The sequence below is a fragment of the Bombina bombina genome, chromosome 3 (genome assembly GCF_027579735.1).
Source record: "Bombina bombina isolate aBomBom1 chromosome 3, aBomBom1.pri, whole genome shotgun sequence".
Classification (NCBI taxonomy): Eukaryota; Metazoa; Chordata; class Amphibia; order Anura; family Bombinatoridae; genus Bombina; species Bombina bombina.
In genome coordinates this window covers 189400179-189688536 of record NC_069501.1, presented here as the reverse complement: position 1 = coordinate 189688536, position 288358 = coordinate 189400179, and positions in this window count along the sequence as shown.

The following is a 288358-nucleotide window of genomic DNA, read 5'->3' as shown; positions in this document are numbered from 1 at the left end:
GTGCTGCACACCATTGAGGAACCTGAGACTTGCGGAGCAGCTAAGAGAAGCTGGCGGCCATCTTGGCGGCCAGATGACAACAGCTTCGATTCCTTCGTCACGGTGGGGAGTTAAAAATTTAGCCTAAACGTCTCAAAATGGGTCAGTGCATGTCCCAATAGCGACCCATTTTACCTTGCTAGCTGCATCAAGTTACAGATATACCCAAGATAGGGAGATACCATTTATTCCCTTTTTTTTTTTTACTCTGCGCAATTGCCTAATGGTAGGTCACCCATTTGAGGTGCACACCCCGCACAGGACCCTCACTCACTTGAAAGCTCCTACAGCAACTAGTGCAATTATGAAGGGGACAATAGATTTCCTTACTAAACTATGAAGTCTACTTCAAGACCACCATAGCGCTCTTGAGGACAAGCTGCACGCAGTGTTCCACTACAATGATACGCAACCTGCTCCTCAGCTAAAATTCCCCACTGTTACTCTTGCAGAATGTGTTGGTGAGCACTGAGCACACTTGGGGGACCCAGCGCTCTCCATCTACCCCTTTTAGCTTGGCACTTGATCCTATATTGTGTGGGGTACCAGAGGGCTCAGCTACAAATGAAAGTTTGAGGAGCATTCTAGAGAACAGTGTGACCTCAATGTGGAAGAGCACACGTACTTATGTGGAGTATTGGCCAGACATCGCAACGAATCAGGAGAAATGCATAGGGAACTTGGCTCAAATCTTGGGTGACAGACGGCCACAAATTTCTTGCTCTTTCCCTATCTTTAAGCCTCCTGAGTCTTGTCTGACCGCACAGTTAGTGCTGCTAACTCATAAAACATGTTCAGCCTTGCGATACTACAGCCGCATGAGCCCTCAGAGACTTGCTTTTATCATGCCTAGAATTGGAGTTGGCTAAGGTTTTGTTGAGTTGCAGGGACTGTTGAACTGGAGCTGGTCTGGTAATGTGAAACTCTTTTAAGACACTATCGATATAGCCCTGATGGTTATATTTGTTTTGAGCTTTAAGGCTAATGGTTCATGATTGTTTGTAAATGCTTAGCACGCTTAATTTATTAATGACAGCCCAAGTTCAGTACTACTTGAAATCCTCCCTGCCTGTTTAAAATATAGCTCTTCCATGTCTCTTATCTTAGAGGCCAAGTTTACTGTGTCATCTTGTATATGGTCAAGGGAACTTCCCACTGCACTAATTTACTGGGAGTCTAATTAACTGCTTTATTAACATATATAGATGTGTCTTATTAGGCACTCCATGTACAATGTTTTTACTCCTACAGCACAATTTTACACTTTTATGAGAGTGGGTGTAGACTAATATACAAACTGTGTCCCTTATCATTATCTACTCTAGACTGGTTGTTAGAATAGTTTACAAGCTGAGAGACACTAACAAGTTATATAATATGTTTGTTGTGCACATGTTTTGATGTATGTTTTTTGCACAGACTGATGGTATGTCTTCCTATTGTAGGATTTAAGTACTATGTGATGATTGTAGAGTTGGACACGTCAGAGAAGTTTCACAGTGTGGATGGAAACAATGGCCTGTTGACTAGTCTAGTTCTTATTTACTAACAATTTCTTGTCAGGGGAAATTAGTGAATCTTTTAGCTTCAAAATTTTAAGTTTAGATCACCTTTTAGCTTACATCCTTTGGTTTAGGGCACCTTTCTAGCAGGATAGGCATTAAAAACGTTATCCAGGTAGTTTGGGTGTGGAAAAATCATACTCTATACTCCCACTATAATGCCCAATCAATAGTTATGCTCTATATTTTGGTGATATTTCTATTTCTCTCTGTCTATGGAGGTACTTATACCTGACAGTAAAATATTTAATTGATGAAGTCAGTACAGCGGGATATGATGACCACTACTGTATGGGAACATATAGTTTCCTCTATCTACTACTGATGCGGGCTGGCCCTGCTCGACTACTATTACCTATTGTCTTGCTGTGCACTACTTTTTGATTGTACTATACAAGCTATGCTAGATATGTGGATACAGACCTAGACTATTTTATTTCAGATATACCATTAGCTTACTATATAACTAGTTCACTTTTTGTTTCCCATGGTTAGCTAATATGTTCATATGACTGTATATATGATTATATTGCCCTGTGACACTAAAACCTCTCTACTTAGTATTTGCTGCTTATTACATTAATTTAATTATCCCCTCCACAACCTACAAAGAGCCTGCCAGTCCCTAGGCTACATACTCTTCGTTTAACAATTAAACTTATCACCTCCCCCCCTCCTCCTCCTAATTTTGGAGGATTAAATGCGCGGCTTATCTCTTCTATGCCGCATCCTAAATCCTGTGCACCTACACTTACAACAACCCCTGCCCCTACAACGTTTCTACACACCAGACCCGAGAGGGTCTTTCCATGTTTTATCTGGGGTAGAACACTTTAGTCTACTATATAATAGTTTCATTAAATATATTGTTAACTATAGTTCTAAACAGGAAAAAAGAGGTTCTTCATTTGGGGCCCATGATTGGCCCTGTCAATCCATTATTTACCTGCCTTACCTTACGTCTATAGCATCTTTGTCGTCCAAGAGTGGCCGCATAAATCTTATGGCAGGTGCAATGTTTGAACAACGTTTAATGCTTGTATTTAATGTGTGATTTACCATTTAATTGTATTGTGTACTTGGGCGATTTCTTTTGGTAACCTACACTGTAACAATCTATTTTCCTTTATAATATGTTTTGACAATTCCTAACTGTTTGTTTGAAAAAGAACCTCAATAAAAATATTAAAAAAAAAAAAAAAAATCTTAGTTGTGTCTTGTGTAAGGAAGTGTCTAATTTAAGAGATGATTTTAAGGTGGAAGCGGCAGGCTTTAGTCAATAACTGAATGTGAGGAGTGAAAGAAAGATCTGAGTCAAATGTGACCCCGAGACATCGGGCATGCGGGGTAGGGGTAATTATGGAGTTGTCGACAGTTATAGAGAGATTGGGGGTGGAGAGTTTTGAAGAAGGGGGGAAAATAAGGAGCTCAGTTTTGGAGAGATTTAGCTTGAGGTAGTGAGAGGACATCCAGTTAGAGATGTGAGAAAGACAGTTAGTGACACGGGTTAGCAAGGAAGGAGAAAGGTCTGGTGCAGAGAAGTAGAAATACATACAAATGATATTTTAAACCATGGGACTTTATTAGGAAACCTACTGATGACGTGTAGATTGAGAGGAGAAGTGGACCGAGGACAGAGCCTTGCGGTACTCCGACAGAAATTGGTGACGGGGCAGAGGAGGCCCCAGAGAAGAGTACACTAAAGATACGGTTTAACAGGTAGGAAGAGAGCCACGAGAGGGCTGTGTCACAGATGCCGAAGGTTTGGAGGGTTTGGAGCAAAAGAGGGTGGCCAACAGTGTCAAAGGCTGCGGACAGATCAAGGAGGATAAGCAGAGAGAAGTGGCCTTTTGATTTTGCTGTAAGTAGGTCGTTGGTAACAAATGAGCTCCTTTGTTTGTAGTGAAATGTACAGGGGGTCTGACCATTTATGCGTATAACTTCCCCTGTCTAATCCAGAGCATTACTAAATAATTGATATGATGGCTAGCAAGTGAGGCATGAAATCCCAAACAGGCTTGTCCAATCCAAAGTTAACATAGCATAGGAAGGTGTTAGTCTACAGAAAATCAATCATCTTCTAATAATTTATAGTACAGCTTCTGAGCAGTGCAGTAGTGTGTGCCTGTGTCAGCTTGCTCTGTTTTTATTTTTGCTGTAAAATTGTGCAGAATCATCTAATCATCTAATTGTGCAGAATCATCTAATTGCAGTGGGGGGATCCACCAAACAAAATCCTTATATAACTATATTATTCTGTCATCAAATTGTTAGTTGATAGAGTGTACCATGCTTCTGCCTGCTGCCACCACCACCAGTATCACCACCACCAGTAGTACCAGCACGGAGTCCTTGTCCACTTTTACTTGTGTAAGTGGGACAAGCACTGTTGGCTATGTTTCACAGATTCCAATATCATTTCCAAAGGCATTGTCTTTTCCTCTGGTTCAATCATCTAGAGCAGGGGGTCTCAATCTCAACTCACCTTGGGGTCACTGGTCACGTTTTCTTCTCCAATGGGAGCCGTTTCCAAATTTCAAACAAAATTGAACTATATACATATATGTAATCATTACACACACACCCAGACCCCCCCCCCACACACACACCACAAAACCCACACCCCCAGACCCCACCCACACACATACACACCCCAGACCCCTGCACAGACCCCCATACACACACACAGACCCACCCACACACCCCAAAGACCCATCCCCCCACAGACCCAGACCCACACACACAAAGACCCACACACACAAACAGACCCACACACACACAGACCCCCCAACACACACAGACAAACAAGGCACACAGACCCCCACCAACACAGAACCCCCCCCCCCACACACACACACAGACCAGAGATTCCACCACAGAGTGGCAGCAGCACATCTTCCTCCCCACTTTTAGGCCAGCAGTCTCCATCTGTATTCTCTCCCTCTCCATCGCCACCATCATCCCCTGTTGTGGAGTAGCAAGTTCCTACAACAGCCTCACTCACTACCCATGTTATCAGTTCAACTAGTAGTGCACTTTTTTTCAGTAGTATAGTTACTGGCAGTTCCGCCACCACCACCATCACTACTTGGAGAGAAAATTAGCATTGCCACATCTCAAAGTTCCGGCAAGGAGACCTCAACAGTGGTAAAAGGGCAGGCAGAGGCAACAACTTATTCACGTTGCTCAAAGGTGTGGAAACACTTTGTTAGCATTAATGTGCGGCAAAGAGGTTAGCCATGGGAAGAAGTGGGGTCATCTTATCAGCTCCGGGATGAACCAGCACAACAAGGATGTGTTATTGAGAGAAAAAGGCAGCGAAAGCAGCAGCAAGAGCGCAACAGTCTCACAGCCGGAAACACCACCTTCTAGGAGCAGCACTTCCAGCAGTAGTCAAAGACACATGCTTTTTCATTAGATTTTTACAACAAGAGACTGCTAGTTCATGTGGGTCATATAGAAAACATTGTGCTCTCTCCCGTGGAGTTGTGCATGACACTGCACTAATTGGCTAAAATACAAGTCAATATATAATAAATAAATAGCCATGTGATCAGGGGGCTGTCACAAGACGCTTAAATACAAGGTAATCAGTCACAGAGGTAAAAAGTAGATTAATATAACAGTGTTGGTTATGCAAAACTGGTAAATAGGAAATAAAGAGATTATCAAACTTTTTAAACAATAACAATTTTGGAGTAGGATGTCCCTTTAAATGAAAAGAAATGTTCCTTTTTTAGTGGGCTTATCTTTTATTAGAGTAAATCTGTTTGTTTTCCACACTATCCCAATATCATATTCTTCTAAGAAATGGGGGTAGATTTATTAAATGTTGGACGGATATGATCCGCTGTAGCGGATCATGTCCGCCCGACTTCGCTGAATGTCGGCATTTAACATTGCACAAGCAATTCTGGTGAAATTCTTTTGCAATGCCGCCACCTGCACATTCGCTGCTAGCAGGGGGTGTCAATCATCCCAAACATATCGGATCGGGATGATTGCTGTCCGCCACCTCAGAGGTGTTGGATGAGTTAAAGAGCAGCTGCTTCGTAACTTTTTTTTTTTTCGGCGAGCCTGAAGGCTTGCGTGGAAATTGCTGAATTTGCAGCTTAGTAAATCTACCTCTTGGTCTTTACTCCATCCTGCCCTGATTACACACCTCTACCTTTCTTAATTCACCATGTTGCAGCTTTTGAATATGGGAGAAGTGTATGTGATTTCTTATAGTGCTGGGGGTGTATTTTGCATATTCCAACTAGGGCAATAGGATTTACAAGGGCAGGAAATTTTGAGTAGTTCTATGTCATTATGCCTTCCCCCTGAATTCCAAATGTTTTATTTATTACATCCCTGGCTGTCTAGGTGTGTACAAGAAGGTTGGATGACCCCTTGGTAGGTCCCTGGCCTCCGTTGTGATACTGTTTAATCTACTAACTTTATTTTGAGTAAATAGTGTTTTTTTTTGTTTTTGTTTTTAAAAACGGTGTGTCCCTTTTTGACTCTATCAATATACTGTATGTGAGGTGGGAAATCTAGTTCTGTTTTTCTCTTGCAAGGTAAAAATGATACTTATGACGTCAGAAAAAAGCATTACTTTATATTCTCAAATACTAATTTTGTGGCTGCTTGAAAGTAGGTAGACAGAACTGTGCATTTTATATATATATATATATATATATATACTGTATATAATTAAATTAAATTCATACACATAAATGCATGTCATGAAACTGTCCGTCTCTTAAAAACAGACATAATCAAAACAGCAAAAGAGCCCAAAAAGTAAGCAAAGGAAACTAAAAATGAATGAGTGTGGAACATTTCTTTCTGCCACATGCAGTAAATAAATTCTGTTATGCTTGTATTAGGTCTCTTAGAAAGTGTTGGTGGTCTGAACCTCTCAAACATAGCACAGTGTGTAAATGCTAAAGAGGGTTGTTAAAAATAAGTTTACAAGTCAGCGCAAAACAAATACACATGTGGCAGATGGTCTGCACATTTTATTTATTCTGCAGAGGGTACATGACTTACTGTATATCACTAGAAAGCTTGTTAGGAATCTTTTATATTCATATTTTATGGCAAATTATATTTATTTTTATTAAAGTTAAAGCCATCAGTTTAATGAGGAATTGCATTCATGTGTTTGAAGTGTCACTGCCATGTGTCCTCTGTTTTATAAACATAATTAAACATTGTCTATACAATGTGCTAGAAATGTGATTGCAAAACTAGATAACTTTAAGATTTATTAGTTGTCCTGAGTTATGTCTATGTCACATTTGTATTGAAGCTTATAGCGCTGTCGCAGGGGCGAGCAATCTTCCTGTTATCTGCTATATCGCTGGCACTGCACACTCTGGATGAGCGGTGCATGTACAACCTTGTTGGTTTTATATACTGTAGTTTCCACAAAGTACTGTTTTGTGAATCCCAGCATTCCTTGAGGATGCTGCTCATTAATTATATATGGTTACACTAGTGCCTGTATCAGGCCTCTGATCTAACTTGCTTATGTCCAACTGGCCATATATCCATCTGTACCATTATAGGTCCAGCCTTATGTTTATAGTCATTGTCTCACTAAACATGCCTATTGATGCTGTGACCTGTTGCTGGCCACTTCTTGCTTGACTAAGCAACATAGGCCTAGTTTTCATTGAGGTGGTAAAGTTTGGAAATTGGTGGTAAAATATTAAATCTCCATAGACTTTAATGGAGATAAATATTTTAATTACACAATACTGAATGTGCAAGTAGGTGGCCCCTTATTGACTTTTTGGGGGCCAATTTATGCTCATGAAAGATCACCACAATAAGATTTGGATTTGCACAGATCTTAGTGTGGTGATCTTTCACAAGTGTAAATCCAGCCTTGTAAAGAGCTGAAGTCAACAAGGGGCTACCTACTTGCGCATTCGGCAGCTAACAAAGTCCATGTCTAGTTTTTGTCACCAGTTTCCACACTTTACCACATTAATGGAAACTAGGCCTTATACGTGTATATCACTGTAATTAATCTCTTAAAGATATATCTGACTTTCTGCTCATTCCTGGCTATCTGTAACCATCTGCCCTTAGTTAAAGGCACAGTTTAGCCTTACATATTCTCCCCTTTAAAATGTTCTGAATTATCCATTTTACCTGGTAGAGTGTATTAAGTTGTTTACAAGTAGCTCCTTTACTCCTATTTCAGCATTTGAAATAGCTGCTTTAGCCTGTGGTATCCCCACCTCTATACAAAGAGTCTAGGCTAGCCAGCAGAAGAAATTACGCTCCCAGGTTGGTGCAGCATAGCTATGTAATATTTCATTGTTCTCACTAAGTATTTTCTCGCAAATATAATATAAGGAAGCAAGTCTGTGTACATAAAAGTGATAAAATAATGAGATCTGATTTTACCTGCAAGCTCAACCCATTGTAATAGGTTGAGGTTTAAAAGTACAAAACCAGCTACTTCATATACACAAATAAACCTGAAAATGCAATTTCTCCTACATTTTATACTCTGCAGCTGGTATAGCAAGTCATTGAAAATACATTAATATAAAAACAATTTTACAGTCTTCTGTCCCTTTAAGCCCATTTATGACAATCCAGAGCTTAAATTCTCTTGGATTTCTGTGTAATATCAGACAACACATGACTCTATAGAGCATTTTATTATTACACTACTGTTTGCATATAAAGACAGCTCTGCTGGGAGCTAGCTGAGCACATCGGATGAGACAATGACAAGAGGCATATTTGTGTAGCTACCAATCACCAGCTAGATTTCCAAACTTAACCAATATTCAAAATTTGCATATTGTTTCCCTTTAATTTAAAGTATTTTGAAATCCAACTTTAAACATTCAAATTTGTATGATTCACAATGCTGCTGATTACTAAAATTAAAAATATGCCACCTACTGTCATCAGCAAGTCATCAGCACCAGTTGAGATGCCTTTAAGTAAACAGTGTGGGTGTGGCTTAGAATTGGCATCTCAACTGTTTTACAAGATCTAGTGAGTCTATGTCACTGGTTTTCAAACCTCCCTAACAGGACAGATTTTCAGGATATATACTGAGCACAGGTGATATAATCATCTGATTAATAAACATGGTTATTTTTCCAGCTCTTACCCAAGATAATCCTGAAAATCTGTGGACAGGTTTGAAAACCAGTGGTCTATGCCAATGATACAAGTATAAAATGAAACGAGTTGTAATGAGACAAAGAGGGAAAGCATTTGTAGATGAAGAAAAAGAAACTGAAGAGAAAAAGAAATGGGTGTCAAGCAAGGAAGACAGGAGGAGTGTGGTGTATTGAAAGAGACAGTAAGCCCAGATTTGTTGTTGATTGATGGGCATCTGTAAAATATGTTCATGTTTCTTTTTACTCATGTTGTATGGGATATATGTAACTAAGCTATGCTACATGGAGCAGGAATGTAGCATAAAGAGACAGATTTAAACGCTAGGTTTCATTCAGCTAGATTACGAGTTTTGCGTTATGAGTGAAAAAGCATCGTTATGCTTCATAATGCTGCTTTTTCCCTAACATTGGTATTACAAGTCTTGTAGGTATAGGTGTACCGCACACCTTTTTGGCCATCACGCAATGTCAGTACCGCACTTTTAAAAAAGTCCTTTATCAATGGGACTTCCATAGCGCCGGTATTACGAGTTTGCCTGGGAGGCCAAAAAGTGAGCGGTACACCCTATAACAACAAGATCCGTACCGCCATCTAAAGTGAGTAGTTATGAGTTTTACGTTACAAAGCTGCACCATAAAACTCATAACTAATGTGTTAAAAAGTACACTAAACATCCATAAACTACCTATTAACTAAACCAAAGCCCTCCCGCATCGCATACACTAAAATAAAATTATTAACCCCTAATCTGCCACTCTGGACATCGCCGCCACTAAAAAAATTATGAACCCCTATTCCGCCACTCCCCGACATCGTTGCCACTATAATAAACCTATTAACTCCTAAACCGCCGCCCTCCCGCATTGCAAACACTATTTAAAGATTATTAACCCCATATCTGCCGTCCACCCACACCACCGCTATAATAAAATTATTAGCCACTAAACCGCAAGACCCCCACAACGAAAAATACTAAAATAAATTATTAACCCCTAAACCTCTGACCGCCCACATCACTAACTCTACACAAATATATTAACCCCTAATCCTAACCCTAACGTAACCCTAACCCTAACACCCCCTAATTTAAATATAATTAAAATAAATCTAAAAAACCTTACAATTATTACCTAAATAATTCCTATTTAAAACTAAATACATACTTACCAGTAAAATAAAACCTAAGCTAGCTACAATATAACTAACTAACTGTATGTAGGTGGCGGCGATGTCGGGGGCAGCAGATTAGGGGTGTTTAGACGTGGTTTTAATGTTAGGTTTAAACATAACTTTTTCTTTCCCCATAGACATCAATGGGGCTGCGTTACGGAGCTTTTGTTTCCACAATTTCAGGTGTTAGGCTTCTTTTTTGCCGGCTCTCCCCATTGATGTCTATGGGGAAATCGTGCACAAGCACGTCAAAGCAGAGCTTGTATTTGGGTGCGGTATGGAGCTCAACGCAACCATATCGCACAAGCCTGCGTTTTGTAAACCTGTAATAGCAGCGCTATAGGGAGGTGAATTTCCCTATATCGCTGAAAACTCGTAATCTAGCTGATAGTGAATTTTTATTTCATTAACAAGAATTAAACTATTTTACATTGTAGATTCCATAAAGGGACTGTGAGACAAAACAAACTTTCATTCTGATTCAGACAGAACATGCAATTTTTTGAGCAACTTTCCAATTGACTTATGTTATCAAATTTGCTCCACTCTTGTTATCCTTTCTTGATGTGTAAACCTAGGTTTGTTCATAGGAGCTCAGGAGTGTGCACGTGTCTATAGCAGCAGTGTTTGCAATGGTGTATACAATTACTGCTGCCATAGAGTGCTAAAGACACATGCACACTCCTGAGCTCCTATGAACAAACCTAGGTGTAATCTTCAACAAAGTATACCAAGAGAACAAAGAACTTTTGATAAATGTAAACTGGAAAGTGGTTTAAAATCACATGCTCTGTCTATGTGAATCCTGAAAGTTGAATTTTGATTGCAATGTCCCTTTAAAGTCTTATGTTAGGTGTTATAGTAAAAATAAAAACCAATAGCTATCATACACGCAGTATACTTTGCCCAATGTCAGCCTTTCATTAGCTTTCTGTCTCCAGTGTGGTGTTTGGCATTAGCTGATGTTCTGCTTTGTATTTAGCTTGTCAAGCACTGCCCTGTTCATTCACTAAATAAATTAGAGCATTGTATGGAAGTAATCTAGATACATATATCTGGGGTTGTGTATATACATACTTAGTATTCACTATATAGTAGAGTCATTTAAAGAAAACAAATAACAATATGTGGCTTACTGTTGCAGCCTTATGACATGACTCTTTTGCTCACATCCTCTCTGCAGGCATCAAGCAATAATAATTGAGCATTCAGGTGAACATGATTTTATTACAAGACCAGAGACTCATATTTTGCATTCTCTCTCTTTACTACTTAAATGCAGTTTTTCAAAGTATACATAAAAATACAATAAACTGTCAAAATTTTGAAAATGAGACAGTAAAACAAATAACATATCAGTGACCAATGAAATTAGAGAACTGATTAGACTAAAACCACATAGCCAATCAGGTTACTAATGAATCCTATAAACTGTCCAATATACAGTAAGACATCCTCTTTCTTTTACTGCTGCAGTAAAGATAAGTATTGTTTTGTCAAGTGTTAATAAAAAATAACTTTTATACATTATAATATTCTTGTTATGTTAGTTAACCTTTTATTAAATTTATTTGTAGTCCGTTTTAGCTTTAGGACTTTTTCGTTGGTTTAACAAAAATTTTTTTCCCAAATTGTTTTTATTTTTTCTTACTTCGTTTTAATTTGTGCCCCTTGCTTAGTTCGCTTGTGTTTTATTTTTATATTACCTCCGGTTCGTTTGTACTCCGGTTCCGTTGCGCTATACCGCACTGTCCCGACCTCCATCTTGTGACTGTCGGTCTCAGTGCGCATGCGCCGGTCTCCTTCCCTTCATTGCGCAGTATACTTTCACTTTCCCGCCCTCAAAACTGCCGTCTTCATTTGCAATTTTGTTGCATCCTTCATACATTACGTGTCAGCAGCTTTAATTCCTCATTTTAGTTGCTGGCACTTTGTCTCCATCTTTTGGCCATTTCTATTATTGGAAAAAGTTTTTATTATATAAATTAGTCACCTTTTATCTCACTTTCTTGGGGTCAATTTTGTTATATAATACTTTAGATAATCCATTAGATAATACATTACTAAGTTGTTTATTGTAAAATTATTATTTAGATTTATTCTATAGTTATAATATTATATTATATACAATAATTGTATTATATTTTATGGTATTATATATTTATTATCACTATGTCTCAATCATCTGATTTGAATCCCTCACTGAATGCTGAGGGCGTTCAAAAGATGATTGACAATTCAATGAATTCAATGTTAGAAAAAATAACCATTTTAATTGATAAATCCTCAAAAAAGGATTTAAAAAGAAAAAGAATTATATCCAGTGGTATAAAAACCAGTAAGAAGTTAATTAAAAAATCACGCCAACTTGTTGCTGATTCTGCCGTTCCTCGCAGGAAAGGAAGAAAAACACCTGCTATTTCCTCTACTCCCAAGAGGTCACTAATGGGAGAGGCTTTGGCCAATGATGATAATTGTGAAATTTGTTCAGATACAGAAATTAATTCAGATTCATCTCTGAATTCAATTCAATCTGAGGATGATTTATCTCATTCCTCATCTGAAAATTCTTTGGCCTCTCCAAAGATTAAAAAATTCAAAAAATCACTTAAAAAATCTAAACATTTGGAGTCTAAAAAAGTGGAATTTTTTGATTGCCTAGGTAATCCTAGGTTTAATGCGGATGATTTACATCACCCTAGATCTGCAGAATGGTGCCCCTCATCTGATATTGCAGAATTTATCGATTACCAACTTCGCCAACCTTTAAAAAGAGATTCTAGAAATAAAATGAGGGCTGAATGTCCTAGACCAATTCTTCCCAATAATACAAACATTACCCCTGAAGTAGATCCAAAGATTTTAAAATTTATAGGGTCCCCTGGTTTCAAATTAAAGAAAGGTATGGACAGGGCCTGGAAAATTTGTCAAGATAAAATGCTTGACACAATTGGTCCTTTAGCAAAACTTTTTGATTTATCGGAACAAGCTGTTTACGACAATACTCTTTTAGACCCAGTCATCGTTAGAGAATGGCTTCAGAGAATGCTCTCATTTTTAGGGAATGCCAATTCTGCGATATACACTGAACGCAGACGTAATATCCTTAGAAGAATTGACCCCAAGGTTTGCGATTTTGCAATTAACGAAATTCATTCTGATACAAATGGCCTTTTGTTTGGAGACACTTTTATAAAAGAGTTAAATAGTTACGTAAATACGTTCTCCAATCTTAATAAAGTGAGAACATCAATGAAAAAGATCTTTCACCAGGATCGTTTTTCTGAGCAGGCTGGGAAAGGTAGAGGCCACTTTCCCGGCCGTGCTTCATTCCCAAACAGGTCTCAATTTGCCTTTCAACAATTTCACAATCAGAGACAATTTCAGAATCCAATCTCCTCAGGCTTCTTTCCATCTAGAGGAAGATTCTGGAACCCAAGAATTCAACGTTCGAGACAAAGATCCCGCACACCTCAAGGTAAATCTTCTTTTTCTTCCTCCTCAGGTTTCTTCCCAAAACATAATAGGAGGCAGACTATCTCTTTTCACACACAATTGGAACATGATAACTTCAGATCAATGGGTTCTTCAAACTGTTTCAGGTCTTTTTATAGATTTTATTTCTCCTCCATTTCAAAATTCTATTCCCCTTCCAATAAAGTTTTCTGTTTCAGACAGAAATTTGGTTCAAAACGAAATTTCAAACCTTTTATTAAAACAAGCAATAGAACAAGTTTTAAATCCTCAAAATTGCTTTCTCAGCAATCTTTTTCTCGTAAAAAAGAAAAATGGCCTTTTTCGTCCAGTTATAAATCTAAGATCTCTAAACGCCTTCGTTGTTTATCAACATTTCAAAATGGAAGGTATTCATCTTCTCAGAGATTGCCTTCTAGACAACGATTTTCTAGTCAGATTAGATCTGACAGATGCTTATCTGACAGTCCCTGTAGCTCAAGAACACAGGAAATTTCTAACTTTTGTTTGGGAAGAAAAGTATTGGAGTTTCACTTGCATGCCTTTCGGTCTATCTACAGCCCCTTGGATTTTTACCAAAATAATGAAACCTATAATTACTTGGCTTCGTCTTCGAGGGGTTCGACTCATCATCTATTTAGACGATATCTTGATTATGAATCAGAACTCTGTCACGTTAAAGTCTCAACTCCAACTTACTACTTTCATTTTAGAAAATTTAGGTTTCCTGATCAACAAAGAGAAATCTGTTCTTCTTCCAACCAAATCTTTAACCTTTTTAGGTTTCAAAATAGACACTTCGAAAGCTACTTTAAGTCTTCCCAGAGAAAAAATTGTGAATATAAAGAAAGAGATTTCAAGAACTCTTTCTTTACCATTGGTTCCCATCAGGACTATAGCCAGAATAGTTGGGTTACTTTCATCCTCTATTCAGGATATTTTCCCTGCTCCTCTTCATTACAGGGAACTTCAACGTTTAAAAATTTTTCACCTCCAAAAAGGTCTTTCATATTCCCATCAAATCCCTCTTTCTTCAGAAGCCAAAGAGGAACTTTCATGGTGGCTATCCCATATAGAAGCTTGGAACGGGAGAGCCATTTTCGGAAAATCTCCAGATCTTATCATAGAATCCGATGCCAGTCGCTCGGGTTGGGGCGCTCGTTGTGGTCCCTCAATCACAGGAGGAAAATGGTCTTCAGAAGAAAAGCGTTTTCACATCAATTGCTTAGAACTTTTGGCAGGCTCTTTTGCAGTAAAGAGTTTTGTCAAAAGTTCTTCTCCTGTGTCCATTTTACTCAGAATGGACAATATTTCTGCAGTTCGCTATTTGAATCGCCTCGGTGGTACAAAATCGAGGGATTTATCAACTATTACGAAAGAATTCATTCACCTTTGCTTGGACAGAAATATTTCTGTAAAAGCGGAATACATTCCAGGTTTATCCAATGTAGCGGCGGATTGGGGATCTCGATACCTGACAGATTCCAGCGATTGGAAACTTCACCATCAAGTTTTTCATTCGCTTCAATCTCTCAGAGGTCCCTTTTTGATGGATCTCTTCGCTTCGAGACTGAATCATCAGATTTGCCCTTATTTCAGTTGGCGCCCAGATCCGGAAGCTTTGGCAATCGATGCATTTCTCCATCCCTGGCCTCTCCAGACAGCTTATGCTTTTCCCCCATTCTCCATGATTCAGAGAACCATATCAGTAGTCCGTCGGGATCTTCTCTCAATTCTCCTAATCACTCCCCTTTGGCCATCTCAACCCTGGTACCCATCTCTTCTAGAATTATCTGTCAACCATCCTGTTCTTCTTCCGGTCTTTCCGCTTCTCTTGTCAGATCCAGAAGGTCATCCTCACGAACTTATTCTTCAAGGATCTCTTCGTCTCATAGCATGGTCAATTTCGGGCAATCTTCATTTCCCCAAGGTTTATCACAACAAGCTCAGGAACTCCTCGCAGACTCATTGGCCCCCGGGACCAAAAAATGCTATTTTTCCGCATGGACCAGATGGTCTGGCTGGTGCATGGAAAGAAGTTTGGATCCCCTTTCAGCGGATATAATCTACATCATTAATTTCCTTACATCACTTTTTGATTCAGGTTTAGCTTACAGAACCATCAACGTTTCTAGATCTGCTATTTCGGCTAAACATTCTTTTATAAATAATTTTCCTATAGGACAACATCCTTTAATTTGTAAATTAATGAAAGCAATCAAACTCAAAAGACCTCCGACTCCTAAATATTCTTCTTTTTGGGATGTTGATCTTATTTTTTCTCTTTTTAAATCTTGGCCTTCTAATGAATTTTTATCATTGAAACAACTTACCACTAAATTGGCTACCCTTTTATGTTTAATTTCTTTTCGTAGAGTTTCTGATGTTAGAGCTTTAGATTTTAATTCTAAACGTTTTACCCCTGAAGGTGTTACTTTCTTCATATCTAAAAGAACTAAATCTTTTTCAACCTCAATATTCTATCCTTACTTACCTTCTGAACCTCTTCTCTGTGTGGTTGTATGTCTCAAAGAGTATGAACGCAGAACTTCTTCTTTTCGTATTTCTACTTCCAATCAACTTTTGTTATCTTTTATTCCTCCTCATTATCCCGTATCCTCTACTTCTATAGCCAGGTGGGTTAAATGGGTTATGAGTGAAGCAGGTATTGATGTTTCTTTTTCTGCTCACTCTGTTAGAGGATCAGCCGCTTCTAAAGCATTTTTGAAAGCTGCCACCCTTCAACAAATCTTGGATGCAGCTGACTGGTCTTCTGATTCTATTTTTAAACAATTTTACTTTAAACCCATTGAACACGCCTCGCTTAATTTATTTTGTTAGTTGCTTTAAACTAGCAAAATATGAGTCTCTGGTCTTGTAATAAAATTCGGATTATCCTAAGTTATGAAGGTATAATCTAGATTTTATTAAAGACACAGAGACGAGTATTTTCCCTCCTCTGATTATATTATTATATGGTTTTTGTTCCCATCCTTATTTGTTTTATCATATTACTAACATATCTTGTATATTTATTTCAGTTACCAATCAACTATAAAGATATTATCCTAAGTGGTTTTGTTCCATCTCATCTCTGTGAAGAGACGAAACTTCAAGAAAGTTTTCCTCAGCCTATACAGTCTTCAAGAGGATTTTCATTCTTTCCTGATAAGATGGAATTTTCTTCACGAATGATTCTTCAATTCAAAGTTCTTCTCTTCATGGTTGTCTGCTGTCTTCTCGTCTGGAACTACTTCCTCATTATGGACTTTTTGTTTCCTTCTACAGTTACAAAGAAAGAGGATGTCTTACTGTATATTGGACAGTTTATAGGATTCATTAGTAACCTGATTGGCTATGTGGTTTTAGTCTAATCAATTCTCTAATTTCATTGGTCACTGATATGTTATTTGTTTTACTGTCTCATTTTCAAAATTTTGACAGTTTATTGTATTTTTATGTATACTTTGAAAAACTGCATTTAAGTAGTAAAGAGAGAGAATGCAAAATACTCGTCTCTGTGTCTTTAATAAAATCTAGATTATACCTTCATAACTTAGGATAATCCGAATTTTGTGCATCAGAATCTTGTAAAGGATTCAGGATGAGATCATTTCCATCAGGTGCTTAAATGCCTTATGGCATTTAGTCACCAAAGATTAGCTGAGTGAAAAGCAACAAGATTAATGCCAAAGTTACTTCTATCAAAAACCATTAAAGAGCAATAAAGAATAACCCCCTACATAACAAACCAGTTATTCTCAATACTACATATTATTTTTAAAATATTTCTAAAATACATTAACCCTTTTCACTACTGTTCCATTTCCACTACTGACATTCTTTGCTTTTGAATTTCATCTTTAGTGTTTTTCAGCTTTGTTACCCACACAAATACAAAAAATGCTTATGAGTGTGCTAGATTACATTTTACAACCCAGCACAATCTAAAAGTTACATAGTAGAATAAATATCATACTAACCATCTGTGCCTATTTTCCTAGAACAGCCCTCCTTTTTGATCTACTGTCCCTTTAAATAATTGGTAGCGAAAGAGGACCCCTAGTGACCTCTGGGGAAGGGGGGATAGAGTTAACCAAGCCTTAACCTCCAAAAGCAATCCTAAGTGCATAGAGGAGGTAGTGCCTAATGCCTTTTAGAGTAGTTACAAAAAAATAGCAAACAAGAACAGAAGCATTATTTGGCACACTTTAAAGGGTGGTTATTAGAGCAATCAGAAGAGAGAGAGAGGGCGCCTCATAGTGTAAGCTATTCTTGAAAGATGCCGTTGTAGTACATAAATGAAAAGGCTTACCAGATGGTGTTGCACCGTACTCTGACCGGTGCCAACAGGCGGACTAACACTTAACAGTGGTTAGCACACTGATCCGACTCATTCGTCAGCTGCGCCCTGGATTTCTCTGTATCGATATCAGCCGCAATCCAATATCAGCCGCTTCATGGATGTAAGCTTGGTGCTGCGGTGTACCTTGATTAGCACCCAATAGGAGATAGAACCATACGACAACTTCCCATAAGGTTATGGTTAAAGACTGCTTTATTCTTGTCACTGCAATGCATTTCTCGAACGTATAAACTGGTCGTTTCCTCAGGCAATACAAATTAAAGCAATGTGTGTGGAGTATAGTATTATGACATTAAATTAAAACATAGAATTTAATTGTGTTGTTTAAAATAGAGTTGTGGACCATGCCACGAATAAAATTGCAATAATAACAAACATTTAAATCAAGAAAAATTGGGCATTGCTACCTCTCCAAGGTAAATCAGGATAAACCCTTCACCAACCTGCACAACGGAGCGCTACAAAGTAAATCATCCAATGTCTCATAGGTTCTCAGGACGGCACTATTGGAGCGTGGGTGGGGACTAATCTCCCCTGGTAGATCCCGGACTGCGGCAGCTTGATCCTGTGTGTCTGTTCCACACACCAATCAATCCACAGAACAAAAATAGGAAAAGAAGCGCTCAAAGTCCATAGATAAAAAGTAGAAAAATAGTTTATTGGGACAAAAGTTAAAAACAAACGATATGTCCTAGATAGAACATCTTAAAAAATCCAAGTTGTGATGCAGGTGCACAGAGCAGACATGTTTCGTGCTGCAAACAGCACTTGTTCACTGCAAGCAAGTGATGTTTGCAGCACGAAACATGTCTGCTCTGTGCACCTGCATCACACCTTGGATTTTTTAAGATGTTCTATCTAGGACAATAAACTATTTTTCTACTGTTTATCTATGGACTTTGAGCGCTTCTTTTCCTATTTTTGTTCTGTAAATCAGGATAACCCTGATAGGATTACTATTAAAGTGGATACATGTATGGTCTGTAAAACACTAGTCTGAGTATCCAAGTTAATTTCACCTTGCGCAATACACCATTTGAGTTCCTGCTATATCATCTATCTTTCAATCATATGTATGAATTGCACTACACATATTTATCGGTAAAACGTTGATTTTGCACATAATACATATAACAGCAAGTATGCAGTGAACGCCATTAATGTTTTTATAATCTGAACATTTATGGGAATCATAACTTGCGTGAAATATACACATCTTTTACGAATATAGCTATGCCCTTAAGGTTTCGGGTGTTATGAAATCCCAGAATTTAACATAATTTATGATATTAGCATTACACACCCTATCTGTACATTGGAACATGTTATGTAAATAAAGGAGCAGCTATAATCTAAGGTTCGGTCTTGATTAAGCAGTCTTTCACATGATGGCATCTAATCCCTTATACAGTGTTACTCTGTTTACAAATAAAGGCCTGACAGGTGGGTGTATCACATTGACGAAACTGTGATCGCCAAACCGGATTGGCTACTAGAACACACACCCTCTAATACAAACCAATCGTGGCATATATGCCACGATTGGTAGATCAACAAATGACGTTACAGTTACGGTACGGCCGGATTGGTCAACGGCCCTTTATAAGGAAGTCACTTTGGAGACGCGCGCGCCTTTGACAGAGCAGATGCGAAATGCGTGTCAGGCGTTCGCACTGCTTCTCTCCTTTAAAAATAATTTTGTTGGCCTTAATTGCCAATTGTTGTAGGATCTTTAGACACTGGTCTATATAGTTTGATGGGTAATCACTGGGGAAACTCTAATAAATATTGATATGTATCGTTTTATGGGGATCGTTTACCCTGTACCTCACATAGCTACCTAGACTATTTGATTAACGACCAGTTTTTTACAGACCATACATTTATCCACTTTAATAGTAATCCTATCAGGATTATCCTGATTTACCTTGGAGAGGTAGCAATGCCCAATTTTTCTTGCTTTTAATTTTTGTTATTAATTCAATTTTATTTGTGGCATGGTCCAAAACTCTATTTTAAACAACACAATTAAATGTTATGTTTTAATTTCATAATACCGTACTCCACACACATTGCTCTAATAACCACCCTTTAAAGTGTGCCAAATAATGCTTCTGTTCTTGTTTGCTATTTTTTTTAACTCCTTTAAATAATTGCCCCATTTAAAAAAAAAAAAAATCTCCACTAGAACGAAGGAAGAGACAAAAATGCTATATAATATATGAAATAAATAACTTTAGTAGCAAAGGCATATTTATTTATTTAGTATTTTTGTATTTGATGGTGTGTTTTTGCTCTTGCATGTGTGTAAATATATTAAAGTCCAAATTAAACTTTCCTGATTCAGATAGGGCATGTCATTTTAAACAACTTTCCAATTTTACTTTTATCATCAAATTTGCTTTGTTCTATTGGTATTCTTACTTGAGAGCTAAACCTAGGTAGGCTCATATGCTAATTTCTAAGCCCCTGAAGGCCACCTCTTATCTGAATGCCTTTGACAGTTGTTCACAGCTAGAGGGTGTTAGTTCATGTGTGCTATATAGATAACAATGTGCTCATGCCCGTAAAGTTATTTAAGAATCAGCACTGATTGCCTGAATTGTAAGCCTGTCAAAAGAACTAAAAAAATGATGCAGTCTACCATCAAACAACCAGTAGAAAGCCAAACCAATACTGAAACATATCCGCAGAGGTTATGGAATAAGAGTATATTGTAGATCCATAGAGGGAGGCAAAAGACAAGTCCCTGCAACTCATTATGTAGGATCTATGACAGATTTCTCATGAGGCGGAAAAAAGAGCCACAAACTATACCCCATATACACTGTACGACGGTGGGAAACCGGGCCTCAATATAGACTGAGAACCCCTCTCATTCTTCAACCACCTCCAGCATATTTTGGATTTGGTAATCTTTGCCTCCTCCTAGTGGTAAGGAAGAGTAACTCCCAGAATTAATGGATGGTGGAATCTCACCACCTGTATGAAAGAAAGTGTATTCTGTATCTTGGAAAAAAATTAGGGCTACATGTCCATTTAAACATAGACGTGCTTAATCAATTGGTTTGCTGTAAAGTGTGCCTGGATTTTTTTTTCAAGTGTTTGGCAATAGTACACAGTGATGGTATAAGCTGTTTTTAGGATACAGAGACTCCTTTTTAGAAATTATCTTCCACACTGTAAATGGGTGATTATGTACTAATTTCAGCTTATACTACATGTGGAGCACAAAAATATCACTATTGTACGTTACCACTTGAGTGCAATTGATAGTTATATTTTTGCGCTCATATTACATATCTAAAGTTATTATTTATTTCTTTGCTCAAGTGATAGTCTAGGGTGTGCTAACATTTATAGTGTGAGCATTCTAAATCCCCCACATAATATAATTCTATAGGGGCATGTAGTAGAATTCATGTTGGATTTAACTTGAGCGCAAAGGCTTAACTAGAAACCACAGGGCCCAGGTGCAAGAATCTAAGAAGGTCCCCTCCTACCCCCAGCCCCCCCCCCCCCCAAAAAAAGGTGAATTTAATACATATCTTTTTTTTTTTTTTTTTTTTTTTTTTTACATTTAACACAGGAAAAAAAGTGAATCAGATTACATGTCTGCAAAAGGAGGTACCCTGTGCCCACAATCTGTGAGATGGACTGACCCCCTATTACTGTATATAGTGACACCGTTTAACCCACCAGTACTGTGTATAGTGAGTTAGTGACACAGTCTGTAATCTGCCGGTGAGATGGCTGGCCTGACCCTACCCCCCCCAGTACTTTATAAAGTGACCACAGTAGTCAGTGACATGGTCCAGCCCCCCGTACTGTATATAGTGGTACTGTATAGTGACACTGTTTACCTCCCGCCCCCCCATGCTGTAGTAGCAAGGTCTGTAATTTGCTGGTTCTAAAAACATACACACACACACACACACACACATACATGCATAAATACACACACAGTCACATACATACACACACACATAAACACCAGTGGGTAAAACAGAAACACTAACCCCTGTAGTCAGAGACACCAGTAAGCATCATGTTACACTCACATGATATCAGTGCAGGCAACATTTTTTATTGACCTCTGCACCCCCTATAGTTCCACCCGTGCTTGAGTGCCAAGCTGAAGATGCGCTAAGCTGTGGGTGTGCTATCCCAATGGTGTTTTCTTAATGGAATTCACTGCTATACAATTAGGTTTACTTAAAAAGCTCTATTAAAGCAGTACCTTGGATTTAAAAAAAATATATCATTCCTTTATTCCCCAGTTTTGCATAAGCAGCACTGTTATATTAATTTATTTTTTAGTTATAGGATTACCTGTATCTAAGCCCCTGAAAACTGCCTCTTATCTCTGTGCTTTTTTTTTTAGCTTTTCACAATCTTGCATTTTAGCCAATTAGTGCTGGTTAATAACAAATAAAACAAAAGTAGACTGTACCTTTAAGTCACTACTTATATGAATGCTGTCAGTGTGCTAAAAGCAATCCCTGTGCTATCCGTTAAAAGTATTGGATGATCTAAAAAGGTTTCGGCCACATTAGAAATGTTATATGGTACAACACTTTCCTTAACAGCTAAAACCATAGCTAGAGAAATACTCTCCTTGACACTAGTAGAGGAGAAAAGGAATAAAAGAATAAATACACTATTCAGTGATGAGGCAAAGTTACAATAAGTGTTTATCTAGATACACAGAACTAAATACCATACACAATTTGTACACATTGCCAGAAATTTATAACATCATATTCCGAGTTCACCCCATATGGTAACCTGGTTCTCAATCTGTGTATCCAGAACACCTCTATTTTTTACCTAGTAGAGATTCCCGATCCCCACCTCTGCTCTTAGTGAGAACTATTTCAACAATTGGCCGTCTCAGAGACTGTCTGCTAGATTACGAGTTGTGCGTTAGGTTAAAAAAGCAGCGTTAAGAGGTCCTAACGCTGCTTTTTAACGCCCGCTGGTATTACGAGTCTTGCAGGTACAGGTGTACCGCTCACTTTTTTGGCCAGATTTGGAAATACCGCAAATCCATTTACGTAAATTGTGTATCCTCTTTTTTCAATGGGACTTGCATAGCGCCGGCATCACGAGATTGCCAAAAAGTCAGCGGTAGACCCTCTACTGTCAAGACTGGTACCGCATTTTAAAGTCAGTAGTTAAGAGTTTTACACTACAACGCCGTAGTATAAAACTCTTAACTAAAGTGCTAAAAAGTACACTAACCTAATCTGCCGAACCGGACATCGCCGCCACTATTATAAACATATTAACCACTAAACCGCCACACTCCCGCCTCGCAAACATTAGTTAAATATTATTAATCCCTAATCTGCCGTCCCTAACATCGCCACCACCTACCTACATTTATTAACCCCTAATCTGCCGCCCCCAACGTCGCCGCAACTATACTAAAGTTATTAACCCCTAAATCTAAGTCTAACCCTAACCCCCCCTAACTTAAATATAATTAAAAGAAATCTAAATAAAAATTACTATCATTAACTAAATAATTCCTATTTAAAACGAAATACTTACCTATAAAACAAACCCTAAACTAGCTACAATATAACTAATAGTTACATTGTATCTATCTTAGGTTTTATTTTAATTTTACAGGCAAGTTTGTATTTATTTTAACTAGGTAGAATAGTTACTAAATAGTTATTAACTATTTACTAACTACCTAGCTAAAATAAATACAAAGTTACCTGTAAAATAAAACCTAACCTAAGTTACAATTACACCTAACACTACACTATAATTACATTACGCCTAGATTTAGAGTTTGGCGTTACCCGTCAAAAGCAGCGTTAAGGGGTCCTAACGCTGCTTTTTACCGCCCGCTGGTATTTAGAGTCAGGCAGGAAAGGGTCTACCGCTCACTTTCTTTCCGCGACTCCAGGCTACCGCAGATCCCCTTACGTCAATTGCGTATCCTATCTTTTCAATGGGATTTGCCTAACGCTGGTATTTGGAGTCTTGGAAGAAGTGAGTGGTAGAGCCTCTACAAACAAGACTCTTACCGTCAAACAAAAGTCAGTAGTTAAGAGCTTTATGGGCTAACATGGGAACATAAAGCTCTTAACTACTGTGCTCTAAAATACACTAACACCCATAAACTACCTATGAACCCCTAAACCGAGGCCCCCCCACATCGCCAACCCTATAATAATTTTTTTTAACCATTAATCTTCCGACCGGACATCGCCACCACCTACATTATAGCTATGAACCCCTAATCTGCTGCCCCTAACATCGCCGCCACCTACCTACACTTATTAACCCCTAATCTGCCGACCGGACATCGCCGCCACTATAATAAATGTATTAACCCCTAAACCGCTGCACTCCCGCCTCGCAAACACTATAATAAATTGTATTAACGCCTAATCTGCCCTCCCTAACATCACCGCCAATACCTACAAATATTAACCCCTAATCTCCCACCCGCAACGTCGCCGCTACTATAATAAATTTATTAACCCCTAAACCTAAGTCTAACCCTAACACCCCCTAACTTAAATATCATTTAAATTAATCTAAATACATTTACTATCATTAAATACATTTTTCCTATTTAAAACTAAATACTTACCTATAAAATAAACCCTAATATAGCTACAATATAACTATTAGTTACATTGTAGCTATTTTAGGATTTATATTTATTTTACAGGCAACTTTGTATTTATTTTAACTAGGTACAATAGCTATTAAATAGTTATTAACTATTTAATAGCTACCTAGTAAAAATAATTACAAAATTACCTGTAAAATAAATCCTAACCTAAGTTACAAATACACCTAACACTACACTATCAATAAATTAATTAAATAAATTAACTACAATTAGCTAAACTAAAATACAATTAAATAAACTAATCTATAATACAAAAAAACAAACACTAAATTACAGAAAATAATTTTTTTTTACAAGAAGTTTAAACTAATTACACCTAATCTAAGCACCCTAATAAAATAAAAAAGCCCCCCAAAATAATAAAATGCCCTACCATATTCTAAATTAAAAAGTAATCAGCTCTTTTACCAGCCCTTAAAAGGGCCTTTTGCGGGGCATTGCCCAAAAGTAATCAGCTCTTCGGGATATTGAGGACCCCGATACGGATACACCTGTATCCAGACATTTCAAATCAATACATGCAGGGGATGCCTCATTACTGTCTATCCAGGCTATTGATCATGTCCCTCCACATAAAAGAGGAGGTGACAGAATTTACAAACTTGACTACAAGGAGGCACAATGGATCTTCTTGTTGAATACCAGATCACCTCTGGGTATTAACAAGGAGAGTGATGTGAATCTGTTTATTTAAAATTAACAATAAACATATGTATACACAAAAAATGTCCTCCTGAGAGGTATCTAGAAACATTGTAAATTTAATAAGTATACAGTGCCAGCAAACAAACTACACATGCACATGACATAGAAATACACATAATAAGCTTGTTATATTGAATATATGTAACAAGGCTTATCAATACATCAGCTCTGCATTTGAGGATAATTAAAAAGTATAGTAAGGTTAGTCTGTCACCAATAAATATTTACTGTATGCCCTTATATAAACTTAGCAACAAGTTCAGTATAGGTGTATATACAAGCCTGTCAAAGTGTTTAAATATACATAATAATACCAGGGCAAGAAGGGGTTAACTTCATTGTTTTTAACTTTTCTACTAATTATTTAATTGGCAAATGTCTTGTGCTTTAAAGGCAGGTCACAGAACTAGCAGAAATCAGCAGTGATCAAGTGTGGAGGAACCACACAAGACATGTCTGCTATTGCTGTTCTGTGACCCCGGATTGCGATTATGAGCTAAGGCTCGATTTGTTTTTATCCTTTTGTCACCAATAAAGCTTGTTTTTACCTTTTGGATCTTTGGAGTTTTTGCCTGCTGATTCATCCTCTTCCTGTATGTGAGTGACCCCCGGAAGTACATGGTTATTGGATTCTGAGTTTGCGCCTGGGACGTAGGCGCACTTGCTGGGCTCCTGACGGTGAAGAGACAATATGGAGAAACTGAGCTAACGCTGAAGACACGCTGCTTGAATACACGGTGAAGAGTCCCCAGATCGGTAAGCGCCACTTTTTCTGCATTTAATCAGCTCTTTTACCTGTAAATAAAAATACAAAACCCCCCAACATTAAAACCCATTAAAACCCAATCAGATTGAAGTTCAATCCGATTGGCTGATCCAATCAGCCAATCGGATTGACCTTGCATTCTATTGGCTGTTCTGATCAGCCAATAGAATGCGAGGTCAATCTGATTGGCTGATTGGATCAGCCAATCGGATTGAACTTCAATCTGATTGGCTGATTGAATCAGCCAATCAGATTTTTCTTACCTTAATTCCGATTGGCTGATAGAATCCTATCAGCCAATCGGAATTCGAGGGACGCCATCTTGGATGACATCCCTTAAAGGAACCATCATTCGTCATTAGTCCGTCGGTTGAAGGGGATGGCTTTGCGTCGGCTGGCTGGAAGATGGCTCCGCTCCGGAGGGATGATGATAGAAGACACTGCTTGGATGAAGACTTCTACCGGATGGAGGACCTCTTCTTGCCCCGCTTGGATGAAGACTTCTACCGGATGGAGGACATCTTCTTGCTCCGCTTGGATGAAGAATTCATCTCGGCTGAGTGAAGACGACTCAAGGTAGGGAGATCTTCAGGGGGTTAGTGTTAGGTTTATTTAAGGGGGGTTTGGGTGGGTTAGAGTAGGGGTATGTGGGTGGTGGGTTTTAATGTTGGGGGGTATTGTATTTTTATTTACAGGTAAAACAGCTGATTACTTTGGGGCAACGCCCCGCAAAAGGCCCTTTAAAGGGCTGGTAAAAGAGCTGATTACTTTTTAATTTAGAATAGGGTAGGACATTTTATTATTTTGGGGGGCTTTTTTATTTTGTTAGGGGGCTTAGATTAGGTGTAATTAGTTTAAACTTCTTGTAAAAAAAAATATTTTCTGTAATTTAGTGTTTTTTTTGTATTATAGATTAGTTTATTTAATTGTATTTTAGTTTAGCTAATTGTAGTTAATTTATTTAATTAATTTATTGATAGTGTAGTGTTAGGTGTATTTGTAGCTTAGGTTAGGATTTATTTTACAGGTAATTTTGTAATTATTTTAACTAGTTAGCTATTAAATAGTTAATAACTATTTAATAGCTATTGTACCTAGTTAAAATAAATACAAAGTTGCCTGTAAAATAAATATAAATCCTAAAATAGCTACAATGTAACTAATAGTTATATTGTAGCTATATTAGGGTTTATTTTATAGGTAAGTATTTAGTTTTAAATAGGAAAAATTTATTTAATGATAGTAAATTTATTTAGATTAATTTAAATGATATTTAAGTTAGGGGATTGTTAGGGTTAGGGTTAGACTTAGGTTTAGGGGTTAATACATTTATTATAGTGGCGGCGATGTCCGGTAAGCAGATTTGGGGTTAATAAGTGTAGGTAGGTGGCGGCGAGGTTGGGGGGGCCGATTAGGGGTTAATAAATATAATGTAGGTGTTGGCGATGTTAGGGGCAGTAGATTAGGGGTTCATAGGTATAATGTAGGTTGCGGCGGGGGCTGGAGCGGCAGATTAGGGGTTAATAATATAATGTAGGTGTCAGCGATAGTGAAGGGAAGCATATTAGGGGTTAATAAGTGTAAGATTAGGGGTGTTTAGACTCGGGGTTCATGTTAGGGTGTTAGGTGTAGACTTAGAGAGTGTTTCCCCATAGGAAACAATGGGGCTGCGTTAGGAGCTGAACGCTGCTTTTTTGCAGGTGTTAGTTTTTTTTCCAGCCAGTTCAGCCCCATTGTTTCCTATGGGGATATCGTGCACGAGCACGTTTTTCCAGCTTACCGCTACCATAGGCAACGCTGGTATTGAGGGTTGAAGTGGAGCTAAATTATGCTCAACACTCCCTTTTCTGAGGCTAACGCAGCCATTCAGACAACTCTAAATACCAGCGTTGTCTTAAGAGTGCGCTGGGAAAAAAAACAGCGTTAGTTTCCTAAATTAAATACAATTAAATAAAATTATCTAAAGTACAAACCCCCCCCCCACTAAATTACAGAAAATAATAAACAAATTACAAGATTTTTAAACTAATTACACCTAATCTAATCCCCCTAACAAAATAAAAAGCCCCCCAAAATAAAAAAAGCCCTACCCTACACTAAATTACAAATAGCCCTTAAAAGGGCCTTTTGCAGGGCATTGCCCCAAAGTAATCAGCTCTTTTACCTGTAAAAAAAATTACAAATCCCCCCCAACATTAAAACCCACCACCCACACAACCAACTCTACTCTAAAAGCCACCCAATACCCCCTTAAAAAAAACTAACACTAACCCCTTGAAGATCACCTTACCGGGAGAAGTCTTCATCCAACCGGGCCGAAGTCCTCAACAAAGCCGGGAGAAGTCTTCATCCAAGCCGGGCGAAGTGGTCCTCCAGACAGGCAGAAGTCTTCATCCAGACGGCATCTTCTATGTTCATCCATCCGGTGCGGAGCGGGTCTATCTTCAAGACATCCAACGCGGAGCATCCTCTTCATCCGACAGCTAAAATTGAATGAAGGTTACTTTAAATGACATCATCCAAGATGGCGTCCCTTCAATTCTGATTGGCTGATAGAATTCTAACAGCCAATTGGAATTAAGGTAGAAAAAATCCTATAGGCTGATGCAATCATCCAATAGGATTGAGCTTGCATTCTATTGGCTGATTGGAACAGCCAATAGAATGCTAGCTCAATCCTATTGGCTGATTGCATCAGCCAATAGGATTGAACTTCAATCCTATTGGCTGATCGCATTAGCCAATAGGATTTTTTCTACCTTAATTCCGATTGGCTGATAGAATTCTATCAGCCAATCGGAATTGAAGGGACGCCATCTCTGATGACATCATTTAAAAGAACCTTCATTCAGTCTTAGCCGTCGGATGAAAAAGGATGCTCCGCTTCGGATGTCTTGAAGATGGACCCGCTCCGCGCAGGATGGATGAAGATAAATGCCGTCTGGATAAAGACTTCTGCCCGTCTGGAGAACCACTTCACCCGGCTTGGATGAAGACTTTTCCTGGCTTCGTTGAGGACTTCGGCCCGGTTGGTTGAAGACTTCTTCCGGTAAGGTGATCTTCAAGGGGTTAGTGTTAGGTTTTTTTAAGGGGGTATTGGGTGGGTTTTAGAGTAGGGTTGGTTGTGTGGGTTGTGGGTTTTAATGTTGGGGGGGATTTGTAATTTTTTTACAGGTAAAAGAGCTGATTACTTGGGGCAATATCCCGCAAAAGGCCCTTTTAAGGGCTATTTGTAATTTAGTGTAGGGTAGGGCTTTTTTATTTTGGGGGGGTTATTTTGTTAGGGGGATTAGATTAGGTGTAATTAGTTTAAAAATCTTGTAATTTGTTTATTATTTTCTGTAATTTAGTGTTTTGTTTTTTTGCACTTTAGATAATTTTATTTAATTGTATTTAATTGTATTTAATTTAGGGAAATAATTTAATTATAGTGTAGTGTTAGGTGTAATTGTAATTTAGGTTAGGTTTTATTTTACAGGTAACTTTGTATTTATTTTAGCTAGGTAGTTATTAAATAGTTAATAACTATTTAATAACTATTCTACCTAGTCAAAATAAATACAAACTTGCCTGTAAAATAAAAATAAATCCTAAACTAGCTACAATGTAACTATTAGTTATATTGTAGCTATTTTAGGGTTTATTTTATAGGTAAGTATTTAGTTTTAAATAGGAATTATTTAGTTAATGATAGGAATTTTTATTTAGATTTCTTTTAATTATATTTAAGTTAGGGGTGTTAGGGTTAGGGTTAGACTTAGGTTTAGGGGTTAATAAATTTAGTATAGTGGCGGCGACGTTGGGGGCGGCAGATTAGGGGTTAATAAATGTAGGTAGGTGGCGGCGATGTTAGGGCCGGCAGATTAGGGGCTAATAATATTTAAATAATGTTTGCAAGGCGGGAGTGCGGCGGTTTAGGGGTTAATATGTTTATTATAGTGGAGGCGACGTTGGGGGTGGCAGATTAGGGGTTAATAAGTGTAGGTAGGTGGCAGCGACATTGGGGGGTTAATAAATATAATGTAGGGTTCGGCGATGTTGGGGGCAGCAGATTAGGGGTTCATAAGTATAATGTAGGTGGCGGCGGTGTCCGGAGCGGCAGATTAGGGGTTAATAATTATAATGTAGGTGTCGGCGATGTCGGGGGCGGCAGATTGGGGGTTAATAAGTGTAAGATTAGGCGTGTTTAGACTCTGGGTTCGTGTTAGGTGGAGACATAAAATGTGTTTCCCCTTAGGAATCAATGGGGCTGCGTTAAGGAGCTTTACGCTGCTTTTTTGCAGGTGTAAGACTTTTTTTCAGCCGGCTCTCCCCGTTGATTCCTATGGGGAAATCATGCACGAGAATGTTACACCAGCTCACCGCTAACGTAAGCAGCGCTGGTATTGGAGTGCGGTAATGAGCAAAATTTTGCTCAATGCTCACTTCTTGTCTGGTTTGTAAAAACCCGTAATACCAGCGCTGTCTGTACGTAAGTGGTGAGCATAAACTGCTCGTTAGCACCGCACAGCCTCTAACGCAAAACTCGTAATCTAGGTGTGTGTTTCTTTATTATGTTTAATTTTAAAGTGTTGTATTAGGGGAGTTGTTAATTTCCCTAGTTTAATACTGGACAAGTTTTCCAGGATCCTATACTGGACCTCCATAGTGGTAAGGCCCACATACTGTATCTCAAAATCCATATAAGATAGTAGATAAACTGCATATGTGGACCTACAGTTAGAACAAGTTTGATGCTGAAATTGCTTTACCGTTGAGGAGGTCTTAAAGCCTACCTTCCTATCCAAAAACTGTGTAGGTTGCGATCAGGTTGCCAATTGACATCCCTTTTCTAAATGCATTTCTGCATCCTTTTGGAATGACATCCGCTAACCCATCATCCACTTTCAAAATTGAAAAATGTTTCCCGAATGATGTTGCATATCTGATGATATTGATTGCTATATTGAGTCACAAATGATACACCATCAAAGTTTTCTGCTTATTTAGCTTTCTTGGTTTTAACCGTCAAAAAACCAATCTATCCTTATCGTCTATCCCTGACCTTGTTCTTTTTATATCCTTCTGACTGTAACCTCTTTTCAGTAGTCTATCAGACAATTCCCCTCCATATCTCTCATAGCTGTCCCTCTTGGTACAATTTATTTTTAATATTATAAATTGACCTCTCAGGACTGAGACAATAAACTCGTTTGGGATGGCCGCTACTGGCATGCAGAAGGGTATTGTCAGATATAGGTTTTCTATAAACCTCTAAGTCTACCCTTCTCTTCATATTCCCTTTTAAAGTCACATCCAGGTAATTCACACTCTCTGATCCTGTCAAGGTTTTTCCCTGTTGTGTTTGCCATGTGTTGCTGGCAGCCATTTTACTCACCTCTCTTCCTGACTTGCTGCATTGTGGGGGATGCTGCTCACTTCCTGTACTTCCTTTTATGGCCAGACTGTTGTGCATCATCCATGTGAGACAGGATGCAGTCTCAGAATTGTGGTGTCATCATTTATTATTTAAAGGGCCTCTGTCCAGTATGCTTTGCCTTTGCGTTGTCTGAGACTTGTTTGTGAGAGTTCCTGTGTATTACCTGGCTGCCTGACGTCCTTCCTGGTTCCTGATCCCTGGCTTGTTCCTGACTCTGCTGTTCTCCTTGTTCCTGATTCCGGCTCATCTGACTATTCGCTTTGGCTCCTGACTCGGCTCGTCTGACTACCAGCTCTGGTTTTGACTCCTGGCTTGTTATTTGACTTGTGGACATTTTATAATTTTTTCCTATTAATAAAGATGTGATTATTTTTGCACTTCTCGTCTCCTGGCACCCTGACAGATCCAAACTCATAAGTGAACTGGATCCCAACTTCATTCCTATTTCAGTCCATCCACAAACTTCTTTGCTTCCGTTTGACCTCCATCCCAAATAAATATTAAATCATCAATATATCTACTATAGTATACTATACAATTTCTGTGAAGATCAACACCTCCAAAGATGTGGGACAGCTCCCACCAGAGCATAAACAGGTTTGCATAGGAGGGGGTAAATGTTTCCCCTATTGCTGTCCCACACCTCTGAAGGTAATACTCTCTTTCAAAAACAAAGAAGTTGTGGGTCAATAGCAATTCAGTTACTCAAATGACATAACTGCAACATTTCTCATCATAGTACCGACTCCTCCATAGGAAGAAATTCAATGTCTCTAGGCTCTTACTATGTGATATGGAAGAATACAAAGCTGTTATGTCTACAGTTAACCAGTTATAATTGTTAGCCCAAATTATAGACTCCATTTCCAACAACAATTGTTTGCTATCTCTCAAGTAACTGGGTAGTTCCCTTACTAATGGCTGGAGTATCTCATCCAGCCACTGTGAGAGATGTTTGAACATCAAGCCTATACCACTGATGATAGGTCTACCAATCACATTGGGCATAGATTTATGGTCCTTCAGCAGAAAATTGAAAATGGGAACTACTATCTAGCTAGGTCTAGATTGGAATTGAGACCAAATGGATGTAGAGTTTTCAATTTATGAATCCAAAAAGTTTCTCGGATCCTTAACTGTATAACTCTATTGTAGTCTGTAGAGGGCGGAATGTAGTCAATAGGGTAAAATTTAAAAATATCAGAATTCCCCTTATGTTTGTTTAGACAATTCCCGAACATTGTCTAAACAAACATAAGGGAAATTCTGATATTTTTAAATCTAGACTTAGCGGCATTTAATTAAACATCCATATCACTAGGATCATTCTCCCATTCCCAATTTTTGCTGGTTTTATATGTTTTGATCCTTCTACATGTTCTTTATCTATTAAGACAAAGAATATATTAACATCTCCATGTTTTTTTTATTTTTACACACACATAAGCACATTGTTTCAGAGACCATTTTCCTAAAATCTATACTAGTAAATCCTTCAACTATAGAAGTCTCATCTGTAATGTTACAATTATACAATAATACCCCCAGTCGTCAAGTCTTATGTTGCATCTGCTTGTAGTGTCATCAAGGCACAACACCATGCAGTAGTATATACAAACGACTTCCCTATATTACTACTAACACTTTTTCACCAATTACAAATATAATGTGATAAGGCATACCTCTCTCTTTTCTCTATTGCCCTATATGGGCTCTAGTTACTACATTTATATATATATAATAAGGTATGATAGTGACATCATTTTGGAACCTATTCCTCTTTTTTGAGGTCTGTCTGTCATACATTATCTTTTTAGACGACTTTGTGGCATAGACCACACTAAATTTCATTTCTGGGATCTTGTAATTAATATTAAAGATTTTGGTTCATGTATATATTTTTTACATGTTCACACATATACTTATATACACCTTCTCTAATAAATCTTTATACTAGAATAGTATATGCTGTTTTCACGCCCCCTGATGCATTTTCCATCTTCCGGTTCTTTTCATTTAATACATGACACCCGTACAATATGTTGTAAAAAATCTTGACACACCTAGGAGTTCTCTCCAAATAGCGTCTCTAAGATTTTTAGCATCTATCCTATGCACTTACCACGCCACTAAAGATCATGAATATGGCCTTTAGACGAGCGTAGTGTTCTATAATATACAAAGTAAGGAGGGAAGATATGTAATGATATGATATATATTTATTGTCCATTAGACAGCTTCCATTCCCTCCGGGATTTAAATGAGAGAACCACAAATCATAAGGATTTTAAAACATATATATATTTTTTCCTCTTTTTAGGATTTTTAACGTTAATGTTCTGCTTCAATATTAATATTTTATGACATTTTCCACTTCATCATATCACCATTTTTATTTTATTTTTATTTTTTAACATTTATCATTTTATCAATACATTTTTTCGGGTCACCTTTAGTAACATAAATTGGTAATTTTACATACTGTTACCAGTTTATGTCTATTTTTATTTAGCATTCAACACACACTCAGAAAAATCCTACTTTATAATAGTGGATTTATTGTTAGATCTTAAACTCATTTTACATTATTTCCTTTGAAATTAATTATTCATACAGGCGATGTTCTAACATATTTCACAGATCAAACGCACTTTAGGTCTGGTTTAAATGTAAACTGTTGCATTTAGAAATATCCATCAGTCAGTATAGTTTATCATTGCGTTACTTGTATCTCTAATTTTATACAATCTGTTTTGACACTGCTACATTATGGATGTGTTTACAATGTATCATAGCTTATGATTGGTCTGACACTGACCAATGAAACATCTTGGCACGCTTTTTAAATGTATCTTGCAACCGTATGTGTAATACATTTTACTTGATGAAACGGCCAGGAGCTTGTGGCCGAGAAACGCGTCTAAAGCTCATGTAATAAAATTGTTTTAATCCTTTTATATCCCAGCCTGACTTTTTCCAGCTTTTTATTTCTTTGCCAAGCCATTTTGTCACTGTTAAGACAGTGTTAACTTCCTCTATCTCACCGAGGACTGTCTATTTTAAACACTAGCTCCAAGTGTTTGTTGCACGCAGGGAAAAGCTGCCTGTTTTCCACACAGCACGGCTCTAGACGATCCAGTCTCAATTTGTGGAGGAGAGCCCACAGCTGCATCCTTGGAAGTTCGGATACCACCTGTCTACAGCGTACTGACTGCTGAAAAAACGTCAGCCTGCTCATTCGCACTTCTTTATATAAGAGTGCCAATGCTCTTGTGAGTATATCTACATTTGTTGTCTTCTATTGTGACTCCATCTTTCCGGAACCTACTTGCACTATGAGGCGCTGTCTTTCTTTGTTCAAAATAACAATAGAAATATAAATTAATTTTACAATGTTTTGATATGGTTGTTCTGTTATTTTCTGTTGCTGCTGCAATCCCTCTCCTTAAACACAAGACAACACATAATGGTGCCATGATTGTTTTTGCCCTGTTGGGGCATGGAAGCACAAAGGAACCGTGAAATAGTGCAGGGGTTCAGGCTTTCAATACTGATGCTGTTTGAACATATAAAGGAGTATTTGGAGTCAGTAACTTTTAGAACACAAGATATCCCAGGCATGTTGAAATTATTGACTGTTCTGCACGGATTGTTTCAATCTGTTTCCAGTGTTGTGGTCGGTATAAGTCAACCAATATTCTCAAGAAATTTAGATACTGTATTAAACGCAATGTACACAATATTTATGCATCATGTTTGCCTCCCTCAGATACCAGCTGAATGGCAATTAGTGAAACTGAATTTATGTGTATTACTGGTATTCTCAATGTATTAGGTCCACTCCAAAAGATAGCAGCATCACCAGTAGTCAAGTCACAAAATCTCTATTGAGCCAGACTTAAAAATTAATTTTAAAGTCTGGCTCAATAAAGATTTTGTTACTCGACTACTGGTGGATGCTGCTATCTTTTGGAGTGGATATATCTTGGGAAAGTGGTGCTCTACTCCATTGACTTGCACACCTTTGTAGACTATTTACCTAGGTGCCGGAATTTGGCTTTCCTCCCAATGTATTAGGTACTATAGATTGTACGCACATTTCTTTGAGATCCCCAAAAGAAAGAGAAGAAATTTACTGTAACAGAAATAATTTTCCCTCTCTGATATGTACAGATGGTATGTGATGCTCAACTGCATATTATAAGTGTTAATGCTGGCTTTCCTGGTTCATGTCTTGATGCCTATATTCTGCGTCAATTTGGGATTTATGATTGTTTTAAAAGGATGAGATGCCAGAAGGATGGCTATTTGGTAAGCATAACATTTCAATAAAAATGTGTTTAATGTGTGTGATCTAGTTACAGTAAGTTACTGTGCACCTGTGCATGCACAGCCAATAGCTTATATCTATTATATAAATCTTAGATCTGGATTTGGCATAATTGGTTCTGTCTCTTGTGCACAGGGCCTGGGTGTGATGTGGATGTAGCTTAGCAGTCCCTGTTTTAACTTCTAAGAGAATGCACCAAAGTGGCTCTTTTTGCTTTTTATGTCATTTTTTATAAGCAACGTTGGTATCACCATTTATACTAAAGGCCTGATGATCAAAAACTTACCAAAATAGAAAAAAATCACACTAAAGGGCCAATTTATGAAAGTGCGAGCGGACATGATACGATGTAGTGTATCATGTCCGCCGCACATCGATAAATGTAGACAGCAGACGCTGTCGGCATTTATCATTGCACAAGCAGTTCTTGTGAACTGCTTGTGCAGTGTTGCCCCCTGCAGATTTGCGGCCGCTATCAGGGGGTGTCAATCAGCCCGATCGTATAGGATCGGGCGGATTAATGTCCGCAGTCTCAGAGTAGGCGGACAAGTTATGAAGCAGTGGTCTTTAGACCGCTGCTTCATAACTTCAGTTTCCGGTGAACCTGAAGGCTTGTGCAGAAACAGGGGCATCAAGCTCCATTCGGAGCTTGATAATTCTGCCCCAAGATCTTTTTTTAAATGAGAATTATAGTGCAATGTTGTTGTCTCATCCAAGAACCTCTATACAGGAGCATAACTATCATTGGTACAGCAGGCACAGTGGCACTAGAGCCCAAGTGTTGGGGGGGCATAGCAAACAATCTATACAGAGGAATGTGCAGAATGTGTACAGTACTAATGATGAGGAGCCTTTAATAGGGAAGCTTGCTGATCCATTCTATCTATCTATCTATCATCTATCTATCTATCTATCTATCTATCTATCTGTCTGTCTGTCTGTCTGTCTGTGTGTTAAAATAATTATACAGAGCACCATGTATATTATTTATATTGCTTACTACTGAGTTACATTTGGGGGCCCAAAAATGTTTGCACCAGGGTGCTTTGTTAAATAGGTCCGCTACTGCCTCTATAGCAAGATAAACAGCTCTCAATATCAAATTTAAAGGACTTCTCAGTACTGATGAGATTCCTTAGATAATCTTTCCTGAGCAGAGAGCTTTAGATCATCTTGCCTATGATTAGTAGAACTTGCCTTTAGCATTATTTTATACAGTTTAGTACTGATTTGCCTTTAGCATTATTTTATACAGTTTAGTACTGATTTGCCTTTAGCATTATTTTATACAGTTTAATACTCATTTGCCTTTAGCATTATTTTATACACTTTAGTACTGACTTGCCTTTAACATTATTTTATACATTTTAGTACTGACTTGCCTTTAGCATTATTTTATACAGTTTAGTACTGACCTGCCTTTAGCATTATTTTATACAGTTTAGTACTGACCTGCCTTTAGCATTATTTTATACACTTTAGTACTGACTTGCCTTTAGCATTATTTTATACACTTTAGTACTGACTTGCCTTTAACATTATTTTATACATTTTAGTACTGACTTGCCTTTAGCATTATTTTATACAGTTTAGTACTGACCTGCCTTTAGCATTATTTTATACACTTTAGTACTGACCTGCCTTTAGCATTATTTTATACATTTTAGTATTGACTTGCCTTTAGCATTATTTTATACACTTTAGTACTGACCTGCCTTTAACATTATTTTATACAGTTTAGTACTGACTTGCCTTTAGCATTATTTTATACACTTTAGTACTGACCTGCCTTTAACATTATTTTATACACTTTAGTACTAACTTGCCTTTAACATTATTTTATACATTTTAGTACTGACTTGCCTTTAACATTATTTTATACATTTTAGTACTAACTTGCCTTTAACATTATTTTATACATTTTAGTACTAACTTGCCTTTAACATTATTTTATACATTTTAGTACTGACCTGCCTTTAGTATTATTTTATACACTTTAGTACTGACCTGCCTTTAGCATTATTTTATACACTTTAGTACTGACCTGCCTTTAGCATTATTTTACACAGTTTAGTACTGACTTGCCTTTAGCATTATTTTATACACTTTAGTACTAGTGATGTCGCAAACTTAAAAATTTTGGTTTGCGAACGGCGGACTCGAACGTCCGCTACTGTTCGCGAACCGGCAAACCGCGCGAACCGCCATTGACTTCAATAGGCAGGCGAACTTTAAAACCCACAAGGACTCTTTCTGGCCACAATAGTGATGGAAAAGTTGTTTCAAGGGTACTAACACCTGGACTGTGGCATGCTGGAGCGGGATCCATGGCAAAACTCCCATGGAAAATGATTTAAAGGGTTTTTTTTTTAATTTATAATAATGTTAAGCAGATATGAGTGGTGGCTGCTGGCACAGCAATCAAACAATGTTGTATGCTGTGTAAGCCTGACACACAGGCCTGATAGAAAATAAAATTAGATTACACTAGCAAAATGATCTAAAAGTTTTGTTTTTTAAATTTAAAATAATGTTAAGCAGATATGAGTGGTGGCTGCTGGCACAGCAATTAACCACAGTATGCTGTGTAAGCCTGACACACAGGCCTGATAGAAAATGAAATTAGATTACACTAGCAAAATGATTTAAAAGTTTTTTTTTAATTTTAAAATAATGTTAAGCCGATATGAGTGGTGGCTGCTGGCACAGCAATTAACCACAGTATGCTGTGTAAGCCTGACAGAAAATGAAATTAGATTACACTAGCAAAATTATTTAAAAGTTTTGTTTTTTAAATGTAAAATAATGTTAAGCAGATATGAAGGGTGGCTGCTGGCACAGCAATTAAACAACGTTGTATGCTGTGTAAGCCTGACACACAGGCCTGATAGAAAATGAAATTAGATTACACTAGCAAAATGATTTAAAAGTTTTGTTTTTAAATTTAAAATAATGTTAAGCAGATATGAGTGGTGGCTGCTGGCACAGCAATTAAACAACGTTGTATGCTGTGTAAGCCTGACACACAGGCCTGATAGAAAATGAAATTAGATTACACTAGCAAAATTATTTAAAAGTTTTGTTTTTAAATTTAAAATAATGTTAAGCAGATATGAGTGGTGGCTGCTGGCACAGCAATTAAACAACGTTGTATGCTGTGTAAGCCTGACACACAGGCCTGATAGAAAATGAAATTAGATTACACTAGCAAAATGATTTAAAAGTTTGGTTGTTTAAATTTACACTAATGTTAAGCAGATATCAGTGGTGGCACTAATCACAGTATATGCTGTGAGCCTCACACACAGGCTGAAAGCCAGGCAAATGCAAATAAAATTACAAAACAAAACAAACAAAACGACTGAAGTTATAGCACTAAAAATGGCTTTTGGGGTGCTGTCCTTACAGCAGAGATTAGATGAGTCCTTCAGGACTGTAGTGGACACTAAATACACTAGCCTAGCTATCTATTTCCCTATAATGTCAGCAGCAGCAACACTAAAGCTCCTCTCACTAAGAAAGCAAAATCGTAATGAATCTAAAATGGCTGCTGCCAAGGAGCTGGGAGGGTCTGTGAGGGAGTGTCTGCTGCTGATTGGCTCAAATGTGTCAGAAGGCTGTGAGATACAGGGTCAAAGTTTCCTCAATGATGACACATAGGGGGCGGATCGAACATTGCATATGTTCGCCCGCAGCGGCGAACGCGAACAAGCTATGTTCGCCGGGAACTGTTCTCCGGCGAACAGTTCGCGACATCACTATTTAGTACTGACTTGCCTTTAGCATTATTTTATACACTTTAGTACTGACTTGCCTTTAGCATTATTTTATACACTTTAGTACTGACTTGCCTTTAGCATTATTTTATACACTTTAGTACTGACTTACCTTTAGCATTATTTTATACAGTTTAGTACTGACTTGCCTTTAGCATTATTTTGTACACTTTAGTACTGATTTGCCTTTAGCATTATTTTATACAATTTAGTACCGACTTGCCTTTAGCATTATTTTTTATACTTTAGTACTGACTTGCCTTTGGCATTATTTTATACAGTTTAGTACTGACTTGCCTTTAGCATTATTTTATACAGTTTAGTACTGATTTACCTTTAGCATTATTTTATACAGTTTAGTACTGATTTGCCTTTAGCATTATTTTTTACACTTTAGTACTGACTTGCCTTTAACATTATTTTATACACTTTAGTACTGACTTGCATTTAGCATTATTTTATACAGTTTAGTACTGACCTGCCTTTTGCTTTATTTTATACAGTTTAGTACTGACTTGCCTTTAGCATTATTTTATACACTTTAGTACTGACTTGCCTTTAGCATTATTTTATACAGTTTAGTACTGACTTGCCTTTAGCATTATTTTATACAGTTGAGTACTGACTTGCCTTTAGCATTATTTTATACAGTTTAGTACTGACTTGCCTTTAGCATTATTTTATACAGTTTAGTACTGACCTGCCTTTTGCTTTATTTTATACACTTTAGTACTGACCTGAGTTTAGCATTATTTTATACAGTTTAGTACTGACCTGCCTTTTGCTTTATTTTATACACTTTAGTACTGACCTGAGTTTAGCATTATTTTACACAGTTTAGTACTGACCTGCCTTTAGCATTATTTTATATACTTTAGTACTGACTTGACTTTAGCATTATTTTATACACTTTAGTACTGACTTGCCTTTAGCATTATTTTATACAGTTTAGATTACAGCTGAACATGATAATTATTACATATTTCTAAATAAATGTTACATGAAAGAATAAAAGAGGTTCATTGGCCCCATGAATATATAATATACATATTTCACCACAGCAAATCTTTCAGTTTAGAAAATTGTGCAGTAAAATATATCAAATGTAAACGTTTTATTTTAAAGCGTTTCAAATCATATTAGCAAACACGCTTCTAAACTAACAACATTTCGTGTCAATTTTATACCTGATTTCTGGTCACATTGTAAAAGTAGGTGATAATCATTTTTTTTAGCACAAAGGAAAAGAAAAATCTTTAGAATTTTAGAGAAACTGATGTTAAACAGATGGCTTCAATGTACACGGTAGATTAAGCTGGCTAGTCAAAAATAAATATTAAAGTTTCCTGAAGAGGCTTCAAGGACAGAGGTGCCCTGAAGGTATTTGGTCATGTAAAAAACATTTCCATAAAAAGAGTATGCCAGTAAATTAAAGGTACCCTGGATGTTTATATTAATCTGAGTTTATGAATAAATGTGGTAAAAATAAATAATAAACATCAGTAATAAAATAAGAATTCATTTCTATGAGCACTAAAGTGTTTATATATTTTAAAGTGACATAAAAGTACAAAAGGAAAATGCTGTAATGTTATTGAGCATTTTCTTATCACCCTATTGACTGAATATAGACTGATCAGCCACAACATTAAAACCACGGAATGTCTTGTGCAGTGGTTAGCACCTACTAAAAGTGGTGCAAGGAAGGACAACCAGTGAACCGGTGTCAGGGTCATGGGCGCTCAAGGATCATGGGCACCCAAGGCGCATTAATCACACAGAAGAGCTACTGTAGTTAAAATTGCTGAAAAAAATAATGCTGGCCATGATAGAAAGGTCAGAACACACAGTGCATCACTGTTTGCTGCCTATGGGTCTGCGTAGCCACAGACTGGTAAGAGTGCCCATTATGACCCCTGTCCACCACTGAAAGTGCCTTCAATAGGGACATGAGCGTCAGAACTGTACCATGGAAAAAGGTTGCGTGGTCTGATGAATCAGATTTTCTTTTAGATCAGGTAGATGGTTATGTGCATGGATATTGTTTACCTGGGGAGGAGATGGCAACAGGATGCACTATGGGAAGAAGGCATGCAGGCTGAGGCAGGATTATGCCCTGGGCAATGTTCTTCTAGGAAACCTTGGGTCTTGGCATTCTTGTGGATGTTACTTTGACATGTACCACTGACCTAGAGATTGTTGCAGACCACGCATACCCCTTCATGGCAATGATGTTTCCTGATGAAGTGGTCTCTTTCAGTAGGATAATACACCCCACCACACTACAAACATTGTTCCGGAATGGTTTGAGCAACATGATAAAGAGTTCAAGGTTTTGGTTTGGTTGAGGATCTGTGGGATGTGCTAGAACAACAAATCCGATCCATGGAGGCCCCATCCCACAAAAACTGTTAAAATGCATTGAGCTAAGAGGGGGCCTTTAAGGGTTTAGAAATTAGCATATCAACCTAGCTAGGTTTAGCTTTCAACAAAGTATACCAACAGAACAAAGCAAATTTGATGATAAAACTAAGCTATAAAGTTGTTTAAAATTGCATGCCCTATCTGAATCATGAAAGTTTAATTTTGACTTGACTGCTCCTTTAATGTAAGGAAACATGATAGAATCAGAACGTTGTGAGAGGCTAAAAAAGGAGGAAAAAGTAGAAGTTTTATGTTGCTGAGGACGTGGCACTATCAGTTATTGAGTATCAGATACTGATTAATGAAGTATTAAGAACAATATAGAAATATTATACAAAAAGCAAAATCATGAAGAAACCAATGAACTGTGACACAGCTAAACCATAGAATATTGCCATAGATCATACTTTAACCCCTTCAGCGCCAAGTCATTTCACACCACTATGCTAGAGCTGTTTCTAGCTGTTTGGGCCTCAGTGCATTTACAAATAAATGTCAACTTTTTAAAAAAAAATTCCTTTGAGGTTCCCACAAAAATATAACTCACTTTTTATTAGCAGACCTATCAACTACATGGTAAATGCCACCATTGGAAATGCCAAAGATTTTTTTTTACATTTTTGTATAATTTTCTATGGTGTACACATTTATTGCCCCATATTTAACATCAGTTCACCTTACCAAAATACCAGTTAGGATTTTACACCTATAATTTTCAATAAAATATATTCATTAAAAATAAGATGATAAAATAAATTAGTGCAATTTAAAATGAATAAGTATAAAATATCTTACAATACAAATTTTGACAAAAATTTTTATGCTTACTCCTACCCCTGTCCAAACGAAATCATCATATGACGAAAACAAAACAACAACAACAAAATAACAATAATAACTAAAATTATCCTATATAGAATTTCACAAAATATCATCTTTTTTTACACTAACACAGTTCTCCCATTTATTTTGATTTCTGTATTTAGTTTTTTGTTCAGAAAAACATGGATCTATGAGCCCTAATAACAGATTGAGGCTAGTGGTTGCCAGGGGATAATTATTACTATGACCATCACTAGATAGCTACAGTATAAGGAAATAAAAAATAAATAAATTATTTAAATGGTTAGGAGTTTAATGATATATTTCTATAGCGAGGGGGTGATAAAAGCTATTATAAAATTGCCAAAACCGACAAAATAAAATTCTATGGTTATTATGATAGTCACCTGGCAGCTGGAGGGACATAGGACCATTCATTTGAAAGATGAGGACTGCTGCTTTCAAATGAGGAGTTCCAAGGTTGTCTATATATTGTGGGTGTATCACAGGTGATAACCCACCCCCATGATATTGTTTATTATGCCTATGCTTCGCCTTGGTGATTAGTGGGTAGGGTAGCCACATGGCCTGGGTATGTGACCCTTCCTGCTCTTTCAAAAAAGACTTGGCTTGTTATAGTGCTTTTTTGGGGTGATTTTTAAAGCCCACAGCACAATAAAATATATCTAATAGATAGGTGATTGCAACTTCCAGCAGCAAACATGTATTTAAGGAGACGCGAGGCAATACACTATAGAAGATCCTGTATGCAAGTGTGTCTGTGCTTGCATGATAACTTATAGATATACAGTACTCCACCACATTAAAAACAGCTATTGGAACCTGATTTTCCCAAAGCAATATAAGAAGACCCCCCTAAATAATTGCTAATCATATTAAATATTATGTTTAGCATATGCATGGGCATCTACAGAAAGTTTTTGAGGGCAAGTGAGTAAAAATATGAAAAAACTATCACCTCTGTAATTCTGGACAAGTATCTGCCTAACTTTACTAAGAGCTGGCAGCTTTAATGTATGGGTTTCAACTTTTGAAAAATGGGCCAAGTTCCAGGGGGAGGAAACATTTGCCCTCTCTTGCCCCCACCCCGTACACCCAAAAATATGTGGTGGAGTATAAATACTGTTTATACAGTCCTAGCTTTGTTGAAATATAATATTCTACATATTATACTAGGCGATAAGTCTGCCCAGAGGGCAGTCTATTTTTAAAATACTAATTTTACAAAAAATAAAAATGTAAAATTACAGAAACAAATAACCAAAGTTATCCAAAATAAAAAAAAATAAACCTAAACTAATACCCCTTTAAAAATAAAAAAATCCACCCCCAAATGAAAACACCACCTAATCTAATACTAAACTACGAATAGCCCTTAAAAGGGCCTTTTGTAGGGCATTGCCCTAAGTTAAACAGCTCTTTTACTTAAACAAAATACCTATTACTTCCAACAGTAACCCCCCCAACTAACCCCCCCAAAATAAAAATGAAAAAGTCTAAAAAACCTAAGCTACCTAAGCTACCCATTGCCCCTAACAGGGCTATTGTATCGGCATTTGCCTTAAAAGGGCATTCCGCCGCTGAGGACTGCCGCTGAGGATCCGTGCATCGAGGAAGCCAGCTCCACACCTCTGCTCAGCGCCGCCTTTGCTCCTGATGAAGATAGAAGATGATGGAGTCATCTAGAAGAAAGCCTTCTCCACCTGGCTTCAGGAATGGCGAGTACCTATTTGGGGACAGACTTAGGCTTTTTTTTATTTTTTGGGGGTCTTTTATTTTTAAGATTAGGGATTTAATAGGCTTGTAAAACAGCTGAATGCCCTTTTAAGGGCAATGCCCATACAAATGCCCCTTTAGGGGCAATGGGTAGTTTAATTTTTTTAGTTTTTGTTTAGTGTTAGTTTTTTATTTTGTGGGTTTTGGTGGGTGTTTTTTTTTTACTGTTATGGTGGGCATAGTATTTTTTTAAATGTAAAAGAGCTGTTTAACTTAGGGCCTACAAAAGGCCCTTTTAAGATATTGGTAGTTTAGTTAAGATTAAGGGTGTTTTTATTTTGGGGGGCTTTTTTTATTTTCAAAGGGATTAGGTTTAATTTTAAATTTTTGATAATTTTGTTTATTTTTTCTGTACTTTTAGAGTTTTTTAATTTTTGTCATTTTAGATTATTTTTTTGTGTTTTCAATTTCAATTGTAACTTAGTATTGGGGTTAATTTAGGAGGTGTTAGGTTAGGGACTTAGTAATTAAATTTGTTATTTGCATTGTGGGGGGTTGGTGGTTTAGGAGTTAATAGGTTAATTAGGTTTATTGCGATGTGGGGGTTTGGCGGTTTAGGGGTTAAATAGGTTAATTAGGTTTATTGCAATATGGGGGTTGGTGGTTTAGAGGATAATATTTTAATTATGTCATTTGCGTTGTTTAATTTGCAGATTAGGGGTTAATTACTTTATTATTATTCTGATATGTGGGGGTTGGCAGTTTAGGTGTTTGTTAATACTTTGTGTGGGAGGTTAGAGTTTTGACCCCCTAATTAGGTATTACATTCCCTATTAAATAATACACACGTCTCTGGGGTATAAAAGGCTGCAGCTTATTTATTAACAACTTTTTAACACAACGAATAAATACCAAACATTATAAATAACACTGTAGAATAACTACCCACGGGGCTTGCCCAGCTGTCCAATGTCTCCACCTTATTCACCTCTCCACAATTCACCCTCTCCTGACACCGCAGGAGGTACCAAGCCCCAATTTACCACTCAAACCAGGTAAGCCCCCAGGAACCAGCTGCGACAACAGTCAACATAAAGGGAGGGAGCTTCTTCCCACCGTCAGGTCCGGATGCGAAGAGGAGGGTAATCTTCAATACCCGCCAAGATAACGGCTCTCCTAGCTCCACGCCCAACCACTACATCCGGGTCATTCCCTGATATGGGGTCAAAAGCCCCTCCCCCTAAACAGTCCCGGGGCTCCCTTTTTTGTTATACTTCGTGCAGTCGGTTAATTTTTTTTATTATTTCGGGCAGGCGGTTATTTGTTTTTTTATTTCTTGCGGGCGGTTACGTGTTTTTTTGTTATTTTTTGTGGGCAGTTGCGCATTTTTATTTTAAGACTTTGTTTGCCTTCGCATCATCCAGGTGGATTCCGAAAATCCTGTGGTGGATTCTTTCACCACCCTGCCATTTTCAGAATCCACCTGGATGCAGCTTCGCACAGCCAACATTTCTTTGAGGATGCGTACACAACTAGCGACACTGACGGACGTGCTACAAACGCGATTATAGTATATATACTGTATAAATATATATATATATATATATATATATATATATATATAGTATATGTAAAAATAAGAGTATTTGTCCATATAAACTAGTTTGTGATTTCTTTTCTCTTAAAGTTTCTGGATTGATAATTTGGCTTTGACATTTTCATGGTATTTTCTCCTTAATGTAACATTTCCTATTAAATAAACATTCTATAAGCTGCAAGAAACTCTCATAATTAAAATAAGCACAAACAAGAGATCAATCGTTCTTTTATAGAGACGTGCTGCTTTTATACTCAGTTTATACAACTTAACCACATGAGCCTCTAGAAATTATTATTTCATTTTACTGTATAACATTATAATGACGCTCACGTACAGTAATCATGTTAAATCTGCTTCATTGTTTTGACATTTTTGTCAAAATTTTACTCAATTCGTCAGGGTATTTAAATAAAAAACAATTATAATTTTTGCCAGAGAATACTAAACAGTAATGTTGTAATTAGAATTCTCATAGTAAATGACGCATTTAACACACACAGCTCAATATTTGCTTACTAATTACAGATTGCCTTTATTGCTATTCCATACTGTAAAAATGTATATATATATATATATATATATATATATATATATATATATATATATATATATATATATATATATATATAAAATTGTCTGACATTTTATTTCAAAGTTTTATGTTGTTACCTCATATTCAGTATATGAAGAATGTGTACAAATGCTTTTAAGAACACATTGTTCTTTTGCAACTTGGAAGGTAATCTGCCTTGAATGAATTTTAAATATATCTTTGTTTTGGGGATAGAAACTTTTGGACTGAAAAGGAAAAGATTTCCTATATTTCTGCTTTTGAATAAAAATGAATGCCATTATAAAAAATATTGGCTAGATCACGAGTCTGGCGTTAGCCTTAAAAAGCAGCGTTGAGAGGTTTTCTTCTGCGACTCGAGGCTACCGCAAATCCCCTTACGTCAATTGCGTATTCTATCTTTTTAATGGGATTTGCCTAACGCTGGTATTACGAGTCTTGGAAGAAGTGAGCAGTAGACCCTCTCCTGTCAAGACTCCTAACGCATTTAAAAGTCAGTAGTTAAGAGTTTTATGGGCTAACGCCGGAACATAAACATCTTAACTAAAGTGCTAAAAAGTACACTTACACCCATAAACTACCTATTAACCCCTAAACCGAGGCACCCCCCCACATCGCAAACACTAAAATAAAAAATTTTAACCCCTAATCTGCAGACCGGACATCGCCGCCACCTTCATTATACCTATGAACCCCTAATCTGCTGCCCCTAACATCGCCGACACCTATATTTATTAACCCTTAGTCTGCCGCCCCCAATATCGCCGCCACCTACCTACAATTATTAGCCCCTAATCTGCCGACTGGACATCGCCGCCACTTTAATAAATGTATTAACCCCTAAACCGCCGCACTCCCGCCTCGCAAACACTAGTTTAATTTTATTAACCCCTAATCTGCCGTCCCTAATATCGCCGACACCTACCTACATTTATTAACCCCTAATCTGACGACCCCAACATCGCCGCTACTATATTAAATTTATTAACCCCTAAACCTAAGTCTAACCCTAAGTCTAACCCCCCTAACTTAAATATAATTTAAATATAAATAAAATTACTATCATTAACTACATTATTCCTGTTTAAAACTAAATACTTACCTATAAAATAAACCATAAGATAGCTACAATATAACTAATAGTTACATTATAGCTATTTTAGGATTTATTTACAGGCAACTTTTTATTTATTTTAACTAGGTACAATAGTTATTAAATAGTTATTAACTATTTAATAACTACATAGCTAAAATAAATACAAATTGACCTGTAAAATAAACCCAAACCTATGTTACAATTACACTTAACACTACTCTATAAATAAATTAATTACCTAAACTACCTACAATTATTTAAATTAAATAAATTACGAAAAAAGCAAACACTAAATTACGGAAAATAAAAAAAGAATTTCAAGAATTTTAAACTAATTACACCTAATCTAATCCCCCTAATAAAATAAAAAAGCCCCCCCAAAATAATAAAATTCCCTACCCTATACTAAATTACCAATAGCCCTTAAAAGGGCCTTTTGCGGGGCATTGCCCAAAAGTAATCAGCTCTTTTACCTGTAAAAAAAAAATTCAATACCCCCCCAACATTACAACCCACCATCCACACACCCCTACTCTAAAACCCACCCAATCCCCCCTTAAAAAAAAAAACCTAACACTAACCCCCTGAAGATCACCCTACCTTGAGCCGTCTTCACCCAGCCGGGCACAAGTGGTCCTCCATACGGCAGAAGTCTTCATCCGATCGGGGCAGAAGAGGTCCTCCAGATGGCAGAAGTGTTCATTCAGGCGGCATCTTCTATCTTCATCCTTCCGGAGCGGGGCAGGTCCATCTTCAATCCAGCCGATGCGGAGCATCCTCTTCAAACGAAGTCCTAACAAAGAATGAAGGTTCCTTTAAAAGACGTCATCCAAGATGGCATACCTAGAATTCTGATTGGCTGATAGAATCCTATCAGCCAATCGGAATTAAGGTAGGAAAAATCCTATTGGCTGATGCTATCAGCCAATCAGATTGAAGTTGAATCCGATTGGTTAATCCAATCAGCCAATAGGATTGACCTCGCATTCTATTGGCTGATTGGAACAGCGTTGTCTTAATAAACGGTAAGAAAAAAAGGCTAGTTAGCACCGCACAGCCTTACCGACAAAACTTGTGATCTAGCCGTATGTATTTAGGTGAGATATGGTAACAAAGGCCCAGATTACAAGTTTTGCGTTAGAGGCTATGCGGTGCTAACGAGCAGTTTTCACTCACCGCTCACTTACCTACAGCGCTGGTATTACGAGTTTTCAGAAACCCGTTGTTAAAAGACAAGAAGTAAGCGTTGAGCAAAATTTTGCTACTTACCGCACTCCAATACCAGCGCTGCTTAAGTCAGCGGTGAGCTGGTCGGACGTGCTTGTGCACGATTTTCCCATAGGAATCAACAGGGAGAGCTGGCTGAGAAAAAGTCTAACACCTGCAAAAAAGCAGCATAAAACTCCTTAACGCAGCCCCATTGATTCTTATGGGGAAATAAAAGTTATGTCTACACCTAACACCCTAACATGTACCCCGAGTCTAAACACCCCTAAGCTTACACTTATTAACCCTAATCTGCCACCCCCGACATCGCTGACACCTACATTATAATTATTAACCCCTAATCTGCAGCTCCGGACATAGCCAACACCTACATTATACTTATTAACCCCTAATCTGCTGCCCCCAACATCGCCGATACCTAATACAACCCAACTAATAGTTACATTGTAGCTATCTTAGGGTTTATTTTACAGGTAAGTATTTAGTTTTAAATAGGAATAATTTAGTTAATGATAGGAATATTTATTTAGATTTATTGTAATTATATTTAAATTAGGGGGTGTTAGGTTTAGACTTTAGGGGTTAGGTTTAGGGGTTAATAACTTTAATATAGTGGCGGCGACGTTGGGGGCGGCAGATTAGGGGTTAATAAATAGTATGTAGATGTCGGCGATATTGGGGCAGCAGATTAGGGGTTAATACATATAATGTAGGTGGCGGCGGTGTCCGGAGTGGCAGATTAGGGGTTAATACATATAATGTAGGTGGCGGCGGTGTCTGGAGCGGCAGATTAGGGGTTAATAAGTGTAAGGTTAGGGGTGTTTAGACTCGGGGTTCATGTTAGGGTGTTAGGTGCAGACGTAAATTTTATTTCCCCATAGGAAACAATGGGGCTGCGTTAGGAGCTGAACGCTGCTTTTTTGCAGGTGTTAGGTTTTTTTTCAGCCCGCTCAGCCCCATTGTTTCTTATGGGGAAACCGTGCACGAGAACGTTTTGCCAGCTTACCGCTGATTTAAGAAGCGCTGGTATTGAGGTGAGATGTGGAGCAGCAGATTAGGGGTTCATAAATATAATGTAGGTGGCGGCGGTGTCTGGAGCTGCAGATTAGGGGTTAAAATTTTTATTATAGTGTTTGCGATGCGGGAGGGCCTCGGTTTAGGGGTTAATAGGTAGTTTATGGGTGTTAGTGTACCTTTTAGCACTTTAGTTATGAGTTTTATGTTACGGCGTTGTACCATAAAACTCATAACTACTGACTTTTAAATGCGTTAGGACTTTTGACAGGGTAGGGTGTACCGCTCACTTTTTGACCTCCCAGGACAGACTCGTAATATCAGCGCTATGGAAGTCCCATAGAAAAAAGACTTTACGAAGTTTATGTAAGTTGTTTAGTAGTAAGGCCAAAGAAGTTTGCGGTACACATAAACCTTCAAGACTCGTAATACCAGCAGGCGTAAAAAAGCAGCGTTAGGACCTCTTAACGCTGCTTTTTTACCCTAACACACAACGCGTAATCTAGCCGAATATTTGTAATGAAAGTTAATAGGTAGGTCTTTAGAAGATGCACTTTGGTCTAAAGGGACAGTCTCCATTTTATTTATTGTTTAAAAAGATAGATAATCCCTTTATTACCCATTCCCCAGTTTTGCACAACAAACACTGCTATTTTAATATACTTTTTAGCTCTGTGATTACCTTGTATCTAAGCCTCTGTAGACTGCCCCCTTATCTCTGTACTATTTGCAGACTTGCATTTTAGCTAATTAGTGCTGCCTCATGAATAACTACATGGGAGTGAGCACAATCTATATGGTACACATGAACTAGCAGCGCCTTGCTGTGAAAATCTATAAAAATAGATAAAAGTGACCTGTAGGGGCTTAGAAACAGGCAGACATTTAGAGGTTTAAAGGTTATAAAGTATATTAATATAACAATGTTGGTTGAACAGCCAGTGAATGACTCTAGTGTCATCTCATTTAAATATTTTGGCCTGTGGGCATACTTCAGAATGGCTTTTGATGACTAGTCTGGAGTAATCAATTACTTCAGAATGACTCCAGGAATATCATCCTTTTTGACTAGGGTTTCCAAGCTGTTCTTCCAGTTCTATTGCTAAGCCTTTTTTTTGGAACAGACATGGCATACAGCTAATCGGATGCCAGATCACTCAGCAGTGAGTGTGTACTCTTTTTAGTCTATGCCTAGGGTTATTTGGCATCTGATTGGCTGTACTGCCTGATTGTTCATATGTACTTATATAAACATTTATATATGCATGTGCGCATGCGCGAAATGCGTTAGGTGTCCATTTGCATACTCACCTGCACTTTGGAAACTCTGCTGAATAAATTCTACCTTTGATCAAGTTTTTTGTCTAGATACATATTTAGACATGTGTATGTATTTATCTCTATGTTAAAGCCCTTTGCTTGGCTTTTTTTTTCTAACACCTGAGACTTCATATCTTTGAGCCCTTATAACTTTTTTGTGCAATATTTTTTATAAAATAATTTTTATTAGATAGCGTTATTATGGGTGTAACAGTACTTTGTAAGGTATTGTTGACACTTTTTTGTTTCACGAAACAGTTAACCAGAGCTCTGAGGACGCAGTAATCATTCTAGCATAAATCATGATTGCATTCACTTGTTTGCATTTACTTTCAACTTATAATACGAGCTTTTAATTCAATGCAAACAGCCATGATAAACCTGATATCGCTTGCTCATAACTGTTAGCACTCCACTCGTAATCTAGCCTTGTATGCACACAGTAGAAATCATAATAAAACTACATTGCACATGCAAAAAACGTGAAATTTCTACTTAAAATTCAAAATTCAATCAGTATTTTTTTATTGTAAAGTAAGTTTCCCCATTGCTGCTGGTGGATTGAACAGTGGTGTTCCATAGGCAAAGCTGAAAGTTCTCCTCTAGGTTTACCATATTCTTTAAAAATTCCCCCTTGCAGTTCTTGCTGCTTTATCTCACAAACTGAAAGGTGATGAGATTGTGTCAAAATATGAAAAAACAAAAATCACATTACCTCTTTTACAGAGATAACTCTACTTTGAGGAGATCAGAGATTGCTTTCCTTCTGTGAATCCAGATTCCCAATACTTTATGATTTTAGTTAAAATGTTTTCCTCTAAGTGACAATTCTTATATTAGCATGCCACCTGTCCTTGATTGGTCCATTACTTTGATTGTTATCCAAAACAGCCAATAAGCAGTCGGATTTTATGTAGTAGCAATTTTTTTTTACTGTATTTGCTGTTGTATGTTTTTTATCATGCGCTTTACTAGTAGTTTACCAAACCCCAGCAGTGTGCAGCATTTCTTGTTATTCCCTTTACATATCATGACGTTTATAGTGGTTTCTTTCATTGCAGTTTTGTCACACTGGACATCAGCAAAAGAATGAGACAATTGGCATCACAGCTCCTACAGGTTTCATGCCCACCCTGCTTCAAGACATTTAAAGGACCAGTAAATACAGTACATTTGCATAATCAACAAATGCATGATAAAAAGACAATGCAATAGCACTTAGGGCTCCATTTATGAAGCTCGCCTGAAACGGAAGTTAAGAATCAGTGGTTATAAGATGGCTGCACCTTTTAGGTGGCAGATTTAAATCATCCCAATACGATATGATCGGGATGATTGACAGCCCCTGCTAGCCACCAATCAGCAAGCACTACCCAGGTGCTGAACCTAAAATGGGCTAAGCTTTCATTCTTGCTATTCAAATAAAGATACCAAGAGAATGAAGAAAAATTGATAATAGAAGTAAATTAGAAAGTTGCTTAAAATGGCATGTTCTATCTGAATCATGAAAGAAAAAAAAATGTGGGTTTAGTATCACTTTAATTACAAAGCTTTAAGTCTAAAGATTCTGATTATTTTTACCTGCTAATTGCTTTAGTTTTAAATATATGTATTAAGATAAGCTTCAAAGAGTACTTTTTGAATATTGGCTTGTGCACAAACTAAAAATAACTGGCAGCTGTGTTTGCAATAAAATATAACATTGTTACATTCACTGTTGCCATATAGTGTTCCAAATATGCACACTCCTCCACCTATTTCAATGAAGGATACCAAGAAAGAGAAAAGTACAGTGATTTTGTTTTAATACACAATTGCACAGTATCTAAATCATCATATCATGCTATAAATTTACTTCTATGTCTCTTTAGCATATTGGTATTTTGTCTCTAGCAAATGTGGTATTGAAAGTCAGTCAGTTTTCAGGATAAAATATTTTCTTATGATTCTTCATATGTATATGAAAAATAAGTATTTGTCACATAAAAGTTAGCCAAGCCCTTTCCAGTAAGTACTACATCATGCAATGGATACATGCTACACATCATTGAATAACACTTTAATAACTATTTTACTGCCAGGATTCCAAATGCAGAATTCAACAAATCCTATTTAATTTTTTTACAGGGAAGCGCACACATAACTAAATGCAATGCCAGAGTTATGTTTGCAATACTTTCCTGCAACATTTGATGATATATGTACCTTACCAATGTATAAATGCCACTCGAAAAATGAAGCTATGTTTTGCATCTGTAAATTGGTTTAAAATGAAGCTTGACTACTGAGGCTTAAATGCTGCGATGCTAAGTAAAATTAACCACTAGTTAAATATCAAGCATCAGTAGAATTTTTTTTCGAGTGGCTCAATATCAGTAACAGAAATATATTCCGACCCCTCTTTTTTAGTGACAACTTACTATACGTGTGTCATAAAATAACATTGGCTGCTCACTGTGACCTCAGCCATAAGCAATGACTCCTATATTACATAGGTTCCCTTCTCTACTACTGCAATTAATGTGCTCCCCTGACCCAACCTTCCACCCTCCCCCTGGCCTAGATTTAGAGTTGGGCGGTAGCCGTCAAAACCAGCGTTAGAGGCTCCTAACGCTGGTTTTTACCGCCCGCTGGTATTTGGAGTCAGTCAGGAAAGCGTCTAACGCTCACTTTGCAGCCGCGACTTTTCCATACCGCAGATCCCCCTACGCCATTTGCGTATCCTATCTTTTCAATGGGATCTTTCTAACGCCGGTATTTAGAGTCGTGGCTGAAGTGAGCGTTAGAAATCTAACGACAAAACTCAAGCCGCATCAAAAAGTCAGTAGTTAAGAGCTTTCTGGGCTAACGCCGGTTTATAAAGCTCTTAACTACTGTGCTCTAAAGTACACTAACACCCATAAACTACCTATACACCCCTAAACCGAGGTCCCCCCACATCGCTGCCACTCTGTTAAAATTTTTTAACCCCTAATCTGCCGCTCCGTACACCGCCGCCAGCTACGTTATCCCTATGTACCCCTAATCTGCTGCCCCTAACATCGCCGACCCCTATATTATATTTATTAACCCCTAATCTGCCGCCCCCGCTATCGCTGACACCTGCATATTATTATTAACCCCTAATCTGCCGCTCCGTACACCGCCGCCAGCTACGTTATCCCTATGTACCCCTAATCTGCTGCCCCTAACACCGCCGACTCCTATATTATATTTATTAACCCCTAATCTGCCGCCCCCAACGTCGCCTCCACCTACCTACAATTATTAACCCCTAATCTGCCGACCGTATCTCACCGCTACTATAATAAATGTATTAACCCCTAAAGCTAAGTCTAACCCTAACCCTAACACCCCCCTAAGTTAAATATAATTTAAATCTAACAAAATAAATTAACTATTATTAAATAACTTATTCCTATTTAAAGCTAAATACTTACCTGTAAAATAAACCCTAATATAGCTACAATATAAATTATAATTATATTGTAGCTATTTTAGGATTAATATTTATTTTACAGGCAACTTTGTAATTATATTAACCAGGTACAATAGCTATTAAATAGTTAATAACTATTTAATAGTTACCTAGTTAAAATAATTACAAAATTACCTGTAAAATAAATCCTAACCTAAGTTACAATTAAACCTAACACTACACTATCAATAAATTAATTAAATACAATACCTACAATTATCTACAATTAAACCTAACACTACACTATCAATAAATTAATTAAATACAATATCTACAAATAACTACAATGAAATAAACTTGCTAAAGTACAAAAAATAAAAAAGAACTAAGTTACAAAAAATAAAAAAATATCTACAAACATAAGAAAAATATTACAACAATTTTAAACTAATTACACCTACTCTAAGCCCCCTAATAAAATAACAAAGACCCCCAAAATAAAAAAATGCCCTACCCAATTCTAAATTAAAAAAGTTCAAAGCTCTTTTACCTTACCAGCCCTGAAAAGGGCCCTTTGCGGGGCATGCCCCAAAGAATTCAGCTCTTTTGCCTGTAAGAAAAACACATACAATACCCCCCACCCCCAACATTACAACCCACCACCCAAATACCCCTAATCTAACCCAAACCCCCCTTAAATAAACCTAACGCTAAGCCCTGAAGATCTTCCTACCTTATCTTCACCTCGCCGGGTATCACACTGATCCGTCCTGGCTCCGATGTCTTGATCCAAGCCCAAGCGGGGGGCTGAAGATGTCCATGATCCGGCTGAAGTCTTCATCCAAGCGGGAGCTGAAGAGGTCCATGATCCGACTGAAGTCTTCTATCAACGGCATCTTCATCTTCTTTCTTCCGGATCCATGTTCATCCCGCCGACGCGGAACATCCATCTTCACCGACGACTTCCCGACGAATGACGGTTCCTTTAAGGGACGTCATCCAAGATGGTGTCCCTCGAATTCCGATTGGCTGATAGGATTCTATCAGCCAATCGGAATTAAGGTAGGAAAATTCTGATTGGCTGATGGAATCAGCCAATCAGAATCAAGTTCAATCCGATTGGCTGAACCGATCAGCCAATCAGATTGAGCTCGCATTCTATTGGCTGTTCCGATCAGCCAATAGAATGCGAGCTCAATCTGATTACGTTTTTGAAGCTGGTATTTAGAGTTGCAGTGGCGGTAAATATGCTCTACGCTCCCTTTTTGGAGCCTAATGCAGCCCTTCTGTGAACTCTAAATACCAGCGGTATTTAAAAGGTGCGGGAGAAAAAAAGCACGCGTAGCTAACGCACCCCTTTGGCCGCAGAACTCTAAATCTAGCCGCCTGTATTTAAACTATAACAGGATGGCCATTTATTCAAGATCATGCTCATTGGATATTAGGTTGCTTAAAGGGACATAAAACTTACTTTTTTAATTGATAATTCAGATAGATAATGCCGTTTTAGGCAACTTTTCACTTAACTCCTATTATCAAAATTATCTTTATTCTATTGACTTTGTTGAAGAAGCAGGAATGTATAGATGAACACATCAGGTGAGCCAATCACAAGAGGAAAATAAGTGCAGCCACCAATCAGCAGCTATTTCCCAGTAGTGCATTTCTGTTCTGAGCATACCTATAAATGCTTTTCAGCAAAGGATACCAAGAGAACAAAGCAAATTAGATAATAGAAGTAAATTTGACAGTTTTTTCTAATTGCTCGCCCCAACCTGAATCATGAAATAACAATTTTGGGATTTTATATTGCTTTAAAAACTAGTTAACACAGTTTACAAGAACTTTAATGAAGGGCTATGACAAAGTAGTCTGTGGTAGCATTGCACCTGCTAAACATAACAACAATCTAAGGCCACAGTCACTATTTGATTGTAGCAGCTCCCATAGAAAGTAAGAGCTATTGTAATAACTGGAGCTGCCATATTGTTTATTTGCTGTTGGGCAGCTCAAGTTTGGTCAATTGCAAACTGTTACTGAGATCTTTATAGGTTTATTTTTAAGATCTTTACATAAATACATTTGTTATCTTGCAAATTATACAGCCATTAAAGAGTCATATTTTATGTCTCTGTACATGAATATATTTTAAAGGGCTAGTCTACCAACATGGATATATTAATATACTTTTTACCTCTGTGATTACCTTGTATCTAAGCCTCTGCAGACTGCACCTTTATTTCAGTTCTTTTTACAGACTTTCATTTTAGCTAATCAGTGCTGACTCCTATGCAACTCCATGGGTGTGAGCACAATGTTATCTACATGGCACGTGTGAACTAACTCCCTCTAGCTGTGAAAAACTGTCAAAATGCATTCAGATAAGAGGCGGCCTTCAAAGGCTTAGAAATTAGCATATGAGCATACCTAGGTTTAGCTTTGAACTAAGAATACCAAGAGAACAAAGCACATTTGATGATAAAAGTAAATTGGAAGGATGTTTAAAATTGCATGCCCTATCTGAATCATGGAAGATTAATTTTGACTAGACTGTCCCTTTAAAGTTTTTCTTATTAATTATGTAACATATAGACAACTTGTGTGTATTCCTTTTTCTGTTATGTGAAATATGTTGTTTAAGTCTTAGTGGTAAGAATTGTTTTAAATATAAATACATATATAAAAATGAATGTATATAAAAATCTAAAATATGTGGCAGTTCCAAAGTCTAGCTACTGCGGCCTACACAAAAAAACGCAAAAAAAGGAAATGGGAACTAAATTAGCCACTTTCTCTTGGTCTCTGGATAAATCTCTGCTAGTGACGCAGTGCAAAAGTAGTATTTCACATTCCAATGTTCTTCACATACAGGAATATGCTATTTTTATTGTAAATATATATATTACAATACATATTTGTCTATACCTATACTTATTTATCTATTACTATAGATATATAGGTATAGACATCTATTTTACATATTTATATATAAAGAGAGAGAGAAATATATACTTAATAATACAAATTATATTTCTTTCATGTAATTGGCAAGAGTCCATGAGCTAGTGACATATGGGATATACAATCCTACCAGGAGGGGCAAAGTTTCCCAAACCTCAAAATGCCTATAAATACACCCCTCACCACACCCACAATTCAGTTTTACAAACTTTGCCTCCTATGGAGGTGGTGAAGTAAGTTTGTGCTAAGATTTCTACGTTGATATGCGCTTCTCAGCATTGTTGAAGCCCAATTCCTCTCAGAGTACAGTGAATGTCAGAGGGACGTGAAGGGAGTATCACTTATTTGAATACGATGATTTCCCTAACGGGGGTCTATTTAATAGGTTCTCTATTATCGGTCGTAGAAATTCATCTCCTACCTCCCTTTTCAGATTGACGATATACTCTCAATTTACCATTACCTCTACTAATAACTGTTTTATTACTGGTTTGGCTATCTGCTATATGTGGATGGGTGTCTTTGGGTAAGTATGTTTTTTATTACTTAAGACACCTCAGCTATGGTTTGGCACTTTATGCATTTATATAAAGTTCTAAATATATGTATTGTACTTATATTTGCCATGAGTCAGGTTCATGTATTTCCTTCAGCAGACTGTCAGTTTCATATTTGGGGAATTTAATTTTTTTTTTTTAATTTAATTTATTTCTTACCTGGGGTTTAGTCTTTTTTTCAATTGACTACTTCTTGCTATTGCGGGTATTAGGCCCCCGGGGGCGTCAAATGCTAAACTTTATTGCGTCATTCTTGGCGCAAAATTTTTTTGGCACGAAAAAGACGTTTATGACGCAACTTCGTCATTTCCGGCATCATACGTGACGCCGAGACCTTTCACACGGCGGCGTCATTAGTGATGGGAGTGTTTCATTTCCGGTTATTTTTGGCGCCAAAAAAGTTTACGTTACGTTGTGCGTCATACTTGGCGCCAAATTTTTTTCATTATTTCTATACCCCTTGTATGTTTGCCTTTTGCTTTTTGCTATCAGAGGCCTATGCTATTGCTTTTTTCCCATTCCTGAAACTGTCATATAAGGAAATAGATAATTTTGCTTTATATGTTGTTTTTTTCTCTTACATTGTGCAAGATGTCCCAATCTGATCCTGCCTCAGAAGTTTCTGCTGGAACATTGCTGCCTGACATCGGTTCTACCAAAGCTAAGTGCATTTGTTGTAAAATTGTAGAAATTATTCCACCGAATGTCATTTGTAATAGTTGTCATGATAAACTTTTACATGCAGATAGTGTTTCCATCAGTAATAGTACATTGCCAGTTGCAGTTCCTTCAACTTCTAATGTGTATGATATACCTGTAAATTTTAAAGAATTTGTTTCTGATTCTATTATGAAGGCTTTGTCTGCATTTCCACCTTCTAATAAACGTAAAAGGTCTTTTAAAACTTCTCATTTAGCTGATGAAATTTCAAATGACCAATAACATAATAATTTATACTCTTCTGATGAGGATCTATCTTATTCAGAAGATCCTTCCTCAGACATTGACACTGACAAATCTACTTATTTATTTAAAATAGAGTATATGCGTTCTTTATTAAAAGAAGTTAATTACTTTGGATATTGAGGTAACCAGTCCTCTTGATACGTCTAATAAACGTTTAAATGCTGTTTTTAAACCTCCTGTGGTTTCTCCAGGGGTTTTTCCCATTCCTGAGGCTACTTCTGATATGATTTCTAGGGAATGGAATAAGCCAGGTACTTCTTTTATTCCTTCTTCAAGGTTTAAAAAATTGTATCCTTTACCAGCCAAATCTATAGAGTTTTGGGAAAAAATCCCCAAAGTTGATGGGGCTATTTCTACTCTTGCTAAACGTACCACTATTCCAATGGAAGATAGTACTTCCTTTAAGGATCCTTTAGATAGGAAGCTTGAATCTTATCTAAGGAAGGCCTATTTATATTCAGGTCATCTTCTCAGACCTGCTATTTCTTTGGCTGATGTTGCGGCTGCATCAACTTTCTGGTTGGAAAATCTAGCGCAACATGAATTGGATTCTGACATATCTAGCGTTATTCACTTACTGCAACATGCTAATCATTTTATTTGTGATGCCATTTTTGATATTATCAAAATTGATGTTAGATCCATGTCTTTAGCTGTATTAGCTAGAAGAGCTTTGTGGCTTAAGTCTTGGAATTCTGATATGACATCTAAATCTAGATTACTATCTCTTTCTTTCCAAGGTAATAATTTATTTGGTTCTCAGTTGGATTCTATTATTTCAACTATCACTGGGGGAAAAGGAGTTTTTTTGCCTCAGGATAAAAAACCTAAGGGTAAATCTAAGGCTTCTAACCGTTTTCGTTCCTTTCGTCAGAATAAGGAACAAAAACTCAATCCTCCCCCCAAGGAATCTGCTTCCAATTGGAAGCCTTCCTCAAATTTGAATAAATCCAAGCCATTTAGGAAACCAAAGTCAGCCCCTAAGTCTGCATGAAGGTGCGGCCCTCATTCCAGCTCAGCTGGTAGGGGGCAGATTAAGGTTTTTCAAGGATTTTTGGATAAAATCTGTCCAAAATCATTGGATTCAGAGCATTGTCTCTCAGGGGTATCGAATAGGATTCAAATTAAGACCTTCTGTGAGAAGATTTTTTCTCTCACGCATCCCTGTAAATCCAGTAAAAGCTCAGGCTTTTCTGAAGTGTGTTTCAGACCTGGAGTCTTTAGGGGTAATCATGCCAGTTCCTCCTCAGGAACAAGGTTTGGGGTTTTATTCAAACCTATTCATTGTACCAAAGAAAGAAAATTTATTCAGACCAGTTCTGGATCTGAAAATTTTGAATCGTTATGTAAGAGTACCAACTTTCAAGATGGTGACTATAAGGACTATTCTGCCTTTTGTTCAGCAAGGACATTATATGTCCACAATAGACTTGCAGGATGCATACCTTCATATTCAGATTCATCCAGAACACTATCAGTTTCTGAGATTCTCTTTTCTAGACAAGCATTACCAATTTGTTGCTCTTCCATTTGGCCTAACAACAGCTCCAAGAATTTTTTCAAAGGTTCTGGGTGCCCTACTATCTGTAATCAGAGAACAGGGTATTGCAGTGTTTCCTTATTTGGACGATATCTTGGTACTAGCTCAGTCTTTACATACTGCAGAATCTCACACGAATCAACTAGTGTTGTTTCTTCGGAAAGATGGTTGGAGGATCAATTTACCAAAAAGTTTCTTGATTCCTCAGACAAGGCTCACCTTTTTAGGCTTCCAGATAGATTCAGTGTCCATGACTCTGTCTCTAACAGACAAGAGATGTTTAAAATTGGTCGCAGCATGCCGGCACCTTCAGTCTCAGTCATTCCCTTCAGTGGCTATGTGCATGGAAGTTTTAGGTCTCATGACTGCAGCATCGGACATGATCCCCTTTGCTTGTTTTCACATGAGACCTCTACAGCTTTGCATGCTGAATCAATGGTGCAGGGATTATACAAAGATATCACAATTAATATCCTTGAATCCCATTGTACGACACTCTCTGACATGGTGGATAGATCACCATTGATTGGTTCAAGGGGCTTCTTTTGTTTGGCCAACCTGGACTGTGATCTCAACAGATGTGAGTCTTTCAGGTTAGGGAGCTGTTTGGGGATCTCTGACAGCACAAGGGGTTTGGAAATCTCAAGAGGCGAGATTACCAATAAATATTTTAGAACTCCGTGCAATTCTCAGGGTTCTTCAGTTTTGGCCTCTGCTAAAGAGAGAACCATTCATTTGTTTTCAGACAGACAATATCACAATTGTGGCTTATGTCAATCATCAGGGTGGGACTCACAGTCCCCAAGCTATGAAAGAAGTATCTCGGATATTTGCTTGGGCGGAATCCAGCTCCTGTCTAATCTCTGTAGTTATTATCCCAGGTGTAGACAATTGGGAGGCGTATTATCTCAGCCGCCAGACTTTACATCCAGGGGAGTGGTCTCTCCATCCAGATGTGTTTTCTCAGATTGTTCGAATGTGGGGTCTTCCAGAGATAGATCTCATGGCCTCTCATCTAAACAAGAAACTTCCCAGATACCTGTCCAGGTCCAGGGATGTTCATGCGGAAGCAGTGGATGCACTGACACTTCCTTGGTGTTATCATCCTGCTTACATCTTCCCGCCTCTAGTTCTACTTACAAGAGTGATCTCCAAAATCATGATGGAACAGTCATTTGTGTTGCTGGTGGCTCCAGCATGGCCACACAGGTATTGGTATGCGGATCTGATTCGGATGTCCAGTTGCCCGCCTTGGCCACTTCCGTTACGGCCGGACCTACTATCTCAAGGTCCGTTTTTCCATCAGGATCTCAAATCATTAAATTTGAAGGTATGGAAATTGAACTCTTAGCTCTAAGTCATAGAGGTTTCTCTGACTCAGTGATTAATACAATGTTACAAGCTCGTAAGTCTATAGAAAGATTTATTATAGAGTTTGGAAGACTTACATTTCATGGTGTTCTCATAAATTCTCCTGGCATTCTTTTAGAATTCCTTGAATTTCACAGAAAGATTGCTATACTTCCTGATATTCACTGTTTTCTACAGGTTTTAGTTCGTATTAAGCCTGTCATTAAATCAATTTCTCCTCCTTGGAGTCTTAATTTGGTTCTGAAGGCTTTACAGGCTCCTCCATTTGAGCCTATGCATTCTTTGGACATTAAACTACTTTCTTGGAAAGTGTTCCTTTTGGCTATCTCTTCTGCTAGAAGAGTTTCTGAGCTATCTGCTCTTTCTTGTGAGTCTCCTTTTCTGATTTTCCATCAGGATAAGGCAGTTTTGCGGACTTCTTTTCAATTTTTACCTAAGGTTGTGAATTCTAACAACAATAATAGAGAAATTGTTGTCCCTTCCTTGTGTCCTAATCCTAAGAATTATTTGGAAAGATCCTTACATTCTTTGGATGTGGTAAGAGCTTTGAAATATTATGTGAAAGCTACTAAAGATTTCAGGAAGACTTCCAGTCTATTTGTTTTATTTTCTGGTCCTAGGAAAGGTCAGAAGGCTTCTGCTATTTCCTTGGCTTCTTGGTTGAAACTTTTGATTCATCAAGCTTATTTGGAGTCGGGTCAGGCCCTGCCTCAGAGAATTACAGCTCATTCTACTAGATCAGTCTCCCTTTCGTGGGCTTTTAAGAATGAAGCTTCAGTTGATCAGATTTGCAAAGCGGCGACTTGGTCCTCTTTACATACATTTACTAAATTCTACCGTTTTGATGTATTTGCTTCTTCGGAAGCAGTTTTTGGTAGAAAAGTTCTTCAGGCAGCTGTTTCAGTTTGATTCTTCTGCTTTTGTTTTAAGTTTTCTTCTTTCAAAAATTAAATAAACTTATTTTTTTGGGTTGTGGATTAATTTTTTCAGCGGAATATAGCTGTTTTTATTTTTATTCCCTCCCTCTCTAGTAACTCTTGAGTGGAAGACTCCACATCTTGGGTATTGATATCCCATATGTCACTAGCTCATGGACTCTTGCCAATTACATGAAAGAAAACATAATTTATGTAAGAACTTAGCTGATAAATTAATTTTTTTCATATTGGCAAGAGTTCATGAGGCCCACCCCTTTTTATGGTGGTTATGATTTTTTTGTATAAAGCACAATTATTTCCAAATTTCCTTTGTTGATGCTTTCTACTCCTTTCTTTATCACCCCAGTGCTTGGCTATTCATTAAACTAAATGGTGGGTGTGGTGAGTAGTGATGTCGCGAATAGTTAGCTGGCGAATAGTTCCCGGCGAACATAGCTTGTTCGTGTTCGCCGCGGCGGGCAAACATATGCGATGTTCGATCCGCCCCCTATTCGTCATCATTGAGTAAACTTTGACCCTGTATCTCACAGTCTGCAGACACATTTCAGCCAGACCCTCCCAGCTCCTGGACAGCAGCCATTTTAGATTCATTCTGATCCTGCATTCTTAGTTAGAGGAGGGATAGTCTAGCTGCTGCTGATTTTATAGGGAAATTGATAGCTACGTTGTAACAGTAGTGTAATTTTTAAAAAAAAAATCTTTTTTGACTGTGAAACATCAGTCTGCTAGTGTAATCTAATTGCAGTTGCCTGCCTGCCAGCGTGTGTGCCAGGCCCACTTGCCAACTAGTACTGCCACCACTCATATCTGTTGTAACAGTAGTGTAAATTTAAAAAATAAAAACTTTTTTGACTGCGAAACATCAGTCTGCTAGTGTAATCTAATTGCAGTTGCCTGCCTGCCAGCGTGTGTACCAGGCCCACTTGCCAACTAGTGCCACCACTCATATCTGTTGTAACAGAAGTGTAAATTTAAAAAAAAAAAAACTTTTTTGACTGTGAAACATAAGTCTGCTAGTGTAATCTAATAGCAGTTGCCTGCCTGCCAGCGTGTGTGCCAGGCCCACTTGCTAACTAGTGCCACCACTCATATTTGTTGTAACAGTAGTGTAAATAAAAAAAAAAAGGTTTTGACTGTGAAACATCAGTCTGCTAGTGTAATCTAATAGCAGTTGCCTGCCTGCCAGCGTGTGTGCCAGGCCCATTTGCTAAGTGCCACCACTCATATCTGTTGTAGCAGTAGTGTAAATTAAAAAAAAAAAAAACTTTTTTGACTGTGAAACATCAGTCTGCTAGTGTAATATAATTGCAGTTGCCTGCCTGACAGCGTGTGTGCCAGGCCCACTTGCCAACTAGTGCCACCACTCATATATGTTGTAACAGTAGTGTAAATTTTGTGAAAAAAAACTTTTTTGACTGTGAAACATCAGTCTGCTAGTGCAATCTAATAGCAGTTGCCTGCCTGCCAGTGTGTGTGCCAGGCCCACTTACCAACTAGTGCCACCACACATATCTGTTGTAACAGTAGTGTAATTTTTTTTAAAAAAAACTTTTTGACTGTGAAACATCAGTCTGCTAGCGTAATCTAATTGCAGTTGCCTGCCTGTCAGCGTGTGTGCCAGGCCCACTTGCTAAGTGCCACCACTCATATCTGTTGTAACAGTAGTGTAATTTTTTTCAAGAAATACTTTTTGACTGTGAAACATCAGTCTGCTAGTGTAATCTAATTGCAGTTGCCTGCCTGCCAGCGTGTCTGCCAGGCCCACTTGCTAAGTGCCACCACTCATATCTGTTGTAACAGTAGTGTAAATTTTTTTTTAAAAAACTTTTTTGACTGTGAAACATCAGTCTGCTAGTGTAATCTAATTGCAGTTGCCTGCCTGCCAGCGTGTGTGCCAGGCCCACTTGCCAACTAGTGCCACCACTCATATCTGTTGTAACAGTAGTGTAAATTTTGTAAAAAAAAACTTTTTGGACTGTGAAACATCAGTCTGCTAGTGTAATCTAATAGCAGTTGCCTGCCTGCCAGCGTGTGTGCCAGGTCCACTTGCCAACTAGTGCCACCACTCATATCTGTTGTAACAGTAGTGTAAATTTTGTAAAAAAAACTTTTTTGACTGTAAAACATCAGTCTGCTAGTGTAATCTAATAGCAGTTGCCTGCCTGCCAGCGTGTCTGCCAGGCCCACTTGCCAACTAGTGCCACCACTCATATCTGTTGTAACAGTAGAGTAAATTAAAAAAAAAAAAAAAACTTTTTTGACTGTGAAACATCAGTCTACTTGTGTAATCTAATTGCAGTTGCCTGCCTGACAGCGTGTGTGCCAGGCCCACTTGTCAACTAGTGCCACCACTCATATCTGTTGTAACATTAGTGTAAATTAAAAAAACAAAAACTTTTTGGACTGTGAAACATCAGTCTGCTAGTGTAATCTAATAGCAGTTGCCTGCCTGCCAGCGTGTGTGCCAGGCCCATTTGCTAAGTGCCACCACTCATATCTGTTGTAACAGTAGTGTAAATTAAAAAAAAAAAACTTTTTTGACTGTGAAACATCAGTCTGCTAGTGTAATATAATTGCAGTTGCCTGCCTGACAGCGTGTGTGCCAGGCCCACTTGCCAACTAGTGCCACCACTCATATATGTTGTAACAGTAGTGTAAATTTTGTGAAAAAAAACTTTTTTGACTGTGAAACATCAGTCTGCTAGTGTAATCTAATAGCAGTTGCCTGCCTGCCAGTGTGTGTGCCAGGCCCACTTACCAACTAGTGCCACCACACATATCTGTTGTAACAGTAGTGTAATTTTTTTCAAGAAATACTTTTTGACTGTGAAACATCAGTCTGCTAGTGTAATCTAATTGCAGTTGCCTGCCTGCCAGCGTGTGTGCCAGGCCCACTTGCTAAGTGCCACCACTCATATCTGTTGTAACAGTAGTGTAAATTTTTTTTAAAAAAACTTTTTTAACTGTGAAACATCAGTCTGCTAGTGTAATCTAATTGCAGTTGCCTGCCTGCCAGCGTGTGTGCCAGGCCCACTTGCCAACTAGTGCCACCACTCATATCTGTTGTAACAGTAGTGTAAATTTTGTAAAAAAAAACTTTTTGGACTGTGAAACATCAGTCTGCTAGTGTAATCTAATAGCAGTTGCCTGCCTGCCAGCGTGTGTGCCAGGCCCACTTGCCAACTAGTGCCACCACTCATATCTGTTGTAACAGTAGTGTAAATTTTGTAAAAAAAACTTTTTTGACTGTAAAACATCAGTCTGCTAGTGTAATCTAATAGCAGTTGCCTGCCTGCCAGCGTGTCTGCCAGGCCCACTTGCCAACTAGTGCCACCACTCATATCTGTTGTAACAGTAGTGTAAATTTTTTTAAAAAAAAACTTTTTTGACTGTGAAACATCAGTCTGCTAGTGTAATCTAACTGCAGTTGCCTGCCTGCCAGCGTGTGTGCCAGACCCACTTGCTAAGTGCCACCACTCATATCTGTTGTAACAGTAGTGTAAATTTAAAAAAAAAACTTTTTTGACTGTGAAACATCAGTCTGCTAGTGTAATCTAATTGCAGTTGCCTGCCTGCCAGCGTGTGTGCCAGGCCCACTTGCCAACTAGTGCCTCCACTCATATCTGTTGTAACAGTAGTGTAAATATAAAAAAAAAACTTTTTTGACTGTGAAACATCAGTCTGCTAGTGTAATCTAATAGCAGTTGCCTGCCTGCCAGCGTGTGTGCCAGGCCCACTTGCCAACTAGTGCCACCACTCATATCTGTTGTAACAGTAGAGTAAATTTAAAAAAAAACAAAAACTTTTTTGACTGTGAAACATCAGTCTACTTGTGTAATCTAATTGCAGTTGCCTGCCTGACAGCGTGTGTGCCAGGCCCACTTGTCAACTAGTGCCACCACTCATATCTGTTGTAACATTAGTGTAAATTAAAAAAACAAAAACTTTTTGGACTGTGAAACATCAGTCTGCTAGTGTAATCTAATTGCAGTTGCCTGCCTGCCAGCGTGTATGCCAGGCCCACTTGCCAACTAGTGCCACCACTCATATCTGTTGTAACAGTAGTGTAAATTTAAAAAACAAAACTTTTTGGACTGTGAAACATCAGTCTGCTAGTGTAATCTAATTGCAGTTGCCTGCCTGCCAGCGTGTGTGCCAGGCCCACTTGCCAACTAGTGTCACCACTCAAATCTGTTGTAACAGTAGTGTAAATTTTTTTAAAAAAAAACTTTTTTGACTGTGAAACATCAGTCTGCTAGTGTAATCTAACTGCAGTTGCCTGCCTGCCAGCGTGTGTGCCAGACCCACTTGCTAAGTGCCACCACTCATATCTGTTGTAACAGTAGTGTAAATTTAAAAAAAAAACTTTTTTGACTGTGAAACATCAGTCTGCTAGTGTAATCTAATTGCAGTTGCCTGCCTGCCAGCGTGTGTGCCAGGCCCACTTGCCAACTAGTGCCTCCACTCATATCTGTTGTAACAGTAGTGTAAATATAAAAAAAAAACTTTTTTGACTGTGAAACATCAGTCTGCTAGTGTAATCTAATAGCAGTTGCCTGCCTGCCAGCGTGTGTGCCAGGCCCACTTGCCAACTAGTGCCACCACTCATATCTGTTGTAACAGTAGTGTAAATTTTGTAAAAAAAACTTTTTTGACTGTAAAACATCAGTCTGCTAGTGTAATCTAATAGCAGTTGCCTGCCTGCCAGCGTGTCTGCCAGGCCCACTTGCCAACTAGTGCCACCACTCATATCTGTTGTAACAGTAGAGTAAATTTAAAAAAAAAAAAAAACTTTTTTGACTGTGAAACATCAGTCTACTTGTGTAATCTAATTGCAGTTGCCTGCCTGACAGCGTGTGTGCCAGGCCCACTTGTCAACTAGTGCCACCACTCATATCTGTTGTAACATTAGTGTAAATTAAAAAAACAAAAACTTTTTGGACTGTGAAACATCAGTCTGCTAGTGTAATCTAATTGCAGTTGCCTGCCTGCCAGCGTGTATGCCAGGCCCACTTGCCAACTAGTGCCACCACTCATATCTGTTGTAACAGTAGTGTAAATTTAAAAAAACAAAACTTTTTGGACTGTGAAACATCAGTCTGCTAGTGTAATCTAATTGCAGTTGCCTGCCTGCCAGCGTGTGTGCCAGGCCCACTTGCCAACTAGTGTCACCACTCAAATCTGTTGTAACAGTAGTGTAAATTTTTTTTTAAAAAAAACTTTTTTGACTGTGAAACATCAGTCTGCTAGTGTAATCTAACTGCAGTTGCCTGCCTGCCAGCGTGTATGCCAGGCCCACTTGCCAACTAGTGCCACCACTCATATCTGTTGTAACAGTAGTGTAAATTTAAAAAAACAAAACTTTTTGGACTGTGAAACATCAGTCTGCTAGTGTAATCTAATTGCAGTTGCCTGCCTGCCAGCGTGTGTGCCAGGCCCACTTGCCAACTAGTGCCTCCACTCATATCTGTTGTAACAGTAGTGTAAATATAAAAAAAAACTTTTTTTGACTGTGAAACATCAGTCTGCTAGTGTAATCTAATAGCAGTTGCCTGCCTGCCAGCGTGTGTGCCAGGCCTACTTGCCAACTATTGCTGCCACTCATATCTGTTGTAACAGTAGTATAAATTTTGTAAAAAAAAACTTTTTTGACTGTGAAACATCAGTCTGCTAGTGTAATCTAATTGCAGTTGCCTGCCTGCCAACGTGTGTGCCCGACCCACTTGCCCAGTGCCACCACTCATATCTGTTGTAACAGTAGTGTAAATAATTAAAAAAAAAAACTTTTTTGACTGTGAAACATCAGTCTGCTAGTGTAATCTAATTGCAGTTGCCTGCCTGCTAGCGTGTGTGCCAGGCCCACTTGCCCAGTGCCACCACTCATATCTGGTGTAACAGTAGTGTAAGTGTACATTTAAAAAAAAATGTCTGCAAAAATGTCTGCAAACATCAGTCTGCTTTTTTGTGTCAGGCTCACAGCGTATACTGTGCCCACTTGCCCAGTGCCACCACTCATATCTTGTTTAATAGTAGTGTAAGTGTACATTTAAAAAAAAAAAATGACAGGCAGAGGCAGGCCACCCCGCAGGTGCTGTCGTGGTCATGGTGCTGTGATTCCCTTTGGCCATAGAATAATGCCCAGTGTTCAGAGGCTACGTCCCATGAACTCGAAAAGTTCTGAGGAGGACTTAGTTGACTTTTTAACACAGGACACCCGATCTTCTATAACTTCCGCTCCGAACCTTGACGCATCATCCTCCTCCAGCTTATCTTCGGGCACCTCTCAAGTTACCACCACTCGCCCGCCTGCCGCCACCACCAACACTAGCACCACAGCCACTTCACTTGATGTGTCAGAGGAGTTTTTTACACATCAGTTGGAAGAAATGAGTGATGCGCAACCATCATTAACAGAGGATGTAGATAACAGTGATATGTCTCAGTCAGGCAGCATTACAGACATGGACGTACGGTGTGATGATGATGATGTTGTACCCGCTGCTGTTTGTTGATTTGTCAGATACAAGTGAAGCGGTTGATGATGACGATGCGTCCGTTGATGTCACGTGGGTGCCCGCTAGAAGAGAAGAAGAAGAGGGGGAAAGTCCAGATGGGGAGACAGAGAGGAGGAGACGAGTTGGAAGCAGGGGGAGGTCGTCGCAAGAAGCCAGTAGCACAGTCAGACAGCATGCATCGGCACCCGGGGTCAGCCAGACAGCATGCCAATCAACGCATGCTGTTGCCACCACCAGAATGCCGTCATTGCAGAGCTCAGCAGTGTGGCATTTTCTTTGCATGTCTGCCTCTGACAACAGCGATGCCATTTGCAACCTGTGGCAAAAGAAACTGAGTCGTGGGAAGTGCAACACCCACCTAGTTACAACTGCTTTGCGAAGGCACATGATCGCACATCACAATTGCCTATGGGATCAACACATGAGTAGAAGCAGCACACAAACTCAAAGCCACCATCCTCCTCCTGGTCCAGCATCTTCAGCCAAGTCAACCACTGCTGTCCTCCTTGCCCACTCTCAACCATCCGCCACTCCGTCTCTCTTCCGGAGCAGTTCCTGCTCATCTGCCCACAGTCAGGTGTCTGTCAAGGACATGTTTGAGCGTAAGAAGCCAATGTCACAAAGTCACCCCCTTGCCCGGCGTCTGACAGCTGGCTTGTCTGAACTCTTAGCCTGCCAGCTTTTACCATACAAGCTGGTGGAGTCTGAGGTGTTCAAAAAATTTGTAGCTATTGGGACACCGCAGTGGAAGGTACCTGGATGAAATTTCTTTGCACAAAAGGCAATCCCCAACTTGTACTCGATTGTGCAAAAGGAAGTAACCTTACCATGGGTCCCAGACAGCACGTCTTGTAATTCTCTGTCTGTGAAATTATATATCTATCAAATCTATCTATTTATCTATCAAATCTATTTAACTATCTATCGTATCTATCAAATGTATATTGCATCTATTGATCTATGTAATCTATGTATCTATCTATCAAATCTATCTATCTCATGGCCGGACTGTTTTGTGACAGCCACTTGTGTTTCGGCCAAATGTCCGTCGGACATATGTCCATCGGCCAAATGTCCGTCGGCTAAAAGTCCGGCCACGATTGCACGTGCAGTGCCCCAAATGTGAAGTAGGAGGACCGACCAAGCATCTTTTTTTATATTGCATCTATTGATCTATCTATCTAATCTATGTATCTATGCATCTATCAACTCTATCTATCTCGTGGTTGTGCAAATGGACTGTTTGCGGTTGTTTGTGGTGCGTTAAACGGGGAGTTTGGTCTGTCACTGTGAAGCGGGCGTAACCCTTACACTACCTGATCGATACAACATCATACCTGATGTTTTAAAGCACGTTATTCCAAACAATTTAGGAATGTTAGGTGATTTATGCCCTTTATGGATTAAAACCAGACTCTGCATCAACTATGTAATTTTCCGTGGGAGTTTTGCCATGGATCCCCCTCCGGCATGCCACAGTCCAGGTGTTAGTCCCCTTGAAACAACTTTTCCATCACTATTGTGGCCAGAAAGAGTCCCTGTGGGTTTTAAAATTCGCCTGCCTATTGAAGTCAATGGCGGTTAGCCCCGTTCGCCCGTTCGCGAACAGTTGCGGAAGTTCGAGTCCGCCGTTCGCAAACGGAAAATTTTAAGTTTGCGACATCACTAGTGGTGAGGGGTGTATTTATAGGCATTTTGAGGTTTGGGAAACTTTGCCCCTCCTGGTAGGATTGTATATCCCATATGTCACTAGCTCATGGACTCTTGCCAATATGAAAGAAATGAATTTATCAGGTAAGTTCTTACATAAATTATTAAGTTTTTTTATATTTAAAGCAAGGATAAGCCTGAAAATAATGTGCATGTATGTGATTCAGACAGAGCACACCATTTAAAACAACTTTCCAATTTACTTCTATTATAATTGTCTTCTTTCTCATGTATCCTTTGTTGAAAAGCAGGGAGGTAAGCTCAGAAGAGAGCACAGGTCTGCAGCACAATATGGTAGCAGTTTTGCAAGAATGTTAGATATTAGCAAGAGCACCAAATGGCAGAACTATTTCCTGCCATGTAAGTATCTCTTCAACAAAGAATACCATGAGAACAAAACAAATTTGGTAATACAAGTAAATTGGAAACTTTTTTCTACTTCCATTCCAAAGGATGAAAATGTTACCCTCAAACCAAACGCAAAGTGCTACATGTGATTCCAACCAATGGCCTAGGTATAAAATACCTAAATGTAAACAGGCATAGGTGGGGGCACATGTGACACCCATGGCTGTTCGTCTGATTTGTCTATGATAAAGCCCATCCATCATGAAGATATTATCACATAAAATGAATTCCAAAAAGGTTACTAGGTCTGTATTTGATCTGCACCCTTTACGCCAGATCTAAAATGACAAGCAGTGTGCTATGGCTAACCTTAATTCCATCAGTTCTCCTGAGTACATCATTTGTATACTGCACCCTTTACGCCATATCTAAAATGACAAGCAGTGTGCTATGGCTAACCTTAATTCCATCAGTTCTCCTGAGTACATCATTTGTATATTGGATTCAGAAGAAAAGATAATGTAAACAGGGACAAAAAAAACTACATATCTACTAATCCTTTCAGTTGGTCCCCTTATTCCAGAGGTAATTGGCCTTCCTGGAGTATGTGTGTATACCAGCGTAGCTATATGTGAAGCGTATGACTGTTATATCCAGATGTTTCCTACAGTGAGGACTTTTTATTTAGCAGAGTGATTGTAAACACTAAGGGCCAGATTACAAGTAGAGCGCTATTTAACAATCCCGCTCAAGCACTAGAAGTAAGCTTTTTTGCGCATGACGAGTTGCGCTCCTAATATGAGTCAAAAGTAAACTGTTTTCGCTTGTGCTCTATCTCAATGCATGTAAAAAGCCAAACTTAGAATATTGCACTCACAAATAACGTATTCCCCCATAGAAGTCAATGGAGCTAAAAAAGGGGAAAAAAACACCCTATATGTGCGCAAACCCTATCCCATATTCTCAAGTGCTCTAACCTGAGATGAAAATATGAATATTTCACATTCCAATGTTCTTCACATAGCAGAATATGTTCTATTTATTCATAAATACATATATACAGACCTCAGATCTTTGAACCATTATAACTTTTTTGTGCAATATTTTGTTTGACTATTTTTTATTAGATGGTGTTATTATGAGTGTAACTGTACTTTGTAATGTAGTTTTAATGTGTTTTGTGAGACTTTTTTATTTTGCTAAACAGTTAACCAGAGCTCTGAGGTCCCGCTAACCCAACGCACATTAAAGAGACTTTAAACCCACATTTTTTCTTTCGTGATTTAGAAAGAGCATGCTATTTTAAACAACTTTCTAATTTACTTCAATTATTTAATTTGCTTTATTCTCTTTATATCTTTTGATAAAAAAGCATATCTAGATAGGCTCAGTAGCTGCTGATTGGTGGCTGCACATAGATGTCTTGTGTGATTGGCTCATCCATGTGCATTGCTATTTCTGCAACAAAAGATATCTAAAGAATTAAGCAAATTAAATCATAGAAGTAAATTGGAATGTTGTTTAAAATTGTATTCTCTACCTGAATCATGAAAGAAAATGTTTGGGTTTAGTGTCCCTTTAACTTCAATTATGCTCAAGTGATCATGTTTACTTTCAACTTTTAATACAAGCAGAAAACCCAACGTGCACAAACAGCCAAGATAAACCCCTTATTGCTTGCGCATAACTCGTAACCAATATTTTGGACTGTGTTGGAGAAGTTTTCTCTATTGTAGGCTTGTATTGCTACCACCTACTGAATGGTTCCCTTTTAGCTAGATTACAAGTTCTGCGTTGTGGCTTGTATTGCTGAAAATATGGTATTTTCAGCATCAAAACAGCACCGTAGCCATTACAAGTCTTGTTGGTATAGGTGTACCGCACACCTTATAGCCTGTACTGCAACGTCAGTCCCACACACGTAAAAAATACGTATTTTCATAGGATTCCCATAGCGCTGCTATTACGAGTTTTGCGGTGAGGCTAAATAGTGAGCGTTACAGCCTAAAACGACAAGATCCGTACCGCCATCTAAAGTCAGTAGTTATGAGTTTTACGTTACAAAGTACTCTAACACCCATAAACTACCTATTAGCCCCTAAACTGAGACCCTCCGGCATCGCAAACACTATAATAAATGTATTAACCCCTAATCTGCCGCTCCTGATATCGCTGCCACTAGTGCTACTGCCCAGACCCTAAACTAAAAAAAAAAAACCACCCAAAAACCGTTAAAAAAACCTAACGCTAACCCCAAGAGGATCCACTTACAGTTGTTGAAGTCCCTTTTGAAGGATCCATCTAGCCGGTGAAGTCCTCATCCATGCGGCAAGAAGTCCTCATCCATGCGGCAAGAAGTCTTCATCCAGGCGGCTTCTTCTATCTTCATCCAGCCGGTGAAGTCCTCATCCATGCGGCAAGAAGTCTTCATCCAGGTAGCCCCTTCGATCTTCATCCAGCCAGCGCGGGAGCGGCAGATTAGGGGTTAATAATTTTATTTCGGTAGCGGCGATATCGGGAGCGGCAGATTACGTATTAATAACTGTAGGCAGGTGTCAGTGATGTTAGTGGCAGCAAATTAGGGGTGTTTATACATAGGGTTTATGTTAGGGTGTTAGGTTTAAACAGTATTTTAATTTCCCCGTAGACATCAATGGGGCTGCGTTACAGAACTTTTGTTTCCGCGATTTAAGGTTTTTTTTTTTTGCTGGCTTTCCCCATTGATGTCTAGGGGGAAATCATGCACGAGCACATCTCAGCAGCGCTCTAATTGTGTGCGGTATGGAGCTCAACGCAACCATATCACACGCAAAAGGCGTATGTTTGAGAACTTGTATTAGCAGCACTATAGGAAATTAAATAACGTAACTTTTGTTGCGTTGGTTAATTTCTCTATAGCGCTCAAAACTCATAATCTAGCTGTTTGTCAGTTAGGTAAAGTGCATTTTTTAAGCTAATTAGCATTTTATATTTGTGTCTTTGGATTAAGTGGAATGAGGTGTCAATAAAACAAACTTAATTTGAACCCGAGTGAAGCCTATGGTCATGCTTTAGCCCCCTATTAGATATTTTGGAGCACTCTCTCTTCTTAATATTTAAATTATTATCAAATTGACTTTGTTCTGGTGGTATCCTTTGTTTAAAAGCAGGTAGGTCGGCTCAGGAGCATGCACATGTCTGGAGCACAATGTGGCAGCAGTTATGCAAGAATGCTTTTAATTAAGTTATACATTGTGCACACACTGCTGACCTCTAGTGCTCAAAAGCATTTTTGCTAATATTTTTTGCATATTGTTCTCCAAACACATTCACACTAATTACTTACGGCTAGATTTAGAGTTTTGTCGGTAACGACCCGCGTAGCTAACCCAGGCTTTTTTCCCCCCGCATCTTTTAAGTATTTAGAGTTCACAGAATGGCTGCGTTTTCAGTGCGTTAGGCTCCAAAAAAGGAGCGTAGAGCATAATTTACCGCCACTGCAACTCTCGATACCAGCGGTGCTTACGGACGCGGCCAGCTTCAAAAACGTGCTTGTGCACGATTCCCCCATAGGAAACAATGGGGCAGTTTGAGCTGAAAAAAAACCTAACACCTGCAAAAAAGCAGCGTTAAGATCCTAACGCAGCCCCATTGTTTCCTATGGGGAAACACTTCCTAAGTCTGCACCTTACACCCTAACATGTACCCCGAGTCTAAACACCCCTAACCTTACACTTATTAACCCCTAATCTGCCGGCCACGCTATCGCTGACCCCTGCATATTATTATTAACCCCTAATCTGCCGCTCCGTACACCGCCGCAACCTACATTATCCCTATGTACCCCTAATCTGCTGCCCATAACACCGCCGACCCCTATATTCTACCGCTACTCTAATAATCTTTTTAACCCTTAAAGCTAAGTCTAACCCTAACCCTAACACCCCCCTAAGTTAAATATAATTTAAATCTAACTAAATAAATTAACTCTTATTAAATAAATTATTCCTATTTAAAGCTAAATACTTACCTGTAAAATAAACCCTAATGTAGCTACAATATAAATTATAATTAGGAAAAATCTGATTGGCTGATGGAATCAGTCAATCAGATTCAAGTTCAATCCAATTGGCTGATCCAATCAGCCAATCAGATTGAGCTCGCATTCTATTGGCTGATCGGAACAGCCAATAGGATGCGAGCTTAATCTGATTGGCTGATTCAATCAGCCAATCAGATTTTCCCTACCTTAATTCCGATTGGCTGATAGAATCCTATCAGCCAATCGGAATTCGAGGGACGCCATCTTGGATGACGTCATTTAAAGGAACCTTCATTCGGACTTAGGACGTTGCAAGAAGAGGATGGATCCGCGCCGGAGGTCTTCAACATGGAGCCGCTTGTCACCGCTTGGAAGAAGATGGTTGCCGGTCCGGATCTACTCTTCTGCCCGGATAGCATGAAGACTTTGGAGCCTCTTCTGGACCTCTTCAGCCGTCGCTTGATAGAAGACTTCAGCCGGATGATGGATCTCCAGCCCCCGTTTGGGCTTGGATGAAGATTTCGGAGCCTGGAGCAATCGGTGATACCTGGCATGGTGAAGACAAGGTAGGAAGATCTTCAGGGGCTTAGTGTTAGGTTTATTTAAGGGGGGTTTGGGTTAGATTAGGGGTATGTGGGTGGTGGGTTGTAATGTTGGGGGGGGGTATTGTATGTTTTTTTTTACAGGCAAAAGAGCTGAATTCTTTGGGGTATGCCCCGCAAAAGGCCCTTTTAAGGGCTGTTAAGGTAAAAGAGCTTTTCTATTTTAATTTTAGAATAGGGTAGGGCATTTTTTTATTTTGGGGGGCTTTGTTATTTTATTAGGGGGCTTAGAGTAGGTGTAATTAGCTTAAAATTGTTGTAATATTTTTATTATGTTTGTAATTGATTTTTTTATTTTTTGTAACTTAGCTTTTTTATTTTTTGTACTTTAGTTAGTTTATTTAATTGTATTTATTTGTAGGTATTTAATTTAATTTATTTATTGATAGTGTAATGTTAGGTTTAATTGTAGATAATTGTAGGTATTTTAGTTAATTAATTTATTGATAGTGTAGTGTTAGGTTTAATTGTAACTTAGGTTAGGATTTATTTTACAGGTAGTTTTGTAATTATTTTAACTAGGTAGCTATTAAATAGTTCTTAACTATTTAATAGCTATTGTACCTGGTTAAAATAAATACAAAATTGCCTGTAAAATAAATATAAATCCTAAAATAGCTACAATATAATTATAATTTATATTGTAGCTACATTAGGATTTATTTTACAGGTAATTTTGTAATTATTTTAACTAGGTAGCTATTAAATAGTTCTTAACTATTTAATAGCTATTGTACCTGGTTAAAATAAATACAAAGTTGCCTGTAAAATAAATATAAACCCTAAAATAGCTACAATATAATAATAATTTATATTGTAGCTATATTAGGGTTTATTTTACAGGTAGGTATTTAGCTTTAAATAGGAATAATTTATTTACTAAGATTTATTTCATTTCGTTATTATATTTAACTTAGGGGGGTGTTTGGGTTCGGGTTAGACTTAGCGGTGTGCGGTTGGCAGATTAGGGGTTAAAAATTTTTAATAGAGTGGCGGCGATGTGGGGGGACCTCGGTTTAGGGGTACATAGGTAGTTTATGGGTGTTAGTGTACTTTAGAGCACAGTAGTTAAGAGCTTTATGAACCGGCGTTAGCCCAGAAAGCTCTTAACTCCTGACTTTTTTCTGCGGCTGGAGTTTTGTCGTTAGATTTCTAACTCTAAATACCAGCGTTAGAAAGATCCCATTGAAAAGATAGGATACGCAATTGACGTAAGGGGATCTGCAGTATGGAAAAGTCGCGGCTGGAAAGTGAGCGTTAGACCCTTTCCTGACTGACTCCAAATACCATTGGGCGGTAAAAACCAGCGTTAGGAGCCTCTAACGCTGGTTTTGACGGCTACCGCCAAACTTTAAATCTAGGCGTTAGCTTTTTTCTACAAAAAAAAATACAAGAAAAAAAAAATAGAAGTAAATTTGAGACGTTTTTAAAAACTATATGCTTCAACTGCTCTATATTAAAAGTGTATTGCAAATTATTTTTTACTGCATATAAACATTTATAGTATAATCTCAAGGTCTTTGTTGCCCTTTTAACTTTAGAGTATTTAGGGAGTTTATTTTGAATTTTTAATATTTTCATTCTGAAAAGTTTGAGATTCATTTGAGAACAAATCCGCAAAGTGTGTTACTTCACACCTTACAAAAGGTATAAATACATCTTGGGGAGTGCAGCCAATGGCCTCTAGTTATCAAGCTCCGTAAGGAGCTTGATGGTCCCTGTTTCTGGCGAGTCTTCAGACTCGCCAGAAACAGCAGTTATGAAGCAGCGGTCACAAAGACCGCTGCTCCATAACCTGTCCGCCTGCTCTGAGCAGGCAGACAGACATCGCCGCAAATCAACCCGATTGGCCGCGAGTCTGCAGGGGGCGGCGTTGCACCAGCAGTATTGCTCGCCGTATTCAGCGAGGTCTGGCGGACCTGATCCGAAGTGTCGGATCAGGTCCGCCAGACCTTAATAACTAGAGGCCAATGAGACTAAATAGTTACATAAAACAGAGGGTATTGGCGCACATCCACTTGCAAATAAACAACACATTTTTAATTGCTGTTAAAATTGTGATTTTAGTCACACAATATGACCATATTCTGCTTAAGCCAGTCACCAACGTACAAGGTGTCACATTTTTGACTGGTGACCTGGTCCTAACACTAGAAAGCTGTGCCTTTATATTAGAACTAGTCCTAAAGCCTGCTCTCTCTCTCCCCCTCTCTTTTGCTCTCTCTCTCCCCCTCTCTTTTGCTCTCTCTCCCCATCTCTTTTGATTTCTCTCACCCCTTCCTTTTGCACTCTCTCCCCCTTTTTTTTGCTCGCTCTCCCCCCCCCTCTCTTTTGCTCTCTCTTTCTCCCTCTTTCTCCCTCTCTTTTGCTCTCCCCTTGCTTTCCCCCCTCTATTTTGCTCTCTCTCCGCCCTCTCTTTTGCTCTCTCTCCTCTTCTCTTTTGCTCTCTCTCTCTCCCCATATCTTTTGCTATCTCTCTCTCTCTCCCCCTCTCTTGCTCTCTCTCTTCCCCCTCTCTTTAGTGCTCTCTCTCCCCCCTTTATTTCTCTCTCTCTCTCTCCCCCTCTCTTTTGCTCTCTCTCCCCCCTCTTGTTTGCTCTCTCTCTCACCCTCTCTTTTGCTCTCTCTTCCCCCCTTTTTTTGCTCTCTCTCTTCCCCCTCTCATTTACTCTCTACCTCTCTCCCCCTTTCTTTTGCTCTCTCTCTCTCCCCTCTCTTTTGCTTTCTCTCTCCCCCCTCTATTTTGCTCTCTCTCCCCCTCTCTTTTGCTCTCCCTCACTCTCCCCCTCTCTTTTGCTCTCTCTCTTTCCCCCTCTCTTTTGCTTTCTCTCACCCATTCCTTTTGCACTCTCTCCCCCTTTTTTGCTCGCTCTCTCCCCCTCTCTTTTGCTCTCTTTCTCCCTCTCTTTTGCTCTCCCCCTTGCTTTTCCCCCCTCTCTTTTGCTCTCTCTCTCCCCTCTCTTTTTGCTCTCTCTCCGTCCTTTCTTTTGCTCTCTCTCCTCTTCTCTTTTGCTCTCTCTCTCTCCCCCTTATCTATTGCTATCTGTCTCTCCCCCTCTCTTTAGCGCTCTCCCCCCTCTCTTTTGCGCTCTCTCGCCCTCTCTTTTGCTCTCTCCCCTCTATTTTGCTCTCTCTCCCCCCTCTCTTTTGCTCTCTCTCCCCTCTCTTTTGGTCTCTCTCTCTCTCCCCCTTCTCTTTTGCTCTCTCTCTATCCCCCCTCTCTTGCTCTCTCTCTTCCCCCTCTCTTTTGCACGCTCTCTCCCCCCTCTCTTTTGCTCTTTCTCTTCCCCTCTCTTTTGCTCTCTCTCCCCCCTCTCGTTTGCTCTCTCTCTCACCCTCTCTTTTGCTCTCTCTTCCCCCCCTTTTTTTGCTCCCTCTCTTCACCCTCTCTTTTCCTCTCTACCTCTCTCCCTCTTTCTTTTGCTCTCTCTCCCCCCTCTATTTTGCTATCTCTCCCCTCTCTTTTGCTCTCTCTCTCTCCCCCTCTCTTTTGCTCTCTCTCTTTTCCCCTCTCTTTTGCTTTCTCTCACCCCTTCCTTTTGCACTCTCTCCCCCTTTTTTTGCTCGCTCTCCCCCTATCTTTTGCTCTCTTTCTCCTTGTCTTTTGCTCTCCCCCTTGCTTCCCCCCCTCTCTTTTGCTCTCTCTCTCCCCTCTGTTTTTGCTCTCTCTCTCCGCCCTTTCTTTTGCTCTCTCTCCTCTTCTCTTTTGCTTTCTCTCTCTCCCCCTTATCTTTTGCTATCTCTCTCTCTCCCCCCCTCTCTTGCTCTCTCTCTTCCCCCTCTCTTTAGCGCTCTCCCCGCTCTCTTTTGCTCTCTCTCTTTCCCCCTCTCTTTTGCTCTCTCTCCCCCCTCTCATTTGCTCTCTCTCTCTCCCCTTCTCTTTTGCTCTCTCTTTCTCCCCTTTTTTTGCTCTCTCTTCCCCCTCTCTTTTCCTGTCTACCTCTCTCCCCCTCTCTTTTGCTCTCTCTCTCCCCCCTCTATTTTGCTCTCTCTCCCCCTCTTTTGCTCTCTCTCTCTCCTCTCTTTTGCTCACTCTCTCTCCCCCTCTATTTTGCTCTCTCCCCCTCTCTTTTGCTCTCTCTTTCTCACCTCTCTTTTGCTCTCTCTCTCCCCCCTCTCCCCCCTCTATTTTGCTCTCTATCTCTCCACCTCTCCCCCTCTCTTTTGCTATCTCTCCCCCCTCTCTTTTGCTATCTCTCTCTCCCCTCTCTCTTTTGCTTTCTCTCCCCCCCCCTCTCTTTTGCTCTCTCTCTCTCCCCTTCTCTTTTGCTCTCTCTTTCTCACCTCTCTTTTGCTCTCTATCTCCCCCTCTCTTTTGCTCTCTCTCTCTCCACCTCTCCCCTCTCTTTTGCTCTATCCCCCCTTTTTTTTCTCTCTCTCTCCCCCTCTCTTTTGTTCTCTCTCTCCCCCTCTCTTTTGCTCTTTCTCCCCCCTCTCTTTTGCTCTTTCTCTTCCCCTCTCTTTTGCTCTTTCTCCTCCCCCTCTCCTTTGCTCTTTCTCCTCTCCCCTTCTCTTTTGCTCTCTCTCTCCCCCTTCTTTCGCTCTCGCTCTCCCCCTCTCTCTCTCCCCTCTCTTTTGCTCTCTCTCCCCCTCTCGTTAGCTCTCTCTCTTCCCCTCTCTTTTGCTCTCTTTCTCTCCCCCCCTCTTTTTGCACTATCTCTCTACCCTCTTCTTGCTCTCTCTCTCTCCCCCCCTCTCTTTTGCTCTTTCTCCCCCCCCCTCTTTTGCTCTTTCTCTTTCCCTCTCTTTTGCTCTTTCTCCTCCCCCTCTCCTTTGCTCTTTCTCCTCCCCTTCTCTTTTGCTCTCTCTCCCCATCTCTTTTGCTTTCTCTCTCCCCCTCTCTCTCTCCCCCCTCTTTTGCTCTCTCTCCCCCTCTCTTTTGCGCTCTCTCTCCCCCTCTCTCTTTGCTCTCTCTCTCCCCCTCTCTTTTGCGCTCACTCTCCCCATCTCTTTTGCTTTCTCTCCCCCTCTCTTTTGCGCTCTCTCCCCCTTTTTTGCTCTCTCTCTCCCCCATTTCTTTAGCTTCTCTCTCTCCCCCTCTCTGCTCTCTCTCCCCCTCTCTTTCTCTCTCTCTTCTCTCTCTCTTTTGCACTCTCTCTCCCTCTTTTTTTATATCTCTCTCCCCCCCTCTCTTTTGCTCTCTCCTCTCCCTCTCTTTTGCTCTCTCTCTACCTCTCCCTTTTGCTCTCCCTCCCTGCTCTTTTGCTCTCTCTCCCCCTCTCTTTTTGCTCTCTCCCCCTCTCTTTTGCTCTCTCTCTCCCCTTCTCTTTTGCTCTCTCTCCTCTATCCCCCCCTCTCTTGCTCTCTCTCTCCCTCTATTTTTCTCTCTCTCCCCCCCTCTATTTTGCTCTCTCTCCCCTCTCTTTTGCTCTTTCTCTCCCCTCTCTCTTTTGCTCTCTATCTCTTCCCTTTTTTGTTCTCCTCTCTCTCTATCCCCCCCTCTATTTGCTCTCTCTCCCCCTCTGTTTTGCTCTCTCTCTCCCCTCTCTTTTGCTCACTCTCTCTCAACTTCTATTTTGCTCTCTCTCACCTCTATTTTGCTCTCTCTCTCCCCCTCTCTTTTGCTCTTTCTCTCCCCCTATTTTTTGCTCTCTATCTCTCCCCTTTTTTTTTGTTCTCTGTCTCTATCTCCCCTCTATTTTGCTCTCTCTCTCCCTCTCTCTTTTGCTCTCTCTCTCCCCTCTCTTTTGCTCTCTCTCTCTCCCCTTCTATTTTGTTCTCTCTCACCTCTATTTGCTCTCTCTCCCCCTCTTTTGCTCTCTCTCTCTCCTCTCTTTTGTCACTCTCATCTCCCCCTCTATTTTGCTCTCGCCCCTCTCTTTTGCTCTCTCTTTCTCACCTCTCTTTTGCTCTCTCTCTCCCCCCTCTCCCCCCTCTATTTTGCTCTCTATCTCTCCAACCTCTCCCCCTCTCTTTTGCTATCTCTCCCCCCTCTCTTTTGCTCTCTCTCTCTCCCCCTCTCTCTTTTGCTTTCTCTCCCCCCCCCCTCTCTCTTTTGCTCTCTCTCTCTCCCCTTCTCTTTTGCTCTCTCTTTCTCACCTCTCTTTTGCTCTCTATCTCCCCCTCTCTTTTGCTCTCTCTCTCTCCCACCTCTCCCCTCTCTTTTGCTCTATCCCCCCTTTTTTTTTCTCTCTCTCTCCCCCCTCTCTTTTGTTCTCTCTCTCCCCCTCTCTTTTGCTCTTTCTCCCCCCTCTCTTTTGCTCTTTCTCTTCCCCTCTCTTTTGCTCTTTCTCCTCCCCCTCTCCTTTGCTCTTTCTCCTCTCCCCTTCTCTTTTGCTCTCTCTCTCTCCCCCTTCTTTCGCTCTCTCTCTCCCCCTCTCTCTCTCTCCTCTCTTTTGCTCTCTCTCCCCCTCTCTTTAGCTCTCTCTCTTCCCCTCTCTTTTGCTCTCTTTCTCTCCCCCCCTCTTTTGCAACTATCTCTCTACCCTCTTTTGCTCTCTCTCTCCCCCCCCTCTCTTTTGCTCTTTCTCCCCCCCCCCCCTCTTTTGCTCTTTCTCTTCCCCTCTCTTTTGCTCTTTCTCCTCCCCCTCTCCTTTGCTCTTTCTCCCTCCCCTTCTCTTTTGCTCTCTCTCCCCAATCTCTTTTGCTTTCTCTCTCCCCCTCTCTCTCTCCCCCCTCTTTTGCTCTCTCTCCCCCCTCTCTTTAGCTCTCTCTCCCCCCCCTCTCTTTTTGCTCTCTCTCTCCCCCTCTCTTTTGCTCTCTCTCCCCATCTCTTTTGCTTTCTCTCCCCTCTCTCTTTTGCGCTCTCTCCCCCTTTTTTTGCTCTCTCTCTCCCCATTTATTTAGCTTTCTCTCTCCCCCTCTCTTGCTCTCCTCTCCCCTCTCTTTCTCTCTCTCTTCTCTCTCTCTTTTGCACTCTCTCTCCCTCTTTTTTGATATCTCTCTCCCCCTCTCTTTTGCTCTCTCTCTCCCTCTCTTTTGCTCTCTCTCTACCTCTCCCCTTTTGCTCTCTCTCCCTGCTCTTTTGCTCTCTCTCCCCCTCTCTTTTGCTCTCTCCCCCTCTCTTTTGCTCTCTCTCTCTCCCCCTCTCTTTTGCTCTCTCTCTCTATCCCCCCCTCTCTTGCTCTCTCTCTCCCTCTATTTTTCTCTCTCTCCCCCCCTCTATTTTGCTCTCTCTCCCCCTCTCTTTTGCTCTTTCTCTCCCTCTCTCTTTTGCTCTCTATCTCTTCCCTTTTTTGTTCTCTCTCTCTATCCCCCCTCTATTTTGCTCTCTCTCCCCCTCTGTTTTGCTCTCTCTCTCCCCTCTCTTTTGCTCACTCTCTCTCAACTTCTATTTTGCTCTCTCTCACCTCTATTTTGCTCTCTCTCTCCCCCTCTCTTTTGCTCTTTCTCTCCCCCTATTTTTTGCTCTCTATCTCTCCCCTTTTCTTTGTTCTCTGTCTCTATCTCCCCTCTATTTTGCTCTCTCTCTCCCCTCTCTCTTTTGCTCTCTCTCTCCCCTCTCTTTTGCTCACTCTCTCTCCCCTTCTATTTTGTTCTCTCTCATCTCTATTTTGCTCTCTCTCGCCCTCTCTTTTGCTCTCTCTCTCTCCACCTCTCCCCCTCTCTTTTGCTCTCTCTCTCTCCACCTCTCCCCCTCTCTTTTGCTCTCTCTCCCCCTCTCTTTTGCTCTCTCTCCCCCTCCCTTTTGCGCTCTCTCGCCCTCTCTTTTGCTCTCTCTCCCCTCTCTTTTGGTCTCTCTCTCTCCCCCCTCTATTTTGCTCTCTCTCTCCCCCCCTCTCTTTTGCTCTCTCTCCCCCTCTCTTTTTGGTCTCTCTCCCCCTTCTCTTTTGCTCTCTCTCTCCCTCTCTTTTGCTCTCTCTCCCCCCTCCCTTTTGCGCTCTCTCGCCCTCTCTTTTGCTCTCTCCCCTCTATTTTGCTCTCTCTCCCCCCTCTCTTTTGCTCTCTCTCCCCCTCTCTTTTGGTCTCTCTCTCTCTCCCCCTTCTCTTTTGCTCTCTCCTCTATCCCCCCCTCTCTTGCTCTCTCTCTTCCCCCTCTCTTTTGCACGCTCTCTCCCCCTCTCTTTTGCTCTTTCTCACCCCCTCTCTTTTGCTCTCTCTCCCCCCTCTCTTTTGCTCTCTCTCTCCCCCTCTTTTTTGCTCTCTCTTTCTCTCCCCTTATTTTTGCTCTCTATTTTTGCTCTCTCTCTTTTGCTCTCTCTCCCCCCACTTTTGCTCTCTCTCCCCCTCTCTTTTGTTCTCTCTCCCCCTCCCTTTTGCACTCTCTCACCCTCTCTTTTGCTCTCTCTCTCCCTTCTCTTTTGCTCTCTCTCTCCCCCCTCTCTTTTGCTCTCTCTCCCCTCTCTTTTGGTCTCTCTCTCTCCCCCTTTTCTTTTGCTCTTTCTCTATCCCCCCTCTCTTGCTCTCTCTCTTCCCCCTCTCTTTTGCGCTCTCTCTCCCCCCTCTCTTTTTCTCTCTCTCTCCCCCTCTCTTTTGCTCTCTCTCTCCCCTCCCTCTCTTTTTGATCTCTCTCTCCCCCCTCTTTTTTGCTCTCTCTTTCTCTCTCTCTCTCCCCCCTCTCTTTTGCTCTCTCTCTCCCCCTCTCTTTTGCTCTCTCTCTCTCTCTCTCCCCCCCCCCCTCTCTTTTGGTATCTCTCTCTCCCCCTTCTCTTTTGCTCTCTCTCTATCCCCCTCTCTTGCTCTCTCTTCCCCCTCTCTTTTGTTCTCTCTTTCCCCCCTCTCTTTTGCTCTCTCTACCCCTCCCCTTTTGCGCTCTCTCTCCCCCTCTTTTTCTCTCTCTCCCCCCCTCTCTTGCTCTCTTTCTTCCCCCTCTATTTTGCGCTCTCTCTCTTCATTCTTTTGCTCTCTCCCCCTCTATTTTGCTCTCTCTCCCCCTCTCTTTTGCTCTTTCTCTCCCCCCTCTCTTTTGCTCTCTCTCTCTCCCCCCCTCTTTTTTGCTCTCTATCTCTCCCTTTTTTTTGTTCTCTCATTCCCCCCTCTATTTTGCTCTCTCTCTCCCCATCTCTTTTGCTCTCTCTCTCTCCCCTCTCTTTTACTCACTCTCTCTCCCCTTCTATTTTGCTCTCTTTCTCTCCCCCTCTCTTTTGCTCTCTCTCACCTCTATTTTGCTCTCTCTCTCCCCTTCTCTTTTGCTCTCTTTCTCCACCTCTCCCCCTCTCTTTTGCTCTCTCTCTCTCCACTTCTCCCCCCTCTCTTTTCTGTCTCTCCCCCTCTCTTTTGCATTCTCTTCCCCCTCTTTTGCTCTCTCTCCCCCTCTCTTCTGCTCTCTCTCCCCCCCTCCCATTTGCACTCTCTCGCCCTCTCTTTTGCTCTCTCTCTCCCTCTCTTTTGGTCTTTCTCTCTCCCCCCTTCTCTTTTGCTCTCTCTCTATCCCCCCTCTCTTTCACTCTCTCTCCCCCTCTCTTTTGTGCTCTCTCTCCCCCTCTCTTTTGCTCTCTCTCTATCCCACCTCTCTTGCTCTCTCTCTTCCCCCCTCTATTTTGTGCTCTCTCTCTTTCCTTCTTTTGCTCTCTCTCCCTTTATTTTGCTCTCTCTCCCCTCCTATCTTTTGCTCTTTCTCTCCCCCTCTCTTTTGCTCTCTCCCCCCCTCTTTTTTGCTCTCTATCTCTCCCCTTTTTTTGTTCTATCTCTCCCCCCTCTATTTTGCTCTCTCTCTCCCCCTCTCTTTTGCTCTCTCTCCCCCTTCTCTTTTGCTCTCCCCCCCCCTCTTTTTTGCTCTCTCTTTCTCTCCCCTTATTTTTGCTCTCTCTATCTCTCTCCCCCTCTCTTTTGCTCTCTCTCTCTCACCCCCTCTCTTTTGCTCTCTCTATCCCCCCTCTCTTGCTCTCTCTCTTCCCCCTCGCTTTTGCACTCTCTTTCCCCCCCTCCCTTTTGCTCTCTCTCTCCCTCTCTTTTTTGCTCTCTCTTTCTATCCCCTTATTTTTGCTCTCTCCCCCCTCTTGTTTACTCAATCCCTCCCCCCTCTATTTTGCTCTCTCTCTCCCCTTTTTTTTGCTATCTCTCTTCCCTCTCTTTTGCTCGCTCTTTTTCCGCCTCTATTTTGCTCTCTCTCTCCCCCTCTTTTGCTCTCTCTCTCCTCCTCTCCCCCTCTCTTTTTCTATCTCTCTCACCCCCTCTTCTTTGCTCTCTCTCTCGCCCCCTCTTCTTTGCTCTCCCTCTCTTTTTTCTCTTTCTCTCCCCCTCTCTTTTGCTCTTTCTCTCTGCCCCCCTCTCATTTGATCTTTCTCCCTCACCCTCTCTTTTGCTGTTTTGCCCTCTCTGTCCCCCCCTCCCCCTCCCTCCCCCTGTCTTTTGCTCTCTCTCTCTCCCCCCTCTTTTGCACTCTCTCCCCCTCCCTTTATCTCTCTCTCTCCCGCTCTCTTTTGCAGACTCTCTCTCCCCCTCTCTTTTTCACTCTCTCTCCCCACTTTTTTACGCTCTCTCTCCCCCCTATTTTGTGCTTTCTCTCCCCCCTCTCTTTTGCGCTCTCTCGCTCCCCCTCTCTTTTGCTCTCTCTCTCCCCCTCTCTTTTGCTCTCTCTCCCCCTCTCTTTTGCTCTCTCTCCCCTTCTCTTTTGCTCCCTCTCCCCCCTCTCTTTTGCTCTCTCTCTCCCCCTCTCTTTTGCTCTCTCACCCCCCACCTCTCTTTTGCACTCTCTCTCCCCCTCTCTTTTGAATTCTCTCTCCCCCCTCTCTTTTGCTCTCTCTCTCTCACCCCTCTCTTTTGCTCTCTCTATTCCCCCTCTCTTGCTCTCTCTCTTCCCCCTCGCTTTTGCACTCTCTTTCCCCCCCTCCCTTTTGCTCTCTCTCTCCCTCTCTTTTTGCTCTCTCTTTCTATCCCCTTATTTTTGCTCTCTCCCCCCTCTCGTTTACTCAATCCCTCCCCCCCTCTATTTTGCTCTCTCTCTCATCCACTCTCTTTTACTCTCTCTCTCCCCTTTTTTTTGCTATCTCTCTTCCCTCTCTTTTGCTCGCTCTTTTTCCGCCTCTATTTTGCTCTCTCTCTCCCCCTCTTTTGCTCTCTCTCTCCTCCTCTCCCCCCTTCTCTTTTTCTATCTCTCTCACCCCCTCTTCTTTGCTCTCTCTCTCGCCCCCTCTTCTTTGCTCTCCCTCTCTTTTTCTCTTTCTCTCCCCCTCTCTTTTGCTCTTTCTCTCTGCCCCCTCTCATTTGATCTTTCTCCCTCACCCTCTCTTTTGCTGTTTTGCCCTCTCTGTCCCCCCTCCCCCCTCCCTCCCCCTGTCTTTTGCTCTCTCTCTCTCCCCCCTCTTTTGCACTCTCTCCCCCTCCCTTTATCTCTCTCTCTCCCGCTCTCTTTTGCAGTCTCTCTCTCCCCTCTCTTTTTCACTCTCTCTCCCCACTTTTTTACGCTCTCTCTCCCCCCCTATTTTGTGCTTTCTCCCCCCCCTCTCTTTTGCGCTCTCTCGCTCCCCCTCTCTCTTTTGCTCTCTCTCTCCCCCTCTCTTTTGTGCTCTCTCTCTCCCCTTCTCTTTTGCTCTCTCTCCCCCCCTCTCTTTTGCTCTCTCTCTCCCCCTCTCTTTTCCTCTCTCTCTCCCCCTCTCTTTTGCTCTCTCCCCCCCCACCTCTCTTTTGCACTCTCTCTCCCCCTCTCTTTTGAACTCTCTCTCTCCCCTCTCTTTTGCTTCCTCTCCCCTCTCTTTTGCTCTCCCCCCCTCTTTTTTTGATCTCTCTCCCCTCTCTTTTGCTTTCTCTCTCTCCCCCTCTCTTTTGCACTCTCTCCCCTCCCCCTCTCTTTTGCACTCTCTTTCCCCCCTCTCTTTTGTCTCTCTCTCTCCCCCCTCTCTTTTGTCTCTCTCTCTCCCCTCTCTTTTCCACTATCTCTCCCCTGTCTTTTGCGCTCTCTCCCCCCCCTTTCTTGTGCTCTCTCTCCCCCCTCTCTTTTGCGCTCTCTCGCTCCCCCTCTCTTTTGCTCTCTCTCTCCCCCCTCTCTTTTGCTATCTCTCTCCCCCTCTCTTTTCCACTCTCTCTCCCCTCTTTTTTGTGCTTTCTCTCCCCCCTCTCTTTTGCACTCTCTCGCTCCCCCTCTCTTTTGCTCTCTCTCTCTCCCCCTCTCTTTTGCTCTCTCCCCCTCTCTTTTCCACTCTCTCTCCCCTCTTTTTAGCGCTCTCTCTCCCCCCTTTTTTTGTGCTTTCTCTCCCCCCTCTCTTTTGCGCTCTCTCGCTCCCCCTCTCTTTTGCTCTCTCTCTCCCCCCCTCTCTTTTGCTCTCTCTCCCCCTCTCTTTTTCCACTCTCTCTCCCCTCTTTTTTGCGCTCTCTCTCCCCCCTTTTTTTTTGTACTTTCTCTCCCCCCTCTCTTTTGTGCTCTCTCACTCCCCCTCTCTTTTGCTCTCTCTCTCCCGCTCTCTTCTGCTCTCTCTCTCCCTCTCTCTTTTCCTCTCTCTCTCTCCCCCTCTCTTTTGCTCTCTCTCCCCCCACCTCTCTTTTGCGCTCTCTCTCCCCCTCTCTTTTGCACTCTCTTTCCCTCCTCTCTTTTGTCTCTCTCTCCCCTCTCTTTTCCACTGTCTCTCCCCTGTCTTTTGCACTCTCTCCCCCCCCCTTTTCTTGTGCTCTCTCTCCCCCCTCTCTTTTGCGCTCTCTCGCTCCCCCTCTCTTTTGCTCTCTCTCTCCTCCCTCTCTTTTGCTCTCTCTCCCCCTCTCTTTTGCTCTCTCTCTCTCTTTCTCCCCCTCTCTTTTGCTCTCTCTCCCCCACCCTCTCTTTTGCGCTCTCTCCCCCTCTCTTTTGCACTCTCTCTCTCCCCTCTCTTTTGCTCCCTCTCCCCTCTCTTTTGCGCTCACCCCTCTCTTTTCATCTCTCTCCCCTCTCTTTTGCTCTCTCTCTCTCCTCTCTTTTGCACTCTCTCCCTCCCCCTCTTTTTTGCAGCTCTTTCCCCCCCTCTCTTTTGTCTCTCTCTCCCCTCTCTTTTCCACTCTCTCTCCCCTGTCTTTTGCACTCTCTCTCCCCCCTATTTTTTTTTGTGCTCTCTCTCCCCCCCTCTCTTTTTGCGCTCTCTCACTCCCCCTCTCTTTTGCTCTCTCTCTCCCCCTCTCTTTTGCTCTCTCTCTCCCCCCTCTCTTTTGCTCTCTCCCCCCTCTCTTTTGCTCTCTCTCTCCCCCCCTCTCTTTTGCACTCTCTCCTGCTTCTCTTTTGCTCTCCCTCTCCACCTCTCTTTTGCTCTCCCTCTCCTACCTCTCTATTGATCTCTCTCACTCTCTTGCGCGTGACCACAACCACTCCCACTGAGCACGCCCACACCACGCCTGCCCCAGTCCACACCCGCTCCCGCCCGGCCCCCCCGGCCACCATTCTCGCGTGGACAGAAGATCAGGTAGACTCTAAGGCCAGGTGTGTTTGTCCTCGCGCTGTCTCTACTGCGCATGATAGCTTCAGACAAACACACTTGGCTTTATGCACAATTCCAATGCACTGTTATAAAAACACTGTCATGAGTGCAACATTTAAAAATGTTTTATTTTATTTGTAAGTGGATGTGCACCAATACTCTCTGCTTTGTGATTCATTTGTCTAAATAGTAAAGTAGCAAAGCAGTTTAACCTCTTAAACGCAGTTAGGACGTTCCATGCCCCGGCATAAAGGGGTTAAACTACTCTGTTCTATGTGGGTGCTTGGGAGTACTTTGCATGCCCATTCACTTGTTTTGCACCTCTAAACCTCAAAGATTCCAGATATTCTAAAATTTCAAAGTAGTGTGTTGTTTTATATAAATAAAATAAAAATAATAGTAGGAATAGATAGAAGCTGATATACACTACCAGTAGCCTCTGCCGCCCTGAAAATGAACTTTGAGCTCAGTGTTTTGCTCCCACAAATTGTATGGTCTGGAACTTTCCCTTAAAATACCCCTTTGTTTTCAATGAGATACACCTAGGATAAAATAACATTAGATGACAAATATAGTAAGGTTATGTCTGAATCATGTAGGACTGCTGGCCAGACATAGCATGCTGTGGTCATGTTATTAGACTAAATATAATATATCTACCCAAAGGTATTTTTGTAATGCAAATACATAACAATCCTGTGTCTATGGTGGAGGTCTCATCACTTTTACTTTTGCATTAAAATGTACAGTAGTTTACTCATGTGCAAATATTTGCCCATATATTTTAGTGCACTTTTTATTATATTTAAAAACAAAAACAGTTTGCTAGAACTACTTGTCAGCTTGCTTAAATAGCATTTTCTTTTTAACCATTTAAAAAACGCAGAATAGTCTGTTTTGATCTATCTATCTATCTATCTATCTATCATCTATCTATCTATCTATCTATCTATCATCAAGTCAGTCTGTCTAGAAATAAAAACTAAAGAGCTATGGAGATTATATTAACAACTTGCACCAGACTGGTGCTACAAATTATATTTCAACCCTTTCCTAGCTAGCTGTATGAAAATTGTTTCTTCTTCTGGACGCTATTTAAATGGACTCCATTAATGAGAACATATTTACATTTGCAAAGGGAAATTATAGACGTATATTGTTTTTCCAGCACCAGTTCAGTTTTTAATCTGATTATTATTAGCTGTTTTATTGTTTTTTGGTTAACATGTAATTAAATAAAGCTAAAAAAATACTCAAACATTTTAGCTCTCCTAAATATTCTAATGACAATTTTTTTTATAGGTATTCATACTTTTATGAACGGACCTGATTTAAGCTCCTCATATTTTATAGCTTAAGTGGTGTGCTAAAGTGTCACAATAAGCAATGTCTTGACTGCGCTAACTTTCGCACGTATTAGTAGAAAGCAAATGGGTGCGCTCCAAAGCAAACACAATTTGCACTTGTTGGGTTAGTGTGAGTGAAGACCTAACGTAAAGTCTAAGGGGTAAAAAAAAGTTTCACCAAGCACAACATAAGTACATTAAAATAAAGTTCTAAACTCATATATACACTATCTGGTAAAGAATATTCATATAAATATAATTTTTTTTAGATATGGTATATGACAAGGTATTTGACTGGAAAGAGCTATATATTTTACAAAAAAATAATCATATGTATATGTATATATATTTAAAAATAAAAGAACATTTTGTTCTATGTGAAGAACATTGGAATGTGAAATATTCATAACTATCTTCGGCTTTAGTGGAGTTGGTGTAAAGCTATGTCGGATTAGCGAAGAAGCAAGCAAGAAGTGTCATGAAGTTAGTGCACATTGGGTTTCGCTCACAAACTAGCTTTTTATTTTCAACTTGTAATATGTGTGTTAACTGGCCCATGTTAAAAGTTTACTTCCAGCGGTATTAGTGCACGAGCAAAAAAATATTTAGTGTGCCATGTGTAATCTGGTCCTATGTCTTCTAAAAGTCCATGAAAGTGAAGGAAAAGTCAAAATCCAAAATATGCATGAACGCATTTCAGTTTTAAATAGAAACATTTTTGCTATATACGTCTATTAGCAAAAATACTTCCAGTAAAATTATTACGCCTAGATTACAGGTTTTGTCGGTAAAAACTTACGTTGCTAACAAGCCTTTTTTTCCAGCGCACACTTTAAACAACGCTGGTATTACAAGTTTTCTGAATGGCTGCGTTAGCCTCAGAAAAGTGAGCGTTGAGCAAATTTAGCGCCACTTCTACCTGTAATACCAGCGTTGCTTACAGTAGCGGTAAGCTGGCTAAAACGTGCTTGTGCACGATTTCCCCATAGGATACAATGGGGCTGATTTGGCTAAAAAACCTAACACCTGCAAAAAAGCAGCGTTCAGTTCTTAACGCAGCCCCATTGTTTCCTATGGGAAAATACTTTTAATGTCTACACCTAACACCCTAACATGAACCCTGAGTCTAAATACCCCTAATATTACACTTATTAACCTCTAATCTTCTGCCCCCAACATTGTCGCCACCTGCATTATACTATTAACCCCTAATCTGCCGCTCCGGACACCGCTGCCACCTACATTATCCCTAAGAACCCCTAATCTGCTGCCCCTAACATCGCCGACACCTATATTATATTTATTAACCCCTAATCTGCCGCCCCCCAATGTCGTCGCCACCTACCTACAATTATTAACCCATAATCTGCCGCCCCCAACGTCGCCGCTACTATATTAAATGTATTAACCCCTAAACCTAAGTCTAACCCTAACCCTAACACCCCCTAACAAATCTATTTTTAATAAATTTAAATAAAATTTCTATAATTAAATAAATTATTCCTATTTAAAACTAAATACTTACCTATAAAATAAACCCTAATATAGCTACAATATAACTAATAGTTACATTGTAGCTATTTTATGATTTATATTTATTTTACAGGCAACTTTGTATTTATTTTAACTAGGTACAATAGCAATTAAAAAGTTAATAACTATTTTATAGCTACCTAGTTAAAATAATTACAAAATTACCTGTAAAATAAATCCTAACCTAAGTTACAAATACACCTAACACTACACTATCAATAAATTAATTAAATAAATTAAATACAATTATCTAAAATAAAATACAAATAAATAAACTAAACTATATTACAAAAAACATAAAAAATTTACAAGAAGTTTAATCTAATTACACCTAATCTAAGCCCCCTAATAAAATAAAAAGCCCTATCCTAAACTAAATTATAAAGTAATCAGCTCTTTTACCAACCCTTAAAAGGTCTTTTTGCGGGGCATTGCCCCAAAGTAATCAGCTCTTTTACCTGTAAAAAAAAGAAATACAATACCCCCCAACATTACAACCCACCACCCACACACCCCTACTCTAAAACCCACCTGATCCCCCCTTAAAAAAACCTAACACTACCCCATTGAAGATCACCCTACCTTGAGCCGTGTTCACCCAGCCGGGCCTAGCCGTCTGGAGGACCACATCTCCCTGCTTCGATGAAGATTTCTCCCTGCTTCGTTGAGGACTTCTTGTTGCTTCGATGAGGACATCTCCCGGCTTCGTTGAGGATGGATGTCGGATCTTCAAAACTGTAAATGGATCTTCATGGGGTTAGTGTTAGGTTTTTTTAAGGGTGTATTGGGTGGGTTTTGTTTTTAGGTTAGGGCTTTGGGCAGCAATAGAGCTAAATGCCCTTTTAAGGGCAATGCACATCCAAATGCCCCTTTCAGGGCAATGGGGAGCTTAGGTTTTTTTTTACAGGTAAAAGAGCTGATTTCTTTGGGGCAATGCCCCGCAAAAGGCCCTTTTAAGGGATATTAGTTGTTTAGTTTAGGCTAGGGGTTTTTATTATTTTGGGTAGGCTTTTTTATTTTGATAGGGCATTCTTAAGTTTATTGCAAAGTTTTATACATAGTTTAAGACAAACAATATGATCTTTTGGAGACAATGGCACATTTTGGGCTAGATTAGAAGTGGAGTGGTAATTACCGCTCCCGCTAGAGCGTTAACATCTACAGAGGTTAACGTTTTGCATGTGTCAGGTGGTGCTGGTATTTCAAGTTGAAAATAAAAATGTTGCGCTTGCACAATATTGTATTCATTCTATTGATTTCAATGAAACAGCAATGTTAAAAAAAATGAACACCTATACACGCACGTTAACCACGATTGCAATAAGCCCCCTACACTCTTATAACCCCTAAACTGCCACATCCCCTACTCTTTAAAACCCTACTACACTATTAACCCCAAAAACTGACACATCCCCAAAGCAAACTACCATGCTGCACTACTTAACCCCTAAACTGCCATTACTCCACTGCAAAAAAAAATGCTCTTTGCTGTGGTAAAACACAGCTATACAGCAATAGTGCAATATTAAAATACTCTAATACAGTAGAGCATTTTCTTATTGAAGCTTTATGTCCCTTTAAGGGTCTGGTCTCCTAGGAAAAGTATATAAAATGGATTAAGATGGTATTAAATGTTTGGTATTTTAATGTATAACTTAATATCAAGATGTGTTTTCCTATTGTCCCAAAGTATTTGTTACAAACTCTTTTTTGACTTCTTTCATCCAGAAAGCTGTGAGCTTGAATAAATTCAGTGCTTCATAACATTGCGGTATGTGGTCTGATTTTTATCCCTTTTTAATGTATTTTACTGAAACAATCCCTCTGTGTCTCAGAGCTGCCTTATGCTTTTTATAATAAAATACTCAGAGACAGCAATTTATTCTAATCAGTTTTGTAGCAACATTCAATTTAGAGTTCTTTAAAGCTCAAATGACTGGTATTTTTATTTCATCACTTAAAATGGGGATTGCAAATAATCTGTTCTCCATCATTTAGAAAATCTAGAATAGTAATTTTGTTTTTTTTAAAAAAAAGTTAATTTGCTGCTTTTTGTAAATATCATTTTATTTGAACAATAATGGATACACTAGAGGACTCCAATGGTCTTAACACAGTCTCAGAATTGTTTAAACAGCAGTGTTTATTTTATTATTTTAAGTTTTTTCAAAGGGATGTCTGAAGTTCTGAGGGTGAACCAGAGCTTACTGGGTTGCACTGTGAAAGTATTTGGCTATAGAACAAAATAATTCATCTTGAGTATCCATAGAAATCAGACAAGGATGAAAACATTACTTTTATATTATGTAAAGTCATTTGTGTATATGTATATTGTTTGCAGAAGAGAACAACCAAATACAGTGGCTGGTTAAACAAACAGAATATCCCAGCTATATAATCAAGGCACTTTAAAAAATGTCTTCACTGAGGTCCATAGTTTTCTTGAATGGTCTTTCCACAGGCTCATATTTTTTTTTTTTAAAGGGACACGGCAGTCACAATTAAACTGTCCTTATACAGTGAGAGTTATTATTTTAAAACAAATTCAGTTTAATTCTATGCTTTACTAATTTAGCTGCTATCCATAAGATTATACCTAGGTAGGCTCAGGAGTATGTACATGTCTTGTGCACTATATGCCATTAGTCTTTGTAACAATTATATACACTTAGTAGTACTCAAGACAGGTGAATGCTCCTGAGTCTACCTCAGTATGCTCTTATGGAAAGGAGATAAGTTTCAACAACAGATACCAAGATAAAGCGGAACATTTGATTATAGAAGTATACTGAAAAGCTTTTAACTGTACACTGTTTTATTTTCACTTCCATGCCGCTTTAATGTAAATTTGTTGGCCTAGATTCAATAAAACTTTTTAGTGCAACTTTGAAACTCAAACATTGTTGAGGATTTGTAACTGTAACTGTGCAGAGCAGCAAGCAACAAGTTCATCTCTACTGAAATTAATGGCACCCCTTTAATAGCCTATAATGATGTACGTCCTTTAGGTTAGAAAGGGAGTTGTTATGACAAGAACTTGTTTCAGATTCATAGCGGATTTATTTACCTATCTTTCCCAGCCAATCACCAAGGGTGTTTCTGCTGTAAAACATATTTAGTTGTATTAAGTACCCCAGTATGTTTTACAAGGAGAAACTCTAGCAACATGGAAAAACAATAACAGCAACCACAACACTTGGAAAACACATTTGAAAAACTGGTTCTATAAATGGGCGCAATTGTTAAATATTTGTATGTATGATTTATTAGCGTACTGTAGTCTCAGTAGATAGAATGGGGGCGATTTATTAAGCTCTGTATGGACCTTGATGCCCCTGTTTCTGCGTGAGCCTTCAGGCTTGCCGGAAACAAAAGTTATGAAGCAGCGAACTAAAGACATCTGCTCCATAACTTGTCCGCCTGCTCTGAGACCGCAGACAGAAATCAACCAATCAAATACGATTGTTTTGATTGACACCCTGAATCTGCAGGGGGCGGCATTGCACCAGCAGTTCACAAGAACTGCTGGTGCAATGATAAATGCCCACAGCGTATGCTGTCGGCATTTATTGATGTGCAGTGGACATGATATGCTACATCGTATAATGTCCGCTCGCACTATGATAAATGTACCCCAATGGTTCAGAAACCTTGCAGAGGTGAACAAGGGTCTGACCATGGGCGGTATGGGGCATTTTTTTTTTGGGGGGGGGGGGTTTCTGGAGGTGTGGGTGAGGTTTTTCAACTAAACCTTGTTCAAGCATGTAGAATTCAGAGACTTTTCCTCCTGTGAAGTATCTTGTCTTCCAGTCAAGTCTGGCTATTTCAAAGCTGACAAGTTTGCATAATATTATTTTTTTCTATTAGATCTCTTGAACTTTTCAAATTGTTATTTTGTGCCTGTGTTAGAATGAATTATTTCAGTGGGTAATTTTATTTCATTTTAATTTGGTTGTTTTGTAAGGTTTTAGATGCACTTTTGTGATGCTGTTATCCTTCTCAGTGGAAATCATTCTATGCAGTGAGAAGTGACCGAGAGACAATGTGACTCTGAATAAGGTCAGGAAATCTGCTACCATGGACAAATGGAGGGAATAAAGGAAATGTGTATGAAACCTGCACTGGTCATGTCTGTATTAATACATCCACTGCTACGCCTTCTACATCTAATTTTTCAAATGAATAATGAAAAGATCTGGGTATTCAGACGGGAAGCAAACAGAAAAACCAGTATGGAGCATCATAAATATTGAATCCAAAGAAATATTTGCCTGTGCAATTTTCAGTCACCAAAATACTTAAAATGATGCGAACATCAATCCTCTACCACATCAGAAAGTCAAGGACAATATTATGGTATAGTAATTTGTTTTTCCAGACAAAGTGAACCTTTATTACACCCCCCCCCCCCCAAACAATGCAAATACTGGATTACATTAATGTTGTTCTAAATGCTCTAGATAGATGATACAAAATGTATTCTCTGAGTCTAATTCTCAGTTGTTCACATATTTCTCAATTTTATACTCCTGTTCCTCCGCAGTTTCCATTACAATGTACTGATATAAAAATCCTTCAAATTCAACCTTTATATTGTTTGCTTTCTTTTCTAGGGTATTCCAGTCCCATAGAAGCATGTCTGATTAAGTTAAAGGCACATGAAACCTACATTTTTCTATCACAATTCAGATAGAACATTTTTAAAACTACCTCCCAATTGACTTATAGGGGGATATTTATCAAAGCCTCAACTATGCTGCACTCGCTGGCACCAATACGCTCGCCTAACATCGCGGCCGCGGACATGAATACGCTCTCCATATTTATAAAAAAGCCGGCAAAAAGCCACGCACCTAGTACAGGACAATGAGTGTTGTTAACTAACAGTCATCGATCTCGCTGCTATTCGGCTTTTTACCAATTTTATTTATACCCTGTCACTAAACGCCACCACTATACTAAAATGTTTAACCCCTATTCCGCCGCTCCCGGACCCCGCCACCACCTAAATAAAGTTATTAACCCCTATCCCGCCACTCGCGGACGCCGCAGCCACCTACATAAAGTTAATAACCCCTTTCCCGCCGCTCCTGGACCCCGCCGCCACCTAAATAAAGTTATTACCCACTATCCCACGGTCCCAGACCCCGCTGCAACCTAAATAAACGTATAAAGCTCTGGCCTCCCACATCACTATCATTAACTAAACCTATTAACCCCTAAACCACCAGCCCCTCACACCGCCATAAACTAAATTAAGCTATTAACCCCTAAACCTAACAACCCGCTAACTTTACATTAAACAAAATTACAACAACCCTATCTTATAATAAATTAAATCTTACCTTTAGAATTAAAATAAACTATATTAAACTATTAATTAACCTACCCTAACTATTATACTAAAATTAAATTAAACTAGCAATTAAATTAACTATATTACATATTAAAAAACCCTAACCCTACTCAAATTATTTAAATCTACTATTAAAAATTACTAAATTACAAAAAAAATAAACACTAAGTTACAAAAATAAAAACAAATTACACCTAATCTAATAGCCCTAACAAAATAAAAAATCCCCCCCAAAATAAAAAAACCCTAGCCTACAATAAACTACCAATGGCCCTTTAAAGGGCCTTTTGCGGTGCAAAGATCATTTTTTATCTCAGAACATGTTTCATAGTGTTTTTTTTTATTAGATTGACAATTTTGCTGATCAAGTAAGCAATTATCAAATATGAACTAAATGAGTACATTATTCACAGACACAAAAAAATAAAATGCAAATAGCCAGGATATGAAAAACTGGCTATTGTACTGGAAAATGAAATTAAGGAAAGAAGTGTATGTTTAGTATAAATACAACAACATGACTAAAACTACGCAAGCAAATGTAATTTTTATATAGAAAAATGGAATGTAAAGTAGAAGCAGAGTATAGAAATTTTTCAGTAACTTCATGAAGAAAACCATTAAAATACAATGAAACAAAATATAATTTTCTCAAATATCACTTAGATCCAATCTGTCTTACAGCATCCAATTAAAGGTACATGAAACCACATTTTTTCTTTCATGATTCAGATAGATCATACAATTTAAACAATTTTCCAGTTTACTTATATTGGGCCAGATTACAAGTGGAGCTCTAATTAATGCTTCCTCTCAAGCATTAATTGTGCTAGAAGTAAGCCTTTTGCGCTTGTCGGGTTGTGCTCGTATTATGAGTTGAAAGTAATCTGTTTTCACTCGAACGCTAACCCGACGAGCACAAAAAGCCGAACTTAGAATATCAAGTGACCATTCACGTATTCCCCATAGAAGTCAATGGAGAGGAAAAAGTGGGAAAAAACACCCCACTCTCACACAAACCCAATCGCATATTCTCAAGTGCGCAAACCCGTCATGAAAATCTGAATATTTCACATTGCAATGTTCTTCACATTACATAAAATGTTGTATTTATTCATAAATACATACTGTATATATGATGTTATTTTGGTACAATATATATCTATACCTATATCTATATAAGTCCAGGAGGACCCACACTCTCACTACAAAAATGCCAACCACCAGGGTTCAGTCCAATGGTTGTATATATTGCAAAAAACAGACAGCACTCACTGGACCAGGTTTAAAAAAGTGGAGCAAGTCCCAAAACGTCACAAAATAAATGAGTCTTTCACTTCTTTGAAATCCAGTGGGTACTGTCCGTTTTTTGCAATACATACCTATATCTATATATGTTTATATATAGGTATAGCTTTATATATAGATATATATAGGAATATCTACTTAGAAATACTTAGAACATATTTTGCTATGTGCAGAACATTGGAATGTGAAATATTTACAGTAAACACAGCTAGATTACAAGTTATGGCGTAATGGCTGTTCGCAAATAGCGTGTGCATTATTTTCATTGCGCATTCTTCATAGTGTAGGTATTACGAGTCTGAAAACAACCTTGTTACGCATCGTGGTAACACGAGTACCGCGTTTACTTCCCTAGCGTAATCATGGATGCGTAATGGATTCTCCCATAGAGATCAATGCAAACTGAAGACTAGACAGATTTTTCATCTCACACTCGATATCGCAAGAGCTACACACTGCTCTGTCATATTACACATACAACATAATGGACACTAAAAAGAATTAGATCAAATGTACAAACAACAATCGCTCACACAACATAGCACATACGCATTCGCATTCAACATTTACAATCCTTTACAACAAATACTACACAACATTTAAACGAGGATTAGGAAAATACGTTGCGATCTGCATCACGGAACAAAACAACATGAAAAAAGAATTGTACACTGATACACAAACAAAACATTCGCATTGGTGATTCGGAAACATTATTCAAAATACACATTTACAACAGTTAAAGGTACACTGAACCCAAATTTTTTCTTTTGTGATTCATATAGAGCATGACATTTTAAGCAACTTTCTAATTTACTCCTATTATGAATTTTTCTTCATTCTCTTGGGATTTTTATTTGAAATGAAAGAAAGTTTAGATGCCGACCCATTTTTGGTGAACAACCTGTGTTGTCCTTGCTGATTGTTGGATAAATTCATCCACCAATAAAAAAGTGCTGTCCAGCGGTTTGAACAAAAAAAAAGCTTAGATGCCTTCTTTTTCAAATAAAGATAGCAAGAGAACAAAGAAAAATTGATAATAGGAGTAAATTAGAAAGTTGCTTAAAATTGCATACTCTATCTGAATCACGAAAGAAAAAATTTGGGTTCAGTGTCTCTTTAACAAATACGATACCATCAGAAATCAACATTTCAATTTTGAGATACTAAATTAGGAGAATGTCATGCAAAACGATCACTATGACATCATCACATTATACACATTCCAGAAATACATATGTGCATTTAGAAACTCAATATGAGCATGCGCAAATTAAAACAACTACTCCACATTGCACACATACAAATCTTCACTAAAGCACGCCTGGACCTCGTTTACTTTGCAAACCGGTACGTTATTAACCATTTACATAGGGTATATAAGCATGCTAGAAACATGGCTTCCTTGACTGTATTGCTTTTTTGAGATAGGTGCAGGTCTAGGCGTTGGAGGTTTCAGAGCGTTAGCGAGTTAGTTAGTAAAAGAGAGAGAGTTAGTTAATGAGAGACAGTGAGAGTTAGTTAGTGAGAGAGAGTGAGAGTTAGTGAGAGAGAGAGTGAGTTAGTGAGAGAGAGAGTGAGTTAGTAAGAAGTTAGTGAGAGAGAGCGTTAGTGAGCGCGAGTTTGTGAGAGTTTGTCTAGGTGAGTGTGCGAGTGCTGTTTTTTTGTACATTACTTACTAAAAACATTAACATGCAAACACATTCAATACATACATACAGATATCAGTAGCACTACATACACACACATACACTCCATACCCCATTCCCTTTAATCCTACACTCCATACCCCATTCCCTTTAATCCTATACCTATCCCATAGTTAGATTATGATTGATTTACACCAACTTATTGTTTACATACCCTCATTTACTCCTTTTTTATATGTTTGTCTGTTTATTAATACCCCTTACCCTATTTTTTTAATCCCATTCACAGTTTGAGCACTTTTTACTTTTATTTCATTATTTTGACCCCCTTTCATTTGTGCACTTTCACATTTTGAAAAAGTATGGCCTAGGGGAGAGCCGAGGCAGGAGATCAGCGAGGAGCTCTTAGAGCTTATTAGGCAGCAGGTTAGTTAGCAGGTTAGGGAGCAGGTTAGGGAGGAGGTTAGGGAGGAGGTTAGGAAGGAGGTTAGGCAGGAGGTTAGGCAGGAAAGAGGGACAGGAAGGGGGAGAGGAAGGGAGAGAGGAAGGGGGAGAGGAACTAGAGAGGAAGGGGAGAGGAAGGGGGGAAAAGGAAGGGGGAGAGGTCAGGATAGGTGCCATTGTTGAAGATGAAAAAGTGGCTGGGCCCAGTGGTGTAGGTCAGGAGCACAGACAGGGCACATTACAGTCCAGAGAACAGAGGCTCACATCACAGGGGAAGCCCAGGCAGAGGGAGAGGTATACCAGGGAGGAGAAGAGGCCCTTATAGCAGCCTATATTGAGAGGGCTAGGAGGCTACAGGCGCCGAAGGCCACCCCTTCAGAAAAAAATAAGTTGTGGCTGGAGATCAGGGATGCCGTCAATGCAGTGGGGGAGTTCAGGAGGGATGTCAAATCAATACAGTACCACTACCGGGAATGCAGAAGTGAACTCATGAAGAAGATTTCAAGGGAGAGGGAATACCATGCAGGGACCAGTGGTGGGCCGGAACAAATATTTGTATACAGCCGCTGGGAGGACATGCTGCATCCCAACATCTCTGAGGTGTCCATAGTAGGTATCGAAGGAGGAATTGATACCGGGAACCTGCACTTCTCATCTGCTGATAAACTCATTTAATAATCTCTTTACATCCACCTCATAACCCATTCACACGCAAAATAAATTAGGGATATTACTAACGAAATTACGCTTTTTTCAACATTATTACGTAAACACATTCAGAATTACCTTGAGAAAGTTTCATTTGAAGAAAAGCCATCACATTAGTATTTAGTCTACAGATTAGGTGTGCAATTAAACAGATTTAAGACGCAAGCAAAAATACATTCATATTGACCATCTAGATATCTGAAAGACAGGTTTGCAAATACGTAAATCGTATTGATTGCTTTTGGTTACAATTGAATTACAAAGGCAGCCACATTAATACACTTTCAAATATAACATTTACATCTTTATTTGAAACTGTGCGAATATCTCTATTTCTTTCATTTTCAAATATACAGCGAATGAGGCCGGGGAGGAGGAAACACAGCACGAACATGCTCCTTCTTCACCCAGGCATGAGAGTGGTGCAGAAGATGACAGGACAACTCAGGGAGAACTGGAAGATATACCTGCACCATCCCCCCCTGCAGAAGCCCCCCCTGCAGAAGATATCCCTGCAGCAGCAGCCCCCCATGCAGCAGCTCCTCCTGAGGAGAACATCCCCCCAGATATCCTAGAGGTGGAGCTGATGAGGGGCTTCCTGGAGGAAATGCAGACCTTCCGGAGGGCACAACAGGCACACACAGAGTTCCTGACCAACGCAGTGAACCACCTGATCGAAGGACAAACTAATATGTTAAATGTTCTAAATAATATATTGCAGGTCCTCCGGGAGGTGGCAAGCAGACCAGATCCAGGAATGGGAAGACCATCAGCTCCTGGACCATCAGGTCCTTGGCCTCTTCCGTCTCCTACTCTGCCTGGTAAATCCCCAACCTCACAGTACTCCTCCTCCCCTTCTTCCCCAACCATCTCCAATGAGGACACGACGGAGGGGGCATTTGCCCTCCCCAGAGCCTTAGTCTCATGGGAAGAAGGGAAGGAGGAAGAAGTAATTATGTATATATTTTTTTTATTTTAAATTTAATGTGTAAAGGATAGGTATGTGATGATGTTGTCTTCTTACACTTGTGGAGCACATTGTGTATTTAATAGGCTTCAATGGGACCAGCTCCATGGAGGCAGATTGATTGCAGAGTGTGTTTTACAAGTGTGTGGAGACAACATCATCACATGCTGTCCTTGTTGATTAGATTGATTGGTTTTTGTGATGTGATGTCCAAACCTGTTTTCCTAATACAAAACAATGACCATTACAATTATACATGATGGCATATCACTGTGTTGATGCAAACAGCATAGCTTAAACAAGAACATATGCTAACATATACAAAGACTTATGGCACATTGGTATATCTATACATGCTTTTTAAATAAAGCAAATATTGGTATTTTTTAATAAGCCTATATGCGATATTTCTCTCGATGTGTTGACAACATTGAATACCTTAAATAAAGTGTACATTTTTCAAGCTAGCTTAAAGTGTTTTACTTATTTGGGAAATATATTTAATTTAAAAGGTGCATGAAAGCAGAAAATTCGCTTACATGATTTTAACATTTTAAACAACATTCACGTTTACTCATATTCTTTGATTCGTTATCTTGTTATCCTTTGCTGAAAGGTTTATCTAGGAAAGCTCAGGAGCAGTAACGAACATAGCTTTGATCTGCTGATTGGTGTATATATCTACCAATTGTTATTGCCTCACCCATGTGTTCACTTAAAAACTAGTAGTGTATTGATGCTCCTCCAACACATTATACCAAGAGACTGAAGCACATTTGAGAATAGAAGAGAATTGGAAACCGGGTTAAAATTGTATGTTCAACATAACTAATGAAAGATACATTTAAGGTTTCATATCCCTTTAAGAGTTATATTTCAAAATCATGATCACAGGACTATATTTGGAGAACAACAATGTTTAATCGATACATGACACGATATTGAACATTTCAGGACATAAAATCTATAAAAAGTATACATCTCATATATACTGTATATCATGATATAGGTGAATGCATGTTGAGACATGACTTCAAATACAAATGCGCATTTTTAGGAATTAAACACAACACATTCATTATTTGTTAATGTCCAAATATTGTTGACAAACATATTAAATAAGATTGCGTATATTCATCGATGAACATTCATGGATTAGCACTTGCCTCAAAATATATTCGGGATCAACAACACATTGCCTTCATTCGTTTCTTTCACGAGACAGCCATCAATAGATATTTCTTTAGTCTTTATCATCTATGTTTCAACAATGTACATGATTGACACAATCCATAAACCGAAAAAATCATGTTTTTAAACTTATGTTCTCATTCGCAAACATGGTGCATATCCATCAAATGATGGATTTAACACCTTTGCATGTGACGTCTTACGCAACATGGCGCATCCAATATTACGGAACAACGTAATCCAATCAAATGACGGATTTAACACCTTTGCAGCATGTGACGTCTTATGCAGCATGGCACATCCAATATCGCTGAACAACATAATCCAATCAAATGACGGATTTAACACCTTTACATGTGAAGTCTTACGCAACATGGTGCATCCAATATCGTGGAACAAAGTAATCCAATCAAATGACAGATTTAACACCTTTGCATGTGACGTCTTACTCAACATGGCGCATCCAATATTGCGGAACAACGTAATCCAATCAAATGACGGCTTCAACACCTTTGCATGTCAATAACAAATGTATTTCTATTTAAAAAACTAGCATGTGCTATATTGTTAACTAGCAAGCATGTATGTTTTATGTAATGCACAGCTTCACATAATGTAACGCTAGATAACATAATACTGTGCTATGTGAAATATAATCCATTGTTGGTCAAAAATATATATTTCATTAGAATAGGAAGATTAGGAAATATTTAGGAAGCATCAATGTTTAACATAGAAATAATGCTACTATATACATCATGAAAATGTGTATTGTTTATACATTATATGTTACCTATAGCAATATATCGTTTGATAATTAAATATAATCAAAAATAATAGAAAGAGATTAATCATCTAAAATGAGTGCATTACACATAGTGATTTCTTATCTTATACTACCACAATAATATGTAAGGAAAATTGGATGTGCTGCCAACATTAAGATAATAGTCTGTTTTAAATATATTATATGTGTATGTTGATTTCCAAAGCAAAAATAATAAAATGTACATTATGAATGCATATCCATAAATTAAGAATTGTGGTCAGCATCACTTAAGGATTAAAAACATAAAATAACTTTTATTACAAATGATATTAATAAATAAAGAAGAAATATAACATTTTAATGACATTATTACTTTTATTATGATAAATATGATTTATGAAGGTCATAAAACATAAATAAATAATAGGACACATATATCCTATTTATTTATAATCAGAATTATAACACAGCCCCTTTGGAGCCATCTGACAAAGTGACATAGTGCATCACAGTCCTTTCATGGAGTGGGCAAGGGTAAACAAAGACCAGCATAGCCCCTTTGGAGCAATCTGACAAGGTGGCATAGTGCATCACAGTCCTTTCATGGAGTGGACAAGGGTAAACAAAGACCAGCATAGCCCCTTTGGAGCTATCTGACAAGGTGACATAGTGCATCACAGTCCTTTCATGGAGTTGACAAGGGTAAACAAAGGCCAGCATAGCCCCTTTGGAGCCATCTGACAAGGTGACATAGTGCATCACAGTCCTTTCATGGAGTTGACAAGGGTAAACAAAAGCCAGCATAGCCCCTTTGGAGCCATCTGACAAGGTGACATAGTGCATCACAGTCCTTTCATGGAGTTGACAAGGGTAAACAAACATCAGCATAGCCCCTTTGGAGCCATCTGACAAGGTGACATAGTGCATCACAGTCCTTTCATGGAGTTGACAAGGGTAAACAAAGGCCAGCATAGCCCCTTTGGAGCCATCTGACAAGGTGGCATAGTGCATCACAGTCCTTTCATGGAGTTGACAAGGGTAAACAAAGGTCAGCATAGCCCCTTTGGAGCCATCTGACAAGTTGACATAGTGCATCACAGTCCATTCATGGAGTTGACAAGGGTAAACAAAGGCTGGCATAACCCCTTTGGAGCCATCTGACAAGGTGACATAGTGCATCACAGTCCTTTCATGGAGTTGACAAGGGTAAACAAAGGCCAGCATAGCCCCTTTGGAGCCATCTGACAAGGTGACATAGTGCATCACAGTCCTTTCATGGAGTTGACAAGGGTAAACAAAGGCCAACATAACCCCCTTAGTCGAAATCTGACAAGGTGAAATAGTGCAAAAGGCACAACAAGAACAAACAATAAAAATACAAAATTGGCCAATGGGCAAGAAATATAACATAACATGTGGATGGAGGAGTTATTTGTGCTCCCTCGGGTCATCTCCGGATCCTCCATTTACTGGGGCATCATCCTCAACTTCCTCAGCCTGAGGTTCTGCAGCTGCGGCTTGATGCCTTTCCTCCATACGTATGATGCACATTAGCATCAGGCTATTAAGCCACAGCTGTATAACCATGATGTCATGCATACTTCCCAGCAACTGATTTAAACTCAGCATGGTTTACTCCAAACGTGCTAGAGCCTCTAGCATCAACCATGAGTCACAACCTAAACAAAAATAAAGATTAAAAATTATTATTAATTACAGATCATAATAAAAATATAGGAAAGAGACATTGTACTAATTAAAATACAAATCATGATTATAATAACATATGCGATAGAGAAGAAGAATTACACATTAAATATGTTCTTCTTAGATAAACCATTAAGATATTAAGAAAACTAAAAACCATATTGATTGGAAAAACATTATTTCTTTGGTTTATGACACACTGTGAAAAGTGTGGTGATGACAAATACAAAATAATGGCATATATACATAATTTATATCCAACATATATAGGCAATATCATTTAGATATTAAAAAATGAGGATGATAATTTCATAAAATGTAAATATGAAACATTTACTTTCATAAAATAAAGAAAAGTTTTATAAATCAACTTTCAGATTCAAAATCAATTTATATATAATTCGATCAGTATAATGTCCCTTTAAGAATGTATGTTCTAATGTTGATTTGTACTGATACTTACATCGGTGGCTGGGAAGGAGAACATGACACCCAGGACAAGGAAGGTGGGGATCAGGGTAAATGTGTTGGTGGGAGGGATGTGACGAGGTAGGGCATGTTGGTCCTGCTCCGGTGGAGCCTGCACAGGTATGGAGGGTGGGGCCAGGGCAATTGGTGCCTGTGCAGATGGGGCAGGAGCAGGACAGGTAAGACGGGGAGAGTGGTGAGGGGGGGCAGGGGGTTGGTTTTGGGAAGGAGCAGGACGGGAAGAGCGTTGATGGGGGGGAAGGGGGTGGGTTGTAGGGGGGAGGGTGATGCCCAGAAGTGGAAGGTCCATCTGAAATATATAATACAATTTTAAAAATACATATATTATATGAAAATATATTATTATATTGAAATAAATTAATATTCACCATCATTTAAAATCTGTATTCATTTTCTCATAAAATATTTATACAAAGTCACAATAATAACTATGTTTAAAGGTATTGATTGATTTGAAGCAAGTCTAATTTATAATAATATTTAATTGATCCTTGAAACTCTGATTGCTCACTGGTATTTTTCATAGAAAATTTGATCAATACATTAAAAATCATATTTTTCAAAGTCAACATTATGTGCTAATCTTTATGATTTTACAATATGATATTTCACTTTTTGATAATTTATCAGTATGCATGTATGCATTTGATATTGAAACGCCAGAGTTCTTTTAGATACATGCCCGTGGATTGACTTTGGAGACTCCACCAATTGGATAATATGGGAGTGTGTAATATGATCAAATATAAATGGCCACTCCACATAGCCTTTGAAACAAGGTAATCACTGATTATCATATAGATTAAGATGATTGCTTTTATAATCTTAAATATAATTATTTTAAGCTTGATGGTTCAATCAATTACTATTCCGAATTTATACACGGTAGATACTACTGTTCATATTAAATATTACGAATAGAATGTATCTATCTGACATTACTTTTACAGAGTATGTTTTGTAAATATATCTTTTACATTAGGATTAAATGTATGTCATCCCAATATTAATAGACACATTCAGAATTGAACTTTTTAGGTTAGAGGAATATTAATGTTTGTTTGAGTGAAATGGACAGTCTACACATAAATCATTTTCAAATCCATTTACATATCATACATCATGAAATGAAATCAATTAATTTCAACATGATTATGTTTTATGTATACTTAGAAATGGCTGAGAAGCTCAAAACAATGATGACATAATGAGATGGTCTGCATCTAGGCACTTAGATGATTAGCAATGACTGTCTGTACAATCATAAGATGATTATTGGTTGTTTGGATGTAATATGCATGTGACATCATGATATCATTAATGACAATTTATACATAAATAAGCAAATAAATCCATAATTTCTATGTTCATTCTGCATGATATAGAAAGGGGGGCAGTAGTGTATTTGAAAATTAATGGAATAATATATTTTAAAGGGACCAAGCTGTAGACTTTAGTTTTCTTCAATATTATGATTTTGAAACAATTCACGTTATAGACATGTTGTTATATATATTTGACGTACCATCAGACTCCAAGGGAGCCACATTCTCCTCCATCGCACATTTTAACAACCATATGTGTAAAACATAATATGTTGTGTACACGTTAAAATCAAATATTGTAACATGTGTTACTGGTGCTTAAGGACACACATCAATGTTGCATTAAAGAGATTCTGAATCAAAGTTAGGAATTTTATAATTTTGATGGAGCATGCGATAAAATATATAATTATCGATGATTAATAATTAAATGTGATTGTCTGTATTTTGTAAATCCGGAAAAAAGCATGATGATTGTTGTCTACATTTATACAAAATATCAACATGTGCTAGCCATGTTCAGAAGCACAAAGGTGTAGAATAAGAAGCTTTAAGATCTTAATATTAAACTAATAAAAAAAAATATATATATATATATATATATATATATATATATATATATAATTAGAGGAGTACATTATAAGTTTTATTCAAATGGAATGCTTCATCATAATCATTATCCGAATATTTTTGCAAAAGACACATTTAATGACGTATGAATGAGTAAATGGACTTACCAGCATCCTACAAAGGCAAGTCTGCATCGGTGCTGGATCCCTCTGGGCTTGTCAAATTAACTTCAACTCTTAATGATATAAATAAATATTATGTACCACAATTTGTACATCAGCTTTAAATAGACATATTTGTTAATATAAAATAAAATTATTCTAAACTATTTAAAATAATATCTTTTGAAATGTAAAGACTAGACCACTAATATGAAAATCAAATTAATTAGTTCATCAAGGTGAGTGGAAAGAAAATGATGTCTTTCACATATGTCCTATTTCTTAAAATATTAGATATCCGATTCTTATCATATTAATCTATGGCATATCTAAAAATAACTATTGGTCTCTGTTTAAAAATAAATCAAGACAGACAATTAACACTTTGAATAACAACTGGTGACAACTAGAGCATAATACATGTGGCACATATATAAATTTGTGCAATGTACAGTAATCTGGTTTCTGACACAAAACATATTGATCACAATACAAGACATAAGATATATTTTAAAATATGTCATCATGGTGCTGTTAGAATATGCTTATATATAAAGGTAATCCAAGAGTGAAAGATGTGATTTAAAGTATTGCTTCATCAAAACAGTGTAATGATTAATAAAGATATTTTGCATCTTTAGATAAATTCAATATCAATATTTGAGAATGTCACTCTAAAGGAATAGTCTATTCCATATGTTAAAGGGACAGTCAACACCAGAATTTTTGTTGTTTAAAAAGATAGATAATCCCTTTATTACCCATTCCCCAGTTTTGCAAAACCAACACTGTTATATTAATACACTTTTTACTTCTGTGACTAACTTTTATCAAAGCATCTTTTGACCGCCCCTAATCACATGACTTTTAGTTCTTATCTATTGAATTGCATTTTAGCCAATTAGTGCAGTGTCTGCCACTAGCCACGAGCGTGATCACAATGCTATCTATATGGCCTACATGAGCTTGCTCTCCCCTGCTGTGAAAAGTAAATAAAATAGAGGCGGCCTTTAAGTGCTTAGAAATTATCATATGAGCCTTCCTAGGTTTGCTTTCAACTAGAATACCAAGAGAACAAAGCAAAATTGTTGATAAAAGTAAAGTGGAAAGTTGTTTAAAATTACATGCCCTATTTGAAAAATGAAAGGTTTTTGGACTTGACTGTTCCTTTAATGTAATGAATCGGATAGAGCATGCAATTTCAGTCAAATATATAATTTCCTCCTATCATCATGAATATTTAATTATCCTTCTCTCTTAATGATAAGAATAAAATATCAAAGCATATGAGATGGATATTTATCTATTCTGCACATGTGTAAAAATGTGTTATTGTTGTCTAAATGTAGCCACCAACTGTCAAGCACTACCCAGGTGCTGAATCCAAAATGGGCAAGACCCGAAGATTACATTCAAATTCAAAGATAGCAAGATTATCTTAACTAATACATTGAAATTTTAATTACAATGGAATTCAGTCTCTGAATCGTAATTCTTCTTTTTAAATACACTTGAAATCTAATTAGAGGATCCATGTTAATATAGATCAATGTGAATGTGTTAGGCAATGTTATGTTCAAATTTGTAAGCCAAAAGTGAAGTATAATGAGACATACAAGACTGGGACAAACCCGAGCTTGAGGGTCCAGCACCAACATCCATATCTGTAAAATATTCAATCCGGATTGGATATCATTAATAAAAATCATAGCTTTGACACGAACAATCATACATTGTTTTTTAATTTGACAAAGTTAAACATATTTTAATTCTTCATGTGAGTTCATTGTTTTCTAAAATGTATTTATAAATAAAGAGATCATGTATGTTTATTTTAAAGCTTTTATGTTCTTGACTGTCCCTTTAAGTCATTTTACGTATTCTTGCATTGTCATCAATTTTTATACATTGGTCTGTCAATTTTTAATTTTATATTGCTAGTATAGCTTTTGTAATTTAGAATATTGAAAATCAGGATACTGTATTCTTAACATGTATACTAATTAATGTATACATTTGACAAACTTGTCTAAAGTAATGCCACTGTTACTGCAAACACATGTTCACGGCTCTGCGCAATTATATCTTCCATGATCATTGCACAATAATTAATTAAAAGCATAATTGCATATCCGTGATTATGAATTGATTTGGATCTAGTAGTGTGATGAGTATAATTTTTAAAGCTTTCGAATATATTTACAATTGTGTGTGTCACGATATTCCAATAGGATAATTGTAGAGATTTAATGATACAAATTAATATTTCTAAGTTTTGTATGCATTGATATTTAATGTATGAAATGGTGGACAAATCATTAGACATCAAATAGGAATAATGCTTTTTCTTGCGCTCTCCCGAATATGCGTCACAGAGATAAAATGGAATTGCGCATTCGTGAAATCCATATTCTCCGCCATTTCATACATTGAATATCGATTCATACAAAACTTAGAAATATTAATTTCACGGATTTCACTGATGCGCAATTCCATTTTAGCTCTGTGACGCATATTTGGGAGAGCTAAAAAAAACAAAAACATTATTCCTATTTGATGTGTGACAAATCTAAATTCAGATGTCTACTATGATAGGTAACGTCTGTTGTGAGATTTATATAGGTTGAATATATGACTCATTTCTTAAATATATACTCAAATATTAAAATATTATATGAAGTCTGATCTTTACCTGGTTCAGCCTCTGTCCTGCTTCCTCCCAGGTGACCGATTGGAGCTGCACTGGCCTCAAGGTCGGGAGTTTCAGGACCAGCAGCTGGGGACTGGGAGGGGGGCGAGGATCGGGTGGCAGAAAATCCCTGGGGGAAACGGAGATTGAGAAGGGCGAATAAAGCCTCCTCATGAGGTTGTAGGACTAGTTTCCGTGGGGGTGGACCTGGATTCTCACCTCTATGACAGGCACTAATCCACTCCCTCATGAGGCGGATTTTATTACGCAGCCGCAACCTCATATCACCGAATCTCAGTATGATTTTCTAGGCTTCTCTGGGCGTCTGCCACCACATTCACAGAAAGGGTGATAGACACCCAGAGGGCCCTTTTGACCACCCCAGTCATCAACCTCTTCTGAGCCCCAAACAGCTGCGGATAAAACTCCTCGACCACGTACACCAGTGCAGCACTTTCCTGTCTGGTAAACCTGGGAGACATCCTGACAAAATACACGCATAAGAGAACTGACAAAAATTTGCAAGGTGTAATGGACTTTTTTTATGGGGAAGTAAACATGAGATACACCATGGGACATGGTATCTGTACATCTGATTGGATAAAATAATGTAATTTTGTTAGCATGTCTATGAGGCCATACTGACTCAAGTCATGTTTGTGTGATGAACTCTGATTGGCCGTTACTTAATGGTTCATGGATTCATATCTTTGTAACTTCCATACACATACGTCCTGGGGGTGCTGTTACTACATTTGGCATGTAGACTTTTCTTTAGAATTTATGGGAATGGAATGCGTATATATGACGCATATAAAATATACGGAATCCGTTAAATATTAATCTATTTTGTTGACATTTGAACTAGATATTATTTTTAATCACTATAGTAAATATAATCCAGTCACATTAGTAAATGTTTATGACACATTTCGATGTTTAATATTGATCAATAGATGTGTAACATTTTTCAAGTTATTTAAAAAAGTTTACAAATATTTTAGATTCAAAAATGTAAATATTTTATGTATTCTTTGTTTATTAAATAAATATCGTGACTCATTGGAAAGTATTGACAGTGTTCTTTTAAATGTATTTATAATCCCAACAATCGATTGTCTGCTAAGTGACAGTGTGTGAAATTATATTCGACTTTTCATAAATGCGAATCTTGTGTTGAAAGATACGTTTACCATGCTATATTTCAATAATGGTGAAATGCGTTCTTCGTATTTATAATGGACGTTACTTTGAGAAAATAAAGGGACATTTTTTTTATGGAATTCAACGTTTCTGGTCCTTATTTATAAAAATCAAATAGAGCATGTATTTGTCTGATATGCTCACATATCATTTTCTTTTTCATGGTGTCTTTATTGTTAAGGAGCAGATATGCAATAGTGTGACGTATCTAAAGACATCTGGCTAACCATTGCAACTATGCATTGTTGTCCACCCACAAATAAGCAGATATCTCCCAGTAATGCTTTGCTGTTCATAAGCCTATGCATATAGTTTTTTCAAACTTAGGATAACCTGAGAATGAACCGTATGTGATTATCTAAGTAAAATTTTATTTTAGATTCAAATCTGCTCTTTCACAATCATGGAAGATTAACTTTGGGTTGCATGTCCCTTTCACTACAAATGAAATAGCCATCACAAGCGATTAAGTAAAACTAAATAGTTGACATATTTACTTTTACAATATTGCTCCTCTCATTGATGAATGCATGTAATAGCCACTATTCTAATAGTAAATATGCAATGTTAAAATTTTCAATAAATATGCAGTCATGTCTAAATATGATAATATATTTAAGTAGATGAGTGTATACCCCGTGAAAGGTTATATACATTTAAAGGGACAGTAAACCAAAAATAGATATTTACTTTAATACACATTCCACATTTTGTCATAATCAACCCTGTTATATGAATATACACTTGACCTGTGTGAGGACCTTGTATGTAAACTGACCACTTATCTCCTTTGATTGAGCTTTTTAATGATTCAGTGCAGACTCTTAAAAGGACAGTATACTGTAATATTTGGTTCACTTAATGTGTTTACAATTCCTTATTATTTAAGGGGGATTGGTTGTGTGGGTGGTGGGTTTTACTGTTGGGGGGTATTTCTATTTTTATTTGCAGGTAAAAGAGCTGATTTCTTTGGGGCAATGCCCCACAAAAGGCCCTTTTAAGGGCCATTGGTAGTTTATTGTAGGCTAGGTTTTTTTTTATTTTGGGGGGGCTTTTTTATTTTGATAGGGCTATTAGATTAGGTATAATTAGTTTAACCCCTTAATGACTGAGGACGTGCAGGGTACGTCCTCAGAAAAAAGGCAGTTAACGCCTGAGAACGTACCCTGCACGTCCTCAGTGTGGAAAGCAGCTGGAAGCGATCCTGCTCGCTTCCAGATGCTTTCCGGTTATTGCAGTGATGCCTCGATATGGAGGCATCCTGCAATAACCTTTTCAAGCCATCCGGTGCAGAGAGAGCCACTCTGTGGCCCTCTCTGCACCGGAGATCGGTGGCTTGCTGCGTTGGTGGGTGGGAGCCGGACCGGGAGGCGGGTGGCGGCCATCGATGGCCCTGGTTATGTGAAGGGGGGCGGGATCGTGGGCGGGGGTGGCTGGGGGCGCGCACTGGCGCGTGCGCGTGCACGGGAGGGTGGGGGGCGGGCGCGTGCACGGGGAGGGAGCGGGTGGGAACCGCTACACTACAGAAAATGCTGAAAATAAAAAATGTGAAAAATGTAAAAAAAAAATTACGATCAGCAAGGTGGTGGGGGTTTGTCTGTGGGGGGGGGGAGGGGGGTTGGGGAAGCTACACTACAGAAAAAAAAATAAACAAAAAACCACTTTTTATTGCAAACTGGGTACTGGCAGACAGCTGCCAGTACCCAAGATGGCCCCCAATAAGGCAGAGGGGAGGGTTAGAGAGCGGTTTTGGGGGGGATCAGGGAGGTTGGGGGCTAAGGGGGGGATCCTACACAGTAGCATATGTAAGTATGCTAAAAAAATTTTTTTTTTTTTTTTTTAAAACCCTTTTATTTTAGTACTGGCAGACTTTCTGCCAGTACTTAAGATGGCGGGGACAATTGTGGGGTGGGGGAGGGAAGGGAGCTGTTTGGGAGGGATCAGGGGGTGGGATGTGTCAGATGGGAGGCTGATCTCTACACTAAAGCTAAAATTAACCCTGCAAGCTCCCTACAAACTCCCTAATTAACCCCTTCACTGCTAGCCATAATACACGTGTGAGGCGCAGCAGGATTTAGCGGCCTTCTAATTACCAGAAAGCAACACCAAAGTCATATATGTCTGCTATTTCTGAACAAAGGGGATCCCAGACAAGCATTTACAACCATTTGTGCCATAATTGCACAAGCTGTTTGTAAATGATTTCAGTGAGAAACCTAAAATTGTGAAAAATTTTACGTTTTGTTTAATTTGATCGCATTTGGCGGTGAAATGGTGGCATGAAATATACCAAAATGTGCCTAGATCAATACTTGGGGTTGTCTACTACACTACACTAAAGCTAAAATTAACCCTACAAGCTCCCTAAAAGCTCCCTAATTAACCCCTTAACTGCTGGGCATAATACACTTGTGGTGCGCAGTGGCATTTAGCGGCCTTCTAATTACCAAAAAGCAATGCCAAAGCCATATATGTCTGCTATTTCTGAACAAAGGGGATCCCAGAGAAGAATTTACAACCATTTATGCCATAATTGCACAAGTTGTTTGTAAATAATTTCAGTGAGAAACCGAAAGTTTGTGAAAAAATTTGTGAAAAAGTGAACGATTTTTTGTATTTGATCACATTTGGCGGTGAAATGGTGGTATGAAATATACCAAAATTGGCCTAGATCAATACTTTGGGATGTCTACTAAAAAAAAATATATACATGTCAAGGGATATTCAGGGATTCCTGAAAGATATTAGTGTTCTAATGTAACTAGCGCTAATTTTGGAAGAAAAATGGTTTGGAAATAGCAAAGTGCTACTTGTATTTATGGCCCTATAACTTGCAAAAAAAGCAAAGAACATGTAAACATTGGGTATTTCTAAACTCAGGACAAAATTTAGAAACTATTTAGCATGGGTGTTTTTTGGTGGTTTTAGAAATGTAACAGATTTTGGGGGTCAAAGTTAGAAAAAGTGTGTTTTTTTTCCATTTTTCCTCATATTTTATCATTTTTTTATAGTAAATTATATGATATGATGAAAATAATGGTATCTTTAGAAAGTCCATTTAATGGCGAGAAAAACGGTATATAATATGTGTGGGTACAGTAAATGAGTAAGAAGAAAATTACAGCTAAACACAAACACCGCAAAAATGTAAAAATAGCCTTGGTCCCAAACGGACAGAAAATGGAAAAGTGCTGTGGTCATTAAGGGGTTAAATATTTGATAATTTATTTTTTATTTTGTGTAACTTAGTGTTTATTTTTTTTGTAACTTAGTGTTTGTTATTTTGTGTAACTTAGTTGTTAGTTTTTTGTAACTTTGTAATTTTTAATAGTAGATTTAAATTATTTGAGTAGGGTTAGGTTTTTAACTATATAATATAGTTAATTTAATTTGTAGTTTAATGTAATTTTAGTATAACAGTTAGGGTAGGTTAATTATTAGTTTAATATAGTTTAATGTAATTTTAGTATAATAGTTAGGGTAGGTTAATTAATAGTTTAATATAGTTTAATGTAATTTTAGTGTAATAGATAGGGTAGGTAATTAATAGTTTAATATAGTTTAATTTAAATCTAAAGGTAAGTTTAAATTTATTATAAGATAGGGATGATGTAGTTTTAATGTACAGTTAGCGGTTTGTTAGGTTTAGGGGTTAATAGGTTAATTTAGTTTATGGCGATGTGGGGGGCTGGCGTTTTAGGGGTTAATAGGTTTAGTAAGTGGTAGTGATGTGGGAGGCCAAGGGTTTAGGGGTTAATACATTTATTTAGTTGCGGTGGGCTCCGGGAGCGGAGGGATAGGGGTTAATAACTTTATTAGAGTTGCAGTGGACTCCGGGAGCGGAGGGATAGGAGTTAATACATTTAGTTAGTTGCAGCGGTGTCGGGGAGCGGCGGAATAGGGGTTAATAAGTTTATTAGAGTAGCGGTGGGCTCCGGGAGCAGCGGGATAGGGGTTAATAACTTTATTTAGTTGCGGCGGGGTCCGGGAGCAGCGGGATAGGGTTTCAACATTTTAGTATAGTGACGGTGTTTAGTGACAGTATATAAATAAAGCTGGGAAAAAGCCAAATAGCAGCGAGATCGATGACTGTTTAGTTAACAACAGTCCACTGCACATCGCCCCGTACTTGGTGCACGGCTTTTTGACAGCTTTTTATATAAATATGGAGAGCGTATTCAGGTCTGCGGCCGCAATGTTAGGCAATGTCAGGCGAGAGTATTGGTGCCGTCGAATGCAAGAAAGTTGACGGCTTGATAAGAAGGCCTCTAGATATCTATATATATACATCATTTAAAATTAATCACATTAAATTGTGTAATCAAGAGTTGACTTACATATTAACATTTAAAATTAGACAAAATAATGCCTAATATCCTATTTTGTGCTAAAATTCATAATTATTAAATTGTTTGAGGGACATAATTGAATGTAATATTTCCTGTCCCTTCAAAAACTAATATACCTAAATGTCACCTGTGAAATGTATCCCTTTATCTGTAAGATCGATCACAAACTGAGTCCTCTCTAGCACAAAGTAGGGGAATGTATATTAAATAAATGTCTTCAAAAATAGGACATGGTGAAAATTGTCAGACACATTCAATATATTATGAACTATTTTCACATTATTCCTCCTATGATTCTTACCAATAGCATGCATTGTGCAAACTAATCTGGATGTATGATCTTTAAAAGTTGATTCTATTCAAAATATCAGTTTATCTTCATTATGTGTCACATTCATCAATTTCCAAATAAAGGATTGTGAAATGTCATCTAAAAGAAATGAGGAAACATAAGTGTTTCCCATAGGATGTATCCTGCATCCCCCCAGTCTTATTCCGTACAATTGTGTACATTTACCATGTGAACGTGTCTTTGTATGGTTTTCGAAGTCAGCACAGTTGAAAGACAATGCCACAGACATGATCACATTGGTATTCTTCACTTTCAGTCTGGTATTCTTCACTTTCAGTCTGTAGATGAAGTCAATCTCCCTAATGGAAAATAAAGTGTAAATCAAACTCTAATAAAATGGTACATAGTTCTGCATCCCTCCCACTAACACTATTTCCTAAAATATTTATATGAATAACTTACTAAGCGTATGTAGCCTCTTTTGTGTTATATTATAACAATAAATTGTGAAGCAGATTCACATACATTGTCCATACTTAAAGGGACAGTCAACACCAGAATTTTTGTTGTTTTAAAAGATAGATAATCCCTTAATTATTACCAATTCCTCAGATTTGCATAACCAACACAGTTATAATTATACACGTTTTACCTCTGTAATTACCTTGTATCTAAGCCTCAGCAGACTGTCCCCTTATTTCAGTTTTTTTGACAGACTTGCATTTTAGCCAATCAGAGCTGACTCCATGGTAAATTCACGTGCATGAGCTCAATGTTATCTATATGAAACACATGAACTAATGCCCTCTAGTGGTGAAAAACTACCAAAATGCATTTAGATTAGAGGTGGCCTTCAAGGTCTAATAAATTAGCATATGAACCGCCTATGTTTAGCTTTCAAGTAAGAATACCAAGAGAACAAATCAAAATTGGTGATAAAAGTAAATTGGAAAGTTGTTTAAAATTACATGCCCTATTTTTTGGACTTGACTGTCCCTTTAACCTCTGATGTATGACTTTGTCAATTCTAATGTGCTTCAGAGTATCCCTTTATCTGCTATCTGTGGCATCTATCCCTTTCAGAATATCTCAAATCTAATAATCTCTAAACTAAATACTACATGTAAACTAATTGTATGCCTTATGATGGATCATTGCGCAAAATCCCCCCCCCCCCAGTCTCGGGCCATACATTGTGTATACTTACCATCTGATGTTGTCTTTAAAAATCAGGTGAAGGACGCTGCAGGCTATAACAATCTTCGCCACCTTACTAGGGCTGTATTGGAGGGCTCCTCCAGACCTGTCTAGGCATCTTAACGCATTTTGAGGAGCCCAAACATCCACTCCACTACAGCCCTAGTCCGCTTGTGCGCATGATTGTAGCGCACCTGTGCCTCATCAGCTGGGTTACGCAGTGGCGTAATGAGCCAAGGCCGGCTCATGTAACCCAAATCACCTATGAATAATTAACATGACAAAATGTCAATAATATAAATATCTGAAAAAGTATATGAAAAAATAAATAAAAAAAATAATAAAAATATACAATGCATTTGTATATACAAAAATCAACCTAAACTAGACATTTGCTGAAAGAGACAAATAAATGGTTAAATCGCATCCTATAGCTGCACATTTAATAAATGGTTAAAGCGCATCCTATATCTGCACATTTAACCTATGATCTGCTACTTATCCGTTTTTCGCTAAAACTAGACACTTGCAGAAAGAGACAAGTAAATGCTTAAATTGCATCCTATAGCTGCACATTTAAGCTATGATCTGCTACATATCTGTTTGGAGCTAAAACTAGACATTTGCTGAAAGAGACAAATAAATGGTTAAATCGCATCATATAGCTGCACATTTAAGCTATGACCTGCTACATATCTGTTTGGAGCTAAAACTAGACATTTAAAAGAGACAAATAAATGGGTAAAGCACATCCTATAGCTGCACATTTAAGCTATGACCTGCTACATATCTGTTTTTCGCTAAAACTAGACATTTGCAGAAAGAAACAAATAAATGGTTAAATCGCATCCTATGAGGCCTATTTATCAAAGCGTCAACTATGGTGCATTCGCGGGCATCAATACGCTCGCCAAACTTCGCTAAACATCGCTTCCTCGGATCTGAATACGTTCTCCATATTTAACAAAACACCTGTCAAAAACACGCGTGTCAAGTACGGTGCAAAGAGTATCGGACTGATGTTAACTAACAATCATCGATGTCGCGGCTATTCGGGCTTTTCCCAACTTTATTTATAACATTTCAGTACTGTCCACGAACATAGCACATTTCTCGTCAGCATATTATTATTATATGGCTAGTGTTTATGCTTTTTTTTAATTTTATTTAAATCAACTTTTAAATATAGCAAGTAGCGACATATTCTTTGAAAAATGGAGAGGGAATTATATTTATTTTTAAAATTGTATATACATATTTTAGTATGCACACATATATGTTGCAAATATAACATGTAATCAGAGTATCATCATATGTTTTTTTTTTAAATCTATTGCTATTTGAAAGGGCTAGGAACTAAAATATTTAAGTTACAGTAGTGGGAGCTAGCTGCTAATTAAGCCTGTTCTGTAGTTCTTTTGTGGTCTCTGTATATCTATTATTGCGACAAGTTACGTGCAAAACTGTGCACAAAATATTTTTAAAGATTTTTAAAGAGAGACAAAGTTGGAACATAATCCATCCAAAGCACTATTTTTATCTCTATATCTACTAGTGCACCAAATGTAGATCAATAATATATTTTGATTTTTTGAAGGCTATACATATTTAATAGTTTGTAATTGACTTATTAGGTTATATGCTTCATTGTCTTGCAGCATCGAACATAAGATTTCTGAGTTCCGATTCCCATTGACTACTATAGCATCTGCAACCTCTAAGGCGGCGGATTGAAAACTAGGTACGCAGCGTCGTATAAGACACAAGCGTAACTGTTCATTTTTTGATAACTTTTGAAAAGCTTCAAATTGTGTCGAATACTACGGCAAATACACAGAATTACGCTAGAATTCCAGAGGTTTTCAATTCGCATCGATCTGCGTCAAATTAAGACCGTCGGATCGTATGTTACGTCACAAATTTCAAATTCTTGCGATCTTAAGGCTTTGATAACTACGATGCAGAATTCAGGAGCATTTTTAGTTGACGCTTTGATAAATAGGCCTCTAGCTGCACATTTAAGCTATGACCTGCTATTGGAGCTAAAACTAGACATTTGCTGAAAGAGACAAATAAATGGCTAAATTGCATCCTATATCTGCACATTTAAGCTATGACCTGCTACATATCTGTTTGGAGCTAAAACTAGACATTTGCTGAAAGAGACAAATAAATGGTTAAAGCGCATCCTATATCTGCACATTTAAGTTATGACCCGCTACATATCCGTTTTTTTGCTAAAACTAGACATTTGCAGAAAGAGACAAATAAATGGTTAAATTGCATCCTATAGCTGCACATTTAAGCTATGACCTGCTACATATCTGTTTGGAGCTAAAACTAATCATTTGCTGAAAGAGACAAATAAATTGTTAAAGCGCATCCTATATCTGCACATTTAAGTTATGACCCGCTACATATCCGTTTTTTGCTAAAACTAGACATTTGCAGAAAGAGACAAATAAATGGTTAAATTGCATCCTATAGCTGCACATTTAAGCTATCACCTGCTACATATCTGTTTGGAGCTAAAACTAATCATTTGCTGAAAGAGACAAATAAATGGTTAAATTGCATCCAATGGCCTCTAGTTATTAATGTCTCTAGTTATCAAGAGCTGCTGGTGCAACGCCGCCCCCTGCAGACTTGCGGCCAATGGGCCGCCAGCAGAGGGGGGTCAATCAATCCGATCGTATTCGATCGGGTTGATTTCCGGCGATGTGTGTTCGCCTACTCAGAGCAGGCGGACAGGTTATGGAGCAGCGGTCTTTATGACTGCTGCTTCATAACTGCTGTTTCTGGCGAGCCTGCAGGCTCGCCAGAAACACAGGGCATCAAGCTCCATACGGAGCTTGATAAATATGCCCCTATGTCTGCACATTTAAGCTACGACCTGCTACATATCTGTTTGGAGTTAAAACTAGACATTTGCAGAAAGAGACAAATAAATGGTTAAAGCGCATCCTATATCTGCACATTTAAGCTATGACCTGCTACATATCTGTTTTTCACTAAAACTAGACATTTGCTGAAAGAGACAAATAAATGGTTAAAGCGCATCCTATATCTACACATTTAAGCTATGACCTGCTACATATCTGTTCGGAGCTAAAACTAGACATTTAAAAGAGACAAATAAATGGTTAAATCGCATCCTATAGCTGCACATTTAAGCTATGACCTGCTACATATCTGTTTGGAGCTAAAACTAGACATTTGCTGAAAGAGACAAATAAATGGTTAAATTGCATCCTATAGCTGCACATTTAAGCTATGACCTGCTACATATCTGTTTGGAGCTAAAACTAGACATTTGCTGAAAGACAAATAAATGGTTAAAGCGCATCCTATATCGGCACATTTAAGCTATGACCTGCTACATATCTGTTCGGAGCTAAAACTAGACATTTAAAAGAGACAAATAAATGGTTAAATCGCATCCTATAGCTGCACATTTAAGCTATGACCTGCTACATATGCGTTTTTCGCTAAAACTAGACATTTGCTGAAAGAGACAAATAAATGGTTAAATCGCATCCTATAGCTGCACATTTAAGCTATGACCTGCTACATATCTGTTTGGAGCTAAAACTAGACATTTGCTGAAAGAGACAAATAAATGGTTAAATTGCATCCTATAGCTGCACATTTAAGCTATGACCTGCTACATATGCGTTTGGAGCTAAAACTAGACATTTGCAGAAAGAGACAAATAAATGGTTAAAGCGCATCCTATGGGGCATATGTATCAAGCTCCGAATGGAGCTTGATGCTCGCCAGAAACAGCAGTTATGAAGCAGCGGTCACAAAGACTGCTGCTCCATAACCTGTCCGCCTGCTCTGAGCAGGCGGACAGACAACCCCGCAATTCAACCCGATCGAGTACGATCGGGTTGATTGACACCTCCCTGCTGTCGACCGATTGGCTGGTGCAATGCTTCAGCATTGGCTGGTGCAATGCTGAATACGGCAAGCGTATTGCTCGCCGTATTCAGCGATGTCTGTCGGACCTGATCCGCACTGTAGGATCAGGTCCGACAGACATTGATAACTAGAGGCCTATATCTGCACATTTTAGCTATGATCTGCTACATATGCGTTTTTCGCTAAAACTAGACATTTGCTGAAAGAGACAAATAAATGGTTAAATCACATCCTATAGCTGCACTTATCGTTTGGAGCTAAATCTAGACATTTGCTGAAAGAAACAAATAAATGGTTAAATCGCATCCTATATCTGCACATTTAAGCTATGACCTGCTACATATATGTTTGGAGCTAAAATTAGACATTTTCTGAAAGAGACAAATAAATGGTTAAAGCGCATCCTATATCTGCACATTACACAAACACAACTGTTAGCGAACATTACAGTGGCAATTGTCTAACTACTTAACCATGCTGTGCACAAGTACTCACCAACAAGCCACTGATGGGGAAACTGTCAGTCCTCAAACTGCTGCCAGATTGACGACTGCCTGAGGATACGGGCATCATGACTGCCCCCCCGAAATTCGCACACACCTGCATAATTCTCATCCGTGCGTCACAAACGAACTGCACATTTAAACTATGAAAGTGTTTGCGATTTCGGTAGGGGCCTTCTTCTGCTGGAGCCCGCAGCGCAATATGGGTGCAATATATTGCTCCCAAAACATTGTGCATTTCAGCTATTGCATAGAATTCCCTCTTGAGTCGCCTCCAATCGTCCTCATTTTGAGGGAATTCTATGTAAAGCCTACTAATTCGTATCATGGCGTTCAGAAACTTGTCAAAAACCACAGAGAAGGTACCCTGAGACAACCCAGAAATGTACCCCTCTGAAGATTGAAAGCTTCCAGACGCCAGGACATGTATGCAGCAAAGCATCTTGGACATGCCAGGAATAGCAGTGCGCATACGTCTGTGTGGCTCCAGATAAGGTTTAAGTACATCGTAAAGACTCATGAGCTGCTGTTGATTGAGCCTATACTTGTCAAAAACCTTGAAGTTGCTCATGTTCTCCAAGGTGAGCCTCAGCCTGTGAACACAAGGACCCCTAATCAGACGTTCCCCACACCTCTCTTGGAGACGACGAGCCCGCCTGATTCTGTTGTAAAAAACTTGTCCAACAGCACCTACACAATCTAACTGGGGGTTATCCATATTTGCAAAGCCAAGCAGCACAAAGCCAAACAGCAGAGCAAACACACAAGGAATAACAAGGTATGCAAACACACAAAAGCGATTTTATACAATGTCGATCACAAGAGATGCTTTGGCTATGGTGTTTGGGTTATTTATAGTGCAAAATGTCCAATGGTAGCGTGTTCGTAATGATTGCTGATTGTATACACTTGATTGTATCTGAGCGGCACAAATTCTTTCAAAGTGGGCGTTTTTTTTTATTGTGTTTGATTAAATTTCCTTTTTCCCCAATAAATCTTAATGTGAAAGTGTTAAAGTGTAAAATCTAACACATCTTCGTGATGTTTGTTCATATGCGTAACAAATACTTATTAAACGCGATGTTATATTATAAAACATATCCACGCTAACATGATTGAAAGTGCATACTTGTGTATAATGTGTGCATAGACATGGTATAGAATCTGATCGATCAATATTGTTGCAAAACAATAAAGTAACAGCTGACATCTATAATATTATATATATAAGTGATTGGCGACATTTTTATATTTTATGTGTCCCATTGAAATCTCAATAATAATGAAGATCTTCCAAACCTCTAGTCTATATGTAATATTTAGTGAGAAACTGATGAAAGGTGCAGTACAGTCTTAATGTTTGAATCTGTATGGTTGAAGCTTAGAATGATGTCATCATATAAGCAACCTGCCTGTTTGGAAATCTTCGTTCTGTTGTTCTAGTTTGCAACATTCTTATTGTGTGCTGATTAAAAAGATAAATTGTGTGTTTTGCTGTTGTGTGATGTACCTATATGTATGTATTGTGATTCTCTCCCACATAAGTTCATTTATATAAAGCAGTATAGCATTGTTAATCCTTCCAAAAAAGCAACAACTATAATATTTTCTAAGGATATCTTAGTTTTCTACGGAATTCCTAATGGTATATTATGAGTAAATTGTGATATTAAAGGGACACTAAAGCCACTATTTCTCTTTCATGATTCAGAGAGAGAATCAAATGTTAAACAACCTTCCAATGTACTTGTATGATATAAATGTGTTCATTGTTTATGTATAGTTTGTTGAATAAATAGCAATGCACATGTGTGAGGCAATGACAAAAGGCATCTATGTGCAGCCATCAATCATCATCTGGTGAGCCTAGCTAGATATGCTGTTCATCAAAGCATATGAATAGAATAAATTAAATGCTATAATAGACATAAATGAGACAAGTGTTTAACATTGTCTACTGTTTCTGAATAATGAAATCTTAAAAAGTATTTTTTATGTCCGTTTAAATATGAGTTAATTCTTGAAACTGATTTCGTATTGGTGATGATAAAATTGATCGTGATTTATAGTTGATGTAATGTAATTTCCTAAAAGAATTTGATGTAGTGATGTTCACACATGTAAAACACATAACTCCAGTGTCAAATAGTATATTTTTTTATCTATTTGTCATTGCGGGACTAACGCAAGAATGAATGGATTAGCAACGCAATTATAATGCTGCCAATACAAGATTTAAAAGAGAAAAATATTGCATGCGTTACGGAAAGAGGCCGGTCGCGTGCATGAGCACGTATTCCCCATAGAAGTCAATGGAGGTTAGAAATTGAAAGAAAAAAACTTCCAACACTTCTGTTGAGCGTAAAGTGAGTGACGTCATGTCATTCTGAGAAAAAGTACTGAAATCGTGATAATTTCATATTAAAAAAATGTTTTGTGTACGTAATGTGCTATGGGTGTTTGTATGCATCAAATTTCTGTATATATGTGATGATATGTGATGATATTTGTACATAGTTGTAGCTAAATGAGTGTATGTTCATGTATGTCTATGTAAGTCAATGTAAAATGGGTTTGTGTGCATTTTCTTTCTAACACCCGAGATCTCGTATCTTTTATCCGTTATATTTTTTTTTTTAATATTTTTTTTTTTTAAATTAAAAATTGCACAGTGTTTGTATGAGTGTAAGTGTACTTTGTATAATATTTTTGAAGTGATTCGTGAATGTTTATGGTAGCAGGATATCAATAACTACTGGTCTGGGAGAGCAGTATGGATTTGAGTGTAGATGGGGACTTTTGTGGCGCTACGGAAACTTGTAATGGCTGCGTTAGGTAAAATGAAGCGTTATGGGCCATAATGCTGCTATTTGACTCATAATGCTCAACTCATAATCTAGCTGATAGTTAACACCTTTATTAAAACTGAATATTGCATAAATATGCTTTTTCATGTTTTCATCTACTTAAAGGGACACTGAACCCAAATTTTTTCTTTTCTGATTCAGATAGAGCATGCAATTTTAAGCAACTTTCTAATTTACTCCTATTATCACATTTTCTTCATTCTCTTGGTATGTTTATTTGAAAAGCAAGAATGTAAGTTTAGATGCCGGCCCCTTTTAGTTGAACAACCTGGGTTGTCCTTACTGATTGGACAGCACCAATAAAAAGAAAAAATGTGGGTTCAGTGTCCCTTTAACTACAAAGGACTGCAATGCACATATATATATATATATATATATATATATATATATATATATATATATATACACAGTATATATATATATATATATATATATATATATATATATATATATACAGTATATATATATATATATATATATATATATATATATATATATATACACATACAGGGAGTGCAGAATTATTAGGCAAGTTGTATTTTTGAGGATTAATTTTATTATTGAACAACAACCATGTTCTCAATGAACCCAAAAAACTCATTAATATCAAAGCTGAATATTTTTGGAAGTAGTTTTTAGTTTGTTTTTAGTTTTAGCTATTTTAGGGGGATATCTGTGTGTGCAGGTGACTATTACTGTGCATAATTATTAGGCAACTTAACAAAAAACAAATATATACCCATTTCAATTATTTATTTTTACCAGTGAAACCAATATAACATCTCAACATTCACAAATATACATTTCTGACATTCAAAAACAAAACAAAAACAAATCAGTGACCAATATAGCCACCTTTCTTTGCAAGGACACTCAAAAGCCTGCCATCCATGGATTCTGTCAGTGTTTTGATCTGTTCACCATCAACATTGTGTGCAGCAGCAACCACAGCCTCCCAGACACTGTTCAGAGAGGTGTACTGTTTTCCCTCCTTGTAAATCTCACATTTGATGATGGACCACAGGTTCTCAATGGGGTTCAGATCAGGTGAACAAGGAGGCCATGTCATTAGATTTTCTTCTTTTATACCCTTTCTTGCCAGCCACGCTGTGGAGTACTTGGACGCGTGTGATGGAGCATTGTCCTGCATGAAAATCATGTTTTTCTTGAAGGATGCAGACTTCTTCCTGTACCACTGCTTGAAGAAGGTGTCTTCCAGAAACTGGCAGTAGGACTGGGAGTTGAGCTTGACTCCATCCTCAACCCGAAAAGGCCCCACAAGCTCATCTTTGATGATACCAGCCCAAACCAGTACTCCACCTCCACCTTGCTGGCGTCTGAATCGGACTGGAGCTCTCTGCCCTTTACCAATCCAGCCACGGGCCCATCCATCTGGCCCATCAAGACTCACTCTCATTTCATCAGTCCATAAAACCTTAGAAAAATCAGTCTTGAGATATTTCTTGGCCCAGTCTTGACGTTTCAGCTTGTGTGTCTTGTTCAGTGGTGGTCATCTTTCAGCCTTTCTTACCTTGGCCATGTCTCTGAGTATTGCACACCTTGTGCTTTTGGGCACTCCAGTGATGTTGCAGCTCTGAAATATGGCCAAACTGGTGGCAAGTGGCATCTTGGCAGCTGCACGCTTGACTTTTCTCAGTTCATGGGCAGTTATTTTGCGCCTTGGTTTTTCCACACGCTTCTTGCGACCCTGTTGACTATTTTGAATGAAACGCTTGATTGTTCGATGATCACGCTTCAGAAGCTTTGCAATTTTAAGAGTGCTGCATCCCTCTGCAAGATATCTCACTATTTTTGACTTTTCTGAGCCTGTCAAGTCCTTCTTTTGACCCATTTTGCCAAAGGAAAGGAAGTTGCCTAATAATTATGCACACCTGATATAGGGTGTTGATGTCATTAGACCACACCCCTTCTCATTACAGAGATGCACATCACCTAATATGCTTAATTGGTAGTAGGCTTTCGAGCCTATACAGCTTGGAGTAAGACAACATGCATAAAGAGGATGATGTGGTCAAAATACTCATTTGCCTAATAATTCTGCACTCCCTGTATATATATATATATATATATATATATATATATATTATAGCCATGGCCAAAAATTGGCACCCCTGCATTTCTGTCAGATAATGCACCACTTTGCCCATAAAATTGTTGCATTTACAAATGTGTAGGCATTCTCAAGTTTATTTCTTTTGTTTGTATTGGTATGACATAAACAAGTGGAGGGAAAAAAGCCAAATCTGACACATTTCACGCAAAAAAAATGGAGTAGAAAAAATTATTGTCACGCTCAATTTAATATTTGGTAGCATGCCCCTTGCAAAAAATAACTGAAATCAATCACTTCCTGTAACCATCATTGAGTTTCTTACATCTCTTTACTGGAATTTTGGACCACTCTTCTTTCGCCAACTGCTCCAGGTCTCTCAGATTGGAAAGGTTCCTTTTCCCAACTGCTGTTTTGAAATCTCTCCACAGGTGCTCTATGGGATTGAGATCTGAACTCATTGCTGGCCAGTTCAGTACTCTCCAGTGCTTTGTCTTAAACCATTTCTAGGTGCTTTTTGACTTGTGTTTGGGTCATTGTCCTGCTGTAAGACCCATGACCTGTGATACAGACCCAACTTTCTGACACTGGGCCCTACATTGCACCACATAATTCTTTGGTAGTCTTCAGATTTCATAATGCCATGCACACAGTCAAGACAGTGCCTGAAACAGCAAAGCAACCCCAAAACATCAGTGAACCTCCACCATGTTTGACTGTAGGATCTTTTTCTGAAAACAGTAGAATGATGGGCTTTACTAAAAAGCTGTAATTTTGCTTCATCTGTCCACAGCACATTCTCCCAAAAGGATTTTAGCTTCCTCAGGTAAGTTTTGGCAAACTCCAATCTGGCTTTTTATGTTTCTGTGTCAGCAGCTGGGTCCTCCTGGGTCTCCTAACATAGCGTCCCTTTTCATTCAGATGCTGACGTAAAGTGCAAGCTGACACATTTGTACCCTGTGCCTGAAGGTCAGCTTGAATTTGTCTGGAAGTTGATCAAGGTTCTTTATTCACCATTCGAACAATCCTTTGTTGCAATCTTTGTTCAATTTTTCTCTTTCATCCATTTCTAGGGAGATTAGCTACAGTGCCATGGGCTGTAAACTTCTTGACAATGTTGCGCACAGTAGACACAGGAATATTAAGATCTCTGGAGATGGACTTGTAACCTTAAGATTATCCATGCTTTTCCACAATTTTTGTTCTCAAATCCTTAGACAATTATTTGCTGCTCTTTATCTTCTCCATGCTCAGTGTGGCACACAGAGACACACGACAGAAATGTTGAGTCAATTTTTCACAATTTTAACTGGTTGCCGATGTTATTTCTATATTGTCAGCACCTGTTAATTGATATAGGTGAGTTTAATTACAAATTACAGGAGCATCACAAACTTGGAATGAGTTTTGCATGGTGTGTGTCAGATTTGGCTTTTTTTTCTCCACTTTTTGTGTCATACCAATCCTAACAAAAGAAATAAACATGAGAATGCTTAAACATTTGTAATTGCAACAATTTTCTGGGCGAAGTGGTGCATTATCTAACAGAAATGTAGGGGTAGGTAAGTGTGAGTATTAGGGCGCTGGATTTAATAACTCCTATGCCTCACTTTAGACTATCTTCTTCCTACATAGACGTGTATGAAAATGTGCAAAAAAAAGAGGGTTTTGAAGAGAAGCGCTAACAGAAATCACTAAGTGTTAAAATCAAATGGAGTACATAATTTATAATAATTTAGAAACGAAAAAAAAGTCTAAATCTAAGATCTATGTGTGTGTGGATGATGAAATAGATGTATTGTACAAAAGGTGGGATATGATAATATCTCATCTTTGTACAATACATCTATTTCATCATGGGTTTCATAGCTGGCTACAGAAATGGGGAATATGAGACCTACAAAGTTTTCTGAAACTGAATAGAATTTCTCGGTCCTTTTGACAATGGTATGGGAGTCTTGAACATATTAAGGGTATTTGTTAGATTTCCAAAGTTAGTAAGCAAAGAACATCTGCTTCTCATTACAGTACATGGCAGCAGTCGATGGGTTGACATTATTGAAAATCTTCTCTGAGGTTTAACTTGTCAGGCATAGTGCAGCTGAGATGCCTCACAGTTATTTCAGTTTATCAAACATGTCTTCTTACAACTAGTAGCCAGACTGTTCTTTTTGTTCGTCGAAATGATTTCATCACACCTGCCAATATGTTAAACAAAAAACAGACAACTTGTTCAAAACAATATAATCCGTATTGGCCTACTTTTGGTGTATTTTGCATTATAATCCTGCTCTCTGTTCATTTAGTTTCCATACTCTAATGCATAGTTCTGTCCACAAATAATGTTAAATAGTGCACAAATGTGATATCTCACATACATTTCCCTTGAATCCTTATTTGTAAAAAGCTTAGTAGCGTGTGGATTATTTTTATGTCACAGCATGTGAGATTATATAACTGTGAGAGATACACATTACCATTAACACATATGAAATCTTGTAATGCTCTAACTTTGTTTTTACTGCTTCATCTTTTTGAAAGAAAATACTTAAAGAGACAGTCAAGTCCAAAAAAAACTTTCATGTTTCAAATAGGGCATGTAATTTTAAACAACTTTACAATTTACTTTTATCACCAATTTGCTTTGTTCTCTTGTTGTTCTTAGTTGAAAGCTAAACCTAGGAAGGCTCATATGATAATTTCTAAGTCCTTGAAGGCCGCCTCTTATCACATGCTTTTTTATTTGCTTTTCCCAACAGGGGAGAGCTAGTTCATGTGAGCCATATAGATAACATTGTGATCCTGCCCGTGGCTTGTGGCAGACACTGCACTAATTGGCTAAAATGAAAGTCAATAGATAATAAATAAAATTCCATGTGATCAGAGGGCTGTCAGAAGATGCTTAGATACAAGGTAATCACAGAGGTAAAAAGTGTATTAATATAACAGTGTTTGTTATGCAAAACTGTGAAATGGGTAATAAAGGGATTATCTATCTTTTTAAGCAACACAAATTCTCGTGTTGACTGTCCCTTTAAAGGGACACCCTACTCCAGATTTTTATTGTTTTAAAAGAAAGATAATGCCTTTATTACCCATTCCCCAGTTTTGCATAACGAACACAGTTATATTAATACACTTTTTACCTCTGTGATTATCTTGTTTCTAAGCCTATGCAGATTGCCCCCTTATCTCGTTTTTTTGACAGATATGCACTTTAGCCAATCAGTGCTGACTCTTAAATAACTCCACGGGAGTGAGCACAATGTTATTTATGATACACATGAACTAACAGTGTCTAACTGTGAGAAACTGTAAAAATGCACTGAGATAAGAGGCAGTTCAATGGTTTAGAAATTTGCATATGAGCCTACCTAGGTTTAGCTTTCCACAAAGAATACCAAGAGAGGAACACAAATTTGATGATGAAAGTAAATTGGAAATTCTTTAAAATTACATGCCCTATCTAAATCATGCAAGTTTAATTTTGACTAGACTGTCCCCTAATCATCTGCCAATAACGTTATAGTACTTCATATGCTTTAATCAGAGGTGCAGGTGCTATGATGTTAAAAGTCAGCAATTTGCAAGATTAATAAAGCCATAGGGTGCTGAGTTCAAGTTCTATATGTCATGAAGTGTGGTATTTAAAGGGAAATCACATTTGTATATGCTTTAAATATATTATTAATTAAGCATTACCTTGTATTCAAAATAAGCGTTGCAAAAACAATTAAAACTGTAATTATCTTAACATTATTTGTATAGTTTATCTAATGCAGTCCCCTATGTACCCTTTGAAAGGCCACTTGAGAATGTTTATTTGTTCTGAGGTGGCAAGTTAGTGACAGCCTATTGATAATCTACTACAATGATCAAGTAATCACTGTGTATGACTGTTGTATGGTCAGGCTTCTGTGCTCTATCACCTCTAGTTAAAAACATAGGGCCAGATTACAAGTGGAGTCCTAAATATCGCTTTTGTGAAAGTGATATTTGCGCCCCATGAGTAATGCCAGTGCACGTTTAATGTGCACTGGTATTACAAGTTGACAACAAAGCGAATGCGAACTGGAAGCATTGCGCTCACAAGAGTGCGCTTCCATAGGCTCCAATGGGAGCCGCGTTCTCATGCCATGTGTCAACTAGCAGAGCTAAGGGGGAAGCGGGGGCAGCAAAGTGTAAATATATATCATATATATATATGTATTAACATCATTCTCACTCTTGCAGTCCTCACCTCCTGTTTCTCAATCCCCTAATCTTCTAGATTGTAAGTTCCCACAGGAATAGGGCCTTCAATTCCTCATGTATGTATTTGTAAATTTTATTTTGTCTCTTAGAAGTTTTATATCATTGTTTTATTTAAATGAATTGTACAGATGGACAGCGCTGCGTAATATGTTCAAGCTTCATAAATAAAGTATAATAATAATAATAATATATGCTTTTATAAAGATATTTGTTTATGTGTATATATACACATATGAACACATAAATATATATGTATATAAGCATATACATATATATGTACAGGGAACACACAGTTCCCATAGACCGCAATGTAGAGGCACTTTTTAATGCCGTTTTTTTTCTAAAACACCCGACAGCCGCTGACTTTAGCCCCCAAAAACTGCTAAGTGCAGTTTTCTTTTTGTTTAAATGCTACATAAAAAAAATAGCACTTAAAACAAGTTGGGATAGAGACAAAATATAATAATATGTACTTTAATTACTTTACCTGCAAATTTATACTGCAGTGCCCTTTCTTTTAAGTGTCTGAATTTTACAGATCTAACTCCACCTACACAATTCCTTTTATGACTGCATATATATCCACCATTGATATGGTAGAATGCAAGACTTTAAATGGAAATTAAACACTTTGAGATGGTAATATAAAATGATAAATCATATATCTAAATAAAACTCTGCAATATACTTTCAATATTTATTGTCTCTCTTTTTCTTGTAATGCTATTCTGAAATTGTGAGCTTTTCAGTTCCTGTTAGAAATGGAAGTGCAGAACACTGTTACATTCCACACACCCATTGGCTGCACACTCTAGTGACCTATTTATAACTGGCTCTAATTGACCACACTTCACACTTAATTTGTCACTATTTAAACGACTAATTAAACTAATTAAACTTAAACTAGAAGCAAATACGCTGCTGTGAACTCAGTTAAAATACAATGCCTGTGCTTCTGACGTTAAAGGGCCATTATACACTCATTTTTTCTTTGCATAAATATTTTGTAGATGATCTATTTATAAAGCCCATAAAGTTTTTTTTTTTTTAAATGTATAATTTTGCTTATTTTTAAAGAACATTGCTCTGATTTTCAGACTCCTAACCAAGCCCCAAAGTTTTATTTGAATACCGTCAGCTACCTTCTCCAGCTTGCTTGTGTAAAGGGTCTTTTCATATGCAAAAGAAGGGGGAGGGGGGAGTGTCTTATTTCCCACTTGCTGTGGGCTTTCCAACTGCCTTTTCAACAGAGCTAAACTGAAAGCTTCTAAGTAAGTTTTAAACCATTTTATACTGGATTTTTATATCAGTATCTGTGCATCTTATTCTTTATAGTAGTGTCTATTACATGCAGTTATATGAACATGAGTGTAACTGTCCCTTTAAACACTGGTAAGGGGCGGGGCTGGATCAGACTACTCCAGACACCATAGCTATGTAAGTAATTTTGCATATTTTTGAAAATTATTTTAAAATACTTGCCAGCAAATTTTAAACATTTTTGTTATGCAAACTATTCTTACTTAATTAGCCCTTTTAGAATATGCACAGCTCTCAACATGTTTTATGGCACTTTAAGTTTGGTGGCATTTGGGAGACATTTATAAAATTAACCAGAGATCTGATCTCTGATTCATTTTATACGCTCTAATTGTGACCATGAGCTTGCGGTAGCATTAACCAGCTACTTGTAAGGGCTGGTTATTTATTGCGCACCCACAAATGGGCAAATTTGCCCATTTGCTGGTGCACGATAATTTAGCTCTCCACTTGTAATCCAGCCCATAGTGAGAAGTTTCAGGAAAAGAGATAAATAGAAAAATAAATAATTACATAACTATCTTTTATGCTAAACATAATTAAACATTCTGGGCTAGATTTCAAATGGAGTACTAAAATATTAAAATGATTGTGTCAAGTTAAATCAATAGCACTTTTTTTGCGCTTATATTACAAGTTCAAGGTAATATACTAGCAATATATATATATAGAAAAAGAGAGATGCACTCTCAGGACTTCCACAAAAACCTTTAATATAGGAACGTTTTCGGGGTTCACAACCCCTTTATCAGCATACACATAAGACTCAAATCAAACCTTTTATAGTGTAAAAACATCAAACACAAACCTAGTGCCCTCCTGAAAGTGCGCCAAAATTTCGAGTGTGGAAGGCAAGTTGCGTTCCACAGTGAGAGCCGTAACCGGAAGTTGCGATACATCACTTCCGGTTTTTGGCGATAATACTCTGATTACAGAATTGTATCTTGAAACAAAAACAAATACACATATACATTTGTGAACAAAATAAACATAGTGTCAATGTGTAGAAACACCTCATGTAGTGAACCTAACTGGCCAATCTTATATGTAAGTGTATATAGATCGCCATAATCGTAGAACAAACTAGCTGATCTTGTGTATATATATATATGTATACAGATCGCCATGGTAACAGTAGTCATAGTTTCATTAAATAACACTCCCTAGTGCTAGAATGTAGGCAACAGCCTAGAAAAAAACAACATATAAATGTAATATGTGTAAACAAGTGAATACTTATTAATTGTATAAGTTTGTCGTGAATATACAAGGGATAAAAAAAATAATTTAAAATAACTTGTGGGGATTGTTGCAGGGCATCAATTAATAGCGCTATGACACATTGAAAGTAACTGCCCGAATATGTGTAAAAATAATGATTGAGGGTATCAGATCTTGAGATCGCCATTTTATTAAAAGGCATCTGATCCAACAATATATACATTGCTTAGGGATGTCCATAATGACATACGTTTAAGTATAGATAGAATGTATGTTAATCAGTGTGACAGAATACAAATATTACCCAAACCTGGAAAGACATGAACATATACATATAGTAAAGATCATTCAGCCACTTTGTACTAAATAACAGCCATTTACATGGCCCACAAGGGCTAAATCAGTCTATGTGTATCCACATATGTCCAGCCTAACTAGGCTACGGGAATATGAATGTAGTGATAGAAGGTATCAGATCTTGAGATAGCCATTTTTCTAAAAAAACCTGATCCAACCACATGAACCTTGTTTAGCGATAACCATAATAACATATGTTTAAATGTAGATAAAGTGTCTGTTCAACACAGGTCAGTATGACAGAATACATATATAACCCAAACCTGGAGAGACATAATAATATACATATAGTAAAGATCACTCAGCAACTGTATAATACAGACATTTAAATGCCCAAAGGGGCTAAATCAGTCTATGTGTGTCCACATAAATCAAGCCTAACTGGGCTGCGAGATTACAATAGACTGTCCATCCAGCACTCCTCTGTGCCAAAGGGGTATGTACAATGGAAATAATCTGTGATGCCCATGGACTGGGTAATTAGTGCAAGAACAGGTAACAGAACCTAAAGGGCTACGCTTCCACAAAAGGAGATGGGAGCAAGAATGCTACCACTCCATCGTGTCGTAAGTAACGGGCCCTCCCTCCCCCACGGGAGAAAGAAAGCCTGAAACTAAACGGAGCCACAATACCCCTAAGTCATACCCCAAGTAAGTGGCACTACCCTATATGGTCACACAAGGCTCTTAAAATCCGGCATGGTATTCAACCCTCCAGGCTGTATCGTGCCCAATCTAAACATCCACTGGGCTTCACACTTGAGGAGTGCTTTGTTTTGATCTCCTCCACGATCCAATGGAGGTATGTGGTCGATCAAGATATAGCATATAGAAGAGACAGCGTGGCCTTTATTAGCACAGTGGCGTACCATTGGCTGTTCAGAATCTCCATGTTTTAAGGCAGCTCTTATTGCATGCCGGTGATTTGCCATGCGCTCAAGTAATGTGCCAGAGGTTTTACCCACATAAAAACATGAGCAAGGACAAAAAAGCAGGTATACTACGTGTGTAGTAGTACATGTAATGGAATGCTTAATAATATTTCTCCGGTTGGTATGGGGATGATGGAATGTTCTAGTGCTTACTAGACCGTTGCAGGTTGTAGAACCCAAACATCGATAGGAACCTTTGATATTCCGTGTGGTGCCAGATGTATAGCTTTGTTTCGGATCGGTTTTCATTAAAAGATCATTGAGGTTGGTGCCCCTCTTGAAACCTACCATAGGTTGTAAATGCTGAGTGAATAGTAGTTTCGGGTCAGAGGACATTATGGGCCAATGTTGGTACAAAATACGGCCTGTATTTTTAGTTGCTGGAGTGAACGTGGTGGACATGATTAATTTATAACTTGTGTCCCTCTTGGATGTAGGCTTGATCAATTAATTTTGTGTTAATGTAGAAACTGTCGTCATGGTGTCCTGGATGACGGACACTTTGTACCCCCTGTTACGAAATCTCTCACCCACTCCCACCAATGGGGAGACCCCAGTAGCGGCATCTGAGTTATTTCGCATGGTTCTAATGAACTGTGATTTCACTATGCCCTTTAATAAAGCTGGAGGGTGGCAACTGTCTGCTCTTAATATAGAGTTTCAGTCTGTCTGCTTGTGATATAGAGTGGTGCCAAGATTATTCGTATTTTTGAAAACAGTCAAATCAAGGAAGTTAATAGCCTGTTCATTGACTGTCATTTTGAATCTCACATTACTCGTGGCTGTGTTGTACACTTTGAACCACTCATGGAGTTCCTCCATGCCCCCTCGCCACACCATAAAGATGTCATCAATGTATCTGTAATAACAGATAATGGATGGATTGGAAACATTCCACAGATAGAAGTTTTCAAATTGAGACATGTAAATGTTAGCATATGAGGGGGCCATGGAGGAACCCAATACCGTACCGGCTATTTGCAAGTAAAATTTACTTTCAAATCGAAAGTAATTTTTGTACAGACAGTATTCAATTAAAGACAGTAAGTATTCCACTGGGGGACCTTCATATAGGGGGCTACCTGTAATGTGTTCCTGCACAGCCTTAAGACCCTCTGCATGGGGAATGATAGTATACAGACTGTTGATGTCCAGAGTGACAAGTAAATCATCCTGCTGGACGTCAACAGTCCGTATTTTACGGATAAAATCACTGGTATCCATGATGTATGAGCGTGTTTCCCTCACCACTGGTTGCAATAACACATCCACAAGTTGTGCTATAGGTTGTGTCAACGAGTGTCTGGCCGACACAATGGGGCAGCCTGGTGGATGGTCCAACGTCTTGTGGATCTTGGGGATCGAATAAAAAATGGGGATTTTGTGACATGGAGTGGTACAAAAATCACGTATGTGTTCGGACAGAAACCCCTGTTTGAACCCCAATGTGATAAGACCATCCAACTGTATTTTAAATGTCCTAGTGGGATCATTAGGTAACTGTATATCAGATAGACCTTCTATCACTACATTCATATTCCCGTAGCCTAGTTAGGCCGGACATATGTGGATACACATAGACTGATTTAGCCCTTGTGGGCCATGTAAATGGCTGTTATTTAGTACACAGTGGCTGAATAATCTTTACTATATGTATGTTCATGTCTTTCCAGGTTTTGGTAATATTTGTATTCTGTCACACTGATTAACATACATTCTATCTATACTTAAACGTATGTCATTATGGACATCCCTAAACAATGTATATATTGTTGGATCAGATGCTATTAATAAAATGGCGATCTCAAGATCTGATACCCTCAATCATTATTTTTACACATATTCAGGCAGTTACTTTCAATGTGTCATAGCGCTATTAATTGATGCCCTGCAACAATCCCCACAAGTTATTTTAAATTATTTTTTTATCCCTTGTATATTCACGACAAACTTATACAATTAATAAGTATTCACTTGTTTACACATATTACATTTATATGTTGTTTTTTCTAGGCTGTTGCCTACATTCTAGCACTAGGGAGTGTTATTTAATGAAACTATGACTACTGTTACCATGGCGATCTGTATACATATATATATATACACAAGATCAGCTAGTTTGTTCTACGATTATGGCGATCTATATACACTTACATATAAGATTGGCCAGTTAGGTTCACTACATGAGGTGTTTCTACACATTGACACTATGTTTATTTTGTTCACGAATGTATATGTGTATTTGTTTTTGTTTCAAGATACAATTCTGTAATCAGAGTATTATCGCCGAAAACCGGAAGTGATGTATCGCAACTTCCGGTTACGGCTCTCACTGTGGAACACAACTTGCGTTCCACACTCGAAATTTTGGTGCACTTTCAGGAGGGCACTAGGTTTGTGTTTGATGTTTTTACACTATAAAAGGTTTGATTTGAGTCTTATGTGTATGCTGATAAAGGGCTTGTGAACCCCGAAAACGTTCCTATATTAAAGGTTTTTGTGGAAGTCCTGCGAGTGCATCTCTCTTTTTCTATATATGCCGTTTATCCTTGCACCCAGGCTGTTAACTTTTGGTGGGCTGAGCTGGAAATTGTCTTGTATATATATATATATATATACTTGTGCCCTTCCCAGTCCAACATTGCCACATACCAAATACTTTTAAATCACTGTTAAACATTTTCTCAATAATAAAACTGTATATTACATTTAAAGGGATACAAACCCCCAACATTTTCTCTTGCGATTTAGACAGAGCATGCAGTTTTTTTTAAAAAAAATTCCAATTTACTTCTATTATCCCATTTGCTTTGTTTTTATGTTGTTCTTTATTGAAGAGGAAGGTGTCTGGAGCATTACATTGCAGGAAGTAGTGCTGCCATCTAGGGCTCTTGCAAATAGATAACATTCTTGCAACATTGCTGCCATATAGTGCTACAGACACGTGCAAGCTCCTGAACTTATGTCCCTGCTTTTGAACAAAAGATACCAACAGATTGAGAAAATGTGATAATAGAAGTAAATTGGAAAGTTGTTTAACCCCTTATGTACTGGGAAAAACTTTAGCATTTTTGCTGTCACTCCATTTAAACAGAAATAGAGCCTTTTTTTATTTACCTATCAAAACTATAATGTTTTAGTCTACAACCCAAGGTATTGATCTAGACCCATTTTGATATATTTTATGCTACTTTTTTGCCAAATACAATAATATTTAAAAAAAAAAAATCATTACCTTTTTTACAAATTTTGGGTTTCTTACTGAAATGATTTACACACAGCTACTGCAGTTATAAGACAAATGGTTGTAAAAGCTTGCGTGGGTCCTCTTTGTTCAGAAATAACAGACATGCCTGGCTTAGCCATTGTTTTTTGTTAATTAGAAGACGCTAACTGCAGCTGTGCACCACACATCTCAAATTCTTGGCAGTTAAGGGGTTAACCAGGTAGCATGTAAGGTTAACTTTAGCTGTAGTGTAGAGATTACCCTCCCACCAGGGCTGTTTCTAGAGAATCTGGCTCCAAGGGCAAAATTCCAAAATGCGCCCCCCTCACAGATTCTAAAGCCCCCCTCCTAGACCTTGCATGTCACTCTGTCATTTAGAGGTCAGCTCCAAAGCAGCAGTGCATTAACTGGGACCTAGCTGAACACATCTGGTGAGCAAATGACAAGAGACAAATGTGTGTTACGGCCAACCACCAGTTAGCTCCCAATAGTGCATTGCTGCTGCTAAGGATATGTACATATGCTTTTCAACAATGGAGAACAAGAATAATAGAATTGTCTTAACATTTTTTGGTGTATCCTGAATTATGAAAGTTTAATTTTGACTTTCACATCCCTTTAAATATGTCCTTTTTTCTACTACAATGTTTTTTCCAAATATATTGATATTATCTAAAAATATCTTTATATCTTTTACTAATTGCCATTATATTTATACTTTTCTTATAGCTATGCATATTTATTTGTTTAATGCATATCAATCCCTTTAAATTCTTATCCAAAATGTATCTACGTCCAATAGACTTTAAAGTTGAACTTTGAAAAAAAGTAATCAGGTAAGATTTCTAAAGGATTGCAATATGTCACTAGGTGTATTTGTAACATATTTAAGGGTCTATTACAATTATTTAGAAAAGTTTTACAAAATTCACTATTAAAGTCTATGAGCTTTTTGCACATAAATAATTTGATAAATAACTGTAATAGCTGTTTATTTTTCAAATATACTATACACACAGGCAGTAATAGACAGAGACACGCACTCACAGACAGTAATAGACAGAGACGTGCACTGACAGGCAGTAATAGACAGAGACATGCACTCACAGGCAATAATAGACAGAGACATGCACTCACAGACAGTAATAGACAGAGACGTGCACTGACAGGCAGTAATAGACAGAGACATGCACTCACAGGCAGTAATAGACAGATACATGCACTCACAGGCAGTTATAGACAGAGACATGCACACACAGACAGCAATAGACAGAGACGTTCACACACAAGCAGTAATAGACAGAGACATGCACACACAGGCAGTAATTGTCACGCCGCGCCGTTGCTAGGGGCGGGGCGTCCTCTCCATGCTTGTTGCCTAGGGCTGTGTCGGCTCAGTGTGCGTGCGGCGCTGACGTCATCGCCGCACGCTCCTGATGCCAGACGGTCTCTTGGCGCCTTGCCAAGGGTATTTAAACAGGCAGCAGGCGACCTGTCACTGCCCAAGTATAGGTGCTACTTCATGTACCCCTGGGAGTGACAGATCGTTTGCTGGACTGATACCTGTTACTGAACCCGACCTGTCTCACTACGCTAACTGGTTAACCCCTTATCTGCTGGACTGATACCTGTTACTGAACCCTGCCTGTCTCACTACGCTAACTGGTTAACCCCTTATCTGCTGGACTGATACCTGTTACTGAACCCTGCCTGTCTCACTACGCTAACTGGTTAACCCAGGGACGTGCACTCATAGGAGGCAGGGGAGGCAGCGCCTACCCTGCCATATGTGGCCAAAGCTTAATTAAATTTTAATTAAAACAAAAAAAAAGTAAAAAATATTTCCCCTCCCATGTAATGCTATGAAGCGGCAGGTACAGGAACGCTTCTCTCCATTGCAGTACATGGGTCAAAGGAAAAGCTGTGCTGCAGCGCCACCTGTGTTCTGTCAATATATTAGCAGCAAAAATTGGGACCAATAGGAGGCACCCCTCTTGATGCCTCCTAGCAAGTGAAGGATATATAGATTAATCAGAAGGAGGATGCAGTGAGCAGGGTCATGTGACACAACTGGAAGCTGAGGTAACCTAAGAACAGATGACACCAAGCAGAAGAGTAAAGTAGTATTCTACATCTCTTGTGATTCAAAAATTGTGTTCAGATACAGCTCATTAACAGGGGGGGACAGTAAGTGAGCATAACCCAATACTGACAGGAAATCAAAGGGTCAATTCAAATTAAAATCCATAATTTAAAACCCAGAGTTTGAAGTTAAATGTGCAGTGTCCACATTATTTAAATTAAAGTTTTTGACATTGAATATTGCTAAGCCTCCTCTTTTCATGGTTATTTTATTTAATTAGGTACAAACTCCATATATGTTATGTCTGTTCAGTCAGAGGATGCAGTATCAATTTTTATTTTTCTCTGTGTCTCCAATTATTTAAAGACTGCTGTTAACTTGCTGTTAACCACTATAAAGTAACTGGTTAAACACATAGTCAAAGGGAGACATTTAAAATTAAACTTTCATGAATGAGGTAGAGCATGCTATTTTAATAGACTTTTCCAATTATTTATATTTTGAAAATTAGCATTAACTGTTACTGGCCCCATCCCATGTCAGCAAATCAAATTAGTTTTTGAAAGGAACATGAAAGTCATAATTAAATTTCCATCATTCAGATAGAAATTGCACACACAAAAAATAAAAAAATCTTTCTATTTTACTTTTATTATTATGTACTTCATTCTTTTGGTATCCTTTGGTGTCCTTTGTTGAAGGGCATACTTAAGTGTGCACGTGCATTTCTTGAGCACCATATTGCAGCAGCTGTGTTGGCAGTATTGACAACTTGTCCTTTGTGTAAAATTTGTATGGTAAATTATTTCTATTTTTACAATAAAGTAGTGAGTATAATGAAGATATTGTGTATCATATATGAAGATATTGTGTATCATTCTAATTGCTTAGTAACTGGCACTGTGCCACAGAATTGTGTGAGTGTGTATGTGAGCAGAGTGTGTGTGGGTGTCAGTGAGCAGAGTATGTGTGCTTTATTCTGCAGGTAATCAATAAATTTCTGATGAGCTGGTGCTTTAGTGCAGTGTTTCTCAACCATGGTCCTCAAGTACCCCCAACAGACCAGGTTTTCATTATAGCTGAATCAGTGCACAGGTGAAGTAATCAGCTGATCAGTAACTCAGTGGTTACTAACTTGCTCTCATCCATCAGCTGAATATTACACCTGTGCACTGGTTCAGCTATCATTTAAACCTGCCCTGTTGGGGGTACTTGCGGCCCTCTTTATATGTGTTTCTCCGGCGTATCATATCTAGTGCCTCACTAGCCTCTGACCTCACTGCACGTAACTGGGTTAACCCCTTATCTGCTGGACTGTTACCTGTTACTGAACCCTGCCTGTCTCACTACGCTAACTGGTTAACCCCTTATCTGCTGGACTGATACCTGTTACTGAACCCTGCCTGTCTCACTACGCTAACTGGTTAACCCCTTATCTGCTGGACTGATACTTGTTACTGAGCCCTGCCTGTCTCACTACGCTAACTGGTTAACCCCTAACCTGCTGGACTGATACTTGTTACTGAACCTTACCTGTCTTACTACGCTACCTGGTTAACCCCTAATCTGCTGGACTGATACTTTGTTGCCGAATCCTTGCCTGTCTTACTACACTACCTGGTTAACCCCTGAATTGCTGGTCTGCTTTTCTGTTACTGTATCCTGTCTGCCTATTTATCTTGTGCTGTCCTGCCTGTGGTGAGTGCCGCTCTTCTCATTTTCCTGATATTCTCTGCTCTGGGATATTCCCTATCTTTCCGACTCGATGCCGGGATAACAAGACTACTGGCCGAGTTTGGTCTGATAGAGGAGTATCCCACGAGCCTCACAGTAATAGACAGAGACATGCACACACAGGCAGTAAAAGACAGAGACATGCACTCACAGGCAGTAATAGACAGAGACATGCACACACAGACAGTAATAGACAGATACATGGACACACAGGCAGTAAAAGACAGAGACATGCACTCACAGGCAGTAATAGACAGAGACATGCACTCACAGACAGTAATAGACGAAGACATGCACACACAGGCAGTAAAAGACAGAGACATGCACTCACAGGCAGTAATAGACAGAGACATGCACACACAGAAAGTAATAGACGAAGACATGCACAAACAGGCAGTAATAGACAGAGACATACACACACAGGCAGTAATAGACAGAGACAGGCAGGGATAGATAGGCATGCACACACAGGCAGGAATAGATAGGCATGCACCCACACTCAGGCAGTAATAGCAGACACAAGCACTCACATGTGAGTTTATGAAAACTTGCCATTGGCATTATGGAGTAAATGACACATACACACACACATCACTATTAAACATTTGTGAACAATAAGTAAATAAATACAAAAAAAGGCATAATGTCAAAAATATTTTTTTTTATTCAACAGTCCTTAACAGAAAACCTGTTCCTTAGTATGTGGAAACCCAATTTTTATAAAGCACTTTCTTTAATTAGCTCAGTAAAATGAAAAAATATGTACATATCATTATGTAAAAACCATCAATAAATTGTCATATGCATAAAAAATCACCTCTTTAGTGACACAGATCAGTGAGATAGGAGACTGCTTTCCTCAGGGTGATTCCTCTCCTTTTTACTTTCAGTTTAAGCTCTAACTAGTAGTTATCTGGTCTTAACACACCCCCTTTGTGATTCTGTTGCTCCATTAGTATGATCGACATACAATGCATCCAATTAACATAACAGCTTCCTTTCAAATATATATATATATATATATATATATATATATATATATATATATATATATATATTTTAATGTATATGCTTGCGATCTGTGTATTTTAACCTTTGCTATGCCAGTAGTTTATCAAGCAAGCACTGCCACTTTAGCACAATTTAAAAAAAAAGTGCCACTGCCCGGTCTGCCTCCCCCTAGAAATGGCCCTGCCTCCCACCTCCTGATCCCTAGCTGGTCCCTTCCAAACTATTTTCTTCCTTCCCTCACCCCCCACTGGTCACCACCATTTAAGTTACTGCCAGAGAGTCTGCCAGTATGCAATTTATATACAGGGAGTGCAGAATTATTAGGCAAATTAGTATTTTGACCACATCATCCTCTTTATGCATGTTGTCTTACTCCAAGCTGCATAGGCTCGAAAGCCTACTACCAATTAAGCATATTAGGTGATGTGCATCTCTGTAATGAGAAGGGGTGTGGTCTAATGACATCAAAACCCTATATCAGGTGTGCATAATTATTAGGCAACTTCCTTTCCTTTGGCAAAATGGGTCAAAAGAAGGACTTGACAGGCTCAGAAAAGTCAAAAATAGTGAGATATCTTGCAGAGGGATGCAGCACTCTTAAAATGGCAAAGCTTCTGAAGCGTGATCATCGAACAATCAAGCGTTTCATTCAAAATAGTCAACAGGGTCGCAAGAAGCGTGTGGAAAAACCAAGGCGCAAAATAACTGCCCATGAACTGAGTAAAGTCAAGCGTGCAGCTGCCAAGATGCCACTTGCCACCAGTTTGGCCATATTTCAGAGCTGCAACATCACTGGAGTGCCCAAAAGCACAAGGTGTGCAATACTCAGAGACATGGCCAAGGTAAGAAAGGCTGAAAGACGACCACCACTGAACAAGACACACAAGCTGAAACGTCAAGACTGGGCAAAGAAATATCTCAAGACTGATTTTTCTAAGGTTTTATGGACTGATGAAATGAGAGTGAGTCTTGATAGGCCAGATTGATGGGCCCGTGGCTGGATTGGTAAAGGGCAGAGAGCTCCAGTCCAACTCAGACGCCAGCAAGGTGGAGGTGGAGTACTGGTTTGGGCTGGTATCATCAAAGATGAGCTTGTGGGGCCTTTTCGGGTTGAGGATGGAGTCAAGCTCAACTCCCAGTCCTACTTCCAGTTTCTGGAAGACACCTTCTTCAAGCAGTGGTACAGGAAGAAGTCTGCATCCTTCAAGAAAAACATGATTTTCATGCAGGACAATGCTCCATCACACGCGTCCAAGTACTCCACAGCGTGGCTGGCAAGAAAGGGTATAAAAGAAGGAAATCTAATGACATGGCCTCCTTGTTCACCTGATCTGAACCCCATTGAGAACCTGTGGTCCATCATCAAATGTGAGATTTACAATGAGGGAAAACAGTACACCTCTCTGAACAGTGTCTGGGAGGCTGTGGTTGCTGCTGCACGCAATGTTGAAGGTGAACAGATCAAAACACTGACAGAATCCATGGATGGCAGGCTTTTGAGTGTCCTTGCAAAGAAAGGTGGCTATATTGGTCACTGATTTGTTTTTGTTTTGTTTTTGAATGTCAGAAATGTATATTTGTGAATGTTGAGATGTTATATTGGTTTCACTGGTAAAAATAAATAATTGAAATGGGTATATATTTGTTTTTTGTTAAGTTGCCTAATAATTATGCACAGTAATAGTCACCTGCACACACAGATATCCCCGTAAAATAGCTATAACTAAAAACAAACTAAAAACTACTTCCAAAACTATTCAGCTTTGATATTAATGAGTTTTTTGGGTTCATTGAGAACATGGTTGTTGTTCAATAATAAAATTAATCCTCAAAAATACAACTTGCCTAATAATTCTGCACTCCCTGTATATATTTTTTATTTTTATTTATTTTTTAATTTCTAGAGTATAGATAACCTTCCTGACCCACCCACCTCCCTGATCCCCACAAACAGCTCTATAACCCTCCCACCTTCACTAGATACCACCATCTTAGTTATTGGAGCTTTTTCTGTTTTTTTTCTATTTTCTTTTTTTTCTGGAGTGTAGTGGTCTCCCCTCATCCTTTCTCCTTAACCGAGAGTCACTGAGTCCACCCTTTATCACCCATTTCCATAGTGCAGCATCCCATCCTTCCCTCTCTCTTCAATTGTTTTCTGTAGCGTAGGTTCACTCACAATCATTCCCACTCTCACCCCTTCGCTGCTGTGTCGCCCACCCACCTCCTGCCTTCCCTCCCACACCTCCTGCTGGCACTAACGGAGATTGGTACAGATAGTGACACAGACCGTGTCACTGTCTGTAACAATTTGAAAATCTGCCTTAATAGGGTAAACTGAACGCGATAGGAAGATAGGTTCCTTCTGCCTATTCTTGCTCTCTTAGTTGTCAGAGGTGACAGCTGGGACTGCTGCATGAGGCAGAAGGTAGAACGTAGCTACTACATCAACAATGTACGCTGGGCAAAGTACCCTGTGACGTAGTTGCTATGTCCATATTGCTTAAGGGGTTAAAACTGCATTCTCTATCTAAATCATGAAATCATGTCCCTTTAATATATATATATATATATATATATATATATATATATATATGTATATTATTATATTTTATTTGTTATGCATATATTCTAGCCTTAACACCAAGTGCGCTAAATTTTCTTTTGCTTCCGACTTGTAATATGAGCAATGATATTGGACCCTGTGTCATTCATTAAAATTATATTGACCCTTTTAACAATCTCTGTTAAATATTTTTTACTATTCACTTGTAATACCAGATTGTGAGCTATTCTTAATGCAGGGTCATGATATTATCAAGATCTCGAGTCTTTCAACTTGACGGCTTGGAAAATGAACGCATACTTTGAAAACAGTGATGTTTCTCAGAGGTTGTGATAAATACCTTGATCCAGGCTAGGAAACCTGTCACGAGGAAGATCTATTACAAAGTTTTGAAAGGTTTTCTTTCTTGGTGTAAAAAGTAGAGTTTTTAACAGGCATTCTTTCAGAATTCCCAGAATTTTGCAATTCTTGTAAGAGGGTTTAGACAAGGGCTTGTCTGCTAGTTCTTTGACCGTTCAAATTTCAGCTCTTCCAGTTCTATAAAAAACTTTAGAGTTTTGTTCAAACTTTAGTGATATTGAAACCAGTTATTAAAACAATTTCTCCCCCTTGGAATCTTAATTTGGTTTTACGGGTCTTGCAAGTTTCTCAGTTTGAACCTATGCATTGTATAGACATTCAGCTTCTTTCTTGGAAGGTATTGTTTCTCTTAGCAATTTTGTCAGCCAGAAGAGTCTCTGAATTGTCTGGGCTTTCTTGTGAACCTCCTTATCTAGTTTTTCATCAAAACAAGGCTGTTTTAAGAGCAAAATTTGATTTCTTACCAAAGGTAGTTTCAGATAACAGTAGATAAATCGGGGTTCCTTCTCTTTATCCTAAACCTCAGAATTTTAAAGAAAGACTTCTACATAATTTGGATATAGTTATAGCTTTAAAGTTTTATCTTCAGGCTACAAAGCATTTTAGATAATCTTCTAGTTCATTTCTTGGGTTCTTGCAAGGGTCAGCAGGCCACAACCGTTTCTTTGGCTTCTTGGTTAAAGCTTTTAAATCACAAGTCTTATTTGGAGGCGGAAAAGTCTTCCCCAGAAGCTTATTAATGCTCAGCTTCAACTTCCTGGGAATTTAAAAATGAGACTTCTCTAGAACAAATTTGCAAGGCAGCAACATGGTCACCCCTTCATACCTTTACTAAATTCTACCACTTTAATATTTTTGCTTCTTCACAAGCTGCTTTTGGTAGGAAAGTTCTTCACGCAGCAGTGTCTGGAAATTAGGTGGTGAGTCCACGACGTCTGGACAATTTTATAAAAAAAAATTCTGGCGTCAGTTCTAGTTTTGCACCTCATTTCCCTACTCTGTCCTTTCCTACATTTCTACTTCTCCTTACTTTGCTATACATATGACTGGCTTACCAGAGAGGTGGGAGGGATTGAGTGCTCTTGGAGTTTTGAATATTTGCCTTCTCCTAATGGCCAGGATCTCATGGATCTGTGGACTCTCACCACCCTGAAAGAATTGAATTTAACAGGTAAACAAACATATATATATTTTTTGTTTAAATCTACATTTTATTATTTTTTGCATTTCATTGAAAATCCTTCCTTATTTGTTCATGCAACATCCACTTCTATTTAACAAAATATACACATCTCAAATTAACACAAAACTTTTCCTTACACACAAGGTTCTTCCATACATGAACTGTTAATTGCAGTATCCCCTTAACACCTCAACTGACCTCAATCCCCTCTAATATCAAAGGGATACCTCACATGATCTGCCACCTTATAATAGTCAACACCTGGTCAGTTAAGGCTAATTGCAGTGAGTCACAGTTAAAGGGACAGTCAACACCAGAATTTTTTGTTTAAAAAGATAGATAATCCCTTTATTACCCATTCCCCAGTTTGTATAACAAACACAGTTATAATAATACATGTTTTACCTCTGTAATGACCTTGTATCTAAGCCTCTACAGACTGCCCCCTTACTTCAGTTCATTTGACAGATTTGCATTTTAGCCAATCAGTGCTCACTCCTCGCTAAATTCATATGCGCGAGCTCAATGTTATCTATGTGAAACACATAAACTAATGCCCTCTAGTGGTGAAAAACTGTCAAAATGCTTTCAGATTAGAGGTGGTCTTCAAGGTCTAAGAAATTAGCATATGATCCTCCTAGGTTTAGCTTTCAACTAAGAATAACAAGAGAACAAAGCAAAATTGGTGATAAAAGTAAATTGGAATGTACATTCCCTATTTGAATCATAAAAGTTTTTTTTGGACTTGACTGTCCCTTTAAAGATAGTTGTGGTAGGGCATGAGTCGTAAATAGGCATACTTGCAGTGGGGGGTAGCCACTGTTAGGAGTATTACAGTTAGGGATAGGGAACAGGACTGAGATTACAATATTGCTATGGTGGCTTACTCAGTCTGGTGGATTAGGTATCTTTATCTGACTGCATTCTGTTTTACCCTGCCTTAGAGCTAGTAAGATTACTTTACTCTAGGCCAAGAAATTCATAAAAGAAAAGAGGTTTGCACATGCATTGAAACCAGCGGTACTGATTAGCAACAGGCATGATATACTATCTCTGTAATTGTATAGTAACTCCCATAGAAAGCAATACCTATTGCTATTAGTTGTAGCAATCTCATTGTCTGTAACAATAATTTTGTTTACTGAATTACAATTATTAAACATAAACTACAATTGATAGTTAAATTAACTCTGTAACTATAAAGTGCAATTTAGTTGGGAGTTCTTAGAATGCAGCCATAAAACACATTCATACACACTCAAATAGGACAAACAGAGATTTAAAAAGACTGACAGATAGAGAGACACATACGGCTAGATTACGAGTTTTGCAGTAATCTGAAAAAGCAGCGTTAACAGGTTCTAACGCTGCTTTTTCACTACCGCTGGTACTACGAGTCTTGCAGGTTTAGGGGCACCGCACACTTTTTTGGCCTTACTGCAAACCGACTTATGTAAAGTCAGTAGTTATGAGTTTACACTACAACGCCGTAGCATAAAACTCATAACTAAAGTGTTAAAAAGTACACTAACACCCATAAACTACCTATTAACCCCGCAAACACTATAATAAAATTTGTAATCCCTAATCTGCCGCTCCGGACATCGCCGTTACTAGAAAAAACATATTAACCCCTAAACCGCCGCACTCCCACCTCACAAACAATAGTTAAATATTATTAACCCCTAATCTGCCGCCCCTAACATCGCCGCCACCTACATTATATTTATTAACCCTTAATCTGATGCCCCCAACATCGCCGCCACCTACCTACATTTATTAACCCCTAATCTGCCGTCCCCAATGTTGCCGCCACTATTCTAAATGTATTAACCCTTTAAACCTAAGTCTAACCCTAACACCCCCTAACTTAAATATAATTTAAATAAATCTAAATAAAATTACTATCATTAACTAAATTATTCCTATTTAAAACTAAATACTTACCTATTAAATAAACCCTAAACTAGCTACATTATAACTAATAGTTACATTGTAGCTAGCTTAGGGTTTATTTTTATTTTACAGGCAAGTTTGTATTTATTTTAACTAGGTAGAATAGTTATTAAATAGTTATTAACTATTTAATAACTACCTAGCTAAAATAAATACAAATTTACCTGTAAAATAAAACCTAACCTATGTTACAATAACACCTAACACTACATTAAATACAATTAAATAAATTAAATTAGCTAAATCCCCAAAAAAAACACTAAATTACAGAAAATAAAAAACAAATTACAAGATATTTAAACTAATTACACCTAATCTAATAGCCCTATCAAAATTAAAAAAGTCCCCCCCCCCAAATAAAAAAACCCTAGCCTAAACTAAACTATCAATAGCCCTTAAAAGGGCCTTTTGCGGGGCATTGCCCCAAAGAAATCAGCTCTTTTACCTGTAATTACAAACAACCCCCCCAACAGTAAAACCCACCACCCACACAACCAACCCCCCAAATAAAAGCCTAACTAAAAAAAACCTAAGCTCTCCATTGCCCTGAAAAGGGCATTTGGATGGGCATTGCCCTTAAAAGGGCATTTAGCTCTATTGCTGCCCAAAGCTCTAGCCTAAAAATAAAACCCACCCAATACACCCTTAAAAAAATCCTAACACTAACCCCCGAAGATTAATTTACCAGGAGAAGTCTTCATCCAAGCGGAAAGATGTCCTTAACGAAGCCGGCAGAAGTGGTCCTCCAGACGGGCAGAAGTGGTCTTCCAGATGGGCAGAAGTCTTCATCCAGACGGCATCTTCTATCTATTTTAAGGGCTATTGATAGTTTAGTTTAGGCTAGGTTTTTTTTTTATTTTGGGGGGCTTTTTTATTTTGATAGGGCTATTAGATTAGGTGTAATTAGTTTAAATATCTTGTAATTTGTTTTTTATTTTCTTTAATTTAGTGTGTTTTTTTGTGATTTAGCTAATTTAATTTAATGTATTTAATTATATTTAATGTAGGGAATTTATTTAATTGTAGTGTAGTGTTAGGTGTTAGTGTAACTTAGGTTAGGTTTTATTTTACAGGTAAATTTGTATTTATTTTAGCTAGGTAGTTATTAAATAGTTGCTAGCTACAATGTAACTATTAGTATTTAGTTTTAAATAGGAATTATTTAGTTAATAATTGTAGGTTTTATTTAGATGTATCTTAATTATATTTAAGTTAGGGGTGTTAGGGTTAGACTTAGGTTTAGGGGTTAATAAATTCAGAATAGTGGCTGCGACGTTGGGGGCGGCAGATTAGGGGTTAATAAGTGTAGGTAGGTTGCGGCGACATTGGGGGTGGCAGATTAGGGGTTAATAAATATGATATAGGTGTTGGCGATGTTGGGGGCAGCAGATTAGGGGTTAATAAATGTAATGAAGGGGGGGGTGATGTCCGGAGCGCCAGATTAGGGGTTAATATGTATAATGTAGGTGGCGGCGATGTCGGGGGCGACAGATTAGGGGTTAATAAGTGTAAGATTAGAGGTGTTTAGACTCGGGGTTCATGTTAGGGTGTTAGGTGTAAACATAACTTTAGTTTCCCCATAGGAATCAATGGGGCTGCATTACTGAGCTTTACGCTGCTTTATTGCAGGTGTTAGACCTTTTCTCAGCCATCTCTCCCCATTGATGTCTATTGGGAAATCGTGCACGAGCACGTACGACCAGCTCACCGTTGACTTAAGCAGCGCTGGTATTGGAGAGTAGTGTGGAGCTCAATTTTGCTCTACGCTCACTTCTTGTCTTTCAACGCCGGGTTTGTAAAAACCTGTAATACCAGCGCTGTAGGTAAGTGAGCGGTTAGAAAAAACTGCACGTTAGCACCGCACAGCTCATAACGCAAAACTTGTAATCTAGCCGATAGATAGATATATGTATAGATAGATAGATAGATAGATATAATATGATTGTATAATATATACATTTATATATTTCCCTGTTAAAATATTGTGTTGCAGAAAACTAGTGAACAGGCGACAGGAACTTCTAAACTGGTTGGAATGTCAGACAATTTAAATGGGAAATGCAAACAAGACTGTACACTGATTGAATTTATTTGTAGATCCTGTGACCTGGCTAAATATGATGTCATTGAAACCTCCTGCCAAGAGATTTCTTAGAAACCGGTAAAATAAAAGCATTTCTTTATTTGAGAATAAATATGTCATCTAACAGAGGCAGACAATGCCAGATGTTCTGTGGCACCCACAGTACAACCAATTTACATTGCACAGTTAACAGCTAATTATTTTATAGCACTGGGGAACAAACTGTAATACAATACTCAATTACTCTAAAAGAATACTGGATGCTGTCTATTCCTTTAGTGTTTAGAGTAGATAAGACTGAGAAGCTGACTTTGAAATGACCTTTACAATCTTGTATAATGACTTGCTGATGATTATCTATGCACACACATTGTTATAAGAAGGGTTCCTTGCTCTTCTTCAAAGGGTTGTTATTAACACTAATTACATTTTTTGAAATAAAATTGAGGTTATTTCTCACCTCCCTTTAGACCTGACTTCTGCCATGTTGAAATTTAGCTTTCACTGCATTCCAGTGCTGACTTTCCTACAGATAACTGCATTTAAACCAAGGTTTCAAAATGGATACACCCGTAATTATGGGGGGGCATGATATGTATTTAGTATTTAATGTCCCTTTAACTACTATGGAACATAAAAAGACATATAACTCCTAGTTTAATTCCCCAATAAATTATTATTTATGAAAGGTAGTCCACTTTCATATTTTTGTTTGGTTGCTTTTCCTACAATTTAACTTTTCAAATGAGGTTTTAGTACAGGCCCATTGAGGCTGAAGTGTGTTCTGTAGGATTCCTTGATGAGTGCAGGAGCAAATATATTGTCCATAACTTTCCATGATTAGATAAACATGCTCAAAAAGCTTTTGAAAGGGTATGTCCCTCAACTGCAAAACTATGCAAATTTAGTTAAGAAAATTACACCATCTAAAATATTTATTTTAGATGCAGATCCAGACTGATTGGTATAGTTATCCTCTTAATAAATGGAACAGTTTTATAATACAGTAATTAAATTTGTTTTGATACATCAGTCTGAAATTTCTATCAATATAGTCAGTTCCAGATCCTATGTAACATAACACTTATCTTTATTATAATTGGTTTGGTATCTAGATTAGCGTTTATTGCATATTTTAATTTCATAAATGTTTTTTTTAAGAAATATACAAATGGTTATGTATAAAGGCAAACCAGAGTAAGAAAATGATTTCAATCCTCTTATTTGTGCTTCTCAGGTTTCTCATAATTTCTAGGAGCCTATACAAAAGGATGAGATTTATCGATTTCTCATGCAGTTGTAGTGTCATCAATAAGGTTTTAACTTGTGATGGTAAAGGTCATAGGGTTTAAACTGGCCCACTCAAACCATAAAATTGCGGTACAGTACATATACCTGATATACAGGTGAAACTCGAAAAATTAGAATATCGTGCAAGATAATTTATTTCACTAATGCAACTTAAAAGGTGAAACTAATATATGAGATAGACTCATTACATGCAAAGCAAGATAGTTCAAGCCGTGATTTGTCATAATTGTGATGATTATGGCTTACAGCTCATGAAAATCCAAAATCCACAATCTCAGAAAATTAGAATATTACATGCAATCAATAAAACAAGGATTGTACATACCTGAAGAACAATATCGGACCTCTGAAAAGTATAAGCATGCATACTGTATGTACTCAGTACTTGGTTTGGGCCCCTTTTGCAACAATTACTGCCTCAAAGTGGTGTGGCATGGAAGCTATCAGCCTGTGGCACTGCTGAGGTGTTATGGAAGACCAGGATGCTTCAATAGCGGCCTTCAGCTCTTCTGCATTGTTCGGTCTCATGTCTCTCATCTTTCTCTTGGCAATGCCCCATAGATTCTCTATGGGGTTAAGGTCAGGCGAGTTTGCTTGCAAATCAAGCACAGTAATCCCACGGTCATTGAACCAGGTTTTGGTGCTTTTGGCAGTGTGGGCAGGTGCCAAGTCCTGCTTGAAAATGAAGTCAGCATCCCCATAGAGCTCGTCTGTGGAAGGAAGCATGAAGTGCTCCAAAATCTCCTAGTAGACGGCTGCGTTGACCCTGGACTTAATGAAGCACAGTGGACCAACACCAGCAGATGACATGGCTCCCCAAATCAACACAGACTGTGGAAACTTCACACTGGACTTCAAGCATCTTGAAGTGTGCGCCTCTACATTCTTCCTCCATACTCTGGGTCCTTGGTTTCCAAAGGAGATGCAAAATTTGCTCTCATCAGAAAAGAGGACTTTGGACCACTGAGCAACAGACCAGGTCTGTTTTTTTTTAGTCCAGGTAAGACGCTTCTGATGTTGTTTGTTGTTCAGGAGTGGCTCGACAAGAGGAATACGACATTTGAAGCCCATGTCCAGGATCCGTCTGTTTGTGGTGGCTCTTGATGCACTGACTCCAGCCTCAGTACACTCCTTGTGAAAGTACCCAACACTTTTGAATGGCCTTTTCCTGACAATTTTCTCCAGGCTGAGGTGCACCTTTTTCTTCCACACTTTTCCCTTCCACATAACTTTCTATTAATGTGCTTTGATACAGCACTTTGGGAACATCCACCTTCTTTTGCAATTACCTTTTGAGGCTTTCCCTCCTTATGGAGGGTGTCAATGATGTTTTTTTGAACAACTGTCAGGTCAACAGTCTTTCCCATGATTGTGATTCCTACTGAACCAGACTGAGAGACCATTTAAAGGCTCAGGAACCCTTTGCAGGTTTTATGGCTTAATTAGCTGATTAGAGTGGGACACTTTGAGCCTAGAATATTGCACCTTTTCACAATATTCTAATTTTCTGAGATTGTGGATTTAGGGTTTTCATGAGCTGTAAGCCATAATCATCACAATTATGACAAATCACGGCTTGAACTATCTTGCTTTGCATGTAATGAGTCTATCTCATATATTAGTTTCACTTTTTTTTTTTTTTTTTTTTTAAATATTCTTTTTATTGAAGACAAAGAAAAAGCAATAAGGTTACATGCATATTATCACGAAGCCATATAAACATGAGAATATACAGGAATGTAAAATTATTCATAAGCTAGATCTGTAGGAATGTTTATAATACACAAACTTGCCAATGAAATGTATTCAAAATTCTCACAAAGTAAGTCAAATATAAACAATAGTTATGGCATATATTTCACAATATGTAAATAGCGAATGGTCTTCATGTGTCTTCCTTATTTTTTTATAACACAGCAAAACAAGTTTTTGTAATATATAAGTAGTGTGATAAAATTGAAAATACTAAACTTAAAACTTGTAACTCAATTTGTAAGTGAAGCTTAACAGTTTCGCTTGACTAGGTAGGAAAAATAGAGTCAATTTTATGGTAGAGTGAAAAGCTGCACATAGAAACATAGAAAATAGATGGGGTAGGTTGCGGTACTGGTTAGAAAGACCGCATAGATAGGCCTCCTTACCTAGGAGGTACATTAGAAGATAGTGGCGAGGGGGTGGGGGGGAGGTGGTTATTTGAAGTGTGGTAAACGCCTTATATTCTAAATAAATATTGGGCTAAGGGTATGTCTGGTCCGGAGGGCCTCAAGTACTATATTCAAAGGGCTAACTTAGTTTATGGAGCTTAATCAAGATGCTGTATATAATAAGGGCATAGATGCTGATAATAGTGCAGGACCTGCCTACACCGAAGACAGTGTGATAATCTTCTGGCTATATCTGTGCATCGCAGTATAGCTATGTGCCCCCTAACAAGTTATGGGACTTCACCCTAAATCTTAGGTTAAACCGGAGGAGCACCTAGTAGGGCACTTGTGAGCTAAGCTGCCAAGCCTAAGGACAAGTTATTTGTAACTTCTAATCTCTTTCCAGATCAGCTAAGTTTTAACTAGGTGGGATATTAATTTGATAATATATGGTAGTCACTATATAATAATTAAGGTGGATCTGAGGGCAGCTCCACTCCAACAGGATAGGTTGCACATAGTAATATATAGGCTTTGTTGTGAAACAAAGATCTGGCACTATCTCCAAGGCATATGTATGAATCTAATGAGGAGTGTTGATTCTGTCCAACTAGCCATATGGTCTTCTATCTGCATATATGTTGCCTAACATGTCTATATAATTGGGAGTGGGAGGCTCAGATGTCCCGGCCGCAGACATCCAAGCCCCTAAAATTATCCAGGATGGTAGGGGACAACAGATCATATTTTATTCCGGCCTTTATCACCTCTTAGCTATACACGTTGAGTAGAAAGATAAATATATATATATAGGAAAGTGAAAAGCAATTAGCTAGATCTTCTTTGGCAACCTAATGTGCGATCTATACAGGATTAAAGAGATAACCTCTAGGGGGGCCATTTATAACTGACATCTTACATATAAAACCCATACATTTGTAGGCAGGATGTGGTAAATACTATTTTCTAATACATAGACCAGTAGCTTTTGTAGCTTGTATAGATAGATAGCAGGGACCAGAATTTGTAAATAAATGACTCAATTAGGAGAATATAAGTATGCTAAGTGCAAATGACACCCAGACATATCAGATATAAGTCATATACTAACAGACATAAGCAAAAATAAACAAGTTTCCAAGTAGATCTAATTAACTAGCATAAAGCACAATGGGAGGTATGGTGTGTATAAAGGACTGTGAACTAGACTGTAAAGTAATAAAATCAACTAGGACATAATAATATAACGTAATGTCCAATACTTAACATGAGCCAGCAGCAGAGACCAGCGAACTGTAAGTAGAAAGTCTTCTAAACCAAACTGCAAGAAAAGAGTTCAATTAAGCAGCGGTATAAGATTTCTTTGGCTAGTCGGCTTCAGCCGATGCCCAATTTTATGTCATTTTGTGCTGGCAACAAGGAATGTCTGTATTGCTGGGTGTCCTCAGGCAAATCACCCTTAACGAGTGCAGGTAAATCAAAGAGAGCCTCAATGCTGTTGGTGAAGCTAGGTGTTGGTGCGGGAGCCGAGTCTAGCAACTGACGAGATATGAAATTGGGAGCTTTCATGGGAGTGCAAGGTAAAGCCGCTGGGGCCATATAGTGATCTGAGGCTTTACGTGTCTTAAGCTCCGCGGCTACAGGTAAGGTTAAGAGTGAGAGCTGAATGTTTCTAAAGTCCCGTGTCCCCACGGGCAGCCTAAGGATAAAGCGTGTAGCTAGATAGACACAATCTGCTGCCCCCGGTGATATGTGCGTCTCTCCAGCAGCTTGGCAGGGGGTAGGCCCGAGTGCGCAGAGGTTCTCAGAAGTTAATGATAAACTAGATATGCGCTGGCCTGTATACTTCCATCTACAAACTTGAGATTGCTGGTGTGGCTCAATATTATAAAGCGGAGCCTCCGCCTTAGAGTTACAGGTAGCTGTGCACAGCATGGTGCCCCTCGCGCTGCAAATGTCTTGTCCGGGACCCCCCAAAGCAGGGGTAATATGGTTATAGGTTGTTTTGGCGAAAACCTTGAGAAGCTGGGTCTCTAAGAGCCGGTAAGAGGCCTCAATGTAGTTCAAAGCTAACCGCTCCCAATCCTTCACTGCCACCATTTCATTGATATAGATTTGCCGCGTCACTTTTTCTGAAAGGGAACCCAATAATATTGCCTAAACAGTGTCCTCTAAGGCTTTCCCGGCAGGGCAGTTCAGCAATCTGGGTGCAAGTAGCAGTAGTTATGTGACTCATATAGTGTGCCAGACTCGTCTCCAACTCTGTAAAATCTCCAGCAGCTGCGCCACTAGACTGCTCCTCCTGGGCCACGCTGCAAGACTCAAGTCAGGGCTGTATTAAGTATATAGTTACCCAGGTTAGATGAGCAGAAAGCTTTATGAAGAGGGCATGTAGATATGTTCAGCCGTGATGTATAATCATATCATAGATCGTGGTATGACTCCAAAATTCACAATTTAGAGCCAGAGCTCTTGCAACATGTGACCGGCCATTAGGGTAGTTGGCTCCGCCCCTTAGTTTCACCTTTTAAGTTGCATTAGTGAAATAAATGAACTTTTGCACAATATTCTAATTTTTCGAGTCTCACCTGTATCTATTCTGTAATCCTAGTTGTGTGCTTTGTCTTGTAGTCTTTTAATTAATCGGTTATATGATGATATCGTTGAGCATTTAATGGGTTGCAGATTGGATTGGGCTGCTGTGTATGTAAATGAGACCATATAAGAGCAGACTTCAGGGCCATGGGTTGCATATCAGGGTGTACATGTACCACAGTGATGGCTAAATCATCTGGTGTGGCAGTATCTGCATATGGGTAATGCTGTGCAGTCAGGTAAGACTTTCCTGTAATACCTGAATCTTTGTGTGCACAAATGTCAAAAGCAACACAAGGACTCCAGCATTACACATGTGCTTTCAAAAGTGATTAGCTTGTTGCTTGGGTATTTGTTGTCCTGTGTCCCTGAATTATTGGCATTCCTATATACTTGCTACCATTCCTTTCCCTTCTGGTTTCTGTTCCTGATTACTGGCATGCCTGACTTTGGTATATTCTCTTGACTTCATCTGTTTGCCTGACCCCTGTGAATTATACATCCCTTTCCTAGTTTCCTGGTACTTCTGACTTCAGATTTTCTCTAGCTCCTGACTTTATATTTTTTCTTCTCCTTTTTTAAAGGTACAGTCAAGTCCAAATAAAACGTTCATGATTCAGATAGAGTATGTCATTTTTAAACAACTTTTCAATTTACTTTTATAACCAATTTTGTTTGTTCTCTTGGTATTCTTAGTTGAAAGCTAAACCTAGGAGGTTCATATGCTAATTTCTTAGACCTTGAAGGCTGCCTCTAATCTAAATGCATTTTGACAGTGTTTCAACACTAGAGGGCGTTAGTTCATGTGTTTCATATAGATAACATTGAGCTCATGCACGTGAATTTACAGAGAAGTTAATTACAGAGGTAAAACATGTATAATTATAACTGTGTTGGTTATGCAAAACTGGGGAATAGGTTATAAAGGGATTATCTATCTTTTAAAATAACAATAATTCTAGTGTTGACTGTCCCTTTTACCACTGTATCCTACAACAACCGTCATAACTCCATTTTCTGTAATTAAACTGTTCTACCTTGGGATTTCAGATATGGTAAATATAAGGGAGATCTATGCTCTGCATCTGGGTTTCAGCCCTAAAAACTGCAAATATCTTACAAATATTAAAAGATTTAAGTATGGAAAGTCTATTGGTAAAGCATTCACCCACAAATATGCAATATAACTCATTTTAAAGTCTACCATTAGATTTCATGATACTAATGTAAGATTTATTGAGATTTATATGGCTGTGCTAAAACATTGTCATAATTAATAGAATGTGAACAGTATGTGAGGATACATTTTCACATATTGATCAAAATATTCTTAGTAGAAGACACTAGTTTTACATGTTGGAGTTTGTGCAGAAGACTAGCAACAACACTCATTTTAGAATTTCCATCTTGTTTGTGTGTATTTTAATGTAGGTTTGTTATCTAAAGGGATTACATTGAATCATATGACTATATCATGTGCCTCTATTTCATAATTTGAGTTCACTGAACTACAGAACGTGTCATGGAGAAGGAGATCACTGATCACAGCCTGATAACATGGGAAACAAACTGTACCTGAGAATAAAATGTATTAGCTCTCTCTTGTGTCAATTAACTACAGCACACTGCACTATTGTTATTGCTTGGTAGATATTTTTTATCACTCATATTAAATACGAATTTTCAGATCAGTTCAGTTTTATTTAGATATAAATTTGAATTTCATTTGTAATATCTTGCTTTGAATTGACACCCATTCCTACAGTCTTTTTAAATGTAGGACTCACAGATTCCCTGTGTCCTTAAAAGGACAGTTTACTCCACTTTTTTATTTTTAAAAAAGATAGATAACGCCTGTACTACCCATTCAGCAGCTTTGCACAACAAGCATTGCTATATTAATATACTTTATAACCTTTAAACCTCTAAGCCACTACCAAATGCATTTTATCACAGTACATTCTATAGCTTCTCACAGCGAAACACTGTTAGTTCATGTGTGCCATATAGATAAAATTGTGCTTGTTCCTGTAAATCAGCAGTAATTGTCTAAAATGAACTGAGATAAGGGGGCAGTCTAAAGAGGCTTAGATACAAGGTAATCACAGAGGTAAAAAGTATATTAATATAACAGTGATGGTTATGCAAAACCGGGGAATGGGTAATAAAGGGATTATCTATCTTTTTAAATTATAATTCCTCTAGTTGTTAATAACACTTTCTATCAACTGTTGTGTCCATAATATGTAACTAAAATACACTTAACTCATTGCAAGATTTTTGCAATAGATTAATTTACTAGGTTAATGTGACATTGTTTTAATCCATTAACGTCTTTTTGCTGCAGTTTGAGCATGTTTGCGTTTAGATTTGTAAGCCATACTATAATTTTTTTAGAGTATGTTAGCTGAGGCCAATTAGAAACAGATTTGTAGCAGGTTTAGCCTGTCTTAATTTTTAGAATTAAATTGCAGGAATAAGGGGGGAATCAATAATGAAAGTATTTAAATGTTACTTTACTACCCATGATTAAACATTTTATGTGGATTTCTCAAAATACATTAATAATATCAAGTATAATAGTTGAAAGCTATTGGTTTTGAGCTTTAAGATAACAACTAAATTACACAAAAAATAGTAACCACAATGCAGAGTCCTGATTAAAATGACTGGCATAGATTTACACCACCACAACCAATCATAGTGTTCAGCCTGTTGAATGTTGTTTTTCTATGGTAACCTTTCCTAAAAAGCAGCAAATCAGCTTCTTGATTGTGAGAGGTAAATATGGACAGACAAGGAAATAGGCAAATTTGTGGTCACAATTCTGCAAAACACACTGGCAGCATTGTTTAAACCAGGGGTCCACAAACTACATCCCGCAGGTCATTTACCCGGCCTATCCATCATGCAGAAGAGAAACGAGGAGGGTCAGGTAAGTGACCTGCCCGCAATATACAACATTTGCACCAAATCACTGAATCAGCCAGCATCTAGAATCCTCTGCTGCTATGCAGAGGAGAAGAAGGAGTAGTCAGCATGGATAGCACACGTGCCATGTGTAAACAGTGTGGAGCTGAGGAGGAGACTGGCAATGGGAGCATCCCAGACATTGACCAGAAAGGTAACTTCTATTCTTTTTCACAGGTTCACCTGTGGGGATGCAGGAGCTGGGCGTGCTTTGGAGGTATGGGGGTGCTACGGAAGTGGGGGAATGCTTTGGAGGTGGGGTGCTATGGAAGGGGGGGTGTTAGAGGTGCGGGATGCGTTAGAGGTGCGGGGGTACGTTAGAGGTGTGTTAAAGGTTTGTCGGTGCTTTAGAGGTATGGGGGGTGTTGGAGATGTGGAGATGTGTTGGAGGTGTGAGGTCTGGTAGTGAGCCAAAGAAAAAAATCTTGTACAAGGGCCTTTAGTTGCTTAAGTCCGCCACTGTACATAGGTATACATGTACATGTACTCACTTGTTTACTCAACTGGGATCCGGCTAAGGCTGGGACAGGTTCTCTCTCTCCAAGTTCTTGCACTTGTTACGGTTCCATATTTGTCACTTGCATCACTTGTTACGACTAGCAGTGACAAATATGGAACCGGACATTGACCATCTTTTTAGCCAAAAGCAGGCCCATACTTCCCATTAAATACTATTAAGTTTATGTTAATTAAAATTGTTCTTCATTTTCAATACTGTATTGTTTTTTCTTGTTTTTTGCACTACAAATAAGATATGTGCAGTATGCATAGGAATTTGTTTATATTTTTTTTCAAACTATAGTCTGGCCCCCCAACAGTCTGAGGGACAGTGAACCAACCCCCTGTCTAAAAAGTATTAGGGCCCCTGGTTTAAACTCTTTCATTGCCGGAACTGTGCATGGAGCAGATATTTTGTATGTGGTTGAGTGAGATCACAATATGCTGATACCTCCCCTGTAGGGCTTGACATCACACTCTGAATTGTGAGTGACAGGAATTTTAAAACATTTCACAAACATTTTCTGCCACTATGAAATCTAAATATAATTTAGAGTGAAGAGAAAAAAGAATGGGTTTTGCAGTGCACTCAACTTTTGAAAAAATAATCTTGACATTTTTAATAATACTTTTTTAAAAATTAGAATCCCCTTAAAAAAAATGATTTCAATGTCACATATACATCCAGTGTTCCCTTAAAGGACCATTAAATACAGTATATTTTCATAATCAACAAATGCATAATATAGAGACAATGCAATAGGAATTAGTAGATTTTTTTCTGACAAATTTCAAAATTAGTCACATTTTTCTTCTCCATGTATCATGTGACATCAACCAATCACTAAAAACATATTATGTATATTCTGAGAATTTTTGCACATGCTCAGTATGAGCTGGTGCCTCAAAAAGTGTGCATATAAAAATATAGTGTGCACATTTTAATAACAGAAGTGAATTACAAAATTAGAATGATTTCTTTGTGCTAAGACATACAAACATTGAGTTTTCTAATGTATTAAATAGTACTTTTGGCAGAGAAAATGCTGAATTCCATTCTTCAAGATGAATTAACAGTTAAAGCATTAATAATTTAGAGTGTATTTCTGACTTACTTTAAAGTGTTAGAAGAAATATTCTGTTATATTTAACAGAAGCTCTGCAATGATTTATAGTTGCTCATGAAGGAATAGAAGAATTATTTGCTTTCTTTTAACTTCAAGCTGTGGCTGTGCTGACTCATTTCACAAGGCAAAATTAAATCTTTAGACTATCATTCTGCTTTTTTTTTGTCCTTCAGTACACATGAAAGGATAAGGCCTTGCTGGGAAGAAAGCTCTTTCTAGGAACTGACAGGTTCATTTGGAGAATTTGTCTCCTTTGATTGCTATAAATTTGGCTAAGAATTTGTTTTTAAATAAAACAATCATACTGCGACAGACAGTAGTCTGAGTAAGATTATGAAAGAAAAGCACAGTATATAGAGGAATATTACAATTGTATACAAAAATAGGGAAGCTATCTAATTCCATAATATGAATAGATCAAACTAATAGCACAACAATTAAACTGCAAATTTGATTAAAGGACGGTTAATTTGTGCTTTTGCTTGATGTTGTAAAGGTATAAGTTGATGATCCAACTTGATGATGATGATAGGGAAATATTGTCTGACTGATGATTGTTTGGAAATTGGATAAATAGTTGGAATTGGACATATAATGCAAATTTCCTAAAATGAGAATTTGGCTTGTAAAATAAACAAATCTCTTCTTAATTTGCCATAGTTTTCCATAGTTCCCCTCTACAATATTATTCAATTCAGGCTCTTGTGGAATACACAAAGATTTACTAAATAACTATGGCAGTTACTTAATTCTTACTAAAATGTATTTTAGTGGGAAATATTTATAAGCAAGCATATATATAGTGTTGAACCATAGACAAGATGTATGGGCAGCCACCAATCAGCAGCTAGCTCCCAGAAGTGAATAACGACAATTAGATAATAGAAATAAATTCAACATTTAGAATTGCATGCTCTATCTGAATCATCAAAGTTTAATTTTGACTTTACTATCCTTTAACTTTAAGAGGCAAAGTGTTAAATCATTCAGCTGGTATAAAGAGATCGGCTTCTGGTTTATGTAGTTCCTAGTTCTGTTTTATCTGCAAATTTATACTGCAGTGCCTCGCCATTAACACTTTATTTTAAATTTCTGAATTGTACAGCTCTAACTCCCCCCACACAATTCCTTTTATGGCTGCATATACAATATATCCAGTATTGATATGGTAGGAATGCAAGACTTTAACACTCCTTATCTGCTGGAGCATGCCTAGAATCAAATAAGCTGCTGTGAACTCAGTTAAATTACAATGCCTGTGTTTCTGATGTTAAACACTGATAAGAGGGGGTGGATCGGTCTACTTCAGAAAGCAAAGCTATGTAAGTAATTTTGCTTATTTTTGAAAAATATTTTAAAATACATGCCAACTATTTTTAAACAAATCTTTTATGCAAACTATTTTTTTTTTTAATTATCGCTTTTAGAATATGCACAGATCTCAACATGTTTTATGGCACTTTAAGCAAAACCTGACTCTAGTACTCATTTGATGCTTATAAACTTGGTAGTTTATAGAAGAAAATTAGTGCCTCAGAGTATGTTTCTTAGCAACAATAACCCAATGATGTAAAAGGAATGATTTGTAATCACCTGTGATCACCTCTGCCATAATAGTCACATAAATGGATTGGATTTAAAAATATTTAGTAAACTATGTCATTTACATTTATGGCATCCCTTTTAGTTTAGTTCATAGCAATAAGCTGTTCTTTTGCAGGTCCCCTTGTCGTGCCCCTCCAGGGCCAGGCTAGGAAGAAAAAAGCAGTCCTGGAAAAATTGAAGACCAGCCCTTTATTTAGTTTAGTCCATAGGATGTTAATGATAATTGGGTATTTGGATCAGCAATTTTATTTTGATCTATCAAATAACTGAAGGACACAGTAATATTTCAGTAGTGAAATGAGGTTTATTGGATTAACGGAAAATGTGCACTATGCATCCAAAAGAAATTAGACAGGTGCATAAATTTGGGCACCCCAACAGAAATATTGCATCAATATTTAGTAGAGCCTCCATTAGCAGAAATAACAGCCCCTAGACGCTTCCTATATCCTGTAATGAGTGTCTGGATTCTGGATGAAGGTATTTTGGACCATTTCTCCTTGCAAAACATCTACAGTTCAGTTAGGTTTGATGGTTGCCGAGCATGGACAGCCCGCTTCAAATCACCCCAAAGATTTTCAGGTCTGGGGATTGGGATGGCCATACCAGAACATTGTACTTGTTCCTCTGCATAAATGCCAGAGTAGATTTTGAGCAGTGTTTTGGGTCGTTGTCTTGTTGAAATATCCAGCCCCCGCGTAACTTCAACTTTGTAATTGATTCCTCAACATTATTCTCAAGTATCTGCTGATATTGAGTGGAATCCATGCGACCCTCAACTTTAACAAGATTCCCACACAGCCCCACAGCATGATGGAACATCCACCAAATTTTACTGTGGGTAGCAAGTGTTTGTCTTGGAACGCTGTGTTCTTTTGCTGCCATGCATAACGCCCCTTGTTATGACCAAATAACTCAATCTTTGTTTCACCAGTCCACAGCACCTTCTTCCAAAATGAAGCTGGCTTGTCCAAATGTGAGTTTGCATACCTCAAGCGACAGAAAAGGCTTCTTCCGCATCACTCTCCCATACAGCTTCTCCTTTTGCAAAGTGCGCTGAATTGTTGAACGATGCACAGTGACACCATCTGCAGCAAGATGATGTTGTAGGTATTTGGAGGTGTTCTGTGGCTGTTTTTGACCGTTCTCATCATCCTTTGCCTCTCCGATATTTTACTTGGCCTGCCACTTCTGGCCTTAACAAGAACAGTGCCTGTGGTCTTCCATTTTCTCGGCCGCTAGCTCCTGGCCGTTTCATCAGATAAACGGCCAGGAGCTAGCGGCCGAGAAACGCGTTATTAGATCTATTAAACTTGTTTTAAATTGCTTAGTTTGGATGACTTCCAATTCTTGCCAGTTTTTATAACCTGTGAGACGTTACTGACATTTTCCAGTCAGCTTTTACCAGTCCCCCTTAAACAGATTGTTTCACACCGGGAGAAAGAGAGACTCCATGGAGCACGGCTCCAAACACCACCAGGGTCCTGTCTGACGATATCCCGACAGTGAGACGCCCAACCAGATTCCACTGCACCTTCTTGGTCAGCGTACTGACTGCTGCAAATGCCAGCCTGCCTGCTTGCACTTTTTTAGCGAAAAGTGCCACCTCACTTGTGAGTACCTTTCTACTGGATTACACTACACTTCACCATCCAATTGCACAGTGATATCTACACTATGAGGCGATTTCTTTTCTCTTCTACTCTATAGATACCTGATTCACCGCCAGCACCAAGAGAAGCAGCCTCAAAACACAGAACTCCTGTATCCATTTGCAGATTCACCTGAAATCACAAACATTTGTTTCTTCTTTTGAACACTTTTTGGTATAAATTCCCGACTTCAGAACTTAACGGTCATGTTTTTTGTTTTTCACGGAAAGGACACTTATGTTTTTTTAATCACTGTTTGTAACATACAGTTACTCATAGACAACTATTTTTCATTTTTAATTTCCAAGCATCACTTATGTTTTTTTGTCTTCATGCACATTTAATCTTATTAGCCTTTTCTTTTCCAGGGATCCACTTTTTATACACAGAAAGCATATAATATATATTTATTCTTTTGCTAATACGGATTGACATTCTGCACAAAATTAACCATCCCCATTTTGGTTTTTATATTACGTCATTTATTGTTAGTTATTTTATACTTTTCCTATACTATCCTTAGGCGCATCTTATCTATATTTTACACCTCGGTGTAAAATATACATTCTGTATGTAAGATGATAAATGTTAAAAGTTTACCTGAGATTATGTTGTTGTGCCGGGAGTTTTCAGCAATTTTTACACATTTAATTAAAAGCAGAGTAGTGGCTAGTTTCCAGGCAAACTGCTGCACTGACTTGCTGGGACATCGCATATCCTTTAGCAAAATGGGAACTAGCATTTATTTTTAACAGCGTGTAATAAAAAAAAAATTGTACTTCCAAAAAAAATTGTATTGCATTTTCAAAAAAGAAGATTGTACTTAGAAAATACAAAATTGTACTTAAAAAAAAAAATTGCACTTGTAATTAAAGATTTGTATTCTAAAAATTCTGAAAACAAAATTGTAATTCCAACATTTTTTATAGTATTTATAAATTTAGATTTGCATTCACGTCACAATATGTACAATGATAAGGAATCACACACACTTGCCTTTCTGACAGGAATCTTATTCCATATGAAGCACCCATGTATTTACATGATGGAAAAATCATTTTTAATAGAATCAAGTGTGACTGTTTGAAAATGTTTTAGTGAACCTCGTTTAGAATTTAAAATAAGAAGAAAGTGTATTTCTCTGTTAAAATATGAACTACCGGTAAGCATTTGCAGATTTCTCTTTAATGACTGCAGGAGTTGTCCAGTAATGAGAACATTATTCTGAAGAGGTTAAAGATGTTGATTTAAAAAACCCAAAACAAAACACATTTTGTCAAAAATTTGCCTGTCAATGTTTTTTATTTCCATTCGAATAAGACCTGTTTCACAGACAAATAGTAGCTATTTAATTAAAAAAGTCTAAAGTTTTTAATTAACCCCTTAGTGACCAGACCATTTTCCAATTTTTCTTACCATTAGGGACCAAGGCTATTTTTAAATTTCTGCGTTGTTTGTGTTTAGCTGTATATTTCCTCTTACTCATTTACAGTACCCACACATTATATACCGTTTTTCTCGCAATGAAATGGACTTTCTAAAGATATCATTATTTTCATCATATCTTATAATATACTATAAAAAAAATGATAAAATATGATGAAAAAATTGAAAAAACACACTTTTTCTAACTTTGACCCCCAAAATCTGTTACACATCTACAACTACCAAAAAAACACTCATGCTAAATAGTTTCTAAATTTTGTCCTGAGTATAGAAATACCCAATGTTTACATGTTCTTTGCTTTTTTGCAAGTTATAGGGCAATAAGTACAAGTAGCACTTTGCTATTTCCAAACCATTTTTTTTCCAAAATTTGCACAAGTAACATTTTAACACTGATATCTGTCAGGAATCCCTGAATAATCCTTTACATGTATATATTTTATTTTAATAGACAACCCAAAGTATTGATCTAGTCCCATTTTGGTATATTTCATGCCACCATTTCACCGCCAAATGCGATCAAATAAAAAAAATTGTTCACTTTTTTACTAACTTTTTCCCAAACTTTAGGTTTCTCACTGAAATTATTTACAAACAGCTTGTGCAATTATGGCACAAATGGTTGTAAATGCTTCTCTGGGATACCCTTTGTTCAGAAATAGCAGACATTTATGGCTTTGGCATTACGTTTTGGTAATTAGAAGGCCACTAAATGCTGCTGCGCACCACATTTGTATTATGCCCAGCAGTGAAGAGGTTAATTAGGAGCTTGTAGGGAGCTTGTAGGGTTAATTTTAGCTTTAGTGTAGTGTAGTAGACAACTCAAAGTATTGATCTGGGCCCATTTTGGTATATTTCATTGGCCGGCTCCTAAGCTTACATTCAAATAAAGATACCAAGAGAAGGAAGAAAAAACTATAATAGGAGTAAATTAGAAAGTTGTTTAAAATTGCATGCTCTTTCCGAAACATGAAAGTTTAATTTTGACTAGACTATCCCTTTAATGCACCAGGGATTTAAAAATAGCCAATTACACCATGTGATCAGGAGCAAATAGAATATATCCCTAATGTGGTTTCTTCTATTGTCTCAGCTATAACTCAGTTTACTTAAAACTAATCATAGCTGAATCTCTTAGTAAACACAGGGCCTAGATTACAAGTGGCAAGCTAATGATAGCGTGAGTCGCGATAAGCAGTATTGCTGGACTGCTCTAACATTAGCACAAGTCAATATGTTTCAATGTGTATGTGCATTTATGTGTTTATAGGTGTAAATATGTATGTGAACAAATACATATATACACAAAAACATATATAGACATATATTTACACACCTGAAAGCCCTTCCCAGTCAAATACATTTAAATATGCAAAATAATTTTTATTATTTTTTTAATGTGTTATAATGTATTTTGAATATAACTTTAAATTCCTATGCTCTTCACTTAGAATTTTTTTTATTTTAATTTTAAAATAAATACTATATATTTCTGTATATACTATATAAATCTAAACATATATCTATGTCTGTATACATTCATAGAGATATATAGGTTTAGAGATATATATATATATATATATTTTAAACACAATCAGACATATATAGAAATATATATTTTTAAATTAAAAAATCTTTTTATTCAATGTGAAGAACAAAGGAATTTAAGTATACACACACCTCAGGGTTTAGCCCTGTTTAGTGCAGTGTTGGTTTAGCGCACAAGCATTAACTAATAGTTTCTTTTGTGTGTGTGCAAAGTTAACGTGATTGCAATATTCAAAGTCTTGAAGTTAGCGCGTCTAAGTATTTTGCTCACGCTCCAACTTTTTTACTTTCAACTTGTAATACACTTGCTAATCTGGCCACACTAAAATTTTAACTTAAAGGGACAGTCTACTCCAGAATTTTTATTGTTTAAAAAGATAGATAATCCCGTTATTACCCATTCCCCAGTTTTGCATAATCAACATGGTTATATTAATATACGTTTTACCTCTGTGATTACCTTGTATATAAGCCTCTGTAGACTGCCCCTTATTTCAGTTCTTTTGACAGACATGTATTTAGCCAATCAGTGCTGACTCCTAAATAACTCCACGGGAGTGAGTACAATGCTATCTAATATGACACACGTGAACTAGCACTGTCTAACTGTAAAAAAAATGTCAAATGTACTGAGATAAGAGGCGGTTTTCAACAGTTTAGAAATCTGTTTGAACCTACCTAGGTTTAGCTTTAAAAAATGAATACCAAGAGAACAAGCAAATTTGGTGATAAAAGTATATTGGAAAGTTGTTTAAAATTACATGCCCTATCTGAATCGTGAAAGTTTAATTTTGACTAGACTGTTAACTTGTGTATAGGGAAACAAATTAGCTTGCCCACAGTGTTTAAAATGCTGGTGTACAAGTACAAATATCTAGATATACTCCATGTGACTGTGTAGTGCTTTCACTGGAAGCATTTTTACTAGTATGAGTGTATTGCAAAAATAATTTTGAAAGGGCCGGCTATAACTGGAAAGTACCTCCAATTCCTCACTCTCTCAAAAATAGAACCTTCCGTTAAATAAGTTCCTGGTATGGTATTTTTCTAGTGGTACTTTTCTGTATATTGTACTAGGAAGCACTGAAACCAGGAACGCTGTCTTTTATTGTTTACTGGGGATCCATTTTTTTCTGTTTTTATTTCTTTTTTGTTCCTTTTTAATAAGTAAAAAAGATAAGAGAATGATAAATACCTATTTTCCAACAAAATTTCATCATGAGTCAACTATAATGATTAGGGCATCTTCAGCACTCACAGTAATAAATTTAAAAGGACATGTGCTAAATAATTAGAAAATGATGAAGAATAACTATAAAAAGCTGGCAAAAAAATATCACATTGATATCAAAGTAAAAAGTGCTGACTTCATATTTTCTTTTACTGTGTTCTTGTGGGATTTCAATGAAATTTTACTAGATTTTTATTAGTAAACTTCCTTAAACTGTGGAGGCAAATAAAGTGTTTGTGTCTTGCAAGTCCTGGGACAAGCATCCTTATTGGATGCTTGAAGTACCTTTATAGTGGGATGTGGCTACTGACGAAACTTTAAAGTAAAGTATCTTTCTATTTTACATAGAGATGTTCTTATTATGTTATTTTCTATTCAGCTTGTTTCAGATATGCTGCATCACTAACAAGTGCTTCAACATTTGGCCTTAGGGTGTGGCGGCGAGGGCGGCTGCCTCAGGCCCCGCGGGTTCAAACAAACATTTATTTTTTTATAAAAAACAATTTACACTTGTTTTTTTTTGGCGCCATTTTTTTACATTTTTGGGTGCAATTAGTGAGGAGGCAGGAGCGGCTGAGCGGAAGCAGCTGCACAGGAGGAGGAGTGACAGTACATGGCCCCCGGGCTCAGCTGCACCTGTGAGTGGACGCACTTCTCTGGATCACTTTGCCGGCGGAACTGGAAGCAGAAGAGAATGTCAGTGTATGAGCTTTATACCCGGGTGAGTTATAACCTGACTCAGTACTGCAACTTCTCACTGGGCAATGGCTTCTTGTGTTACTGCACCTGAGCTTTGCTGCTTTTACTGCTCATGAGCTACCGATGTGATGGAGGCAGCATTTTATTGCAGGGGGATGGGGCATCATTTTATTGCTGGGGGCAATTGAAGGGGTCTGGGGCATCATTTTATTGCAGCAGGGGGATTCATTTTATTGCTGGGGGGCTGGGGACATGATCATATTTTTGTTGGGGGCATCATATTTTTGTTGGGGGCATCATTTTATTGCAGGATAGATGGGGCATAATTATATTGCTGGGGACATCATTTTTTGCAGGGGGGCTGGGGGCATCATTTTATTGCAGGGGGCATAATTTTATTACAAGGGGACTGGGCATCATTTTATTGCAGGGGCATAATTTATTGCAGTGGTGCTGGGGGCATAATTTTATTGCTGGGGGCATCATTTATTGCAGGGGGGCTTGGGGCATCATCTTTTTGTTGGGGGCATCATTTTATTGCAGGGGAGGAACTGGGGGCATCATTTTATTGCAGGGGAGATGGGGGCATCCTTTTATTGCAGTGGGGCTGGGGGCAGCATTTATTGCAGTGGGACTGGGGCATCATTTTATTGCTGGGGGCATCATTTGTTTCAGGTGGGTTTGGGACATCATCTCTTTGTTGGGGCATCATTTTATTGCAGGGGAGCTGGGGGCATCATTTTATTGCAGAAGAGCTGGGGCATCATTTTATTGCAGGGGCTGGGGGCATCATTTTATTGCTGGGGGCATCATTTATTACAGTGGGGCTGGGGTCTTCATTTTATTGCTGGGGCATAATTTATTGCAGTGGGGCTGGGGTCTTCATTTTATTGCTGGGGGCATAATTTATTGCAGGGGGTCTGGGGGCATCATATTTTTGTTGGGGGCATCATTTTATTGCAGGGGAGCTGGGACATAATTGTATTGCAGGGGGAATCATTTTTTTGCATGGGGGCTAGGGGCATAATTTTATTACAGGGGCATCATTTTATTACAGGGGGACTGGGCATCATTTTATTTCAAGGGGGCTTCATTTTATTGCTGGGGGGCTTCATTTTATTGCAGTAGAGCTGGGGGCATAATTTATTGCAGTGGAGCTGATGCATCATTTTATTGCAGTGGGGCTGGGGCATAATTTTATTGCAGGGGGGCTGGGGCATCATTTTATTGCAGTGGAGCTGATGCATCATTTTATTGCAGTGGGGCTGGGGCATCATTTTATTGCAGGGGGGCTGGGGCATAATTTTATTGCAGTGGGGCTGGGGCATCATTTTATTGCAGTGGGACTGGGGCATCATTTTATTGCAGTGGGACTGGGGCGTCATTTTATTGCAGGGGGGCTGGGGCATCATTTTATTGCAGTGGGGCTGGGGCATTATTTTATTGCAGGGGGGCTTGGGGCAACATATTTTTGTTGGGGGCATCATTTTATTGCAGGGGCTGGGAGCATCATTTTATTGCAGGGGAGCTAGGGCATCATTTTTTGCAGGGGGCATCATTTTATTCCAGGGGACTGGGCTTCATTTTATTGCAAGGGGCTTCATTTTATTGCTGGGGGCATCATTTATTGCAGTGGGGATGGGGCATCATTTTATTGTAGGGGGATTGGCTATCTTTTATTGCAATGGGGCTGGGGGCTTAATTTTATTGCTGGGGGCATCATTGCAGTGGGGTTGGGGGAATCATTCATTGCAGGGGGGCTGGGCCCAGGCGTCTCTGTAATGTTCTTGTTATCATAAAAAAACACATAAAAATAAGGCCCAGTTCAACTCAACTGTTCCTAATTGTCAGCATAATTCTTCATTATATACATAAACAGTTAATCCAATAGTACAAATGGTATATTGCAATATATACAATTGTCAGCATAATTCTTCATTATATACATAAACAGCTGTTCCAATAGTACAAATGGTATATTGCAATATATACAATGTTATAGTGCTCCACATTAGTGGATTTATATGTTTTTAGATATATATATAAATGTTGTGCATTACCTTAAATGCTTTTTCTTCTATTTTTTTTTTTTTTTTTTAAAGCTGGAGGGCGGAGATTGGGCGGGGTTGAGGGTGGAGATTGGGCGGGGTTGATGCGGAGATTGGGCGGGTTGGGGGTGGGGAGAAAGGGGGCCCCATTTTGTCATCCTGCCTTGGACCCCGCAATAACTATTTCAGTGCTTGTGGTGACTGGCATTGAGTGACGGGTAAAATAACATTCACATGTTGTTGCAGCCAGGAGATATAAACATATGAAGAACTAAACTTCCAATAGTGAAACAAAACAATACAAAATATATGACCGTGTTTAAATCATTACCTAAAATAAATCATAAGAAATATTTAAGATAAACCAAAAAGAAAAAACACCATAAATCTACTATAACATGCAACTTCTGTCTATAACACCCAGCCATTTTTGTTAGTTTCTATTTATATTGCGACTTAAGAAAAATAAAACATAATAGTTCTAGATTTGCTGTATTTAATTTGTAACTGGCCATGTTTTCTTTATTAGTACAGTAGATGGTGCTATTTTATTAAAGTAAATGAGCTAAAACCTCAGAGGATGTATTAGATTACACTTTCCATAAACAGAACAGACTTGAAATATATTCAACTGCACCTACATGAAAATGCAAAGGTAGCTGGTCTGTGTTCACTGAGGGCAGCACCCCAATGCTCCACAGCATTTCCAAATGTCTTTTTATTATTATTTATTATAACCAATACTTGTATTTGTTTGTGTTTTCTATTTTCTTACTTTTTAATTCTCTGTCTGTCGTTTTCTGTTTCAGTTTATATTATTCTACATAGTTACACAGCTAAGATTCAATTTAATTTTTATCTTTGGCCTAGTTTCCATTGAGAGAGGCGCCAAAACATAAAACAGTATCGTTTGGTCTGATGTGGTGGAAAGGATGCGAACCCCCCCTGAATGAGAGTTTATACTCACAAGATGAGCGGCACAATCAGCGTGCCTTATACTGCAGGTCGGGACTGTTGAGAGTCGCCCGACAGACACCCCCAGGCAGATACACGTCACCACAGGACTTCCAATCTGCTGCGGGCAATATCGCTCTGTTGAAACTCCCCAGGATCAGCTGTAGCTTGCGGCGTCAGTAGTTTCAGATGATAAACACAGACCTCTTCTTAATAGCGATCAGTGAGAAAGGTGGATGGGCACTTCCCCTGAGGTTTTATTCCACTGCTTTTTGTTTTCTGTATGGGCAATACTTTATATTAGACATGTGCATTTCGTTTCGGCAGAATTAATTTTTCGACCGACTTTTAGCCAATTCTGAGATTCGGATGCATCCGAATTTCCGAATTGGCACATACCGGAAAATTCCGAAAATGAATAAATTATTTTCCAAATTTTTGGATCCATTATTCATAATCAGAATTTTTCATTGTTCTTAGTGTAAACCGCACATGGCCGACACTAACTCTAAATCAATAAATAAAGCTATTAACCCCTAAACAGCTGTTCCCCCGACATCGCCGACACTAACTAAACCTATTAACCCCTAAACCACCGTTCCAAAACATTGCTGACACTAACTAAACCTATTAACCCCTAAACTGCACCCCCCCACATATCGCCAACAATTTCTAAACCTATTAACCCCTAAACCGCACTTCCCCGACATCGCCAACACTAACTAAATAACTAAATAAAGCTATTAACCCCTAACCCGCAGTTTCCAGACATTGCCAACACTAACTAAACCTATTAACCTTTAAACCGCTGTTCCCAAACATCCCCAAAATGAACTAAACCTATTAACCCCTAAACTGCCGTTCCCACACATCACCAATCCTAACTAAATTATATTAACCCCTTAACCTAACCCTAAACCTAACATCCCCTAACTTTAACATAATTAAAATAGACCTAAATTAAAGTTACAATTATTAACTAAATAATACCTATTTAAAACTAAACACAAACTTACCTGTGAAATAAAAATGAAACCTAAGCTAGCTACAATATAACTAATAGTTATATTGTAGCTAGCTTAGGTTTTATTTTTATTTCACAGGTAAGTTTGTATTTATTTTAACTAGGTAGACTAGTTAGTAATTAGTTATTAACTATTTACTAACTATCTAGTTAAAATATATACAAACTTACCTGTGAAATAAAAGTAAAACCTAAGCTAGCTACAATAAAACTAACATTATAAAAATAAAAAACACTAAAATTACAAAAAAATAAAAAACTACCTTTACAAAAAATAACAAACGAAATTATCCAAAACAATAAAAATTATTCCTATTCTAATGTATTTTGTAGGCCCTTAAAAAGGGCCTTTTGTAGGACATTGCCCTAAAGAAATCAGCTATTTTGCTAAAAAAGAAAATCAAACACCCCCTAACAGTATACAAACCCCCACCCCCCAAACCCACAAAATAAAAATAAAGTTAAACCTAATCTACCCATTGCCCTGAAAAGAGCATTTGTTTGGGCATTGCCCTTAAAAGAGCCTTCAGCTCTTTTACTGCCCATTAAAAATAAAAAATGACTATTCTAAGAAAAAAAACACCCCAAAAAGAAAAAAAAAACATTACACAAAACAACAAACAAAGTATCAAAAATAATAAAAATTATTCCTATTCTAATACCATTCTAATTAAAAAAAACACCCCAAAATAAAAGAACCCTAATCTATAATAAACTACCAATAGCCCTAAAAAGGGCCTTTTTTAGGGCATTGCCTTAAAGAAAACAGCTCTTTTGCTATAAAATAAAAACAAACACCCCCTAACGTTACAAACCCCCCAAACCCACAAAATAAAAAACCTAACTAAAAAAAGGGCATTTGTATGGGCATTGCCCTTAAAAGGGCATTCAGCTCTTTTAAGATTGCCTATTTAAGATTGCCCATTAGCCCTAATATAAAAAAAAACAACCTAAAAAAAACCTAACAACAACCCCTCTTTAGGTACTCACAGTTGCTGAAGTCCGGCTTGAACGATCTTCATCCCAGCGGCTCCATCTTCATCCAGGTGGCTCCAGCTTCATCCATCGAGGGACCGGCATCTTCTTCATCCCTGCGGAGGTGGAGCGGTTGATGCGCGGAAGCGGAGGTTAAGGCGAAGGTCCATAGATCCGATGTGGAGGTCTTCTTCATGCGATCATCCGCCGCACACTGAGGATTCAAATGCAAGGTACCCCTTTTATACTGGGGGTACCATTGCATTCCTATTGGTTGAAAATTTAAAATCAGCCAATAGGAATTAGAGCTGCTTAAATCCTATTGGCTGTTCAAATCAGCCAATAGGATTTAAGCAGCTCTCATTCCTATTGGCTGATTTTTTTTTCTTTTTTAAACGGGGTATTAGAATAGGAATAATGTTTATTGTTTTGAATAATTTTGTTTCTTATTTTTGTAATGGTAGTTTTTTTATTTTTTGTAATTTTAGTGTTTTGTATTTTTGTAATAGTAGTTTTTTTTTAGTTTTGTAATTTTAGGGTTTTTTTTTTGTAATGTTAGGATGTGTAAGTGTAAGGCAGCTTAGTTTTTACTTTTATTTCACTGGTAAGTTTGTATTTATTTTAACTAGGTAGTTAATAACTATTTACTAACTGGACTACCCAGTTAAAATAAATACAAACTTACCTGTGAAATAAAAATAAAACCTAAGCTAGCTACAATATAACTTGTAGCTAGCTTAAGTTTCATTTTTATTTCACAGGTTAGTTTGTAACTTTAATTTAGGTCTATTTTAATTATGTTAAAGTTAGGGGGTGTTAGGTTTAGGGTTAGGTATAGGGGTTAATATAGCTTAATTTAGGTTGCTGCAATGTTAATAGGTTTAGGTAGTGTTGGCGATATGGGGGCCGGCGGTTTAGGGGTTAATAGGTTTAGTTAGTGTCAGTGATGTCGGGGAACAGTGGTTTAGGGTTAATACTTTATTTAGTTATTTAGTTAGTGTTGGCGATGTTTGGGAATGGCAGTTTAGGGGTTAATAGCTTTAGGTAGTGTTGGCAATGTGGGGGGGGCTGCGGTTTAGGGGTTAATAGGTTTAGTTAGTGTCTGCGGTGTCGGGGAACTGTGGTTTAGGGGTTAATAGGTTTAGTTAGTGTTAGTGATATGGGGGGGGCAGCGGTTTAGGGGTTAATAGGTTTAGGTAGTGTTTTTGATGTGGGCGGACGGTGGTTTAGGGGTTAATAGCTTTATTTAGTGGCAGCGTGGGTGGCGGTGGTTTTACATAATTTTGTTTCGGCATTCACGGGCACATTAGTTATGTTAAATTTTTCATTTTTTCAGATCCATTCTTTCATATGCATTATTCTATAACTTCAGAATAGAATAATGCATATGAAATAACAATGATCCGAAAAAACGAACGGATCCGAAAAAACAAATGGATCTGAAACCGATTTAACGGAACGCAACTAATTTGCCGAAACAAAATTATTTTTTTAACTAATTGAAAACGAAATGAAACAATTTTTTTAGCGGCGCACAAGTCTACGTTATATTATATTGTTTTGAGATTTTAGTTCTCTGTTTTTTATTATTATTATTATTTTAACAATCATAAATTTAGTACTTTAGTACTAATTTAGTGGAGTACTATTTTTGTGTGAAATTTCTAGCAGAAATTCTGCTTGTGTGGAATTGCTTCCCTGAGCATATCATGAGAAACTGTTCACTAGTGATGTCGCGAATAGTTCGCCGGCGAATAGTTCCCGGCGAACATAGCATGTTCGCGTTCGCCGCGGACGGCGAACATATGCGATGTTCGGTCCGCCCCCTATTCCTCATCATTGAGTAAACTTTGACCCTCTACCTCACAGTCAGAAGACACATTCCAGCCAATCAGCAGCAGACCCTCCCTCCCAGACCCTCCCACCTCCTGGACAGCATCCATTTTAGATTCATTCGGAAGCTGCATTCTTAGTGAGAGGAGGGACAATGTAGCTGCTGCTGATTTAATAGGGAAATCGATAGCTAGGCTAGTGTATTCAGTGTCCACTACAGTCCTGAAGGACTCATCTGATCTCTGCTGTAAGGACAGCACCCCAAAAAGCCCTTTTTAGGGCTAGAACATGTCTGCTTTTTTTCCCTGTGTAATCTAATTGCAGTTGCCTGCCTGCCAGCGTGTGTGTCAGGCACACAGCGTATACTGTGCCCACTTGCCCAGTGCTACCACTCATATCTGGTGTAACAGTAGTGTACATTTAAAAAAAAACACTTTTTTGACTGTTAAGTAATAGCAGACAGCTGCCAGTACCCAAGATGGCCACCAATAAGGCAGATGGGGAGGGTTAGAGAGCTGTTTTGGGGGGGATCAGGGAGGTTGGGGGCTAAGGGGGGATGCTACACCACAGCATATGTAAATATGCTAAAAAAAAATTAAAAACCTTTTATTTTAGTACTGGCAGACTTTCTGCCAGTACTTAAGATGGCAGGGACAATTTTGGGGTGGGGGAGGGAAGGAAGCTGTTTGGGAGGGATCAGGGGGCCTGATGTGTCAGGTGGGAGGCTGATCTCTACACTAAAGCTAAAATTAACCCTGCAAGCTCCCTACAAACTACCTAATTAACCCCTTCACTGCTAGCCATAATACACGTGTGATGCGCAGCAGCATTTAGCGGCCTTCTAATTACCAGAAAGCAACGCCAAAGTCATATATGTCTGCTATTTCTGAACAAAGGGGATCCCAGAGAAGCATTTACAACCATTTGTGCCATAATTGCACAAGCTGTTTTTAAATAATTTCATTGAGAAACCTAAAATTGCGAAAAAAATGTAAGTTTTTTTTTAATTTGATCGCATTTGGCGGTGAAATGGTGGCATGAAATATACCAAAATGGGCCTAGATCAATACTTTGGGTTGTCTACTACACTACACTTAAGCTAAAATTAACTCTACAAGCTCCCTACATGCTCCCTAATTAACCCCTTCACTGCTGGGCATAAAACACGTGTGGTGCGCAGTGGCATTTAGCAGCCTTCTAATTACCAAAAAGCAACGCTTTCTGAACAAAGGGGATCCCAGAGAAGCATTTACAACCAGTTATGCCATAATTGCATAAGTTGTTTGTAAATAATTTCTGTGAGAAACCTAAAGTTTGTGAAAAAGTGAACAATTTTTCCTATAACATTAAAGGGGCATATTCATGTATATCTGCAAATGTGGTATACATGATACATTGCACTGCATGTGAAGTGTGATGCTATATTGGAGAAACAAGCCAAAAACTGCACCTTCGGATGAACTTACACAGATACTCAATCAAAAACCACTGTGAAACAAAATACTGCACCCCTGTTGGTCACCATTTCACCCAACTTGACCACTCCATCCAAAACCTCAAAATTAAAATTCTCAGAGGCAACTTCAAAAACACCATGGAAAGAAAAACCTTTGAAAGGAAAATGATAATGCACTTCAACTTGTTTAATTCTGGACTAAATGTGGACTCTGGATTCTTAACACATTATCAAAATTTTTTGTAATGTTCTTTCATTTAGTCTATTACATTGTATATTCCACATTCTTTATACATAGGTACACAGGTAAACCTATGTCCACACTTTTGTCTTTTTTAACTTTTGTATTCCCCCTGTATATACAATATCACATCTTTATAGATATTGATTCAATGTTTATATATAACTTTATGTCAGTATATGCTCTATGTATAGCTATATATTTCCCCTGTCTGTTCTCCTACACTGGACACTGTCTGCCTGTTACCTAAGCCCCCCTCATGATTTTTACAACACCTCCTCCTCTCCCTGCACTTTCTGTCTTCTTAGCTATTCTGTGTTTTAATATATAATCTGTAAATTCCATTGAATTGGTCAGTATTGCTTCAGACTTGATAAAGGAAGGAACTCTTCCGAAAGCTTGTAAACTTATAAATGTATAGTTAGTCCAATAAAAAAGTATCATTGCTCAATGCAAGATTTTGATATCTAAATCTCTGGACTAACACGGATATTCCAATCAACGTATATATATATATATATATATATATATATATATATATATATATATATATATACAAACAAAAACAGAATCCGCCTTCCAGGATCAACTACCTGTGTTTCAACTCAAAAACATAGCCCACGCAAACAGTGAAAACACAGGTTTTTCTCAGCAAAAAACCCCAAAGGTTTAATTGAGGTTTCGGGGAATATTATCCCCTTCTTCCCCGAAACGTCAATTAAACCTTTGTTTTTTTGCTGAGAAAAACCTGTGTTTTCACTGTTTGCATGGGCTATATATATATATATATATATATATATATATATATATATATATATATATTTATATATATATTTTTTTTTATATACACTGCTCAAAAAAATAAAGGGAACACTTAAACAACACAATGTAACTCCAAGTCAATCACACTTCTGTGAAATCAAACTGTCCACTTAGGAAGCAACACTGAGTGACAATCAATGTCACATGCTGTTGTGCAAATGGGATAGACAACAGGTGGAAATTATAGGCAATTAGCAAGACACCCCCAATAAAGGAGTAGTTCTGCAGGTGGTGACCACAGACCACTTCTCAGTTCCTATGCTTTCTGGCTGATGTTTTGGTCACTTATGAATGCTGGCTGTGCTTTCACTCTAGTGGTAGCATGAGACGGAGTCTACAACCCACACAAGTGGCTCAGGTAGTGCAGCTCATCCAGGATGGCACATCAATACGAGCTGTGGCAAGAAGGATTGCTGTGTCTGTCAGCGTAGTGTCCAGAGCATGGAGGCGCTACCAGGAGACAGGCCAGTACATCAGGAGACGTGGAGGAGGCCATAGGAGGGCAACAACCCAGCAGCAGGACCGCTACCTCCGCCTTTGTGCAAGGAGGAACAGAAGGAGCACTGCCAGAGGCCTGCAAAATGACCTCAAGCAGGCCACAAATGTGCATGTGTCTGCTCAAACAGTCAGAAGCAGACTCCATGAGGGGGGTATGAGGGCCCGACGCCCACAGGTGGGGGTTGTGCTTACAGCCCAACACTGTGCAAGACGTTTGGCATTTGCCAGAGAACACCAAGATTGGCAAATTCGCCACTGGCGCCCTGTGCTCTTCACAGATGAAAGCAGGTGCACACTGAGCACATTTGACAGACGTGACAGTCTGGAGATGCCGTGGAAAACGTTCTGCTGCCTGCAACATCCTCCAGCATGGCCGGTTTGGCAGTAGGTCAGTAATGGTGTGGGGTGGCATTTCTTTGAGGGGCCGAACAGCCCTCCATGTGCTCTCCAGAGGTAGCCTGACTGCCATTAGGTATCGAGATGAGATCCTCAGACCCCTTGTGAGACCATATGCTAGTGCAGTTGGCCCTGGGTTCCTCCTAATGCAAGACAATGCTAGACCTCATGTGGCTGGAGTGTGTCAGCAGTTGATGCTATGGACTGGCCCACCCGTTCCCCAGACCTGAATCCAATTGAGCACATCTGGAACATCATGTCTCGCTCCATCCACCAACTTCACGTTGCACCACAGACTGTCCAGGAGTTGGTGGATGCTTTAGTCCAGGTCTGGGAGGAGATCCCTCAGGAGACCATCCGCCACCTCATCAGGAGCATGCACAGGCATTGTAGGGAGGTCATACAGGCACGTGGAGGCCACAAACACTACTGAGCCTCATTTTGACTTGTTTTAAGGACATTACATCAAAGTTGGATCCGCCTGTAGTGTGTTTTTCCACTTTAATTTTGAGTGTGACTCCAAATCCAGACCTCCATGGGTTAAAAAATTTGATTTCCATTTTTTAATTTTTGTGTGATTTTGTTGTCAGCACATTCAACTATGTAAAGAACAAAGTATTTAATTAGAATATTTAATTCATTCAGATCTAGGATGTGTTATTTTAGTGTTCCCTTTATTTTTTTGAGCAGTATATATATATATATATATATATATATATATATATATGTAACAGAAGTAAATGCACTCTCAGGACTTCCACAAATTTCTTTATTGGAACGTTTTCAGGGGGATCACAACCCCTTCATCAGGGTTTCACGTTCACGTTCACGTTTTGTGAACCCTGAAAACGTTCCAATAAAGAAATTTGTGGAAGTCCTGAGAGTGCATTTACTTCTATTACATATGCCATTTATATCTGCACCCAGGCTGTTGTCTCTTGGTGGGCTGATCTGGAAACTGTTTGGAGATATATATATATATATATATATATATATATACACAAAATATATACATACACACACACACTGTCCTAAATCGATCGATGGTCACACTGCACACAGATACTTATTTCTTCTTGCTATGAAGAAAGTCTCTCTGGGGGTGAGCACTGATTGTCTGCTAAGCCCCTGCAGTTGATGGTATCAGTGATCCTCCACTCCACTGTCTCACTCTCCACACTTAGCTGCCGTGAATGTTAGCCTGCCCTGTAGGGTCCCGGGTTCCCGGTCCCCATTAGTCAGAGAGCAGAGCAGCTAATCCACGAGTGCCGCCGCGCTCCTGCAAGCGCCGATGCCGACGTGACTTTAACTACATAGGTCCTCCCCCTGACTCTCACACTATTGCCTTTCCTAATGCCGTTGCCAATTGGAGTGGCGGTGGAGTGGTGGTGGCGGACGCCGCATCTGCAGCTAAGCTGATTGAGCCTCTATCTTGTCTATGTGCTCAAGAAGCAGGCCGGCTGCTGCGCTCCCTCACTAGCTGCTCACACGTGCTGAGCTCTCTCTGTGCAGCTGCTGGCCCACCGGGATTTTTCCTGGTATCCCGGCGGCCCAATCCGGCCCTGGAAGAAGGTTTAGTGAATCGTGACTGCATTGGGGAAATTTGCTTTTCTTTTAACATGCCCATTTGCTGTGCCTTGTGCACCAGTAGCTATCTTTATTTAATTTAAAAGGATACCATTGATTAAACACAGGGGTATTAAGGGGTAATTAACTTAGGGGGATAGCCACTTTTGGCTCTAAGAATACAGTAATAACTTTCCCCTTCCACTATCTGTCCACAGACTCCCTTTGACAGTATAACTTTGCAGCCTATTGTAAGGTCAGCAAAAGATGTGTTTTTAAATTAATTCCTTTGTATCAGCAGATATGATCAAAATTGCAGTCTTCTAGTTATTTTATAAATTTAATATTTTAACTGTTAACTAGTAAAAGGTAAACTGATGGTAAAATAGCCACCTGAGTATAGATGCTGTAGGCACACATGGCTATTGGCTAAGAGGTGGAAACGTCACCTCATTATAAACAAAATTTATGCTTACCTGATAAATTTCTTTCTTTCCGGATATGGTGAATCCACGATGTCATCAATTACTAGTGGGAATATAACTCCTGGCCAGCAGGAGGTGGCAAAGAGCACCACAGCAAAGCTGTTAAATATCACTCCCCTACCCATAATCCCCAGTCATTCGACCAAAGGGAAATGGAAAAAGGAATAACACAAAGGTGTAGAGGTGCCTGAGGTTTAGTAAAAAATAACCAACTTAAATTTAAGGGTGGGGTCGTGAACTCACCATATCCAGAAAGAAAGAAATTTATCAGGCAAGCATAAATTTTGTTTCCTTTCCTAAGATATGGTGAATCCACAACGTTATCAATTACTAGTGAGAACCAATACTCAAGCTAGAGGACACAGATGACTAGGAAGGGAGAACAAAACTGGCAGACCTAAACAGAAGGCACCACCACTTTCAGATCCTTTCTCCCAAAAGAGGCCTCAGCCGAGGCAAAAGTATCAAATTTATAAAATTTGGAAAAAGTGTGCAGAGAGGACCAAGTTGCAGCCTTGCAAATCTGTTCCACATGAGCTTCCTTTTTGAAAGCCCAAGAATACGAAACAGCCCTGATAGAATGAGTCATAACTCTCTCAGGAGGCTGCTGTACAGCAGTCTCATAAGCAAAACGAATCATACTTCTCAACCAAAAAAAAAGAGAAGTAGCAGTAGCCTTCTGACCCTTACGCTTTCCCGAGAAACAAACAAAAAGGGCAGTAGACTGGCAAAAATCCTTAGTCACCTGTAAATAGAATTTTAAAGCATGCACAACATCCAAGTTGTGCAACAGACGCTCCTTATGAGAAGAAGGATTGGGACACAGAGAAGGAACAACAATTTCCTGATTAATATTTCTAACTGAAACCACTTTAGGAAGAAAACCCAACCTAGTACGCAGGACCACCTTAAGGTGAATGTTTGTCATCACCTGCAAGAGCACCAGTTTATAGGACATTAGGTGATACAGGTAAGTGATTGTCTTTACCTGCAGGAGTTTATGGGGAATTAGGTGATACAGGTGAGTGTATCGGCTTTTCAGTATGATTCTCCTTACCTTATCTTTCATGCAGATAAGGTGGTCCTGCAGGAGCACCAGTTTATGGGGCATTAGGGTTATACAGGTGAGTGTTTGTCATCACCTGCAGGAGCACCAGTTTTTAGGGCATTAGGTGATACAGGTGATGGCCGAACAGTAGACTGAAGAGAGAGGCAAGCACAGAGAATTTTGGATTTCCTGACCTCTGTCAGAAAAAAATAGATAGGGAATCTTTTATAGTCCCTAAGAACACCACACTTGTAGCTGGAACAAGGAAGCTCTTTCCCAGATTTACTTTCCAACCGTGGGAACATAGAAAAGACAACAAGATCTCTGTATGAGAGCTTGCTTGTTGAAAAGATGGCGCCTGAACCAATATGTCGTCTAAGTAAGATGCCACTGCAATTCCCAAAGACCTGATCATCACTGCCAAGAGAGCCCCCAGAACCTTTGAAAAAATACTGGGAGCTGTAGTAAGGCCAAACGGAAGAGCCACAAACTGAAAATGTTTGTCTAGAAAAGCAAATCTCAGAAATTTGTGATGATCCCTGTGAATAGGGACATGAAGATACGCGTCCTTTAGGTCTATGGTCGTTATGAACTGACCCTCTTGGACCAAAGGAAGAATGGGCCAAATGGTCTCCATTTTGAAGCATGGCACCCTGAGAAACTTGTTGAGACACTTTAGGTCTAAAATGGGAAGAAAAATTCCCTCTTTTTTGGGAACCACAAACAGATTTGAATAGAATCCTAGACCATGTTCCTTTACTGGAACTGGAACAATCACTCCCAGAGAGAAAAGATCCTGAATGCAGTTCAAGAATTCCTCTCTTTTTACCTGATCTGCAGACAACCTTGAGAGGTGAAATCTTCCCCTGGGAGGGAGAAATTTGAATTCTATCTTGTAACCCTGAGAAACAATGTCCACAGCCCAAGGATCTGGGACATCTCGTTGCCATTTCTGACAAAACAGGGAATGTCTGCCCCCCACTTGATCCGACTCCGGACCAAGGGCCGACCCATCATGCTGACTTAGAAACAGCAGTGGGTTTCTTAGATTGCTTCCCCTTGTTCCAGGATTTACTGGGTCTCCTAGAAGACTTGGGTTGCTCCTGTTTTGAAGCAAAAGAGGAAGACTTTTGACCTTTGAAATTATGAAAGGAACGAAAATTACTTTGACGTCCTTTAAATCTAATTTTCTTGACTTGCGGTAGAAAAGATCCTTTTCCACCCGTAATATCAGATATTATTTCTGCCAGTGCCAGTCCAGGTCCAAACAAAGTCTTACCCTTGTAAGAAAGCACCAAAAGCTTAGACTTGGAGTAAACATCTGCTGACCAAGATTTAAGCCACAAAGCCCTGTGAACCAAGACAGAGAAACCAGACATCTTGGCCCCCAATTTAATAACTTGCATGTTAGCATCAGAAATAAAAGAATTGGCTAGCTTAAGAGCATAAATCCTATCCTGAATTTCCTCCAACAAAGTTTCCTCTAAAATAGATTCAGACAAAGCTTTGCACCAATAAGATGCTGCACTTACCACTGTGGCAATACAAACTGCAGGCTGCCAATAGACCCAGATGCACATACATCTTTTTCTTTCAAATATACCTCCAGCTTCTTATCCATTGGATCCTTAAAAGAGCAACTATCCTCTATAGGGATCGTAGTTCTCTTAGCCAGAGAAGAAATAGCCCCTTCTACTTTAGGCACCGTGTGCCAAGAATCTTTAATGGATTCAGCAACAGGAAACATCTTTTTAAAAACTGAAGACGGGGAGAAAGGAATCCCTGGTTTTTCCCATACCTGCGCAATAATTTCCATCACACGATCTGGAACAGGAAATACTTCCACAGAGGAAGGGACATCATAGAATCTATTAAACTTACTAGATTTCTTAGGGTTAACCACAACATGAGTGTCAGAATCATCCAAAGTAGCCAATACCTCCTTTAATAAAACATGAAGGTGTTTAAGCTTAAACCTAAAGTTTACTTCTTCCATCTCAGACAAAAGATTAACACTGTCAGAATCTGAGATTTCACCCTCAGAAGCAACTGAGGTAAAGTCCTCCCTAGAGTTATGAGGAAGATCAACCTGTATAGTACCAGCTGAAACAGGTTCCTTACTATCTATTAAGTGTTTAGTTTTCCTCTTGCGTTTTCCTAAAACAGGAAAAGCAGATAATGCTGCAGATACTGCTTGAGATATATGTGTGGCAAAATCTGCAGGCAAATATACCCCACCAGGAGGTTGAGAGGAACCACAGGGCACTGCATGTGACACCATAGAGGCTTGGAACGTTAGAGGAGAAGGCTGCAGGATTGAACAGACCAGGCCGCTGCAGATCCCTGCTAGGTGAGGGAAAGCCAAATGCCGCCAGAGCTGAGGGAGGAGTCACAGACACAGACCCATGAGGTGCTAGCAAGACGTGGCTAAGCGAAAGCCGCAAATGATACCAGTGAGCAAGGAAGGAGCAGCACTCGGGAGGCACTTGTCAAAAATAAAACCAATGTTTATTGAAAAAAAATTAAAATCAGAGGTATAGAACAGGTAAAAAGACCCTTACGCGTTTCATGCCACAAATGGGCACTTAATCATAGGGAGAAGGCTGCGGGATTGCCTGAACAGCATCATCCTGAGAGACATTAGACTCATAGGGCAATAATTTTTCTTTACATTGTAGCGTTCTAGCTATACAAGTAGTACAAAATTTCAAAGGAGAAACAATTTGTGCCTCTAAACGTAATAAACATTTATTAAAAACAATATCATCATTATCCATGCCCATAGCTTAGAAAAATCAGACCCCAGGAAAAAAGGAAAAAATAAATTTGAATAAAGGACAACTGTCACTTTAAGGGAGAGCTAAAAACAAAAAGAGTTATAAAAAAAAATATTTAAACTTGAGAACCTCTACACCTCATCAGCGCTGAGGTGCCTACCGCAACTCCAGGAGACTTGAAGAGGACACAGAGATCAACACGCAACTGCACATACACTGAGACAGACTGCAGAAACAACACAGAGACGCCGATCCGTTCTGTAGAACCGAAACACAAGGATAACATGTCCAGCACATCTGGAAAAGCACAGAGGAGAAAAAGCGCGCGATCCGAAAAAAAAACCATAGCAACACCGTTACTAACATAAACAAAACAAAACATTGCCAACAATAAATATCTCCAAGCAGCACCCGGTCCCAAAAACCACACATAAGAACAGATAAGGGAAAAATAACCCCTAATCACATAGTGCCTGCATACTGCCTATCAAATCCTATTTAAAGGATTACTAAATCACATAATGAAAACTGCAGAATTTAAATAATTCATCTTCTAAAGTGCAAAGTCTCCAATACCTAGAAGACAAAAAAAGCACTTTCCTACAGTCTAGCTGTCCGGCAGGAAGACAGCTCACATGGTGTTAAAGGACACAAACTCCTTACAGAGACCTGTAGAGAAAAGAAAGAACAGAGTGACCAACTCTGGCTTTCTATACCTAGGGCAGCAATATGTTAGGAAACAAAGTAAGAACCACCTTACAACTTCCTAACTGCTTAAAAGTCCCAACTACTCTGCAGCAGAGATTGACGTGGACTACAGCTATACCTAAATCCTTACTTGCAGGGGAAAATATCCTAAAAAAGGAATTCAGTTATTCAGACATCAAACTTTTCCTCCTCCATTGACAGCGGCAAAGAGAATGACTGGGGATTATGAGTAGGGGAGTGATACTTAACAGCTTTGCTGTGGTGCTCTTTACTGCCTCCTGCTGGCCAGGAGTGATATTCCCACTAGTAATTGATGACGTTGTGGACTCACCATATCTTAGGAAAGAAAAAATAAGCAGTTCCATGGGCCGCCAGAGGATAATATATGGCAAATGCGCCACCACATATGATAGACTGATAAAACAATGTATATTATTGATTAATTTGTTTGAATGATAGTTCAGTTGACCAATAATATGTCGGTGTGTGACTCATGTCAGTTAGTGATGCAATATCACATGACAACAAATTTTAACCAATAATAATAATGTACCCCCGCTTATAATATCCTGACAAAATAATGTATATCATTGGTTAATTTGTTTGATTGACTAACAGGTGGAAATGTCACCTCATTAAAAAAAATGAGCAGTGCCACCAGAACCTTTAGGCTTAGCAGTGAAGCCGCGGCAAAATAAAGGAACTTTTTCATCTGTTTCTTTAAAACTGATGAATGAAGGTGGCCTTTTATTTTTAGTGATGGTAAATCCTAGCGTTTTTGAAACTCTAGGATTTACCTTTACTTTGAGTCTTATAAAGCACAATTACTTGCCCTTACTTGCCCTTTCTCATACTATATTATTTTTCTAAAAGTGAATTCTATACTCAAATGCTTATTTTTTCATACTAAGTTTATGAGATTAGTGACTGGATTTATATACATGTTTTGGAGTGTATTTTATTGCTAAACATTCTGACACTGTTTGTTAATTTTTCTATCTTAAAATGAATCTATATTAGAAAAGCCTATATTTAAAGTGATCGTTTAGTCAAAATTAAACTTTCATGATTCAGATAGAACATGTAATTTTAAGCAACTTTCTAATTTACGCCTATTATCAAATTTTCTTTGTTCTCTTGGTATCTTTATATGAAAAAGCAAGAATGTAAGCTTAGGAGCCCGTCTATTTTTGGTTCAGCACCTGTGTAATGCTTGCTGATTGATGTATAAATGATCCTAAGCGTACATTCCTGCTTCTTCAATTATAAAGATACCAAGAGAATGAAGAAAAATTGATAATAGGAGTAAATTAGAAAGTTATTTAAAAAATGCTTGCTCTATCAGAATCATGAAAGTTTAATTTTGACTAGACTATTCCTTTAACTACCAAGACCAAATTAAATGAAAGTGCTAGACTGCTCTTCATATTTTGTACTTAAACCAATAAAACAATAGGTATATATTTAATATATATATATATATATATATATATATATATATATAAAGCTATTCACTACTTTTTTATTACTTAAGTGAAGGTCAATTTAGATGAATTGGTGCCCGGTTTTTAATAATCCTATTAAAAGCAAGGACACTTTAATTAATCAAAATTGACATTTCACTCGTTTTCTTCAAATACTTACATTTTAATCTTCACAGCCACTCCAGCGATTTCCCCAGCCGTCGGAAGCCTCTTCATACGTCAGAAATGACAAATCCGGCTTCCTGAAATCACGGCTTCCCCTCGGGGGAATCATGGTCTGTGGCAACGCCGTGATTGGAGGAAGCCGGATTCGTCATTTTGGACTTGCGATGGACGGAGGAAGTGCTGCAGCGACTGTCAGGATTAAAAGGTACGTATTTGAAGAAAACGAGTGAAATGTCAATTTTGATGAATTGAAGTGCCCTTGTTTTCAATAGGTTTATTAAAAACCGGCACCGATTCATCTAAATTGAACTTCATTTTAAATGAATATTGTTTTCACAATATAGCATTAAGAAATATTGTATATTGCAAAAACATGGCAAGAAACTATTCCCTAACATGAAACTTGTAGGTTTCTATTAAGTTAAAATAAAAATAATTTAGGCTGCCATGAACCCAATATTACTGCATATCATGAAACTTATTATGTTGTCGGTTATTTATGGTTAAAGATAATAAATTGTTTTTAACTTGGACTACATTTCAGTGGATTTGCATCATGTAAAGGAACTTGTAGAATATGGATATGGCAGTGCCTTGGAAATGAGCTCACCTCATAAAAATGACTCTCAGAATGTCACCAATGTAAGTCAAGTGTCAGTTGCATATGGTCATTTAAGATTTACCAAAGAACAGTAAGTCCAGAGGTGCTGTTGAGCTAATACATAATGTATTATTTTATTCTTCCAGTCTGTAACAGCCACTATTATGTGGTTTTGCCATTTTCCAACTATTTATGTTCCCATCATAACATCTGATATTCAACTGCGCATCCTCCTTTGTAATTCTAAACTTTTGTTGACATAACTGATGCAGTGTTATATTTATGCACACAATGTACAGGCTATGTGTGTTCTAAACAAGGTGACCTATCTGTTGCTTACAGTGAACCATCAAAGCATATGTTAGTTTATGAGTTATGTATATTATGTATTGGCTACGTGCATTTGCCTTGCAAACAATGATTTCCAATGTTTGAATTTCTTGTTGACTAATATATACAACTGAGTTAGAAATTGTAGCTTGGGATGTGCCAAACTAGTTACATTACTCATAAAAGTATTTACTGTTGCTAAACACTCTTAATAATGACCTTTTCTCTGCATGTTGAATAATCCATTCTGGATCTAAAACTAACAAACAACCTATCAAAGTCAAAATTTAAAATTGACACCCTTTCTGTTGTAAACTTCTTTTTAGACTTCATTACATCATTTCAGCTCAGTCTAATCAGTTGTACATGATGTCATGTCTAGAATTATTTTACAGCTAAAAAGGTAATGTTTGGAAAACTGAGACTTTTCTTTATCTGCATGTGACCATCCTGCAAAGGAAATTATTCCTATGTATCAAATTTGTCAATTGCAATTCTCCTCTTTATGTAATCAGAGTACTTTTTAATACTATAGTTTAGGGTTTATGATAATACTGTATGCTATTATTGTAAATATTTTATATGTTTTATATTCTGCATAATTATTTGCTGTACATATTAATCCAAGGTAACAATAAATGCAATACATGTACAACAGGGGTATTAAATGAGTGACCACTCTATGGGCCAGATTACAAGTGGAATGCTAAATATATTTTTTGCTTGCACGCTAACACCGCAGAATGTAAACTTTTAATGTGATATTGCATCACATGTTGCTTCATCTGAGTTCACTGTAAAACTGTTGTGTAAAGCTCTTTATATATATATATATATATATATATATATATATATATATATATATATATATATATATATATATATATATATATATAAGTCCTAGGCCACCATTAGATTTGTTGTTTTAGCAATGGTACAATGAAAATATATAATTATTTATCAGTCTCTTTATTAGAATACAGCCAGACAATATAGGATATTTGTATGAAGGGACATAATACTCATATGCTAAATCACTTGAAACTGATGCAGTATAACTGTAAAAAGCTGACAGGAAAATATCACCTGAGCATCTCTATGTAAAAAATGAAGATATTTTACCTCACAATTTCCTCAGCTCAGCAGAGTAAGTTCTGTGTAAAAAGTTATACTCAGCTGCTCCCAGCTGCAGGTAAAAAAATTTTTAAAAAATGAAGAAATGAACAGCAGCCAATCAGCATCAGCAGTGCTGAGGTCATGAACTCTTACTGTGATCTCATGAGATTTGACTTAACTCTCATGAGATTTCATGGTAAGCTTCCTTTACCTGATTGGGGAAATAATATGAGAGTGCACAATGCTAGTCCCTTCAGATGTCCCAGGACAAACACACTAAAATGCTGCTTAGAAATCCTTTACAATGGGAGGTGGCTACTGAGGAACTTTTGAAGTAAAATATCTTTCTTTTTTACATAGAGATTTTCAGGTGATATTTTCTGATCAGCTTTTTACAGCTATGCTGCATCACTTTCAAGTGTTTAAACATTTGGGTATTATGGCCCTTTAAGAAACAGAAAAAAAAATCTGAAAAACAGCTTTTATAGGCTAAAGTGGCAAGTATTAATTGTGACCTCCCCTTACACTTAAGCAATAGCAGGAACCTGGCTCTCATAAACTTAAATAGAATGGAACCCAATTAATGTCATTGCTAACATCTGTATTTGTTCTACTATTTCATGTGAAAATGACTGCTGTGAAAAAGGTCTATTACACCAGGTTTGTGCAACACATGCTTGAGCATTACATACACATGTTGTATGCATTTAATTCATTGGAAGCTTAATAATAAGACCAACTTTCATAAACACCATTGCATTTAAAATGCCAGAGATCACATAATTTGACAGACATAAAATTATACTTATGCATCAGCAAGGCCACTTAGCAAACAAACTGGATACTTAAGATGTGGTATTCATGCTGTTATAAATAAATTTGAAGGATCAGGAGAGGTCAAGGACAAAAAAAGACTAGAAGGCCAAGAAAACTTTCAAAATCTGATGAGAAGTTTCTCAGAGTTTCTTCTTTGAAAAATCGGAAGAATTCCAGCAAGGAGATCACTCAGCATCTCACAGCTTCATAAGGATGCCAAGTTGACCCTTCTACAGTCCAAAGAAGCTTGATCAAGAATGGTCTTTGTGTAAGGGTAGCAGCCAAGAAACTACTTTTTCAGAAGGAAAGCAGGGTGAAAAGGCTAAGATATGCTAAAGCTCACAAAGATTGGAATGAAGATCAGTGTAAAAAGGTATTATGGAGTGACAAATCAAAATTTGAAATTTTTGGGTGCAATCTTCGACCATATGTGAGAAGAAGAGTTGGAAAGAAATGGAAGAATGAGCGCTTGTGGCCTTCAGTGAAACATGGTGGAGGGTCTGTCCTGGTTTGGGGCTGCATTTCTGCCAAAGGTGTTGGCGATATTGTCCGAATTGATGGGATCATGAATGCTGAAAAGTACAGACAGGTTATAATTAATTCATCATGCCATTCCTTCTGGAAAGCGCTTGATTGGGAATGGTTTTATTTTTCAGCATGATAACGATCCCAAGCACACTGCTGATGCAGTGAAATCATATTTGGAAAGGAAAACAGCTAATAAAACACCGACAAAGAATAAAGTGTTCTGTGCCTCATGACCAGATCACACAGGCTCACTGGAGGTGAACGATAGCCCAACCCAATCGTTCCTAATATAAATATACAAAGTGCAAAGTAGGAGCGCCGTCTTCATAAGAAGAGTGGCTTAAGTGCGGCGTAGAAATGTATTATATATGCAAGTATAACTTTATATAGAACATGCATTCAGTACCTGGCAATATGTCCGACCATGTGCAGTTACAGGATGCACAAATTGTATCAGTTATATTCAATTATAACTGTTATATTAAATTATAAGCAAGAGCACATGCTTGAGAAACTTATTAAACTAAAAGTTATACACAAATCAACAGAAGGTGCAAAATAAAAAAAAATTAAAAAATTTAACAATAGAGAAAAAAATCATAAAGGCTCCACTGTGTGCAATCGTGCACAGTGTGCTAGAAATAAGTGGTTTGTGAAATAAATGTGACTAATCTAGAAGTTAAAACATTATAGCTACTTGTATATAAAAAGTAACATATATAAAAAGGAAAGAAAAAGAGTGCCTTAATGCTATTTTGTAGCAATATGAAAAATGCCACATTGTCTATTGTAGATCACTGCATGTGCTAACAAACATATAATGTTATAAGAAATATAATGTAATAGGAAATTGTGGCTAATAAGAGCTGAGATGAGAATAGAAAGTCGAAAAATAATAAGGGTGATATCTAAAGGAGTGTAATGTCTCTTGATCTAATATTTAATAATTGAGAATATCAGTCTTGGCAGATATCTGATAAACATACAACTAGTAATACAATAGATTACTCTTAACCCTTCATTGGATAACATGCAGAATGAGTATGATATATCTCATATGTCTCATATAAACATATTGATGTAGTAGAACGTATTAGAATGTAATAGCGCACAGTAATATAACAGAGCATATAAAAATGTGATAACATATGAATGTATTATAACATGTATTAAACATGGTAATTGCTGCAGCAATAAAAATGACTCAGTGTAAAAAATGAAAAAATGAAAAAAATGTATTATAAAAATGCAAATGCAACAATAAAAAATATAAAAATGCCAAATGGAGAGAACAAAAAGTTCTGAACAAATCCAAATGCTGAAGGCTGATCTGTAGTGGTAATTTGGATCCGGAGACCTAAACGGAAACAAGAAATACAACCAGAAGTCTGCTACTAGGACAAAGCTAGTAAATGGAAATGTGCTCACCGTATGTCAGGCTGGTATGTCAAATGGGGGTCTGTCTACATGTTATGGCATGTAGGGGCCTTAATCAAGACTATACCAGCATGTGTATCTTTGAAGTATTTAAAGGCTAGTTTAGCCTATCAGAACCAAGGGGAGGTGACAAATTTTGCCGCCCTCAGAAATATGGGTGTGTGAGGTTTTGACCAATGAGTAAGTAAAGAGTAATGGCGGCCATTTATAATATGAGCAAGGTTATATTTTTAGTAGTTCTTTAGTGTGGTTTAAAATAATATATAGATCTAAGGTTGTAGTGGCTATTTTTAAATGAGGTCATAGTGGCCATCTTTGAAATGGGCAAAGTGACATTAGTGTGGGCAGTTTACTGAAATACATGACTGAGAGCAAAGTGTTGGCAGCCATTTTTAAATGAAGTCATTTGGCCATCTTTGAAATGGGCAAAGTGACATTAGTGTGGGCAGTGTACTAAAAGACATGGCTAAGAGCAAAGTGTTAGCAGCCATCTTTAAAGTGGGCAAAAAGTTATACTAAACTAAAATTGAAATGTAGAGTGGAAGATAAGAATTTAATGAATATATATAAATCCTAACATTTAGATATGTGTCCGCAATTATGTGGATCCATCTATCATTAAAGATATATATAAAAATATAGATATATAGCTGGAAAAAGATATTTCTGAAAGAGGATGTTATGCATTACAACTGAAATATCAGATACAGACAACACCCTATATTTAACAAAAATTATATACTACATTCATCTAGCATGGTTTAGATAGATCCATGTATTACGGGCACTTTTTAGACCTAGCCTGAAAGGTGAAACACACTTTTACAAATTATACGGAGCCTTTCATTATAAGTAGAGCATAACACTATGCTATACTTCTACATAAAACATGAAATAAATACATAAGCTGATTCCCTAAAATAAATACATTGGAGATATGTATTTGCAGACAAGCGTAAATATAATATTAAAATAATTTAAAAATATGTATTTAAAATAAATAAACATATGGATAAACATATTAACCATACGTGATTAAGGATCAAAATAATAGAAATATGTAGAAGAATATATATAGCTGTCTAGCCTAATGCTTGCAAGGTGTATAGGCAGACTTTCTGAAGTGATATAGCATTTGATGGTGCTTACATGAAAGGAGAGTATAACAAACTTATGTGTAATGTGAACTGCTTCCCATGGGGAGGGTTCTAGTAATAGAATAAATAAATAAAAAATAAAATGAGATGACTGCCTCTATGCTGAAGATGAAGATGTGCCACTTTGAAGTCTGCATTTAGACCCTTAGGGTACAGACAGTCTAGTTCGAAGATCCATTTATATTCATTTAATAGAAGAATTTTCTCGAAGTCTCCTCCTCTCCAATGTTTTTGTACTTTTTGTTTATTTGAGAGCCTTAATATCACCATTGTGTTTATTTCAGAAGTATTTATATAAAGGTACTTCATCTTTATTGCCTTCTATCTTCAGGATATGTTCTCTGATTCGATCTCTTAAGGGCCTGCAGGTCTGACCCACATACTGCAGGCCACAGGAATATTCTAGTAGGTAAACAATACCTTTGTCCTTACAGCGGATCATCTGCTGGATTTTGAACTTTTCTTTTGTGACATGTGACCTTACATTTTGGCTCCTAGTATCATGCTTACATGCTTTGCATGTGTGGCAAGGGAAAAAACCTTTAAGGTTGGTGCCTTGCATGCCTCTCACTGTGTCAGGTTTTTTCCACTTACACTGGGGGCTAGAATGGTTTTCAAGCTTTGTGTCTTTGTATATATGAAATGTGGTCTTTCGCTGAGTGTTTCACCAATGACATTGTCTTCTTTCAACATGTTCCAGTGTCTCCTAATGATCCTTTCAATTCTGTATTTATTCTGACTATATTCAGTAATAAATGGAATGTCCATAGTGCCTGTCTCTGGCTGCTTGGCTTTGGTGTTATAGTTGAGGAGGTTATTTCGATCAATTTTGTCCACTTCCTCTACTGTTTTTTTTTTCTCCATATTATAACCTCTTTCCTCAAACCTCTTCAGTACAATCTGGGATTGTTTCAACCATTCTTCTTTTTGGGAGCAGTTCTTCCATACCCTCATCAGCTGGCCCTTTGTTATGTTTTCAATCCAATTCTGATGATAGCAGCTGGTTTGGTGTAGATAGTCCGTGCAGTTGACCGGCTTGAAATAGGTAGATGTGTTAATTGTTCCTTTGGAGGAATCTATACTCAAATCCAGGAAATTGGCCTGGAGTTTAGAATATTGATATGTAAATTGTAGGTTGTAGATGTTGTTGTTCATCACTTTTGTTAAATATCTTCTATACTCCCTTTCCATCAGTGATGTGCGGTGACTTCAGAGGCTGGTGAGGCAGTGTCTAGGAATCGGATACGCCTTCATTCTTTAGATATCCTTTGTTGAAGAAATAGCAATTGCACATGGGCGAGCCAATATCTATATGCAGCCACCATTCAGTATCTACTGAGCATATTTAGATATGATTTTCAACAAAGGATATCTGATTTTCTTCATTCTTTTGATATCCTTTGTTGAAAAGCATATCTAAATATGCTTAGAAGCTATTGAGCATATTTAGATATGAATTTCAACAAAGGATATCTGATTTTCTTCATTCTTTTGATATCCTTTGTTGAAAAGCATATCTAAATATGCTCAGTAGCTACTGAGCATATTTAGATATGATTTTCAACAAAGGATATCTGATTTTCTTCATTCTTTTGATATCCTTTGTTGAAAAGCATATCTATATATGCTTAGTAGCTACTGAGCATATATAGATATATGCTCAGTAGCTACTACTGGCACTGTAGCTACTCACTGGCACTGACCGACGGTCTGACCTGTCACCACCTCCTGAGTCCTGACCAGCCACTAGAGTCAACAGTCAAGCAAGCTAGCAATTTCACTGCTGCATTGATTTGAATTGATTCAGCTCAGCCCTCAGCTCACCTACCTGGCTAGTAGCTATGCTCCGGCTGGGCTCCTAGTCCTCCTGACGTCCAACTCCGGCTGACACCTGACACGACTGACTCCTGCTCCACACGACTCCACAACAGAACACAGACAGTCCACTTCGACTCCTCCTGACCGTCACCGACTCACTCCTCACACAACTGGGCTGGCCTAGGTCACGCTGAGAGGGAGAACTGCATATTAAAAGTTATGTTTTACATTATTTTTCCCCACTTTCTCACAGTGTTAATAAGGTCACCTTGTTCCCACACACATATTCAAGCCATATTAAGAATATGTATGTGGGAACAAGGTGACATTATTAACACTATATGAAAGAGGAAAAAAAAAATTTAAAACATTACTTTTCATATGCAGATATTATCTGCATATTATTAAAAGTTATGTTTTAATTTATTTTCCCCCATTTCATAGTGTTAATAAGGTCACCTTGTTGTTCCCACACACACATTCAAGCAGGTATATTTTGCAATTTTGATGACATGAGTCTCTGATGATTCCGATCACAGGCTGAGCATATGTGTCTTAATGCAATGTAAAGCCCAAAAGTAAAAACAGATGATTTAAATTGAACTCACTGATATGTATGCCTTTATATCCAGAATGTCCAACTTCAGCCTATGAGACCTCTTTTAATATAACTCCTACTACCCAATTCTGCACTTCTTCAAGAGAGACAGATTTGATTCACTAACAGCCTATCCAAAGTTTCCAGTCTCATCATCTTCCATGTTATTGCATGGAGACCATTCATTAAAGGGACATAACAAGGTTGATAGCATGCCAGACAAGGCTGTTTAGGTCTACATGCAGGGCATCAGAGGAGCAGATCTAAGTACAAACACACAGAGTAAGTATTCTCTGCGCACTGTGTACACAGGCTTTGTCTATGCTGCATTGACCAATAAAGCTTTTTTTGCTTTACAGCAGTACAGCCCTGGCAAACTATTGATGTTCAAGTTCAACTTACTTAGTCATTTTAAAGCTCATGCCCTTACCATTAGTTAGCGTCAGGATCACACTGTGTCTAGAGCAGTGATTTTTAACCTTTTTTTTGCCGTGGCACACTTTTTTACATTAAAAAATCCTGTGGCACACCACCATCCCAAAATTTAAAAAAAATCACACATTGTAGCCTAATACAGCATATATATATATACACACACATACTGTATGTATTGTGCTGTTATGCCATGCCTCCTACAAACTACCCCTGCACTGGGAGAAAAAAACAAGCAAAGTTTAAAAAATATGTCACACTGTTGTCAGTCTGCTGTGGCACACCTGAGGATCTCTCACGGCACACTGGTTGAAAAACACTGGTCTAGAGGATATTAGAAGAATTGAGAGACTGTGAGACAGACAGCGCACACACAGTCACAGTGTCAGTGAAAGAGAGACTAAGGGAATAAGCTTTAGTTTAGACTCTGGACACAGAGACAGGTAGGTTATGGTATTATTGTATTATTTAAAAATAATAGTTTATACTGACACAGACAGGCAGCAGCCTCATCCTCTAATACATGACTCACTCATAGGAATACTTTACTAGGAGGTTCTTTATTATAAAAGTAATTTTATAAAATGATGCATCATTTCACACAAAAAGTGACAGTCCACTTCCATGATGTTCCAACAGTTCCATCCATCATTAGGTAATGATTCCTTCCTTCTATTCAATATATTTAGTCTGTTGCACAATTTTTTTTATTCTCCTTTAAAAACTTGGCATAAAAATAAAAAAGGTATTTTTATGCCAATTTTTTAAAGGAGAATAAAAAAATTGTGCAACAGACTAAATATATTGAATCCATTCCAGCTTCCTTGGAAGTTTATTTACTTGAACTTCAAGAACTTCTCTCCTCCAATACCTCCATAATATCACCTACTTCAAGGCTCTTCCACTCCATTCCTTTTCCTCATCACTTGTCTTCCAAGTTTGATGAGGAAAAGGAAGGGAGTCGAAGAGCCTGAATTATGATATTATGGAGGTATTGGAGGAGAGAAGTTCTTTAAGTTCTCGAGACTCAAGTAAATAAACTTCAAAGGAAGCTGTGTGAGGCGAGCCTGTGATCATTTTATAACGTTTCATGTGTTATGCAGCAGGAATATGATCTGCTACTTTAAAAATAAAAACGGACATATAAAAATACAGTACCCAGGTCGCCTGCAGCACAGCAGAGGAAATGTCGTTTGCTGGCAGCTTTCCTAGCTTTAGAGACAATCCCCAGGCAGGGCTGTGCAATAGTAGTGCTCATACTTATTTTATAAATCTAAGTTAAACATACAGTATTAGCATTTTGTTTATTATTATCTTTTTGCATAAAAAGGATTTCTTAAAAACTATTTATATTTACAGGGAAACTAGCACAAGTGCAACCAATACCTAGGTATTAGTTATTCACTGATTAAAGAGTTTGGTTTATTTAATCCCTGTAATTCGTTTTTAAATTCTCTTGGAAATTAGAAAGTGGCCGAAATAACATTATTCCAATTAGATGATACACACAGCACAGGATCAGATTCACAGGATAACGAAGGGATTAGAGAGACTGTGTCACTGGCAAGTTCTTTGTAAATGTAGTGATTCTAGGTTAGTAAGTAAGCACAATGAGGTATACAGTTTAGTTTACGTGTGCATGGGATGCTGCAGGGGCTCAGGATCATGCAGGGAAGTTACAGCTGCACCCTGCAGCTCCCTGTAGTCTGCCGGGTGATGGGGAAGCAGGGGCGCCCCTCCCTGGACTGATCATGTCTGTGGTGAGCAAAGTTTCCTGTGGTAGCAGCCTTTGCAGCTGGGTGGGGGAGAGCGCTTCTTTTTAAGGCAGGGTGGGTGGTTAGATAAAGAGGATTGGATTCGGAATCATCAGAGACAGTGTGACACTAAGTGCGCAACGCCGCCATGACTGTCACTGTGACAGTCATGGCGGCGTTGCGCACTTAGTAAAAGTTAAGTTAACTGAAAAAAAACTAAGCAGCTTAAAAAGCTCTTAACTCCAGTCCAGTCCTCGTGAGCGGTGAGTGAGACAACAACAGTAAAACACAGTCTCACTGGGTCTGGACTGGAGGACTCTGCCTGTGGCTGGTCAGGACTCAGGACTCAGGAGGAGGTGAGGGTGACAGGTCAGACGACCATCGGTCAGTGCCAGTGAGTGGTGGGTCGGGTGGCTAATAACAGGAGTAGTACACTCCTGTTATTAGCCACCCGACCCCCCACTCACTGGCACTGACCGACGGTCGTCTGAACTGTCACCCTCAGGGGCGTAACTAGAAACCACAGGGCCCCGGTGCAAGAATCTAAGAAGGGCCCCCCGCCCCCCCCCCCCCCCCCAAAAATGAATTTGATACATCTTTTTTTTTTTCAACAAAATAATGACAAATTTAAACTTTCCTGTTTTAGACAAAGCATGCAATTTAAAACAAATTTCTAATTTACATCTATTATCTAATTTGATTTGTTCTCTTGGTATCCTTTATTGAAAAGGCTCAGAAGCACTGCTGGAACCTATGTGCTGATTGGTGGCTGTGCATATATGCCTATAGTCATTGGCTCACCCAATGTGTTCATTGAGCTCACAGTAGTGCATCGCTGCTTCTGTCTCTCTCTCATGTACAATAATCCCCCATTAAAAAAGAACTGGAGATATAAAAAGAAAAGTGATATAATTCAGAGCCCCTGTTTAAGATTAGTGCTTGTCTTGATGCACCAGGCTGTAAAATTGGCCGTGATAGAGGGCTCATTTTATCTAAGTGTAAGGTCCTAATTTGGTTCTGTAACTAGTTAGACCCACTGCACAGGGAAGGAAAATGCCCAGCTCCAGGATAATCAGTTTTCTCTTTTCTTGTATAAAGCAATAGATATAGCAATATCCAGCCCTGTATTGGGCAGAAAAAATATATTATAGCAACTGCATGACTACTGCACAGAGGGATACCTAGACTGTGTGCAAAGGGAAGGTGAAGATTCACAGATGTCCATGAATTATAATAATTGTTATTATAAATAACATTTGTTTGTATATATCAGGATGCCTAATTGCCTATTAATGTATCCTAGCGCACAACTGTCATACTTTTGTGTTGTGTATTTAGTATTAATAATACAAATTATGAATTCTCATATATATATATATATATATATATATATATATATATATATATATATATATATATATACACATACACACACATATATATATAAATACACATATACATATATCTACAGTCAAACACTGTAGACTGTAGTCAGTTATACGTATAGAAGGATTCAACTTTACCTAAGTGATGTTTGACTAGGAGAAAGACGGAGCTGAATATGGTTACAGTTATCCCAAAATATAAACCTAAAGTTCCCTGCCCTGTCACTGGCAAATGTTATTCCACTACCAAACTCCACTTGCTGGAACTAGTAGCTCAGCTGCACCAAATGAAGGCGGTGCTGTCCTGCTCGCACTCCGCTTTAGTGAGGGCACCTAGACTCACTAGAGTAGAGAGTCACACTTTTTCTATGCTACACTATCATTTTGTTTTAAATGAGACATCCTTACACATCCACATGCATACACCCAGGCACCCACAGCCGGGCGGATTTACAGTGTGTTCAGATGTGATTCCCATGGATGTAGGAGACAGGTACCTACATACATAAGATACATCTATTGGCATTTACATGCACACACACCACACACAAAAGCACAAGATACCCACAAGCATACGCACATAGGAACATACACAAAACCAAGCATGCATACACACATGCATTCAGAAACAAAGACAAAAAAGTAACCTCTGGCAGACACATTCATATATACACATATCATTACACAAAAGGACCTACATGCACACACAGATACAACACACATACATCCACAAAGACACACACACACATATATACATATATATATACACACACACACACAGGCAATATTCCTTCAAAAAAAAATGTAAACATTTTTTTAACACTGTGCGCATATTTTTTTATCTGTGCAATTTTGGCCAAGAAGCTCTTTTTTCTCTGATTGTTCTCATTGAAAACACAACAAGCTCTACTCATACACAACTGCTTATTCTGAAATATGTTGGAAATGTGCAAAAGTCAGACACACACACACTCACAGTAACATAGGCACAAAGACACACACTCACAGTAACATAAGCACAAAGACACACACACACACACTCACAGTAACATAGGCACAAAGACACACACACACACACTCACTGTAACATAGGCACAAAGACACACACACTCACAGTAACATAGGCACAAAGACACACACACACTCACAGTAACATAAGCACAAAGACACACACACACACACACACACTCACAGTAACATAGGCACAAAGACACACACACTCACTGTAACATAGGCACAAAGACACACACACACTCACAGTAACATAAGCACAAAGACACACACACACACACACTCACAGTAACATAGGCACAAAGACACACACACACTCACTGTAACATAGGCACAAAGACACACACACTCACAGTAACATAGGCACAAAGACACACACACACACACTCACTGTAACATAGGCACAAAGACACACACACACACACTCACAGTAACATAGGCACAAAGACACACACACACACACTCACTGTAACATAGGCACAAAGACACACACACACACACTCACTGTAACATAGGCACAAAGACACACACACACACACTCACAGTAACATAGGCACAAAGACACACACACACACACTCACTGTAACATAGGCACAAAGACACACACTCACAGTAACATAGGCACAAAGACACACACACACTCACAGTAACATAAGCACAAAGACACACACACACTCACAGTAACATAAGCACAAAGACACACACACACACACTCACAGTAACATAGGCACAAAGACACACACACACACACTCACTGTAACATAGGCACAAAGACACACACACACTCACAATAACATAAGCACAAAGACACACACACACACACTCACAGTAACATAGGCACAAAGACACACACACACTCACTGTAACATAGGCACAAAGACACACACACTCACAGTAACATAGGCACAAAGACACACACACTCACAGTAACATAGGCACAAAGACACACACACACACACTCACAGTAACATAGGCACAAAGACACACACACACACACACTCACTGTAACATAGGCACAAAGACACACACACACACACTCACAGTAACATAGGCACAAAGACACACACACACACACTCACTGTAACATAGGCACAAAGACACACACACTCACAGTAACATAGGCACAAAGACACACACACACACTCACTGTAACATAGGCACAAAGACACACAAGAAAGGGCAGAAGATTTTTTTTTCTCCAGTTTTCCTTATTGAGAACACAACAAACTGCACCAAAACATAACTGATTATTCTGAAGTCTGTTGGGAGTGTGAATAAGCTAAAGATTCAGAAACACACATACACTCACATACAAGCACACACACAACTATGTAAATGTTCCAAAGACTAATAAATCCCCTCCTTGCTTTTATTGGTGAGAATCTGCTCCACAGTATTAGAGGACAAATGTTGTAGGGACACTGGATTCTAAAAGAACAGGATATGCTTGGCAAGATGTAATACAACATGAGACCTCTTTCTGTAACTGTCATGGCTCAGGCTTCTGGACAGTTGTCCTTATGGGAGGTACATATGGGACCAGAGAGGTAGTGCTTTACAATTGTAAGCTATAAACAGAGGCATTGGACAAGGTATAGATAACTGCCTTATCTATAAATATAGAACATATAGATTTCTTTAACCATATACAATCCTTGACTATTTTGTTATAACTATAACTGGTGGCAATGTATAACATAGTAAACAATAGAAAGTGAGCAGCATCAACAAGGGGGAGATAAAAATAACTTTAATTTGTAAAGTAACTGTTAGAATAAGTAGCAGTAGCTTTACAGCCTTATTGACATAGTATGCAGGTATCAGATAACTTTCTCCAGTTTATCATATAATAACACATAGTTTAGAAAATAAGCTGACAAAATATGTAGCAAAACAGTCAAGTCACAGTTTAGGATCAGCTCTCTAGAAAAAACTGACAGATTATTACTAAAAAAAATAAAGTGTCAAATAAACTTGAACTTTCAGTGCTAAATTTTACCTTTGCAATCCTAGCTACTGCTCTCTGCCATGATTCTCAGCAGCAGCTGCATTGTCATGTCTGTCTTGTCTTATGCTACTACTAATGCTCTTTCTCATTCAGGATGAGGGAAGCCCGGTCCTGTGCTCCACCCCTAATGTCAAACCACCCCAAAAAAGTCTCACACATAGGAATAATAAGAAAATAAACACTGACTGGTGCTGGGGAGCAGCTGTCTCCTATGTGCCCTGGGCCCTGCCCTTATTTCAACACTGATGTTAGCCTGAACAGCAACTGAACCCCAACCCTTTCTGACAGGTTATATCATAACATAAACACTTCAAACCATGACTGAAAATATCAGTTATAGCACACACATTACATGTATCTGTGATTTTAAATGTATTAAAAAGTGAAAACATGTAATTATTTAAAAAGTACTTAACCAGAAAATGATCTTTTTTACTTCAGACTCAGCTCACCACACACTCTTGTTTCTGCATTTCCCGCGCTCTGCCTGAAATCTGCCTCTCTCTCCTCCCCCCTTCCTCTCCCATCATGTTCCTTGCTCTGGCTCTGGGGCAATACAGAATGTGACCACCAGCCCAGAGGGAGGAGGAGACAGAATGAAGGGGGGCAGGCAAAGTGCTAGACGAGTCACATCATTTTTCAATGTTTTTTAAAGATACATAGTAAAAATAATGTTATAATAATGCTGCTGCTGCTGTGGGAAACGGAGTGGTTTTGCAAAGCAGCTGGGAACAGACAATTTAGCAGAGTGCCTGCTAGGCTGGCAGCGGCAGGAGTCACAGTCAGGCATATTTTTATAAGGAAATTAATGTGTGTTCTATTGAGAACAGGGCAGCGTTGGGCTACCTGCTTCAAGAGAGGACAGGAGCAGTCTGATCAGATATGACAGACTGAAGTGCCGGCTGCGACCGATGGACCCAATTGGTCAAATCATTAAGCTGCCAGCTGGAACTTACCTTTTCCTTCCACTTTACAGTGCCTGGGAGGTTACTGCTGCATTCGCGTAGACAGCTCCTGCCTGCCTCCTCCTTTCCCGCTCAGCTGCAAATGTTTCAGAGCGCTGCCGTGGTAACCCGCGGCAACGCTCTGATTTAATACTGTTACTGTTAGTGAGCACCGCGCAGCCCCTGCAGCCACTAAAAAAATGTGAAAAAAAAAACAAGTTTGTTGGGGGGAAAAAATCCCCCCAACAAACTTGTTTTTTTTTCACATTTTTCACCCTCACACCTCCTGAGTCCTCCTGACCAGCCAGCCACATTGAGCAATAGCAATTTCACTGCTGCTGCATTGAGCTCAGCCGACAGCCCTCACCCACCTGGCTAGTAGCTACGCTCCGGCTGGGCTCCTAGTCCTCCACCTCCAGTCCTCCGGCTGACAGTAACACCTGACCTGACTCCAACACAGTGACAGAACACTCCTGCTCCACTCCTCCGCTCCTGACCGTCACCGACCGACTCACTCCTGTCCTGAGACTCCTGACAACAACTGGGCTGGCCTAGGTCACGCTCTGAGACAGAGACTGGGAGAACTGCAGCAGCACGTCCGGTCCGTCATCTTCAATCTCTGCTCTGACGCCGGTCGCACGTGACACTGACTGCACATCAACCTGACCACCAATGCGGCTGCGCAACAATTTCCCGCCCGGCAACTCAGCCTAGAGAGACTCAGACATACTGATGCCTGATTGGCTGAGCGGCCGGGCAGGCAGGGCTCAGGGCTCCCGAGGCTAGCCTCCGGTGGGAGCAGTTATGGGCTGCATTAGAGACTGCTGCATTAGTATTATTCCCCACTGGGTGGCAGTCTCTAAAGCAGCCCATAACATAACAGACTAATACATTCATATTGCGCAATGGAAGGACAGCTGGCCTCTTACCTTCTTGCGCAATATGAATGCAATGTAGTAAAGTTAGGAAACAATAAAATTGCAATAATAAGCATAATTTGGTGGAGGGGTGGGGGGGTAGGGGGGGTCACCTTTCATATGTTAAAAAAAAATAATAAAAAAATAAAAAAACATTTTTTTTTTTTTATTAAAAAATAGATGTAATTCCCACATTGGCCAGGGGAGGCACTGCCTCACCTGCCTCTAATGAATGCACGTCCCTGCTTTCCATATCATTAGGATATCGTCTATGAACCTGCGTTAGAGGACCAAGTCCGCACTGGCTGGGCATGAGTCCCAAAATATGGACTCCCATCTGCCCATATAGAGATTAGCATAGCTGGGTGCGAACTTGCTCGCCATTGTGGTACTGCATAGTTGGTTGAAATACTTCCCTTCATAATGAAAATAATTATGGGTTAGTATGTACTCTATCCCTTCCAGAATGAAGTCTTTCTGTGATGACGGTATGTTTGAATTTTTGTCTAAGACATAACCAACAGTTTCTATACCTTCTGAATGGGGGATACTGGTGTATAAAGATGTCTCACAATAATTTTTTTTTGCCACGAGTTCAAAAACTTGTGAGAAAATTACCATCTTTCCTAAGAGATTCCATGGAGGTGCAAAATATCCTCAGTAAGATCAAGTGGGAAAATAATTTAATTTGGGTCACTTGTGACATGACATCTTTATACACCAGTATCCCCCATTCAGAAGGTATAGAAACTGTTGGTTATTTCTTAGACAAAGATTCAAACATACCGTCATCACAGAAAGACTTCATTATGGAAGGGATAGAGTACATACTAACTTATAATTATTTTCATTTTTCAAATTTTATTTATTTATTATTAGAACCCTCCCCGTGGGAAGCAGTTCACATTACACATAGGTTTATTATACTCTCCGTTCATGTAAGCACCATCAAATGCTCTATCACTTCAGAAAGTACGCCTAAACACCTTGCAAGCATTAGGCTATACAGTTATATATATTCTTCTACATATTTCTATAATTTTGATCCTTAATAAAGTATGGTTAATATGTTTATCCATATGTTTATTTTAAATACATATTTTTAAATTATTTTTATATTATATTTACGCTTGTCTGCAAATACATATCTTCAATGTATTTATTTTATGTAATCAGCTTATGTATTTATTTCATTTTTATGTACAAGTATAGAATAGTGTAATGCTCTACTTATAATGAAAGGCTCTGTATAATTTGTAAAAGTGTGTCTCACCTTTTAGGCTAGGTCTAAAAAGTGCCCGTAATACATGGATCTATCTAAACTACCCTAGATGAATGTAGTATATATTTTTTGTTAAATATAGGGTGTTGTCTATATCTGATATTTTAGTTGTAAGTCATAACATCCTCTTTCAGAAATATCTTTTTCCAGCTATATATCTATATTTTTTATATATATTTTTAAAGATAGATTGATCCACATAATTGCGGACACATATCTAAATGTTAGGATTTATATATATTCTTTATATTCTTATCTTCCACTCTACATTTCAATTTTAGTTTAGTATAACTTTTTGCCCACTTTAAAGATGGCATTTAACACTTTGGTCTTAGCCATGTCTTTTAGTACCTTGCCCACACTAATGTCATTTCAAAGCTGGCCAAATTACCTCATTTAAAAATGGCCGCCAACACTTTGCTCTCAGCCATGTATTTCAGTAAACTGCCCACACTAATGTCACTTTGCCCATTTCAAAGATGGCCACTATGACCTCATTTAAAGATGGCCACCACAACCGTAGATCTATATATTATTTTAAACCACACTAATGAACTACTAAAAATATAACCTTGTCCATATTATAAATATACTCTATACTTACTCATTGGTAAAAACCTCACACACCCATATTTCTGAGGGCGGCAAAATTTGACACCTCCCCTTGGTTCTGATAGGCTAAACTAGTCTTTAAATACTTCAAAGATACACACGCTGGTATAGCCTTGATAAAGGCCCCTCCAGGCTGAAACGTGTAGACAGACCCCCCATTTGACATACCAGCTTGACATAAGGTGAGCACATTTCCATTTACATTTCCATTTACGAGCTTTGTCCTAGTAGCAGACTTCTGGTTGTATTTCTTGTTTCCTTTTAGGTCTCCGGATCCAAATTACCCTTGATTCTCTACTGCAGATCAGCCGTCAGCATTTGGATTTGTTCAGAACTTTTTGTTCAATCCATTTGGCATTTTTATATTTTTTATTGTTGCATTTGCATTTTTATAATACATTTTTTTTTTCATTTTTTACACTGAGTCATTTTTATTGCTGCAGCAATTACCACGTTTAATACATGTTATAATACATTCATATGTTATCACATTTTTATATGCTCTGTTATATTACTGTGCACTATTACATTCTAATATGTTCTACTACATCAATATGTTTATATGAGACATATGAGATATATCATACTCATTCTGCATGTTATCCAATGAAGGGTTAAGAGTAATCTATTGTATTACTAGTTGTATGTTTATCAGATATCTGCCAAGACTGATATTCTCAATTATTAAATATTAGATCAAGAGACATTACACTCCTTTAGACATCACACCTTATTATTTTTCGACTTTCTATTCTCATCTCAGCTCTTATTAGCCACAATTTCCTATTACATTATATTTCTTATAACATTATATGTTTGTTAGCACATGCAGTGATCTACAATAGACAGTGTGGCATTTTTCACATTGCTACAAAATAGCATTAAGGCACTCTTTTTCTTTCCTTTTCATATATGTTACTTTTTATATACAAGTAGCTATAATGTTTTAACTTCTAGATTAGTCACATTTATTTCACAAACCACTTATATCTAGCACACTGTGCACAATCGCACACAGTGGAGCCTTTATGATTTATTTCTCTATTGTTTAATTTTGAATTTTTTTTTTATTTTGCACCTTCTGTTGATTTGTGTATAACTTTTAGTTTAATAAGTTTCTCAAGCATGTGCTCTTGCTTATAATTGAATATAGCAGTTATAATTGAATATAACTGATACAATTTGTGCATCCTGTAACTGCACATGGTCGGACATATTGCCAGGTACTGAATGCATGTTCTATATAAAGTTATACTTGCATATATAATACATTTCTACGCCGCACTTAAGCCACGCTTCTTATGAAGACGGCGCTCCTACTTTGCACTTTGTATATTGATAAAGCACTGACAGTCATGGACTGGCCTCCACAGAGTCCAGACATGAATATTATAGATGCAGTATGGGATCACCTGGACAGAGACAGAAATAAAAGACAACCGATATCTAAAGAAGAACTCTGGGAAGTGCTGAAAGAAGCCTGGTTTAATATACCAGAATATTACTTCAGAAAACGTCAGTCTCCCTAAAAGAGTTCAAGATGTGCTTAGTGCCAAAGGAGATCACACTACCTACTGACTTTTGCCTGAAGAAGCCATTTTGTTCTTATAATTGTGTTTTTTTTATATTTTGTGTACATATTTCCTGTATTCTCTGTTTGTATCTTAAAGAGACTGAAAAATGAATATGGATGGTCATTGAAACCTTGCTAAAATAAAAAATCTAATGGAGGCCTAAGACTTTTGCACAGTACTGCATATATATATATATATATATATATATATACACACACACACACATTTATATATATATATATATATATATATAGACACACACACATTTTTATATATATATATGTATATATATATATATACACACACACACACATTTATATATATATATATATATATATATATATATATATATATATATATATATATGTAGAAAAGAATGGGCAGACACTCCAAAAGTCAGTTCAATATACTTTACTCAAGGCAGCAGTACATACAGAGCAATGTTTCGGGGTTCACACCACCTCCTCAGGCTCAATACAAATGAATGTAACATGCAATCCTTAAATTGCCAAACAGTCCCACCCCCTACCAATTATGACATCATCAAAGACCTCATGTGAAAAACTAAAAATTTAAAGTGCCAACTTTTTTTAACACAAAAATTGTATAATTTTAAAGGAGATAGAATAGTAACCAAAATAACAGCAACAATTTGCCAAAAAAATATTTTCTTTAAATAATTTATAATACCATAAATAATTCAATCAAATAAGCCTTCAACTAAACTCCTTATAAATGATTTTACTAAAAATTTTACCTAAATATTAAATACATATAATTATGATATACTCATAACCCTAACCTAGTTCCTCCCTACTTAACCATTAATTTATTTTCATCATCTTTTTCTTAATATGCATTACAGAAAAATTAGAAAAAGCCAGTGAGATTATATTCCCTATTAAGGCCTTTAGGATACAACGTACTAAGCCAATGTATCCACATGGCTTCTTTTTTAAGTAACATTTTCTCCCAGTCAAAGCCAATAGTACCTTTGGACACCTGATCCAAAACCATAAACCGCAACTGATTGACCTGATGTCCCCTCTCAAAAAAATTATATGGGACAGGAAGGTGTCTCATTTTGGGGTTCCTAATGGTAGACTTATGTTGTGTTAAGCGATCCTTAACGGGCTGTATCGTTTCCCCAATGTACAGTAAGCCACATGGGCATTTGAGCACATACACAACATAAGATGATTTGCAATTAAAATGACCTTTAATGTGAAAAAGTTTACCAGAAAAGGGATGACTAATAGTTTTACCTTTTATAATACTGTTACAGTGAGAACAGCTTAAACAGGGAAAGGTTCCATTCTCTATGGGTCTGAAGACCCTTTGTGTATTCCTTAGGGGTTTAACCCTAGCCCTTACTAATTGTTTACCAATGGAATTACCTTTCCTAAAAGAAGACAAAGGAGGGTTTTTTAAATTCCTCAATTTCAGGCATAGAATCTCTTAGCATGAACCAATTTCTACAAATCACTTTATGTACCTTGACACTAATGTCACTAAAATCGGATACAAAGGTCATTTTTTTAATTACACTAGTCTTTTCCTTTAGTTGAAGATCTATAGTCTCTAACTCTCCTGGGGAATACCCCCTCTCCTGAAATCGCCTGCTCATCTCATTTAAGCGCATAGAGCAAATCAGAGGATCAGAGACTATTCTCTTCACTCTAAGGAACTGAGATTTAGGAACACTTTTGAACACCCTAGGTGGGTGATAGCTTTGATGGGATAGCAATGTATTTTTATCCGTGGGCTTTCTAAAAATATCTGTTTCAAAGTGGTCCCCCACACGTATTACCACAGTGTCTAGGAACGCTACTTGATCAGTGTGATAATTAGCAGTAAATTTAACAGTCGGTATCTTATTCTGTATTTTATTGCAGAACACCTCAATGGATTATATGTCACCCCGCCATATGATGAAGAGATCATCTATATAACGCCACCATGCCAAGCAATTCTGAAAATCAGGATCAGTATCTACTACCTGTTCCTCCAACTGATATATATATATATATATATATATATATATACACACACACACACATATATATATATATATATATATACACACACACATTTATATATATATATATATATATATATATATACACACACACATTTATATATATACACACACACATATATATATATATATATACACACACACATTTATATATATATATATATATATATATATATATTATATATATATATACACACACACATTTATATATATATATATATATATATATATACACACACACACATTTATTTATATATATATATATATATATATATATACACACACACACACACATTTATATATATATATATACACACACACACACACACACACACATTTATATATATATATATATATATATATATATAATGTACATATACTGTATATATTCATACACCATTATCCATTCAAAGTATATGATGTGCAAAAAAAGCGGCCGTGTTAACATGGCAATTTGTTTTTTCCAGATAAGAAAAGGCATTTCATTTTAAACAACCTTCCAATTTGGTTCTGTTATCAAATTGTATTTGTTCTCTTGGTATCCCTAGTTGAAAAACAGGAAGGTCAGGTCAGGACTCAGGAGTGCACACGTGTTGACTGCAGCGCTAGATGGCAGGGATTTTGTAAGAAGCTGCTTGTCCTGTCATGTTGTGCCCCAGACATGTGCTTGCTACCTACCTAGGTATCTCTACAACAAAGAACAAAACAATTTTGATAATAGAGCATGCAAGTTTATTTTTTTTTTCCAATTTACTTCTGTTTGAAACACAAAATATTTTTTTTTCGGGTTTCATATGCCTTTAATGTAATTAAAAAATATATAAAACTTAGTAAGTTATATTTATTAGTTATTTTCTCTAATTTTCTTAGAATTTACCTCTGGAATATGTTGGGGGTTTTTTTGCCCTACATAGTTTGGAGTGCATTATACAGAATTAAGAACTTTGACCCTGTAACATTCTACACAGTGACTGCTTGATGTTGCAGCTGATTTATATAAGTCCTTAATTGGCCACGGAAAAAGAAATAATGTAAACAAGAGGATTTTCTCTCTGTACCATAAACCTATGTAGATTTGGCTAAAAAATAAAATAGAATAAAATTCACAATTGTTTAAATATTTTATTAATGTTCTGCTCAGATCATTTAGTCATTGTTGGACCTAGACACATAAAGATGTTTCTACTTCTGTAATAAGGGTTTGGTCATCAGGTTCATGCTCCTTTGTTTTATTAGGAAGGATTACTTAAATTAGTCTTATTAGTCTTATTTCTTATTGACCAAATATTATAAGCAGTCAAAACTTGTTTCTAGAGATCCAGAGAGGAATTTACTTTGCAATAAAGGCTTCTTTTTTTTTTTAATAACCATGTGTTTGTTTCTGACATAGTATTCCCCGGGTATTTATAACAAGGAATTTTATATTCCTATAACTCTTAGATCACTACTTCTGGCAGTAAGAAATAAAAAAAACAGACAGACTCCAGGAACAATAATTTGTCAAATGAATTAATTGTTTCTGGCAATTTAATATGGTAGCATTGTACTTTTTTGGATACAGACTAAACAAAACAAATCTTATTTTTGGTAAATCTTGTTTTTTACTAGTTATTTGACAAATGTTACTCTGAAGCAAAAATGTCCCGTAATTGTTTTGTTTCCACAATGAGATTGTATCATTTTAGTAATGGACCTAATAGTGAAAGAGGCTTCATTAAAAATATATGGTCAACAATACCTGTAACACTAATTTTAGCAGCAGAGATAGGCAGACCAGCTGTAGACTGGAAAACAGCAAGTCAAAGTATAATGGTGCTGGAGAAGCAGAATGCTAATAATTTCAGACATGAAGAGGCTGTGCATACAGTATACAGTAGGGCAAAGTCCAGAATCTATGTTGGGTTATAAACTGGTTTTCAGGAAGCAAATTTTCAGATTTTCAAGGGCACAATCCAGTAAAAGGAAGAGTAATTCATAGATATTCTGTCATCAAGAAGTTAATTGTAGAGCTTTATAGAAAGCTTAATCCAGTAAACAGGCAGAGATTCATAGCAAAGCAGGCTGCAGCAGGGTAGTCTTGTATATGTGCACAATACACACAATTCAGTAATACTGCAGGTTTGTACAGTGGTCTTCAAGCAGCAAGAGCTTAAACATATAGTAAATTGTAAGGCGTTTGATACAGTGCTACATGAGAGATTACTGCACAAAATTAAGGGACTGGGAATAGCTGAAAATGTTAGCTCATGGATAAATGACTGGATAAAAGATAGGGAGCAACGAGTAGTAGTAAATGGATCATACTCAGATTGGACAAAGGTAATCAGTGGCGTCCCCCAGGGATCAGTACTGGGCCCTGTTCTTTTTAATATTTTTATAAATGACTTGGAACAAGGATTAAATAGCGACATCTCTATTTTTGCAGATGATACTAAGTTAAGTAAGGTCATTAGGTCAGAGCAGGACGAATTCTCTTTACAAAGGGATTTGCTAAAATTAGAACTATGGGCAAGTGAATGGAAAATGAGATTTAATACGGAAAAATGCAAGGTTCTACATTTTGGAGGCTACATATTTTTTAAATGGGAGGAAAGGGATTTGGGAGTAGTAATAGATAACAAGCTAAAGATGGGTGCACAATGCAGGGCAGCGGCTTCAAAGGCTAATAAGATACTAGCATGTATTAAAAGAGGCATTGATTCAAGGGAGGAAAGCATAATTCTGTCATTATATAAAGCCCTGGTAAGACCTCACCTTGAGTTTGGAGTGCAGTTCTGGGGACCGATTGCTAAAAAAGATATTGCAGAACTAGAAAAAGTTCAGAGAAGGGCCACAAAGCTAATAAGGGGATTGGAGAAATTAACCTATGAGGAGAGGCTAGCCAAACTGGGTCTGTTTTCTTTAGAAAAAAGGCACTTGAGAGGTGACATGATTACTTTATATAAATATATTCAAGGCCCATATACAGAGATGGCAGTAGCTCTGTTTATTCCAAGAAAATTGTTTCTGACAAGAGGTCATAATTTAAGGTTGGAGGAAAGGAGATTTAATCTCCTGCAACGAAAACGTTTTTTCACTGTAAGAGCAATAAAATTGTGGAACTCATTACCAAAGGAGGTAGTGAATGCCAATACCAAAGATACATTTAAAAATAGTCTGGATACATTTCTGTATATAAACAAAATTAATGGATATGATTGCTAGTATTAAATGGGTCACATTTTAAATGGGGTTATTTAAGCTTAACTGGAGCTTTTTGTAAGTATTTTAGATTTGTATAGGTTGAACTCGATGGACTTGAGTATTTTTTCAACCTTATCTACTATGTTACTATGTAAGCACTGTCCTGTAATCAGTCATACACTTTCTGTCAGCAAGCTGTTAAAGTACAAGCAGTATAAAATAACCATAGCCCTGTCACCAGACAGGTTCATGCACAACCCTGTAGACTGTAAGCTCTCCAGAGCAGGGCCCTCTTCCTCCTGTACTAGATTTGTTTAGTCTGTATGTTTTGTATTTTATCACAAATCCTTGTCATTGTATAACCCATATCTCTGTACCCAGCACTACAAAATTTTGCGGCACTATACAAATAAATGATAACAATAATAATGTAAGGGAGAGCAGTTACCATAAGGCAGCCTAAAGCAAGAGCTAAACATGGAACACACAGAAACAAGCTAGTCATGACCTGAAGGAGGTCAGAAGCAGTTGTAGTTCTATAGCTGAGCACAAGGTGCAGAAATTGCTCCTCTCCACCACAGTTCCTTACTGCCTAGCCATGCCCTTAGAACACCTTACAACAAACTGGCTCTAGAATACCCAGCCCCACCTAATATATGTTTAGCTCTGCCGACCGAACACCCCAGCTTTACCTCATCCCACTAAGCGCTAGATTACAAGTGGAGTGCTATTTTGTGCTCCAGTTGGTGCTTAAACTTCACTAGACTGAGGCTTTTTTACTTGCAACGGGTTGCGCTTGTATTACAAGTTGAAAGTAAAAATAATTTGTCTGCTTTAACATGTTCTACCCACAAAAGTCAATGGAGAAAACAAACTGAAAAACCACCTAACCCTACATGCTAACCCGACAGGAGTCATTAATATTTTCCATTCCAATGTTCTTCACATACAGAACAATGCACTTTTTATTGCAAATACATATATACAGTGGGGAAAAAAAGTATTTAGTCAGCCACCAATCGTGCAAGTTCTCCCACTTAAGAAGATGAGAGAGGCCTGTAATTTTCATCATAGGTATACCTCAACTATGAGAGACAAAATGTGGAAACAAATCCAGACAATCACATTGTCTGATTTGGAAAGAATTTATTTGCAAATTATGGTGGAAAATAAGTATTTGGTCACCTACAAACAAGCAAGATTTCTGGCTCTCACAGACCTGCATCTTCTTCTTTAAGAGGCTCCTCTGTCCTCCACTCATTACCTGTATTAATGGCACCTGTTTGAACTTGTTATCAGTATAAAAGACACCTGTCCACAACCTCAAACAGTCACGCTCCAAACTCCACTATGGTGAAGACCAAAGAGCTGTCGAAGGACACCAAAAACAAAATTGTAGACCTGCACCAGGCTGGGAAGACTGAATCTGCAATAGGCAAGCAGCTTTGTGTAAAGAAATCAACTGTGGGAGCAATAATTAGAAAATAGAAGACATACAAGACCACTGATAATCTCCCTCGATCTGGGGATCCACGTAAGATCTCACCCCGTGGGGTCAAAATGATCACAAGAACGGTGAGCAAACATCCCAGAACCACACGGGGGACCTAGTGAATGACCTGCAGAGAGCTGGGACCAACGTAACAAAGGCTACCATCAGTAACACACTACGCCGCCAGGGACTCAGATCCTGCAGTGCCAGATGTGTCCCCCTGCTTAAACCAGTACATGTCCGGGCCCATCTGAAGTATGCTAGAGAGCATTTGGATGATCCAGAAGTGGATTGGGAGAATGTCATATGGTCAAATGAAACCAAAGTAGAACTGTTTGGTAGAAACACAACTTGTCGTGTTTGGAGGAGAGAGAACACCATACCTACTGTGATGCTTGGGGTGACAACATCATGCTTTGGGGCTGTTTCTCTGCAAAGGGAACAGGACGACTGATCCATGTACATGAAAGAATGAATGGGGCCATGTATCGTGAGATTTTGAGTGCAAACCTCCTTCCATCAGCAAGGGCATTGAAGATGAAACGTGGCTGGGTCTTTCAGCATGACAATGATCCCAAACACACTGCCTGGGCAATGAAGGAGTGGCTTCGTAAGAAGCATTTCAAGGTCCTGGAGTGGCCTAGCCAGTCTCCAGATCTCAACCCCATAGAAAACCTTTGCAGGAAGTTGAAAGTCCATGTTGCCCAGCGACAGCCCCAAAACATCACTGCTCTAGAGGAGATCTGCATGCAGGAATGGGCCAACATACCAGCAACAGTGTGTTACAACCTTGTGAAGACTTATAGAAAACGTTTGACCTCTGTCATTGCCAACAAAGGATATATAACAAAGTATTTAGATGAACTTTTGATATTAACCAAATACTTATTTTCCACCATAATTTGCAAATAAATTCTTTCCAAATCAGACAATATGATTGTCTGGATTTGTTTCCACATTTTGTCTCTCATAGTTGAGGTATACCTATGATGAAAATTACAGGCCTCTCTCATCTTCTTAAGTGGGAGAACTTGCACAATTGGTGGCTGACTAAATACTTTTTTTCCCCCACTGTGTGTGTGTGTGTATATATATATATATATATATATATATATATATATATATCTATATATATATATATATATATATATATATATATATATATATATATATATATATATATCTATCTATATATATATATATATATATATATATATATATAAAAAAATAAATCTATTTATTCCTATACCTGTATATCTATTCCTAAATATATATATGTAGAGATATGTATGTTTATATTATCATATATATATATAGTATCTAACAAAAGTGAGTACACCCCTCCCATTTTTGTAAATATTTTATTACATCTTTTCATGTGACAACACTGAAGAAATGACACTTTGCTACATTGTAAAGTAGTGAGTGTACAGCCTGCATAAAAGTGTAAATTTGCTGTCCCCTCAAAATAACTCAACACACGGCCATTAATGTCTAAACCGTTGGCCACAAAAGTGTGTACACCCCAAATTGGGCCCAAAGTGTCAATATTTTGTGTGGCCACCAATATTTTCCAACACTGCCCTAACCCTCTTGGGCATGGAGTTCACCAGAGCTTCACAGGTTGCCACTGGAGTCCTCTTCCACTCCCCCATGATGACATCACAGAGCTAGTAGATGTTAGAGACCTTGAGCTTTCCCACCATCCGATTGAGGATGCCCCTCAGATGCTCAATAGGATTTAGGTCTGGAGACATGCTTGGCCAGTCCCTCACCTTTACCCTCAGCTTCTTTAGCAAGGCAGTGGTCGTTTTCGAGGTGTGTTTGGGGTCGTTATCATGTTGGAATACTGCCCTGTGGCCCAGCCTCCGAAGGGAGGGGATAATGCTCTGCTTCAGTATGTCACAGTACATGTTTGCATTCATGGTTCTCTCAATAAACTGTAGCTCCCCAGTGCTGGCAGCACTCATGCAGGCCCAGACCATGACACTCCCACCACCATGCTTGACTGTAGGCAAGACACAATTGTCTTTGTACTCCTCAACTGGTTGACATCATCTGAACCAAATTAGTTTATCTTGGTCTCATCGGACCACAGGACATGGTTCCAGTAATCCATGTCCTTAGTCTGATTGTCTTCAACAAACTGTTTATGGACTTTCTTGTGCATCATCTTTAGAAGAGGAACAACAGCCATGCAGGCAAATTTGATATAGTGTGCGGCAAATGGTCTAAGCACTGACACCGCTTCAACCTCTGCAGCAATGCTGGCAGCACTCATAGGTCTATTTCCCAAAGACAACCTCTGGATATGACGCTGAGCACGTGCACTCAACTTCTTTGGTTGACCATGGCGAGGCCTGTTCTGAGAAACCGTTGTATGGTCTTGCCCACAGTTTCTGGATCTTGGCAATCTTCTTATAGCCTAAGCCATCTTTATGTAAAGCAACAATTCTTTTTTTCAAATCTTCAGAGAGTTATTTGCCATGAGGTGCCATGATGATATTCCAGTGACCACTATGACAGGGTGTAAGAGTGATAACAGCAAATTTAACACACCTGCTCCTCATTCACACCTGAGACCTTGTAACACTAACGAATCACATGACACCGGGGGGGAAATGGCTAATTGGGCCCAATTTGGACATTTCCACTTAGGGGTGTACTCACTTTTGTTGACAATGGTTTAGACATTAATGGCCATGTGTTCAGTTATTTTTAAGGGGACAGCAAATTTACACTCACTACTTTACATTGTAGCAAAGTTTCATTTCTTCAGTGTTGTCACATGAAAAGATATAATAAAATATTTACAAAAATGTGAGGGGTGTACTCACTTTTGTGAGATAATATGTGTATATATATATATATATATATATATATTTAATTATTTATTTAATAATGAAAAGTAAATAGGAATGTAAAATATGCGTTACGCATATCAGGGTTCGCGATTTAGGGCTAACACGGTTGGGTTAGAGCACATGAAGAATTGCTAATTTCAATGCATGTTATTGAAATATTACATTTAAAATATTAAGAAATAGTAATAAAATGATTAAAAACTATACTGTAAAAAATATAGATGTATGCTATGGATTATTTAAATTTTACAGTATGACCATATGTCACAATTTCCCAATAGCTAATCATCTTTAATTTTAAATGGAATTTTCTCCTTTCAGTAATAAATCTAAAGAAGCTCTGTTACCATATTTTACTTTGGTATTTTCTCTAGTGCTTTGGTCATTGCCTATATTATTAGCATACCTCTGTTTGCTTTTGCATATACCTTTACAATCTTATTCTAACAATAAGGCTGCCTGACCACAGCCCTGATTAGTTATACTGATTGGAATTTGAATATTAAAGGGTATATGATTCATACAGAGAATACAATTTTAAACAACTTTCCAATTTACTTCTACTATCTAATTTGACTCATTCTCTTGGTACACTTTGTTGAAGAAACATCAGTGCACTACTGGTTGCTAGTTAACACACTGGGTGAGCCAATAACATGAAGCATATATGTCCTGCAACCAATCAGCACCACCTGAGCCTACATAGGTATCCTTTTAAACAAAGGATACCAAGAGAACAAAACAAATTAGATAATAGAAGTAAACTGGAAAGCTGTTAAAAATCACAAGCTCTATATGAATCATGAAAGAAAAAAAATTAGGTTTCATGTGCCTAAGGGACTCGAGAGTCAGAAAAGACAATGAAGAGGATCTGAAGCTTTTGTCCAGAAGAGATTGAGTGATCCTTCAACCAGATGCGTTAACAGCCTGTGTATCACACATGCAATTAACATATAGTAGAATAAAAGAGTGGCGTAAATATCTAAAGGTATACAAAAAAGGCAACCTTCTGTTCAATGATTTAGCCTGATCATGATAGAATAAGCTATAACAATAAAAAACACAAATACAAAAGTGCCCCATAGGGTGTAATTTCCTGTTATTCAGTGACAATCTAGTGTGAAAAAAGCAGAGAGGGCTTTCAGGTGGACTCACCTAGTTTGCTGTTATGCTCACTGCTGCTCTGTTTTGCAGGAACCAGAACAGGAACTGGAACCAAAATAAAATAGGACAAATATTACCCATAAAACAGCTCTTTGTGCATACAATTAAATCAATAATGTGTCCAATACTACAATGGCTGCTTCATAAGGTTTAAAATACATACCAGGTTCACCAATACCGTCATACCAAATTTTCAACAAAATAGCTCATGTGAAGCCTGTACATTTTCTCTGCAATATTCATCAGAATAACCATCATAGGCTATAATAATCACTATACCAAAAATAAATATGTTCCAAAATGATCCAAATCCAATGCCCCAATGAAAACTGAAAAGGTGCTAAAATATACAAATAGGTATAAATATTTAATATAATAGAACCTACCTAAGAATAAGATTCAGTTACCTACTTATAACCAAACCCATAATTATGTGATTAGACAATATATATATATATATATATATATATATATATATATATATATATATATATATATATATAATTAATATTCAAAGGGGTGTTACTTGATTATATTTACTGTTATTATCATTATTTTATTTCATTTGTGATATCATATTTGTTTTAGTGTTTAAAGTAAATTGCAGCCTATAATAGTTATATAGCTGGTGATTATTACAAAGGACAGTTTAAACAAGACAGGCATCACATGCTACATTTTTCTGAAAATTTGGTATAAAGATACAGGTATGAATTTTAAATCTGGTGAAACAGCAATTGGATTGTTGGTGAGATAAACACGTTACTTTTATGAACAAAGAGAAACTGTGTGTGTTGTAAATCATTTATTTTAATTTAAGTTCCTGTGTTTGACTATATTTATATGCTAAAACTGGCATACAGTGACCAACAGAGCAATATTCCTCCATAACAGCTGAAAAACATTTGCAGGAACACATTGCAGCAGAGCCATGTCCATGTATTGTTGTTATAGCTGTACCCACTCAGACCAACCCCAAAACAACCACATAAAACTAGTAGCATACTTTATCCATGATGCCTGCTTAAAGCAGGTTAAATAATTAAGCTCCTTATCCCCTCCTTTACCTCATCTAAAGCAAATCATTGGCATAGGAAGATTACTTATACAGCACAGCACCATAATAAGCAAGCAAGGGTTAAATTTACAAACCCTTCAGTATCTGGCTAGCAGAACACAACAAATAATTCTATGTTATATAGATGTTACAGTGATATTATCTCAATATGTTTAACTCTTATGTATTGGGTCAGCTGGAATGAAGAACAATATATGTAGATATGTTGAGGATTTGTATTTTGAGTTTTGCTGAAACACTATTGAAAGTTTCACAAGTAAGTAGGCATTTTATGAGGTAAAGATTCCTTTTTGATATTTGCTGCAGTGGTTGCATTTAAAAGCTGATTGCTGATAGTGGGTCAATAGATCCAGAAATGTCCTAGTAAATCTATGGACACTAAAGTGAAAACTAAACTTTCATGATAGAACAGGAATTTTAAATGCTTTCCAATTTCCTTCAATGATCAACCTGTGCACAGTCTCTTTTATACATATTTTTATATACACAATATAAGTATGTGCAAGACTTTACAGTATATAATTATCTATAATTGGCTGATAGCTATCATGTGATATAATGGGCAAAGTGATAGAAACAATCTTTTACATTATAGCCTCAGTATATAAAATTGAGGCAAAACATGTTGCAAATTGTTAAACAATACAACTTATTATAACAAAACAGTGCGCCAGAAAACAGATAAATAAAAATAAAAAGTGTTAATATTCGTCATAAAACGTATGAATATTTACTCCCAATTTGTGTAGAAATGCTTGTTAAGGTGCTATGCATTGACACTTATTAAATAGTTTGCAAAGAATACTGATCTTACAGCTTGCAACAAAAACGTGACTACAGTGATTTTTATCACAGAACTGCACGCAATGCAAATGTCCAAACAAAGTCACTTAGCTAGTACTGGAATGATTTTTTCTCCCAGGTGAGGCCAGTTAGGACTCCCAAGATATCCTTCCTTCTGCTAGTTGTAATATGCTTAAGGTAGTGGCTGTCAGCTTCTTCAAAACATTTGTTGGTATCCCAAAAGGAAAAAAATCTGCAGATATATAGAATAAAGAAGAAGGCGCCACCATAGTGCCTGGTCAGTGGATAATGCAGGCCCCCAAAAAACAAATCAGACTGGTACTTACGAGCTCCCAAACACTTGAGAAGTGTCACAAACGCCTTCTGGAACCTTAAGAGTCATCCAGCTGACTCACACACTCGCATAGATCAATCAGCTTCTTAGATAGAACTGGCTGTGTCTTTCTCCCCACAGGAAAGTCGGTTGTAGATAGGCTCTCACCCTCCAGCGAACCCCTTCTCCCGTGTTTAAGATCACTTTACCCAGTAAAGATATCAATATAGTTGTTCATGTGCTTGAAAGTGCTTGATATAATAAAATCAAAAAGCCTTTCTCCAAGTGTATAGCACAAAAAAGTTACGTGGAACCAAAGTCTAAAATCAAACTGACTTTATTGCAGCAGCACAACGTTTCTCGGTCTTAGGTGACCGTTTCATCAGGTGCATACAAAATTTAAAATTCCACGAACTTTTATCGCTGATTTTCGGCGTCTAGTGGTACCCATTGCGCATGTGTGTAGGTGTGACAGGTATCCAAGTTTCTAATTGGTCTCATACGTGGGTGTGTGGTTATTGTGTTAGCCTATCCACGCTCTATCTTTGCGGTATTTTGCCGCTACCACCATATATGTGGATTGTTCTACAATTAAAGATTTATTAGTTTATATTTCGATTTTTATATTATAAAGAGCAGTGTATACCACACGTGTTTTTGTGTATATAATTTAGTGATACGCTATCAGCGCCACCTTTAAATGCTACTCTGGGTACCCTGTACATAGTACGTATGTTTAATAATAATACATTGCCTCTAAAAAAAGAATCTATAATGTTAAAAATTGGAAAACACACATCATATATTGACATGTTAAATAAAATGTATATACAGAAATATATATATAATAATGTAGGTCAACAAATAATAAAAGTAACATAAAATTCAAAGCTGTCCATAGATCGTTGTTCTCAAACAAAATTACTATCTAGTAAGGATGCAAAGTTTTTCGTGCATAATGATAAAAATGTGTTTGTCACAATATAATAAAACATCTTGTAAAATAAAATAATATAGTATAATATATTATTGATTGTAAAATTTCCCTATCAACACTTCACTATGCTGATTTTGACGTGATCTATCATATTACTAAATTGCAACGGGAGAAATCTACACTTGGGGGTCTAACCCTATTTCAAGATCTAGAAAGTGTATTTATTGCAGTGTAACATATTGAGTAATAACAGTATGTATCACTGCATATATAATGCCTGCTATGTATATGTCAAAGTGCATATAAGGGGAAAATGGATTATAAGGTGTTCAGGGAGAAATTAATTGATATATCCTAGCTGCATCGAGCTACAAATCTAATACCTAATAGTTGGATGTAGTAATGCCTCAGATACATTTAGGCATAATAACGAAATGTTAAAAACATATTTGTCATCTTGCAATCCACAGATGTGCAATCAACGATGACAAATATGCACTGATATGATATATAGTGTATCCTGTAACCTATTTATTTAATATGTGGTTCATTATTAAGACTTCAAATGTATAATGGAGTCAGTATTGGAACATACATGTATATGAAGATAGTGGAGGAGATAGTCCCAAAATATATATATATATATATATAGATACCCCAACTCAAAACTCAATTGATTGCAGCCATATCGATGTTTGCATTTAAGCCACCTGGAGACAAGGTCTTTAATTTCCATATCCAGAATGTCTCCCTTTGTCTCAAGTGCAAAAATCTATTTCTGCCCCACTTGGGGACAATGTGTTCAAGAGGATAAATGCTAAAGGTATCAAGATTGTTAGGATGACATTCTGCAACATGTCTCGGGACACTATGGTTTTTGATGTTTTTAGTTATATTTCTCTTGTGTTCACCCCATCTTTTTTTGAGAGGTCTGGAGGTCCTCCCTATATATTGGACCCCACACATGCACTCCAGCATGTAGACCACAAATGAGGAATCACAAGTGAAATGGGTAGTGATCTGAAACTTCTCTTTGCTCACAAAGGATGAAAATTCTAGTTTTCCACCCTTTGTAAATTCACAGAGGCCACAATTTGGACGATTGCATTTAAAAAAAACGGGTTTTCCTAATATTTTATTTTTGGCTGAGATATATTTTCTATTGTCCATAGATGGACAGTATTTCTTCATTACAATCTTGCTGGGTGCAAGTTTGTTCTTTAAAGTTGGGGCCCTTCTGAAAGTACAATTTGGAAATTTGGAATAATACCTATGTTGTCTTTCAATAGGGGATCACTTGTCAAAATATGCCAATACTTACTTAAGATATTCCTGATTTTGTAATGGTTATTATTATATTGGGTAATGAACCGTACCTCATTCAATGGTCTTTTATTTTCCCTTATTGAATTGACTCCTATTGTGGATCCTTGTAAACCCATGTTTGTATTTTTATAATTAACAAATAATTCATCTCTAGGTTTTTGTCTTGCTTTTAAATAGCTATCCTCTACCAAAGCATTGGGATAATTTTTCTCTAGGAATCTATTTCTGAGTGTTGAAGCTTGGCTATCATAGGTGTCTAAGTCTGTGCAATTTCTACGTATCCTGCAAAACTGATTGTAAGGAATGTTATTTTTCCAGGGTAGATGATGATTACTCTTGTAATTAAGATAGCTATTCGCATCAACTGATTTAAAGAAGGTCTTCGTGGTCACTTTACCTTCTTTATCCCACTCTAATATTAGATCTAAAAATTCTATACTCACAGAGTCCATTTTTGCTGTAAAGCAAATAACCATATCATTGGCATTCAGACTGTCCACAAAGCCTTGAGCTTCCGATTTACTGCCCTCCCAGATGAATAGCAGGTCATCTATAAAACGGCCATAGAAGACCAGACTCGCCCCAAATTTCGATGGGTAGATATATTTATCTTCAAACATCCCCATAAAGAGATTAGCAAAACTTGGGGCGAATCTGGTCCCCATGGCCGTTCCTTTTACCTGCAGATAGAACCTTCCCTGATATACAAAATAGTTGTTCTTTAAAACAAAATTAATGCACTCCAATAAAAAATCCCTCTGTTTTGCTGGTAAATATATATCTTTTTTAGGATAATATTCGCTTGCTTCAACCCCCAAGTGATGAGCTATGTTGGAGTATAAAGCTGAGACATCACAAGTCAACCATACTAGTTCTGTTCCAGCTTTGTGCATATTTGAAATTTTATAAATGAGGTCTGGAGTGTCTTTAAGGTAGGATGGTAACATTACTACTGAATTGGCATTTTTTTCTGAATGCCAATGATATGGGTATTTGCTTTACAGCAAAAATGGACTCTGTGAGTATAGAATTTTTAGATCTAATATTAGAGTGGGATAAAGAAGGTAAAGTGACCACGAAGACCTTCTTTAAATCAGTTGATGTGAATAGCTATCTTAATTACAAGAGTAATCATCATCTACCCTGGAAAAATAACATTCCTTACAATCAGTTTTGCAGGATACGTAGAAATTGCACAGACTTAGACACCTATGATAGCCAAGCTTCAACACTCAGAAATAGATTCCTAGAGAAAAATTATCCCAATGCCTTGGTAGAGGATAGCTATTTAAAAGCAAGACAAAAACCTAGAGATGAATTCTTTGTTAATTATAAAAATACAAACATGGGTTTACAAGGATCCACAATAGGAGTCAATTCAATAAGGGGAAATAAAAGACCATTGAATGAGGTACGGTTCATTACCCAATATAATAATAACCATTACAAAATCAGGAATATCTTAAGTAAGTATTGGCATATTTTGACAAGTGATCCCCTATTGAAAGACAACATAGGTATTATTCCAAATTGTACTTTCAGAAGGGCCCCAACTTTAAAGAACAAACTTGCACCCAGCAAGATTGTAATGAAGAAATATTGTCCATCTATGGACAATAGAAAATATATCTCAGCCAAAAATAAAATATTAGGAAAACCCGTTTTTTTTAAATGCAATCGTCCGAATTGTGGCCTCTGTGAATTTACAAAGGGTGGAAAACTAGAATTTTCATCCTTTGTGAGCAAAGAGAAGTTTCAGATCACTACCCATTTCACTTGTGATTCCTCATTTGTGGTCTACATGCTGGAGTGCATGTGTGGGGTCCAATATATAGGGAGGACTTCCAGACCTCTCAAAAAAAGATGGGGTGAACACAAGAGAAATATAACTAAAAACATCAAAAACCATAGTGTCCCGAGACATATTGCAGAATGTCATCCTAACAATCTTGATACCTTTAGCATTTATCCTCTTGAACACATTGTCCCCAAGTGGGGCAGAAATAGATTTTTGCACTTGAGACAAAGGGAGACATTCTGGATATGGAAATTAAAGACCTTGTCTCCAGGTGGCTTAAATGCAAACATCGATATGGCTGCATTCAATTGAGTTTTGAGTTGGGGGATCTATATATATATATATATATATATATATTTTGGGACTATCTCCTCCACTATCTTCATATACATGTATGTTCCAATACTGACTCCATTATACATTTGAAGTCTTAATAATGAACCACATATTAAATAAATAGGTTACAGGATACACTATATATCATATCAGTGCATATTTGTCATCGTTGATTGCACATCTGTGGATTGCAAGATGACAAATATGTTTTTAACATTTCGTTATTATGCCTAAATGTATCTGAGGCATTACTACATCCAACTATTAGGTATTAGATTTGTAGCTCGATGCAGCTAGGATATATCAATTAATTTCTCCCTGAACACCTTATAATGCATTTTCCCCTTATATGCACTTTGACATATACATAGCAGGCACTATATATGCAGTGTATACATACTGCTATTACTCAATATGTTACACTGCAATAAATACACTTTCTAGATCTTGAAATAGGGTTAGACCCCCAAGTGTAGATTTCTCCCGTTGCAATTTAGTAATATGATAGATCACGTCAAAATCAGCATAGTGAAGTGTTGATAGGGAAATTTTACAATCTATAATATATTATACTATATTATTTTATTTTACAAGATGTTTTATTATATTGTGACAAACACATTTTTATCATTATGCACGAAAAACTTTGCATCCTTACTAGATAGTAATTTTGTTTGAGAACAACGATCTATGGACAGCTTTGAATTTTATGTTACTTTTATTATTTGTTGGACTACATTATTATATATATATTTCTGTATATACATTTTATTTTACATGTCAATATATGATGTGTGTTTTCCAATTTTTAACATTATAGATTCTTTTTTTAGAGGCAATGTATTATTATTAAACATACGTACTATGTACAGGGTACCCAGAGTAGCATTTAAAGGTGGCGCTGATAGCGTATCACTAAATTATATACACAAAAACACGTGTGGTATACACTGCTCTTTATAAAATAAAAATCGAAATATAAACTAATAAATCTTTAATTGTAGAACAATCCACATATATGGTGGTAGCGGCAAAATACCGCAAAGATAGAGCGTGGATAGGCTAACACAATAACCACACACCCACGTATGAGACCAATTAGAAACTTGGATACCTGTCACACCTACACACATGCGCAATGGGTACCACTAGACGCCGAAAATCGGCGATAAAAGTTCGTGGAATTTTAAATTTTGTATGCACCTGATGAAACGGTCACCTAAGACCGAGAAACGTTGTGCTGCTGCAATAAAGTCAGTTTGATTTTAGACTTTGGTTCCACGTAACTTTTTTGTGCTATACACTTGGAGAAAGGCTTTTTGATTTTATTATATCAAGCGCTTTCAAGCGCATGAACAACTATATTGATATCTTTACTGGATAAAGTGATCTTAAACACGGGAGAAGGGGTTCGCTGGAGGGTGAGAGCCTATCTACAACCGACTTTCCTGTGGGGAGAAAGACACAGCCAGTTCTATCTAAGAAGCTGATTGATCTATGCGAGTGTGTGAGTCAGCTGGACGACTCTTAAGGTTCCAGAAGGCGTTTGTGACACTTCTCAAGTGTTTGGGAGCTCGTAAGTACCAGTCTGATTTGTTTTTTGGGGGCCTGCATTATCCACTGACCAGGCTCTATGGTGGCGCCTCCTTCTTTATTCTATATATGTTGCAAATTGTGCAATGCTATTGAGGTGACTTGCTTACTCACACCTTTCCTTCTACCCTCCCTGGTATTCTTTATCAAATCTCATGACCCCCTTTACCTGACAACATTCTATATACTGTTAACCTTCAAAGAAACAGACCATAGATAAAGAAGACTGTACAAAAAGCTTACATGCAGGGTTAGATTACGAGGGTAGCGCAAACGTTTGCGAGGGTTTGCGCTCATCAGGCTTACCGCTGTAGTGGTATTATGAGTTGAAAGAAATCGCAATGGTGCTCACGCTAAACTGATTAATGCGACTTCAGAGCTCTGGTTAACTGTTTCTCAAAACAATAAAGTGTCACAAAACACATCAAAAATACATTACAAAGTACACTTACAATCAAGACCATCTAATAAAAAAGATTCAATAATAATATTGCACACAAATGTTATAAAGGCTCAAAGATATGAGATCTCAGGTGTTAGGAAAAAAAAGGCAGCCACAGAGCTTTAACATAGAGATACATACAAATACATGTCTAAAGATGTATATGTATGTGTATATGTCTATATATGTGTTTATATGTATTTATAGGTGTATGTATGTATTTACACACATATAAAAACATAAATGCACATGAATACATATATAGACATTTATAACTTCATTGGAGTCCTTTGCTATTAAGTAGATGAAAACATGAAAAAGCATATTTATGCAATATTCATTTTTAATAACAGTTTTAACTATGTATTTACTGTAAATATTTACATTCCAATGTTCTGCACATAGCAGGGTATGTTCTATGTATTTATACATATAAATAAGTTCTGGTCACCAAGCACTCTCGTTACTCCAATCACGCCTAGGTGCAGTACATATATATGTAATATCAGTAGAAAAAGAGACCGCACTCATAGGGCTTATTAATAAGCCCTATGAGTGCGGTCTCTTTTTCTACTGATATATATATATATATATATATAGCAAAACAGTAAACAGCACTCTCTGGACTTAAGTAAAAAACAAGTAGTTTATTCAGTAACGTTTCGGGGAATGCTCCCCTTCATCAGACCAACAACATACAAGTGAGACAAACATTTAAGCATACACAAACCCCTCCCCCTAGTGCAAAAAAAACGCCAAAAATGGTTGCCATAGCAACCAAACAACCAGTTCAAAGTAAATACATTTACCAATGCAACAATGACATCAAAGAAACCAGATCATTATGGTTAATTAGCATCAGGTCAATTAGCAAATCAACACATCATCCTACCACATAATACACCTGCTGTATATTAGTACTTCTAATACCCCAGTGGCAGTGTGTCCTTTTAAAGAGACATATCACAATATTATTAGCTAAGTACAGGAAAACAAGAATGTGTAGAAAAAAGGGGTTGAAAAAACGTTTAGTTAAACATCGGCACCTCATCATATTGAAATGCAATTCACGTAATGCACTTATAGTTAATGCCTAACTCATAATACCCGTACTACATAGTCAAGGGTCATGTGTACCATAAATGCTATAGACGCAAATAACAGCAAACTCGTTATACAGATACCTCAAACGATGTGACCGTATTAGATACCTCTTTTTACTTTGAACTGGTTGTTTGGTTGCTATGGCAACCATTTTTGGCGTTTTTTTGCACTAGGGGGAGGGGTTTGTGTATGCTTAAATGTTTGTCTCACTTGTATGTTGTTGGTCTGATGAAGGGGAGCATTCCCCGAAACGTTACTGAATAAACTACTTGTTTTTTACTTAAGTCCAGAGAGTGCTGTTTCCTGTTTTGCTACATTTCAACTACTCTAGCACCCTGGCCCTTGGAGAACTGTTTGTGAGAGTGCAACTGACTCTTTTTGCTTATATATATATATATATATATATCTGTATATATCTATACCTATATATTATCATATAGATACATACAGTATTGTAGCAAAAAAATCAGATATATGTAGAAATATTTTTTTAGGAATAAATTAGAACATATTCTGCTAGGTGCAGAACATTGGAATGTGAAGTATTCATATCATATTTTCATGTTGGGTTAGCGCAAATGAGAATATGCGTTTGTGTTTGCGCAAGAGTGGGGTGTTAGGCTTTTCCCCACGTTTCTTGCCCTATTGACTACTATGGTGGACTACGTTTTTCTGCCCTCGTCGGGTTAGCGCAAGAGAGAAAACATTTTACTTTAAACTCATAATATTAGCACTACCTGACAAGCGCAAAAATGTTACTTCTAGCACAATTAACACTCAATTGGTAGTGTTAATTTGCGTTCCACTCGTAATTTGGCCTTTAATAGGCAGGGAAAGGAAGCCAAATACATTTCTTAAAAAACATATTAAAAACAAACAACAAAATATTATATTGATACCTTGGGGCTGATTTATCAATGTCTGTCTGACATGATACGCTGTAGCATATCATGTCCGACAGACATCGCTGATCTCTGGTCTTAAGACCGCTGCTTCATAACTGTTGTTTCCGGCGAGCCTGAAGGCTTGCGCGGAAACAGGGGCATCAGGGGCCATTCAGCCCTTGATAAATCGGCCCCCTTATATTTAAGGGACACTAAACTCAGAAGAAAATTTCCTATATAAGGTTTAATTATGCATAGTGGAAAAAAAATCAAACTTTGCAGTCTATTTTTTCCAGTTTTTCTGTTGTTTAAATAAACGTGTAGTTTTATCCATTTGTCAGAGCACTAGATGGCAGCACTATTTCCTGCCATGTAGTGCACCAGATGCCTACCTAGCTATCTCATCAATAAAAAAGACCATGGAAGCAAAGCAAATTCAATAATAGAAGTAAATTGGAAGTTTTTAAAAATTGTATGCTCTGCCTAAATAACAAAATAACATTTAGTATTTCATATCCCTTTAATATCCCTTTAATAATCACATTAGGCTTTTTTCTTTTTCTTTTAAACTGTGCCCACTTTATAAAAAATATGACGAGCAAATTGCCTCAATGGACCATAGTTAGATTTAACTAAATTATTTTCTCAAATATTTCTTTTAATCACAAGATAAAAAGTGAAATGTCAAGAACGTGAGACATTCTAAAGCTCACTGAGTGTAACATGTGTAATTAGCATCTTATAGAATATTGTAAAGGTGACAGACGGTATTTTACCAATAGTTCAAATGCATATGAAGTTAATTCATAGAATAACATTTATCCAACTGGCAGAATTTTATTTAATCTATTTTTTTAGATATTTAGCCCATGGTATGTTTTACATACTCCTAATCACACAGTTTATCCCTTTTATAGGTTAATTAGTATCAAAGTATTTTTCTTTTGTGGTCTAGACATAGAAAAATCCAAGGGTGGTTCCTCTGAAAATCAGCCATGTAATAAAATGCACTTGATTGCTGTTTTCCATTTTATCTTAAATCCTGATGGATGAAAACATATTTAATGTAAGGAAAGCTTGTCCAAGCAGTTTAGTATTTTTTGTGGGTTTAATCCTCTTTAAACTTACATTAATAGAATAGAAAGAAATAATGACATATCAATGCCAAAAACTATTGTAAACGTACTATTAGCAATTCATATTCACTTAATGTAACCCTTTCACTGCTGAGCCATGTTGCACCCCTGTGTTTAAAGAGCAATAGGAGGTAGACATTTTGGGGTTTTAGCATTACACTGCACTCAGTAAGGCACTCACACCATTCAATTCACATACGGCTAGATTACGAGTCTTGCGTTATGAGGGGTGCGGTACTAGCTTGCACGTTATTGTCACCGCTCACTTGCCTACAGTGCTAGTATTACAGGTTTTCCTAAACCCAGCGTTAAAAGACAAGAAGTGAGACTAGAGCAAAATTGAGCTCCATACCGCACTCCAATACCAGCACTGCTTAAGTCAGCGGTGAGCTGGTTTTACGTGCTAATGCATGATTTCCCCATAGACATCAATGGGGAGAGCCGGCTGAGAAAAAGTCTAAAACCTGCAAAAAAGCAGTGTAAAGCTCAGTAACGCACACACATTGATTCCTAGGAGGAAACACATTTTATATTTACACCTAACACCCTAACATGAACCCAAAGTCTAAACAGCCCTAATCTTACACTTATTAACCCCTAATCTGCCGCCCCCGACATCGCCGACACCTACATTATATTTATTAACCCCTGATCTGCTGCCCCCGACATCGCCGACACCTACATTATACTTATTAACCCCTAATCTGCTGCCCCCAACATTGCCGACACCTACATTATATTTATTAACCCCTAATCTCCCACCCCCAATGTCACCGCAACCTACCTACACTTATTAACCCCTAATCTGCTGCCCACAACGTCGCTGCCACTATAATAAACATATTAAGCCCTAAACCGCCGTACTCCCGCATCACAAACATTAGTTAAATATTATTAACCCCTAATCTGCCACCCCTAAGATCGCCACCACCTACCTACAATTATTAACCCTTAATCTGCCGCCCCCAACGTCGCCGCCACTATACTATATTTATTAACCCCTAAACCTAAAGTCTAACTCTAACCCTAACACCCCCTAACTTAAATATAATTAAAATAAATCTAAATAAAACATACTATTAATAACTAAATAAAACCTATTTAAAACTAAATACTTACCTGTAAAATAAACCTGGAGCTAGCTACAATATAACTAATAGTTACATTGTAGCTAGCTTAGGGTTTATTTTTATTTTACAGGCAAATTTTTATTTATTTTAACTAGGTAGAATAGTTACTAAATAGTTATTAACTATTTACTAACTACCTAGCTAAAATAAATACAAATTTACCTGTAAAATAAAACCTAACCTAAGTTACACTAACACCTAACACTACACTACAATTAAATAAATTACCTAAATTAAATACAATTAACTAAATTAAATACAAATACCTAAATTACAAAAAAACAAACACTAAATTACACAAAATAAAAAAAAAAAATTACAAGATATTTAAACTAATTACACCCTATCAAAATAAAAAAGCCCCCCCAAAATAAAAAAAAAACCTAGCCTAAACTAAACTACCAATAGCCCTTAAAAGGGCGTTTTGCGGGGCATTGCCCCAAAGAAATCAGCTATTTTACCTAAAAAAAAAATACAAACAACCCCCAACAGTAAAACCCACACAACCAGCCCCCCAAAATAAAACCCTAACTAAAAAAAACTAAGCTTCCCATTGCCCTGAAAAGGGCATTTGGATGGGCATTGCCCTTAAAAGGGCATTTAGCTCTATTGCAGCCCAAAGCCCTAACCTTAAAATAAAACCCACCCAACTAACCCTTAAAAAAACCTAACACTAACCCCTGAAGATCTACTTACAGTTTTGAAGAGCCGACATCCATCCTCAACAAAGCCAGGAGAAGTCTTCATCCAAGCGGCAAGAAGTCCTCAATGAAGCCGGGAGAAGTCTTCATCGAAGCTGGGAGAAGTGGTCCTCCAGACGGGCAGAAGTCTTCATCCAGATGGCATCTTCAATTTTCATCCATCCGGCGCGGAGCGGGTCCATCTTCAAGACATCCAAGATGGCGTCCCTTATATTCCTTAGATTCTGATTGGCTGATAGAATTCTATCAGCCAATCGGAATTAAGGTTGAAAAAATCCTATTGGCTGATGCAATCAGCCAATAGGATTGAACTTCAATCCTATTGGCTGATCCAATCAGCCAATAGGATTGAGCTTGCATTCTGATTGGAACAGCCAATAGAATGCAGGCTCAAACCTATTGACTGATTGGATCAGCCAATAGGATTTTTTCAACCTTAATTCCGATTGGCTGATAGAATTCTATCAGCCAATCAGAATCTAAAGGACGCCATCTTGGATGAGGTCATTTAAAGGAACCTTCATTCGGGAAGAAGACTTTGTTCGAAGAGGATGCTCCGCGCTGGATGTCTTGAAGATGGACCCGCTCCGCGCCAGATGGATGAAGATAGAAGATGTCGTCTGGATGAAGACTTCAGCCCATCTGGAGGACCACTTCTCCTGGCTTCGATGAAGACTTCTCCCGGCTTCGTTGAGGACTTCTTGCCGCTTGGATGAAGACTTCTCCCGGCTTTGTTGAGGATGGATATCAGCTCTTCAAAACTGTAAGTGGATCTTTAGAGGTTAGTGTTAGGTTTTTTTAAGGGTTTATTTGGTGGGTTTTATTTTTAGGTTAGGGCTTTGGGCTGCAATAGAGCTAAATGCCCTTTTAAGGGCAATGTTCATCCAAATTACCTTTTCATGGCAATGAGGAGCTTAGGTTTTTTAGTTAGGGTTTTATTTGGGGGGTTGGTTGTGTGGGTGGTGGGTTTTACTGTAGGGGGGTTGTTTGTAAAATAAAATTACAGGTAAAAGAGCTGATTTCTTTGGGGCAAGGCCCTTTTAAGAGCTATTGGTAGTTTAGTTTAGTTTAACCCTAATCTAAAAATAAAACCCACCCAATAAACCCTTAAAAAACCTAATACTAACCCCCGAAGATCCACTTACAGTTTTGAAGACCAGACATCCATCCTCAACGGGAGAAGTCTTCATCAAAGTGGCAAGAAGTCCTCAACGAAGCCGGGAGAAGTCTTCATCCAAGCCGGAAAAAGTGGTCCTCCAGACGGGCAGAAGTCTTCATCCAGACGGCATCTTCTATCTCCATCCTTCCCACGTGGAGTGTGTCCATCTTCAAGACATCCGGCGTGGAGCATCCTCTTCTTTCCACAGCTAACGACGAATGAAGGTTCCTTTAAATGACGTCATCCAAGATGGTGTCCCTTGAATTCCGATTGGCTGATAGAATTCTATCAGCCAATCGGAATTAAAGGTGAAAATATCCTATAGTGTTAGGTTTTTTTAAGGGTTTATTGGGTGGGTTTAATTTTTAGATTAGGGTTTGGGCAGTTGAAAAAGAGCTAAATGCCCTTTTAAGGACAATGCCCATACATATGCCCTTTTCAGGGCAATGGGGAGCTTAGGTTTTTTTAGTTAGTATTTTATTTGGGGGGGTGGTTTTGTGGGTGGTGGATTTTACTGTTGGGGGTTGTTTGTAAAATAAAATTACAGGTAAAAGAGCTGATTTCTTAGGGGCAATGCCCCGCAAAAGGCCCTTTAAAGGGCTATTGGTAGTTTAGTTTAGTTTAGTTTAGGCTAGGTTTTTTTTTTATTTTGGAGGCTTTTTTATTTTGATAGGGCTATTAGATTAGGTGTAATTAGTTTAAATATCTGATAATTTCTTTTCTTTTTTTGTGTAATTTAGTGGTTTTTTTTTGTAATTTAGGTAATTGTATTTAATTTAGGTAATTTATTTAAAGGGACATTATACACTCATTTTTTTTTTTCATAAATGTTTTGTAGGTAATCTATTTATATAGCCCATAAAGTTTTTTTTTTTTTAATTAATGTATAGTTTTGCTTATTTTTAAATAACATTGCTCTGATTTTCAGACTCCTAACCAAGCCCCAAAGTTTTATGTGAATACGCTCGACTACCTACTCCAGCTTGCTCCTGTTTGTGTAAAGGGTCTTTTCATATGCAAAAGAAGGGGGAGGAGGGGGAGTGTCTTATTTGCCACTTGCAGTGGGCTTTCCAGCTACCTTTTCAACAGAGGTAAACGGACAGCTTCTAAGTAAGTTTTTAAACAGTTTTATACTGAATTTTTATATCAGTATCTGTGCATCTTATTCTTTATAGTAGTGTCTATTACATGCAGTTATATGAAAATGAGTGTATACTGTCCCTTTAATTATAGTGTAAGTTTTGGTGTTAATGTAAGACAGGTTAAGTTTTATTTTACAGATAAATTTGTATTTATTTTAGCTAGGTAGTTAGTAAATAGCTATTTTACAGGTAAGTATTTAGTTTTAAATAGGAATAATTTAGGTAATGATAGTAGGTTTTATTGAGAATTATTTTAATTATATTTAAGTTAGTGGGTGTTAGGGTTAGGGTTAGACTTAATTTTAGGGGTTAATAAATTTAGTATAGTGGTGGCGACGTTGGGGGCAGCAGATTAGGGGTTAATAAATGTAGGTAGGGGCGGCTTAATAATATTTAACTAATGTTTGTGATGCGGAGGGCGGCGGTTTAGGGGTTAATATCTTTATTATAGTGGCGGCGATGTCGGGAGTGGCAGATTAGGTGTTAATTAATTTATTTTAGTGTTTGCGATGCTGGAGGGCGGCGGTTTAGGGGTTAATAGGTAGTTTATGGATGTAAGTGTACTTTTTAGCACTTTAGTTATGAGTTTTATGTTACAGCTTTGTAGCGTAAAACTCATAACTTCTGACTTTAGATTGCGTTACAAATCTTGCGGGATAGGCTGTACCGCTCACTTTTTGGCCTCCCAGAAAAAAGCTTGTAATACCGGAGCAATTGAAGTCCTATTGAAAAAAGATTTGTAATAGCAGTGGTAGTGAAAAAGCAGCGTTATAACCCATAATGCTGCTTTTTGCACTCATAACGCAAAACTCGTAATCTAGCGGATTATTAATAATTATTATAGATACTGTCATTTAGAATTTTTAAGTACATCTATAAAAATGTATTAATATTTTTCAATATTTTATATTTAATAAACACAACAGACTTTACGATAACATGTCGGGTTAGCACACATGAAGAAGTGTACTCCTGTCAGGTTTGTGCACATACCTTTTTTTATTAGCATTTATTATCTGTCTAATTTATTATGAGATAATGTTTATATGAGTGGAACAGTTTATTTTAATGTATATATGTTGTGTTTGGTGCAACTTTACGCGAAGTCTTCAGTCACACTAACCCGATGATCATTTAATTCGATTGTGCTTGAGCAAATGCATTTACATTCAACTTGATATATGCACCTGTGACATTCTAATATCGCTTGCGCACAACATTAGTGCGCCACTTGTAATCTAGCCCATTGTGTTTAAACAAGCTTGCAATTTAAAGATTAAGCTATCACCTAGCAAAATTCAAGGTAAACAACAGATTAGGTATAAATTTGTGTGTTGGAAAAAAACTGTCTTCATACAATAAAGTTTGTTTCCGAGAAGGAGCACATTTAAGTGTAATCACAATAGATGCAATATAAGTAATATTATCATAGATCTTTCTTGTGGTTTATCTTATGTAATATATTTATTAATATGTGAATGCTGGGCAGTGGTGTCACTAGGGGGGGGGGGGGGGGGCGGGGGGGCGGGCATTTGTGAACATTGGTGGGACTGGGGAAGTTGTAGACACACAATTTTTTTGCCCCTTGAGCCAGTGCTGCAATTTCAACAAATAGTTTTCCCGGCTGCTTTTGCTTGTTTGTACTTTGCTTCTCCCCTGCCCAATTTCGCTATGAATGTTGTGGGCATGCCGTGGGGCTTGCAAAATTGCACTGCTAGCCTAAACCTGCCTGCCTATCTGTGCTCACTGCTCAGTGACATGTGGAGCAGTGGAGTCACTCACTGCTGTGCTGTCTCTCTAAACGGGAACTGGCAAATCATGAGGGGATGCCTGGCACCTGACCGCATGACTGTTTGACACCGTCTTTAAAGTGAAGGAGCCACGTATGATGCCCACCAGACCATTACGGTTACGGTACACTAAGTGCACACTGAACAGTTAGGAGGGCGGGCGAGGGTCTGGGGGTGGGCAGAGTGCAGAGGTGATTGGCCATAAGAAGCGGTAGGCACGCGCCCCGGGGCTGTGCACTGACAGGCTTGGAACAGAGTCAGAGAGCAGAATTTTCATAGTTTGCGCGCCTAATCCTTTTCTTTAGTGATTTATTTTTAGAGTGCTCTGTTTATCTTTCATTTGATGTTCTGCTGAGCCAGGGAGCAGCTCTAGGCATGAGCTTTATAATTAATGCAGTGCAGTTTACATATTTTGTAAGTATGTGTCTGAGTTTTTGTGTGTGTGTGTGTGTGTCTCAGTGTTTTTGTGTGTGTGTTTTTGTGTGTGTGTCTGAGTGTGTTTCCGAGTGTTTGTGTGTGCATCTGAGTATGTTTTAAGTGTGTCTGAGTGTTTGTATGTGTGTTTGCCTGTGTTTTTGTGTGTGTCTGCTTTCTGGTGGGGGTGACACCATAACTTACCGCACCGGGTGACACCAACCCTAGTGACGCCACTGATGCTGGGTGATTATGGATGTAAGTGTACTTTTTAGCACTTTAGTTATGAGTTTTATGTTACAGCTTTGTAGCGTAAAACTCATAACTTCTGACTTTAGATTGCGTTACAAATCTTGCGGGATAGGCTGTACCGCTCACTTTTTGGCCTCCCAGAAAAAAGCTTGTAATACCGGAGCAATTGAAGTCCTATTGAAAAAAGATTTGTAATAGCAGTGGTAGTGAAAAAGCAGCGTTATAACCCATAATGCTGCTTTTTGCACTCATAACGCAAAACTCGTAATCTAGCGGATTATTAATAATTATTATAGATACTGTCATTTAGAATTTTTAAGTACATCTATAAAAATGTATTAATATTTTTCAATATTTTATATTTAATAAACACAACAGACTTTACGATAACATGTCGGGTTAGCACACATGAAGAAGTGTACTCCTGTCAGGTTTGTGCACATACCTTTTTTTATTAGCATTTATTATCTGTCTAATTTATTATGAGATAATGTTTATATGAGTGGAACAGTTTATTTTAATGTATATATGTTGTGTTTGGTGCAACTTTACGCGAAGTCTTCAGTCACACTAACCCGATGATCATTTAATTCGATTGTGCTTGAGCAAATGCATTTACATTCAACTTGATATATGCACCTGTGACATTCTAATATCGCTTGCGCACAACATTAGTGCGCCACTTGTAATCTAGCCCATTGTGTTTAAACAAGCTTGCAATTTAAAGATTAAGCTATCACCTAGCAAAATTCAAGGTAAACAACAGATTAGGTATAAATTTGTGTGTTGGAAAAAAAACTGTCTTCATACAATAAAGTTTGTTTCCGAGAAGGAGCACATTTAAGTGTAATCACAATAGATGCAATATAAGTAATATTATCATAGATCTTTCTTGTGGTTTATCTTATGTAATATATTTATTAATATGTGAATGCTGGGCAGTGGTGTCACTAGGGGGGGGGGGGGGGGGGGGGGGGGGGGGCGGGCATTTGTGAACATTGGTGGGACTGGGGAAGTTGTAGACACACAATTTTTTTGCCCCTTGAGCCAGTGCTGCAATTTCAACAAATAGTTTTCCCGGCTGCTTTTGCTTGTTTGTACTTTGCTTCTCCCCTGCCCAATTTCGCTATGAATGTTGTGGGCATGCCGTGGGGCTTGCAAAATTGCACTGCTAGCCTAAACCTGCCTGCCTATCTGTGCTCACTGCTCAGTGACATGTGGAGCAGTGGAGTCACTCACTGCTGTGCTGTCTCTCTAAACGGGAACTGGCAAATCATGAGGGGATGCCTGGCACCTGACCGCATGACTGTTTGACACCGTCTTTAAAGTGAAGGAGCCACGTATGATGCCCACCAGACCATTACGGTTACGGTACACTAAGTGCACACTGAACAGTTAGGAGGGCGGGCGAGGGTCTGGGGGTGGGCAGAGTGCAGAGGTGATTGGCCATAAGAAGCGGTAGGCACGCGCCCCGGGGCTGTGCACTGACAGGCTTGGAACAGAGTCAGAGAGCAGAATTTTCATAGTTTGTGCGCCTAATCCTTTTCTTTAGTGATTTATTTTTAGAGTGCTCTGTTTATCTTTCATTTGATGTTCTGCTGAGCCAGGGAGCAGCTCTAGGCATGAGCTTTATAATTAATGCAGTGCAGTTTACATATTTTGTAAGTGTGTGTCTGAGTTTTTGTGTGTGTGTGTGTGTCTCAGTGTTTTTGTGTGTGTGTTTTTGTGTGTGTGTCTGAGTGTGTTTCCGAGTGTTTGTGTGTGCATCTGAGTATGTTTTAAGTGTGTCTGAGTGTTTGTATGTGTGTTTGCCTGTGTTTTTGTGTGTGTCTGCTTTCTGGTGGGGGTGACACCATAACTTACCGCACCGGGTGACACCAACCCTAGTGACGCCACTGATGCTGGGTGTCATATACAGCAGTCTATCCCAAAGTAGGAGGGGGGGGGGGTGGGAGAGAGTGGGAAAGTTATATCATAACTTATATTCTATTTATTTATTTTTTTAATAATAAAGTGAGCAGGTTTAAGCAAAGTTATCCACCTTTAGTATCTATGATTTCTTATTTTTATTAATTATTTTTTGCAGCTTGCATGACAGGACTTCACCTACACTTACACAACACCTCACATACTGGGATCCTAGCCTTAGCCTTCCTTGCTGACTTTTAATATTGCATGCTAAATGCACTTAAGGGTGGTCTAGCTAAATGTAGTCTCCCTACAAAAGTCCATATGAGCTGTCTAATATATAGCAAATTAAAAGTGTATACATCCAGGGGCTACTAGATAAAGTAAGAGCTGTTTTATCCTCTCTTCTATCTGTTTAAGCCTCAAGGCTGAAATATGAGTCATTTAATTGACCACTCAATACTGTAGCATTGCATAATTAAAACGTGTATAATAAAAAGACAAGGAAATAACACCTATTCTGAATTTCAAATAAGCAGTAGATTTATTTTTTTTTGGCAAATTAATTTTTTCTCCCATTTTCCGGCCTCCTATATCATGTGACAAACTTCAGCCGATCACAGACCAGTATATGTATACCCTGTGAGCTTGTACATATACTCAGTAGAATTTTGTTCTCCCGGAAAGTGTGAATATAACAAGATTGTGCAGAATTTGATCATTGAAGTAAATTGGAAAGGGTCTTAAAATTGCATGCACTTTCTGAATCATAAAAGTTTATTTTGACTTGAGTGTCCCTTTAAAGTTTCTTTATAAAATTGAACAGACTGCCAAAGAAATATCACATAACACGGAGATCTACTGTATATCTGACCACCTAGTCCCCATGTGGGAAGATGTCACACATGCCAGCATGCCCAGCTATTGTAGATGTTAACTTCAATATATAAATGCACGACTACTGCAAGGTTACAACCAATAAGGGTGAAAATATAACTAAATAGGGATCTAGTGCACTCACACAACCACTAATTACATCAAAAAGAAATGTTCCACAATGTAATTGTAAATGTGATCCTTAAAGTTATCCTACATCTATATAACTATCAAGACTTAAAGGGACACAAAACCCCCCAAAAAATCTTTCATGCTTCAGAAGCAGCTTATGAGGACGGCTTTCTGAGCCGAAACATGTAAGGCTGTTGTTATCAGACAGTCCTATGTTATTTGTTTGTGCCTTAACTTTGGAATAAGAATTTTAAAGACACCAAGGTGTTATGAATAAAATATGAGTTTTTAACTCTACCCAGTGCCGGTGCTCCTATTTTCTACCTTGAGCTATTGTTGAACTTTGCCCATAGTGAGCACGGCAACTTCTGGGGCTTTGGAGCGATTTCAGGACCATTCCTATCCGGTATACTATTCCGGAATGAGCAAAGGCAGAGGTGAGCTGACGTCATCAGACGCATCAGAGGCGTAACCGCGCCCCCTATTGCTACGAGCTGAGGAGGGTATGGCAGGCTGAATGGAGGACGGAGAACGCTGAGGAGTACTAGAAAGTACCGGCCAAGATCCAAGAGAGGATTGTTGCAGCGTGAGAACCATAGCCTCTACCCAGGGACCGGCAGGCTGATACGGGGGGCACGGTAAGGAAACTTTCACTCATTCTATGGAACTTAAACCATTAATATGAACATACGCTTCTAAAACTTACCACTGCTTGGGCTATAAGCCATATCCGGTAATTATATAAATACCCGCTTTTGCCACCAATGTATTTTGCTGTTTAATTTTGGTTGAACATATGCTTCAGATAGAGCATGCAATTTTAAGCAACTTTCTAATTTACTCCTATTATCAATTTTTCTTCCTTCTCTTGCTATCTTTATTTAAAAAGCAGGAATGTGATGCATAGGAGCCAGCCCATTTTTGGTGGAGAACCTGGGTTATGCTTGCTTATTGGTGGGTAAATTTAAGCCTCCAATAAGCAAGCGCTATCCATGGTGCTGAACCTAAAATGGGCTGGCTGCAAAGATTTACATTCCTACTTTTAAAAAAAAGATAGCAAGAGATCGAAGAAAAATTGATAATAGGAGTAAACTAGAAAGTTGCTTAAAATATCATGCTCTATTTGAATCATGAATGTAAAAAATTGGGTTCAGTGTCCCTTTAAGTAATTAGCTGTTTCATTCTGACGGCATTTTTCTAATTGCAGATAACTCATAGATAGAACACAGTGAAAAGAAAACTTAAGATTCCACAGTCGCTTAACCCACGGCAGTGCAATAAAAAGGCAATATCTGCACAAAATACACATTTATATTATATATTGTTTTATGTAAAATCGCACGTAATATGAATAGAAATGTTTCTGTTTTGTATACTTTCACATTTATTTGATTTAGTCCACCTAGTCCATAGGGTTTACATAACACCTAAAATGCTTATAAGATTAGACTTTCCTGTTCTGAGTATTGTACTGAATGTAAGACACTATGTACTGATAATGATAAGCTGATTTCAAGGATAGTTTTTGGAACTGTCCACAAATAATGAAATTATGGACATTTCGTTCTTCCCTAGATTTAGAATGTGTTACAGATTCACTTTGATACTATTACACCATACCTCCTTTTGAAATTTTATAATACATTAGAGATTCTCTACATCTAAAAATCTATTATTATTATTACATATAAGTATTGTAATTTAGTACTGGCTAGACCATATATTCCTTATTCTGTTTCATCGTAAAACTAAGCTTTTCCACATTGTATAGCTGGAAAGGCTGGTAGTTGTAACAGCTAAAGAAATAGGATGAAAAGCATTACAACCTTTTGAAGACCCTTATTCAAACATTTCCAAAGACTCATAATAGACAGATCAAAATTGTCTTTTAGATCTATCTATCTATATATCTATTTGTCTATCAATCTATTTGTCTATCTATCTATCTATCTATCTATCTATCTATCTAATGGTCTTTTAGATCTATCTATCTATAATCTATCTAGATCTATCTAATGGTCTTTTAGATCTATCTATCTTTCTGTCTATTTCTCTCTCTGTCTATCTATTTGTCTATCTGTCTGTCTATCTATCTATCTATCTATCATCTATCTATCTAGATCTATCTATCATCTATCTAGCTCTATCTATATATCTATCTATCTACAATATATCTAGATCTATCTAATGGTGTTTTAGATATATCTATCTTTCTATCTATCTATCTATCTATCTATCTATTTCTCTGTCTATGTATCTATCTATCTATCCATCTATCTATTTGTCTATCTGTCTGTCTATCTATCTATATATCTATCTATCTATCATCTATCTAGATCTATCTATCACCTATCTAGATCTATCTATCTTTCTGTCTATCTATCTGGTAGTTTTTTGGTAGAAAAAAAACTCTGCATCAATCTTTGGGAAATTTAAGATGATTTCAGTGGTAAAGTATTCCTTTTATGTCTTGGTAAAATGTAGTTTATTACTTTTGAAGATATTAGCTTTATAGTCACATTATAATGATGTTTATGGCAAATACACAAACAAAAGTGCAACTTCTTATCCACATGCTAAATCATGTGAAAGTGATTAAGTATGTCTGTAAAAAAGGTGACAATAAAATATCACATGATCATTTCTATATAAAAAAGGAAGATATCTTACCTCAACATTTTTTCAGTAGCCATATCTCATTGTAAAGGGACTTTAGGTATCCAATCAGGATTCTTGTCCTGGGATTGCAAGAAAGCATGCAACTAGCATGTATGTGCATTCACAGTTTATTTCCATCCTCATTTTAATGAAGCATAATCTTCTAAGATTATGTTGAAATCCCACCGTAAAGTAAATTGTGAATTCAGCCGTTGTTAAGGCTGTTTTTCCCCTCACAAAAATTACAGTAAAAAAGAGTAATTTAAGAATAATTTCTCACAGAGCACTCTGGTGAACTGAAGACATTTGGAGGTAAAATATCTTGTTTACATATAGATGTTTATGTGATCATTACTAGTCAAATGTTACAGATATGTTGCATCACTTTAAAGTGATTTAGCATATGGGTAACATAAAGGATTACTAACTTTTTTAAGAAAATAAGGGAGACAAGTAATCATCAAATTTCATATAGGAAATCAACACATTAAACAGTAGTTACTGAAAAACACTTCATTTTACAATTTGAGACGGTTTGGTATCAATCTTCTTTAAACAAATCATCTTTATTCACACAGTTTATCTGAATACATTCTGCAAATCTGTGAATTCTATTTCTCACTTAAGGCACAGTGGGAGTAATGCCATTAAATTGTCAGATACATCAAACTTATTAGCTAAATAAGAGTACAATAGTAAAACATTAAATAAAATGAAGATTTTACATGTGGTAAAAAATAAGGGAGACAAATGTACTAAGAGCAGATATAATAAGTGAGTTTGGGAGATTGACCAAAACCAAAATAAACATATTCTAATTACAAGACTTTTCTGGCATCTTGTAATAAACTAAAATACCAGTGGAGTGATTAATCTTTCTTAAAACATTGATTGCTGGAGGGGGAGGAGCCAGCTATCTACTGAGCAGTCACATGATTGAGCTGCTCCTCATCTACAAGAGGCAAATTTATCGCAAATTCATCGAATTATAAGGGATAAACGACCACAGTATTAGCAATACTACTAGCGACCATTATGCTCATAGGTGGAACCTGTAAAGTGTTTCCAGCTAACTTTGAGACCACGGTTTGTCCTTGCTTAGTTTGCAGGTATTGGCAGACGCCATCTTGGAACAATAGTAGAATTTTTTATATATTTTCACATGCCCTGTTAAATCCTCTGTTAAAGGGACAGTCTACACCAGAATTTTTATTGTTTTAAAAGATAGATAATCCCTTTATTACCCATTTCCCAGTTTTGCATAATCAACACAGTTATAATAATATACTTTTAACCTCTTTGATTATCTTGTATCTAAGCCTCTGCAAACTGCCCCTTTTTTCAGTTCTTTTGACAGACTTGCAGTCTAGCCAATCAGTGCCTGCTCCCAGATAACGTCACGTGCACGAGCACAGTGTTATCTATATGCAATGTGAACTAACACCCTCTAGTGGTGAAAAACTGTTAAAATGCAATCTGAAAGAGGTGGGCTTCAAGGTCTAAGAAATTAGCATATGAACCTCCTAGGTTAAGCTTTCAACTAAGAATACCAAGAGAACAAAGCAAAATTGGTGATAAAAGTAAATTGGAAAATTGTTTAAAATTACATGCTCTATCTGAATCATGAAAGTTTATTTTGGCCTAGACTGTCCCTTTAATCCTAAAGTTATAGGCATTATAGGGACTCTAGATCTATCATCTTCTGTTTTCAAATGATGGTTAATGGCTCTGTTAAGTCTAATATTGAAAGCTATTTTGTGTGTTACATGTTTATATGTCACTTAAGCTATCCTCACACACTTTACTTTTAATTTAAAGGTAGGCTCACTTAAATGTTTTTTCTTATATAACTAGGCCTTCTAGCCCCAATGCTATAAAGCTGGTGAATACTTTTTTTTATATATACAATCTGGAGGCATTCTAGTCCTTTTATTAAGTGTAGTCATACTCCTTACATGTTTCTGCTTGCACCAGACACATCCTACTGGATACTACAAGAACACCTAATATATCTTCATATGTGTGAATGTCATTCTAGAAATTTAGTTTTAGTTTTTTACAACATAGGACCCCTTAACTAAACAACCATATTTCCCTAAATAATCTTGAGGAGCTATTTCCAATAGGCAAGTGCAATTCGTTTTGGTCGGATTTTGTTTTCGGACTAATGTTGGCTGATTCTGAGATTCGAATGAATCCAAATTTCAGAATCGGCACCATAACTAATGTGACAGATACCCCGGCTACCCCAACGGGGTAGCTCCACCAAACGGGTCCTGATTCCTCCTTGCCAAGTGCAGCTATGTAGCTGCCAAGTGACCACAGCCTGTAGCCACCCCTGATGACCGACAGCACCAGTACTCAGGGTCCCACCCTGTGGCAGACTCCAGATATCCAGACTTGGTAGCTCTGCCAGAGGGTCCTTCCTCTGCCTAGAACAGGCTGCTATGTAGCACAGGAAAGTGATTTTAGCAGGAGCCCACCCAAATAACTAGACATACTAGAATTCCGGTGAAACAGGAACTCTATTTATTGTAAAACATACACTCCTTTTATACACACAGCTCATCTTGATAAGACCCTGGACAATCCCATAATTTTCCCACCATTCCCACCTCTCCAGACCGACCGGCACCTCCATAGCAGCCACAGTCCCACAGAATCCCAGTACCTAGGGGTGGCGGCTTCAGGATGATCCCGGTGGAGCGGCGGCACTTCCAGATCTAGATCCCCAGATGCCATAGTCCAAACATCAGCATGATTCGTTACTAGGGACCAGAGTTACAGTCCGTTGAAGTTATGGGGTTAGGGGTGTCCAAAAACCCTGGTTCCTAAGGGAGCTCCCCTCCGATAATTCCCTCAGCTCTTGTCCTACCAATCCCCAAAAGAGCAGAGCTCTGGGGCAAAGGGCTGCTGGAGCGCCCAGGGGTAAAGTTAGCTGGGGTCCTGCTGTCCTGTGGCTGACTGGGAGTTCCAGGAGCCCGGCCAGCCTGAGAGGGGTTAGACAGTGTCCTTTGAGAGACGGCCGACTGGGAGTTCCAGGAGCCCGGCCAGCCTAGCAGGGTTTTCCCGGTCATAGACCAGCTCTTCTCTTAACAAGTTTAGAACACAAAACAAGCCAACAAAAAGCAAACAAAAAGGCCCTAGAGATTGTGGTTGCTCTGAGGAGCCCAAAACCCCTTGCAGCCCAGTATCCGTGACAACTCCCCCCTTCCAGTTCGACAGACCCGGCAAGATCAACACGGGTCTAGTTGGGGCTGTCCGACGGTGGCCCTCCTCTTCTCGAATGATGGAGAAGATTATCCCATGTCCCCTGTGCTTGAGGCACCCTGGGTGGTTTCTGCTGGCATTTATCCCCTGTGCCCTGGGCGCAGGGATAGACACACAATGCAAAGTACCAAACAAGTTTGCCAAGGCCGGCTCCCAAACAGTTGCTCTCCAACAAGTTCCAGTGTCTTTAAGTTCCATGGCCATACTGCCTCCCTCTGTGACACTCTGTTGAGTACCGGCTGACCCACCCACAAACAAAGCCAGTGCCAGTTTCCCAGATGTATTCCCACCCCAGACCGAAGGGTGATGTTGCTCCTTGGTGGGGCAGACAAAGCTCGGGTGCCCAAACATGTTGCACGAACTGCATAAGCTTTTATCCTCCTTGCCCAATGCAACACCTGCCCCCGGTGAGAAATCCTCCTGTGCGCAAAAAGGGTAGAGATCATTACCAGCTACTGGGGAGAGAGACGGGCTGTCTCTCCTCCTGGGAAGGGGATCTGCTGCTGGGGAGGGAAGCTGACTATCTCCACTCCCTGAGAAACTGTGCTGCCGCTGGGGAGGGAGACCAGCTGTCTCTGCTCCCTGTACGGGGTTCTGCTGCTGGGGAGAGAGACCAATTGTCTCCTCTCCCAGAAAGGGACTCTGCCACTGGGGAGAGATATCGATACCCATCTCTCCCTGCAAGGGGTTCTGTGTAAGGAGAGGGAGGACAACTACCTCCACTCCCAATGGATGGATCTGCCACTGGGGAGAGAGACGACTGTCTCCTCTCCCTGCTCCTGGCTCTGCCGCTGGGGAGAGAGACCGACTGCCTCCTCTCCCTGCTCCTGGCTCTGCCGCTGGGGAGAGAGACCAACGGTCTCCTCTCCCTGGAAGGGGTTCTGTGTAAGGGGAGGTAGGACGACTACCTCCACTCCCAGGGGATGGCTCTGCCTCTGGGAAGAGAGACCGACTGTCTCCTCTCCCTGCTCCTGGCTCTGCTGCTGGGTAGAGAGACCAACTGTCTCCTCTCCCAGGAAGGGGTTCTGTGTAAGGGGATGGAGGATGACTACCTCCTCTCCCTGTGGATAACTCTGCCGCTGGAAAGAGAGACCAGTTGTCTCCTCTCCTTGTACCTGGCTCTGCCGCTGGGGAGAGAGACCGACTGTCTCCACTCCCGGGAAGGGGGTCTGCCACTGGGGAGAGTTATTGACATCCGTTTCTCCCTGCAAGGGGTTCTGTGTAAGGGGAGGGAGGATGACTACCTCCTCTCCCTGGTTTACCAGAGCTGCTGCAAGGGCTGGGCAGAGGCCGGTGGCTCTCTGCCCTGTTGCCAGCGCTTCTGCTAGGGTGCCCCCCTGGTCCAAGACCATAAGCTCGGAGCCAGACTGCTGATCGGGATCCAGCAGCCCTGGTTCCCTTTTTCTTTGTTGCCACTCCTCCACGGTAGAGCTCCACGAATCCCAGAGGGCTGCACCCCAGATCTGTATACCCCTGGCACGCTGCTTAATGAGATCTAGCAGCCTCTTGCATTACTTGACCAGTGCCTCTTCCTGGTCAATTATAAAATCCAGATCGTCTAGTAGCCAGGATGCCTCCAAGAGATCCAGCAGTTCCTCTTGGAGCCCAGAGATATCCTCCAGACCCTGGTCCGTCTCACTCCCAAACTGTGGGTCCTCTGTGCTTTTTGTAAATAGCAATCCAGGGATGTCAAAGCCAAAGCCCTCTGTGGGGGAGCCAACCTCCAGCCATGGCTGCGCTTGCATAGCAAGCCATTGGAGGGCCCGATAGCCATCCTCCACCCACATCTCTTGCTGGACCAGTCTATGTAGAACAGATAGCCATTCCTTCTTTGGCTGTTTTCCCAGGAAAGGCACTCTCACGGTCCGCCAAACCCGGAACCTTGTGTCATTCATGGAGAGGACCTTTCCATTGTCCCACTCCTGTTGAAGAGCCTCCCACCAGACGTCCCGGTGGATCAGGTCCCTCTGTTCCAGCATGTCCTGTTGGTAAATTGAACCGTCCAGCTGGGCCAGCGCCTCCTGTACTCTCCTTAGAAATTTGATCTCCATAGTTACCGGCTACTGTGGCCCTTCTCCTCTGTCATCAGATCCCACCGCTGCCAGCAATGTGACGGATACCCCGGCTACCCTGACTGGGTAGCTCCACCAAATGGGTCCTGCTTCCTCCCTGACGACTGCAGCTATGTAGCTGGCAAGTGACCACAGCCTGTAGCTACCCCTGATGACCGACAGCACCAGTACTCAGGGTCCCACCCTGTGGCAGACTCCAACTACCCAGACTAGGTAGCTCTGCCAGAGGGTCCTTCCTCTGCCTGGAACAGGCTGCTATGTAGCCCAGGAAAGTGATTTTAGCAGGAGCCCACCCAAATAACTAGACATACTAGCATTCAGGTGAAACAGGAACTCTCTTTATTGTAAAACATACTCTCCTTTTATACACACAGCTCATCTTGATAAGACCCTGGACAATCCCACAATTTTCCTGCCATTCCCGCCCCTCCAGACCGACTGGTACCTCCATAGCAGCCACAGTCCCACAGAATCCCAGTAGCTAGGGGGTGGCAGTTTTGGGGTGATCCTGGTGGAGCAGCGGCACTTCCAGGGTGTCATTTTAAAAAAAAGATCAGTGTGATTCGTTACTGGGGACCGGAGTTACAGTCCGTTAAAGTTATGGGGTTAGGGGTGTCCAAAAACCCTGGTTCCCAAGGGAGCTCCCGTCCGATAATTCCCCCAGCTCTTGTCCTTCCTAGGGGCTACCAATCCCCAAAAGAGCGGAGCTCTGGGGCAAAGGGCTGCTGGAGCGACCAGGGGTAAATTTTGCGGGTGTCCTGCTGTCCTGTGGCCGACCGGGAGTTCCAGGAGCCCAGCCAGCCTGAGAGGGATTAGGCGGGTGTCCTTTGTGAAGCAGCTGAGTGGGAGATCCAGGAGCCTGGCCAGCCTAGGAGGGTTTTCCCTGTCATAGACCAGCTCTTCTCTTAACAAGTTTAGAACACAAAACAAGCCAACAAAAAACAAACAAAAAACTTCCAGAGATTGTGGTTGCTCTGAGGAGCCCAAAACCACTGAGAAACAACAGGAGTGAGGTTGTAGGGTGGTAGGAGTTTAGCCCTTGCAGCCCGGTATCCGTGACAACTAAAATCCTGAAAAATTCCGGGGGGCGTGTCTAAGCAGCGGCCATGATAGGTCGCATATTTTAAACCTCTAGCAAAAATCTTTTGGATTTAAGATATACCGCAGGATTTACTCAGCATTACCCTTCACAAAGGACATTATCGGCTTTCTAAAGATCTGCTGATTTGATTCATACTAGAATCCTCATATCTGCACTTGCCTGGAGCCCAAATCAACCTGCGGCCTAACTCACATCAATACGGAACCCCCCCCCCCCCGGAGCACGGGGTAAAACGAGCTCATCATGCCTCCTCTCAGCAGGGAAGACTTCTACACCACATTAAACATGCTTTTTCTGGTTTTGAAAAACAAATGGACAACTATTTCAGCGATCTATCTTCAGTGCTTAAAGGGAGTACAAACGAAAAGGCACCACTACAGCCTACTAACAAAGCCCTCGCTGTGCCTCCCGACACCCAGACCCAAGATAAAATGGAGGCCTCACACCCTCGGGCAGTAATGATGAAGCACTCTACCCCTGAAATGCAGGTGTCAGCGCTAAGTAACCGATACTCATCTGATCCACACCTCTTCAATGCCCAAGGCTGCACGGAACTACCTGTTGACACTGATCACCCTGCCACTCCAGCTGCTACACATAATCCCCGGTCTCGAGGAGAGAACTCACTAGCGGTGGTTCCTCGGGAGGATGCGGCCGGCCTCCGGAGGGGCGACCTGATTGACCATTGCCCTCGGCTCCCCCACTCTCCTTCCGAGTACCGGAGAATACTGGACTCTACAATGGCAGATTTCTTTACAGCAACCTCGATCCGACCAGCCGACAATAGTTTTACTACAGGTCTCTCTGGATATAAACTACAGTGGACAGTACAGCTGCAGAACTCCACAGTAGCTTCCCACGACGCTGGATTCTTACCTTCCTCATCCATTCCTCTCACACCCAAGCACCATCTCTGGCGGGGGACGACGGACCTCTCCCTACAAATGTTGCACACGCCGCAGCCCCGCCGCAGAAACAGGGCTCACTCCCCATTGAACATGCATAATAGAAGCGGTGTGGGTTAGAGGGACAGGAACTTAAGCTCCCAGGAAGAGATGTCTGCTGCCCTTTGTGTGGGACTATTGTTTCTCAATACACATTTAGGATAACGTATTGTATTGTTGCCTCTTTTACTCTTAATATTTCTTGTTATTGGTCGCATAGTTCTCTCTTTTTTCTTATTTTTTCCCTTGTTTATCACTCTAATTGCATAGAATCCTCCTCTTTATATATATATATATAAAATATGTTACATTAAGACTTTGACTCTAGACTAACTTATTGGAAGAGTACTGTTTATGATGCTGATGGTTAAGACACTGGAAATTTGTTACTTAATTTTAGCATGTATAACAGTTAGACCTGTCATCCCCTATATTAACACCAGCATATTCATAGATTTGATATATTGCATATACCCGAACCAGCCCAGAAATGCAGAACTCAGCGAACTCCCCAGAAACCCACACGCTATTAGACCCACCCCGCCATTAATAGTCAAGAGGGAGACCAATCTTTTCTATAACTCCCACTCAATATTACATCTAGGAAGCCTAAACAATGAACTGATCTATCTAGGATAGTATCTGCCTGTAATCTTTTTGAACACCCCAGCCCCAGTGTTTATTTCATTTATTGCAGTCTGTACACGCTTCCTCTAATCGCCTTCCTTTATAGACCTTTCCTCTCCTACCTTACAAACATAATCCCTTGGCCTAGCCCTAGTATTTGTCTTAGATAGTTATTTTCGCCTAGTACACCCTGGGTAGAGAAGTTCACTCATATAACCGACAAGCTAAATCCCATTACTCTTGAGTTCCTATCATCATGCCCCTTGGTTGATTAGTTACTAAAAAGAGGATTTGTCCATCCTTTATTCTTTCTTTTATAACAACCCGACATAGCAAGAACACGCAAATCCCTCATAAGACATTCCCCCTCTCTTCTCTTATTCTATTAGCCCCCTCCTATAGCGTTAATACTCCAGAACTCTAGATTCCCTAGTTCACGATATACCTCACCTTTAGCAGCCCTTACTCCAGCTTCCAAATCGCTACAATCAGTAAAATTTCCCCACCAGAAATACTCACCCCTGCTGAGATCAGATACCCCCCTTACATTACAACTCCCCTCCCCAATCTAGAGCGGCTCCTGACCGCTGATTACCCCTACCCCTGACCCAAAATATTGCAAAATGAGGTCCCTGAATACATTGACACTTATTGCCACTGACTCATCAACTTAGTTTAGCACGCCAAGCTCTTCCTTATCATATTCCACAACAACAGACTGTCATAATTCCTCACCAATCAACTTATTACTTCATAGTAGATATGGTCACAGAGTGCAAACTTATAGGCGACCCTTTATCCATCCTAATATCCTTTACACTCACTGGCAAGGGTCACTGTATCATAGCTCATTTTACTTCTGCTGTTGCTTATGCAGTTTTTTATTGTTTTAGCTCTTTTGTCCTTTATCATTATTATTGAAAAATGTGTCCCATCTTCCTGATGGTATGCCATGCACATAATTGATATGTAAAATGACCCTCCAATGTTTGCTACACTGCGTATCTCGAAAATGTCAGTTGGAATTTATGCCATTTCCTGAATCTACACTGTTAAGTGTCAATGTGTAATGTTGTTTCTCTTACCAAACCTCAATAAAAAATAAAGTTTAAAAAAAAAAAAAATCCTGAAAAATTCCAAAAATGAATAAATCAGTTTTCTGAATTTTCCGATCTATTCTTCAAATAAATTTGGAATTTTTCATTGTTCTAATCTAAACCGCAGTTCCCCGACATGTAAACTAAACCTATTAACCCCAAAACCGGAAGTCCCTGACATCACCATTACTAACTAAACCTATTAACCCCTAAACCGCTATTCCCAAACATCGCCAACACTAACTAAACCTATTGACCCCATACCGCAGTTCCCAAACATTGCCTACACAATCTAAACCTATTAACCCCTAAACTGCAGTTCCCTGACATTGCCGACACTAACTAAACCTATTTAATGTCGCCGACACTAACTAAACCTATTAACCCCTAAACCGCAGTTCCCCGACATTGACAACACTAACTAAACCTATAAACCCCTAAAACGCAATTCCCTGACATCGCCAACACTAACTAAACCTATTAACCCCTAAACCACCATACACCCATATCGCCAACACTAACTAAATAAACCTATTAACCCCTAAACAGCCATATACCCACATCACCAACACTAACTAAACCTATTAACCCCTAAACCGCAGTTCCTAAACATCGCCAACACTAACTAAACCTATTAACCCCTAAACTGCAGTTCCCCAACATCGCAGACTCTAACTAAACTTATTAAACCCTAAACCGCAGTTCCCCGACATCGCCAACACTAGCTAAACCTATTAACCCCTAAACCGCTGTACACCCACATCACCAACACTAACTAAACCTATTAACCCCTAAACTGCAGTTCCCTGACATTGCCGACACTAACTAAACCTATTAACCCCTAAACCGCAGTTCCCCAATGTCGCCGACACTAACTAAACCTATTAACCCCTAAACCGCAGTTCCCCGACATTGACAACACTAACTAAACCTATAAACCCCTAAAACGCAATTCCCTGACATCGCCAACACTAACTAAACCTATTAACCCCTAAACCACCATACACCCATATCGCCAACACTAACTAAATAAACCTATTAACCCCTAAACAGCCATATACCCACATCACCAACACTAACTAAACCTATTAACCCCTAAACCGCAGTTCCTAAACATCGCCAACACTAACTAAACCTATTAACCCCTAAACTGCAGTTCCCCAACATCGCAGACTCTAACTAAACTTATTAAACCCTAAACCGCAGTTCCCCGACATCGCCAACACTAGCTAAACCTATTAACCCCTAAACCGCTGTACACCCACATCACCAACACTAACTAAAGCTATTAACCCCTAAACTGCAACTCCCACATCACAACAACCAAACTTAAACTATATTAACCCCTAAACCTAACACCACCTAACTTTAAAATAATTAAAATAGACCTAAATTAAAGTTACAATTATTAACTAACTACCTATTTAAAAATAAATACAAACTTACCTGTGAAATAAAAATAAAACCTAAGCTTAAACTTAAAAAAACTTACATTACTAAAAATAAAAAACCTAATATTACTAAAAAATGTAAACTACAATTCCAAAAAATAATAAACACTAAAATTACAAAAAAATTATAAAAAAAACACCCCAGAATAAAAATATCCTAATCTATAATAAACTAACAAGGGCCCTTAAAAGGGCCTTTTGTAGGGCATTGCCCTAAGGTTAACAGCTCTTTTGCTAAAAAATTACAACAAACACCCCCTAACATTACAAACCCAACCCCCCCAAACCCACAAAATAAAAAAACCTAACTAAAAAAATCCTAATCTACCCATTGCCCTGAATAGTATGGGCATTGCCCTTAAAAGGTCATTCAGCTCTTTTACTGCCCTTAAAAGGGCATTCAGCTCTTTTTCTGCCCATTAAAATAAAAAAAAACACAAAAAAGGTTATTTTATAGAATTTGTCCATAATTTTAAAGATTGCCTGTGGGGTTTTAAAAAATTGGCCATAATTTTAGCTACGGTTTTCGTAGCCATCATTCTGTTTTTCCTCTAATATTTTGAAATATCAGTTAAAGGGACAGTATAAAAAATTAAAACAATTTTTTTTTTTTTTTAAGAGCCTAAAGGATATTCTTGACATAGAGTCAGGATCCCAAGGATCTTATCTTTTCTCCAGGAAGCCCTGGAGAAGGGGTTATCTGTCAGTACCCTCAAGGGTCGGATTTCTGCTCTATCTATTTTGCTGCATCAGCGTCTGTCGGACGTGCCGGGTGTACAATCCTTTTGTCAGACTCTGATCATAATCAGGCCTGTGTTTAAATTGGTTGCTCCTCCATGGAGTCTTAACCTTGTTTTTAAAGTGTTGCAACAGGCTCCGTTTGAGCCTATGCATTACATAGATATTAAGATATTATCTTGGAAGGTTTTGTTTCTTACTGCTATTTCTTCTGCTCAGAGGGTTTCTGAACTCTCAGCTTTGCAGTGTGACTCTCCTTTTCTCATATTTCATGCAGATAAGGCATTCTTCGTACCAAGTTTGGTTTTCTTCCTAAGGTTGTTTCGGACAGAAATATTAATCAGGAAATTGTTGTTCCTTCTCTCTGTCCTAATCCTTCTTCTCATAAAGAACGTTTGTTGCACAACTTGCTGTGCGGGCTCTTAAATTCTATTTGCAGGCTACTAAGGATTTTTGTCAATCTTCTGCATTGTTTGCTTTTCTGTAATGTAAAGGCCAGAAAGCTACTGCCACTTCTCTTTCTCTCTGGTTGAGAAGTATTATTCGTTTGCCTCCTGAGAGAATTACAGCTCATTCCACAAGGACTGTTTCTTCTTCTTGGGCTTTCAAGAATGAGGCTTCTGTAGAACAGATTTGTAAGGCTGCAACTTGGCCTTCTTTGCACACTTTTTCTAAATTCTATAATTTTGATACTTTTGCCTCGGCTGAGGCTTCTTTTGGGAGAAAGGTTCTTCAAGCAGTGGTGCCTTCTGTTTAGGTTACCTGTCTTGTCCCTCCCTAATCATCTGTGTCCTCTAGCTTGGGTATTGATTCCCAACAGTAATTGCTGATTCTGTGGACTCACCGTGTCTTAAGAAAGAAAACTAAATTTATGCTTACCTGATAAATGTCCTTCTTTCTTGACATGGTGAGTCCACGGCCCTCCCTTGTTTTCAGACAGTTTTTTTTTATATAAACCTCAGGCACGTCTACACCTTGTGTTATTTCCTTTCTCTCCTTTTCCTGGACTGGGGGTTTGTGGGAAGGGAAGTGATGCTTAACAGCTTTGTGGTGGTGCTCTTTGCCTCCTCCTGATGGCTAGGAGTGATATTCCCAACAGTAATTGCTGATTCCGTGGACTCACCATTTCAAGAAAGAAAGAAATTTATCAGGTAAGCATACATTTTGTTTTTTACTTCTCCAGTGTCAGTAATATCTCCAATTCCTGTGTTATTCAACGGAACACAGTCAGTAGAGCTTTCACATATCTCTGTGAATATACCATGACCTTCTTCTTTATGCACAGTCAAACAAAAGTCTGATTCCCCAGCCATGCCTTATAATACTTTTTTTTACCATGTATGAGCATTTGAACTATATATTGCTCATATTTACACTATTTTTGTTTTTTTATTTTCTGTGTTTTCATATTTTACTGGTTACTATACATGCGGAATGTTTAGAGTCCTTATATTGGACTTCTATTGAACAATTATGGTGGGAAATGTTTATAACATGGATAATTGTTTTATTAAATATATATTTTGTATACTTAGGATTATTCACAATAACATTGTCATTGCCAGGCATGAAACATTGTGTTGTTTTGTTTTTAAATCAGGTTTGTTATAATGCAAATCTAAGAACTATACAAATTAATTCACAAAGATTAGTGTAATTTGTTGCATTACTTTTAAGAATGAAGATTCACCCATCAAAAAATAATGCTAGAAGCTTGGACCATGCAGTAGAAAAATTGTATAGCCTAGGAGTAATTTCAGTACTTGGGTAACAATCTGAGCTTCTTGCTTATAGAATCCTTATGGGATACAGCATTCCCAAGAAATACCTTAGCTATACTGCATGTTTGCTGCTAAATTTAGCACTGTGTTACTTTGTAGTGTTTCTGTATGTGCCAAACACTTGACTATTAATATACTTACAATACTCATTTGCTAGAGGATGGAGGGTGAAATAATAACACTATATAAAACAAGTACAGTAAGTATAATTAAAAAAAAATTGTCCTTAAAATATAAGTAATAAATATTCACTGTAAATGTAGCACTAAATGCACTGTAAAGAAGATTTTATTATTAAACAAATAGGGCTAGATTACAAGTGGAGCAGTATTTAGCACTCCCACTCGAGCGCTAATGCAACTGAAAGTTATTTTATTGCGAGCGAGCGAAACCCGACACGCCGAAAATTCAGGACTTCAGATACCATCACTGTGCTAACTTCTCTCTATAGACTTCAATGGAGTGCGCTGAAGGAAAAAAAAACCTTTATCTCTTGCACGCTAACCCAACCAAATTTAACCAAGTGCACTATACCTAAAGGTAGTTATGTGTATTTTACATTCCAATGTTCTTCATATAGAAGATATATAATTCTATAAAATTTATATCTATACATACATATATATGTGTGTGTGTGAGTGAGTATATAAAGGTATAGGTATATACAGGTATATATATATATATATATATATATATATATAAACCAAGAGAAGGTAAAATATAGAGGCGCTTAGTAAAAAGAGCTAATTACTGTATCTATAATAAGACACATATAGTGCAAAAAGTCACAATATTGGACTGCTGAATGATATAGGGGGGATGGAAAAAATGGTTAAGAAAACAGATACATGTATAAAACTATCACAGTGTATAAATTGAAATTATATTGCAAATATCAAATACCTGAAGCTATCTGTAGTATATATAGAGACTAGTCTAGCAGATGGTGTTGTTATTGCTAGAACACCACAGGTGACAGAAAAGGTTCACAGTACATACAATTAGTACAGGCAATTATAAAAGAAAAACCACAAAAATGTGCATGCAAATAGAGTCCATATGTGATACTTTTGTGCAAAAAAGGAAAAGGTGGAAATCCCAAAGTGGCGGATCACACTATCCCCTCAGGGGGTTCTACTTACTCTCCTTTACCTCAATCTGTATGAGGTAAGTGTCGCGTGGGGTAAGTAGAAAGTCCTTCCTTGTAGTGGCAAGTATCCTATGGCTTGTTTCTTGTCTTCCAATGCTTTCACTCACATAGATAAAATGGGAAAAGCAGAGAGATAATAATAGTGCAACCCCGTTAATATGGATTTATATGCACAGTAATGTATGAAATAGCACTCACACTAGGCAACCTCAAATGGATATGAGGTATTTTATTAGCATAATGAATTAAAACCAGATATTGGCATGAACATTGCAATTAGCATTAGCAGTATTCGTTTTTTTAAAAACGGTTTAGTGCAAGACCAATATAGCACAGTTCAAAAGCCGTACAATGGCATAAAATATAAGTACATAGAAGTCCTAACGCGTTTCGAAGGTCTACAAACATACACGACCTTCTTCTTCAGAGGAAAAAAGATTACCGACTGTAAATAAGTCCGCCGGCTTTAAAGCGGAGCTGCGACACGCCCCTATGAACTCCAATTGGATCCTCAGATCACATGACCTTCAGTAGCGCGATACAAAGTGAAGTAAGGGCTGCCAAAGTTGTTACTGGCATTAGTGGAGAAGTATTGGCTGTTCAAGTAATCCATTAGAACGACACTTTGGAGCTTGTAATAAGTTATAAGCAGCAGTGATTTAAAATGCCGCCCGTACAAGCTTTGTCTACACTTATATAACTGACAGATTAGAACACCCTTAGTAGACAACAAATAGCACATATTGCGTGTAGTAATTACATAGAAAACATTTAAAAATATACATTGGTACGCAAGGTAAATAAATACATGGGTTAAAATTCATATAGTACAATACATCTAGGTATTTCTATAAAAAATTCAAATACATAACATTCCAATAAATAATTAGTAATATTTACATAAAAACATGAAATTCAGAAATACATATATTTAAATATATTTAAATTTAAAAATTAATATCAGAAATACAACTTTATATGATATAAATTTGATATAAAATATATATACAAATACATTTATTATAGAAAAAAAGAGAATATTTTAAAAGACCTTCATTATCAAAAATACAATAGGGTACCCCAGTATACCTACTTAATGTATAAATATAATGGAAAAATTAATGTATAGAGGGTAGGAATCCAGAAATCAATGAGAGATGCATTGGAACTAATACTGGTTAACTGTAAATGTTAATAGAAATTTAGTATATATATATATATATATACATATAAAAAAATATATAAAAATATATATACATACATATATATATATATACACTAAAAAAGGGAGGGTATTGTGAACCAAGATGCCAGGACTGCAAAGCCACAAAAAATAAAAAATATAAAAAATACACATGAAAATCCAAATAAAAAAGAGAGAGGGGGGGTTGGAAAGAGAGTAAATATTCTTATTCTTATTCTGGTAGGAAATATTTAAGTTGATATGCTAAGTTAAAAAGGCCGCCAGGTCGATATCCTTATTTAAACCTTTAGGATTCAAGGAACCTAGAGTATAAATCCAGTACGTTTCCCTTTTCCTGAGTTTAAGTTCTCTGTCCCCCCCTCTTTTATCCTATTGTACACACTCAATTATTGTTCCTTTGAGGCAGGTTGGTTTTTGATTATGTTTTTCTCTATAGTGGGCCGACAATCTGTGGTTCTTCTCACCATTTTCAATGTTATTGATGTGTTCGAGTAACCTCTTCTTGAAAGGTCTTGTGGTTCTTCCCACATATTGAAGGCCACACCCACATTGTAATAGATATACAACAAAATCCGTCCGACAGTTGCAAAGGCTTTCAATTTTATACTTTTTATTAGTCACCATGGATATAAACTCCTTAGTTGGTTTATTTGATGAAAAATGGTGTGTACAAGCTATGCAGTTCTTTCTGTTGCATTTAAAATAGCCAATCGTCTCTTTATTCAGCCAGTTGGTTTTTGAGTGGCCCTTAGACCTCAACTGGCTTTTTTTCTAGCATCACCTATTTTTGCGCCGTTGTCACAAATTGTTCTCTTTGTCCACATATATATATATATATATATATATATATATATATATATATATAGGAATATCTATTTAAAACTACTTATTATTATGTGAAGAACATTGAAACATTGGAATTTAAAATATGTAAAGTTAATACAGAGTAAAACATTATTTTTATTTTTTTTATTTCATTTTAATATTTTATTGAGATTTATGGTAATACACAAAGTATAACATATATACATTGACAGTTATGATAAATAGGTACAGTACAAGCACTCAGGTATCAAGCGTGATTGCAGAATGATAAATTATTACAGACCGTCATATAGATGCAAGTAAAGTAATATGTATAAATATTTGCTGTAAGCGTATATAAGCGTTTAACATGCCACAGTATCTAGAACTTTGTCAATGAACATATAACAATGAAATCTCAGTTTTTTTAATATTAATAAATTGACTATTTCACACTTTGACAGATGGTCACTCTTGGACTTTAAATGGTAAAAATATGGAAAAATATGGAATGGTATTATTAAAATCAAAGGTTTAAGGGGTATTCAAATAAATAAAGCAACTTTTTATATTTTTCACCAATACTAATTTATATGAACTTTGGATGGAAAATGCTTCTATGATAAGATTTTATTTTTCATATTAAGTTGGGGGAATAGTTTTAGGGATACATTTTCCTTTTGTTCACAAAGTGAATCAAAAGAGATTGGGGGAGGCTATGATATAATAGGAGCAATGAAACATATATTGTGGGTAATTAGGCTTTTCCTGGACCAAGTTTAGTGGGGTCAAAACTAGATGTGGGCTAAACAGTATACTTAGTGGGGCTGAACATTGTTAGACCAGATATAAATGTATGACATATTAAAATGAAATTGGTAGTGAGGTATGTCTATCCAAATGGAGTGAAAAATAACATTTAAAAGGTAGTCTCCGATATATATATATATATATATATATATATATATATATATATATATATATATATATGGGACTAGAGGGGTTAGGAACTTATCTCCCTGGGATATAATAAACATCCTAGTTTCATTTTTAATATTATTAGCCATGTCATCTCGGCCACTGACAATACGACAATGTTGTTTCCAACTTGTAAGTCATAAAAAATATAATTGGAGTAATATGAACTGAAATTTACATAAATAGAAAATGGGTCTGCCACATGGGCATGGGCCCTATACCCTGTGGCAGAAGACCTGACATTCCATTAAGTGCAATATATGACCATCATACTAAGACATCCATTATCTGGTAGATTCATACCTTCCCTTATCCTAATCTTCACTGTCTTCCCCTAGTCTCAATTTTATAGCTTATGTCAAGATATCAAAACTATCTGTAGGAGTTTGGAAGAAAAGTTTTCTCCTTATATAATTAACTCTCCAACAGCTATCATCCTCAAACTAAGGACCTAGGTATAGCAACATATATTTAACAGGTTACAGCCTATAAATCTTAGTCACCATCAGTGAGCTGAAATAAATACACCAATTGTTGCAAGAAAGAAAAACATTTTCATCTTTAGTATATCTCTATCTCTAAATAAAACTCGCAAGATAATATTTTTAAATCAAACATAGATATTGAACATTTAAAAACTAAGGTAAACAAACACTGTTAACTATATAATTACCTATGAGATAAGATTGTTATATAGTGGCATAGCGTTTCTTATAGATCAGGTCTGATTCACAGAACCAAAACTGTTTATGCCTATAGAATATTAGATCAGTAGTGTCTGTACTCTGTGAGACAGCTATGTGTTGTTAAGGAGCCTATTGGATGTTGTTAAAAGAGATTTTCTAAATAGTAATAGACTCTAGTGAAACCGGTGTGGTGTTGGATTAGAATGTAGTCATACCATCTATATAGTATACTAAGGAGAACTTTGTTATCTTCATTTCTATATAATTAGACTATATACCACCTGAGTGTGGGCACATGTATCTCATTTAAAGAGAAAAAGACTGCTCAGAATTAATGCTGTATATTTGTGTAGAATGAATATTTAAAGGTGAAACCGACTCTGTCAATGAGTCCCACTAATGCGGATGTCACCTCACAAACTGTAAAATATCCAAGTCAAGTTAATCAAATGAGGACTCACCAGGTTTTAACCCTCTCGGTGCGGTGTAAACTCCTTTTATCGTGTTGCAGGTTCCAAAGCAAACATGTAACTACCGGGCATTAGTATGCATACAGGGCTTGAATCCAGGGCCTCATAGGATATCCGTGTGATTCCGATTGGGCTGCAATTACTCACACTGTTGCTTGGGGCTCTCCACACCCCTGTTCGGCAAAGTCACAAAGAGAAAACAGGTATCGCAACAGTGAAGTAAAAATCTGGCAGAGAGAAGTGCAGGTAAAATCGTAATTTATTACATATCACTTAGCGTACATACAATATACAGGCACAGCAAACAGACCCCGCTGACGCGTTTCACAAGCGGTTCATCAGAGCTGGGAAAAAAGTGTTAATGGCAGCTGTTAAATCTCAGGTAACAAATCTGAATAGCCAATCAGCAAACAGAAGTCTCACCTTTGACTCAACCTTTTACACTCAATAAACTTCCAAGTTTTAACTTTCTTACAGCAACACAAGAAATATTACAAAATCACTATAAGCATCGCATAATAATATTACAAGTTAAAACTAAATGGAATGCCAGATTTTTACTTCACTGTTGCGATACCTGTTTCCACATGTATCTCATATCTTTGCCGTGAGAACAGAGGTTCAAACTCCACCGCATATACTTTTAGATCCCTTGTAGGTTGTGTCATTATTCATGATAGGGATATACTTTTAAGAGACAAGAGCCAGTATAGTACTGCTACTAACTATATATGTTAGGCAACTGGGATTTTAGATCATCTAGTAAATTACTATAATCAATTTAGGTGGACATACTTACATATTTACCAACCAATTTGTATCTGCTTTTCAAATAACATAGTATACGTATTCATCATTAATATAAGCTATAAAGTCTTAAAAAATATAACACAGAGTATATATTTTAACAATGGGCATGAAACATAAGCCAACTCTTATAATCAGTGTATAGCAAAAAGAGATCAAACAAAAAAAAAAAAACGGTCTCTAAGGCGGTTTCACACCATACCAGTTCAAACATTGAAATACCATCTTCTATCTTTAATGCAAGCCCCATCTACTGGGTGTGGACAGACTAAGGTAAGTATGGACCTCTGAGTAGTTGTCACTGTGTTTGAGATCCGTCTTCCAAGAATAGCCAGGTCCTTTTCTATAGCCTGCCTCAGCTTCAAGAGCGGTTGCCTTTGAATCACTGGTCTCCGTAAATTACCGGTGACACACTCATCTGTTGAAAGCTTGGCTACTGATCCCTCTGTGGTCGGCCTCCTCATGGCGGGACTCGATGCTGCTGTTTCTTTACCTTCCGTTGTGTATCGCTGTTGCTTCAATTCAGGAAGGGCGAATGAGACAATATGGATTTCGTTGTTGAAGTTGTCATCTTTTCCACAGTTGCATCCAACGTGTGTGGGCTCTGGTTGGGAAGGATCAAGAGTGAAGTCTGCTTTTTGGTGTTCTGTGGGTCCATTACTTCTGCTATCGGGAACTCGAGTAGACAATTGCGTAGAGCTTCAGTCAACTCCATTTCAATACAAGTGAGGTGCGCAGTTAGTATTTTCTAAAGTGACACATACAGTAGGGCTGTTTCCCCATGTTTCTAAGGTTTGTAAAATGCTTTGCTTGCAGGTATACCCAGTTTCCTGGGAAGAGGTCAGCAATTCAGCCTCCTAGTGTTACAGCACTCTTTTATCTAATAGCAGCCTCCTTGGTAATGTCGTCCACATACACCTCGTGCTCTTGTCAGGGATCTTGGGTTAGGTACTATTCACACTGCCTATTTCAGATTCGCTCCTGAACTTTAGTAGGCAAGTCTTTCATTGTATATATAGAAATATTAGGTTATGATGGTGTCAAAACCCCCTTTTTGGCTCTTGAAAGACTTTCAGAGTCAGGAGCTGCTGACTTACGTGTCCTTTTGCTTCGGCAGTGGGCTCCGCCCCCCGTAAAAGACATTATTAAATATTATAGTATATTTATATATATATATATGTGTGTGTGTGTGTGTGTGTATATACATGTACATATATGCTTGTTTATACGTGTGTGTATATATATATATATATATGTATATATATATATATACACACACATAAATACACATTAATATATATATATATATATATATACACAAACATACAAATACACATATATACATACACATATTTAGACATGTATATGTATAAATATTATAGCCATTTTTAGTCAAACACCTTGTCATATACACTAAGGCTTATATTTAACAAAGTCTGGGGACCTGATCCGCCAGTGCGGATCAGGTCCGCCAGACCTCGCTGAATACGGAGAGCAATACGCTCTCCATATTCAGCATTGTACCAGCAGTTCACAAGAGTCGCTGGTGCAACGCTGCCCCCTGCAGACTCGCGGCCAATCGGCCACCAGCAGGGGGGTGTCAATCAACCCAATCGTACTCGATCGGGTTGAATTCCGGCGATGTCTGTTCGCCTGCTCAGAGCAGGTGGACAGGTTATGGAGCAGCGGTCTTTGTGACCGCTGCTTCATAACTGCTGTTTCTGGTGAGCCTGCAGGCTCGCCAGAAACACGAGGCATCAATATCCATTCGGAGCTTGATAGATATGCCCCTATACGTTTAAACCCTTATGACTTTTTAAAATAATATTTATATGAATATTTTTTATTATACAGTGTATATATGAATGTAACTTATTTTTTAAGTGTATTTATGTTGTGTTTAATGCAACTTTTTTAATCTCTTACCCCTTATGCAAGATCTTCATTAACCTGATGAGCTAACCTGATGAGCGCACATTTAGTTTGCGCTTGAGCAATCACGTTTTTTTCCAATTGTAATACTGCGCTAAAATTAACACTTCGCGATATTGATATTGTGACTCGCGTTATGCTTAGCGCAGCCACTTGTAAACTAGCCCAGCGGTCGCCAACCAGTGGTCTGTGGACCACTGGTGGTCCGCGAGAAGATGTTGGTGGTCCTTGACACCATCAAGCAGGAATGAATCTCCTTTGTTGGTGTCACCCTCGTTGCACTGCAACTCCCTACAGTGCCTGGCTGGACATCAGTGAAAATGAATGGAGGAAGAGGTAAATTACAATCTCCCTACGCACGTTGGGTAGTACTGCACAATTTGCGTAGCTAGATTGTATTTTTAACTCCTTCCCCCCGCGTGCTGATCAGAGGAAGATGCTTCTATTCTAAAGCCAGCAGAGGTTGGTATAGTCTTGGTTTGAAAAAGGGGAATTAAACTATATGAAAAAAGAAAATATTTTTAAAAAAATTGTATCTCTTATATTTCATTTATTTTCTTCCCTTTGCCTGTCTCTTTGTAGTAGTTTTCCTAATTTCTTCAGATGGACTTACATTACTGTTTGTCTTTCTCCCCTCCATCGTCTTTTTTTAAATTAAATATTACTTATTTTTTATTCTAATAATTTTACCACGTACAAAGCCATTCCACCTGAATTCCAGTAATTGCCATCCAGCAGATAAGTCACATCCCACCAGTATTATAGTAATTGTCAGTAACATCAGTCGTGGTTAGCTCACATCCATATTGAGAGTTTTTAATAATTCCTAACTGGGGAGGTAACTTGGAAGTCTTGTGGTCCTTTAAAGCAAAATATTTTTTTCTGCCTCTCTGTTTCCAGCTCAAAAGTTGGCACTTACCCTTCATTTGTCAATTGGAAGTATTCTCAGTTCTGTCATTCAGTTTGTTAAATCCAAAAAATAATTCTTAAAAATGTGTAACTATATACATAATGTAAACTTAGTTATGGTTATACTAGTTATGTACAGTATGTGTGTATGTATGTATATATATATATATATATATATATATATATGTATATATATATATATATATATTTATATATATATATATATATATATATATATATATATATATACACACAAACACACATTATAGAGGTTTGTACCTTTTAAAAAAAAAATTATGTTAGTGGTTCACGGGATTCAAAATTGTGAGTTTAGTGGTTCCTGGAGTCCGAAAGGTTGGCGACCCATGCTCTAAACAAACTGACGGGTAGATTACGATTCTTGCGTTAGCCTTAAAAACCAGCATTCAGAGGTCCCAACGCTGCTTTTTAATGCCCGCTGGTATTACGAGTCAGGCAGGAGAGGGTCTACCGCTCACTTTTCTTCCACGACTTGAGCTTACCGCAAATCCCCTTACGTCAATTGCGTATCCTATCTTTTTAATGGGATTTGCCTAACACCGGTATTACGAGTCTTGGAGAAAGTGAGCGGTACACCCTCTCCTGTCAAGACTCCTACCGCATTTAAAAGTCAGTAGTTAAGAGTTTTATGGGCTAACGCCGTAACATAAAACTCTTAACTAAAGTGCTAAAAAGTACACTAACACCCATAAACTACCTATTAACCCCTAAACCGAGCCCCCCCCCCCACATCGCAAACACTTAAATAAAGTTTTTAACCCCTAATCTGCCGTCCGGACATCGCCGCCACTGTAATAAATATATTAACCCCTAAACCGCCGCACTCCCGCCTCGCAAACACTGGTTATTTTATTAACCCCTAATCTGCCATCCCTAACATCGCCGACACCTATCTACATTTATTAACCCCTAATCTGCCGCCACCAACATCACCGCTACTATATTAAATTTATTAACCCCTAAACCTAAGTCTAACCCCCCCTAACAAATATAATTTAAATAAAACAAAACAAAATTACTAGAATTAAATAAATTAATCCTATTTAAAACTAAATACTTACCTGTAAAATAAACCATAAGATAGCTACAATATAACTAATAGTTACATTTGTATCTATCTTAGGGTTTATATTTATTTTACAGGCAACTTTGTATTTATTTTAACTAGGTAGAATAGTTATTAAATAGTTATTAACTATTTAATAACTACCTAGTTAAAATAAGTAAAAATGTACCTGTAAAATAACCCCTAACCTAAGTTACAATTACACCTAGCATTACACTATGATTAAATTAATTTACTAAATTACCTACAATTAAAAACAATTAAATAAAATAAACTAAAATACAAACCCCCCACTAAATTACAGAAAATAAAAAAATAATTACATTTTTTTAAAACTAATTACACCTAATCTAATCCCCCTAATAAAATAAAAAAGCCCCCCAAAATAATAAAATTCCCTACCTTATACTAAATTACAAATAGCCCTTAGAAGGGCTTTTTGCAGGGCATTGCCCCAAAGTAATCAGCTCTTTTACCTGTAAAAAAAAATACAATACCCCCCCAACATTAAAACCCACCACCCAGACACCCAACCCTACTCTAAAACCCACACATCCCCCCCTTAAAAAAGCCTAACACTACCCCCTTGAAGATCACCCTACCTTGAGACGTCTTAACCCAGCCGGGCATAAAGTGGACCTTTAGAGGGGCAGAAATCTTCATCCGATCTGGGCAGAAGAGGTCCTCCAAGCGGCAGAAGTCTTCATCCAGACGGCATCTTCTATCTTCATCCATCTAGAGCGGAGCGGATTCATCTTCAATCCAGCCGACGTGGAGCATCCTCTTCAAATGAAGTCCAAGCGAAGAATGAAGGTTCCTTTAAATGATGTCATCCAAGATGGCGTCCCTTGAATTCTGATTGGCTGATAGGATTCTATCAGCCAATCGGAATTAAGGTAGGAAAAATCCTATTGGCTGATCCAATCAGCCAATAGGATTGAGGTTGCATTCTATTGGCTGATTGGAACAGCCAATAGAATGCAAGCTCAATCCTTTTGGCTGATTGGATCAGCCAGTAGGATTGAACTTCAATCCTATTGGCTGATTGGATCAGCCAATAGGATTTTTCCTACCTTAATTCCGATTGGCTGATAGAATCCTATCAGCCAATCGGAATTCAAGGGACGCCATCTTGGATGACATCATTTAAAGGAACCTTCATTCTTCGCTTGGACTTCGTTTGAAGAGGATGCTCTGTGTCGACTGGATTGAAGATGGACCCGCTCCGCTCCGTATGGATGAAGATAGAAGATGCCGTCTCCGTCTGGATGAAGACTTCTGCCCAGTGGCGTCACTAGGGTTGGTGTCACCCGGTGCGGTAAGTCTTGGTGTCACCCCCCCCCCAGAAAGCAGACACATACAAAAACACAGGCAAACACACATACAAACACTCAGACACACTTAAAAACATACTCAGGTGCACACACAAACACTCGGAAACACACTCAGACACACACACAAAAACTCAGACACACAAAAACTCAGACACACAAAAACTCAGACACACAAAAACTGAGACACACACATACAAAATATGTAAACTGCACTGCATTAATTATGAAGCTCATGCCTAGAGCTGCTCCCTGGCTCAGCAGAACATCAAATGAAAGATAAACAGAGCACTCTAAAATAAATCACTGAAGAAAAGGTTTAGGCGCGTAAACTATGAAAATTCTACTCTCCGACTCTATTCCAAGTCTGTCAGTGCACAGCCCTGGGCCGCATGTCACTGAGCAGTGAGCACAGATAGGCAGGCAGGTTTAGGCTAGCAGCGCAACTTTGCAAGCCCCACGGCACACCCACAACATTCATAGTGAAATTGGGCAGGGGAGGAGCAAAGTACAAACAAGCAAAAGCAGCCGGGAAAACTATTTGTTGAAATTGCAGCACTGGCTCAAGGGGCAAAAAAATTGTGTGTCTACAACTTCCCCAGTCCCACTAATGTTCACAAATGCCAGCCTCTAATAAAATAATCTATGCATCTCAACATTGTATTTTTATGAATTTCAATAAAATTTAAAAAAAAAAAATAAAAAAATAAAAATTTTTTTTTTTTTTTGGTGCCACCCCCTGGAGGGTGTCACCCGGGGGCGGCCCGCACCCCCCTAGTGACGCCACTGCTTCTGCCACTTGGAGGACCTCTTCTGCCCGGCTGGGTGAAGACGTCTCAAGATAGGGTGATCTTCAAGGGGGTAGTGATAGTTTTTTTTAAGGGGGGATTGGGTGGGTTTTAAAGTAGGGTTGGGTGTGTGGGTGGTGGGTTTTAATGTTGGGGGGGTATTGTATTTTTTTTTCAGGTAAAAGAGCTGATTACTTTGGGGCAATGCCCCACAAAAGGCCCTTTTAAGGGCTATTTATAATTTAGTATAGGGTAGGGAATTTTATTATTTTGGGGGGCTTTTTATTTTATTAGAGGGATTAGATTAGGTGTAATTAGTTTAAAAAAATTGAAATTATTTTTTTATTTCTGTAATTTAGTGTGTGTTGTTTTTCGTACTTTAGTTTATTTAATTTAATTGTAGTTAATTGTAGTTAGTTTATGTAATTAATTTAATTATAGTGTAGTGTTAGGTGTAATTGTAATTTAGGTTAGGATTTATTTTACTATTAAATTTGTACTTATTTTAACTAGGTAGCTATTAAATAGTTAATAACTATTTAATAACTATTCTACCTAGTTAAAATAAATACAAAGTTGCCTGTAAAATAAATATAAATCCTAAAATAGCTACAATGTAACTATAAGTTATATTGTAGCTAGCTTAGGGTTTATTTTATATGTAAGTATTTAGTTTTAAATAGGAATAATTTATTTAATTGTAGTTATTTTATTTAGATTTATTTAAATTATATTTAAATTAGGGGGTGTTAGGGTTAGGGTTAGACTTAGGTTTAGGGGTTAATAACTTTATTATAGTGGCGGCGACGTTGGCGGCGGCAGATTAAGGGTTAATAAGTGTAGGTAGGTTGCGGCAACGTTGGGGGGGCAGATTAGGGGTTAATAAATATAATGTAGGGTTCAGCGATGTTGGGGGAAGCAGATTAGGGGTTAATAATATAATGCAGGTGGTGACGATGTCGGGGACGGCAGATTATGGGTTAATAAGTGTAAGATTAGGGGTGTTTAGACTCGGGGTTCATGTTAGGGTGTTAGGTGTAGACATAAAATTCATTTCCCCATAGGAATCAATGGGGCTGCGTTAGGAACTGAACGCTGCTTTTTTGCAGGTGTTAGGTTTTTTTTCAGCCGGCTCAGCCCCATTGTTTCCTATGGGGAAATCGTGCACGAGCACGTTTAGCCGGCTTACCGCTACCGTAAGCAACGCTGGTTTTGAGGTGAGATGTGGAGCTAAATTTTTCTCTACACTCACTTTTTTGCGGCTAAAGCCAGGTTTAAAAAAACCTGTAATACCAGCGTTGTCTTAAGGGAGCGTTAAAAAAAAAGTCTTGTTAGCAACGCACCCCTGTTACAGCAAAACTCGTAATCTAGGCGTGCATTTCTAAGAATAGCTTTAGTATTCTTATTTATATATTTGAACTGACTTGTTCTAATTAAAAAATGCACCAATTTTCTAAATTTAAAAATCCACTCCTCATTTGAATGCTGTTTACTCAATGAATTAAAATGCTTCATTCAGTTTTGCATGTCCTATATGTTGCAACTTTTTCCATTCTGCTGTGCATTAAGTAATTATCATACAGTCTTGATTTTAGAAATGTTTAGGAAACCTAAATCATATAGACATGTAATTAACAAAGAGCAAGGTGTTTTCAGTGGGAATGCTATTGAGTGAACAGCTTTATTTGGCCTGCCACTTTCCCAGTGAAATAATGACACATATGAGTGAGTGATGCAAGAACCCTACAAAATTCCAGGAAAATAGGAGAAAGAGCAATTCATGAAAAAAAAAGTCATGTGACACTATAGAAAAAAAATATTTAGGAAAAACAGTGCATTGCTTTTTTCTTCCTTGATAAAAACAAATATAAAGCCTTATCATTACCTACCAATGAAACATATAACACTGAGGCCCTAGGTTAGTTGATATAATTGAAGTATACCATGAATACAAATTCTTTCATTCTAATTTCTATCATATTATTTTAAAGTCAGCATATGGCATTTCAGCTAAATAACTAAGTTGTTTTTCATGTATTTTTTTATGTACGTATTTCAGTGCACCTCATTGATGAGAGCATTTGATGCCCAAAACCTACGTCTATAATTACATGTAAGCTGTTTTGTTTAGGTGTAGCTCTCTAATACTTGTTGGTACTCACATATCACATGTAATAGCATTCTGAATTTTTTGAATTCCGTATGAATTTCATGCGTGCCCCACGTGCTGGACGCCAAAGGGGGCACGCAACTATTGGAGGAAGACGGATTAATTATGGATCTGCTCAATACAGTAGGAGATGCGGGTGGGGGAACTGCGGTATGTTAACACTAAGCAATGGTATATATTTTAAAAAAGAAGCATCTGTGTAAAGTTTAAAGAATATAAGTGCCCCTGTTTTTAAGATTGTTTTTAGATACTGGGCAGTAATTCATTAAACTTTACAATCACTTTAAAAATTAACTTTATATATTAAAATTTTCATTTTTTGCAAACTAACAATTTGTAATTTCTGATTATACTTTTTAGCATAATTTGATTACATAAGTTATTGAAACATACGTGATATAGAATCAATGTGTAAAAAAATGTCTTAAATAATTAAAATGACTAAAAATAAAACTATTTAATATGCATTAAAAACATTTAGATGTTAAGGATCTGATTTAATTTATTGTGTCTCACTGTTTTCAAGCCTGGATTTTACCAATCTAATGTGACATATAGGGTTGCTAGCGCTCTCATAGCTATTTCCTGGTAGCATAGTAAAGGGATAAGATGTGGTCATTCATTTCACCCAATCAGTCCCCACTCTGCATGCACAATAGGCAAGTAAATCATGTACAGCTGAACAGTGCAATCTCTCTCTCCTGAGAGAAAGGCAAGACTTTACATATGTTGCTAATTCTCTCTACCACATACACTGCAATCACATGATGCTGCTGCACCTTATACTTTTCTCCTCCTTTCCCCCGCACTGAAGACATTTAGACCCAGATTACACATTTTGCGGTATAGCCGTAGCGTAAACACAGTGCAAAATGGGTCCGTTCCGCTATTTCTATACCGCCGGTATTACAAATCACTCTAAAACTTTATTTTGTTGTGCAATATGGTGCAGTTAGCCCTATGCTGCACAATAACAAAGTTCTGACTTTGCGTGCTAGTGCACATTTTCCCCCATAGAGATCAATGTAGAAAAAATGTTTGGAAAAAACACCTAACACATGCGATTGCGAAATGGCGATCACATTAATGCATTCCCCATTGAACGCATTCCCCATTGAACTCTAACCTAACACCCTAGCATAAGCCCCTAATCTAATAACCCCTAAACCACTGTTCCCCCACATTGACAACACTAAATAAAGCTATTAACCTCTAAACCACCGCCCCCCCACATCGGGACTCCCTAAATAAACCTAAAAACCCCTAATCTGCTGTCCCCCCACATTGTGACAAACTAAATTAAACTATAACCTCTAAACCTAACACCCCTAACTTTAAATTAAAGTTACAATATACTATACTATTTTAAAACAATGAAAGATACCAAAAATTAAAAAAACTAAATTACAAAATTAAAAAATCCTAACACTTCGACAAAAACAATTTGCATTTGCATGGGCATTGCCCTTAAAAGAGCAATCAGTTATTTAGTGCCCATTAAAAAAAATAAAAAGCCCTAATCTAAAAAAAAAAAACCCACCCCAAACAATAATAAAAAAACCTAACCCTAACTCTGACATAGGTACTCCTCACCATTCCTGAAATCCAGCGGTGAAGGTCTTCTTCCAGGTGGCTCTATCTTCATCCAGTGCGGGACCATCTTCTTTCTTCATTCCAGTGGCACGAAGCAAAGGCGGTGCGGAGCAGGTTTTTTGTTTTTTTTAAATTAGGGCTTTTTTTTAAAAATTGGCACTAAAGAGCTGATTGCCCTTTTAAGGGCAATGCCCATACAAATGCCCTTTTAGGGGCAATGGGTAGCTTAGGTTTTTTTAGAGTTAGATCTTGGGGGGTTGGGTGTTGTACTGTAGGGGGGACTTTGTATTTTTTTTTATTAAAAGAGCTGTTAAACTTAGGGTAATGCCCTATAAAAGACCCTTTTAAGGGCTATTAGTAGTTTAGTGTTAGATTAGGGGGTGTTTTTATTTTAGGGTGGTTTTTTTGTTTTAAGTTTTAATGTTTTTATTTTGGATAATTTTGTTTTTTTTTCTGTAATCTTAGCTTTTGTTATTTTTCGTAATTTTAGAGTTTGTTATTTTTTTGTAATGTTAGGTTGTTTTTTTTGCATTGTAAGGATTTTTTGATTTTTTAATTTTGTAATTTTTTTTTTATCTTTGGTATCTTTCATTGTTTTAAAATAGTAATGTTAGGTTTATTTATAGTTTGACCTTAGTTTTTTTATTTCATAGGTAAGTTTTTATTTATTTTAAAGTAGTTAAATTGTAACTTTAAAGCTAGTGGGTGTTAGGTTTAGGGGTTAATAGTTTTATATAGTATGTCGTGATGTGGGGGGGACGGCAGTTTAGGGGTCAATAGTTTTATATGGGGAGTTGTAATGTGGGGGGTCGGGGGTTTAGAGGTTAATAGCTTTTATAGTGTTAGCAATGCAGGGGGACGGCGGATTAGGGGTTAATAGGTTTATTTTAGTATTTGCGATGCAGGGATGGCGGTTTAGTGGTTAATAGGTTGTTAATTGATATTAGTGTACTTTGTAACATATTTTTATGAGTTTTGTGAAACATTTTTGTTTCACAACATCCATAACTACTGTTCTTTGATTGCGTTAAAGCTGTAGCGCGTGACTTGTAAGCCGGTGAGCTGACCATACCGCACGCAAAGGACATTTTTAAGCACTACAGCCGTAACACACAACTTGTAATCCTGCCCTTAGCATGACTGAATCCATTACACACCTTTGTACTGTGCTTGATGATATATCTTTCCCCCAGCAGTGCCAGCACTTGATGATCTATCTCACAGCACTGCAGGTATATAGTTTGTCCATATGTGTCCCTCTTTTTCCTCCCAATGTCGCTCTTTTTCCTGTGAGATGATGCCTGGCTAAACTCTTTTGAAAGACCTCTATGATAACAATACTAATTATATTAAAACTACTGATAAATTAAGTTTTTTCATGGGGTACCCATTACATAGAGTATGTATCACAGGTTTTAGAATGCTTTGCATATCACACTATATTTATACAAAATAGGTTTTTCTTGAACCTTCAAATAAAACATGGCAGGTTGTTGAATACTGTTTTGTTTCATGCAGTAACCAGATTTTTGTGCAGTATGAAATTAATTAAATAATCAAAAGGGTTCAACACAGGTTTCTCCCATTGGTGTTTATAGAATATTTTAGCAAGTAAATTATTTATAACATGTAATTCTTGAGACATAATTTAAGGAACTTACATATGTTTTACAAAATGTGTTTCTGAGGATGTGTACATGATGTGCATTTGGAATTCATTTATCAGCTAGAGAATTTAGTGCTTAAATGTACCTGCAATGGTCTTTAGAATTCTAAAGAACACTCAATATATTTGTGAAGTATCTGGTTAAAAAAGAACATTGGTTTAGAATATATCTATTTTTCATCCTGATGAAAATATTAAAAAGTATTTCACAAAACCTCAGAAGCATACACCTTACACTACGTAACAGTCTGTTTACCTGTCTGTTATACTTTTGTTTTTCTATTCAATTGCATCCTTTTCACGTGTCAATAACAACTTTCATATTAGCAGACCAAATATGTCCATAATATTAATGCATATGTCTGGATACTCACTTATTGTTCCTTAATAAGTTAAATCATTTATGTTCTGTGGGATGTTGCAAAATGACTCCCAGTAAATCCATCAGTACATACTGTTGTGGACGTGCAGTGTATTTGTGGGGGTGTGGAGGATTGTTTAAGTATAACTTTGTGTGATCATATAACTAAGCTATTTAGTGGGTGTTTCTAAATTACTAGTCATAAATACAAGTATATTGTGATCCTAAAAAAAACACATATTTGGATTCTAATCAACATTCTTAACAGATAATCAAGATCAGTGCAAGAAATGACATGTTAATAAAGTCATTTATCTGGCCTAGTGTATATCAATAATGTCCAGCTGTTATATTTGTGAGTTTGCTGAAGCTTGTATTGATTAACAAGTATTAGACGATGCCTTCAGTCGGACAGTATTGCCATTTTGGTCTGAGATAATGCATCTATGTGTTTATAACATTTTGGCTTTAGACCCTATAAAGATCATATAACAAGTTGAAATGTTGGCAAAGTAGCAATGTAACAGGTTATTTTTCTTGCGTTCATAAGATAGGAAGAATGTTTATCGGAGGTCATATAATGAGCCAGTAACTACTCCCATGAGGAGTTATGGAGTCCTTCCAAATGTCTGACACTTTCATATTCATCACATTATCTCATTATCTCATTAAAAAAAGAAAAAAAAGAATTAAAAAAATAAAGTGCAAAAATAGAATGCTCTTATATGCTAAAATGTTACTGCATTTTATTAGTGTTCTTGTTTGTTTATAATTGTGTTTAACCACTGCAAATGTAACTGACACTATAATGTAAATTTGAGGCCTTTTCAGTCTGTTGAAAATCTTTCTTTGCATTTAGAGTAATGCGTTTAGCCTCATGAACAATTCAGCTGAGGAAACACTCTTTCTGCTTTTTCAAATACATTTAAAGAATATGACGGTGATTTTTTTATTCATCTGAATCCATATGCACATGTCTATTTGCCAACCAATACACCTTGTTTGTTTGATTGTTCCCCAGTTCTTGTGGGATAGGGTTACAGGGTTTTGTTGCTTATGCCATCACACATAAACCTGGCTAGTGAAGAGAGCATACACTCTAAGCAGCTGGGATCTGAGGCCCAATGGGGTAAAAACAACAGTGGCAATGACTTTCAGAATTTGCAGGCTCTTGTTCTATGTATTTTTAAATTATTAATATGCAATCACCATCTTGGCTAGGATGACCTGCATCACTATATGGTGGGGATTATAGTGTAGGATTTTTTTGTCATTGATCTGGACTTTATTTGTAATGGGCAAAAACAAAAATTAAGTTTAATGTGCATGCCTTTCGAGCATGTACTCATAAATGGAAGAGCTAAACTGAAGGAAATGATACTTAGATTATTAATTTTACTAAAGGTGGATTATACCCTTCATATCCACATCTATAGAAAGTCCACTAATAGCCACATTAGACAAGGAATTTCAGAGCACTTCCTCCTACTTTGTTGAAGCATGTTTCACTAAGGAAACCACCCCATGATTTTTTGTCAATTTTGCAAGAATGCTAATATTATTTTAACTGCTTTACAATTATTAAAATATTTTTTTTTTACATTTTCAACTGTTCTTGATAAAACAAACATCATTTCTGAACTTCATTGAGCATTAGCTTGAGGGAGCTTGATTCTCTTCTGTATCCTTTTTCTCCTATGTCTCTTACCCTACAGGGACATAATTTCTTTATTTGGATATGTTTATTTGTATAGTTATTTTAAGGAATTCCATTCTGATTTAGGCAAATCTAAAAAAACAAAAAACACAGAGATTTTTTTCAAATAAATTGCTTTTGTCTATAAATGATAAACAGTCCTTTAAAATAAAACTGAAGGCATTCTAGACTTTTATGCTGGTGTGAAATGCTTCAAATTTTATAGTTTTACACTATTCAATAGCGATCTAGCAATTCCTTTTCAGTTGATTGATTACTGTGTCAGCCAATGAATTTGAAAGCTTAACTTTAGTACTAGACAATCCTAACCCCATTAAAAAAATACATTAAAAGAAGTTTAAGTTGCTATCAAACTGCTCCACTGTTGCTTGGAATATTTTCCCCATAGAAAATAGAGGGCTAATGGGTATTCATTAACAAACTAATTCTGATCTCCCCCATAAACAAAAATTGGAGGACACATACTTTTTTTTTTTCATTATTAAAGCGACACTGAACCCAAATTTTTTCTTTTATAATTCAGAAAGAGCATGCAATTTTAAGCAACTTTCTAATTTACTCCTATTATCACTTTTTCTTCGTTCTCTTGCTATCATTATTTGAAAAAGAAGGCATCTAAGTTTTTTTTTGGTTTCAGTATTCTGGACAGCACTTTTTTTATTGGTGGATGAATTTATCCACCAATCAGCAAGGACAACCCAGGTTGTTCACCAAAAATGGGCCAGCATCTTAACTTACATTCTTGCATTTCAAATAAAGATACCAAGAGAATGAAGAAAATTTGATAATAGGAGTAAATTAGAAAGTTGCTTAAAATGCCATGCTCAATCTGAATCACGAAAGAAACATTTTGGGTACAGTGTCCCTTTAAGGATTCACCTAAAACTATTTTTTTGTCTGGGCTCATCTGATTCTTTTTTCAATTTCTCAGATTATCGTATGGAAATAATTTTTCACCAAATATGTTAATAAAGTAACTAAAATACACTATGAAGACATTGTAGTATAATAGCGTTTTCATTAAATTTATACACCTGCAGAAACATTTAAATAGCTAGAATGAAATTTTAAGCATTTAATGCCAATGCCTTTGATACTTTTCAAATAAAGGTGCAAATTTAAGAGTCTGTAAAAAATACAAAGATGAAATGTAGTGGTAAGCGGTCGAGTGAATTCAGTACTAAATTACTTACATGTGCACAAATGTTTGCCCCCAGCTGCAAAGCACAAACCAATGTAATGAGAGTATAAATGTAACAAACTTCTGTAAGCACAGTCTTTCCCTATCAATACTCTAAGACATATTTCTGCAGACATATTTCCAAGTTTAAAGTCTTGTGGATTAAAGAAAATAATAATAATAATAATATTTCCTGGAAAACTGATTATTTAATGAACAGAAAAATTTTGCTGTCTTGTTTTAAAAAAATCTCAGGACTCTAGACTCTAATAAAAAAAAATGTTATTTTATAGAAAGGTTAAAAAAAGCAGTAAAGGGTGTCACACAAGTATACTACTCCTGAATATCAGAACTCAAGATGTTAGCGTTAAAGACTGACTGACCCCAAAATGGGGCACTGACTTTTGGCCATAATCTTTTGACAGCCAGAAAATAATTAACATAAATGTATGTATGAATTTTGCTATTATGTAGTCCAGCCTATGAGGAGCTTGGGGGTGGAACAAAGCTGAATAATTAATTTCCACAGGGGCTGGATAATTTGGACACTCACCTTATATCATATGTGATTCCTATAGAGCCACAGTGTTCCCAATAAGCTGATTAGGTGGATAATATTTAATGTACTTTACTAGAGACCACCTACCAATAGACCTCTACTTTATGGTACAATTTACAGAGAGTACAAAATTACCAGCATTGTGTTGATTATAACTAGTTTCAACTTAGAAGGGTCCAATTCCATCCTCATCTCTCTCTCTCTCTCTTGAGATTACTGTTTTTTACAAATGGGGAGCTTTGAAGAATACACTGATAGCAAGTTAAATGCAACATCTACTTTTGCACCCTGCTTCACCACCTGGTCTCCCCCATATTAGCAAGTCCCTTAGGTTAAAACCCCAGAAAATCAAATAAGAGTCTATGATTTTAAAAGTGCAACTGCATCAGGAGGGTATAGTTTTGCATATGTAGCTATCTTGCAATGTAGATAGTGGGGAGCCTAAGGCATATGGTTTGCTAAGCAAAATAATACTCAAATTGTATTGCTGCAAGGGATGGGTGTCAGCTAAGCAAAACAAGAGACCTCAGACTGACTTGGGCCAGAAATGCATTGGGAGTGACCATTGGTTTGTACTTAAGCTTCATTCATCTCACCAGGCAAGCAAAGATCATTTCATTAGAGATACTCAGGGTATTTATGTGGTTTTGGAGATCTATAGAAAGTCTTATAGTGTCAGCTCTTAAAGGGACACTAAACCCAAGGTTTTTATTTCATGGTTCAGATAGAGCATGCAATTTTAAGCAACTTTCTAATTTACTCCTATTATCAATGTTTCTTTGTTCTCTTGCTATCTTTATTTAAAAAAAACAGGAATGTGATGCATAGGAGCGGCCCAATTTTGGTGGAGAACCTGGGTTATGCTTACTTATTGGTGGGTAAATGTCAGCCTCCAATAAGCAAGCACTATGCATGGTGCTGAACCTTAAATGGGCTGGCTTCTAAGATTTATATTCCTGCTTTTAAAATAAAGATCGCAAGAGAACGAAGAAAAATTGATAATAGGAGTAAATTAGAAAGTTGCTTAAAATGTCATGCTCTATCTGAATCACAAAAGAAAAAAATTGTGTTCAGTATCCCTTTAAGACAAAAAGGCTTGCTCTAATTCACACCCACATAGAGAAATCTAAGTTTGGGTCTCAAGGAGTGAATCACATAAGCACAGGCAATTGGTAATGGAGCTTGTAATGGAAAATAGATTCTGCCATACATGCTGGCAATTCTTGGTACCCAAACAGAGCCTTAGGGATCTTGATGAGAAAGTACTGGAACAGAAACATGAGATATTTTTTTTTTTTCTGTTTGCCAGTCTATGTCATATCCAGGAGATTTCCACAAAATGCCACTTTAATAGGGTGTCTGGAAAGGCACATGCAAGTAGTAAGGTTATGTGGGTGGGAATTCTGTTCATTATTACTTTCATTTTATGTTAACAAAAGTTTAAAATTTTGATCCAAAGAAAAATTGTTTGTGCATTTTGAATAACATTGTGTAGGTTTTTTGAAAGTTTAATAGTTTTACTATTTACCAATGTTTCTTGTGTGGGTCATCAATTATATTATTAAAGAATAATTAAATACAATAGAATTACATAATCAACAAGTGTATCCTTAAAAGACAATGCAATAGCACTTACTATTAATTTAAAATGAGCAGCCCTCTGAATCATGTGACAGCCATCACAGCCAATAACAAGCCACACATAACGTATACGCTGTAAACTCTTGCACATGCTCAATAGGAGGTGGCGCCTTTAGAAAGTGTGCACAGTTTGCGAATGGAAATAATTTGGAAAGTCTCTTAAAACTGCTTGCTCTAAAGGTGATGATAAGGAGACTTCATTAAAATGTAACACAGTAAATCATTTTTATATCATTATGTTTTAGTTTTTCATAATATTATATAACAGCTTGTGAAAATGGTGTATGGTGAGTTAAAGGTTAATAAGAAATTAACTATTAAATGGATAGTAAAGTCCAAATAAAACTTTATAATTCAGAAAGAGAATGTTATATTAACAACAATTTACTTCTGTTACTTCTAGGTTAGCTTAGAAGCAGCAATGTACTACTGGGACCTAGCTGCTGATTGTTGGCTGCACATATATGTCTCTTGTATTTGGCAAATGTGATCAGCTAGTTCCCAGTAGTGCATTGATGCTCTTTCAACAAAGAATACCAAGTGAATAAAGCAAATCTGGTCATTGAAGTAAATTGTAAAGTTGTTTAAAATGCTATGCTCTATCTGAATCATGAGGGAAAAAATGGTTTCAAGTCCCTTTAACTATCTGATGATTATGATGACAGGTAAAGAACTGTCAGTGTAAACTTATCTGGTCCGTTTTTTTCTTTTGTCCTTTTTTAGATATTAAATAAACTGTACATGTTATTTCTTTAAAAAAAAAAAAGTGAGCTTCTGTTATTGTAAAAGGAACATTCCAGCCCAAATTGGAATCCACATGGATGCATTATAGTTTTGAATAGAGCCATTTTTGTAATATACATTTATTAGCAATAATGCTTCTAATGAAAGCTATAGCTGTTTCAAAAGTGTATTTAATTGAAATAATTTTTTATTGCAGTACACACAAAAGTTACAGATTATACTGTTCATTAGCATGAGATACAACCCCCCAGCCCCTCTGACAATGAAAGCTCAAGTCCAGCAATCACATCTCATCTTTCGGGGTGAAACACAAGGCTCAGTGAGCACTCCAATTGAACATATGCTGCTACTTTAGGTAGTCCAAAAGTTCTGCACCTCTTTGTACCTGAGTATATAACAGAAGATAACATAGGAGGAAGAAGGGAGGGAGAAAAAATATCAGAAACCCCGCCTCCTCCTTTCCCTTACTATTTTATATTTCTAAAAACAATAGTGAATTATCGATCCATACTATTAATAACAAAAATAAACAAATAACTAAATTCAACTTGCCTGTTTCAATATTCCTCTGTCATCAGATCTTGGAGAGGAGTTCTTGCCCTTTTTGATCAATACTGTTACAGTCTTATCTTGTCTGTGTCATGTAACAAGAGAAATATCCTCCCTATCGTCAGACCACCCCAAAACCTATGGAACAGTCACCCATTTTTTTATTTCTTGAATAACTTTTCATAATCCAGTAGTACCAAATCTTTAGGAACTGGTCTTGGTTGCCTTGGATGGAAGCAGCTGTTTCCGACATGTTGTATACGGATTGGATCTTCTCCATCACCTCCCCTCAAGAAGGTACTCCCGTCTTCCAATACCTTGCAACACAAATTCTAGTGGCTATACATAGCGTGCAAATAAATGTATTAGTAGCTGCATTGAATGGTGGTATATGGTCATTTAATAATGCTTGAGATGCCATTAAGGCGATGTTTTCGGTCAACACCGCACTCAACAGATTAGATAGTTTGGTCCAGATGCGTTGGACTTGAGGGCAGTCCCCGTTTCAGCACAGCCTCTATAGCAGTTTTTACTGCCACGTAGGGTATAATGTGACATAATTATAGGGGTGAGATACCACCTAAAGGTGGTCTTTATACAATTCTCTTTGAAGTCTGTGGAAACAAGACTTTTACTGGATGTTAGAAAAATCGCTTCCCACTCTTCCTTTGAATATTCCCTATTAATGTCTAATTCCCACTTACCAACAAGAGGTGTTTTGGAAGTATTTTTAGCCTTCTGTATTGTTAGGTAAACATGAGAGATCAGTTTTTTACTTCTTAGGTTCGTGTTGCAGAAGTGCTCTAGTGCTGTTAAATTCTGTCTATTGTAATGCGGATTGTATTTTGCGATGGCTGAAGCTACTTGAATATATAAAAACCACTGTAACTTATCTGGCCCTATTTTCTCTTGTATGTGGTTGAATGTGGCTATCTTTCCATTGTGTAAAAAATCTACGACCCTGTATAGGCCCTTATTCTCCCACTTCCCGATTGGGGCATGGAAATCCGAACACAAGAGGGTCCTAATTGGTCTCACTCCCAAATTTGGCGGAATCAACTGCAAAGACGTGGACAGTGAAGTCCAGCTTTACATCATCTCTATAGTGACCGTCAAGGCATGAGCTTCCTTGAAGGAATGACCCCTCTGTTCCCACAGTATATCATCTGGTTGTCTGTAGCCCGCTATCGCCGCCAATATTCCCACCCATACAATATCTTTGGATTTTTTGCTCATTAGTGTAGTCTGTGCTAATCTGGCCACTTGGTAATAGTCTATCAAATTTGGTACACCCACCCCACCCAATTTCCTATGCTGTAGTAAAATACAGGAGGCTATTCTGGCTGTTTTATTACCCCTCAGAAAGCTCACCAAATCTTTTTGTAGCTTGTTCATATCTATCGTGGAGATCTTGATTGGGAGGACCCGGAAAAGGTACAGTAGCTTTGGGAGTATATTCATTTTTATGGCTGACAAGCAGCCGTACCAGGAATAGCCCCCAGCCTTCCACCTCCCTAGGTCTTTTCTAATTACTTTGAATAAGGGGATGTAGTTCAGTTTGTAAAGCTCCTTAATGTTATTCGGCAATTTTATCCCTAAATAATTAATCGCTTCCTTTGCCCACGAAAATTCAAAGTTAGTTTCAATAATCTTTTTAGTGTGGTGTGGGTAGCAATAGGTAGAGCTTCACATTTTTCTAGATTAACCTTGTATCCCGAAATATTAGAGTAGTCTTGCAAAACCTGATATAAATTTGGAAGCAATATTAGTGGCTTGCTTAATGGGAGGAGGATGTCATCTGCGAACAAGGACAATTTAAATTCATTGTGTGCGATCGGTACACCATGTATATCTGGGGAGAGGCAAATTTTTGCCGCCAACGGCTCTATGCAAAGCGCAACTAAAAGTGGGGACAAGGGGCATCCCTGTCTGGTTCCATTCAATATGTCTATGGGCCTCTATTTGTATCCTGCTGCTCTAATAGTAGCCGTGGGGTGAGAGCAAATACTTCTAATGGCCTGAATAAATGGTCCATGGAAGCCCATTCTAGCCAACACTTCCATCAGAAAATCCCAGTCTATTCTATCGAATGCCTTCTCCGCGTCCAAAGACAGAACCAGAGAAGGTGTTCCTGTTCTAGTAAGATAGTCGACCAGAGAGATCATGAGCATAGTATTGTCTGGGGCTTCTCGATCCGAGATAAACCCAACCTGGTCTGGGTGGATCAAAGTCGGTAAATGTTTTTGGAGTCTGTTTGCCAGGATCTTGGTGAAGATTTTAATGTCCTGATTAATCAGGGAAATGGGTCTAGCTCTGGCATAATTTTGGTTTTCTCCCTGTCTTGGGAATTACTACTATTTTGGCTTGTAAGATTTCTTGAGGGATTTATTTTCCCTGTAAAATATCATTGCAAAATGTCACAATGTGGGACCAGGTATGATATAAAAAGCTGATAATACTCCCCTGGGAACCCATCCGGGCCCGCAGCCTTCCCCGGTTTGAGTTCTTTAATGGCATTCAGAACCTCCCTGGTCAAAATCTCAGCATTTATTTCTTCGCTGGTTTTCTTGTCTAAGGGTTTTAACATGGCGCTATCTAGAAAGTTTGTCAACAGCTTCTTTGTTTGAGGCTTATGGTTTGTTTTTTTCAAATCATAAAGTTGTGCATAATATTGGTCAAAGCTGTCAGCAATCTCTTGGGGATTTGAAGTGCTTGTCCCATCTATTCTCTGCAAGGAAGGTATAGCAAAGGATTTAGTCTGTTCCCTAAACTTGTGGACCAAATATTTATCTGGCTTATTAGAATAGAGAAAATATTGGGTTTTTAATCTATGGGCCGCTCTAGTGGAAGCTCTATTCATAACTGTAGCTAACTCTAGTCTTTTAGTTTGCAATTGTGTAAAAATTTCTGGGGATAGCGCCTGCTGATGTTGTTTGGTGAGAGTGTCTATCTGCCGCTGCAATGAGTCCGTATGGGACCTGGTAGCTTTAGTTAAAGCAGTTTTTGCTTTAATGAGTAGCCCTCTAATATAGGGCTTATGTGCTGCCCAGATATTAATGGGGTTAGTAGTTGTTCCCACATTTTTTCCAAATACTCAGAGAGAGCTTTCCGGATAGATTCTCTTGTGTTCGGATTCTTGAGTACATACAGGTCATAGTTCCATGAACGTGTGGTACTAGTTTGAAATGTCCCCTTAATATCAACCTGGACTATAGAATTGTCTGACCACGCGCATGTGTGTATATTGGAAGAGGCTAGATCTGGAATCAGTATCAAAAATATTTAATCCAGTTTCGAGTATGTTCTATGTGCATGAGAATAGTATGTATAATCATTTGTTTTGCTATATAACGTGTCCCATGAATCCAGGATATTGATGAAAAAACCTCTTTTATCTTTTTGACCACCGAGTTGTGTCTTAATTGTTTCTGTGTTAAAGTTACCCTGCCCTTACATTGGTGCGTGTACATTGGTACATTAAAATCTCCTCCTAGGAGTATCCTCAAATGTGACCATTGGGTCAGTAAGTGGGATATGTGTTTAAAGAAAGCTATTTGTTTGTTATTTGGGGAATATACATTGCAGAGAGTGATATGTTTGTCATGCTGTCTCCCCCATATTATTAGAAATCTGCCTTCTGTGTCTTCGATTATCTCAACCACAAAGCCTAAAGAATGATGTAGCAATATCGATACCCCCCTCTTTATTTTTATCCGTGGTGGAATGGAAATGTTAAGTGAATTGTTTTGTCCAGTACCTTGGAATTTCCTCCTTGGTGAAATGCGTCTCCTTTAAAAAAAATAATGTTGGCTTTCAACTTATTGTATTGGCCTAGAGCCGTCCTTCGTTTATGGTCAGTGTTGAGGCCTCTTACGTTATGTGATATTAATTTGATGTCATTAGTCATTACTTACAAGACTTTGTGTGGGATCTCCTCCTCCCAGATCTGCCCTCTGTTTCAGCGTTAGGATTACCCTGTGATGTTGTTGAATCTGTTCTCCAGTATAAGCAGGGTTGTAAGAACAGGCATGGTAGTACAACGAAACAGGAACAAAAAAACTGTCAATAGACAAAAACATTTTCATCAACATATTAAAACTGTAATGCGTGAGAATATATAACAATAGGTTCATCCTCCGCATAAATAAGAAGAAAAAATTATATTCTAAAAGCACATTGTGTTACAACTGCTATTAAATTAACTGTAAATAATCTTACAACTGGCATTGATTGGATTACCATCCATTGGTAACTGGTTAGTTAGTGCTACAATTTTCCTCGGCCTAAATGACCTAGTTAACTTTTCCCAGTGGGGTCTAATCCCCTATCATCACTTGATATTATATGTAGGTAAACCTTCATCGTTAATCCCCTCAGTGGGTATGGGACCCCCTTCCCCTTAACCAAAAAGGTTGATTAGGATCATATTCAGCTTTTATCTACCTACATACTAGACCATTCAGCCATAAAGGTGTAAAATGAAAGTGTGAAGGTCTTTTCTCTCCATAACCCAGTAGCAACTGCGATCAGTTGTACAAAAATAGAGTTAATATAAGATTTTTTAAGTTTTAGTCTTTCTTTTCGACACTTTGGTCCACCGTTGTTTTTGAGGTGGGGCTGCTCTTGTGTTTGTTTGTGGTATATCTTCTGGTGATGTCATCTGTGGTATCTCTGGGGGTTCCAGATGGAGCTTGCGGCGTGCTTCTGGGATTTCTGCCATTTCCTGTAGGCTTATGGATCTTCCATATGTAGCCCTGGAAGCCCCATCGGTATTTAATTTGATGTTTCCTTAAAAGTAGAGTAAGAGGCTTCAGGTGACTTCTTCTTTGGAGCGCTCTGACACACAAGTCTTGATAGAATTGTATAACTGTTCCTTGGAAATTGAAAGTTGGATGTTTCCTCGCTGCTAAAAGTATAGCTTCTTTTTCTGGGAATCTAGACATCTTGATAATGACGTCTCTTGGAGGCACATCATCTTTTGGCTTAGCACGTAATGCTCTATGTGCTCTTTCCATTTGATATTTCCCTTCATCTACTTCTCCAGTTATAGCTTGGAACAACTTATGTAAATAAATATGTAATACAGTAGGGGAGACAAATTCCGGTACACCCTTCAGATGCAAATTGCATCTACGGCTCCTGTTTTTGAGATCTTCCAACTTGTGTTGCATATCTCCAATCACTAGTTGTTTAGAGGAAACCTGTTGTGTCAAATTGGATAAATCTTCTGAAGTAGAGGTCTCTGATACTTCTAAGGTAGTCTGCTAGGCTGTTCGTCACAGTATTCTGCAGCGTATCAAATTTTTCGCACAGCTTGTCAAAATTCATGTTAATGTCCTGTTTGGACACTAGAGCTTTGAGGTCAGCTCTTGTAGCTGGTATAGAGTCACCCTCAATCATCTGGGATTCAGTTTCAGAGTCTACCTCTTCCTCTATTGCATTATTTTGAGTTTCTTGCATTTTGTCACCTCTCACAGGCTTGAAGAACAGATTGGCAGCAGGTGGTTTGGGCACCTGAGGGGGTTTATTCTGTTTTCTAGCTGACATGATAGATGAAGCTTGCCGGTGGTTATGTTACCCCTTGTTTTTGAGGGGTTTAATTATTACCTAGGATACTCTTGTTTTTAAGTCGCTTCCACTATAGGGGGGGCTGTAGGTCTGGCTCCAGAACAAATACGGGGGTAGGTTAGATTATCTCTGCTGCTATTACTTGTGTCAGTGGCACCCCTATGTATCACTCAAATATGTTGACTTATTGTGCTGCTTGAAATTGTAAATCTTGCTAGCTGAAAAGATATGAACAGATCACCACCATTCATTAACCCTCAAGGAGCAGATTTGATCATCTTTGTCTGCATGATGTGTTGCGGTTCAGTTGTGGTGCAAATTTTTAATCCCCCATTGACCAGGTGCTTATTATTTTGCTTATTGCCGGTTCTACATCTGTTAAGGTATTTTGAATGCTTTTATGTTTCTATCAATATCCACCGCCATAAAGCCGCATATTGTCACCAGTGTCTGGTATATGCTTTGTCACCAAGTGTTTGTATTATAGCAGCCATTTTATTGCTTATCCCGTTATTGTCTCAGCTGTATCCTTTTGCATGCTCAATTACTTATCTCCTTCCTATTAGTGAGCTCATCCTCCCTACTCCATAGGCCTCACTCGTTACCACGCTGATCCGTCTCAGCTCACCTGAGTGTGTCCGTGTGTCCGGATGTTCGGTTGTAACAACATGGCTCTTAGGGTGGGAAGATTGTATCCTGGATCTTAAGCGGTGTTAGATTTTTTGCTATGCCGTCCGGTTTTAGTTGCTCTCCTTGCAA